We start from the raw sequence: 271,952 nt of genomic DNA, 5'->3' as shown, positions 1-271,952 counted from the left end.
AGTGTTCACTTACACATATAATTCTTGGGGATTCCGATTCTTTTTATATGGAGAAAACTGCAGAACTATGAGAATTTCAAGCCAAGAAAAATGGAGAAAGAAGCACACTTCTTAGAAAAAAGCATAGTACTTTGACCATAATGTCTGTGGAAATATTCTGAAAAGCATCGCCAATGCAATTGAGCTTGCTGGGCATGTTTTCTTAGTCACTTATACTTAATTATCAAGCTTCAGTTTAATCCTACTAAAATGTTTTGATTTTTAAACTGTGTGAGTATCTGCTTAAAGATGTTAGTTTACTGAGATTTCAGAAAAGCCAAAGTTAGACAAACAATTGGGTATTTAAAACTATAAATTCATGCATTCACTGCTGCATTGTTAGACTTAGGGGAAGTCTAATAAGCCAGCCTGTGTTTTTTAGATTTAAATGATGGAATGCCATTATTTATGAACCAGGTAAAATTTGCTATTGAATGGGGTATTTCATCTAATCAACTTTACTACATCACAGTAAAACAATGCGTGGCTGAAATATTTTCTACCCAGTTCAAAGTCAAGAGATTTTAGGAAAATGGTTGAAATCATTACATTACCAGAGTATTCTGGACAAATGAAGCAAAAAGAAGGATGGAAGGCAGGAAGACAGGCAGTCAGGAAGGAAGGAAGGGAGACAGACTGAATATTTGAATACACTCAAACAATTTTTTAAAATGTAATACATACTAGTAATCAGCTTAGGACTGGAAGTATAAAATACTCTACCTTCAAATCCTCAGAAAACCTAAAAAAAAAAAAAGTGATACACGTTTAAATTTATTTATTTATTTATTTATTTATTTATTTATTTATTTAGCTTTTGAGATGGAGTTTCGCTCTTGTTGCCCAGGATGGAGTGCAATGGTGCGATCTCGGCTCACAGCAACCTCCGCCTCCCAGGTTCAAGCGATTCTCCTGTCTCAGCCTCCCAAGTAGCTGGGACTACAAGTGCATGCCAGCACACCGGCTAATTTTTGCATTTTTAGTAGAGACGGGGTTTCATCATATTGGTCAGGCTGGTCTCGAACTCCTGATTTCAGGTGATCCGCCTGCCTCAGCCTCCCAAAGTGCTGGGATTACAGGCATGAGCCACTGCACCTGGTCTACACACTTAAATTTAAATCCCTAGTCCTACAGCCCCAGTTCAGGCCGAATTACACCTAGTCTACATTAGTTTCATAAATTCCTTTAATCTCCAATTTCCTAGAGCTATGTCCCCCTGAGAAGAGATGGGTCAGTGAGTAACAAATTAGCCAAAAAAAAGGGGAAGGCAGGGAACCTGGCTCTCATAAGAGGCCAAAGGAAAAGAGGAGAAGTGGAAGGTGGTCATCGAGAATCAGAGCATGGTAAACATGGTTCCCAAAGATGGTGAAAAAGAAACCTCCAAAGTAACAAAGATAAGATAAATGTGTTCAATTAATAACTCTGGGAAATCCATGTGGACATTGAGAAATGCAGAGAGAATTGTCAAATGGAATGTTTCTGTCACTTAGTAGTGGTAACAATAAGATAATGTGAAATGCCAGGTGAGGTGGCTCACACCTGTAATTCCAGCACTTTGGGAGGCCGAGGTGGGCTGATCACTTGAAGTCAGGAGTTCAAGACCAGTCTGGCCAACATAGTGAAACTCCATCTCTACTAAAAATACAAAAATTAGCTGGGCATGGTGGTGGACACCTGTAGTCCCAGGTACTCAGGAGGCTGAGGCAAGGGAATCACTTGAACCCAGGAGGCAGAGGTTGCAGTGAGCTGAGATCACACCACTGCACTCCAGCCTGGGCCACAGAGTGAGACTCCATCTCAAAATAATAATAATAATAATAATAATAATAATAAGAAGAAGAAGAAGAAGAAGAAGAAGAAGAAATAAGCTAAAACTATTAAAATAAATTCATATTTATTGAACACACATATATCAGGCTTAATAAGTGGTTGAGCCTTATAGGAGGAGAAGAAGAAGAAGAAGAACAAGAAATAAGCTAAAACTATTAAAATAAATTCATATTTATTGAACACACATATATCAGGCTTAATAAGTGGTTGAGCCTTATAGGCATTAACTTACTGACAAGAAGATACACTCTATTGTTACCAGATTTTACCAAATGGAGAAACTCTGTCTGAGGCACTGGGTAGTTAAGGAACCTTACCAAGGTCAAATAGCAAGGAAGTGACAGAATGAGGATTCAATGCGGAAAAATCTGACTGTATAGGCCACACTCAGTTAATTCATTGTCCCTCTAAGATGGAATTGGAAACAGTAAGGTACTTTTGAGTTGTACATATAGAAGTAACTTGCTGTTTGCCTCCTCCTTACATTGCAAAAACACAAAGGTACACAGTTCTTCTTTGGTTATTTTAACATGAAACTAGATTTTTTTTCTGCCCACCCACACTCTGAAAAAAAATCTTGTACATAACCTAATTGCAGCTTGGAAGGCTGAGAAATACAGCTGCTACAGGAATAACACATTTTCCCTGTGACTCTTCATTTTTCTCAACCTTCCAAAAAGCATACTCCCAAGTGTATGGGGAGATTAGACCCTGGTTTCTACAGAGATTATCTATCACTGTTGAACCATCCCTGCTATCTTTATTTTCAGGGTGTTTATCGAAATTCTTTTGTTGCATTTGCAACCCACTTGCTGATGTATCATTCCTCTCTTTAGTTAAGATTTAAAAAAATCTTGATAGCTGTATCCTGCTAAAACCAAGACAGACTTACAAATGTTGAAACTGAAAAAAAAAAAAAAAAGTAGTAACACATGCATTGGGTGAAGTGTTGGCTAAGGTGGAGTCATCAAAGTGGTTTGGAAATGTGCACAGCAGTGAGCACCTATCGTCCCAGCTACTCAGGAGGCTGAGGCAAGAGGATTGCTTGAGCACAGGAGTTCAAGGCCAGCCTGGGTAACATAGTGAGACTCCATCTCAAAAAGAAAAAAAAGTGGTTCCAGTTTGCTTACAAATACTGAGGCTCCTAATCATATAAATGACTTTCTAAATACTATAAAATAAATACAGCTTAGGACTGTAAGTATAAAATACTCCACCTTCAAATCCTCAGCAAACTTAAAAAAAAAAGTGATACACATTTATTTATTTAATTTACTATTTTATTTATTTATTTATTTATTTGAGACAGAGTTTTCCTCTTGTCATTTACAAGTAATGACATTGTTTTAAAATTGGGATGTTTGGTGATGGGCTATAAAATTTTATATATTTTCATGTATTACCAGAAGTTCTTATGACATTAGCCTAAACAAAATAAAACCATTTGGAGAGACCACTAATAAATTATATCACAAACCCAGCATAGACACAACCAGCAAGAGAAGTGCAAACATCATGAAATTTTGATCATACACTTCTGAAATGGAAAGACAATACACCATGGTTTTTCTCTTATATCTATTGTATTTCAGGTTGCTCCTTCAGTGAAAATTGGGATCTTTGCAGAAAATCCAGTCTATCAGACAAGAGTTAGCCTTTTTCCATATTATTTTTTTGATGTAGATTATAGAGCCAAAGATAAAAAATAGTTAGTTAGATGTAATCAAGTAAATTATTCTAAAATGTCTAACATCTTAGTAGAATATATAAACTAAGGACCTAACAGCTCACCTCTAGCTCCAGGTCTGGGGTCCACTGAGTGGCATCAAAGAGGTACAGTGATGGGCAAACTTTTAAGAGAATGTCCATAGCTGGTGTCAGAATCTCAAAAGAGTTTGTTAATCCAAAAAAGGATGAGAAGCACTGTTCTAGACAAAACAAAAACCTGTCTCCAAAATCAGTCACTTTATATACAGAATTCATGAGGAGGAGTTTTAAACTTGAGTATGGATGGAACAATTAATGAAATTCAAAATGCTAACTTATTTTCTCTCTTGTAATATACAATAGTTTTAAAAAGACATAGGAGGTGCAGTGGCTCACATCTATAATCCCAGCATTTTGGGAGGCCCAGGCAGGAGCATCACTTGAACCTGGGAGTTGAGACCAGCCTGGGCAACATAGCGAGACCTCATCTCTACAAAACATAAACAAAATTAGCCAGGCATGGTGGCAGGTGCTTGTAGTCCCAGCTACTTGAGAAACTGAAGTGGGAGGATCACTTGAGCCTGGCAGGTCAAGGCTGCAGTGAGCCACAATCATGCCACTGCACTTCAGCCTGGGTGAAAGAGGAAAGCCCTGTCTTGAAAAAAAAAAAAGACATAGGTTCTTGCCTCCATTTTTTAGTCTCTTTTCAGTGTGTTCTGAATTTCTTATGTATAGTTAAAAGAAAGAGCTGTTACTTTTTAAAAAGTCTATCTAGCACAATCAGTGAACCCTTTTAGAATGCTATACAAAATGCAACATTTAAATTTACTTAAAAATCAAGTAACTCTATTTGAAGGAAAAACCAAACTAACCTCTGCCCCCTTGTAATAGTTTTAGACAAAAATAGATAAGATTTAATTCTGGGTAAATACATGTACACATACAGACCAAAGCTTAAGTTATTTTAACACACTTTGAACATTTTAAAATTATAAAACTATAAAGCCTACATATTAAATTTTTAAACAGTTAATTTTAGAGTCAGGGTTCGATGATGGGGTGATTTTTTTTTCAGATGATGACTTTTTTCTTAGAGAAATAACACAAGAAATATTTTACTTTTGTTTTACAATTATAAGTAAGTTCTCAGATTATGACTATGATTCATGATCATGTGCAAGGCTGATTTTTACCCCAAATACATTACTGAACAATAAGTAGGCATTCAGTATTTGTTGATTTAATTTTTATTTTTAAACAAAAGCAAAAATATTTTTTAAAATATCACTGTAAGATAAACTTGTGTCTACTACAAGCTGGGGCTGTATTAGGGAAATCGTGTTGTTCAAGCTCATAATCCTTTTTCCCTTCTCTCCCCTCAACAACTCAAAGATTCAAGACTTTTTGGTGTTGATATGTAAACATTTCTTCCAAGTGCTAATGAATATGTCATTTTGGTATTACAGAACTTCATATTTGCAGAAGAATAACTCTTTCAATTATATAGCATTATACAAGAAACTTGACTTAGAAATAATTAACTAGATCTGATTTAACCGTTGTATGCTATTTCTCCAATGGCCATAAAATACCAGAATTTTCAATTTTATTTTTATTTTTATTTTGTGAGACAGAGTCTCGCTTATTGCCTAGGCTGGAGTGCAGACATGATCTCAGCTCACTACAACCTCTACCTCCTGGGTTCAAGTGATTCTCCTGCCTCAGCCCCCCCACCCCTTTCTAGTAGCTGGGATTACAGGCAAACACCACCACATCTGGCTAATTTTTGTAGTAGAGACAGGGTTTCCTCATGTTGGCCAGGCTGGTCTTGAACTCGTGACCTCAAGTGATCCTCCTAACTGGGCCTTCCAAAGTGCAGGGATTATAGGCATGAGCCACTGTGCCCAGCCCAGAATTTTTAAGTAGATCTTCTTGTCTAGCTGTGATAGTTTATTCAAATCAAAGCTATTATCTATGGTGGACATAAATGAATGAATTTGATTTAAAGGTCAATTTTGTAGCTTCATGCAGCCAGATACCAAAATATCTACCTAAATCAGTTAATAAAGTAAAATATAAAAATCTTAAGTAATTTTTTTGGCATTCTGTGACTCATTGATTAATTGAATTTTTCTTTCTTTGCTTTTTTAATCAGTTAAAAGCTTTTTTCTCTTTTTTTGTTTGTTTCTACAACTGGTCACAAAGTTACAGCTTTTATAGAGGCTGCCACAGAAAAAGACACTTAGTAGAATTTAAGATTCGGATATGTTCAATTGAATCTATATTTTAGTATCATATGACAATGCAAAATAATGTCCACTCTTCACTGAAACAATAGGTTGTTCCCCCAAAATTCCTTTGTGAAATAATAACATAAAGTTGCATTTTCCCTACTTACTGTAGTCAATCTAGGACTAATAAAGGGAAAATGACTTTCCAGTCCCAGTTTAAAGGAACTATGCATTGCAAAGGCTTGAAGTGAGTTTCTGCTTCCAGAATCAGCACTCTTTTCCCCGAGAACATACTCCTTGGCCAGATCTTCTGCCTCATTTTGTGATCAAGTGGACTGTCTTTCTCAAAGCAGGATAGCCACAGAGAAACAATTCATGAAAGAGGATATTAAAATGGCAAATAACATATGAAAAAAAGTTTAGGGATCTAAAATTTATTAGACAATAATGAGATTCATTTATTTTTTAAAAAAGGAAAAAAGATTAAGAATTCAGGGCTGATTCTCTAAACCACTGTTTGTTGGAATATAAACTGCTACATACTTCTTGGGGAGCAATCTAGATCTAGATCTAATCTCTATCTAGAGCCTTTAAAATGTTCTTATTCCTCAGGAATTCCTTCCTTTTTCGGTATCTTAAGGAGACAATCAGAAATTAAAACAAGAAGTCATGCACAAGGATGTTCGATGCAGCATTGTATATAATATTGATCGTGTGGGGAAAATCTAAATATTCAGTATTACAGGAGTAGGTAAAATTTTAATACATGCATATTTAATATATGCATCCCATACAGTATTTTTAGCCATTTAAGATAAAGCTTGCAGAGAATTTTTATTTATTTATTTATTTTTAAGGCAGATTTTCACTCTGTCACCCAGACTGAAGTGCAGTGGCACAATCTTGGCTCACTGCAACCTCTGCCTCCTGGGTTCAAGAGATTCTCCTGCCTCAGTTTCCCAAGTAGCTGGGACTACAGGTGCCTACCACCAGGCCTGGCTAATTTTTTTTGCATTTTTAGTAGAGACAGGGTTTCACTGTGTTAGCCAGGATGGTCTCAATCCCCTGATCTCATGATCCGCCCGCCTCGTCCTCCTAAAGTGCTGGGATTACAGGCATGAGCCATCGCGCCCGGCATGCCCAGCTAATTTTTGTATCTTTAGTAGAGATGGATTTCACCATGTTGCCCAGGCTGGTCTTGAACTCCTGACCTCAAGTGATCTGCTCGACTTGCCCTCCCAAAGTGCTAGGATTACAGGCGTGAGTCACTACACCTGGCTGATAATTTTTAATAGTAAGGAAAATTTATTTTAATATTATGGTGGGGAGGGGAAAGCAGGTTAGAATCTTGCACATATATGTAAGAAAAAAAATCACACAGAAAAAAGATTGTAGGTAACAACACAATTGTTGTGTGTGAGAAGTAGGATTAAGGTAATTTGTTTTCCCTGCTTCTTCACAATTTCTTGTATTTTTCAGTGAGCATCCAATTGTCTCCAAAAAATCTTACTGAAGTGGAAAATCTATGGATTAGGATGAAGGCGATATGATTAGACAAATTTGTACTTATATGTGAATGCTTCTCTTATAATTCACAGAAGCAATTATATTTTTTAAAGAAATATTTATTAATCCAATGAGTATCTAATTGGTTTGATAAAACAAAGGACAATGGAAAGATAAGTAGGGTAATTTGTGGGAGCCTGTACGCTATTTAACTTCCCAGGGAGTTCTATTATTATTATTATTTTTTTTTTTTTTTTTTTTTTTTTTTTTTTTGAGGCGGAGTCTCGCTCTGTCGCCCAGGCTGGAGTGCAGTGGCGCGATCTCGGCTCACTGCAAGCTCCGCCTCCCGGGTTCCCGCCATTCTCCTGCCTCAGCCTCCCGAGTAGCTGGGACTACAGGCGCCGCCACCACGCCCAGCTAATTTTTTTGTATTTTTAGTGGAGACGGGGTTTCATTGTGTTAGCCAGGATGGTCTCGATCTCCTGACCTCGTGATCCGCCCGTCTCGGCCTCCCAAAGTGCTGGGATTACAGGCTTGAGCCACCGCGCCCGGCCTGGGAGTTCTATTATTAAACCAGCCTTCAAAATAAGATTTCCTAAGTTTTCCACTTTCCAGTTTCTCTTGAACCCTCATAGTAATAGCTATATTACCTGGTAAAAGCAAAATCTAAAGACTAGCCGTCCTTTGAGCCTGGATCCTTGATACATCTTCTGTTTATGAGTAAAAAATTCTCTGTATTGTTCTTAAGGATTTATCTGATTGGTATACATGGGCTGTTAATATTGTTTTCACTTACTCTGTATAAGGTATATGAAGGCAAGATAGAGGAACCTTAGATGCCAGGGTCATTCTCCCTCTCATCCTTACTAGCCTATATTGTGTATAAGCTATACAAACTTTTACTCATTATTTCTGGGCATAATCACAATAATTATCAAAAGAAAGAAAACCACTATAAAAATTAAATTAATAGCATAAGTGAACCAGAAAACGGTTACATAAATATAACAGCTTATTCCTTGAGAAAATGGCATGAATAAATGGGTGTTATTACCTTTATTTCCTAAAGCAATACTTCAACAGGAAAAAAAAAAGAAACCCTCCTGCAACAGAGAACTTCTTAGCTTCTGATTATTTGGCTATAATTTATGGAATACTTAGTAAGTAAATTTGATACATAAGTACTAGAGCTACAACTTATATATGACTTCAAGAAATACAGGATTCCACATTTTGTACAAGTGAAGTGAGAGCAATTCAACAAGGGGGTGGCTGTAAAGTACCTAAGGAATAGAATTTGTAAGACCAAAACTTAATTATAGAGTCTCAATTGCAAAAACATAATAAATAGAAATGAGATTTTTTTAGATATTTCCTTTTATACAGCATTAATATTAGAAAGAAGATGGAGATGTTGACCAGCAATCATCAGCATAATATTTTTTTCTTGGAAGCTAGGTAAATGCAGGTTTTTCATAAGATAGAGTAGGACTAGTGTTCTAAATGTATAAGGATAGTTCAGAATGAAGCCAGATGAGCTAAAAAAAAAAAAAAAAAAAAAAAGAAAAGCAAAAGAATAATAGGAAAATAAAACTTATATTTTCACCCTCCAGGTAACAAGCAAATCCTAATGTCCTGTATTAAAATAAGTAAACCCTCTTTATGTCCCATATGCCCCTTTTAAAATAGTACAGAATACTACTATAAGCTTTCGTGAACAGTCACAGGCTACTTTGTTTTTACATAATCCTTTTTTGTTTAGGTTTGTCCTTACAGATATGTAAAATTTATTTAAAAAAAAAAACAAAAATGAAAAATCAGCATATTTAGTTAAATTTGGATTTCAAAAAACCAACAAGTCATTTTTAGAATAAATATGACTCAAATATTGCATGAAGCATATTTATATTAAATATGATTTATTGTTTATTTGAAATTCAAATTTTACTGAATATCCTGTATTTTATCTGGCAATGCTAGATATAGTGAGAATGTATTTTAAGTAAAGAATATTTTCTTTTTGATGAAATGCCTTACAATCTTACTTAAATAAAACAAAAATATATGCAAATGTATTACGCCATGGAGTATAAAGATGCATTTATCTAAACTTGACAACAAAACTATTGAGTTTTAAAAGAGTCTCACTCTGTCGCTTAGGCTGGAGTGCTGTGGTAAGATCTCAACTCACTGCAACCTCCGCCTCCTGGTTCAAGGGATTCTCCTGCCTCAGTCTCCCAAGTAGCTAGGACTACAGGTGTGCGTCACCATGCCCGGCTAATTGTTTTGTATTTTTAGTAGATAGAGGGTTTCACCATGTTGCCCAGGCTGGTCTTGAACTCCTGACCTCAAACCATCCACCCACCTCAGCCTCCCAGAGTGCTGGGATTACAGGTGTGAGCCACTGCACCTGGCAAGTTTTAAAGGTTTCTATACTCCGACAAACTCATTTTCTTAGCAAAAGTGATCCTAAAGTTTAAGTTTTGAAATATGGGGGGAAATTAATTATTTATATTTTTGTAGTAACTACATTAAATAATAATGATTAAATAAGTCATTTGAAATTATAGGATAAAAATAGGTATAAGTAACCAATAGAATATTACAATTTTGGATAATTTGAAGTGAAAATATTGACCATTTAAAATTTAATCTGATGCTTCCATACATAAAATAAAAATGCAAAATGGAACTAAGTATGTTTTCTTAGATTTTAGTTAACCATGAAAGAAACAAAACTTTGTTATAAGAAATCATATCTTAAAGACATATCCATGAGGAATAGCTTTCTACTTAACTTAATAATTTAGTACACAGTCTGTCTTGGAGGCAAATCCCAGCTGATCATAAGAAGCTGAAAAAAAGGTCGGCAGTTTTCTAAGCTACAACCTACCACTGACTGATAGGCGATGCGTTTTTTGTTTTTTGGGTTTTTTTTTTTTTTTTTGGCCTTTATTTCTTCATTAAAAAAAACTCAACTATATCAATATTGATTTCTTACATTTGACAAGTGTACCATCATAATGTAAGGTGTTAACAATAGGGAAAACCACAGGAACTGTCTATATTATTTTTACAACTTTTCTGTAAATCTAAAATTATTCCAAAATAAAAAGTTTACTTAAAAAGTGAAGGGAAAAAAAGAACATGCCACTGCTTTTGCAGCATAAAATAATAAAAGTAGTTCCAAACAACTTCACGGACATAAATATTACTACCATTTCTTTACAGTAGGGATCTATTATACCTCTATTGTGAAAGTAATATTTTCTCTACAAAACAACGAGCAGAATTTCAATAATGAAAAGTTAACCAAATCTGATTTTCCTGATTTTACTGAAACACTTAAGTGAACACATCACTAAGCAATGTATTTCAAATTTAATAATTACATATGAAATGAATTATTAATATATACTTTCTACAAAGTGTATGTAGCTGGAAACTATACAGTATTCTGTAGCCAAAATATTTACAAGCTTGTTTTAATGCTCTTTGATCATTGCTATGACAACATTTAATTGTGATACTCACTAAAATATGTCAATACTGAGGACACAGGAAGTATAATGTATATGCACCTTAAACTTAACCACTGCAGTTTTAAGTCAAATAGTTATTTACTGGGAGAAAGAGTAAAACTTACTTTGCCTCATAGTAAAAAGCCACTGAATTGTCCTCTATAAGAACTTTCTTTTCTTAAAGTTTGGGGAGAAATATAATTTAATGTTATAAAAAATATTTTGCCCTAAATAAAAACTTCATTTATCTATAGGAAAAGTCTGTGTAAATTCTCTTAAAAAGGATATATAACTCAATAATATTTTTAAAGCTAAATAATGTGAATGTCTTTTAAACACATTTCCACCTGACACTAGCTCCCCTCCCCACCTCCCCGCAATAAGGCCATTGTTTGTTACATTGAAAGGGGAAAGAACCTGCTTAGAAAAAAAAATAATAATCATAAGAGATAGGCATGTAAGAGAAAAAATGAAGCATTGATCAGTGTACAAGAATGAGCACAAAACTTCCTGAAATGATGGGAAACCTGATGATAGGGTGCCTACATAATTAGGGACATTAAATTGGGTGCAAAATTGGGCAGTACAAATCCTTTATTTTCAGTTGAACTAAACAATCACTTGAACTTTAGGGAAAAAAGAAAAATATCTACTTTCTTTCTTCTATTTCAGCGCTTAAAATGGAGTAGCTAAAAAACTTAAAGCTGGAAGGATTTGTTCCCCCAAAGATGTAAAGATAACCCAAGGTGAATGATTAAGGGTTTTTCAACATTCACACAGATTTCAGGGTAAAATGAGCATAATGTAAATCAACTTATTGTTTGAGCCCTTTCAAATTAGTTGCCAAGAGAAGAGTGAAAACTTGATAAGCAGGCTCCAGTTTCTGTGTGTTGATTTAGAAATCTTAAAGCTTGAGGGAGCTCAATTCATTTAAAGGAAGAAATGTAAAGAGACAAAAAGTAAACAACGAAAATGCTATACAATGAAGCACTAAAGTGAATGGGGGTATAGAGGATTTTCTTTTAAAAACAAAACAATAAAGAGTTCCATTGTGCTTTAAATTACAATTTTAGAGAGTTCTTTAAGTTAAGGGTCTGATTTTCTTTTGAGTGTCAAAATGTCATGACCCATTTACAATATCCAAACTGTTGATGCTGTTTATCTAGTTTGGAGGGAAATTAAATATAAATATAAATTGATATCTCCAAGAATTAAGTCCACATTTTGTAATAGGCAGGTGGCTATTTTGAGTGAAGCAGCCAAGGCATTTTTCCTTTTAACATTCCTGCATGGAAAGTCAATTTCTGAACTGCAAACGAGATACCTTCAGAACACTAATGATCAAATCTTATGCCTGCAGCAACTTCGGGTCCAGACTCTTCTCAGGAATCAAGCCAAAAAGCACTATTTCACTAAAAGAAGTGAAGATAGCTGGCCAGACTAAATCCAGGTATTTGGACATAAATCTCAGGTGGCTCATCTGCCTTTTTCCAGGAAAATGCGGCCCCAGCTTTCATCAGTGTGTGCTTTGTCTTGATAGAATTGCATATTTAATCATCAAAGCTAAGTATTTTTTTACCTCAAAAATAAAACCCTTTAGTACTGATTTTTAAAGTATTCATAAATTAGTTATAAACTACGAATGAAAAAATAAATGACGGCACAGATTTGTAGGGGCAAGAAAGGTGAGTTGGCAAGGACTAGATCATCTGCATGGAGATTTGAAAGACACTTGTGGCTTACTTGCAAAGCTTCATTTAGCGTTGAGCGTACGAGGGAAATTCTGTTCCTGATGACAGCGCAGTGGGAATTCCCACTCCAACAACCCATGAAATGTTACTGCATAATTATTCACCTTCTGAGGCCCATTACGACTTATCAGCAGAGAAAGAAATTTAATTTAAACTCACCCCTCTGTGCTAAAGAATGACTGGGACATGAGATCAAAGCGCGAAGCTCTGTCCTCCAGTGGTTTGCAACACCTAGGCACAATAGGGTGAGAGAACGCAGCATTCCAGCGCTTCCCGGCTTTCCGGACCCCGGAGAGAAGGGGTGGGGGTGGGGGCTCACATCGCCGGCTGGCCTGAGGGAGGAGAGTGGTGGCGGCTCCGGAGGTGGACTTGTCAATTGTATCCTTAAGCTCCGGGAGGCCAGATTGCTTCTACCGGCGGCTGCATGGGCTTCACAAGCTAAGACAGGCGACCCCCCTTCATTCCCCACTATGGGGGATTGGGGTCAGTGGAGCCCGTGGATTTAACCACGAGGGGACATGACTAGAGCCCTGTCACGTGCAGGTGTGCGGCTCTGAGAGCTCTTTCAGTATAAGTGCGGGAGAAGATTCATGCTGCAGCCTCATCACACGATGCCTTAAATGCATGTACATAGTGCGTGTCTAACCACCCATAAAAGCCAATTTTAATCCTTGGCGTATCTCGAGAATACAAAGTGGAACCCACAGATCCGAACCTGTGCGATGAGCTTCCAAGGCCAGAAGGCCTAAGACCTAGAGGCGCCTAAAAGAGTCAGGGGGTGGGGGTGGGGAAAGGTTTACCGGGAGCCGGTTCCTTTCAGGCAGCCTGGGGAGAGGCAGGTACATTCTCCAAATAAAGACCTTTAAGGGGGGCATGACACTCTTCTCCGAAGGGTTGATCTATCTTGATCTCCTTTCAGATGTCACCAGAATAGAGGCCTTCAGAACGTTGCTAGCACTCCCCAAAGACCCAGTGACCCAGAGTCAGGAGAGAAGAGCGTTGGGAAGGAAGCCCAAGAAAGGTTGTTGGGTTTTGGGTGCAATGCAGTAAAGTAGAGTTCTGTTCAACAGGTTCAGTGATTCTATTTCTGTATCCATCCACCTATCTATCCATCACATTTTCTGTTAGTCACCAAGGTAGCTAAACTTTTTTGATATCCTGAAACTAAAAACAGCAAAGAGTTTTCACAGCCAGTCACATTTAAGGGTGCCTTCTTTATGAAAACAGTGTGGGGAAGGTGGTGAAATTCCTTCACTCGAATCTGGCATGGTAAAATGACAAGAATAAATCTTGCCACCTATGGAGGACGCTGCACTTTGACGCCACTGGGAAGAGAAGGCTGGTGCGAGTGAACACAAAGCAGTTTGGTCAAGAAAAGAGCACAGGAGGTGAAGAAAGGCAGGCAGCCGTGGGCCAGGACAGAGAGAAATCTGAACAAGTTCAGGAAGAAGAATCTGAGTCTGTCCACGCTGCAGCAGGCTCCGGTGGCACTGGCAGGAAGATCAAAGCACGGCACCCCGGGACAGGGTGGGACAGAGGCCCCGGGCTCCGAGGCGCTAGGATGGCGCAGGGCAGCGGGAGGGTGCGGGAAAACTGCAGAGCAAGCGAGGGAGGGAAGCAAAGGCAGGGGAATCCCTCACTCCGTCCGGCCCGAGCGTCTTTTGAGAGCCCAGAGACCAGAGCCGGGCGGGGGAAGGCTCCCCGCGGCGATTCCCGCAGTGGGTTTGCCCAAGGTCAGAGGCCCGGGACTGGCGGGCGCAAGTCTGGCCGGCCTTACCCGCGCGGGGCGCGCTGCAGAACGGGAGCAGGGCACAGGGTGGCGCTCGCTGTCCGTGCAGTGAGCGGAGGCGGCCGCGGCGCCTTTGTGTGCGGTGGGCGCGGTGTGGGGCTGCTCCGGTCGGCAGCCCGAGGGAGCGGCGGGCCCGGACAGGGGCCAGGGCTCGCGGGGAGACCTCAGAACACCACCCCACTCTTCGCTGCTACCCGCGGGCGGACCGTGCGGCTCGCCAGCTCGGAACCCTCCCCGGGAGGGCGCGGGGGTCTTTCTTAAAGCACCCGGCACATCGAGGAGCTGGGAAGAGGAAAGCAGAGGGTAGCGTTTAGAATGGCTGGGAAATCCTCCCGGGCTCAAAACCTCCCGCAGAATTCATTCGAAAAGAGAATGAAGGGAACTTTGGGCAGGCCGGACCTCGGCTCAGCACCCTGCGAGAGAAGCAGAGGTCGCTGCCAACGTTTCCTCCCGCGCAGCAAGAAGTTGGTGCCTGAGAAGCAAACTTGAGGAATGGGCTTTTTAAAAGAAGCAGCCCCAGGCCGGGCTCAGTGGCTCCTGCCGGTAATCTCAGCACTTTGGGAGGTCGAGGCGGGCGGATCACCTGAGGTCAGGAGTTCGAGATCAGCCTAACCAACATGGTGAAACCCCGTCTCTACTGAAAATACAACAATTAGCCGAGCGTGGTGGCGGGTGCCTGTAATCCCAGCTACAGGGGAGGCTGAGGCAGGAGAATCGCTTGAACCCGGAAGGCAGAGTTGCAGTGAGCCGAAATTGCGCCGTTGCACTCTAGCCTAGACAAGAGCGAAACTCCATCTAAAAAAAAAAAAAAAAAAAGGCAGCAGCTCCCGTAGATGGACTTTCAAAAACGACACTAGAACACCAGGAAAAAGCGGCTGCTTGTAGCGGAGCTTTATTCCGAGTTCGAGGTCACCTCAAGCCCTCCCCACTGTCCCTAGAGCTCTTGAAGCCCCGACTGTTCGTTAGGAACCAAAGCAAAATGTATAAGGCTGCTTTCCTCACCGCCAAGAGACTCCGCAGAAAATTAAATTAAATTAAACATGCGCCGAGGGACCAGGGAAAAATAGATTCCCCCCTCCCTGCCGCCGCTGTAAGCAAATCAACATTTCTGCTCACAGGGAGAGCAGCGAATCTAAAGACATGGCCACTGACACGCATCCCCTTAAACCGCAGCGGCTAGGGTCCAGGATGGCAAGGAATTAGCGGCTTTCCTTTAATCCGGAAGCAGGCAATAAATAGGGAGAAAATTCCGAATCTTATTTTTAAAATAACATCAACTATTGTATATTAAGCAGTCTTCAAAAGACGCCACCCAGAACCAAAGCGCTGACTTTAAAATGGGTACAGCATTACTCTATTTCAATTCCTTACTTTAACACCATTTTCTTGAAATACAGGCACATAATTGATCTTCTGCGCCATTTTTTAAAAAGGAGGGAGGGAAATTGGGAGGGAGGGAAGAAGGGAAGGAAGGAAAGAAGGAGGGAAGGAAGGAAGGAAGGGAGGAAGGAAGGAAGGAGCTGTAGAAACCGTACTTTTAAAAAGAGAGAGAAGGATAAAGACGTTGGTAATCTGGGTTTTTCTTAGGAGTGTAAAGAGAAATAATGCCTGTTTGGACAGAAGCAGCAAAAATCAGTAGTAAAATGAACAACCACAGTTTATTCAAAATACCTGCATCAAATCAATCCCTTTTTGAGGTTGTTCGTACAAAATGCTTTTTTTTAAATTCTTTGATGATAATATTTGTCTTTACCATCTTAGGTAACCAGATAATAATCAAATCCACACTTTTTTCCCTCCTTTTTCTGCCTTAATTTACCAGCCAAAAAGATCATCTGACCTTTGAGCTAATCCTCTACAATAAAATATTTTTTTAGGCCGGGCGCGGTGGCTCAAGCCTGTAATCCCAGCACTTTGGGAGGCCGAGACGGGCGGATCACAAGGTCAGGAGATCGAGACCATCCTGCCTAACACGGTGAAACCCCGTCTCTACTAAAAAATACAAAAACCTAGCTGGGCGAGGTGGCGGGCGTCTGTAGTCCCAGCTACTCGGGAGGCTGAGGCAGGAGAATGGCGTGAACCCGGGAGGCGGAGCTTGCAGTGAGCTGAGATCCGGCCACTGCACTCCAGTCTGGGCGACAAAGCGAGACTCTGTCTCAACAAAAAAAAAATAAAATAAGATAAAATAAAATATTTTTTAAAAAATTCCTCTACAAGCCTTCTGTAGCATTCCATTTAACAATCTCACCAAAAGATCCATGAAAGAGATGAAAATGATAGCAAAATTATTGATCTGCCTACTCAGGAATCCAATCTCATCACCTGCTTGTCTTTAAATTTTAATTTCAGCATTCTCTAACCAAAGGAAGCCCAGTTGAGAAGTTATGCCAAGATTGGGGTAGGAGCAGGGCGGAAGGAAGGCAAACTCATTCAGGAGCTTTTCCCAGCATCAGTTGTTCTGAGAGGAAGTCATCACATTGGTTTAAATTAAGTTTCTCACATAGAATATTTCAGTTGATAATCCAGCCTCAACAAATCATGGTCACATTTCTCAGTGAAAGAGATCATCCACAGAGAGAGAAGGTGAAGGAGCCAAAAAAGGAGAAAGCAGGATAGGGAAGAAACATTCAAGTGTGTAGAAGAGATGAGGTAGGAAATGGAAATGGTGGGATTGGCAGCCCTTTCCAGACTCTGGAGGGTGCGCTGATACATGCTGGCCTGACCTCTGGGTCAACAACTAGTTTAACTCTATCTTGATCTGCCAGACTGGAAGCTTGTCTCTTGGTTCAAAGTGAGACCTGGCCTTTGACTTCACTTGAGTGAGCCTCCAGCTACTGCTAGGAGGTGCTTTATCAGGGACAAAGCAGGAAAAAAAAAAAAATCACCATTTGGTACTTCATCTGTTTTCCCAAAAGAGGATGCTCATCCCTAAAAGGAGAACCCTGCCCACCCTGCAGAAAATTAAGCTAGAAATACTGTTCAATAACCACCAAAACAAACCAAGTAAAACTAGAAGGGTGAGGAGCCAGAAGGAAGAAAGTGAAAGTTTGCACATCTGTACAGCAGAAAAAATGTCCCCCTTCAATCACCCCAAAGAAATCTTCTTCCAGACAATATTTCTCATTGTCATAACCCACTTCTTAAATCAATGTTGATTCTGCATGTAATGCAACTGATATTATAAATGTACCAAGCAGCTTTCCTCTTACCTGCCACTACATTTAACTCCTTCAGAACGGCTCTTTCCGAATCCCTCAGCACTGCAACTTTCAATAAAAAAGAAACAACACTTAAACTGTGTTCTGCTTGTTATTCCTAGGAAGAAAGTGACAGAAAGAAACTATTTTACTTTTAAAATCCATTATTTAGAACTACAGTATACCAAAGAATCAGTTAACTTGTTTGTCTGAAACCATAGAGACTGGAGGCCTCAAATACCTGTATAGGTAGCAGGATTAAAGGTGTCACCTACTTAGACACGAGCTACATTATTCCAAAACATCTTTTATCCCTAATTGCTTTTTCCTCTCAATTCACAATGATCATATCACTTTGTATTTTCACTTGTTTCTATGTATTATAATTACCATATATAGATTTCAATGGAAAATGTTCAGTTCAAGATGTATACCAAGACTATACTTAGGGTAGGGAGATTGCAAACAGAAAGAAAGAAGCTAAACTTGTAGGAATCTGAACACGCTAACTTTTTATTCAATTTGATTCAAAATAATAATATTAATCTAATAGTGAAATAGTGATATAACATCAATCAACATTTAAAGTATTTTATGTTTCAAAGTATGGCTCAAGGAACACCCATTGCTTAAATGCACTTAGACATAACAAGACAATATTTTTTATTGGCATCATTGACACCTATGAACAATAGCCTAGTAAATAGATTAAGGTTTAACCTTCCCTTTCTTTGGTGGCTGTTTAGAGACTTTTAAAGAACAGATAACTCATTTCAACAGGAATCTACTACTGATATTTACCTCTACATAATCTTTAGCTAAGACTTGGAATGCCAAAAACAAGCTTTTGTTAGCTTGACCTCCTCCACCTCCTAACAACAAAAGTTGTCCCCAAACCCATGTTTTTATTTTAGATGTACTGATCTTCCAATGTAAGGCTTGGCCTTTTAAATACTAAATGCAATCAATGGCCAACAACCTGACTCCTTCTGGAGACTGAGAAGGAAAGAGAATGGTGAAATTTCTTTGAATTGTGACTTAGTACAAATTTTAGGAGGTCAGTAAATCCTGATGCTATGAGCTAAATCTACTGGTAAATAATCAATTACATTCCTTAGACACTATAATCTTTATCTTGGTAAACAGAGAAAACACAGCTTTGCCAAATAGATCTTTCCATCTAACATCTTAAAGGTAATTATTTAAATATTACCACAACAGGGTTATATTTTGTTTAAATTAGAAGTTAACTGAAGATAAAATGCACATGTCCATAGTTTAAAAAGGGGAAAAAATACAGATTAACTAGCCTAGTCTTTTATCTGAGTTTATTAATACCATTTAAAATATTACAAATAAATCAATTACATTTCATGCATTTAAAATGCAAATCTAAAATGCTCCAGAGAAAGGCTTTTCATTTCAATGTGAAATATCCAAATTATTTCAACATTACAATGAGCAATTAGTTTGCAGAATCTGCAAACATTTAAATGTAGTGTCAGAAGTATTTATTAACAGTTAACAATATTACCTTCAGGAAATACACAAAGGCCAAAGTTAGTCGAGTTTCACTTAGACAATTTATTTAATACATGGGTTTTGGCAGACCCACTTATTATGAAATATAGGAGAACTCTCACTTTAACTATGCCTGAACTGCCAGCAAATGCAAATAAGTACATGCTCCATTAAATTAAATGTCATCCAACATTTATCAAATATTGTCTTAGTTACAGCTTGATACCTATCTAAATTCATATTTGAGCAAAACTAGGCCCCGAAAGTGCGTTTGTGGCTCTGCACCTCCAGAAGTGAGTTCAAAAAATCTGCAGCTCATCAGAACTGCAACAATAACTCTTAATTTTCTTGTGACCAAAAAAAAAAAAAAAAAAAAAATCAAGTTTACTTCAATATATTTTCAAATATTTACTGGAAGTAATGTACAAGAAAAATACTATACAAAATCATCTCCTGGACAACTGCACCTCACACCCTTACACTGGTGGAGTTATATTTAATTGGTAACTAATCTAGAACGACTCTCCAGTTGTACAAACCATTAGGTTCAGATATATTTTACAAAGGTTCTTTTTTATTTTCCTATTTTCCCTTTTTTGGCATTTAAACTACAGCCTCGTCTGAAATAAATGATAGCTTCTTCAATTGTTTGTAAGTTTAAACCACACAAAAAAAGTGTAACCCTACGATCTTCAATGAATTGCGAGAATTTACAGAAATGGGTACTATACAAATTGACGGCCGGACTAACAAAAAAAGATTGGGAGGTTATGTTTGGGAGTGGTGAAAAAACGAAGTAGAAAAGGACAAACATGGAGATAGTTAATCTGGTCTCACCGGAAAGGAGTATTTTTGCATAAGAAAAAAACACCTACCCTCACCCCCGCCCCCACCCCATAAGTTAAGTTAATGCGGTCAAAATAACTTTGGGATCAATACTAGCAGTTTCGAGAGAAAGACTTGCTCTCCGTTAGAGGAAAAAACTCTCATAGAAGGGAAACCAAGTGGAAGGTTGCTATTTTCCCCTCAGTTTTTTAGTTAAAAATAAAATATATGCTATAAAGATGAAAGAAAGCTGCTGCAGCGATTCGACAAGACTGCCCTTTGCTGAAACTTGCATCGGTTCCACCTCAGGGAACAAAGAAAAAGAGGCAGAGCTGATATTGGGAGATCTAAACTCTGCAAACTCTGGGTCTCGGTGCTGCCAAAAGGACACCCCACCAAGCCCCGACAGCCTGCGCAGGGCATCCGGCGATGCCCAGGGGCCTGGCAGTGTGCTCCAAAGTCGAGGTGCCTAGGTCAGCGGCTCTGGAACCAAGTCGGCGACAGCCCGGGTGGCGCTGTTCTGCCCAGGCCTCCAGCCTCGCCCTCCCCACTGCTCCGGCTCCGGCTTGCTCAGCCGGGCCGCTCCTGCCCGTGCCGAGGCCCGCAGTCTACCAGGCACTGGATTAGTCCAGCTCTACCTCCAGTGGCCGCTTCCCTCTAAAAGTTACGCCCATCACAACCTGGGGGTGGAGAAGGGGAGGACAAGGAGGGAAGAACGAGAAATAAAGGCCCGGCAAGGCGCGGGTTCCAGCTGCACAGGGTTCAGACAGCGTTACCCGCGGAAAGGGAAAGCCAGGGCCTGGATGAGTTTTACTTACATGTCCATATCCCCTTTACAAAGTTAAGTCACAGAAGGAAGAGGAGGGGCAGAAACAGAAAGAGACAGAGAGCGAGTCGGATGCAATAGGGAGAGGCTGGAGTTGAAGCCGGGACAGACAGGGCCCAAGAGGACTCGGTGGGAGGAGGTCGGGGAGAGAGGCGGGCGCAGGGTAGGCGTCACTCTAGGCCGTTGCGGTGCCCGGGCTCGGGGGGCTGCAGCAGCTCTGGGGAGTGGCAGGGCGGGCTGCCCGCTGCGCTGTGCTCGCTGTCGGTGTCGCTGCCCTTCTTGCCGCCGCTGCCTGAGCCCGCCGAGCCGCCGCCGCCGCCGCCGCTGTGCGTCTTCACGTGCTTGCTGAGGTGGTCGCTGCGCATGAAGCGCTTATTGCAAACTGGACAGGCGAAGCGTTTCTCGCCGGTGTGGGTCCGCAGGTGCCGCTGCAGCTCGTCGGAGCGTGTGAAGCGCTTGCCGCAGAAGAGCCAGTTGCACACGAAGGGCCGCTCGCCCGTGTGCCAGCGCAGGTGCGCCTTGAGGTGCGAAGTCTTGCCATACACCTTGCCGCAGCCCGGGATGTGGCAGCTGTGCAGGCCCTTGCGCCGCAAGCTCGCCCCGGCAGGGCCCAGCCGCTCTGCCTCCTGGCAGTTGGGGCAGTCGCAGGTGGCGCGGCCAGAGTAGCGTCGAGCTGAGGAGCGCGGGGAGCCCCCCAGCGGCGCCGAAGGCCCAGCGCTCAACATGGAGCCCCCCGCGCCGGCCAGCGGCGACGGGGCCGAGTCTGGGTAGGAGCCGGGCAGCACTGGCTTGAAGCCGTCCATGAGATGCTGCCCGGCAGGGCTGAGCAGGTGCGAGGAGGCGCCGCTGCTAAAGGCTGAGTGACTCAGGCCCGAGTAATCCGAGTTGTAGCCTCCGAGCGGCGAGTGCAGCGAGGTTTGGAGCCCCCCGGCGGCAGGGTGCAGCGAGCCGGGCAGCGCAGCCGCGCCGTTCGGGTTCTGCACGTCGATCCAGCCGGCCCCCACGTCCCACCAGCTGGAGGCGCCGGCCGAGCCCACCTCTCCTGCAGCACCCAGGCCCGGGTGCGAGGGCTTGAACCACGACTCGTACGGGTGCGCCATGCCCACCCGCGGGTAGATGCCCTGCAGCCCATCCACAGAGGTGTGCACCTTGGAGATGAACACCGGCTGGTGGGAGCCGTCCTGCGAGTGCGCGGAGGAGCCGCCGCCGCCGCCCCCGCCGCCGCCGCCGCTGCTGCCGCCAGAGACTCCGGGGGCCTGGAAAACAGAGTAGTCGTTGGCGAAGGGCGAACTGGAGGCGGCAGCTGCGGCGGCGGCGGCGGCGGCTGCGGCGCTGCTGGAGGTGAGGGAGAAGGCGCTGGAGCCAGGCGAGCCGCCGCAGCTGAAAGAGTCGGACACCAGGGCCGCAGCAGCCGCGGCTGCTGCAGCGGCCGCCGCAGCCGCTGAGGACGAACCGCCGTTCCTGGAGGCCCCGGACACGCCGAAGCTTGAGAGACTGGAACCCACTACGTTGCAGCTGGAGGAAGAAGAGGACGAGGAGCGTTTCCAGGGGTGGAAGCCTTTGCCGAAGGAAGAAGAGCTGTCCGAGAGGGAGGAGGGAGATGGGCTGGGGCTACCGATCTTATTACAGGTAGCAGCAAGCATGGCCAGAGGAGTCGATCCCAACCTCGGTTCTTCCTGCGAGAAGGAGAGAAGGAGTGGGGGAGGGGAGGTGGGCAAAGGACCGGTGGGGGAGGAAAGGAAGAAATGTGCATCAGTCTCCCGGTAGCCTCCAAAGCGCCCCACTGCACCCCATCTCTCGCTGCGGCGCGCCGCCACCAACTCACCTGGCACCCCCAACAGCCCCGGTGCCCGGCCGCTTCCTACTCTACAGGAGGGGACAAGTTTGGCTGCCGGCGTCTGATTCGGGAGCAAAGCACCACGCTAAAGAAGAGTTTGACAAGTATTCTCACCTAAAACAACACTCTCTTGCACACAAGGCCCCAGACACTTCGTAACAAACAAGCAAAAAGTCCAGATTGGAAAGGAAGGAAGTTTTCTTTGCCGAGAAGCCTGGGGGAAAACCATTGGATTGCTTTCAGGAGCGCTTCCCCTGTAATCCTGAGAGCTTTGAAAAACCTGTTCCGGTCCCCAGAAACCCATCCTGGGTTGTTTCTCCCAGGCCAAAAGAGGTCAACCTGTAGCGCTCACTCTTTCTTTCTTTCTTTCTTTTTTTAAAAGCATATCTACAATAGTAAAAACGAGACGAGTTCAACGTACCTGCGAGACAAGGCGGGCTGCAGAATTTTTTTTAAGGGTTAGGGGAAGATCTGCACTTTGCCCAGTAGGAAAACCTTGCTCTCTTTACCCCCGAAATCGGTGCCTGTAAAATGGGCTGGGCGCAGGTCTCCCGGGCAGGGAGCAGTCAGGCGCTGCGCGGTGGCTTGTCTAAATACCCTTCGAACCTTTTCCTGCGCTGAAAAAAAGTGACTCTGCCCCCTTCTCCCCCTTTTTCTTTTCTCCAAACTCACTTGTATTTAAAGGAAAAAAAAAAAAAAAAAAAAGCTCTCAATAGAGAGACTGATAGCCCGTGGCCTGGCCGGGGCGACTTTAACCCCCTCCAATCGGCAATAAAAGGAAACTAATTAAACCAGCAAGAGAAAATCCTGAGACTCACCCCTAGAAGTGAAGTTGCCATCACACAAAAGTGCCCTCCTCCTCTCAGAGGATCTTTTTTATATTGATAAATCAGAGGCAGTGTTTTTTTTAGAGGTGTGCAATACAATGATCAGTTCCGCCCATTCCACCACAATTGTAGCTCCCTCTCCGGCTTTGAAGTGCCGCGGAGGCGCGGCCAGCCAATCTGTGGCCTCGCCGGGCCGCGCGGCGCGCGCGCCGTGAGGTCATCGGCGCCGCCGCCTGCCGCCGTGGTGGATGGGGGAGTGGGAGCGGAGGGGGCGGGGGCGGCTGCGTGTGTTACAAAGCGCAAAGCGCGCGCGCGCGCGCGGGTGTGAGTGTGTGTGTAACAATGTAACTGTGTGCGAGTGTGACCAGGCCGAGGACAGGACAGTGCGGAGACGGGAGGGGGGGGATGTGGGTGTGACACTGTAACTGTGACAGTGTGGTAAATGGGGGAGTGGAGAGAGTGCAGAAAAGGGAGGGTTGTGTGATAGGATAACTGAGTGTGGGACAAAGCGGGGTAGAGAGACAGAGCAATTAAGTGTTGAGGGGAAGGGTGTGAGTGTACGGGAGTGTAACTGTGAGTCTGACAAACCTAGGGAGGAAAGAGGGACTAAAGTGGGTGGGGGGTGAGTGTGTTTGGTGTTGGGGAAGAAGGAGGGCTGTGAATATGTGTGTTTGTGCGACAGAGAAAAGGGAGGGTGTGTGTGGGCGCTTGTGTTGTGTGCGCGCACCGAAGCTGGTAGTGGGGAATGGGAACAATGCAATAAAGTGTGTTTGTAAGAGAGAGACTGTCGAGCTGAAGAGGGAAACCGACTAAGTTGATGGAGGCTGAGTGAATAAATATTCACAAACGCTGCCCCCGTCGCCAACTTCCTTTGGCTCCTTGTACCTAAAATATTGAGTGATTTTTTTTTTCTTCTTATCTGGGTAAACACCGTCACTACATTTTTGAAGAAGATCTTGATACCCACCTTTTCTTTCCCGGCTCTCCAGCGAAACAGTAGAAAGGTTGAGAGTCTAAGGGGTATTTTTAGGGATGCGTTGGGACGTGGATGCGCGCCTGCGCGCCCGTGAGTTGTTTCTTTGATGCCGTGGCTTTTTTTTTTTTTTCCTGAGGTGGAATTCTGCTTTAGAAGTGCACGTCTCACTCTAGGGGAGGAGGTGCGTTTGTCCCGTGGTGTTGAGTAAATTTCAATACAAAAGGATTAGAGAAGGGAGTAAGCGAGGGTTGTTTTTTCTTTGGGTGAGAAGTTGAAGAGCGTTTTACGGAATTCAGAAATTTTCGCAGAAAATCCCACTGCCTCTTTCTGAGAAAAGAATCAGTACTTTGATTGAAATATATGGGTTATATTTATCTAAGAATAGAGAGGAGCTTTTGACAAATCTTGGACCACATTTATCCAGGCGTCAGTGTCTAATGGCGATTGGTCCAGAGATCTATCTATGAGTGTGTGTGCATGTTAATAGATACACTTAGTTCAAATTCGGTGGGGTTTAGTCATTTGCTTGCCATTTGTGTTATTAGTTGCCTTCAGAAATGCCATTACAATTTCACTGCCACCACAAGGGAACTTAAACCACAGAAAGCACAACACCAGTGTAGCAAAAAGTCCAGTCTTTACAGCCCTATTGAATATTCATAAGTTATAAAAACAGTTCATATTTTTAACCAGTTACAAATGCTCTCAGAAGTCTAATTTTAAGATGGAATCAACTAAAATGTGACTAGCTGGGAGAACTGTTTTGTTTTGACTGGGGAAACATTTTTATTTTATTGTTGTGTTTGAACCCCCCTCAAGGGTTTCACAGCTTCTAGGGATGTCAAAATATCCTCCTATGGTTTACAGAATTCCGAAGTCAGGTTGTATCGTGTAAATTTCATTGAGCAGAGTTGAACTGATGTTTGTGGTGTGAGAGTGTACATTTCTGACCCTTTTTTAAACGCTGTGGGGATATTGACTGTACATCATATCTATTGATTAAGGGGGTAAGGTATACTCTCATACTTTGATGTAAGTGTGAAGTAAATTAATGAACTGCTTTCTTTCTCTGAAGGCTGACGCTTACCATAAATGTCGTGTTTCTCCCTGCAAGCCGCTCTGAATGATTTTAGCGTGTTGAGAAGGCGTGACAGGCCAGCCCAGAAGGAGGAAGGGGTGGGGGAAGGAGGGTACTCCGTTTAACAAATAAAAGAGAATTAACTTCATTGCTTTGGTCTCCTTCCGTAATGATATTCATTTTAAGGGCCTAATATACAGTTGTTCAGATTTGGGGTTTAATTCTAATCAACACCATCATCCTCAAAGGTGGAGAAAAACAGCTTTGAGGGGAGGCTCCCATCTATGAATAGTTATTTATTTTATCTTTTTATCCTCCTATCTTCTAGAAGGAAGTGAGGCAGGACTATTAAAAAGTTAAATGCTGATACTGAGAGTAAACAGAGGCGTTAACACTGTTTCCTCAAAAATGTCAGGAATTAGAAAAACACAGCGTCATGTGACTGCAGTTTTGAGCTACCTAATTCTAAGATTTGTAATGTGTTTAAATTCACTTTAGAATCATATGTTATTCTTCCTATAACATAAGTCATAATGTTGGTCTGGATTTAATGAAAATACTGGATTCTTCAATTTGTGTAAGACTGGCTTGCAGCATTTGGGGATTTCCACAAAGGTTTGTATGTGCAACTTTCTTCATTATATATATGTATATATATTTTTATTAGAAATGTGTGTATATTCTATTTACTTTCATTTAAAAAGTGAGTGATTTCTTTCATAGTAGCATTGGTCAAAGGGCATTTTTTTCTTGTACTACCCTTCTTTCACTCCCTCCCCAAAAGAAATGGTTAGTGTTTGTGACATGAGGCAGAAGGCAGCAGTGTTAAAAAGAAAAGACAAAGAGAATTATATAATTGACCAAAAATTTCAGCAGTCATAATTTTGTATCTAAACATGCTTGAAACTAGACTTAATGACAGCTCTTTCTCCACTTTGGAGAAGTGACCCGATCATTCTTAAATCCTGTCCCATAGGAGAGAACATCTGTAATCCATTGTTGATATAGCCTGCCTGGTAAAGCATTTCAGGGTGCATACACTTTGGTTTAACTTTTACGATATTGATTATTACTCTTGAGTATTATATTGTGATAATATAGATGTTTGAAAAAGAGGGGGAAGAAAAATAGGAAGTACAGGCTTTCTAACATTAATTAAAAGTTTCCCCACCCCATATGAAGTTTAATGTGCTGGCAGGAAGAGGGGTAGATGGATATTCTGCTGTTTCTTGCAAACCTGTGGGATCCACTATCAATAAAGCTAAAATCTATTCGCATTCTGTATGCATCTGCAGCATAAATTTCATTTGAATTTCAAATTTAATAAACCAGGAGGTTTTTAATCATCCCTGGTTTTATTTGTTTGATATTAACATGCTTATTGACCGGGTCTGGTGACCAGTTTGATCATTACAGGACAGCAAAAAGTTAATTAAAACGACCACAGCCCCTTAATCATATCATCTGTCTCATCCATGTCGCTCTCTTTATTACCGGTGATGATGGATAGTCTCCCAGATTAATTTCTCTGTTTCTTCGATTTGGACAACAGCTTTTGGGACCTAATTTACATCCTGGGAACAACTTGCTCAAGTATATCTAACACCTTGCAGCTACAATATACATCAACATCTCCTTAGATGGAACAGAAAAAGGAAGCTTTTTTGCAGGCAGGTTTGAAGACTAATCAATGCTCAGATCTGGAGCTCTTAGCTTTCACAACCAAAGAAACAGAAGGTCCTAAAAGCAAATTAGAGGCCTCAATTCCTGCTTTTCCTTTTGCGGGAGTAGGAAGTGAAATATGCCTCTGCTGTTTGATTAATAGATTAAAATGTGTAGCTACAGCGACAAGTAAATAAAGTAATTTGTAACCATTAAGTACAATTAGGGATTTATAGTGGAAAACATCAAAGTTATCCAGGCTTTCAAGTGTCCGGCAGCTCATCTACACCAAATATGGTTTTTGAACTTGTTAAGTGTGGACCACTATAGAAAGAGTGACAAATAATAATAATAATAATAATAATAATAATAATAATAATAAAATAGAGAGAGAGAGAAAATAAAAGGAAAGAAAAAAAAGCCTAATGGAAAAAAAAAATGCACACGAACTCTAGCGCGTACCTCTGCTGGGTACGTTTAAACCCGGCTCTTAGCATCTCCGTTTCCAAAGCGTTGGCAGGGACAGGCAGCTATGGAAGCTGACCGGCGGGTGCCCGCGGGAGACAGAGCAAACGCGGTGCTGGCACTGCGTCCCTGGCCTGCGCCTCTCCCAGAATGGGAAGACGACCCCCAACCCCTTGGCCAGTGTGCGGGGTCCTAGCACGCGGACGTGTTGGCTACTAAATAAAGCGTGAAGAGGGATCGCTAGGGAGCTGAGCGCCGCCGGCGGCCGCCGGGAGCAGAGAGCTGAGCCAGGTTGGGGGTGTTTCCTCGTCGAGAGCTCTCTGGTCAAAGTTTCTTTCCCGCTGGAAAACAAAAACAAAAACAAAAAACAAACCAAAACCAAAACAAACAAAAAAAACCTGGCCAGGCGTGGACCTGTAAATTCCTGAGGGGTGCCCCTCAGCAGTCCATTTCTCTTTCGTGTGGTTTTACTAAGAAGTTACCTAACATTTCCTGGGAAGGGAGGTAATAAAAGCCCCTCGCTGGTGGCAGATTGTTGAGCCGTAGGTGGGAAGAGATCAGTCGGCCAGAGCCCAGAGAGGGCTGTATTTTCCTGATTGGAAAATGGAAACTTCCACGCTAAACAATAGCCTCTATTAGTGAGGTTATTCGGTTTCAAACTGTCCGGCCACATTTATAGCCGAGTCCTTACTTTTCTGGTACTGCTTAATTGGATGCATTTGTTGACCACAGCGAAGCAATAGTGACTCTTGATCTACTGGCACAGTAGCTTCTTGGTGATGAAAAGCGTTGCCTTGATGACTATAAATAAATGAGACCACTTGAGAGAGCATTTCATATTTTTTCTTGACTTGATATTTTTCTTCCATTTATCCTTAATTTTACTTTTTCTTCTCTGCCACTTCAAAATGTTCAAAAGTTAGGAACAGTTTAATTAAAAGAGATTTACTCATCTGACTTAGTATATTACCAGCTTTGATTTATTTTAGCTGGATATTCAAATTGTATAAGCCAGAAGACAAGGAGGACTTTCCCTATGTATCAAACAATCATCTTAGTAGTAGGTAAGTTCATAGATAGGAAAAGTGTAAAGATATTTACCAAAATTGACGTTCGAAATCTCCATCTCTATGTACAGCCTGTATTAAAGGAAGAAAACAAAACACCTTTCCCTATTTATTGTCAACATATATAATGTTCATATCTTCATGCTATGTTAATGTGGCCTCGCGTTACTTCTACATGCAGGCTTGTACTCTACAGTACTTTATATATTCATCTCTGCCAGCCCATAGATAAAATTGATAATTAATTCTACAGCACTTTGTATTTCTCCTTCATCATGTAAATGAAGGGAACACATGTAGGGAAAAGAGTTTGCTCATTTGGGGTGAATGGTGTGTGTTTGTGTGTGATTGTCGTTCAAGGCAAGAGAGCAAAAGAGAAGCTTAGACATTCAGATGAGTGTGTCTCTGATTTTTGTCCTAGAATGGATTTGTTTCTGCTATTTTCTATTTTGGTATTATATATCACTTTCTTACAGCTAACATGCAGAGTTAAAAACTACTAAATTCTTATCCTCAACGCTATTGATTTCTTTTCATTCTGTTCTGTTACTAGAGGAGGTAATGCTCCCAGATTACCCCGGGGTCTCCTCCAGACGGTTGACAATTGCAATCGCAGTTTTGGGAAGATAAATGTTACTCTGGGAATTGTGTTTAATTACAAATAATCTAGGAGCTGCTCCGGGTCTCTGGGTTTAACCACACATTGTGTTCAAATCACTGTATAAGGTTTACAAATGGTTGATATTTGTGAAAGGGGATACAATTCACTTTCTAAAACCAGGGGACAAAGTAGCATGCTCCCACTTGGAGTTTGTCAACTGATTCTTAGAGATGACACGACCCAAAATAACACCAATGACCAAAAAGTGTGGTGTCTTAGAGCACTTCAAAGCCTAAAAAAATTGTTCATTGGAGTTTACTTTCAGGTCAATTTTATTAAAATGAAAATCTGAAAATTAGCCATGCTTTCTTGAGTTCTCAAATTCTCTTGCACAAGTCCATTTGTGTAGAGAATATTTTTGAGTTCACATAGGTTTTTTTGTTTGTTTATTTTATTTTGACAGAAGTTTTGTGGATGTCCCCTGAAATAGCTCAATGGTTATTTTTTACTGTTCCTCTTGTAACTCAGCTGCTACCTTTGTGTGTGTGTGATTCTTTGCTTATATGGCAGCTCAATTAGCATTGTTTGTGTGTGTGTGCTCGGTTTTTTCTAATAGTCTTATTAACAAGAAAAAAGGTGGCGAACAGGTTATTCTCTTAACCTGACCTGGCTCTAAGAGTAAGATGAGCAGCACTGAACAGATGTCCCCATTTAAGCCGTTCTTTTCCCACATGCCTGCTGGATATTGCAGGCGCGCAGGAAGCTCGCTTCAAACCTGGCCCATTTCAGGCCATAATGGCCACGTTATTTCGGCCCAGTGAACACGAACAAAATCGCGTGCTTTAGAATCATTCGACTCTGAGTCCAGGAAAAGCAGGGGGTGTGGTGGCAGTGGGGGTGGCTAGGGAGGGGTGCATATGAGTAGGGGAGCCGATTTCATCTCGGATCGCAGGAAGATAACTTGCTCAAAAGAATTTTTCCCCAGCAAAAATGGTATAATTTACAGCGCAACTTAATAATCCGAGGGGCAATGCAAAAGCCCTTTGCGTTGTAAACCGCTTCTAATTACCTGCCAGAGCAATTAGCTGACTATCACGAAGAAATTAGATCGCTCAATGTAGCATAAATAATGCGAATAATTTTGTAAGAAGAATGGAAAGCGAGACCTGGTGTTTCTTTATAAGGAAATAACACCTCGTACTGTACGAGCCCTCCATGAACACATATTAATGTCTAGGCATGCATGGCAATGAGTCCGAGCAGGAGCCCTCTGGCTGCGGTTCAGCACTTTTTCCGTTTACGTATGCGGGGTGAAAGTCGGCTTCCAGGCGTTCGATCTCCAGCCTTCCAGCTCACAGTAATTAACACATAGCGACTTCAATGGGAAAACCTGTTTTCCAGATGATTTTTACAATGCAGCTTTATGTCTCATTTGGCAGTTTAAATAGCTGGAGTTGTTTTCTGGCTTCATCTCTACTATCATCTGTTGAGCATATTTTGCTTAGAATATTGAATCCCAACCAAAATTTGGGTGCAGGCTTTTGCTGACTTTTATTTTCTTAAGAAGTGGGGATATCAGGAGCCATTTTGAAGGATACTAGAGCAAAGAATTCTTGTGAGGACCTGTTAGTGCCAGCAGATATTTGAGTTCCTGAATGCGTTTGCAAACTACGTTGGGATATTTTTGTGTATGCTACACTTTAACTTTTTTATTTAAAATCTACCTTAATTATATTTTCTAACTAACTTCTTTTGAGTGATTGTGTCCTATTTGGGGGTTCAGATGGTGAGTTCACACATTTCTTAACAAAGAAAAATAAAAGTAAAGCTACAACCTAATTTGGGAGGAAAGATAAAGGTGCATTTAGGTGTCTGAAAGCACCATAAGCTCTTTGAAATTTACTTGGCTTGTAAATTACAAGTGCGAAAATAACTTCCAAAGATGTTTGGAAAAAGAATATATGCACCAACACCTACACACACACACACACACACACACACGCACTTGAAGTTGTCGCCTGCCCACAACTCCACCGCTTTCCTGTGCCGCCCAAGGGAAATGGGTCTCACTTGAGCCCCTTTTTCTGTAGTAAACCAGGTGGGTCATACGTTTATGTCAAATTGAATCAGCCAGGACAGCTTCCGTGGTAATTAAACTGGACGTCTGTGTTGGTCACAGCAAAGGATGCCTTGTGAATCCAGATTTTACTTGGTGCATCACAACTGTCAGGGTGAATCCCGTCGCCCACAGAGGTCTGAGTCATGGGGTGCCACTCTCCCACCACCTCTGCCAGCTCATCCCTACCCATCGAAAGCTTTGGCCCCCGTCATTTCTGAAACATTTTTCACGACTGAGTTCAGTGTTTTGCAGGACTTCATAAAGATCTTGTCCCAGTGGGCCGCACATTCCCAGTTTTCTCCTGCTAAGAAAACATGAACAGTTTTGCTGGTGACTGGAGAGTTCTAGATGAAAACTGAGGGAACCCTAATTATTATTATTATCATTTTTGAGACAGAGTTTTGCTCCCGTTGCCCAGGCTGGAGTGCAATGGTGTGATCTCGGCTCACTGCAACCTCGGCCTCCTGGGTTCAAGAGATTCTCCTGCTCCAGCCTCCTGAGTAGATGGGATTACAGGTGCCCGCCACCTTGCCTGGCTAATTGTTTGTGTTTTTAGTAGAGACGGGGTTTCACCATGTTGGCCAGACAGGTCTTGAACTCCTGACCTCAGGTGATCCACCCACCTCAACCTCCGAAAGTGCTGGGATTACAGGCATGAGCCACCACGCCTGGCCTGGGAACCCAAAATATTATTTCATCAACCTTGGCTACAAATGGGGTTACTCCTGCTTATGGTGTCAAGTCCATGCAGCCCCTCACCCCCTTTAAATAGAGAGGCATTGGCCGCCTTAGGCTCCCCCTGCCCTGAGTTTAGGGCTGTTGAGTGTAGGCCTACAGGGAGGGGGACCCACTAAGCAGAAACCGGCTCCACTTTAGAAGGTGCTGGAAATAAAATATCCATAACAGCTGTCGGAAACTTGACTTGATGCGCTAATCACTCGGTTCAAGGGTGTCTACGTTACTAGGTGTGAAGTCCCCACTTCCAATCCCAGACAGAAATGCCCTTCTAGACGGAACAGAGAGCATGTTTTTATTTAAGGCTTGACAAGTAGCAACTCTTGTTCTGAGCAGAGATTATTTTTTAAGAGGAAATAAGATCTTGATTCCTGCTTATGAATTCTGGAAAAGTTATAAAGGTTGTTCGGATAATTTTCCACAAGATCTTCATCTGAACCTTCCCACTTGCTGATTTTTTTTCCTTGCAGCTTAGTTTCCCCTAAACATTTTGCATCGCTCCCTCCCCTCAACATGGCCCTGAAGATTCTGCATCTTAAATAACAAGGACCCTGCTGGCTACTAAAGGAGGCTGCCCATTTTAATTCAAAACAAGGGCCACGAGTGCTGGTCTTAGAAAGAGCTGAGGAGTGAAGATCAACCTTTTTTTCTCTTGAAGTGCTTGCACTTAACCCTCAATCGCCAATATAGTACCTCTTTCTCTCTCCTTTATTAAAATGTTTCTTTCATTCTTTTTTTTGTGTGGGGGGAAGGGGGCAAGGTTTCTTAAGGTAAAAGAAATAAGCTGAACAGATTCATTATTGTCATGTCTGTAATTGCTCTAAAAACATTTTCCAGTGGGGCCTCATAGGGCAAACATGTTGGTCTTTGATCAACACTGAAGAAAGCAAACATTGGAAAACCAAAACCCACTACTTTGGAGTCTACACTTGGCATTTACAGCCCTGAAATGGAATGCCCATTACCTTCAAAAGGGCAGCCATTAACGACAGAAAGTTCTTGAGGTTTTCAGTAGTTTTCTAGTAGTATTCTAACCTAGGCATAACTTCCTCTCTTCTGGTGAAGCTGGGGAAACCCATTTGCAAAGCGAAACGATTTGACTAGTAATACCCAATGTCAGTTTATTTGAAACTATAGATAAAAAGGGAAAAACTAATAAATCCACTTTGATTACTTTTCTGCTTAGGTTCAAGACGTCTTCTAAGCTTAGATAACAAAAGTGATTTCAAAAATTTTGACATATTTACCAAATGAAACTCTAAGAGGTGTGCAGCAAATTAATACAAGCCATAGTCAAACCAAAAGAAGGATTTTTTTTTTTTTTTTTTTTTTTACTAAAAGAAACCTGCACTGTTGATTTTATTGACTGACTCGATTTCAGTGTTTTAATCAACTTTAACAAAGGTAACTGAAGACAGGTTAATTGATATATAGTATTTAAAACTTCAAAAATAAGCCGCAGATGTTCACAAATATTTTTTATTAGGTGATTTGCTGTTGATTTACCATTTAAGTAAAAACATCTATTCTTTTTTTCTAACTTAAGCTACGGTGATCTGAATTTCCTTCCCTTTAGCTTCCTCAGTCAAGATTTGGGAACAGAAATTCCAAAATGCTTAGAAATGGGTGGGAAGATTGTAGGTTTAGAAGTCTGAGGAAGGAAATTACAAGCCGATGCTGATTGACTTTTAAAAGGCCTGGCACGTCCCAGTTTATATAATTACTCAGTTAGAGGAAGAACCTTGAGGACCGGGTGTCTCCAGATCACTTAATGCATCGGCATCCACCACGCTCGGCTCATGGGCAGGGCCCCCGAGGCTGCCACCAACCCACGGAGCCTTGAGGAGCCGTGCTTTTCCGCGGTGGTCCAAGGAACTTCGGAAGTGCTCCCGCTTCCGGTTTCACGTATACCCGGGTGCGTTGCCATACAGGTTTGTCCCGTTTTAATGCTTTGACCCATCTAAGATACGAGGACAGGAGACTGGAGAAGTAAACGAAAGGCAATGGCCGAGGGGTAGGGCGGGGAACACAGTAGGAAGAGGACAGGCTCCCCCTTCACCTTCACCCCCAGTGTTGGCAACGGCTCAGGGATTCTCGGAGCTGAAGCTTCTTCAGAAAACAGTCAGCTTAATTAACATCCTGCCCTTGGGGAATCTAGAATAAACGGCGAGTAGTGGTTAGCTTTCCCCACCAGTTGCAGGATCTAAAAGCAATGAGTGACGGTTGTCTGTGCAGCAGTCAGAGGGAAGAGTGACAGTTCCAGACGAGGGGCAGTCGGACTTCTCAGCAGTCTACCGCCAGCTTGGAGTGCAGATCTCCACCGACTGCGCCACAGATAGTCTCCGTCCCCAGCAGTCACAATATTTGCACTCCCCTTTCTTCCTGGCTTGCCAACCCCTCCCTTTCCTTCCTCCTCAACCCTCCCACCCCCGCACCCGAGGGACAGCCTGCCATCCCAGGTCCAGCCCGCGCCTCCGAGCATCTTCCGGTCCCCGGCGCAGGCCGCCCGCCGGGGCGCACACGCGTCCCCGCCTGCTCGCCCGCCCGCAAGGCCCGGGCTGCTGCGGCCGCGGGCGCAGGAGGCGGAGGCGCGGGCGCCGGGCTCCGCCGCAGCCCAGCCCAGCCCCGCCCCGCCCCACCCTCTGGCCCTCCCCTCCGCTTAGCCGCGCTCTCCCGCCGAGCTCCGCCGCCGGCTCCGCGCTCTGCCCGGCCCGCAAACCGCTGGCCACCGCGGCTCCCCGGCCGGGAAGGCTGCGCCGGCTCCCGCCAAGGGGGAGGCGCCACCCCGCCCCGGGGCGGTTGTCTTGCTGGGACTCCTGGGCTGGTCACAAAGCCCCTCTCCGTTGACCCGGCGGGCCTGGAGTCGGGTGCGCGGCGGCTCCCCACCCCAGCACTCAGCCGCCCGCCCCGCTCCTCCTCCTTCCCTCCCCGTCCCTCCTCCTCTCCCACCCCCCAAGGGCTCGCACACCCCGCGGGCGGGAAGGTGCCGCCCTCGGGGCGGACAAAGGGGCAGGCCGGGCAGGAGGGGCTGTAGCCGGCACGCGCGGCCGCGGGAGGGGCCCGCCTCGCCCCGGGCCGCCGACCTGACACCTGCTGGGCAGCCTGCGCGGCCTGGGTCGGAGGCCAGCGGGCGGCGGGATGGGAAGTGCCAGCGCTGGGGCGTGTGTTCGGGAGGGGGTCGCGGACAGGTCAGGCGGCTTGGGACCCACCACCAGGGCAATAGTGACCTACTACTTCGCTAGCGTCCCCTTTCAGGTCTTGACTGGACTTTAAAGATCCTTTAGAAAATTTATATTCTAGTTTTTATGTCAACGACTATACATCAGGATCACCCAAAGGGCTATAAAACGCAGATGGCTGGACTCGTCCGCAGTTTCTGCTTCAATAGGCCAGGGGTGGGGCCCAGTCATTTGTATTTCTGAATTCTCAGGTGATGCTGCTGCTGCTGAACCGGGTACCATACTGGGAGAATCACTGCTATGCCATTCATTCCCCACTGCCCGATAACTGTAGAAGTGGGGAGAGGATCTCCCGCAGGGATCCCAAAGACACTGCTAGTGCTCTCGTTGCCAAAGTAGTTTTATCTCTTTTGAAGGTAAGCTCTGCATTGAATACGGACTGGATCTTCTCGATAGAAGTTTGACCAGATGCTAGAATGGAACCCTCATGCTGCTGGTGCTGGAGAAAGCAAGTCTGTTTAGATAGATGCCAGGCAGAGAAAGCCACAGTGCAGTTTCCATTTCCCCTAAAGAGCGGGAACCAGGGCGATGATGGGTCTCACTACCCCAGCACAAATTCAAAAGAGAACCAAACAATTTCATTCCGACATAATGACAACTTCCCACCTTCTCTTTATAAATTTTTTGATATTTCGATCGAAATATTCTATCCTATGTTCTACATATTTCCGTTGTTTTATATTTTACTGAAGGACCTAAACTATTTTAAAGCAGAGCAAAATAGCTAAATGATAGGCAGAGAGGAGATTTAAATAAAACTTTAAAAAGCCACAAATTTACAATTGTTTTAAAAAAGCATATCTGTGTATTTAAAGGGAATATAAGGAATTGAATCACTGAAAATGCACTTGTCCTTTCAAATCTGTTTTTTTCAAAAATTTTTTGAAAATCTAATGTGAAATATATTTTGACATTCCAATCCAGTGAATTAGTTAAGGGAAAACTACCCAAAAAGAGGCACACTAAACTTTTCTTATCCCCAGTGGGCGGTGTTAATCATCTAGTTTGAGCCTTGTAGTTTTCATTGTTGAATACTTGGGTTCTCTCAAAGGGAAGAACGTTGGGGACTTGCATTCACTGTTTTTCAAGAGGAGATTAAACACAAAATCGATTTAATGGAGCATCTGTAATCTTAAATACGAGAAGTCAAGAGCTAAAGCTATAATAGAAAGGTTAGCTTTCCTCCATTGTTCATACAATCTAACTCATATTTTTGGAACTTAATTATCAATGAAAGCTACCACATCAATGCAATACAGTATAGGCAAATTACAAGAACATTTTACTTCTCCCAACTGGGTTTAAATTGCAAATCTTAACACTGAACAGTGTGCTTTTGGCATTGAATATTCAATACAGGGAAATGTATTTTAAGTGAACCACCCAAGGGCCCAGGAACATTTGCTTAATAATGATACTTTGCAATTCTATAGGGCCTTTCAGGCAAGGATCTCAAGTGGAATGCTCTTTAACTATACCCTGCATGGGAAACCTTGGGAATATTTTAAAGTGCTCACTTAAGGCCTATTGGAAGGAATCTTTTAGTATAGATTTCACAGTATGATTTTAAGAAATGAGGTACTGCAGAATTTTCAGTCTCGGGGGTATCGTATTCATGGGGATTTGGTGGTTACTGAACATTTATTAGTTATTTTATGTGAAGGTTAAAATGTACATTTTCTCCAACTTTTTATTTTCAAAAAATTTAAACCTACAGAAAAGTTGAAATAATGGTACAATGAAACATTTAATTTCAAAGAACACCCATATTCCCTTCACTTAGGTTCATCAGCTTTTAACATTTTGTGACAATTGCTTAGATTTTCTCTCTAAGTAGATGGGTAGCTAGACAGACAGACATATACGGATCTACTATGTCTGAATAGATAGGTAGATGTAGGATGTGATTGTTCATACACATGTATAAACTTACCTCTTTTATCTATTTCAAGTAAGTTATAAACATCACTGAACTTTATTCCTAAGTACTAAAGCATGCTTCTCCTGATAAAAGGGTATTCTACATAACCGTAAAGAATACATTCTTGTTGTTGAGTTTTTAAATGCATTCCAATGGTTTTATTTTATTTTTGTATTCAGAATATCCATAAGTTTTATTAATGTTGTCTACAAACTTAGGAAATGAGATTTAAGCCAGTACTGGTATACAAAATTCTAAAATACTGTTGTGTTACCTAGGCATCTTGGGAATTTTAGAACCTGAGATTCTAATTAAGAAATTGCTGTATAACCTGATTTCAAAAACAATTGAAGAAACAAAACCATTTGCACATGCTTACAGAACACAAACAGAATATTTACATTTCAATCCAAGCAAACAAAAAATTCTATTTTTACCTTAATATTTGGTCTAAGTTATCAGAATAACGGTCTTAATTATCCACTTCATTTTGCTAGCTAGTGTAGATTTGACCAAAGTGAAAATAGCATTGGCAGTTATGTACTCTGAAAAGTGTGTGTTGACGATTTATATAATTTCGCCAAAATGGCCCATTAATTGGTATAATTATGAATGTCTAGACTTAGCTTTTATGGGTAGGTTAAAAAAGTAAAACCTCTCGTCTTTCCAATGGTAGCTTTCTACTAGCTTTAATGATCCATATTTTTCCTCGATTGAATATTTTTGCATGCTTAATTTTAAAATATTCTCATATGTTTCAATAATATAGACATATTAATTGAAAGTAATTAGCCAAAGACTATCAAGTACATCTACTTGTCTCTTACAAGTCCTTGAATTATTACATAACTTAATGTGTGATTTGTCCCACTTTTGGAAATGTATATAATTATATATTTACCTCTGTAGTGTTAGTGTCTTATACTTAATATTCACTCATTAACATTATTCTATCTTCTATAGAAAGCCAACTTCTAACCTCATGAAATTCCTGTAGCTTAAAATCATCTTACAAATAAATGTAGATGAATTTTGCAGTTTGTTAGGTGTGAAATTTATACAACTTTATGTAAAAATTAGTGGGAATATTAAATTTTATATATGTAATTACCTCCTTCGGTCAGAGTCACTGTTATTTTGGTTATTTTAAATGTAATTTAGGCTGGGCACGGTGCTTACGCCAGTAATTCCAACACTTTGGGAGGCTGAGGCGGGCGGATCATGAGGTCAAGAGATCGAGACCATCCTGGCCAACATGGTGAAACCCCATCTCTACTAAAAATACAAAAATTAGTTGGGTGTGGTGGCACAAACCTGTAGTCCCAGCTACTCAGGAGGCTGAGATAGGAGAATCACTTGAACCCGGGAGGTGGAGGTTGCAGTGAGCCAAGATCACACCACTGCACTCCAGCCTAGGAGACAGAGCAAGACTCTGTCTCAAAAAAAGAAAATAATAAATAAATAAATAAATAAATGTAATTTAATGTTTTCTTTTATTCTTATGTAGTTCACTTTTTTTTTTTTTTTTTTTTTTTTGAGATAAGGTCTTGTTCTGTCACCCAGGCTGGAGTCCAGTGGTGTGATCATGGCTCACTGAAGGCTTGGCCCTCCTGGCTCAAGCCACCCTCTCACCTCAGCCTCCCAAGTAGCTGAGATTACAGGTGTGTGCCACCACACCTCACTAACTTTTGTGGTTTTTTAGTTAGAGACAGAATTTTGCCATGTTGCCCAGGCTGGTCTTGAACTCTTGGGCTCAAGCAATTCTCCTGCCTTGGCCTCTCAAAGTGCTGGGTGTGAGCCATTGTACTTGGCCTCGTTAATCTTATTAAATAAGAACTGCAATATGAATTGATTTAATCAGAATTTAAGCATCAGAGACATATAATCTAAATTGTAATACATGGTTTTTGACAACTGCTAATGGTTATTGTCTCTGTCCCTGAGAAATTTGTTATTACTGATCAACTGAAAGAAATTAAGAACGACAATATTTCTTTTTTTCTTTTTGCAATGGAGTCTCTGTCATTCAGGCTGGAGTGCAGTGGCGCAGCTCAGCTCATTGTAACCTCTGCCTCCCAAGTTCAAGTGATTCTCCTGCCTCAGCCTCCCGAGTAGCTGGGATTACAGGTGTGTGCCACCTGTAATTAGCCCAGCTAATTTTTGTGTATTTAGTAGAGACAGGGTTTCACCATGTTGGCCAGGCTGGTCTCAAACTCCTGACCTCATGATCCGCCCGCCTCAGCCTCCCAAAGTGCTGGGATTACAGGCATGAGCCACTGTGCCTGGCCGAGAATGAAATTTTTTTTTTTTTTTTATGAGAAGGAGTCTTGCTCTGTCGCCCAGGCTGGAGTGCAGTGGTGTGACCTCGGCTCACTGCAAGGTCCGCCTCCGTGGTTCACGCCATTCTCCTGCCTCAGCCTCCCGAGTAGCTGGGACTGCAGGTGCCCACCACCACACCCAGCTAATTTTTTGTATTTTTAGTAGAGACGAGGTTTCACCATGATAACCAGGACGGTCTCGATCTCCTGACCTCGTGATCTGCCCTCCCTGCCTCCCAAAGTGCTGGGATTACAGGCGTGAGCTGCCGCACCCGGCCTGAAAATATTTCTAAATAAAATTGCTTGGCTGGGCGCGGTGGCTCACGCTTGTAATCCCAGCACTTTGGGAGGCCGAGGCAGGTGGATCACCTGAGGTCGGGAGTTCAAGACCAGCCTGACCAACATGGAGAAACCCCGTCTCTACTAAAAATACAAAATTAGCCGGGGTGGTGGCACATGCCTGTAATCCCAGCTACTCAGGAGGCTGAGGCAGGAGAATCGCTTGAACCCGGGAGGCGGAGGTTGCCGTGAGCCGAGATCGGGCCACTGCACTCCAGCCTGGGCAAAAAGAGCAAAACTCTGTCTCAAAAAAAAAAAAAAAAAAAAATCGCTGTATTTTTTCATACTTTAGGAGAAGCTATATGATATGAAATGACCACCAAATTATAAATTGGGAAAACTAGTTTCTACTTTTGATTCCATTAATTTTCTGTATTGGGTTAGATGATATATCACTTAGTCTGGCTAAGTCTCAGTTTGCTTATTTATAAAATAGGGATATTACCACCCAGCCAACTCCAAAAGAGGACTCTGAGGACCCAATTAGATAATATATGTGACTTGTCCTATTTATGGAGCACCTCCTTTAGAGAAATGTAAGCAACAGATATCTGATTTCTAGACATTTACAGTTCCTGGGTAGGAGAACAACAATGCAGGAAGGTACCACATATGGTAGAGAAGAGAATATGTATTACTAAACATATTTGTTACTTTGGGTCAATAGGGAGTTAAATAAAACTAGGGGTCTTTGGTTTATTATGAAAAGATACATGTAACAGATATTACATATTTTGGAGGCTAAAATTCTAACTTTTCAGATTTTTTGTTGAGTAAATCTAAGACAAACTTACAGCAGCCCTTATTATTTGAGATATGTACTAAAGCTATAGAAAGATCAATAGCATACAGTATATACCTAGTATGGCTAGAATAAAAAGGTAATACTAATAAGTCACGGAAAAACTGTTGGCATGATTATCATGCAAGATGGTGTTCTGAGACCTAATCAGTTACTATAGCCTTGTATCAGTATCTTATGTACAAAAAAAGACAGCTGGCTTAAAAAAAAAATTCTTTTTATTGAAGTAAATGGGACTCTGAGACTGTCACCCTCTTTTGTCTGTTGGGGATCAGGTCCTGCTCACTTTGGGGCACTGGCTCTACATCTGTCACTCCATTCACCAGTGAGTCTCAAAGTCAGGACACTACAGCTGTCCTGTTCTTTTCAACCTTTTCTGGGATGGAAGAGATGGGACGACTTGCCGGCTGGTCAAGGCTTCATCATATATTCGGCAAGTCTGTACAAGCACTATCATGTAATTGTATTGTTCTCTCTTTTGTTTGTAAAGCAGAACTTTTCAGTTTAAAAGGTCACTGGAATGTTTATTTTACTATGTGTCCCTATTTAATTATTCTACTTTGAATCGTATTTGTTAATAAAACAATAGTGACAAATTGTTAGCCATAATTTATGTTGGCTGTGCACATGCGTGCATTTGCATAGCCCAAAGCAGTTAGTAAATGGAAGAGGACTGGAGGATCTAGTCAGGAGGTTCTGGTCAGATTTCCTTCCAAACAAGGAATTACTGTTAGCTTCCCTAATAGGATGTGGACATAGGCAAAGAATCTTTTGTGTTTGAAAGTAGAACATTCTACTAATTCAGCATTAATAGCTTGAATCTTTCACAGAAACTTGAATGTAAAGCAATCAAATGGTTTTTCAGTTGGTTGGTGACTGGGCTGATTCTGGCCAAACTCTTCATCTTTGAGTTGGAATTCGTGGACACCAAAGTTCACCTGGGCTTTATCTTTCCTGGCTATTATGTTGAGAGAGAGAGAGAGTGTGTGTGTGTGTGTGTGTGTGTGTGTGTGTGTGTGTGTGTGTGTGTGTGTGTGTTTGTTTTAAAGACCAAAAAAAAAAAAAATTTGTCTTTAATTATTTCGATAGTCTTGGTGGAAAAGTACTAATTATAATTTCTAGCTCCAGAAATTTAGATCACTCCACAGGTGGATTTGGTGCAGTTTTCAATGAAACACACTTTAGAGCCACCAACCAGCAAACCAGATTTCTAGGAAGACCCCAAAACACGAATTATTGGAGAAACATAATTTCAAAGATATTTTCCATTTGGAAATTCAAATTTATTTTCTAGATTAAGACTATCTTTTCCAAAAGTCTGCTTAATTCAGGGTACTTCATAAAGAATGAAGAATATATGATTTCTACACACACACACACACACACACACACACACAGAGAGAGAGAAGGTTAAGCAATTTAGCTATAACTAATACCAAATAAAACAGTGAGATTGGGCATGGTGGCTCATGCCTGTAATCCCAGCACTTTGGGAGGCTGAGGCAGGTGGATCACAAGGTCAGGAGACTGACACCATCCTGGCTAACATGGTGAAACCCAGTCTCTACTAAAAATACAAAAAAAGTAACCAGGTGTGGTGGCATGTGACTCAGGAATACCCGAGACTGGGTAATTTATAAAGAAAAGAGGTTTAATTGGCTCACAGTTCTGCAGGCTGTATGGAATGTGTCACACTGTCATCTGTCTGCCTTCTGGGGAGGCTTCAGGGAGCTTTTACTCATGGCAGGAGGTAAAGCAGGAACAGGCATGTCACATGGTCAGAGTAGGAGCAAGGGAGAGCTGGGGACGTGCTGCACACTTTAAACAACCAGAGCTCATGAGAACTCACTCACCAAGAGCACCAGGCCGTGAGGAATTCGCCTCCATGACCCAAATGCCTCACAACAGGCCACACTTCCAATATTGGGGATTACATTTCAACATGAGATTTGGGGTGGGGACAAACTGTGTCACTACCCATATGGAGGCCACCACCTGCAAAGAGTTTGTCTTTCTGTGGACTCTAGTTCATCAAGGCTCCCTTGGACTCCTACCTTGCACTAGTGCCATAAAAAATAGGATTTTTATATTTCCATTTTTTATGTTTTTTGTTTCGTTCGCTACTGGAGTAAAGGTTTATTGGTTTTCTATTGTTGAGCAATAATTATCACAAATTTAAAAGATTAAAACAACCCACACTTATTATCTCAGTTTCCTTTTTTTTTTTTTGAGACGGAGTCTTGCTCAGTCGCCCAGGCTGGAGTGCAGTGGCGTGATCTCAGCTCACTGCAAGCTCTGTCTCCTGGTTCACGCCATTCTCCTGCCTCAGCCTCCCGAGTAGCTGGGACTACAGGCGCCCACCACTATGCCTGGCTAATTTTTTTGTATTTTTAGTAGAGATGGAGTTTCACCATGTTAGCCAGGATGGTCTCGATCTCGGCTTCTGAAAGTGCTGGGATTACAGGTGTGAGCCACCACGCCCGGCCTATTATCTCAGTTTCTATTCCAGCATGGCTTAGTTGCTGGAATGAATTCAACACATTGGCTGGGCTGGATGTGATTTCATACTGGATTGCACAGGATGAAATCAGCACATTGGCTGGGCTGCAACCTTATCTGGAGGTTTGACTGGGGAAGAATTCACTTCTAAGATCATCACTCAGGTTGTTAGTAGAACTCATTTCCTTGCAACTGTAAGCTGAAGGCTCTGTATTTTTGCTCTCTAACAGCTGGAGGCTTCCCTCAGTTTCCAGAGGCTGCCAACAGTGCCGTTCCATGTGCTTGCTTACTTCATCAAGCCAATAAGAAAAGTATCTAGAGTGGGTTACCAAGATGGAATCTCATGTAATGCACTATAACCTCAGGAGTGAATCTCATCACTCTTGCCATATTCTCTAAGTTAGAAGCAATTGACAGATTATGCTCACACTTAAGACAAGATTATACAGGGACATACATATTAGGAGGAAGAAGCCATAGGGGCTACCCTAAATTCTGTCCACCACAGAAGGTCTTTTGTGCCCTTACACATTTTAACTGAACGTAGAAGTCCACAATAAAACTTAAAAAGTCCAGTGTCTTTATGTGGTGGATATTACACCTTCCTATTGGATATACATATTAGGAACCTAGGAAAAAGGTAAAGACTATTCAACAACACTAGATGACAGACCCAATTCAGCACTAAGAACTATCAGGGTTGAGCATTGCTTATAATACACCCAAAACAGGGTAGAAGAAGCATGGTCAAAACTTATGATAAGGCTGGCAAGAAGACATTCTAAGTGGTCATTCAGACAGAGAATAGATTGTGCATCTTTTATTAAGTTATGGATTTCAGTAATTTAAAACCCACAATGCTGATCTCACAATTAGATCATTCTAGTCAACAAAATAAAGGCAAAACAACTCCCAAAACTTTGTTGGTGCAGTCATTTCAAACAACGGAAAATGGACAAAAGAGACACCCTGACAAGAAAGACAATAAACACAGTCATAATCTGGTTCACTGGACAACTGTGATTATGGTTATTTGACTCAACAATTGTAATTATGGCTAGCTACAGTGATTACTGAACACACATTACTTGGTGGCAAGTTTGTGGTCTCTTCCCTTTGTATCCAAAGGAAATACTCTACCACTGCAAAATTTTAGCTAAAGAAGAATTAATGATTTATCTCATACTGGATCATGAAGAATGAAAAGAAGAAAAGAAAACCTTATTACATATCATAGAACTGAGAAGGTTTTCCCTCCTCAGACTTCTATGCATTACATTTTTTCAAAATAGATATATTTTTTTACCTTCTCTCCTTTTCATAACTACTAAAATCTGTATCTTTTTCATTGGTTACTTTAAAATTAAATGGTAAGCTAACCTTACTAATTAAAATTACATATCAGCTGTCAAAGGGATACCATGTTATGGGATTGGTTTTTTCATATGTGATGTAATGGATAATATAATTTAAAAAAAATGATTTTAGCCAGGCACAGTGGCTCACGCCTGTAATCCCAGCACTTTGAGAGGCCATGGCAGGTGAATCACCTGAGGTCAGAAGTTTGAGACCAGTTTGGCCAAACATGGTGAAACCCTGTCTCTACTAAAAACACAAAAATTAGCTGGGAGTGGTGGTGGCTGCCTGTAATCCCAGCTACTCGGGAGGCTGAGGCAAAAGAATCACTTCAACCCAGGAGGTGGAGGTTGCAGTGAGTCTAGATCATGCCATTGCACTCCAGCCTGGGCAACAAGAGCAAAACTCTGTCTCAAAAAATAAAAATAACATAAAAAATAAAAACTTGGTTTTAATAAATTGTTATAAAAATTCAGAATGAGGCCAAAGTAAACAGGATTAAAAGCCCTGTAGTGTAAATGTCTTTTCTCATTTAATGACCTCAATATGCTGTCTTAGATTGTCAACTCTTAAAACAATCTACATTATTTCTTTGTATAATTCTATGTACCTATAAGAACTTGGTAGATTTATTTAGCAAGTAGTTATTTCAGCATCCTTCCTTCATACCCTGCTCCATATACAGTAGACTCACTCTAATGTTATTTTTGGTGGTAAAATACTTAAATTGAATTTTTTCCCACTGTTCATCATAGGGAGAATAATTCTCTCCCAAACTTTTACCTCTAGAAACTAAAAGCCTTTTCTTACACTGAAGGTTCTTATATTTTGCTTTATCTTGGTATGTCTAGGTTTTTTTTTCTCTTTATATTCTTATTTCATATCTGAATCCCTACTTAATTTTTTGATCAAAAATTATAACTATTTTGTAAGTATATATGGCACTATATTTTTAATGAGAAAATTGATTCTGCTATGTATCTTTAATGATGAAAACAGTCACTGATTGCAACAAAAACTTGATGTATTGAAGAAAAAAAACTATCAGAAAGAAAAAAATTAGCTGGAGCTTGTTTTTACCCAAACATATTTAGATTCTCTTTATAGACTCTGAAAAATAGCCTGAACTGCTTTGTCTTCACTTCAGCCAACTGGAGGCCACTGGGACAGCATACCACTGTATAGCAAGTAGCCATAATGATCAAATTATATACATAATCTATCCAGTTAGATGTTAACTGCTGGTGGTAATAATTTTAAATTGCAGTTATAGTCGTTATGCCTTTTTTTTTTTTTTAATCAATGAAGACAAGTCTACTCCCATTAAGAAAACCTACCTCAATATAAACAGATTGAAGAAAATGTGAGTTAGGGATTTTTTTGTTTCTCCCTCCACAGAAGGGAGAACTTCAAGAAAAAAGTATAAAGTAATAGATTTGATGTGCATAAATCTTTAGAAAAATTGAGAGGCATTTGCCAAATGCGTTATGCCATTTGGGGAAAAAGTAGCTATCAGTACATAGAAAACTAAACCAATGTAATATCAAGGAAATGAACAATTCCAGGAAAAACAAAAAGATAAGTGAGAGAGAGAAAACATAATCAAAATATACCACTTGGCTCAGTAGTAAACAATTATTATGTAGTCATAATGCAGTAAATACCAATTATTGATTTAAGTGAAAATTTTGATATACCTATATTGGATGAATGGGGAGATAAACATGTATTTTTTTTTGTAAGGTATAAGAAAGCTCAATCATTATCCATAATAGAAAACCAATAGAAAACCAATAGAAAACATAGAGAGAGAGAGAGAAAGAGAGAGACTACCATATATAAATATATAGAGAGAGAAAGAGACTACCATATATAAATATATATGTACATATATAGTGCATGTATATATATACTTAATATATATTTGTATATTGCGTATACATATAACATTTATGTGTTAGTAATTAAGTACATTTTTTACATAAAACATTTATATACTATATATACAATAAATATATATATACACACACATATTTACTTAATTACTAAAAGAAAGAACTAAAAGTGGTTGCTTTGGGCTGTGAGGTTTGGTGAGAGGTTGGGGGTTAAGAGAATTGGGAGTGGGATAGGGAGAACTTTTAATAGTACTTGATTTTTATACCATGTAGATATATTACATAAGTAAAAATTAAAATAATATCTTCCTTAGTAAACAAATATGTGGTTTGAGGAAACACTTTCAAATCATATTCTTTCACCCCCAGAAGCAGTTAACACATACATTTATGATTTCTTTTTTGTTTTGGAATGAAATTTCGCTCTTGATGCCCAGGCTGGAGCTCAATGGCGCGATCTCGGCTCACTGCAACCTCTGCCTCACAGGTTCAAGCGATTCTCCTGCCTCAGCCTCCTGAGGAGCTGGGATTACAGGCGCCCACCATCATGCCCAGCTAATTTTTATATGTTTAGTAGAGACGGGGTTTCATCATGTTGAGCAGGCTGGTCTTGAACTTCTGACCTAAGGTGATCCACCTGCCTTGGCCTCCCAAAGTATTGGGATTACAGGCGTGAGCCACCATGCCTGGCGCATATGTATGATTTCTTAAAGACCATTTCTAATAAAAAATTTTTAAAAATTGTCCTTTTTCTTTTTTTTTAGAGAGAGTCTCGTTCTGTCACCAGGCTGGAGTGCAGTGGGGTGATCTCAGCTCACTGCGACCTCCGCCTTCCAGGTTCAAGTGATTCTCTTGCCTCAGCCTCCCGAGTAGCTGGGCCTACAGGCAGTTTCCACCATGCCCAGCTAATTTTTGTATTTTTAGTAGTGGCAGGGTTTCACTATGTTGGCCAGTATGGTCTCGATCTCTTGACCTCGTGATCCACCTGCCTCGGCCTCCCAAAGTGCTGGGATTACAGGCATGAGCCACTGGGCCTGGACAAAAATTGTTATTTTTGAGAATGTTAAAGTTCAGAAACCCAGTAAAATGGGCTCAGAGTTCCAATCAAACTATTTTTAAAAATCACCAAATAAACCCCAGGTTATAACAATGAAGGAAATAGTTTACATGTTTTGGTTTTTATTCCGTCTCTTTGATTTCTTAGTTGCAAAGTGCAATGCAGTCCACATTCTTGAGTTGAATAAGTCTTATCGATCATGTGATCTTGGACCAGTAGCTTAACTTCTCTAAGCATCAATTTCTTCTCTAAAATTAATGATAAGGTAGTGTAGTTGTGAGAGTTAAATGAAATATATCAGTAAAGTGTTAAGTACATCACAGGCTTTTGCTAAATGCTAACAACCATTACTCCTTCTTTCCTTTTTCCTTACTTTTTTTTCTTTCTAGAAAGCGATTGTTGTCTTGCAACTTTGTTAATATGCATTGTCTTCTACCACTGTGTAACTAGGTGCTCTTTAACAAGCCTATTAGTTATCTCTAGCCACATCTATTTTTATAAACAAATAAATTATGAGCCATTATGCTGTTCAGCATAATGACAGAACTAAATTTATCAGAACAGAACTAAATTCTTAATAAGTATCCTAATTATATATTATGCAAGAATAGGTAACTAGTTTCTGATGTTCTGAGGAGGTAAATTGAATATTAATTAAATTATATAGCACTTTCATTTGTCAAGCTTAAATTGTGTGTGTGTATATGTGTGTATAATTTGATAAAACCTTTGATGAAGATGGTATGTTATTATCATTTCCATTTGGCAGATTAAAAGACTGAGGTTTGAAGAAGGTATATAATTTGTTATAGTCTATATAATTTGTCTTTAAAAAACATTTCATTCTGTTCTAGCATAGTGCATTCTTTGTCTCAATTCATTTTAACTTCATCATTTTGGCACTATCATAAATGCAGCTGAATAATCATAAAACATTGTTTCAAAACTTAAATACAGCCAGGTGTGGTGGCTCATGCCTGTAATCCCAGCACTTTGGAAGGCTGAGGCAGGCAGATCACCTGAGGTCGAGAGTTCAAGACCAGCCTGGCCAACATGGAGAAACCCCGTCTCTACTAAAAATTCAAAATCAGCCGGCCATGGTGGTGCATGCCTGTAATCCCAGCAACTTGGGAGGATGAGGCAGGATAATTGCTTGAATCTGGGAGGTGGAGATTGTGGTGAGCCGAGATCGCGCCACTGCACTCCAGCCTGGGCAACAAGAGTGAAACTCCATCTGAAAAAAAAAAAAAAAAGAAAACTTAAATATGTAGTCATTGATAACTTTCTGCCCAAATGAGTCATATTTTTGAATCCTAAACAGTTGCAGGTTCGATTGCCTTGGTTGCTACAGGGTCACTATGACTTTCGTTCATTGATTTGCTTTGATTGGTTTATTTGTTCATTTGTTCAACAACAGACTGTTCATCATGTGACAGGCACACCGCCTGGTACTGAGTATCCAAACTTGAAAGGATACGGTCCTTGCCCTCAAGCAGTCCAGTGATGAGATCTATCTTTGCGCGTTAGTAACACCATGTGATTAAGGGCATAATATGTTAACAAAGCTCTCAGAAGAAAAGCTCCTGGGTGAGTTCAGGGAGAGTCAGGCCTGGTTTAAGCCATTACATCCTAGACTATCCAAGAGCGAAGGACCTCTCCTCTGGGACTTGCCCTTCTCTCTCTGAGACCTGGCTGGAGGCAGATTGCATTGGCATGACTCTTTCTTTTTTGAGATTATGTTTTGCTCTGTTGCCCAGACTGTAGTGCAGTGGTGCGATCTTGGCTTACTGCAACCTCTGCCTCCTGGGTTCAAGCAATTCTCCTGTCTCACCTTCCTGAGTAGCTGGTATTATAGGTGCTCGCCACCATGCCCGGCTAGTTTTTGTATTTTTTGTAGAGACGAGGTTTCCTCATGTTGGCCAGGCTAGTCACGAACTCCTGACCTCAGGTGATCCACCTGCCTCAGCCTCCCAGAGTGCTAGGATCACAGGCATGAGCCACCGCGTCCAGTTGGCATGACTCTTTTTTAAAAAACTTCTCCCCGAAAAGGGCAATATGTTTCCATGCAGTAGGCCTCTTGGGACCCTTCCTTGTTTTCGGGCTCTACGGACAATATTCCAATCTCAATCTTAATAATTGGAGTTCCTAGTTGCTAGGGCAATTGCCTTGTTGGCTTTGGATGCCAGTTTTCAAGTGAGAAGCAACCCGGGGTTAATTTTCTGGAGTCCATTTCCTGGAGGCACTTGGCTAACATGACTACAAATTCCATGCCACATCTCCGACACCACACTACCTCTGGCCCCAGTTTCTTCACGCTTGTATAAACAGGAGGAATACGGGATCTCCTTACTGATCCCATAATGGCTCTTCATCAGCTTGTGTGTGCTGCCCCAGTCTGTCCACTGTCCTTGTGAATTCCAGATACTAGAATGCCATGAAAAGTTATGGTGTGACCACATGGCTGATGACGTCCCTGACATGAAAAGTTTAAAGTGTAGTGTGCTGGCTGAGAGTTCAGCGGTTTGAGTGTTGGCTCTCGTTTGTAGTCATCTCTGGCAAGTTATTTAACTGTAGTGTTCAGTTTCCTCGTCTGTAAAAGAAAGATAAAATATAGTGGTAATCAATTTCATATAGTTGTTGTGATGATTAAGTAACAGAAACCATTGTAAGTATCCAAAGCAGAATGTTTGGCATCTAAGTTCTCTGTACATGTTGGTCATTAATTTATGCAGAGAAGATAGCAGGCAGTGCATACCACCACTTTTTCCACATCTTCCCTCTAGAGTGGTGTCCCTGAGGATTATGCTATTTTTCTCATGGCACGTCTCGCTTTGGTAGTCCTCTCACTTTCAGAAACTGCATCTGGAGATGGTGACTTACCTACTGTCTTTCCATTCTTGAAGCTACTGTGAGGTTTTCTAGGGAAGTCTAGAGAAGGTATTCACTGGGACATTGGGAACTTGTTAGATTTCACTCATCTGGTTTTGAACTGTCTAAAACTCCTTTATTTATTTATTTTTTTTCAATCTGTACCTAGAAATTTGTTGTAGCACCAAAGGAAAATATACACAGAGAGCCGGGCACAGTGACTCATGCCTGTAATCCCAGCACTTTAGGAGGCCGAGGAGGGCAGATCACACAAGGCCAGGAGCTCTAGACCAGTCTGGCCAACACGGCAAAATCCCATCTCTACTAAAAATATACAAATTAGCTAGAGGTGGTCGTGCACACCTGAAATCCCAGCTACTTGGGAGGTTGAGTCACAAGAATCGCTTGAACCTGGCAGGCAGAGGTTGCAGTGAGCTGGGATTGCACCACTATACTCCAGCCTGGGTGACAGAAGGGGAAAAAAAAAGGAAAAAAAAAAGAAAATGTATACAGAGTCTCAAAAATTGTGAATAAGTTAGTAACATCATTTCCAAAAGTGTTCATTAAATGTTATTTTTAAGTAGTATGAAATACCTAATAATTAAGTGTGATAAATATTATTTTTCCACTAGGCATAGTGGATCATTCCTGTAATCCCAGCACTTTGGGAGGTTGAGGCAGGCAGATCACTTGAGGCCAGCCTGGCCAACATGGTGAAACCCCGTCTCTACCAAAAATACAAAAATTATCTGGGTCCACACTCAGGTGTCTTCCTGTAGTCCCAACTACTCGGTTAGTCTGAGGTGGGAGAATCCTTTGAGTCCAGGAGGCTGAGGTTACAGGGAGCTGAGATCACTACTGCATTCCAGCCTAGGGATAGAACAAGACCATGTCTCAAAAAAAAAAAAAAAAATTATATGTTTATATATATATACACACACACATAGTGATATATATATAAAATGATATATATGTTTTCTCTATTATGTAAACAAAGTTAGGGTTATTGAGACCCTAAAAGTACAAAAAGGAACTTATTAGTAAGAAAATACAATATAGAATATTTTCATTGAATAATGATGCATATCTTAGTTATAGACTCCATTAGAATCCCATTTTAACTCTAAAATTTCAGCTACAAATGATCATTTGATTACTTATATTTTGACACTAGATACTTTACATTGTTCTAAGAATTTTTAAAACAAAACTTGTCATGAGTGGTTAAAATAACTCTTGAAGAAAAAAATTTGATAGAAATTTGAAATATTTGCTTCCCATGAAAGTACATCTGAGGTCTAAAGGATGTGTGTAAGGATGAGTCAAAGATGGTGTTTGGAGAATTACATAGAGGCTACAACTATTCACCTTCTAGAACTCACTTGTTTGTGTCCTCCATTGGTTTGAAAGTTCTTTGAGAGTATGACAGTGTCTTATGCTTTTTTATTTTCTTCCTACCATACATTATCTTGCCTTGGACATGGAAAATACTAATTGAATATTCAAATGAATTGAATGAACATGATGAACTTGAGATCTGTAATGGCCTATAATTTAATTTTTATTTATTTATTTATTTATTATTTATTTATTTTTTTTGAGACGGAGTCTCGCTCTGTCGCCCAGGCTGGAGTGCAGTGGCCGGATCTCAGCTCACTGCAAGCTCCGCCTCCCGGGTTCACGCCATTCTCCTGCCTCAGCCTCCCGAGTAGCTGGGACTACAGGCGCCCGCCACCTCGCCCGGCTAGTTTTTTGTATTTTTTAGTAGAGATGGGGTTTCACCACGTTAGCCAGGATGGTCTCGATCTCCTGACCTCGTGATCCACCCGTCTCGGCCTCCCAAAGTGCTGGGATTACAGGCTTGAGCCACCGCGCCCGGCCATAATTTAATTTTTAAATCAGAGTCTAAAATTCTTATCCATGTCACTTGTAACTTCTATCACTTCTGGTTAGGTTGTTGGATGAGGCTTTGAGTTAATTTGCAAAATTAGACGAGGTTTATCATGTTGTTTTAGAAAAATAACCTAATTAAACACTGGGATTGTCAACAAGATATGCTTGGTGAAATATTTTTATGGAGATATTTCTCTTTAAGTAATAATTGTAAAATAGCGGTTTGGATGAACATATGGAATCATTTATGTAAAGTAGACTGCTTCTAATTCTTTTGTTCCTTTCCAAACACTAACTATGGGACATAAAAAAAAAAAAAGACATTAATATTACAAATACATAGTGTTTTTGGTTCTTTTTAAACCATGAATTTTTTTTTTTTTTTTTTTTAGTGGCTAGTGTAGCACTTGGAAAATCATATACACTTCAATCCCAGGAATAGTGGTATTGCCAAAGCAAAACATCTTCTATTTACATATAAATGTCCTCATTCAGCATGACTGAATACCTTTCTCATTTATAATGAAGTGGCAACAACCACAGCAATCAAATTCTAAGACATAGAGCCTAGATTAAAGTGACGGAGCATATCTCAGGATTGAAAAACAATCTTTCAAAAAATTTAGCCTGATCCCAACGTATAATCCTTCGTAAAGCTATTTTGAATTATTGCCAGATCCCTGGCTATGATTTTGCAATTCCAACCAAATACTTCATAAGACCTTTGGAGGAGAATCTTAGAAGTTCCTGCGTCAGTCAGTGACACAGAGGAAGTGTTGATCTATTTTCACTGCACCATCTATGTTTTGCTGAGAGACCAGTAGTTTTTATTTGTAAAGTGACCTATTGAAGCCAATGAACATCGTGGTTTTGCATTAACCACAGTATTGTCATTTCAAATGGAATGTACAAGTTTATCAAAATCTACTTTAAACTTTTTATGTTCTCAAAGCCACAGGAAGCCAATTTATGTGGCCAATTAAATAGCTGTTGACTTTGATTTTGATATTTTGTGCCATGCTCTTACCATTTAATTTGAAATATATATATTTAATCAAAACATTAAAAAATGAGTAAAATTTATTCTGCAATTGCTCCTTTTAAAATTTAAAATAAGCGTATTAATTTATTATTTAATATTTGAATAAATATCATTTGAACATCAATCTCACTACCAGTTTAGAACAATCTTCTAAGTTATTTTGCTCGTTTTAAATGTATTCTAAGAGATTAGAGCAAACTAGATTTCTGAGAGTTTGTAAAATAAAGGAAAACAAATTAGGCATTTCTTCAGAAATGTGACCTCCTAAAGGACAGCTAAAGAAAAAATGTTTAAAAAGGATTGTTTTGACTTCTGTCCTTTCCTTGGACTTTCCTAATCAATTCTTTTGTGCATGTAATCGCTTTTTTGAACTATAACTCATATACCACAATATTCACCGATTTAAAGTATACAATTCAGGCCAAACACTGGTGGCTCACACCTGTAATCCCAGCACTTTGGGAGGCTGAGGTGGGAGGATTGCTTAAGGCCAGGAGTTCAAGACCAGCCTGGGCAACATGGCGAAACCCTGTTTCTACGAAAAATACAAAAATTAGCCAGGTGTGGTGGTACATGCCTGTGGTCCCAGCTACTTGGGAAGTTGAAGTGGGAGGAAGGATCACCTGAGCCCGGAGGTCAAGGCTGCAGTGAGCCGTGATCACTCCACTGCACTCTAGCCTGGGTAACAGAGTGAGACCCTATCTCAAAATAAACAAACAAATAAATAAATAATATAAAGCATACAATTTGAAGGAAATAATGTATACAGTGGTTCATTTTCAAGACAAAGTGCCTTAAATTGGCTTAGGTCAGCAAACTACAGAAGAAACAAGATATACTAGGCCCCTGCTTAGATAACTAACTGCTGCTTGTCATCCCCCTACCCCACAACCCATTAGTTGCCCTCACCCAAACCAAAGAAGTTTAGTCTAAGATGAAGTTGACTAGCCTGCAAAATAGCTCACTTTGTCTGTTCTTATCAGCCTGCCTAGCTACTTAGGTTATAAGTCAAATACTTAAGAGCCCCTGAGCTGACTAGGATTGCAATGTATTGTGGGCTGCAACAAATGCATCAGGACAACCTTAAAGAAAACACCTAAAACCCCTACGCAACAACCAGTCGGCGACGTCCGGGAAGTTTGTAACCCCATATACTCAGTCTATGAGGAACTAGGGGAGGGACGTGTGCACTAGGGGATACGTTGCTTGTTGAAACCGTGCAGGGTGTGCCTGCCCATCAGACACCTGATCTGGCAAGACTGTCATTAAAAGTATCACTTTCGCTGTTCTCTGGTTCTCTGAGTCTATTCTTTGGGTTTGGACAGATGAGTTTGTTCTCACACAATTCAATGTTTGTAAATGTATCACAGGGTTGTACTACCATTATCACAATCAATTTTAGAACATTTTTAAATCTCCCTCAAAAAACCCATACTCTTTAGCTACCACCATGCAGACTCCTCATCTTCCCATCTCCACCAGCCCAAAGCAATCAATACATAAGTCTTTTTAAAAAAATGTCTTACCGTGTCACAAAATCAAGCCTGTCATTTGTTGCAGAGCCAATAATAAATGAATGGAACTGAATACAACCTCCTAATAAGTGCATGCATGTCAGACATGAGATATAAAATATGCTTTACATCCTATGCCCTAAGCTACTAGATTTGCCTATTCTGGACATTTCAAATAAATGGAATCATATAACATGTGGCATTTGTGACAGGCTCCTTTCACTTAGTATAACATTTCAAAGTTTATCTATGTTGTATAATGTATCAGTACTTTGTCTCCTTTAATGAATGAATAATGTTGTTAATATTACTTCCATTAATAATATTAACATGGATATATGACAGTTTGCTCATCCATGCATCAGTTGATGGGCATTTGGGTTGTTTACACCTTTTTTTTTTTTTTAATTTTATTAAAAACATTTTTAAGGCTAGTTAAGTGATGCAGTGGGAGTGGAGAAGGAACAAAGAAATCTGTGACTGGGGCCAGGCGCAGTGGCTCAGGCCTGTAATTCCAACACTTTGGAAGGCTGAGGCAGGTGGATCACAAGACCAGGAGCTCGAGACCAGCCTGGCCAACGTGGTGAAACATTGTCTCTACTAAAAATACAAAAATTAGCTGGGTGTGGTGGCGCACACCTGTAATCCCAGCTACTCAGGAGGCTGAGGCAGAATAAGCACTTGAACCCAGGAGAAGGAGGTTGCAGTGAGCGGAGATCCTGCACCACTGCACTCCAGCCTGGGTGACAGAGCGAGACTCCGTCTAAGAAAAAAAAAAAAAGAAATCTGTGACTGGTTGTAATCAATTTGTTATAAAACCACTGCACTCGGACCAAAACTTTTGGTTATTTTAACCAAAAAGAATCACATACCAAGAGCATTGAATTGGAACCTAAGTTTTCTAACCCAAGTCCATCTTCTTTCATTTCAACAAGTTATCAGAATTTTATTTGTCTAAAATGTAATGTTTGATAATTATTATTTTTCTTTTTGTTGTTTCTTGTGCATATAGCATAATGCCTGGCACATAGGTGAGAATCAGCTATTTTATTTCAGTGTGTCATTCATAGTGCTGCTATGAACATTCAGGTACAAGGTTTTTTGAGGACAAATGTTTTCATTTCATTTGCGTATATCCTGAGGCCTCTTTTCCAGATGCTGAACAAACAGCTTCTACAAACACAGACTAACACACTTCTGTAAGTTCTGAGAACTATCCCCTTTAGCCCATGCCTCCAAACTTAGGCAAGTTAAGTCAAAATTCTACTCAACCTTCCAGGCCCAATTCATTCATTCATGCATTCACTCAATAAATATTTTATTTATTTATTTATTTATTTATTTATTTATTTATTTATTTGATAGGATCTGGCTCTTTCATCACGTCTGGAGTGCAGTGGTGCCAACAGAGCTCACTGTAGCCTTGACCTTCTGGGCTCAAGCAAACCTCTCTTCTCAGCCTGTTGCATGGCTAGGACTCCAGGTGTGTGCCACCATGCCTGGCTAATTTTTTTTTTTTTTTTTTTTTTTGAGACGGAGTCTCGCTGTGTCTCCCAGGCTGGAGTGCAGTGGCGTGATCTCGGCTCACTGCAAGCTCCGCCTCCCGGGTTCACGCCATTCTCCTGCCTCAGCCTCCCAAGTAGCTGAGACTACAGGTGCCCGCCACCACGCCCGGCTAGTTTTTTGTATTTTTAGTAGAGGTGGGGTTTCACCATGTTAGCCAGGATAGTCTCGATCTCCTGACCTCGTGATCCACCCGCCTCGGCCTCCCAAAGTGCTGGGATTACAGGCTTGAGCCACCGCGCCCGGCCGCCTGGCTAATTTTTAAAAAAATTTTTGTAGAGGCAGGTCTCACCATGTTGCCCAGGCTGGTCTAACACTTCTAGGCTTGCCAGGCACGGTGGCTCATGCCTGTAATCCCAGCACTTTGGGAGGTCAAGGCAGGTTGATCACGATGTCAAGAGATCGAGACCATCCTGGCCGACATGGTGAAACCCCGTCTCTATTAAAAATACAAAAAATTTGCTGGGTGTGGTGGTGGTGGGTGCCTGTCGTCCCAGCTACTCGGGAGGCTGAGGCAGGAAAATCACTTGAACCAGGGAGGCGGAGGTTGCAGTGAGCCAAGACTGTGCCACTGCACCCCAGCATGGTGACAGAACGAGACTCTGTATCAAAAAAAAAAAAAAAAACTCCTGGGCTCAAGCGTCCTCCCACCTTGGCCTCTCAAAGGTGTGAGCCACCATGCCTGGCCTCAACAAATATTTATTGATTCTCACTTATGTGCCAGGCACTATGTTATGTGCACAGGAAACAACAACAAAAAGAAAAATATTAATTACCAGATGGTACATTTTGGGCAAATAAAATTCTGACAACTTGTTGAAATGAAAGAGGATGGAGTTGGATTAGAAAATTTAGGTTCCAATTCTATGCTGTCAGTGTGTCACACTTTTATTATATAACATTGGGCAACTGATGGAATTCTTCAAATGTTTTCTAATCTGTGAAATATATATAATATTTTCTCCCTAATGAAGCTGTGAGAATTCAGCTTAATATGAGATCTGAAAACATTCTGCAGTGTATAACAAGGTATAATTATTATTCCTTTAAATATTTTAATATATTTTAACAATATATTAATATTATTCTTTTAAATATTCTATTCCCTATAATACAGAATAGGGTTGTGGTTAAGAAGATCCGACTGTCTGGACTGGGTCTTGGCTCTTCCACTTACTGACAAAGATGTTATGGGAATAACGTGAATTAATACATGTAAAATATTTCAAATAATGCCTGGCAGTTAATAATCACCCAGTATTTAATATTAATTATATTATTGTTATTATAATTAACATAATTAAATGTTATTATTTATGAGGTAGGTTTATACAGAATAATCTCTTTAAAAATTTTTTTTTAATTTGTTTTTTGTTTTGTTTGTTTGTTTTTTGAGATGGAGTTTCACTCTTGTTGCTCAGGCTGGAGTGAAATGTTGCAATCTTGGCTCACTGCAACCTCCACCTCCCGAGTTCAAGCAATTCTCCTGCCTCAGCCTCCCAGCTAGCTGGGATTATAGGCATGTGCCACCATGCCCAGCTTATTTTGTATTTTTAATAGAGATGAGGTTTCTCCATGTTGTTCAGGCTGGTCTTGAACTCCCGACCTCAGGTGATCCACCTGCCTCAGCCTCTCAAAGTGCTGGGATTACAGACGTGAGCCACCATGCCCTGCCCTAGCTCTCTAAATTAAGTGATAAAGTAGATACTGTGTATGAATTGTGCACTTACAGGATCTTAGAAATATTTCATACTTCCGGGCTTTTTATTATACTTTAAGTTCTAGGGTACATGTGCACAATGTGCAGGTTTGTTATATAGATACACATGTGCCATGTTAGTTTGCTGCACCCATTCACTTGTCATTTACATTGGGTATTTCTCCTAATGCCATCCCTCCCCCAGGCTCCCACCCCATGACAGGCCCCACATTGTTCAGTTCCCACCTATGAGTGAGAACATGCAGTATTTGGCTTTCTGTCCTGTGATAGTTTCCTCAAAATGATGGTTTCCAGCTTCATCCATGTTCCTGCAAAGGACATGAACTCAACCTTTTTTATGGCTGCATAGTATTCCATGGCGTATACGTGCCACATTTTTTTTCTTTTTTTTTTCTTTTTTTGTTGTTTGAGACAGAGTTTTGCTCTTGTTGCCCAGGCTGGAGTGCGATGGTGCAATCTCCGCTCACTGCAACCTCTGCCTCCCAGGTTCAAGCAATTCTCCTGCCTCAGCCTCCTGAGTAGCTGGGATTACAGGCATACACTACCACACCCAACTAATTTTTGTGTTTTCAGTAGAGATGGGGTTTCTCCATGTTGGTCAGGCTGGCCTTGAACTCCCAACCTCAGGTGATCTGCCCGCCTCGGCCTCCCAGAGTGCTGGGATTACAGGCGTGAGCTACTGTACCTGGTCCATGTGCCACATTTTCTTAATCCAGTCTATCATTGATGGACATTTGGGTTGGTTCCAAGTCTTTGCTGTTGTGAGTAGTGCCGCAATAAACATACGTGTGCATGTGTCTTTATAGTAGAATGATTTATAATCCTTTGGGTATATACCCAGTAATGGGATCCCTGGGTCAAATGGTATTTCTAGTTCTAGATCCTTGAGGAATCGCCACACTGTCTTCCACAATGGTTGAACTAATTTACAGTCCCACCAACAGTGTAAAAGTGTTCCTATTTCTCCACCTCCTCTCCAGCACCTGTTGTTTCCTAACTTTTTAATGATTGCCATTCTAACTGGTATGAGCTGGTATCTCATTGTGGTTTTGATTTGCATTTTTCTGATGACCAGTGATGATGAACATTTTTTCACGTGTCCGTTGGCTGCATAAATGTCTTCTTTTGAGAATTGTCTGTTCATATCCTTTGCCCACTTTTTGATGGGGTTGTTTGTTTTTTTCTTGAAAATTTGTTTGAGTTCTTTATAGATTCTGGATATTAGCCCTTTGTCAGATGGGTAGATTTCTAAATTTTTCTCCCATTCTGTAGGTTGCCTGTTCGCTCTGATGGTAGTTTCTTTTGCTGGCCAGAAGCGGCTTTAGTTTAACCAGATCCCATTTGTCTATTTTGGCTTTTGTTGCCATTGCTTTTGGTGTTTTAGTCATGAAGTCCTTGCCTATGCCTATGTCCTGAATGGCATTGCCTAGGTTTTCTTCTAGGGTTTTTATGGTTTTAGGTCTAACATTTAAGTCTTTAATCCATCTTGAATTAATTTTTGTATAACATGTAAGGAAGGGATCCAGTTTCAGCTTTCTACATGTGGCTAGTGAGCTTTCCCAACACCATTTATTAAATAGGGAATCCTTTCCCCATTTCTTGTTTTTGTCAGGTTTGTCAAAGATCAGATGGTTATAGATGTGTGGTGTTATTTCTGAGGCCTCTCTTCTGTTCTATTGGTCTATATATATGTTTTGGTACCAGTACCATGCTGTTTTGGTTACTGTAGCCTTGTAGTATAGTTTGAAGTCAGGTAGTGTGATGTCTCCAGCTTTGTTCTTTTGGTTTAAGATTGTCTTGGCAATGCAGGCTCTTTTTTGGTTCCATATGAACTTCAAAGTATTTTTTTCCAATTCTGTGAAGAAAGTCTTTGGTAGCTTGATGGGGGTGGCATTGAATCTATAAATTACCTTGGACAGTATAAGTATTATTTATGAGGTAGGCTTATACAGAATAAACTCTTTTAAATTTCTATTTTTTTCACAAACCCCTCTCTGCTTAAAAAATTCATAATATGCTTCTTCTCAGTAACTAGAAGCAGATTTCATAAGTAAATAAATTCTACACACATACAAAAATTTCTAGTTGATAAGAGGGCTCAAAGACTTGCCATGTCACAAAATCAAGGCTGTCATTTGTTGTAAAGCCAACAAGTGAGTGGGGCTGAATATAACCTATTAATCAGTGCATGCATGTCAAACATAAGATATAAAATATGCTTTACATCTTCACAGGCTACTTTCTGGAAAAATGTGGAGGTCATTGTAAAAATCCTAAGATTGACTATTCAACTCTGTCAACTTACCAAATGTTAGGAATTTTCAGATGAAATCCAAATCTCTTCAATATGTGAGACATTGATAACATGTTATTCCCTTTGTTTCTTGGTTTCATTTAATAAACTGCATATTTAATTGCTCATTTAATAAGCTGTGTATTTAATTGCTCAAGATGACACAAATTCACTTATTACTATTACTGAAACTTATAAGCATTCATGGATGGCTAACTGAATTGTTTTTTATTAAGCATGGTTTGGATACCACCACGGATGTGTGAACTTTGCTCCATTTGACAAGGATGAGCTGTATCCCTTATCTTTTTATCTATATCTTCACAGATACATGACATTCATTCTCATGATAAAAATCTTTCTGTTTAAGGAATATATATTAAAGATAAGCTGATATAGCAAACAGATGTTAAATATAATTGCTTAAATAAAGCAAAAGTTTCTTTTTCTCACTGTATCTGGAGAATGGTCCAGGGAAGCTTGACTCCCTGATATCAAAGACTCAGGTACCTTCCATCAGCTTGCACAACCATCCCCTAGGGCACTGTTGCCATATGCATGGCAAAGTGAGATTGCCGTCTCATTTCCTTCAAGTGAAAAAGGAAGAAAGAACAGGAAGAAACATACCCTGTGTCCTCAACTCAAGCCAAGTAGTAGAATTGATTACTTCTCATGTTCTATAGCAACAAGTAACCACAAAGGATGCTGGGAAATGTGATCTACCCTGGTAGTCATATGCCCAGGAAAAGAAGGAAAATAGATTTTGGTAGATAGCCAGCAGTTTCCGTCAAATACATTATTTTGTTGATTTGGAGAATTATGTCTCCAAGATAAATAATTTGTGTTTTCAATAAGGGATTTCTTTCACTGATTCATAGCAATTTAAACCTGCTTTCATACTGCGTTTGTATTCCTATTACATTGTGCTATGAGGAAAGCAAAATTCATGCTTGGGAGTAAAGTACTCACTGATTTGCACTGTTTTCTTGCACAAAGCAAGATAGCCCAAGAGTCTTTTGAATGAAGAATACATTTTCCTCAGGGTCCAAAGATGAATACTCATGATTTGGGGATATCAAATAAGCTAAAATAAATGCACTTGAAAAGTGTAAACCTTTCTATAAATGCAAAATTTTACTTTTTATGTATTTATTTATTTTTTTTGAGATGGAGTCTTACTCTGTCGCCCAGGCTGGAGTGCAGTGGCACGATCTCAGCTCACTGCAAGCTCCACCTCCCAGGCTCACGCCATTCTCCTGCCTCAGCCTCCTGAGTAGCTGGGACTACAGGCGCCTGCCACCACGCCTGGCTAATTTTTTGTATTTTTAGTAGAGACGGGGTTTCACCGTGTTAGCCAGGATGGCCTCGATCTCCTGACCTCGTGATCCGCCCACCTCGGCCTCCCAAAGTGCTGGGATTACAGGCGTGAGCCACCGCACCTGGCCTAAATGCGAGATTTTTATTGTTACAGTATTATTATCACTTAAGTGTTAGCAGTCCTTTCTTTATAGGATATTATGTGTATTGGCTCAACAAGGAATTGGCCTTTTACAAAGACTCTTTGTTCTTTACTTTCCGGTTTACATTTCCAGCCTATCCTAGAGTTCGAAGTGTGATCTGCTAAGCTGACTAAAATATGATGATAATTATTACATACTTTGTCACAGAAATGAATAATATAGTAAAACTGTATGCTTTCATTATCATGATCTACACAGTTATACATTTTAAGCTTCTTGTCTGGAACTTACCAAATTTCCTATCTTGCTAACATACTAGTTTCCCACAAGTTATGTTAATTTCTGAGAATTTATTCTTACTCTTTTAGAAAAAGCTACATTAACCCCGGGCATGGTGGCTTACGCCTGTAATCTCAGCACTTTGGGAGGCCGCCATGGGTGGATTGCTTGAGGCCAGGAATTGGAGCTGGCTAACATGGCAAAATGTTGTCTCTACTAAAAATACAAAAATTGGCCAGGTATGGTGGTGCATGCTGTAATCCCAGCTACTCAGGAGGCTGAGGAAGAAGGATGGCTTGAACCCAAGAGGTGGAGGTTGCAGTGAGCTGAGATCACACCACTGCATTCCAGCCTGGGCAACAGAGTAACACTGTCTCAAAAAAAAAAACGAAGAAGAAAAACTACATTAAAATTTACATTTATTTATTGTGGTACTGGCTTTTCCATCCAAGATTCTCAAAAATGTTTGAAATATTCTTTGGAGAAATAACCCTTATTTATTTATTTTTTCAAGGATTCTATAAATAAGTCTCTTGACAAAGTGAGCTTGTTTGTCCCATAGAGGTGTGCCTACTTTGGTTGGTGAGAAGACACCTGCAAACATATTATCTCTTCTCAGGAAAAGAAAAAAAAAAAAAAGAACCAACTTATTTTTTCTCATAATATGCTCTATTATCGTTAAATTGGTGTGATTGTTGTCAAACAATAATTATTTCTTATAGCTGCCTATGATTTTTATTTTTGCACTATTTATGTGGAATTTTCTTTTTTTTTTTTTTTTTTTTTTTTTTGAGACAGAGTCTCCCTCTGTGGCCCAGGCTGGAGTGCAGTGGCCGGATCTCAGCTCACTGCAAGCTCCGTCTCCCGGGTTTATGCCATTCTCCTGCCTCAGCCTCCCGAGTAGCTGGGACTAGAGGCGCCTGCCACCTCGCCCGGCTAGTTTTTTTGTATTTTTCAGTAGAGACGGGGTTTCACCATGTTAGCCAGGATGGTCTCGATCTCCTGACCTCGTGATCTGCCCGTCTCGGCCTCCCAAAGTGCTGGGATTACAGGCTTGAGCCACCGCACCCGGCCTTATGTGGAATTTTCTACCAATCTTCAGGGAAAAAAACGAGTGGAAGAAGAGCTTTATAGTAATAATAATACTGTAAGGATGTCCAAAAAAATAAGATAATATGCCGGGCGCAGCAGCTCACGCCTATAATCCCAGCACTTTGAGAGGCCGAGGCGGGCGGATCACAAGGTCAGGAGACTGAGACCATCCTGGCTAACACGATGACACCCCGTCTCTAAAAAAATACAAAAAATTAGCCTGTAGTCCCAGCTACTCAGGAGGCTGAGGCAGGAGAATGGCGTGAACCCGGGAGGCGGAGCTTACAGTGAGCCGAGATCTCGCCACTGCACTCCAGCCTGGGAGACCAGCGAGATTCCGTCTCAAAAAAAAAAAAAAAAAAAAAAGTGGTGGGCGCCTGTAGTCCCAGCTACTCGGGAGGCTGAGGCAGGAGAATGGCGTGAACCCGGGAGGCGGAGCTTGCAGTGAGCTGAGATCCGGCCACTGCACTCCAGCCTGGGCCACAGAGCGAGACTCCGTCTCAAAAAAAAAAAAAAAAAAAAGATAATATTATGAGAGTGGACTAATTTTTTAAAATTAGATAATCCTTGTGTACCAGAAGCTATAAAGCATAAAGAAGAAGTTCTTGCCTTCAAAGAGCTACAGTCTAATTTTAGAAAAATTAGACCATACTGAAGCGATGCATGGAGTTAGTCTTGTGCAGAACACATGACTTGTAGAAAGTACCTACTCTGACTCACCCAAACATTAGCCTAGATCTTACTTTGGTTAATTTTATACACCACTCCTATTGTTTTAAGAATGTTTGTCCTCTACAAATGTCTCTTCTTTCAAAAACAAACCCATTTGGGGATTATGGCAATCTTTGTTCCTGATTAAAATTTCTCTGTCCTGTTGCTTTGTATTTTACCTTTCACGGTAGCTTAATCCATATTCTATGGTTTTGTGATTAACCCTGAGTATGAAATCTTAGTGTCGGTTTCATATGAGCCTCATTGAACATAAAGCATGTCTCTTTGTTTCATTTACAATTTCTGCAATAGCATTGATTTACCTTGCCTTTAGTTTTGTTCACTGAGCAAAGAATTTTCTTTTGAGTTTTTGCTTTCTTTCTTTCTTTAATTGGTTAGCTCTGGTAGGTGATTTTGTAGATTTTTTGAGGGGGGTATTCAAAGCACTGATCAGTAATTCATAAAGCTGATTTCTTTTTTCTACAGTTGAAATAAGCAGTGACATTTGGCAATCCACAAATGCTAGCCCTACTGTCCGCAGTGTTAAGATAACTGATTAGTTCCGCAGCCCTGCTCAACACCTCCCAGCATGCACCTATAATGGGCCATAAACTTGAAAGCCCCTAGGCCTCTTTCCTTGCTTCTCGGTGAGGTTTGCAGTGTGGAGGAGGGGCGCCAAGCCCAGTAAGAATGAGTGGGAAACACTGACAGAATCACAGGGGGAATGGGAAAAAAAGAACTTAAGAGGATTATAACAAGAAAGGAAGCATTTGGAGTCCTGGGAGGTGATGCCAGTCAGGATCTCTGAACTGCTAAGAAAAGAGAAATTTTCCCCTTCCTTATGTAGGCCTGGGGAAGGGAATTTCTTTTTCCCTCTCCTATCCCTTTCCATCTTTCTTCACAGGTGGTGATGGTCCTGCCCTTAGGGAGGAAAGGGACCAGGCCAACCTTCCCAGAGAAGGAAGCTCCTTTGAAAGGGTGGCCTTAACTTTACATGTTCATGGAGTAGGAACGAGCAATCCAAAGACGCATGTTTTTGCTGGACGAGCTGATGACGTCTGAAAACCTCAGGCCAACCTGACTCTGAGTGGAATGTAGAAAATGGCTATTCAACGGTGACTATTCAATTTAGGGAGTTCTAAGAAGGGTTTTTCCACAAAAAACCTTAGACCTTCAGAAGGAAGTTCAGGCAATATGAACCATTTAAATGAATATTTTAATCTTGAAGTGTGTTTTAATCATATTAGATTGTATAAGTCTTTTATTCATGAACATGTTGCAAATATTCAGTACTAGAGATTACTGTAGTTTTGAATTTTTAAAGAATATTACTAGATCCGTTACTAGCCACATAATTTTTTTTTGCATGAGCCTATTTCTATTTCTGGTGCTTATACTTTAACAGATTTGCAAAGATATTCAAAGTTCTGAATATGCGGAATTGCTGATTGCAGAGGTGAGAACTCTGTTTTTTGTTTTTTTTTTTTGAGATGGAGTCTCGCTCTGTTGCCCAGGCTGGAGTGCAGTGGCATGATCTTGGCTTACTGCGACCTCTGAAGCCCGAGTTCAAGCAATTCTCCTGCCTCAGCCTCCTGAGTAGCTGGAATTACAGGCGCCTGCCACTGCACCCAGCTAATTTTTGTATTTTTAGTAGAGACGGGGTTTCACCATCTTGGCTAGGCTGCTTTTGAACTCCTGACCTTGTGATCCACCTGCCTCAGCCTCCCAAAGTGCTGGGATGACAGGTGTGAGCCAGCGCGTCCAGCCTATTCTTTTTTTTTTTAACAGGATAAATTTGCCTATAATTTGTTTAAGAATAGTGTCAAAATCTACTTTTTCCTTCTTTCCGGGTTCAAGATGTGGAAGTGAGGATGTGGTGGGTCCTCTGGTATGAAATTCCGGATTTCTGTGGGTCTTCCAGTAGGAGTTGTGATCAAATGAGCTGACAACACAGGAGCCAAAAACCTGTATATCATCTCCGTGAAGAGGATCAAGGGACAGCTGAACAGATTTCCCGCTGCTAGTGTGGGTGACGTGGGGATGGCTACAGTCAAGAAAGGCAAACCAGAGCTCAGATAAAAGGTACATCCAGCAGTAGTCATTTGACAATGAAAGCCCTACTGGAGAAAAGACGGCGTGTTTCTTTCTTTTGAAGATAATACAGGGGTCATAGTAAGCAATAAAGGCCAGATGAAAGGTTCTGCCATTACAGGACCAGTAGTAGCAAAGGAGTGTGCAGACTTGTGGTCCCTGGACTATGTCCAATCCTGGCAGCATTGTGTGATTGATTCTCCAGTATATTTGCAAAAACAAAACAAGCAAAAAAAACTTTAAACCCATTAAAAAGTATTTGTTCACAGAAAAAAAAAAAAGAGCAGTGTCAAAACACTTTAACAGAAGCCAATCTGTAAATACTTATGGTATTTTAATGTCCTACAAAATTATTTTTGAGGGACTGAGGCAACAGTGAACAGGTAATTGTTAAAACTTCACTATTCATTCAAAAGCAGGAGATCTCTGGGGCAAGAATGGAGGGGAATCCATGAGAAGCCTATAGCTAAAATAATCCACAGGGAAAAAAAACCTTATCTGGAGTCCTAACACCAATAGACATGTTTGTCTATGTGGCATGACCATTTCTCTGAGTTTTTTAGCCAAAAGAAGAGTATGTATTCAAGAAATTGCTCTAGGTGATGATTAAATGATTGTGAGTCCGGTGACTACTTTAAGCAGTAAAAGTGGCCAAGGAAGATATATTTCTTCCTTCATATTCTGCTTCTTCAGTGCTCAGGAACTCTGGTCAAAGGAACACCACTAGAGAACACTGAAGGAGGTATGTCAGTTGGTTCTGCTTTTCCATGGCTCCCTACGATGAATGCCTAGAGAGGGTATTGACATGGCAACCTGATGCCAGCACATCTGTCCACAACTGGTGAGTCTCACACCCTTCAGTTACAGTGAGAGATGTATGATCTGGGCAAAACCAAGTCTTCAGGTTAAATCTCTCTCTCTCTCTCTCTCTTTTTTTTGAGACGGAGTCATGCTCTGTCGCCCAGGCTGGAGTGCAGTGGCCCGATCTCGGCACACTGCAATCTCCACCTCTCGGGCTCATGCCATTCTCCTTCCTCAGCCTCCTGAGTAGCTGGGACTACAGGTACCCGCCACCATGCCCGGATAATTTTTTGTGTTTTTAGTGGAGACGGGGTTTCACCATGTTAGCCAGGATGGTCTTGATCTCCTGACCTCATGATCCACCTGCCTTGGCTTCCCAAAGTGCTGGGATTACAGGCGTGAGCCACCACACCCGGCCTCTCTCTCTTTTTTTTTTTTTTTTTTTTTTTTTGAGATGGAGTCTCATTCTGTTGTCCAGGCTGGAGTGCAGTGGTGCAATCTTGGCTCACTACAACCTCCGTCCCCTGGGTTCAAGCGATTCTCCTGCCTCAGCCTCCCAAGTAGCTGGGATTTCACGCACCTGCCACCATGCCTGGCTAATTTTTGTATTTTTAGTAGAGAAGGGGTTTCACCATGTTGGCCAGGCTCGTCTCCAACTGCTGACCTCAAGTGATCCACCTGCCTTGGCCTCACAAAGTGCTGAGACTACAGGCATAAGCCACCGTGCCCGACCTGGTTAATTCTCTTAAGAGCAGCATTCAAAGTGCATTCTTATTGTGTCCTGGCTCTGAATCGACATGGTCAGGATGGAGGCAAACCTTGATGCAGAGCCCCCAGAATTATTAAACAGGACAGGCTCCTATGGGTGAACATACAGGAAGCATATCCACAGAAGGGGTAATGAAATCTTATTGAACAGTCACCTAGCAAACTGCTGGCTCATTTTTAATGGTCTTTTCTATCCCTTTATGCTGATTTGCTTGGAGGTAATAAGGCATAATAGTGTTGATTTAGAGAGGCTCTTGACTACAAATTCATCAGTTTGCTGGAGGTAATTGTCAGAGGCAACACTGCATTGTTCAATGAATTACACCTGGTCAGCACCTAAGGCTGACTGTTGCAGCTGAGGTTTGAGATCAAACTAGGAGTTTCAGTTTTTCTAGGCTAAAACCTGGTGCCAGCCTCCTCCCTTTTTCTCATTTTATCTTAAATGATTTCCTCCTGGCTCATTCTGTTCTGGCCTCGCCCACCTTCTTTCTGTTACTTAAATAGGCCAAAATTCTTCTTGTCGCAGGTCCTTTGCTCCAGCTGTTTGCATTTCTCCTAGATTTTCCTGTAAGGGGCTTGCTCCATCCGTCAATAAGCCTCAACTCTAATGTCACCTTCTCAGAGACATCTTAACGAAATTAGAGTACCATTTCTCCCATCTCTCACTTCAGCTATTATCAAATGCCCTCTTTTGTTTTCTTCATAGCATTTATCACTCTTTAGAGATTATTATCTTTCTTTTCTCCTTCTCTTTGATGGCTTTTTTTTTTTTTCTGAGACAGAGTGCTCTGTTGCCTGGACTGGAGAGCAGTGGCAAAATCTCGGCTCACTGCAACCTTTGTGTTAGGTCCAAATGCCAGAGTCTGGGTTCAGCCCATGCTGAAGTCTGATGGGAGTGGGTGGATGGGCAGAAAGAATACTTGGGGGGCCGTAGGCAGGTGAAATGTAGTTTCATTCAGCAGCTTTCTCATCAGTAGCTTACTCACATTAGCTCTCTCACACTGTCCACCTTTATCTCAGCTATTTGCTCCGGCTCTGCGGCTCCTGCCACCCCCATGCCTGCAGCTGCTTGGCGGGCTCTCCCTTGCCTTTGGGATCAGCAGCTTAACTCTTTCTCTCCCTGGGTACCAGTGCAAACTGTGCTGTGGCTCCCCTCTGTCTGCAAGATGGACATCTTTGGCTTTCTCTCTTTCTTTCTCTGGTTGCCAGCATGCCTGCCATGTCAAGCCATGTTGAGCTGAGCTGAGCCCCAGGAGCCAAGCCAAGAGCCCCTGTAGAGCGTCAGCAGGACAGTTATATCTTTTACAGACAATAGTGGCTTAGAGCCAAGTATGAACTTACACAGACAGGTTACATAACAAGTGGAGGTGTGCGCCTGTGCACCAGACTCACTGAGTCATGCAGGCCTGACGTCTGCCTTGGCCTATCCTTGACCAAAGCATATCCATGTACCTTACACTCCACCTCTTGGGTTCAAGCAATTCTCCTGCCTCAGCCTCCCGAGTAGCTGGTATTACAGGTACACACCACCATGCTCTGGCTAATTTTTGTGTTTTTAGTGGAGACAGAGTTTTGCCATGTTGGCCAGGCTTGTCTCAAACTACTGGCCTCACATGATCCATCCACCTCGGCCTCCCAAAGTGTTGAGATTACAGGTGTGAGATATGGTTTATGGTATAAATGTTTAGAAGAAAACATAGGAGAAAATCTTCAGAACCCTGGACTAGGTGAAGAATTCTTAGACATGACACCAATATTATAATTCTATAAAAGAAAACAAATAAATTGGGCTTCTTCAATACTAAAAACTTTTGCTCAATGAAAGATCCTGTTAAGAAGATGAAAATACAAGCTACAGATTGAAGGAAAACATTTGTCAACCACTTCCAAACCATATATGTGATAAAGAACTCTCAAAACTCAGTAGTAGTCTGGGCACGGTGGCTCACGCCTATAATCCCAGAAATTTGGGAGGCCTGATGGCATTTTCTATTTGAATTTTAAGTTCCATTTTAAGGTTAAGAGAACTGGACTTTACTTAACACTGTGTCCCATGGACTCAACACAGGACCTGGCTCTTAGAACAAACTTGATAAATATTTGTTCACTGAATGAATAAAAAACATTCCTGGGCACGGTTGCTCATGCCTGTAATCCCAGCACTTTGGGAGGCCGAGGTGGGTGGATCACCTGAGGTCAGGAGTTTGAGACCAGCCTGGCCAACATGATGAAACCCTGTCTCTACTAAAAATACAAAGTAGATGGGAGTGGTGGCGCATGCCTGTAGTCCCAGCTACTCAGGAGGCTGAGGCAGGAGAATCACTTGAACCCAGGAGGCAGAGGTTGCATTGAGCTCAGATCGTGCACTGCACTCCAGCCTTGCCAACAGAGTGAGACTCCATCCCCAAAACAACAGCAACAACAACAAAAACAACAACATTCCCATCCATAGTAACCTTTTAAAGCTCTGGGCCAGCACCCCATCTTTGCTTTCGTCAGTTGCCACACTGAATCGTGTATGTTCAAGCCACCCATTTTCCTGACCAACCTAAACTTAATCAAATATGTTAACAGCCTCAGATTTCCCTTCAGATGGTGGTCACAAGCTCAGCCCTGGGTTCTGCAGGTTCCTATGCAAATCAGGAGAGAGAGCCTTGCAGCCGGCCCTGAAATCTGGGATCTGGAATCCTTTGCTCCCAAATGACCTTGAGACTCTGCAGAGATCTCAGGTCACCATTTTGCTCCCCGCTATTAGTCCTAGTTTTTAGGACTATGCCACTGCTTGTTTTCTAACACCCTCCTTCTCTCCAGCCTGGGAACTGAAGGCCTGCCCTTGGCAAGGATCCTGTTCCACATGGACAAAAATGCCTAAATGACAACCATCTGCCATCTACTGGCTCTCTTTCCTTCCCAGCTTTCTCTGCCTACCCCCCCCCCAACCAAGTTAATTACTGCTTGACAATCCAGAAAGTCCTGGAAGGCCGGGGAAGGCAATGCCATTACACCTCCCTGATCAGGATCGCTTGCCTTTGGAAGAAAGAAAAAACATAGTGGATAGTTAGTACCTTCAGCAAGGCTTGAAATTCTTGCTTTGCTATTAGAGTAAGCATATTTTGCATTTTACGTGTTTTATTTCAAATGCAGCGTTGGTATGATCAGATAAGTTGACACTGGCATTTCTGATTTTCCATTTTCCTCTTTCTCTTTTTTTTTTTTGTTTTGTTTTTTATTGATGTTTGTACTTTAAGAATCTAAATGTAGGGATTCTGGTACCCTTCTTGAAATCCAACTTTTCTTGATACCATGTCTTGTTTCAAGTATGTAAACAAGCTGTTGTGTTCTTCGGTGCCAACTGGTAAGAAGGAAGAGAGGGAAGTTTAGCTTTGTATTCTTCTGGCTCCTCCCCAGTGGGTTGCTAGGCAGGCCACAGCTCTTGCTGTGAGGACTTCCGCAGCTACAGCTCCCTGGTATCTCCTCTCCCTCTTGCCCAGTCAGGCCTAGGAGTGGTAATAGTGCCCCACTGTTGCTACCCCTAGGGTGCTTCACCTTTCTTGGTTTCTCTTTTCTCTTCCTGCACCTTTGTAAATGGTCCCTTTATTAAGCTTTATCCAATTATCTGTTGGAGGGTGTCATTTGTTTCTAATGAAACCTTAAGTATATGGGATATTAATCAGGGTAAAAGCATTAGTTCACGAGATATGGTATATGGTATAAATGTTTAGAAGAAAACATAGGAGAAAATCTTCAGAACCCCGGACTCGGTAAAGAATTCTTAGACATGACACCAATATTATAATTCTATAAAAGAAAACAAATACATTGGGCTTCTTCAATACTAAAAACTTTTGCTCAATGAAAGATCCTGTTAAGAAGATGAAAATACAAGCTACAGATTGAAGGAAAACATTTGTCAACCACTTCCAAACCATATATGTGATAAAGAACTCTCAAAACTCAGTAGTAGTCCGGGCATGGTGGCTCATGCCTGTAATCCCAACACTTTGGGAGGCTGAGGCGGGTGGATCATGGGGTCAGGAGATTGAGACCTTCCTGGCTAACACGGTGAAACTCCGTCTCTACTAAAAATACAAAAAATTAGCCGGGCGCAGTGGTGGGCACCTGTAGTCCCAGCTACTCGGGAGGCTGAGGCAGGAGAATGGCATGAACCCGGAAGGTGGAGCTTGCAGTGAGCCAAGATAGCACCACTGCACTCCAGCCTGGGTGACAGAGCGAGACTGCATCTCAAAAAAAAAAAAAAATTTTTTTTCAAAAGAAATGATACAATGATAACACCAAATGCTGGCAAGAATGCAGAGAAATTGGATCCCTTATACATTACTGGTGGGAATGCAAAATGGTACAACCACTTGAAAATAGTTTGGCCATTTCTTAAAAATCTAATCACATTTTACCATACAACTCAGCAATGGTACTCCCGAGCATTCAACCCAAAGAAAAGAAAACTTATAGACACCGAAATGTATACACAAATGTTTATAGCAGCTTTATTTGTAATAGCCAAAGATTAGAAACAACCCAGATGCCCTTCCATGGGTGAATGAATGATCAAACTGTGTGGCATCCATACCATGAAATACTACTCAGCAACAGAAAGGAATCAACTATTACTACACATGTCACAAGGTGGATGGATCTCAAGGCAATTATGCTGAGTGAAAAAAAGGTTATAAACAGAAGGTAACATACTGTATTATTCTATTTCTATTACATTCTCCAAATGACACATTTATAGAGATAGAGAACAGAGTAGTGGTTGCCAGAGGATAGAGATGGTCTCTGGGAGGGAGATGGATGGGTATAACTATAAAATGGAACCATTAGGGATCTTCATAGTAATGAAACAGATCTGTACCCTTATCACATCTACATGTAATAAAAGTGTTTGACTCACAGACATATGCACATACACACAAGTGCCTGTCAACATTGGTGAAATCTGAGTAAGACTGTACTTGTACCAACGTCATTTTCTTGGTCTTGATATTGTATTAGTTATGTAAGATGTTATTTCTGAAGGTGAAAACGGGTGAAATATACATGGGGCTTCTTTGTATTATTTTGGCAACTTCTTGTGATTCTGTAATTATTTGAAAATAAAATTGGCCCCACATTGGGACCATTAACTTGGGAAATATGTTGTTTTATTCTTTAGCATGGGAGAAGGGGGAAGATGAGGGTACTGCCACAAGAATTTTTGCTGTTAGCTATATGTCATTGCTAAGCTCTGTCATTAATTGTTAAATTGACAAACGGCCTAAAATCAAGATCCCATTATTCCAACAGGAATATTTTATTTTCAATTGTTCTTTAATGTAAAAACGTAAACTTTCCTTAAAAATGGGTTTTCCATATCCTGTTTTCTTGTGGAAGTATTTCCAGGAAAGAATATCAAATCCATAGAAAGTTTTCTCATTGTACAAATATAAAAATACAAAATGCTAGTAATTTGCTCCTTAAGAATGCTCAAACTTGTGCAGAGACTTTACACATCTTCAGGGAGCCCTGGGTACACTTACAGAGACTTTCTAAAGAGATATCATCATTCAGTGATGACCAAAAACTGCAGTAACTCCAAACACACTCTGCACGAAGAGAACACAAGAAGAAACACTGATGGAGGCAGTGTGGCATTTCAGGAGGCTGTGGCAGCTGTGAACTTTGCCTAACCAGGGTGATGAGCTTTTCTCTTTGGTTACAGACACAGAGAACTTGGCTTTCAAGTCAGAGCACTGACTAGGGTTTGGACAACAAGGGAAAAGGTGGACAACATCAAACATCTCATTAATTCAAATAAACATGGAGACAGCCTGATTTTATTCAATCTCAAAATTATATACTTCCTGAAAGGCTGACATAATATTTCCAAATAGCTCTACATCAAAAAATAGATTTAAAATATGTGATAGTGTTCCAGACATTTGTATATGTTGCTGTCATTATGTTAACAGTTCCTTGACAATTTTTATAAAGACCTCAAAAATTTTTCTAAAAATTGTTCCCAAAGCTTGAAGTGCATGCTTTGCCTGTACCACCACCTTCAGGAAGACTTCTGTAGTGCCTGGCACTAATGTACTTTCAAAACGACACTCAGTATTTCCCTTGCAATCTCTTCTTTTTCTTCTAGAGACACGTAAATTCCTCTTTTTTATATACCCACGTTTTGACCCACTCAAGTTATAAACATTTTTTAAAAAATAAATAAATGAAATTCGAGACTCAATAAAGACTTGCTATATTCTAGTTTTATAGATTAAAGACATTTTATGGCATAATAGTGTTGTGGGACTTTTTCCTTAGTTCAGCTAAAGACAGGGTTCCTTATCACACGGCCACGAAAAATTAGGCTCACAGACGATTTGAAGCATGAGGAGGGCAGGGTTTATTGGGTGAAATGGAAGAAAAGGTGAAACAGAGACTCTTAGCAAAGCGAGAGAGTGTTTCCTGCCAGTGAGCTTCCCGCCTCACAGATTGGATCCCAGGTTCCACCCAGGAAGAGGAGGGGCCAAGCTCCTCCCGCTGCAAACGTGCGCGCGAACTTCTGTGGCTCCATCCCAGTGCGCACTCCTCCCAGTGCACTGGCCGGTTGGAGTTTTGCCAGGGAGCCCTTTCCATCTGCCTGTCTCAATACAAAGAATATGTGGATTTGGATTCAGGGACACCGTTATCACCTATGTGACTTTAGGTAAGTTACAAACACAGCGAGCCTCAGTTTTTGTACTAGTAAAACCTATTATGGCACAGGTTTGCTGGACGGATGAATGAGGTCGTGACCGTTGAAGTGATTTGTAATGTACTTACATTAGGACTGGAGTTAGTGGGCTAACTCAGAGGCCACAGTTAGTGGTACTGACAGAGATTGCATTTAGGTCTTCCCAAAGGTGGTTCCGTTCTTTACCCTTTGATGTTTTCCATATTTAATGTTGTTACTTATCTTTTAGCATGTTCTAAAGTGGGTCTGAGGACAGTGAGTAACATGACACAAAGAGTACCAGGGCGAGATTATGCCTGTCACAGATGAAAATACTCTATTTATGTGTCATAGTAATCTATTCATTGGTTTATGGACCCAAAATTCTCCAGGGGGACTCACAAATCCCCATAATGTTTCTATGTGCCAGATTTTTCATTTCGAACTCTGATTTAGTTGACAGATGTGTAAAAATCACATGTAGCCAAATGACTCTTCAGTCAGCACTAAGCTGATAATGCTGAAGACTGGTTATTCCTGCTAAGATTCACTGGACCCTCTGCCCAGATTATGTTTTTCAAATCTCATATTAGAGCTTAATGTTATTTTATTTTAATGCCAATGCTCTGCTTCCCAATGCCATATCTTTAAAATATTGTGCCCCATTCTAATACAAACACTGACTTACATGGAGCGCTCTCTTTTGAGGAAGTCGAAGTAGATCAGTAACTAAATTCAGTTCCTTAAAAGTGTTATAGTAAAACTCAGAGAGTCACACACAAGTCAGATTGGGAGAAAGTTTCTTTCTTTTTTTTTTTTTGAGACGGAGTCTCGCTCTGTTGCCCAGGCTGGAGTGCAGTGGCCTGAACTCAGCTCACTGCAAACTCTGCCTCCCGGGTTCACGCCATTCTCCTGCCTCAGCCTCCCGAGTAGCTAGGACTACAGGCGCCCGCCATCACGCCGGGCTAATTTTTTGTTTTTTTTAGTAGAGACGGGGTTTCACTGTGTTGGCCAGGATGGTCTTGATCTCCTGACCTTCAGATCCGCCTGCCTCGGTCTCCCAAAGTGCTGGGATTACAGGCATGAGCCACTGTGCCTGGCCTGAAAGTTTCTTAGAATAATAAATTTTAAAATCTTAAAAGATAAGAATTAGTTGGATGTTAAATATTGAGTCTCAACTGTATAATGTCTCTAATAAAGAAGCTGGTATATGGAGGTAAGTTGACTTGCCCCAAATCTGCTGAGAGTAACTGGTAGAGCTAGAATTTGCATCCATGTGTCTTCTGGTTACTCCAGTTTGAGTGCTCTTTTGGCACTTTTACTATCCTTTACGTGAAACTATTAATTGTGTATTGGTAGGACAGTTTCAGTAAGCACAGAAATGATATTAATGGCAGTGCTATATCAAGAAGTGGACAAATTCCTGTGTTTTGTTTTAGATTTTGTGATGATGATAGTAGTCCTTAACTAGGATAGCTATGTGATAGAACAAAACTTTACAAATTTTGCTGCATCTTTTTTTTTTTTTTCTCTTTGTGTTATTTCAGAGTATTTTCCCCACCCTCTTTTTCTCTTCAACTGGGGAAAACAAACCCAAAATATGATTCTACACGAAAAGTTTCATTAGTTTGATTTTTTTCTTAGAAATTCTGTTATACTTCTTAATATATGACAGCTTTTAAAAATGACTTTATTTCTTTAAAAAGAAAAAAAATGGGTTTCAATTTGCAGTGCAGGCAAGGTATATCAAAATATGTGCTAGGATATGTATCAGGAAAGTCTAGCCTGAAATAGAGTAGACCTGTGATATTTATAAATATTTACAAATGAATCTTTTAGTCACTCCCTGAATTTCTAAATAGTGCTTTGGCTGCAAAAAAATAAAAATAAAGATCTAATACTTCCAAACGTCATGTAGAGAATGTAAATGGTGTAATTCTAGAGGAAGACAACAGAGAAGAGTGGGGACTATGGTTCACTGGAAAGTGCATGACCTATCTTCAGGGACCATTCATAATCAACTTTAGTCCTGTGATGTCATAGGGGAATGCAATTTCAGTATTAAGTGTTCCTGATTTTGTTTTTTGAGAAGTTTGAAGTATTGCTTTTTTTTTCTTTAATGGTGACAACTAATTTCAATTTTTAAAAAACATCCAGGCCAAATTAAATACATCTGTCATTGTATCTGGCCTGTGGGTCTTTAGCTTTTGACCTCTGATCTAAAGCATTTAATTCCTTCCTATAAAATTTAGTTGTGACAAATAGAGTGCAGCAAAGCTGAATTAAAAGCAGATGCTGGACGGTCAGCCACGCTCAGCCCTTAACACTGCTCTTTGTAACTACATGATTCAAATTCAGGATTTACAAAAATAATACGTTCCTTCAAGCCATGGTCTCAAGATCTCTGAGGGAAACTGCATGATATCCTTACAGCCAATATTTCCTATATTTGAAAGCTCATTGATTTGGAAAGTTCTCTGTGGTCCTTTTTGTTCTTGTTCTAAAAAACCCAAAAAACCAAAACAAACCAACCCAGGGGATTAATCTCATGATAGGTAGAAGGCTTTAAATGATAGGGTCTTACACTGAGAGCAGCTCCTGCCAACTTCCTCAATACACATGGCTGGTTTGAGCAAGATAAAACCATGATGTTGAAAGAGTTTTGATACTTTCTTTCATTAACACTTTTTAAATCCAAATACTCTATTTACAATTTTATGTTTTGCAAAGATGAAACCAATGTCTTAAGAATGAATGATTAAAAAACGCAAAAGGTAATTACTATAATACAATTTAGCATTAAGAGAAAGAAACCACTCTTCTAGAGTATTCTGCATTGTGTGCGTATATATATATATTTCAGTCTAGGGTTGTTACTCTTATTAGTAACATTTGATGCACAAACTCATTAAGAATACTAAAAATTGCTCTTATGTTAAATTCAACCGTCTTTATTGGATTTATCACTTTAAAATAGCTGTTCTCAAATTTTATCATCTATGTAGTACTAGTCTCCAATGATGGCTACCAACAATTCTTCCTAACCCTGTACATTCATGGTGCCCCTTCCATCAAAAGGTAGAGTCTTGTTTCCCTTTCCTTGAATCTGGTCAGGTCACATGACTTGCTTTGATCAACAGAAAGCAGCAGAAGAGTCCCTGAGTCAGTTCTGGAACTAGCCCTGAAGAGACCTGGCAATTTTCATGAATATGATCTTGGAAATTGGCTTCCATGTGAAGAAGCACAGAGTAGGCTAATGAATGGGGAGGGACCAGAGGAGAGAGAGAGATTCCCCATGGAAGAGGACTTTGGTGCCCCATTGATGGTCAGCACCAAGTGCCAGACCATGAGTGAGACCCTCTTGGATAATTCAGTCCAGTAGAGCTCCCAGCTGAATGCAGCCATTTAAGTGAAGTCAGCTGATATCACAGTGGAGCACAAGTCCAGTCAATCCACAGAATTGCAAGAAAAAAAAAACCTGTCATTATTTTGAGCCATTACATTTTGGAATGGTTGTTTATGCAGTGGTAAATAACTGACATGACCTGCTTGTTACTAATGCTGAAATCCTGGCATCTCTTGCAGAGATTGTGACTCAATAGGTTTGGATGAGGCTTGGAAATCTGCTAGTTTAACAAGGTCCTGGAGTAATTCAATGCCAGGTAGTATTTTCAGAACCACACTCAGGACCATTACTCTGAAGTACTCCCAGGGATTATTCAAGAAATTTATTGTCAAGTATGAAGAAAATATTAGAATTTCTGTTTCTATATTTCTTTGGTCTAAAAAAATGTAAATAAATTATGCTTGACTGTGATTGACATCCTGTATATTAGGTGCTCATGTGATTTTTTGGGCATGTTATCCTTCAAATAGAAGGGACCGTCTAATGTAAAGAGGAGTGGACATTCTCTCCTTTCATTCCTTTCGTAACCACCTAGATTACATGTGTCTATCCTAAGTGAATCTATGGATTATACTATAGAATATATTATATTATAGAATCTTCCCAGTGTTTAGTAATAAGATGGGGGGTTGACCATGAAAATCTCCTATGCCTTACTTACAGTTCAGTGGTTACTTTGAGACAAAACATTTGGAATTGTCAAATTTAAAGACACATAGTTCACATTGCTTTCACAAAATACAAGTTTCCAAGTAGGCTGACCTTTCTGTGATAAGTAACTGTGAGTAGAATGCTACCTAGTAGAAAATTAACATAGGCACGTACACACACATACTTGCTCACTTCCTTTGTACCCACAAAATAGCAGCAGTTTTCACAGTAAGTGAGAATGTTTCTTTTCTTTTCTTTTTTTGTTGAGGAGCGTTTAAAAATAAATGATGGGAAATGTTTCCATTGTTATATGATTTTGCAGAAAATAATGTGTTACATAAGAAATTGCTTATTTTGGCACACTTCAAAAACTTGGAAACAGAACTTAAAAATCTTTTTTCATATCTTCCAAGTTAAGAATTTTTATGTGTTTGAACACATTTATGATTAGTTTGCAACAATGATTGGACATTAGAGAAAATGGAAATTTATTGGCTGAATTTTACCAAAAATCATATTTGGTTGAGAGATTAAAATATGAGCATCATGGTCAGGCAGGTGGCCCCTAATCTCAACACTTTGGGAGGCTGAAGTGGGAGGATCCCATGAGCCTACGAGTTTGAGACCAGCCTGGGCAATATAGGGAGACCCTGTCTCTACGAAAAGTTTTGAAAATTAGCCCTGCATCAGGGCACATACCTGTGGTCTGAGCTACTTGGGAGGCTGAGGTAGCAGGATGGCTTGAGCCTGGAGGTCGAGGCTGTAGTGAGCAGTGATTGCGCCACTGCACTCCAGTCTGGGCGAGACCCTGTCTCAAAAAAAAAAAGTGCATCGTGAAAAAGAACAGCCAAATATGCAGTTCTTCCGTTTGGGATTTATATATATTTATGAGAAGTCTTTTTCACCTATCTTTAAAAAATCATAGCAAAAGAAACAACTTAGAAGCAGACCTTCAAATCCTGTCACATGGTGTTAAACCAAAATTTGTGAAACTATTCAAACATATTATTGTATTAATTTAATTAATATTGTATTTTTAATGAGAGTTTTTTTTATTTTTTATTTTTTGAGACAGTCTTCCTCTGTCACCCAGACTGGAGTGCAGTGGTGGGATCTCGGCTCACTGCAACCTCCGCCTCCTTGGTTCAAGTGATTCTCCTGCCTCAGCCTCCCAAGCAGTGGGGATTACAGGTGCCTGTCACCATGCCTGGCTAATTTTTGTGTTTTTAGTAGAGATGAGGTTTCATCATGTTGGCCAGGCTGGTCTCGAACTTCTAACCTCAGGCAATCTGCCCACCTCAGCCTCCCAAAGTGCTGGGATTATAGGCGTGCGGCAGCGTGCCTGGCTGAGAGTTGTGTTTTTAAAAATACTATCACCTCATAAAATTCTGTATGCTTTATTATTTTATTTGGTAATTTTTCTTTTTTATTTTAGATATACCTAATATGATAGCACATATATATAATTATATTATTTATTTATTTATTTTTGAGACAGAGTTTTACTCTTGTTGCCCAGGCTGGAGTGCAATGGCACTATCTTGGCTCACTGCAACCTCCGCCTCCAGGGTTCAAGCAATTCTCCTGTCTCAGCCTCCCGAGTAGCTAGGATTACAGGCATGCGGCACCATGCCTGGCTAATTTTTGTATTCTTAGTAGAGATGGGATTTCTCCATGTCAGTCAGGCTGGTCTCGAACTCCTGACCTCAGGTGATCCACCTGCCTTGGCCTCCCAAGTTGCTGGGATTACAGGTGTGAGCCACCATGCCCAGCCTATGATTTTAAAATGAATAAATTTACAACTACTTGCAGTTCATACTTGGATATTTTTTACTGATGGAGTGTATTATCTAAAAACTTGGGAGACCAAAATTCTAGAATATCAAGAATTTTTTTTTTTTTTTTTTTTGAGACAGGGTCTCACTCTGTTGCCTAGTCCTGAGTGGAGTGGTGCAGTCACAGCTCATTGCAGCCTCAACGTCCCAAGCTCAAGTGGTCTTCTTGCCTCAGCCACCTGAGTAGCTGGAACTACTTCAGGCATGCACCATGACACCAGGCTGATTTTTAATTTTTTGGTAGAGACAGTTTCACCATGTTGCCCAGGCTGGTTTTGAACTCTGAAGTTCAGGCCTTCCTCCCGCCTTGGTCTCTCAAAGTGCTGAGATTACAGGCGTGAACCACTGTGCCTGGCTCAAGGACCATTTAGAGTATCTTCCATGTTTGTCACTGTGTGGGAAATAATGTATTTCTGATTGCCCATTGGTGACCGGGCTTTAGAGCAGGAACATAGTGTTTCAGGCCTTTCTTGGATGAGAGAATGGGGTCCTGGCTTAGATCCATCTTTTGGCAGATCACTTGCAGTTGATGTTGTTAGAGTCTACTCTAAAATAACATAATTATACATATATGGTGCCTTATGAGAATTCTATTTAGCATATACTACAAAGGATAGCACATTTCTGAATAGATTATCTTTTTCTTATGTATTCTAGAATTGACATTTAGCTCTCTATCTTGAAAATAAACCATCCTGACAAAATTACTTTTTAAAAAAATTCTACTTTTTAATTTTTTTTTTTTTTGGCCTGATGCTGTGAGAAACATTAGCAAGGAGAAACTGAACTTCACCCAGCAGAGGTTCCTGGTCATTTTAGCCCTCAGGAGGGGAACCCACTCCTGAGGTTCTTGCTCTCTGGGAAAGCAGACGGAACATTTTAGTGCAGGCACTTCTCAGCTGTATGGTGTGTGGTGAGTGCATCATTAAACAGGGGCACGTGCTTGTAGGCAAAAGTACATTTCAGTAAGTGGATTGAAACCTCGCTGAATTGTGCTGAAGCAATTTAAGCCTCTTATTCCATTTTACTATTGGAGAATTCACGATAAGCAACTTGTATAAAGAAGAATACTATAGAAAAACATGCTCTGTGGTAAGCACTTGAGGTGGCAATGTAGTCTCAAAACGCAAACCTTCTTTCTTTTAATTTATCAGGTTCCCTTGATATTATAGATGTTATAAGATTGGACACCACAAATGCTAAACCAACATAGATGAAATATGTGTTATCTTCATAGTAGAAGGCGTAATATAAATAAAAGGAAACGCCTTTAGGAAATACTTTCCATTCACACTTTAGTTCTTTGGTGATTTTCTATAATATATTTAAATGAGTGCTGTAGTTCGCCCAATATATATCTGACAATGTAGTTGCTCACATTTTTATCATTTTATCAACTGGATGTGTTAAATTATTATTCATTACTTACAAACACCCTCCCTCCACCTCTGGCCTTTTAAGACTCTCTAAGAATGGCATATAACCCTAGGAACATTTTTATTACATTTGTTTGTGGAGGGGCCTAGTGGGTGAAGGCAAAAATTTGGGACATTTCTTCAAAGAAGAAAGAGACAGAGACACTAAGGGGGGATCAGAGTTTGAGGAGAAAAAAGGAAAAAGATTCATGTGACAGGATAAGGGAAGAGAACCTGAGGGATTTCAGAAAAGGAGAAAGGAGATGAGGGATAGAGGAGAAAGGGTTTTTTAAAAGATTCCCTCCCTCAGGTCCTCGCTTCCAAGACGACAAAGCAAAGAAGGAACAATGGTGGTGCGCAAAAGGGCCATGACCATGTGTAGCCTATTTGCTGCACAAATTGAGCCCAATGCATGACCAGCGACAAGGCTATTAACTAGTTCGTCATTCGAAACGTAGTAGAGGTTACAGCTGTCAGGGACAGTTCTAAAGTGAGCATCTGCCGGGCGCGGTGGCTCACGCCTGTGATCCCAGCACTTTGGGAGGCCGAGGCGGGCAGATCACGAGGACAGGAGATTGAGACCATCCTCGCTAACACGGTGAAACCCCGTCTCTACTAAAAATACAAAAAAATTGGCCGGGCGTGGTGGTGGGCTCCTGTAGTCCCAGCTACTCGGGAGGCTGAGGTAGGAGAATGGCCTGAACCCAGGAGGCGGAGCTTGCAGTGAGCAGAGATCGCGCCACTGCACTCCAGCCTGGGCGACGGAGCGAGACTCCGTCTCAAAAATAAATAAAAAAAAAAAAATAAATAAAATAAAGTGAGCATCTTCGACAGCAAAGTGCTTCCCAAGCTGTGTGGGAAGTTACCTTGCCCTGTGAGTTATGCCATTCACAGCAAGGTAGTCAGGAAGCAATCTTGTGAAGCCTGCAAGGACCGAACACCTTCACCCCAGTTTAGACCTGCGAGTGCTGCCCCATGACCCCCGCCAAAGCCCATGTAAGGAGTTGAGTCCTTAAGGACTGAAGAAAAATTATCCTCTGGAGAAAAAGAAAATGGGAATTGTACCTAAAAGAAAAAAAATATGGTTACGTTGTCCATTATGTAACTCCTCTTTTAGCCTTCCAACAAAGCCTCATGTAGAATTCAGTTGTTCAATGCTTTTGGAGTGTTTATATTTGTTTCTGATTCTGAATGTATGTGTGAGGCTAGCTTTAAAGTGTCAAGGGGTTTGAAAGAGCCGAAATCTTTTAGAGTTTTGGTTAACATACGCAGTGGAGTACTAAGAAGCAGAATGTGGTTGGGTTGGGTGAGTTGCTTTGGTAGAAAGGAATATCTTATCATGGATAACATTTAGAGCTTTTCATGCATGGTGGTAATAAAGAACGGACTGATTTTTACGCACTTCTATTGTTTTAAAATTTGCGACTCATGTGTCTCCTTGTTGCAGGTGCCCAGGCTGAGTGCTTCCACTATCCGCCTTGATCTGTCATTGGAAATCAGCAAACAGCTTTAATTTAAAATAAGCCAGGCACGGTGGCTCATGCCTATAATCCCAGCACTTTGGGAGGCTGAGGTAGGAGAATCACTTGAATCTGCGAGTTTGATAGCAGCCTGGGCAACATAGTGAGACCCAGTCTCTACAAAAAAAAATAAAAAATACATCTGGGTGCAGTGGTGTGCACCTGTAGTCCCAGCTATACAGGAGGCTGAGGCAGGAAGATGCTTGAGCCCAGGATATCGAGGCTGCAGTGAGCCATGATCATGCCATTGTACTCCAGCCTGGGTGGCAGAGTGAGACTCTGTCTCAAAAAATAATCTCAAAATAAAAATAAATAAACAAATAAATAAATAAAAATAAAATAAGGCATATGTGTGGCAACTTCCATCAGAAGCTTGTCACTCTCTTTTTCCAGCTGTTCTCTACCAACTTAGAAGACGTTGCAGGTATGTAAGTGAAAGACGAACTTGAAAATTCCTGGTGACTTTGGTCTTAATTTGTAGCCATCCTTTCTGTACTCAAATCTGAGGTATCCTCTGAAACTGGGAATATAGAGAATGACATTTCTGTCTTCCTTTTTTTTTTTTTTTTTTTTGCAGATGGAGTCTCACTCTGTCACCTGGGCTGGAGTGCAATGGTGCAATCTCAGCTCACTACCACCTCCACCTCCCTGGTTCAAGTGATTCTCCTGCCTCAGCCTCCCGAGTAGTTGGGACTACAGGGACGCGCCACCATGCCTGGCTAATTTTTTGTGTTTTTATTAGAGACAGGGTTTCACCATGTTGGCCAGGCTGGTCTGACCTCAGGGGATCCTCCCGCCTCAGCCTCCCAAAGTGCTGGGATTACAGGTGTGAGCCACCACGTCCTACCGTCTGTCCTCCTTTTGGTAGCTGAAATTCCTCTGTACTATTTCTGATCCTGTGTAAATAGGTTGGAATAGGATTCTGCTTTTTCAGTTTTCATCCTTTCTTTCTCATCGTCCTCCTCTTTTTTCTTTCTTTCATTTTATGTCTACCTGTCCTTTTTGCTGGCTCTTATTTCCATATCCATAACAGTGAATTGTTAGAGAATAGGGTGAATACAATGGGACATACAGCACCTGGTGGTAAATACCCTGCTGCCTTTCTTCTTCATAGCTAGTCAAACTCAAGTTTAATAAGTTTCTATCAGTTATGTTTTCTCAGGGCAATCAAAAGGGAAAGTTAGAGAAAAGGGAGAACACACAGGAAAATGCATAAGCAAAGACACTACTATGAAAATAACGAGGCTGAGCGCGGTGACTCACACCTGTAGTACCAGCATTTTGGGAGGCCAAGGCGGGTGGATCACAAGGTCAAGAGATTGAGAACATCCTGGTAAACATGGTGAAACCCTGTCTCTACTAAAAATACAAAAATTAGCCAGGCATGGTGACGTGTGCCTGTAGTCCCAGCTACAAGGCAGGCTGAGGCAGGAAAATTACTTGAACCCAGGAGGTGGAGGTTGCTGTGAGCCGAGATTGCACCTATTGTACTCCAGCCTGGGCAACAAGAGCAAAACTCAGTCTCAAACAACAACAACAACAACAACAACAAATAAAATGAAGGCCTTAAAAGTTGTCAGTCATTTGTTTCTAGTTGGCTGTCTTCTCTTTGACTGTTCTTATGCTTGTGGAATACTTACAATGGGATTAGAAGCCTTAGTTGTTTGCTTGTTTTGATGGAACTTAGACTTCTGCCCTGCAGTAGGTAACTGTTGAATTGCTAAAGCTGGAGTTCTGCTAATACTTGTGTTGCTACATCTACAATATTTTAAGGAGGGGGAAAGAGCTAGTGACAGCCCAAACACAAATTCCTTACACGGACTCTTAGGTCATTTGTGCCTTGCTTCCTTCTCCATACCTTTTTGGTCACTGCTGGAGAGTCCTTGGTCATTGGTTGTACACCTTTGCTCTTCTGATAAAATTTCAGAGTTAGTATACGGGCAGTTTCGGGGGGTATGGGTGGTGGTCTGAAGCTTGTGCCTGGGCTGTCAAGACATGGCACACCCTCTTTCCTTCTTCCTCCAAACTTTGGCTGTGCTATTTTTGACCACATGTAAACTACTGAACCATTGCTAGAACAGAGATCATCAAACTCTTTCTGTAAAGGACCAGATAGTAAATATATCAGGTTTTGTAGGCAAGATACTCCTTTTGCAACTATCCATCTTTGCTGTTGAAGTGCAAAAGCAGCCATAGATGTAAACCAATGGGTGTGGCTATGTTCAAATGACATTTATTTATGAACACTGAAATCTGAATTTCATATACGTTTTATATATCACAAAATATTATTCTTTTGATTTTTTCCTCAGCTGTTTACAAATACAGAAACTGTTTATAGCTTGTAGGCTGTACAAAAACAAGGGGGTAGACTGGATTTAGTTTGAGAACTATGGTTTGCTGATCAGGAATGAGAACATTGTCCTTTGTTATGTTACTGTGCACCGCAAGTTTAGTGGCTTAACACGACAGCTGTTTACTTATTTAGCTTGCTATTTGTTTGTTGGCAATTTGGTGGGCTCAACTGGGTGGTTTTTGACTAGGTTCAGTCATGTAACTGTGGTCAACTGTTGGTCAGCTAGTTGACTCTGTTTCTGTTGGCTAGGGCAACAAAGGTGACTGGGCCATGTGTCTCTCATCATTCAGCAGGCTAACCTGTGGTCGTTCACATGCTGGTTCTAGGATTAGCCAAAACAGGCAAACTCCCATGTATGAGCACTTTTTGAGGTTCTGCTAGTGTCATTTTGCAATTGTCTCATTGTTTGAAGCAAGTCACCTGGTCTAGTCCAGAGTGTGGGGAAGAACTAAGCTTATGGATACAGGCAGGCATGAATGATTACGGTCTATTACTGCCATGTCTTATCACAGAAGGCCTCTAGTGTTGATGATTTATATCCTTTCTGCATTCATAATGTATTTCCTCCCAAGACCCCCTAAATCTCACCCAATCACAGCATCATATTCAATGTCCAGGATCTCTTGTTCGATAATTATATTTGGGAGTGACTTTTTGGATGCAGATCCTCTTGATCCAGCTGCATTAAAAAGACAAGTTATGCAGTGAGAAGACAAACACATGATAACTGCAGTAGACACTGCTATTGGAAGGAGGGAAAATGGGAAACACATAGCAATCACTGGTTCATAGAAATTCTGAAACCCAGCCAGGCATAGATTTTCAGATCCTTATATTTCAAGGATCTGAAAATTTTCCTTGGAGAAAATTTTGGAGAAAATTCCAAGGAGAAAATTTTCCTTGATTGGGATAAGATTCCACTTCTGGCAACTGTTTCTCCAGTGTCTTATTTTCTGCTGCTCTCTGGAAGTAGTACTGTAGTCCATTGGGCATCACCGTTCTTGACTCTGTCCTCTGAAATGTCGTTCCTTTTTAATAAGAAATGGCCTCTGTATTCAGCTGAATACCTTCCTCAACCTTCATTCCTGCAGAAGGCTGGGAGCCCAGAAACCTCTTTTTGTTTCAAGCTGACGTGAATATTTCAGTCCAAGCTGGTGGTGCTTTTGTTGGCACAATTGACTTCAGTGTTTTCAGAACTTCCTACAAGGCAGATTCAGGTTCACACCATACCCCAGAAGCCACATCTATAATTTTTATTGAGAGAGACTTTTTGAGACTTTTTACTTTGGTGTGTCAGCCTGCTGGGGAAAACAGTCTTTAAAAATCTTAAAAGCCATTTTTGTCTGAGTGTCTACTATGTGTAATCTTAAATTTTTCAGAGTTTTTAACAAAGGGACTTACAGTCACACTATGATTTGATCTTACCCTGAAGCCATTTCTTATTTTGACAATTTTTTACTGACAGGGAAGATTGGAGATAAGGAACAATTTATTTTCTTCCCAGCATGTTCCAGCCCCTCTATATTTCTCCTAAGTTCTGCTTATAAACAGAATTTTTTAAAGCTCATCTCTCCTTTCTAGTACTTTATCATAGGCAGCTAAAAGAAGCCAATTAACAAGTTTAACTTTCTGTGAGGCTGTCGCCATTAATCAAATCCAAAAGTTCATTAGTTACCGTAGGTAACATTTTACCAATTGTTCCACAACTACCAATCTCAAATAACTATTTTTCTAGGCTGCCATAGTAGTTTCTTTGCTACTTTTGCAGCCTCTGCTAACAGTGTGCTTACCAGTTTTCAAGGCTTCATAGTTGCTTTGCTGCTTTTCCAGCTTCTACCAGCCACATCATTCCAAAGCCAAAATGCAACGTTTTTGGTTTCTGTTGCAGAAATGCCCCACTTCTAGGTACCAATGTCTTTCTCAATTATCTATTGTTGCAAACAAGGCATTCTCAAATTTAGTGGCTTAAAACAATCATTTGTGTATGTGGGTTGGAAAATTTGGGCTGGGCTAATTAAGGAGGAACTTTTGCTGGTCTTAACATGGAGACCAGGCCATATATCTTTCATTATCAAGCCAGCTAGTCTGGGCTTGTTCCCACAATGGGAGTGGCAGGGATTCCAAGATCAGTCAGAGAAGAGAAACTCCAAAGAACAAATACTTCTCAAGTCTCTACTCGTGTTACATTTACTATTGTCACATTGGCCAAAGCAAGTTACATGGCTAAGTCTAGACCAGTGTGAGTGTGGGAGGGAATTACCCCCAGGCTTACATTGAAGGAGGTAATGGGTTCAGAGAAGTGTGAACAAAGTTGGCACCATTATTGCGACAATCTACTGGGCTTATGTTAAATAGAGTAGACTATTATCTGACACATAGAAAACCTATCAAACTTGCAGAGGAATTGCATCAGCAAAAGGGCTGCCAGCTTGCAGAAAAAACAAACAAAAAACAAACAAAAAACATGAAGTTTGCTCAAATTGCAAATTTAGAGTGATTGATTATGCAGCTAGCTGATGCAAACATCACAAATTCAAGTAATGACTTAAAATTTGGTAAATAGAATTTACAAAATATCAGTACTACATACGTTTGTGCGTGTGATTTTTGGAGGCTGAGCTATCAAAAATGCAAGAGGATGGAAAGAAAAATACTTCTGAGATTAGGCAAACACAGTGAAAAATAACAATGGATACTATCTAACATTTATGGTGTATTGATCATGTGACAGACGCTATGCTAGTAGCTTTTCATGGATTACGACATTATCTCTTTTAAAAATAGAAAAATTAGTATTAACTAAGATGATTAAAAACAATTTTTTGCTTTTTGCATCTAGGAAATATGACCTGCTTAGTATAATGTAAAAGCTTTTTACATTGTAATGCTGCTAAGGATTAGTGAAAGCATTACTGGTTTAAAGTTGGAGTTTAATAGAAAAATGTAGGCAGCTAGTCATGCCTGTAATCCCAGCACTTTGGGAGGTTGAGGCAGGAGAATCACTTGAGGCCAGGAGTTGAAGACCAGCCTGGGCACCATAATGAGACCCCATGTCTAGAAAAATAATAATAAAAAAATTATCTGGGCATGGTGGCATGCAACTGTAGTCCTAGCTACTCAGGAGACTGAGGCAGGAGAATGGCTTAAGCCCAGGAGTTTAAGGCTACAGTGAGCTATGATCATGCCGCTGCACTCCAGCCTTGGTGAGAGAGTGAAGCTCTAAGTCCGAACAAAAAAGTATAGGGTATTTTGAGGTTTATTAGTCATTTGCCCACTTTCCCAGTTGAATAAACACTACTGTTTAGGGCAGCTTTCATCTTTGTAATGAAGCCAACTCAAACTGAAGCTTCTTCCTTTACTAAGTAAAACATTTTAGTATAATAATTGGCTCTTGTGAAGAGAGAGCATATTATGATTCCTTTTGTATATTTCTCATCCATTCTTTATTGATTCCAAACAAAAGAAAAAAAAGTGAAATTTTTCTAGGACAAAATATTTACTACTCATAATTAAGGCAATTTATAAGGATTCACAGGAAATTAGCAAAGAAATGACAGTAGTTAGACTTGAGGAGAAGAGTAGTTAAAGGTGTTTTTCTTTGGAGTCTTAGGTTAAAGTGAAGAGTAAACATGAAAGAATGAACCAAACCTAGGGGTACGTCAATATTTTCTCCAAATGGATAGAAAGTAATCATGTTAAAGCTTTCTGAAACACACACACACACACACACACACATATACACACACACACACTCACAAACATAGAATTAAGAATGACAAATGGATGGATGGAGGTGAAAAAAGATTCTGTAAAGACATAAAATGTTAACCAAACTTTATTTTTATATTGAAATTCACTATTTTGGAAAAGATACCTTCCTCCATGAAAGAAACAGGATTTGAGAAAACACAATTGAAAAGTGCCTCAGATGTTCAAGTTTGTTACTGTAAAGTGTAACTCATAATTGGCAAAAGTAAATTAGGAGCTTTGGCAATTAAGACAGTACCTTAATTTAGACTGACAGATATACGTGCCAGGCTGAACAAACAGAAAGTTCTTGAACCCTTATAGAAAAAGTAAATATATTAAAAATATTTAGTATTGACAATGTATTTTAATGTAGCGGGAAGATTAATAAATTCACTAAATTATATAATGCTTAATTTTTTAACCTTGATTTTTCTCCTTTTCTTTAAGAATATTTGTTCCTGTTACATGATTTGCAGAAATTTGTCTATTTTTTTACTTTTTATCTTGAAAAATTTCAAATCTACAAAAAAGTAATAGAAGACTTTACAGTGTAGGGTAATGAACACCTGTGTACACTTCACCATGTTCCCCAAGTGTTAATATTTTCTCACATTTGCTTTATCTCTCCGTGAATATGTACACATCTTCTATCTAACTAATCTATTTATTGTGATGAATTATTTGAGAATAAATTGCCCCTAAAGACATATAACATATGTGTCCTTATAGTCTTCCCTGGAGCAACAGTCTCATGATCAAATTCAGTAAATTTAGCATTATTAGTACAACACAAATTACGTAATATATAGTTCATATTTTTTTTCAATTGTCCCAAGAATGCCCTTTAGAGAAAAACAAACAAAACAAAAAAAAACCTTTTCCAATTCCAGAATTGATTCAGTATTCCATATTGTGCTTAGTCTCTTTAGTCTTAAATCTGGACCAGCTCATCACTCCTTTTGTTGTTCACGACATTTTGAAAATAACAAGCCAATTGTTTTGTGTTTGATCGTTTGTGTTTGATTGTTTCTTCATGATTAGAATCAGGGTGTGCATTTTTGTTAGAGTACTATATATGTAGTGGTGTGTTCATTTCCGAGTATCCTATCAAGTGCCATGCGATGCCAGTTTATTCCATTACTGGTGATGCTAACTTCCTTAAGGAGGTGTTTGCTATTGTCTCTACTTTAAAGATATTACTCCCTTTGGTAGTTAATACATAAACCAAGAGGAGGTACTTGGATCCTGTTCCCAACTGACTTTTACCCAGAGATTATGGCATTTATTGATGATGTTAGCCTAAATCAGTGATCACTGTGTTAGCTGCCAAATGTTGATTCTTAAAAATTAGATCAAGCAGAAATTCTTACCAGTGATTATTTTTAAAAGCATATAAGAGGCTATTGTTGTAGGGAATTAATACATCTGTAGACAACCAGAAGGGCAAAATGTTATTACAGGTAATTAATCTGGAAAAGCAAAAGAAAAGAATAACCCCATTGAAGAACAAAGCTATTGCAAAGAGTACTCTGAATTTTTCATCAAGCAGCAAGATGGTAATAAGTTAGGTCTATGAAGTGAAATGTGTGCATCAACCATTTTCCCCTGCATAATCTCCAACTGCTTTGCATTTATACACAATCATGCACCGTAATAATCAGGAAAATGTTTGGACTGTACAAAAAAACCCAGCTTGGTACCAAGTATAATAGAAGAGAAAAATGAAAACAAGGAAACTAGGTAAGACATTTAAGATTAGAAAATGTTTATGTAAAATTTCTAAAGCAATTGATAAAATTATACTACTTATATTAGTTTTCTCTCTCCATTTCTGGCTAATTTTATTAATATACTATAGCTTCAGATTATTCCCAGTTGCATCTAGTGAATTTTAAAAAGAACAACCTGCAATAAAGCATTTATCATGTCTTGCTGAATAAAATGTGTATTTTGTGCAACTTGAGATTGAAAGCTTTCTAAACCTCTCAGAGTTTTAAATCAGACAACCCCCCACTTCTTGTAGGCACAGTTGCTTATTTGTCACTTTGAGTTTGATTTATCTCAAGTAGGAGCTAAAACTGTATTAAAATCTTCTGTTAAGCATGTAAAACTCTACATATATACAGCCAGTCAGTTAAACATCTCTAATGAAAGACAGCTGAATTCTTATTGGAAACAAAACTAGGAGAGAAAGAGATTTGTTTCTATGAAGGATGCTATGAAAAGTATGAGAACCAGGTGTCTTCTCTTTACAAAATGGTGCTGATATATAAGGCAATGAAAATATATTTAATGATTTTTTTTTTTTAAAAGAGCACATAAAGTAACCAGTGAATCTGTGTATTCAGCTATTGATCAGTTTAGTGATGGGCTGAAAAGTCAGTGAATTAACGAGTGTCCTCTGCCTTATTCATTATATCATTATGTCATATTTTTCCTTTTTGTTTGCATTTAAATGAGAACAACTCAGAATATAAAGTTGTATAATATTGATAGTTTTATAAGAATTGTTTCTCATAGAGTATTTTTTCCTCCGATTAATTAGAATCTATTAATAGAATAATTGTTCCTAGGATAGAACAATAGAATAATTGTTTATTCTGTTAATAGAATAAATTATTAATAGAATAATTGTTCCTCATAGATTAATTTTTGAGACTTTGTGGCCTCGTGACATTTTTGGTTTGTTCATCTATCTTTTTAATTAAAAAAATAAATTTTATTGATAACTTTAAAATATTATGACTATGAAGTTTTAGCTCTAAAAATATGTAACCAAAGACAATGACCCATATACACTAAAGTCAATGTAAGATATCTAGCTAGAGATCTTGTAAATTTTTGTTCATATATATACCATAATGTACATGAAAGGAAACAAAGGTAATAATTGATGACTTTGTGTTAAGAAACTTAAGCCTAAATTAAGGCACCGTTTGATTATAGCTTAATCTTCAGAATTCTGTCTGGTTTACCTGATTATGGTGATATACTGAAATTCTTAGATTCATTAATTAATTCATTAATTTATTCAGAACATTTATTTAGTGCCTGACACATAGAAAGTGTTCAATAAATGCTCATTACAATGTTTTATTTATACACGCACATCCACACGTGCATACTGCTGACATGGATTCCTCATAGATTAAGAGATTAGAACTTTGCTTTTAGAATATGTGCTGTGTGATTTCATGTTTGTCTCATTCATTTAATAAAGAATTGAGGGTCTTTCATGAGCCAGGCAGTGTCAGACTCCAGCAATATGTCTGTGGAGAAGATAGGTGGATTCTCTGCCTTCAGGGAGCTTATATTTTTTGTAGAAGAGACAGAAAAAAAGTGAGTGAACAGGTAAAGAAAACAGCAATATATTTTGATAAGTGCCATGAAGGAAAAGTGCCCAGAGTGATTGGCCTTAAAAATTAAGTGTGTGCGTGCATGCCTGTATGTGTCTGTGTATGAATGCATGTTTTCTATATGTGGCAAAGGAGGGCTGAGGGATGGGTATTTGTGTATATGATATTGTAAATTGGGTGGTAAAGGAAGTCCTCTCCTAGAGAGAATAATGTGTACCTGAAGAATGAGAAGAAACTAACCATGGAAAAAGGTATGGAATGTCATGCCAAAACAATGATCAGGATTTAATATGACTCTTATGATACTTTCAGATTTGAAAGCAACCAAATAACTCATCCCCTTCTTCTGAAGCCCCAAAGCTTAAATTACTTGGCAATGTTGCACTAGCCAGGACCAGACCCAGGCATGACTGTCATTCCTTAAAACAGAGTAAATTAAATATGTAGAGCATCAAAGCAGAAACTTATCATGTGGTGGCATTAAAGGAATGGAGTCGGAAGCTTAGAAGTACAGTTCTCTTGCGTCTTCACATTTTCTATTTCATCTAAACTCAGTGAAGAGTTTAAAATTGAATACAGATAAGTTGGATAAAAAACTGTAATTCTGAGTCATCAACAACATATCTGAAAGGAACAACACAGCCAACTCTGGCAGCTCCTATTTTGCAGATTAGAAATTAACTGTTATGTTGTCAGGATGAAATGGTACGTTTTATTATTGAAAAGGCAGCTCTATTAGCTTCTTTGGGCCACAAGGGCCCATTTATTTAATTACTTCTTCCAGGACACTAAGTGGATCCCTAGTGACCAGGCCAAATTATGGCGACTTCAAAAGTGAGTGATGTATGCAATTTGACTGGTAGTAGATTTCCTTTACTTTTCTTTCATTTATTTATTAATAAATTAAAAAAAATGAAATTGGGGGAATATGGTGTCTTCACCTCTGATAAAAATGACAGAAGCTGGTTTGATTCATTTTAATAATGTCATAGATATAGAAGGGAAAAGTAAGATAATGCCCATAAATAAGAAACATGACTTGTTTTAGAATTTTTTTTTTTAGAGCTTAAAACCTAATAAAGATTTTCAGTGAGAAGGTTTAAGATCAGAAAAGGAAAAGTAAGCTAAAATTATTGCTTTTTATAATAAAACATGAAGAATAAATGAATTCTTAAATTAACCATGCAAGAATGTAAATGTAAGTATTGTTTTATGAAAATGTTTTATTTATTTAATATATTAACAAAGTTAAGGTAATGCTAAAATCTCAATAGAATCAATAATAAGAAAGGATAAAATAAAAGTTAAGACATCTCACAATATAAATATAGGTCATTGGTAAATATCAAAGTAGAAAAAAATCTGTATCTTGATGATATTTAATTGGACCATCAGATAGCCTTTCAAGGCAACATTCTTTCAGATTCTTTATGGGTGTGGTTGATATTTAAGTTTGCTAACATACCGTCGAGCAATTCTTACTGATGGGTTATGAATTTCATCCTTTAATTTTCCATTCTTAGTTTAGCATACTATAAAGCAGTGACAATTCTAAACCTTTAAAATGAGTTTTTGTTGCTACTCACTTTTGTTGCTTGGGATAAAAATATACAGTATTATATAATTTCTTTCTTCAGAGAAATGAAAGCCTTTTCAGACATTATTAGTTTTCAGAACTTTCCTGTAAGGTAGTGGAAAGATATTTATCACTACTGTTACTGAATGAATGGAAAAACATTTATATAATCTGAGAACCAGTCTCTTTAAGATGAATTAATAAGTCAGTAGGCATAAGGGAATAAGGGAGATAAGGGAGAACAGAACTTATGTTTTTTTTTTGTTTGTTTTTTTTTTTTTGAGACAGTATCTCGCTCTGTCGCCCAGGTTGGAGTGCAGTGGCCGGATTTCAGCTCACTGCAAGCTCCGCCTCCAGGGTTTACGCCTTTCTCCTGCCTCAGCCTCCCGAGTAGCTGGGACTACAGGCATCCACCACCTCGCCCGGCTAGTTTTTTGTATTTTTTTTAAGTAGAGACGGGGTTTCACCGTGTTAGCCAGGATGGTCTCGATCTCTTGACCTCGTGATCCGCCCGTCTTGGCCTCCCAAAGTGCTGGGATTACAGGCTTGAGCCACCGTGCCCGGCCTGTGTTTTTTAACTTTTAATTTTTGAGACAGGATCTCACTTTGTGGCCCAGGCCGGAGTGCAGTGAGTTGAGTATAATGGCTATTCACAGGTATGATCATGGTTCACTGTGGCCTCAACCTCATGGGCTCAAGTGATCCTTCTGCTTCAGCCTCCTGAGCAGTGGGACTACAGGCACATCTTGCACTTGGCTAGAAATTCCATGTATTGACTCTTGGGATCTGGTGTTTTCCTTTGAAACCTTGCCTTGTTGATTTTAGTTATGTGGCAAATTGGCATGATTTGTCCTTCATTAAATCATAATATATGATAATTTAGGTAGTCATCTGAATTCTGTTGGATTTTCTTTTTTCTAGCCCTCTTTCTCATTAATGGAAGGAAGGTAATAGGCAGTACTGCTTATGATTAAGAGCCCTTGTTTTGGAAACAGGCTCTGGCTGAAAATTTGATTCTACAACTTATTAATAGCATGATTTAGGAAGAATACTTAATCTGCCTAATCTGTAAAAAAAGAAAAGAGATATGCATTCACATCATATCATATCTATATCATCATTTTTATGTAGATAAAACCAAACATTGACTATAATGTACCTACAGTACAGTGCTTAACACATTGAAAATGTCCAGTAAATATCAATTTGTATTATACAGAGAAGGTAGAAAATTGTGTTATTGTTTTATAGATTATAATTTCCTCCAGCAATATAATTTAAATGTTAAATTATTTAAGTATGTGTTTTACTGTTACTTTCAGATTTAAAGAAATTTTTCTGTTTCTCTTTTTACTTAGTGCAGATCTGGAGGGTTTCATCTGTGTGAAAAAAACCTTTGGGCTCCTATTACCATATTCAAAGAATCTAAGCTTTGGTATTGGAAAAAGTATCTTGTTTTTTCATTATCATAACATAATTAATATTTTAACTACTTAGTATTTGTGAAAAGTATCCAAATTTTATTTTTATTTATTTATTTGTGATAAAGTCTTACTCTGTCACCCAGGCTGTAGTGCAGTGGCATGAAAATGGCTCACAGCAGCCTCGACCTCCTGAGCTCCAGCAATCCCCTGCCTCAGCCTCCCAAGTGGCTGAAACTACAGGTTCACACCACTGCTAATTTTTAAATTTTTTTGTAGAGACAGCATCTCGCTCTGCTGCCCATGTTGGTCTTGAACTCCTGAGCTCAAGAGATTCTCCCACCTTGGCATCCCAAAGAGCTAGGATTACAGGCATAAGCCACTGTGCCCAGCCAGTATCCACATTTTAGAATGGTGTGTTCTAACTGCTGCTTGATAGGCCTCAACTAAAAAATAAAATTATGATTCAAATAAAATGTGTTGCAACTTTGATTAAGTATTTTAAATATTGAAGTCAAACAGAAAGCTCTAGTCTAAATGACTAAAATTGATATGTCATCTCGAATACCCATATTTGAGGAGTTTTTTTTGTTTTGTTTTATGTTGTGTGCAAAATACAATCCTGTCCCCAAAATACATTAATATTCTACTTATAATAATAAATGTAACCGAAAAGCAGAACTAATTTTCACCTTCCACTGACTATTGACTACAAACTCCGTATGTACTTGTTGAGTTGATTTAATATCATGCCTTTGTAAATGAATGCCCTTATTTTATGGATACTAGTCTTTAGTGCCCTGTTCAAATCATTATATGGATTCCAGCAAGACACTTCACTGATTTGTTTCTTTAAAATACATCTTATTTATCTTGTAAATAATTTAGATTTGATTGGTGGTTGGATGTGTGGGAGTGTGACTGTCAGGAGGCGACCTCTTTGGGGACATAACATTGAAGCTGAGATCTGAAAATTGAGAAGGAATTAATTAGCCCAAGAAGGAGGAAAAGAGCAATTCAGGCAGAGAGAATAGCATGTGCAATGACTCCAGTGCAGGAAAAGCTTAGCATATTCAAGGATATGGATGAAGGCCAGGAGTGTTGGAGTCCTTGACCAGGCTAACTCGTGAACCTGGCTGGTCAATGACAAGCTATTTGCTTGTGCTTTGAAAAGCCATGATTTGGCTTATGTGCAGTTCTGCTTGGCTTCCAAGTATACAACCCTTCCCCTGCCAATTTGCATAGGCCCTATTTCACAACATTGGCATCAGGAATTTCTGCTCTTAAGAGATTTCTTATTAGAATCTGACTGGCGCATGAGCCACAGCAGAATAACTTTGTCTCCCTAATAAAAACTTCCACTACTGCTACATTTTCTATTTAGCAGTATAAGAATTTGAGCACAGAATAAAAAGTACCCAGAACTATGAAGAAGCCATTGATCCTGGTCTAGGCTTCCTTTCTTTTGCATAGAGAAGGACAAACATAATTTCTCTTCAGGACAGCAGCTGAGCTTTAGAGGCAATCGATGTTAAATTCCGTTTTTTGCTGTCTTCTAAAATATTGACAACCAACCAGCCACAGCCTTAAACAGAGGCACAAATGATCTAGGGTCTGAGCATATGCGTGAAATAAAATGCTGAACGGTGGAAGTCACACATGTCCCCATTGGGAAGTTAGAACTCTATTATAGAACATTCATCTCCTTCATGATAAAGAAATGCAACTCCAGCCGGGCGCAGTGGCTCACGCCTGTAATCCCAGCACTATGGGAGGCTGAGGCGGGCGATCACGAGGTCAGGAATGGAGACCATCCTGGCTAACACAGTGAAACCCCGTCTCTACTAAAAATACAAAAAATTAACCGGGCGCGGTGGCGGGCACCTGTAGTCCCAGCTACTCGGGAGGTTGAGGCAGGAGAATGGTGTGAACCTGGGAGGCGGAGCTTGCAGTGTGCCGAGATCGCGCCACTGCACTCCAGCCTGGGCGACAGAGTGAGACTCCATCAAAAAAAAAAAAAAAAAAAAAAAAAAAAAAAGAGAGAGAGCGAGAGAGAGAGAGAGAGAGAAAATGCAACTCCAAACCAAAACCCAAGGACTTTCACGGGAGTTAGTCATAGATCATAGAATAAGAATTCCAGAAAAAGCTCAAAGAGAATGAAATCAAATCCTCTCATTTTATAGATAGGCAGTCCCAAACAGGTTAAACGACTCTATCTATGGATGGAGATTAAATGACTTGCCTAGTGTCACACAGCTAGTCAGAGGTGAGCTAGGCTCAGAACCAAGTACCCTAACTTCCAATTCAGTGTCTTTTCCATTAAGCCTTACTGGCCCCTAAATAACCAGATTTTTATACCAATAGTAAAAAGAAAAAAAATTATTGAAAACAAAATGATTCATAAGGTTATATCTAATCTGGGATACTTCATAAAAAACTGCTCATTTTGAATACCTGAAATGCAATTTATAGACACAAGTGTCAGTTTTTAAATTGTGAAAATACTGGCACAGGCCAATATAAGTAATTTCTCATAAAATAGAGAAATATGTATATTCTGTGACCACATCTATTTCTTTCTTACTCTCTTTTGCCCTCTGCCCCCACCATGTTCATCCTATGCATCTTTCAACTCATTAATTTTCTCTTTCCTTATAGAGGGAATCAAATTCTGGCATAGTTTATCCTATGGTGGATCTTAATCTCTTTCTCTTTTTTTTTTTTTTTTAGACGGAGTCTCGCTCTGTTGCCCAGGCTGGAGTGCAGTGGCGCGATCTGGGCTCACTGCAAGCTCCACCTCCCGGGTTCTTGCCATTCTCCTGCCTCAGCCTCCTGAGTAACTGGGACTACAGGCGCCCGCCACCACGCCTGGCTAATTTTTTGTATTTTTAGTAGAGACGGGGTTTCACCACGTTAGCAAGATGGTCTCGATCTCCTGACCTTGTGATCTGCCCACCTCAGCCTCCTAAAGTGCTGGGATTACAGGCATGAGCCACTACGCCCAGCCGCCATTAGGTAAGTTTAGCAAACAAACATAAATTTGAGATCAAGGAAGGAAATTGAAACTGGAGATCTTTGTTTTATTTGACAATCCATCTTTAGTCAGATTTATTTGTATGGTGTGGCCATTACATGTGCAGTTTAAAGGAAGGAAAGGCATCATTCACTTCCTAATTGAATTTGATAGGAAGATCTACCCGTTTGTCTCCAGCTACCTGGAAGATATGTCTTGGGCACAGTAGAACAGTTGAGGGAATTTGCTTCAAAGTTAACTTTGAATTTCTTCATTCTGTTGCTTCCGTCCAGGGCAGATTGTTTGAAAGAAGTGAAACAAACACACCAGGAAAATGCTCATGAATATAATATTAATTATATTTTATAATATGGCATGGAAAATTTAGACTTCAGATAAATGCAAATCTTTACACATCTCAGTGTCTTCAGCATATTTTATGCAAATAGTTGTTAAGAATAAAAATTCTAATTTCAAATGAAGAAAATTCATGACATGCATCTTGGGTTGCGGTTTAATCACTGTATACCCAGGAAGGTATCGACAGTTGTCCCGTGGAAGCTATTAAAGTTGCTGTCCAAGGTTAAATGAAATTGCAGTTTATCAGAGCAGCATTGAGAAAATAAGGGAATCTGTTCATGGCTCTTGATTAATGCCAAGCGTGATCAACACAAGGGGGTTCATTAAGCTATACATCATGTGGGTAATTTAACATGTCATTGTGCCTGCTGTCTGCTTTGACTGTGCACAGCCCGGAGTCTCAAAGTTGTATCTCTTATGCCACTAAGTTCTACACAGAAGAATCCCTCTTACTCCTTTTGCTATAGATTTTCCATTATGCAGACGTACTTTTTTTCAGACACATTAGGCATTTCATATAAATTATTTAATGTTTGGGGGCAAAAAATGTATCTTGACTTTTTAGTGGGTTTTCCCCACACTATATAAAAGAAAACTTATCAGGAAACTCTTCCTCTTTTGAATTATTCTTTTCCCCTAATTTTATATATATGTGTGTCTTAATCTAACATGACATGGACAAAAAATATCAAAATTCTTAATCCATGTTAATTTTTAATACTCTTAGTTATTAATACTCTTATTAAACTATAACTTTCACAGTACATATTTACAAGAAATGTTTTCTCATCATTCTCTCTTCAGTGGTTTTCTCATTACTATCTGCTTCTATAGCATCCATTTTTAAAGTTGATAAGGATTGGGCAGATATTAATTGCAAAACTGGGACTTGAAGTAGATTATTCATCATTTTATCATGTATTGGAATGCCATTTAAACATAATTGTTACTGCAAACATTTCCATGTCATTTGGAAAAATATACCAGACATAATAAATGATGAAATGCTTGGTATTTCTGCTTCAGATATTTATTTTTCTATTACCTTGATTTTTCTGGGCATAATCAAGCCTTTTTCTAAAAACATAAGAGCTATGATTTTGACTTCTAGTTTTATTTAATTTTTTAATTAATTTGCTTCACAAAATTAAATTTGCTAATATTATTACTATTGAATAAAATTTGACAACTTATTAAGAAAATAAAATATTTCCATGTATAAGACTAAAGAGCTATAATTTATCATTTCATGTTATTTATTTATTTGTTATCTAATACACGGAATTCAATATAATCATGCTTTATCACTCTCACTTAAAAGTAGGCTCTCCTAGTCACAGAAGATTTATGAGATGCAATGAACTAGAGGCCAAGATCTCAGCCATAAAGTCAGTGGTTGTTGCAAGGGAGGACATGACAAGAAAAATATGACCACATTGCATGCAACTTTAAAATAAAAATTTTGGCTACAGGAATCTAGTGAGTAGGTTCCATGTTGTGCTTCTTTTAGATTCTTGAGAGTACACGTGCCAATCAGTAATCTGGCCAGAGCTCTAAAACTTCCTTAAATGTCCCACTACGACAACTGTATATTGTTGACCATGGCTTGGAATATTGCAATATTGGGATTTATATGTCTAATGTCCTATTACATTGGAAGCATTAAGGATTCTCTTAAAAATGAACTCCCATATGATATTGTAATGTTTTAAAGAAGAAGAACAACAAAAAACCCAGGGTAATATTTTACAGAATCGGAATATACATGTGAAAGAAACGACCATCACTGATGTACAAAATACTGAGCTATGTTTGTTGGGAGTGATAACCTGGTTGGCATCTACCATTCTTGGGAGGAGATTAGAATGCCATTTAAGAGCTGATGGTACCACGTACCAGCTTTTAGAGACACACCTGAATAATGGAATGCTATTTTAATTTCGGTCTTTTTGTTTTGTGGGTTGTGAATGCACTATCTACAAGACTCTCAAAATAAATTGTTTAATGATTTAAACTGGGTGTTTAAAATGTATTTTAATTAGGTCCAAGATCAAATTAGAATTATGTCTAGTGAATAACAAACATTTTCAAAAGTGACACAACATAAAGCGTTTTCTTTGCTGGTATGTAAAGTAGGAAGGATGCATTTTACTTGTCAGCTTTCTGTTATAACTCCCAACCGTTTATTCTAACTATATGATAGGTCTCCCCTGAAAAATACTGCAAAGGTTATTCACTTGGTCAAGGTCCTTTCCTTGAAATTTTTTTTTTTTTAAAAAGGTACTATATTGTTTTCTGTCGCCATTAATTACTAAGGGTTTATTTACAAGACAATAATTAATTATTCCTCTGGGAAACTCAAGAGTCAACATGAATCAAAGCAGGCTTGGTAAGGAACATAGAAGTCTCAGATAATTAAGCAGGGCACTGGAGACCAATTGTTTATAGAATGATTTTGCTGCAGCTAATTGACACTAATTATTTAATCTGATTTTCTTCTTCCTAGTTATTCTTCTACAGTCACTGCTTTCTGCTAACGATGCACAGGAAAGGTGCTCTGTGCTTTCATTCCGTGTGGCCAGCCTTCCCTATAGAAAATCGATATTGATATTGATAATTGACATTTTCCAACATGTTACAGAGTGTTAAGAAAACAAACCACAGAAGACATCCACAAATTATCAATAGTAAAAATACATATCCGGCAATAACTTGTATCTTAAACTTTTTTTTTTTTTTTTTTTTGAGAAGGAATCTTGCAGTCACCCGGGCTGGAATGCAGTGGCATGATCTTAGCTCACTAAAACTTCGAACTCCTGGGCTCAGGCAGTCCAGGCAGTCCTCCCACCTCAGCCTCCCAAGTAGCTAGGATTACAGGCACAAGGCACCATGCCTGTCAGTAAATTGTGTTGATGGTCATCATCTCCAGTTTTCACTCTGAATTAAGCTTAATTCATTTTAAAAGTGTGTATGAATGAATGTGTAAAATGTATCAAAATGCAATGAACTCAGAGTTTCCATAGTATTTTTTATGCATGAGATGAGGTAAGGACTGTAGCATGGTTAACAGGAGAAATGCAAGTTTATGCAGCTGCCTGAGTAAAAAGAAATATTCCGATGAAGCATATGGTAAAACTTAGGGGAAAAAAACCACATGCAATCATGCTACTCTCCATACAGGATCTATGGTGATGGTTAAATGAAAACTTGGGAAATATGCTCGTTAATTAAAAAGCATGCAGTCTGAATTGTATTTTATGGTATCAAGTGTCTCTGTGGTTTCTGCTTGTGAACTGCTCCCTCCTCTGAATATATCTGTTCTGTGACAACATTCACTGTTGAGATAATTGAAGATGGGTATTAATTTATTGGTGTGTTGTTTTGATTTATTAGCTTTTTAACCCTCCATCATATTCAAGCTAGCTATGCAAGATTCGGGCTCTAAGTAAACTTCTAACTAAAACATTAGTAAAAATGGAATCTCTGCACCCTTTGTAGTACTGTGAAGAATAATAGGTTTACCTTTTTGTCCCTGTCATCAACCTCACTCTTTCTGTGAACATACTCCTCTCCTTGGCGATGTCCTAAACTAGCCTGTGTTAGTAGTCTCTTTTCTAAATTGCTGTCTCCTCTTTCTTTTCTTTCTCTGCCATTAAAAGTTATTTTTATAATTGATTCCTCAATCTCTCATTCTCTATTTTCTGTAGGGACAGATAACTAAGGGGTCACTTGACTGATTTTTATGTATTCATTTCCCTACATTATTGCCAATTCTAGATTTTATTAACATTTTGTTCGCCGTAGAGTGCCCCAAAGAACTTAGTGTAGTGAGATGATTTAGACATGAAAAGAAGTATTTCAGAATATTGTAAGAAATACAAATGTCAAATTGCAGAGTTTAGAATGGAAGGACATTCACCCAGCCTGGGAGATGGAGGGGATCAGTTAAAGCATCCTAGAAAGTCAAGGAGTAGTTAGTCTCCTCTGCTTGCATCAGAGTATTTAATGTCCATGATTAAAATCCATCCCCAAGCTAAGTAGCTAAATAAGCTAAAGAGATGTAAGTGGTTCTCTTTTAGAGACACTGCGAGATACAATAATTGCCCTTATTTTATACCAGCCATTGTTCTAAATGCTTTACGTGCTTAAATAATCTTAACAATCACAGGAAGACAAAATGTTGTGTATTTGCATATTGATCCCCATTTTACACATGAGGAAGCTGAGGCACCAAGATGAAATAACCTGTCCAAGATCACGTAACTGTTTAATACGATGAAACTGGGATTCAAGCTCAGGTGGTCTGGCCCGAAAGCTGATTTCTTAAACCTGGCATCTGAAGGAGACTTGGTGACATTTTTATTCCAATATCTTTGATCATTATAGTTCTAAATTCTGGCTTCTCATTAGAATCACTTGGCGGGATTTTAAAAATAAAATGTGATCTCTGGGGAAATGCCTGGGGCCAAGGCATGGGTACTTTCAAAGGCACTCCTGGTGATGTTAAAGTGCAGTCAAGGCTGCTAAGGCTTGCTCTAACCCTTCAAACAGGAGGTCCCCTATACCTGGCTCCTCTCTATACCCTTCACCCATAGTTTCTAAAGGTTGTAAAAGCAGGTCAACAATACTGCCAAAAGCAGTTTCTTAGGTGCTGATTTCCCGCGTCACCCTTAGTGAGCCAAACTCTGCACATTCCAGGTCTTGATATTTGTGAATAGATCAAAACTGGCATGAAGGTTGTCCTGGGACTGACTCAGGTTGGAGTCTTCCTGGATGATTAGTCCAATTTACCAGTGGTGGAATTTTATTTTATTTATTAATTTTTTTTGAGATAGGGTCTCACTCTGTCATCTTTACTGGAGTGCAGTGACGCAATCTCAGCTCATTGCAACCTCTGCCTCTTGTGTTCAAGCAATTATTGTGCCTCAGCCTCCTGAGGTAGCTGGGCTTACAGGCGTATGCCACCACGCCTGGCTAATTTCTGTAGTTTTAGTAGAGATGGGGTTTTGCCATGTTGGCCAGGCTGGTCTCGAACTCCCAGCCTCAAGCGATCCACCTGCTTCGGCCTCCCAAAGTGCTGGGATTACAGGCGTGAGCCATCGCACCCTGCCTCGTGGGTGTAATTTTAACAACCTGATGTCCTGGGATCCCTGGGCCTTTCTCTTTTCATACCCCACCATTCTCCAGTGCATTCCAACCTTTTAATGTGCAAAAGTACTTTGTGAGTCTTTGGAGAAACCTTGAAATAAGAAGACCTTTCTAGGTAGATAAATTTAAGCATAATCTTATAACTTGATTTATTAATTGTAAAGGGCTTTTTAAAAAAACAAAACCACAAACCATTATCACACCTAATACAATTTTTAAAATTATTAATGTGATTATCAAATTGTATAAAAAATATCTTAGAGTTAGCTTATTAGAATCAGGATCCAAATAAGGTTTATGCATTGCATTTGGTTCATGTGGCTCTGATGTCTCTTTTGATACATGTTAGCCCCCTCCCTCTTGTCATGCTATTTATTTGTTGAAGAAACTGTGGGGCTATTTCTCCTATAGAATTACCCGTGTTTTATATTTGGCTGCTTATAATCTCCTGACATTTAGCATATTCTCTATTCTCTGTATTTTCTGTAACTTGCCAATGAGATCTAGGCCCTTGGTTACTATGGATTTTGATTTTTTGCAAGCATTCTTTGTAAGTGTGTGTATTTTCTACTGTATCACAGCAAGAGGTACATAATGCCTGGCTATCTTGCTTTTAGTGAATAAGATTTATCAGTGAGTTCAAGTATTGCCAGTCTGAAACCTCCATTATAAAGTTCCCCATAAACCTTTTACCTGATGGCTTCAGCTGCCATTGGACAGTTGCAAGATCAATTATTTCATCCAGGATTATAAAATGGTTATATTCTAATTCAGTCATTCCTTCTGCACTTATTAGCTAGATTTCTTTTATAAAGGAGAACTTTTACTCCTCAACTATTTAATTGATCTGAATCAGTTTGTTAAGAAAATGTTTAAAATGGTGGATTTTTTGCCTACCAATTTTCAGAGTAATGAATTTGACGTTCTGTTAACTTTTAAAGATAACTCAAATTCTTTTGGTAGCATTTTAACAGCTTTTGGTGCATTGCAGCCATTATTGTTTTCCATACTGACATTGGCCCATTTTCAGATGGGGGATCATTTTCAAGTTGACTGCTATGTGTTTTTGATATAACTCTAGTAGACTTCGATAGTATCCTTGCTTTCAGTCACAACAAGATATCATAGGCACATACTGTGTAATACCAGCCCTGGAATCAGCCCTAGTTCCTTTTTATTGGGAAGTGGTGTTTAAAGATCACAGCCTGGGCCTTAGGGGTGCTCATTGCTACTGGTTGTATGTCATTGCTTCTAATCTTTTTAATAGACAGATATGATATGTTTTTAAGAAAGAGAGAAATAAATTGCAAATGTTTATTATTTTCAATCCAAATATAAAATTGAAGTTTTTAAACCAATTTTTAAAAAAAAGTATGATTGTATTTTTTTCTTGTAACAGAAAATGTTTCCTAATAACATTGACATAACCCAAAATCACTTATTTGCTTTATTCTTTTTTCTCTCTCCTTCAATATGTATATGTGTGTGTGTGTATATATACATACCTACCTATAATATTTCTTACTGTTTTTTTTTTTTTTTGAGACAGAGTTTCGCTCTTTTTGCCCAGGCTGGAGTGCAATGGCGAGATCTCAGCTCACCGCAACCTCCGCCTCCCAGGTTCAAGCGATTCTCTTGCCTCAGCCTCCCTAATAGTTGGGATTACAGGCATGTGTCACTACGCCTGGCTAATTTTGTATTTTTAGTAGAAACGGGGTTTCTCCATGTTGGTCAGGCTGGTCTTGAACTCCTGACCTCAGATGATCTGCCCGCCTCGGCCTCCCAAAGTGCTGGGATTACAGACATGAGCCATTGCTCCCGGCCACCTATAATATTTCTAGCAGCTCTTAGTAAGGAGCTCTTCAACTGAATGCAGTTTAATATTTTATTGTGGTTCCGTTTGTCTTTTTGATATATACTACTAGAAATATATCATCATTTACTTTGTTTTAAAGTCACTTGAAATAATTAACATGACTATGTTATCATAATAATGTATAGCTAGATTCATTTGTTTTAGTATGTTTTTGATTTTAAATGACTCCCTTTTCAAAAAGTTTATTTTAAATTCTGTAAAAGAATTACGTATTTCCCAAGTCAAAACCGTAAAAATAATTTAGGAGCTCTAACTTCTACCTTAGTTCTCTTCTTTTCTTTCTATTCTCATGTAGGTAACCATTTTTATTAGTTTCTTGGGTTATCCTTCCACAGTTGTAGTAAGCACAAACACACATACATATACGTGTACACACACACACAACCACCCAAGTGCGTGAATGTCTTTTCCTCTTCTTACATAAAGGTAGTCAGTAATACATACACTCTTCTGTCCCTTGTTTATTTCACCTCATGATATACCCCGGAGGCTCCCTCCACTACAGAATTTAGAAGCCTTCCTTGTCACTTTTCATAGCCACAAAGCACCCCATGGTACGGGTGGCCACAATAGGCTGCTGTGTTTCCTTCTAGTTCTTTGCAATTCCAACATGATCGTTTAAGTTCAGTTATTTTAGTCTCAGAAGAATCCTACCTACTATTTCCTGTCCAAACTTCCCCCCACCACACACACATAAAGCTTCAGCATTTGGCAGCGCTTGGAGTAGGCATTTAATAAATTTTGAGTAAGTGGAATACATGCAGCAATAAAGTTTCCTTCATTTCACTCACAGAGAGTCTCTGAAGTTAAGACTCACATTTTTTCTTCCTTGAGCAGCCCCTGATATTTCAGTCTTGATGATCTTACATTAATTATATCTTTACCTGCTTTTAATCTGGCTTCATTCGGAATCTAACTTCTCTCTGAGCACCCTTCCCTACCAGGATTACCCATATGATCCCACCCCACCCCACCAGATGCCTGGATGACAACAGATTTCAGGATACAGAGATATTTCTTTTTTTTCCTTTTTTTCTCCCTTAGTCTAGTGATTTTCATTTATGATGATACAATCGTTAGAGATATTTCTAATCTGAACTTTCTTTTTATTTATTTATTTTTTCAATTTAATTTTACAAGTTTATTATAGCTCATATCTGGAGCTGATTAAGGTGTCAACATTTTAAAATTACTCAAGATAATTAACCAGAAAAGATGATTATGGCCTCTAAAACTATTGAACAAACTGATGCTATTTAACATTGTTCACAGCCATTTAATTTGAATTACAAATTTTAGATTCTGGTAAGTAAGCCATAACTTCTTTGAACTTTCTTTTACTTCTTTAGAATTGCCTCTCTCAGGAACTAATTTCTTCTCAGTTATAGCATGGGACTATCTAAAAAACAAAACAAAACAAAACAAAAAACCCCTATATTTTGTTATTTAATTATACTCTACTTTATTCCAGAGAAGATTCTAGACACTTAACTGTGACTACATTATAATTCTTTAGTGGCCAGCCAAAATATTGGAGGAGGGTTTTAAATTATGGGCACACAAACTCATACATATATAACTGGTAAACCTATCAGAAATGTTTTTATATTGAAATAATTGCTGAAGTACTGTATGTGTGCCATTACTTAATTAAAAAATTGTATTCAGTAGTATAAACAATCACTTGTGTGACTTCTGAAATTTTATATGTCTCTAATTTAAGGTATGTAATTCCTAAGGCTAAGGAGAAGCTCCTGCAGGCTGTCTTTGTCTTATCATAATGAGTCATACACTTAAATTTCGGAATTTGATTTATCTCGGAAGACTAAACTTTAAATTCTTCAGTGGACGTTTAAAAGGCACTTTTGAGAGTAATTTAAGCTTATTTATTTATTTATTTTTATTTGTTTTAAAAAAGCTGCTTTGTGGTAGACACATCGACGTTTAAGTTGAAGATACATTTATTTTCCTGTAAGGCAATTAAGAGAACACCAATGGCTGGGCGCAGTGGCTCACACATGTAATCCCGGCACTTTGGGAAGCTGAGGTGGGTGGATTACTTGAGGCCAGTTCAAGACCATCATAGCCAACATAGCAAAACCCATCTCTACTAAAAATACAAAAATTAGCCAGGCGTGGTGGCACACACCTGTAATCCCAGCTACTTGGGAGGCTGAGGCAGGAGAATCACTTGAACCTGGAAGGGAGAGGCTGCAGTCAGTTGAGATGATGCCACTGCATTCCAGCCTGGGCGACAGAGCAAGACTCCATTTCCCAAAAGAAAAAAAAGGAAGGGGAAAAAACACCAATGTGAGAATAATTACTCACATTTTCTCCCTCCTAAGATTTTTATTATAAATATAAATGTAATAAATGTTAAGATTATAAAATATAGATCATACATGAAGTAAAAAGAAAATCTCTAAACAACTGTGATAAACACTATTAATATTTTTATGTATTTCTAGGATTTTTCTAAATATAAATTATAAATTTATATAATTCAAAATATGGTTGAAATTGTATTACATACATTTTTTATATCTTATTTTTCTTTACTTGTCATTATGCGTAAACATTTTTAAACCATATCATCAAAAATTCCTTAGAATGCTAATATAGCATTCTATTACACAGAAGTTGTAAAATTTCTGTAATCATTCAGTTGTCTCACAATTATAATATTTTCCATGTGTAAAGGTATAAATCACTGTTCACATTTTGAAAAATTTTCTCAGACTCTATTCTAAGAAGAGAAATTACTAAGCAGCAATTGACTCAGTGTTTTGTCTGTCACCCTCATGCTTACAAAGATGGTCAAGTAAATCAGGAAATATAGGAGATATAACTTTTGCCTTAATTTCAATCATGACACATAGGCTGCCTGTCAAGAACAGTTGATGTCAGGCTGGGTGCGGTGGCTCACATCTGTAATCTCAGCACTTCGGGAGGCTGAGACCGGCGGATGACTTAAGGTCAGGAATTCCAGACCAGCTTGGCTGACATGATGAAACCCCATCTGTACTAAAAATACAAAAAAACAAAGTTGGATGACAACAGATTTGTCGTGGTGGTACATGCCTGTAATCCCAGCTGCTCATGAGGCTGAGGCACGAGAATTGCTTGAACCTGGGAGGCAGAGGTTGCAGTGAGCTGAGATTGCACCACTGCACCCCAGCCTGGGTAATAGACTGAGACTCTGTCTCAAAAAAAAAAAAAAGAACAGTTGATGTCAGGATGTCAGTTAATAAGAGCATTCCCTCAGCATAAGCAGATTTGCATCCTGGCTGGTCTCAGATGGCTCAGCATGGAGTAGTGCTAGGACAATGGGTAGAAGACAGAATTCTAGTTCTAGTCTTGGCTTGTTCATTATCTATTTGCATGATCTCAGCAACACTAACGTCTCTGCTCCTTGGTTGCCAGGCCTATAAAATGAAGGAAGTGCATTACATTTACTAAAATTCCTGTTTTTTTTTTTTTGTAAAGACAAGGTATCGCCATGTTGCCCAGGCTTGTCTCAAACTCCTAGACTCAAACAATCCACCTGCCTTGGCCTCCCAAAATGTTAGGATTACAGGCATGAGCCACCACACCCAGCCTAAGATTCCTTGTAGTCCCCAAATCCTCTGATTTTATGTTTAGAAGTTTAAGGTGACCCACGCAGTTTCAAAGGCTATTGCCTAAAGACGTGGCTGATTGGATTCTTGCCATCAGCATTCCATGAAAGTCATGCTTTATTTGTAAATGAGGTGAGCACAGTTTTACTTGTTCTAGGTGAGTGCTGAGATTACAGATATGAGCCACCGCACCCAGCCTGACATCAACTGTTCTTGACAGGCAGCCTATGTGTCATGATTGAAATTAAGGCAAAAGTTATATCTCCTATATTTCCTGATTTACTTGACCATATTTGTAAGCATGAGGGTGACATGATAGTCCTAGCTGTTCTAGTTCACAACAGCTTACATTGAGGAAGTACCACATTACCTGGAAGACTTGTCTGGCAGCTGCCTCCCATTCTATGGCAAGCTCTTTCAATTCTATATATTGCAGTCTTCAGGAGAAGTTCTAGAGACAATTATCTGGAAGATTTTGCTCACTAATAACCTAACCCTTCCATCTGCTATACAAGGAGATATGCAAATCATGCAATGTTAGTTCTCCACTAATGCCCACTCATCAACCATTTGTCACCCATCCAATAGACAAAGACAAATCTATATTAAGAAGTTCAAAATGGGCCAGGTGCAGTGGCTCATGCCTGTAATCCCAACACTTTGGGAAGCAGAAGCAGGAGGAGGATTTCTTGAGCTCAGGAGTTCGAGACCAGCCTGGGCAACATAGTGAGACCCTGTCTTTACAAAAAAAAAAAAAAAAAAGAATTAGCTGTGCATAGTGGTGTACACCTGTTGTCCCAGCTACTTGGGAGAGTGAAGTGGGAGGATTGCTTGAGCCTGGGAGATGGAGGCTGTAGTGAGCCATGATCATACCACTGCACTCCAGCCTGGGCAACAGAGGGAGACCCTATCTTGAAAAGAGAAAAAATAAATAATAAAAGAAGGTCAAAATGTCTTTTGGAGCACAAGATACAGGAATGTATTATTAATTTTCCATTGATCTTCAGCCTAAAATAAAGGTAGGTTTACAGAACAGCAGTTGTAGCCAATCAATCATGTGACTATAATATGGGGGAACTGCCAAAATCTCATGTGACATCAAGAGGAGTATTCACAGGGCTATATGCACTCACCCTCAAATAGAAAGAGATGGCCACTCACAGAAAGATCTCATAGAAAAGTTTGTTATATTGCTGTGGTTCTAAAATTTTAGCATGCATCAGAACCAACTGTTAAAACACAGATTGCAAGCCGGGTCACTTGAGCCCAGGAGTTCAAGACCAGGTTGAGCAATATGACAAAACCCCATCTATACCAAAAAAATATAAAAATGAACTAAAACCACGTGCTTGTAGTCCCAGCTGTGGGGTGGGGAGCTGAGGCAGGAGGATCGCTTGAGCTTGGAAGGCAAAGATTGCAGTGAGCCGAGATTGCACCACTGCACTCCAGCCTGCGCAACAGTGAGACTCTGTTTTACACACACATGCACACGCACACACACACACACACACACAGAGAGAGAGAGAGAGAGAGCGCCAGACACAGAGAGAGAGAGAGAGAGAAATTGCGGAGCCCTATCCCCAGAGTTTTTTGTGTCAGTAGATCTAAGCTTGGCCAGAAGAATTTGCATTTCTATCAAGTTCCCAGATGATGCAAGGATGAAAATAGATATTCTAGAGAGATTAACCCAGGGGCAGTCAAAGTAGTGAAACCAAGAGTGTGGATGCTAGAGCATAATAATTGAAGGTAGTCCTCCCAGAATTTGGCTGTCAGAGATGAAGTAGCTAAGCCTAAGAAGCCACCTGGATAAGACGCTAAACTGACAACAGCAACAAGCTCTTTACAGAATAACAATCCACAGGTCAGTGATATGTTAAAACTAGTCAAACATCAGATCTTATTAATTGACACCTCTCTTAGCTAGTAATGTTATCTCTGGTTTTCTCTTACCATATAAATAATAGTGATAGATTACTAATAGTGTAGAATATTGTTGAATATTGGCTCACAGGAACCATCTCTTTTTCTTGCATTTTTTCCAGATAAGGATTTTTTTTCACATTTAAATGATCTGCATCTTGAAGTATCTGCCATTTATAAAGGGAGTTCAATATACCACAGCACCCAGGAATATGAGTGGGAGGAACTCTATTTCATAGTTACTTTCTCCTGGAGGCACTCCCTCTTGTCCAAGTTTCAGCCAGGGAATCAATGGGGAGCAAACCAAGATCAATTTTAATTGATTGTTCAGATTTTTAAATAATTTGCATTCTTCCCTAATACTTGGCAGAATAACCACAGTACCTGAGTCTTGTACCCTGTAATTTTAACTGTAATTCTTAAAGCATTTTACTGTACGGCAACTTTTGCATCTGTAAACAGCACACCGCCCTCATAGTGTGTCAGAGGAAATAGGGGAGCAGAATAAGGGGGAAATGTGACAAAAACATGCTTATATTTGTGTACTTACACACACAGACATACACACACAAACACACACAAACACACACACACTCTAGCTGCCGTGGTTCCCATTGCTGGTATTAGAATGTTGTGTAGGGAATAAAATTTTGCAAATATTAAATTGATGCACTTTAATTTCTTCTTAAATCATGTTTGCAGACTTCTACTTCCAAAATTATGTCATAAGGTTAGTTGACCCAAAGCAGGAGAGAGCAGCATTGGGAATGGTCTTTAAAATCAGGTTTGGATGCTAGAGTACACTGGTAATCGCTTTAGCAAATGGTTAGCAAATGTGGCAGATGCCATTGGTTGTCTACCCAATAGTAATTCTCTGCTTCTAATCTTGCTAACAGAATCCAGACTGTGGGCCATTCATTGTGCCCAGCCTTTTGAGTGTCTAAGTAATTCAAATGACTAAAAAATGCTATAGAGACTGTATAAATTAGTGGTTCTCCATTTTGATGATATATTACATTCAACTGAGGAGCTTAAAAATACTGAAATCAGGGATCTACTCCCATAAATTCTGAGTTAATTAATCTAGAGTGAGACAACACATTGATATTTGTAAAAACTCAAAACTAGCTATGATGCGAATCATTGGTTTTAATTCTTGAAATCATCACATTTTAAAACAAATTGGTCTATTCTCGGTTCTCTCTTCACTTCCAGTTGTGAGAATATTTAAAGACAAAATAATGAATAATATGGCTACAACACTGGAAAACTGCCAACATCCCATCTAATACCAAGAGCAGTAATTACAGGGCCAACTACACTGCATTAATGAAACTAAATTTCCTCTGTACCTCTGAGTCATAATCTGAGAAAACGTGTGGACTGCCTAAATAATATCCATTTTTGAGTCCTGTCATTGGTAAGATATTTTTCATACACACCCATTAAATACTTACAACATTACAAAAATGTGGAATTAGTATCCATCCCCGTTTTATAGATGAGAATATTGAGGCATGACAGGAATATAGTTAGTGGGATCAACTCAGATTTCTTGGGCTCCAGAGTTCATAATCTTTCCACTTTACTGTTACTGCTTTTCAAAAGCTGTCTCTTTTCACCCCTTTCCCAGTATCAGATCCTCTGCTTATATAGGGCAAAGCCAGAGTTGGAATTTGGCGTTTCTGTCTAATGCTTCAGCTCTTAAATTTAAGATTCAGTATAGTCATGAGACAGTTCTATTGGATTACTTTTTGGGACCAAGACTGTGTCTATCAGTCCAAGTTCTCAAGGCCAAACCCTTCAGCTCCTGGGAGTATTCCAGTGCCTCCAATCCTAGGGGAATGACAGCAATTCCCATGAGCTTCTTGGTGTTCATTTTTAGAAACTGTTTTTCTTTTCTGGAAATATTTGCCATGAATCATCAAGAATTAAATTCATCAATACATTGTGTCTCAGTCACTTTGGGATGTAAATGATCAGGATTGGTCATCACGTCCAGCAGGCTGACTGGATAAAAATCAGATTTTTTTTTTTTTTTTTTTTTTTTTTTGAGACAGGATTTCGCTCTTGTTGCCCAGGCTGGAGTGCCATGGCGCGACCTCGGCTCACCGCAACCTCTGCCTCCTGGGTTCAAGCTATTCTCCTGCCTCAGCCTCCTGAGCAGCTGGGATTATGGGCATGTGCCACCACGCCCAGCTAATTTTGTATTTTTAGTAGAAATGGGGTTTCTCCATATTGGTCAGGCTGGTGTCGAACTCCTGACCTCAGGTGATCCACCTCCCAAAATGCTGGGATTATAGGCCTGAGCCACTGCTCCCGGCCCAGATTTCAATTTTTACAAAACATTTCTTGTCATGAATTTTAACTGTTAATGCGCCTTAGAAGAGAGACTGTGATGTTCCAGAACAAAATTTAGTTTCATGTCTGAATTTTCTCTTTTGACCTACTAGTGACTGAAAATGCCCTAGACGATTTGTTATTGTTAGTATTTTGCTTAGCTGTCAACGAAATCTTCTTTACCTGTAATCAGTGGGTATTTCTTGGGGAAAAAAAATCTCAAACCAATATTAACTGACTTGATTTATTCTGTTTCTGATGTTTCTCTTACTTTACTCATTTTTCAGCTCATTGCATCTAAGCTGTTGAATTCTATTAAGAAGGCCTGTTTTCCAAATGACCAAAGCAGTTGTAAAAAAATATTACTGTTAACTTTCTGAATAATATATACCTCAATTCATGTCCATTTGCACTCACTGAACATGCTGGGGTTTTTTTTTTTTTTTTTTTTGGTAAATATGACAGAGGTATATTGAGCTCTTAAGTGCTTAATCAAACTCTATTAATACTGCTAGCCATAAACTACCTATCAGAATGACATGGCTTGGAAATGTTTGCATGTATGAGTCAAACTTAAATAAAATAATTTATCACAAGACTACTTTTCTGGACTTACTGGGAGTGCATACTAGATTTTTTTGTACAGTGTTGTTAACCTACGTGTTGGCTTTGTCTAATTCTATGTAAAGTATGCTGATTTATTAGAATGCTCACTCTACAGTAAACTGATAATTGGATGCTCTTGAAAGAATGAGTTTCATTGATCTAGTCAATGACCACAGATATTACTGAAGTAAACCTCTTAACAGTGTTGGGGCGTATTTTGGCCATGATCAATGTTTCTGAATCTTCCCTTGCATTTTTTTGTTTTGTTTTATTTGGCACTATCTGCATTGATTTAAATCTGCAGCAAATTTAATGTGCTAAATTCATCTTGACACAAAGTTTCATTACTTTTCTGGAGATGCGAACTTTTCTTTGTTTATTATAGATTAAAAATCTTCCCTGACAGTCTTTGAAAATAATCTGTTTGTACTTATGTCAATATGCATCAGTGGTTGACAGTAAATAAAGTGAAAAATTAAAGATACTACCTTTAAAATAATAGAATTACATTTCTTTTCCTTTTGTTTTTAAAGCCATTGCAAGGATCTACCTTGGTGTCCTCTAAAGAAATTCTGAATTTTCTGAGAACAAGAGGTCAGGTCCAATATGTGGAAGTCTTTTCTGCATGTCTGTGAGTAGAAAGTGAGAACTAGTGTGCCAAGGGATGAGTAATGAGCCTCATCTTGACGCAGAGTCCCCAAGAACCAACTTTTACTGAAGAGCGTGCAGGCAGCTTTATACCCCATTTGACAACATTAAACCCAAAAGAAGAAAATGCACTGGTTCTAAACTATGTGCAGATTGCTTATCAATTCTCTGACATATACATAATGAAAAGATGTAAAATATACAGGTTCATGACATTTTGTTAGAATTACAAGATAAAGAGGGAAAAACCTCACAGTATGAATATGCATGCCATACTTTCTGGTTAGAATAGAAGCCATTTGAGAATGTTTGATTTTTTGTTCCCCATTTTAATGTTTAGGAAGATAAAATTTTCTCTAGATATAAAGAAAATAAGGGTCACCATGTTTATTTGATTGATTTTCTTTGAAAAAATAGTATAAAAAGCTATACATGCATATGGTAATAAGTTCAAAAGGTAGCAAAGGGATTTGAGGCAAAAAATAAGCCTCCTCCCTCCTAAAAATATTAGGTAATAGGCTACCTAAGATCTTCCTGAAGACAGCCAGCTACCTGTTTCTTGCATATCCTGCCAGAGACACATTCAATGCATTCACAAATATATATGTATGTAAATATGTGTGTATATGTATATATATATACATATTACACACCTGCATTCAACACATACACATACACAAATGATAGCATATTGCACAGTGCCTTCTACTTTGATGTTTTTCATTTAATAATGCTTTTTGAAGAGTTTTTTTATATTGTTGCACACAGAGTTGTTCCATGCCTTTTTTTTTCTTGAGACGGAGTTTCGCTCTTTTTGCCCAGGCGGGAGTGCAACGGTGCAATCTCAGCTCACCACAACCTCCGTCTCCCGGGTTCAAGCGATTCTCCTGCCTCAGCCTCCTGAGTAGCTGGGATTACAGGCATACACCAGCATTGTATTTTTAGTAGAGATAGGGTTTCTCCATATTGGTCAGGCTGACTCGAACTCCCCGACCTGAGGTGATCCACCCACCTTGGCCTCCCAAGGTTCTGAGATTACAGGCATGAGCCACCATGCCCGGCCTGTTCCATGCTTTTAAAAAACTGCATAATATTTTATCAATGTAGCATAATCTATTTAAGCAGTCCTCCATTGATGGACATTTAGGTCATTTCCAATTCCTTGCTATATTGAATAATGTTTTAATGAATATCATTTTACATAGATTATTTCTTACATATGCAAGTATATCTTTAGGATATACACATATGTGGAATTGTTGAGTTTAAGAATATGTTTAATTAAAATTTTGACAAGCTTTGCCAGTGTGATATTTGGGCATTTAACAATCAGTGTGGCACAGGCTGCAATCCATCAGAATGGATGCTGACTGTAGACAGCTGGTAAAGGCTGCATGTCAGATGAGAATATTGTCAAACTGCCCTTCAAAGATGTAACTGATGGTTCTCCTTTAAATAAGTGATGAGGACAGGTACTATAGTTTTCCATTACTATTCCTATTTATAGAATTAGCTAACTCTCAATGGTTTTTAAATAGTCATTATTACCAATAAAATGTTACCTGAGACCACTGGTGAATTGTAGTCATAAAGGTGCTATATTTAGACTGCATGTTAAATATATTAAATATGTTATTCATTACAAAGAAAAATTAAATATTATCTGTCAACATTAACATCATATAGAGCTCCTTCCTGATGTAGCTGAAAAAGTGACCAGAGCAGGGGGCTTACCTGCCTGTTTTTTTGGAAGGTAAACTTCATAGGGGCAGAAACTTGTTTTGTTCTTTTTCCCCACAATAATATCTTCAACATTGAGAAAAATGTCTGGTAGTGGTTTAACCAAATATTTCCTAACCAAATATTTCCTTGCTGAATACATATACAAATATTGAACTGAAATATAAAGTCTTCTCTACAAGGACAAAGAAAAATTGTAAATATTTATATAGTCACACTTACTTTTCTTGTTACATCTATTTTCTGTTTCCTAACATTTGGAGATTGGCCACTTGTTTATTATTATTATTAGAGATGGAGGTCTTGGTCTGTTAAACAGGTTGGAGTATAGTGACACAATCACGGTTCTCTGCAGCGTCAGTCACCTGGGCTCAAGGAATCCTCCTGCCTCAGCCTCTCAAATAGCTGGGGCTACAGGCATGCACCACCCTGCCTGGCTAATTTTAAATTTTTATTTGCAGAGATGGGATCTCACGATGTTGCCCAGGCTGGTCTTGAACAACGGAGCTCAAGAAATTCTCCCACCTTGGTTTTCCAAAGTGTTGGGATTATAGGTGTGTGTCACTGTGCCCAGCCATGGAGACTGGCCACTTATTAAAGATGTATCCTGAAGTCAAAATTGTTAAAACAAAGCCTAAATTTCATTAGGAAGAAATCCTTGAGGAAGAGTGTCTATGTTTGAATATTCTTAAGCCATGGTTATTGCTGAAATTTGTACGTTTTATAATATGGTAATTGTATTTAGCTAGCTGATGTCTTTTGTTTTGGAGGGCTGGGGTGTAGATACTTGTGAATGTAGAATTTAGCACCTGAAGTAGTAATTATGTGTACTTAGAAATTACAGGGTAGGAACTGGAAATTGGAATGGAAAAGGCAGGTTATGGAAAATAATATGCAATATATAGATTTATATGTTAAGTACTGTGGGGACACATAGCAAAAAATGCTTGTGATACCTTAAAACAAAGTTGCTAACTTTCTTAATTCTCTCCCGCCTCCCTGCCACCTCCAATTCATGAGAAACAATGAGGCAAAGTCATGGAACAAGATGATGATTCAAAAACACCACAATATCAACACTGAATTCAATGCAGTCTCATAAATTGAGACTGTCTGGGAAATGCTTGATGTAGGAATATGGTTTCACATCTAATGCAAAGTCTTCACAACAAACTGCATTATTTGGACTATTTTTAAAACTTTTCTCCCATGGAAATATAATTCTATATTATAAACACAGGAACTTGAGATGACTGAAAAAACAACACAGAATTTCAGATAAACAAGGACTAGCTAAATGTAGTAGGTGAGACTATATAGGAACCTTAAAAGAGTATGAATGCTACATTTTTTTTTTTTTTGAGACGAAGCCTTGCTCTGTCACCCAGGCTGTAGTGCAGTGGCGTGATCTCTGGTCACTGCACGCTCCGCCTCCTGGGTTCACGCCATTCTCCTGCCTCAGCCTCCCGGGTAGCTGTGACTATGGATGCCCGCCACCATGCCTGGCAAATTTTTTTGTATTTTTAGTAGAGACGGGGTTTCACCATGTTGGCCAGGCTGGTCTCGAACTCCTGGCCTCAAGTGATCTTCCCACCTTGGCCTCCCAAAGTGCTGGGATTACGAGGCATGAGCCACCACACCTGGCCTTGCATGCTACATAATTGTTAGGAAAGGCTCTCACTGTAAGCTTCATGAGGAGTGGGTTTCTTTGGTTCACCATCATATTCCTGCACCTAGCACCCTGTGCACAGTAGGTACTAACCAAATATTTGTTGAATGAATTCGTGAATGAAAAGGAAGAATGTTCTTTGTCAGGCTAACATAGGGGAATCTCAGCAAAAGCAACAAGTGGTCAGCATTTGTTAAAATGTTGAACTTCATAAAGGAAAGGGATAAAGTGTGAGTTATTAAATAATGCCCGTGATATCCAGCCCGTATTCCATTAAGCCCCAGGCTAAAGGGTGAACAGTTAATTTCATAGCTGTACTAAATAGTTATATCGCATATCAGTCAAGGTGATATATGCCTCTAAATCCCTTGGAAAGCACCCAAGGGCAAAGGCCAGAAATCATTATAAGCTTGACTAGGAAAACCACTAATAAAGTGGGTCATGGAACTTTTTTTTTAATGCCAAGAAAATAATGTAATAATGGGATTGTGTCTTTCCTCATTTCCTTTGAAAATGCTTTTAGTATTAGGATCTATTCAATCAAAGGATTTAGGAATATTCTAACAATGAAAGGTTCTGCGTTTTACATTCAGTACTTATTAAAGTGGATACCTGCTGAGTTGTATTATCAGATTAAAATCTCTGTGAATCAAAAATAGAGAGAGGGGAGTTTATTGGACTTTGTAAAGATATTTACATTAGGAAGACTGACAATTACTAAAGTTTTATTTGAGGGTAGTAAATGGGAAGATTTTCTGTGTGAAAATTGAATGTAGATAATAATAATGGAAGAATGTTTAATAGATAAGGCTTTAGAATTTTACAAAGAGCTTTCAGTTATAATATGCAATTAAACATATTGGAAAAGCTATTGAAAGTAAAGCATAGTTCCACATTGTTAAAGAAATGAGGCCTGGAAGCAATATTCACAATTAACATCGGGTTAGTTCATCATCCTCTGATTTACAGTGATTTAATAATGTAGCATGGCACACATTTTTCAAAATCCAATTGCTAATCTATTTCAGGTCAAAATGAATTGGAACACGATTAGAACTTCATCTTGGTGTTCTGACCTGAAATGAAAATGCATGTACCAGTGCTGTCAAGTTTGCATTACTTCTGGGTACTACATCATGTTTCTAGGATGGTTTTTCATCATCACAGCAACTGCACCTCGCTGTCTTATCCCTTTTTATTCCTGGAAGAGGTGGAATTCCCTTTGAAATAAAAGGAAGTTCTGCATGTGAGACAAATGTGGAGTCTCATTGTGGAGGTGGGAGAATAAACAGTGGTTGGGATGAACATAGACACTATTTCAATCCTTTGTGTGTTTCTTTTCTTCTATCCCAAAACTTCCTAGTGAAGTACTTTTCTATAACTCTCCCCCACTCACCTACAAAGTGATGTGGTAAAACAAACTTTCACCTTTTAATCAAGAAAGATATCAGTTAAGAGGTGATTTAGCAATTTCCAAGGAATCTCTGATTTTTGCAAAACGTGTTGGGGAAGGGATTGAATTCTTCAATGTTTCCTTTGGGACCACGCAATAAAGATGCAGCCGTGTTAATTGGTGAACAAAGCTGATTGGCTGGGATTGCCTTGGATTACTGCATTCAAGGGAGAATTTGGCTTAATTCTCCCCAACTTAAGGTTACTGGCTTATGCAATGTTGAATTGTGAAAACTAAACGAATACAGAAAGACTTAACAATTCATCCCCAAATGCTTTTCTACATATTTTTAATGATATCCATGTGTACTCCCTTAATAAGCAAGATAGACACTCATAAATATTTCTTCTCAGAGCTTCTGGGCAAATGCAACCTGCTTTAAGAAAACTCTGTTTGTGAAAATCCAAATTTAACTTTTTTTTTTAAAAACAAAATAATCATCCCCTTGAGAGCCTATGAGAAACCGAAGGGAAGTTATATCCATTTGCTTAGTTCTGAAGGAGTTTCTATATTTTAAATGTTTAATGGTCCTCTGAAGGGGGAACAGTTTGTTTTAGCTAAGGGCCTGCAGCCACAAACAGATATGTGAATTTTCTACACTGTGGAATCTAGCACTTCTTGTAGAGCAGCATTGGTAGTTTTGGGGGCATGATGGTTATAAGAATTTGAGAATGAGCTAGAAATAGATTTGCTGGGAAAATATGGGCCAAAAGGGATTCTCCAGACCTTGATACTACATAACAACAGACTCATAGTAGTACTTCTTCGATGAAATGAGACAAATCTTAAGAGCACTGGAGGCTGAAAAGGTGACTCTCTGTGGACCATTTTACTTTTCTCTTCACAGGAGTCAGTGAAGCAAGTTCATGAGACTCAGAGGCAAGGACACCAAACCAGGAGTTTTAGCTCCTATCCATGGTACTGGTAAGTCATTAAAGAGCTGCAGCTTCACAAGAGACAGCAAGGGCAAGGCTAGGGCCGTAAGATTTCATAAGTCTTGAAAGCAGGGAAAAGGCAGCTTGCCCTTGCTTTTACTGGAAACAGCAAGATTCAAAGTCAGGAATTCCAAACTGTCAGAGGAAGGAGTGGGTCATGGTTTTGTGGGGCCTGAAACTTATACAACTTTCAGAATACAAAATAAGGTATAGTGTAAGGCCCTCCAAGAAATCTGTGTTAAAGAAAGGTCCTGAATCTTATGATATGATCTATAACAGATCTTTGTCCCTTGCTGTGTAAAGCAAAATATACATCACTCTTTTTTTCTATTGACACCTTGATCTGTTGAGTAGTAGTAATAATAATAGTTTATTGAACTCTTATTATATGCTGAGCTCTACGTTAGAACCTTCCTGCATTAGTTTGCTAGGACTGTTGTAAACCAATGCCACAAATTGGGTGGCTTAAAATAACCAAAATTTATTTTCTGAGCTCTGGAGCCTTAAAGACCAAAATGAGCGCATCAACAGGGCCAATTTCCCTCCAAAATTTCTAGGGGAGGATGCTTCTTTGCCTCTTTGGTTTTCTGGTAGCCCCTGGCATTCCTTGGCTTGTGGCACCATCATTTCAATCTTTGCCTCCATCTTCACATGATGTTCGTCCCTGTGTGTGTTTTCTTTTATTATAAGGACACCAGTCATTTTGGATTAGGGCCTACTCTAATTCAGAATGATCTCATCTTATTTTGATGATCTCATCTTATTTAATGATCTCATCTTATTTTGATTACATCTGCAAAGATCCTATTTTCCCAAATCAGGTCACATTCACAGAGTCTAGGAGTTAGGACCTCAACATACATTTTGGGAAAAGGGGACCACAATTCAACCTATTGCACTTACAGATGACTCCTTTAGTCTTCACACTAATCCTGAGAGGAAGTTGCTATTATTACTCCTTTTTACAGTTGAAGAAACTGAGAGAAATGCCTGAGGTCACTAAGTTAGATGCATTAGTGCTGAGATTCCATAATTCCAACCTAAGCCTGATGCCTCCTCTGCCCACACATTTAATTCTGATAGAAGTGAATTAATCAATTTCTATCTGTCTGAAAAAAGACCGTATTTATAGCTAGAGTTTTCTTTAATGGGAATCAAGACAAGGAATTCACCCATTTCTTAATTCTTTGAGATGTTCGTGAATGACTTTAAGGACATCATTCCTTAAAACTTGTTTGGCAGTGATATTTAAAGATGCTATTCTAGAGTGTTTGGGGACATACTCAGGTCATTCTAAGAATCTTTTTAATCTCCTATTTAAAGCTACCAAAAATTTTCCTGGCTTAGATTTCTTATATGCAAAGACTTTTAAAAAACTGTATAATTGGAATCAGAACAACACAGCTAGAATTTTAAAAAATGCCTAATGGCCATGAGTTGGTACCATGCATTTTGGGAGTAGAGGAGTAATTGCTTTATTTATTATAGAAATATTTCTCATGATTTATCTATGTTATAAAAAAACAGAGATGGTTTGATGAGTTCAGAATTAAAATGGCTCACAGCCAGAAATTGTTGAGATCTTTGGAGGATTACACACCTTTATATGCTGGGCAATAAAGGAATTCCTTGCAAGAGAAATGTCAAGTATATAATGAAAGGGAAAATTTAGTTCTTGACCAAACCACAAGTTACTTAACACCCTGTAGACTTTAGTTTCTTTCTTTCTTTTTTTTTTTTAAAAAAAATTATACTTTAAGTTCTAGGGTACATGTGCACAATGTGCAGGTTTGTTACAGAGGTATATATATGCTATCTTGGTTTGCTGCACCCATCAACTCATCATTTACATTAGGCATTTCTCCTAATGCTATTCCTCCCCCTGCTCCCCACCCACCCCAACAGGCCCTGGTGTGTGATGTTCCCTGCCCTGTGTCCAAGTGATCTCATTGTTCAATTCTCACCTATGAGTGAGAACATGCAGTGTTTGGTTTTCTGTCCTTGTGATAGTTTGCTGAGAATGATGGTTTCCAGCTTCATCCGTGTCCCTACAAAGGACATGAACTCATCCTTTCTTATGGCTGCATAGTATTCCATGGTGCATATGAGCTACATTTTCTTAATCCATTCTATCATTGATGGACATTTGGGTTGGTTTCAAGTCTTTGCTATTGTGAATAGTGCCACAATAAACATATATGTGCATGTGTCTTTATAGTAGCATGATTTATAATCCTTTGGGTATGTACCCAGTAATGGGATTGCTGGGTCAAATGGTAATTCTAGTTCTAGATCCTTGAGGAATCACCACACTGTCTTCCACAATGGTTGAACTAATTTACACTCCCCCCCGAACCCAAAGTGTAAAAGCGTTCTTGTTTCTCCACATCCTCTCCAGCATCTGTTGTTTCTTAACTTTTTAGTGATTGCCATTCTAACTGGCATGAGATGATACCTCATTGTGGTTTTGATTTGCATTTCCCTGGTGACCAGTGACGGTAAGCATTTTTTCATGTGTCTGTTGGCCGCATAGAAGTCTTCTTTTGAGAAGTGTCTGCTCATATCCTTTGCCCACTTTTTGATTGGGTCATTTTTTTTTTCTTGTAAATTTGTTTGAGTTCTTTGTAGATTCTGGATATTAGCCATTTGTCAGATGGGTAGATTTTTAAATTTTTCTCCCATTCTGTAGGTTGCCTGTTTGCCCTGATGGTAGTTTCTTTTGCTAGCCAGAGCTCTTTAGTTTAATTAGATCCCATTTGTCTATTTTGGCTTTTGTTGCCATTGCTTTTGGTGTTTTAGTCATGAAGTCTTTGCCTATGTCTATGTCGTGAATGGCATTGCCTAGGTTTTCTTCGAGGTTTTTTATGGTTTTAGCTCTAACATTTAAGTCTTTAATCCATCTTGAATTAATTTTTGTATAACATGTAAGGTCAGGATCCAGTTTCAGCTTTCTACGTATGGCTAACCAGTTTTCCCAGCACTATTTATTAAATAGGGAATCCTTTCCCCATTTCTTGTTTTTGTCAGGTTTGTCAAAGATCAGATGGTTGTAGATGTGTGGTATTATTTGAGGCCTCTGTTCTGTCCCATTGGTGTATATCTCTGTTTTGGTACCAGTACCATGCTGTTTTGGTTATTGTAGCCTTGTAGTATAGTTTGAAGTCAGGTAGCATGGTGCCTCCAGCTTTATTCTTTTGGCTTAGGATTGTCTTGGCAATGCAGGCTCTTTTTTGGTTCCATATGAACTTTAAGGCAGTTTTTTTTCCAATTCTGTGAAGAAAGCCATTCATAGCTTGATGGGGTTGGTATTGAATCTATAAATTACTTTGGGCAGTATGGCCATTTTTACGATATTGATTCTTCCTATCCATGAGCATGGAATATTCTTCCATTTGTTTGTGTCCTCTTTTATTTTGTTGAGCAGTGGTTTGTAGTTCTCCTTAAAGAGATCCTTCACACCCCTTGTTAGTTGGATTCCTAGGTATTTTATTCTTTTTGAAGCAATTGTGAATGGGATTTCACTCATGATTTGACTCTCTGTTTGTCTGTTAATGATGTATAGGAATGCTTGTGATTTTTGCACATTTATTTTGTATCCTGAGACTTTGCTGAAGTTGCTTATCAGCTTAAGGAGATTTTGGACTGAGACAATGGGGTTTTCTAAATATATAGTCATGTCATCTGCAAACAGGGACAATTTGACTTCCTCATTTCCTAATTGAATACCCTTTATTACTTTCTCTTGCCTGATTGCCCTGGCCAGAACTTCCAATACTATGTTGAATAGGAGTGGTGAGAGAGGGCATCCTTGTCTTGTGCCTGTTTTCAAAGGAAATGCTTCCAGTTTTTGCCCATTCAGTATGATATTGGCTGTGGGATTGTCATAAGTAGCTCTTATTATTTTGAGATACATTCCATCAATACCTGGTTTATTGAGAGTTTTTAGCATGAAGCGGTGTTGAATTTTGTCAGAAGCCTTTTCTGCATCTATTGAGATAATCATGTGATTTTTGTTGTTGGTTCTGTTTATGTGATGGATTACGTTTATTGATTTTCATACATTGAACCAGCCTTGCATTCCATGGATGAAGCCCACTTGATCTTGGTGGATAAGCTTTTTGATGTGCTACTAGATTCAGTTTGCTAGCATTTTATTGAGGATTTTTGCATTGATGTTTATCAGGGATATTGGTCTAAAATTCTCTTTTTTTGTTGTGTCTCTGTCAGACTTTGGTATCAGGATGATGTTGGCCTAATAAAATGAGTTAGAGAGGATTCCCTCTTTTTCTATTGATTGGAATAGTTTCAGAAGGACGGGTACCAGGTCCTCTTTGTACCTCTGGTAGAATTCAGCTGTGAATCCATCTGGTCCTGGACTTTTTTTGATCGGTAGGCTATTGATTATTGCCTCAATTTCAGAGCCTGTTATTGGTCTATTCAGAGATTCAACTTCCTCCTGGTTTAGTCTTGGGAGGGTGTATGTGTCCAGGAATTTATCCATTTCTTCTAGATTTTCTAGTTTATTTGCCCAGAGGTATATTTAGTAGTCTCTGAGGGTAGTTTGTATTTCTGTGGGATCGGTGGTGATATCCCCTTTATCATTTTTTTATTGCATCTATTTGATTCTTCTCTCTTTTCTTCTTTGTTAGTCTATCAATTTTGCTGATCTTTTCAAAAAACCAGCTCTAGATTCATTGATTTTTTTGAAGTGTTTTTCGTGTCTCTCTCTCTTTCAGTTCTTCTCTGATCTTAGTTATTTCTTGCCTTCTGCTAGCTTTTGAATGTGTTTGCTCTTGCTTCTCTAGTTCTTTTAATTGTGATGTTAGGGTGTCAATTTTAGATTTTTCCTGCTTTCTCTTGTGGACATTTAGTGCTCTAAATTTCCCTCTACACACTGCTTTAAATGTATCCCAGAGATTCTGGTATGTTGTGTCTTTGTTCTCACTGATTTCAAAGAACATCTTTATTTCTGCCTTCATTTCATCATTTACCCAGTAGTTATTCAGGAGCAAGTTGTTCAGTTTCCATGTAGTTGTGTGGTTTTGAGTGAGTTTCTTAATCCTGAGTTCTAATTTGATTGCAATGTGGTCTGAGAGACAGCTTTTTTGTGATTTCTGTTCTTTTACATTTACTGAGGAGTGCTTTACTTCCAATGATGTGGTCAATTTTAGAAGAAGTGTGATGTGGTGCTGAGAAGAATGTATATTCTGTTATTTGGGATGGAGAGTTCTGTAGATGTCTATTAGGTCTGCTTGTTGCAGAGTTGAGTTCAGGTCCTGGATATCCTCGTTAACCTTCTGTCTCGTTGATCTGTCCAATATTGACAGTAGGGTGTTAAAGTCTCCATTATTATCATGTGGCAGTCTAAGTCTCTTTGTAGGTTTCTAAGGACTTGCTTTACGAATCTGAGTGCTTCTGTATTGGGTGCATATATATTTAGGATAGTTAGCTCTTCTTGTTGAATTGATCCCTTTACCATTATGTAATGGCCTTCTTTGTCTCTTTTGGTCTTTGTTGGTTTAAAGTCTGTTTTATCAGAGACTAGGATAGCAACCCCTGCTGTTTTTTGTTTTCCATTTGCTTGGTAGATCTTCCTCCATGCCTTTATTTTGAGCCTATGTGCCTCTTTCACGTGAAATGGGTCTCCTGAATACAGCACATTGATGGGTCTTGACTGTATCCAATTTGCCAGTCTGTGTCTTTTAATTGGGGCATGTAGCCCATTTACATTTAAGGTTAATATTGTTATGTGTGAATTTGATCCCGTCATTATGATGTTAGCTGGTTATTTTGCCTATTAATTGATGCAGTTTCTTCCTAGCATTGATGGTCTTTACAATTTGGCATGTTTCTGCAGTGGCTGGTACCAGTTGTTTCTTTCCATGTTTAGTGCTTCCTTCAGGAGCCCTTGTAAGGCAGACCTGGTGGTGACAAAATCTCTCAGCATTTGCTTGTCTGTAAAGGAATTTATTTCTCCGTCACTTAGGAAGCTTAGTTTGGCTGGATATGAAACTCTGGGTTGAAAATTCTTTTCTTTAAGAATGTTGAATGTTGGCCCCCACTCTCCTCTGGCTTGTAGGGTTTCTGCTGAGATATGTGCTCGCTGTTAGTCTGATGGGCTTCCCTTTGTGGATAACTCAACCTTTCTCTCTGGCTGCCTTTAACACTTTTTCCTTCATTTCTACCTTGGTGAATCTGACAATTATGTGTCTTGAGGTTGCTCTTCTCGAGGAGTATCTTTGTGGCGTTCTCTGTGTTTCCTGAATTTGAATGTTGGCCTGCCTTGCTATGTTGGGGAAGTTCTCCTGGATAATATCCTGAAGAGTGTTTTCCAACTTGGTTCCATTCTTCCCATCACTTTCAGGTACACCAATCAAACGTAGATTTGGTCTTTTCACATAGTCCCATATTTCGTGGAGGTTCTGTTCATTTCTTTTTAATTTCTTTTCTCTAACCTTGTTTTCCTGCTTTATTTCATTAATTTGGTCAGACCTTAGTTTCTCGTTTATAAAATATGGAAATGGGCAGGGTTCTTAAGGTATTTTTCTATGTCAAGTTATTACTCTAAAATTTTCCCACACAATGTTGGGATTTAAAAAATATTGACTACAATTAGCCATAAAAGCAAATAAAAAATTTAGAATAAACACCCACCATCATTCTATTTTGCAAATTATTTTTTTGTGATAGAAATTTTTGCTTAATAATATTATATTTTATGTCAATCCATGATGAATGGACATGTCGGGTTTCTACGGCTTTGTTTCCTTTCTCTTCCAAACATGTAGTATAGATCAGGGGTCCTCAACCCCCGGCACTGGCACCAGTCTGTGGTTAGGAACCGAGACACACAGCAGGAGGTGAGTGGTGGCGAGTGAGCATTACCGCTTGAGCTCCATCTCCTGTCAGATCAGCAGTGGCATTAGATTCTCATAGGTGCACAAACTCTATTGTGAACTGCACATGTGAGGGATCTAGCTTGTGCACTCCTTATGAGAATCTAATTAATGCCTGATGACTTGAGGTGGAACAGTTTCATTCCCAATCATCCCTCCTCCACCTGCATCTGTGGAAAAATTGTCCATGAAACCATTCCCTGGAGCCAGGAAAGTTTGGGGCCACTGGTATAGATTATCTGTTGCAGTATTTCAGATCTAGAAACTCTAATGCAATTGAAGTGGGTTCTCTGATCTACTGGTCCCACCCAGTACCTGGCCTGTGGGCTTTAACCATCACACTATCATGTCCTACCTTCTGAGGGAGGTGCTTGCTGGTGGTATTCTATGTAGTTAGTATAGAACTCAGCACAATGTCAGAGAACGGTTGCAAATCCTTTGGTTCACAATGCATGAAGATGAAGGTGGAAAACTAGGAAAGCAGGTTCTCACCCCACAGTGGTGAGAACTTCTAATGAAGACATGCCCACTGGCAGGCACTGCATGGTACTGAGAGCACTCACCAATGCCACCACAGTGACAGAACTTAGTCCTGTGTAGACCTCCCAGGTAAGCTCTCCCAGGAAGGCCCTCTCAGTAGCCTCTTATCCTCCAAATCATATACTACCTTCTAGCTTCTCCCTATATCAGACTGTGGGAGGACAGAGGATCTGACCATTTAAAAACAGACAAACCAACAAAACAACATCTAAAACATTCCCAAGAGTCCATTATGGTACCTATTCTCATCTCCTTTATGTAAGGAAATGAACCGATGTAAAACTCAATCTCTTAACCTCTGTAAACTGACATTAATAATTCAGCCTTTTATTGACTGTTTTTTTCTGCTGGCCAAGAAGCTGCCTAGGGCCCTAAAAGGCAATGAATTAAAATATAAAAGATATTGTTGCCCATTCATTTAATAAAGTCTATCCATTCATTCATTTTCCCAATCAATGAATATTTATTGAATGACCATTTTATGTGAGTCATAATTCTAAGCCCTGGGTATATGATGCAGAGGAGCAAATCTAAAAGAAATATCCCTTGCCTTCAGGGAGCTTACAGTCTCATTTGTTAAAAACAAGTCTAATTTGACAATGTGTAATGGAAAGTTAAATTATAATTAATATTTTCCAGCATTTATTTTTATTTGTAGTTTTAGCATTCATTAGATTTTAAAGGTATATCACATATTTGTCTTTCTGTCTATTTTATCTTTAATTTTGTATTTGTGACTGATGGGCATTTTTTAGATTGCCGGATCCTTGAGAACAGGAAGTTTTTTCTATCTTTTGTACAGGTCTTATTGCAACAAATGCATCTTAATCAGCACTTGTTAATGATTTTGTCATTAGAATTCACACAATTTTAAGCTTGGAAGAGGCTTTAGAGATCATCTAATTTAATCTTTGAATTATATAGGTGAGACAATGGAGGCTCTTAAGGGGAATAAAGCTTTTTTTTAATAAAACACTAGAAAGACCTATAATTATTAACATTGTCGCCAGGTTCATGTAGTTAGTTTGGTCAAAACAGGCTAGAATCTAATTCTTCTGAATTATTTAATAAAATATTTCACTCAGTAACTATTTATGGAATAAAATGCAGTTTAAAGAGCTTTGATTTCAGACGAATGTCTCAAATTTAATGTTATATCCTTCCCGCACAATCTTTGCCAATTTCTTCATTTCTCTGAGCCTTAGTTTTGTCACAGGTGAACTGGGGATAAAAATAATACATTCCTTTGAGAATTATTTGAGGATTAAATAAGATAAGATATGTAAAATACTTGACATAAAATAAACTTAAAACCAACAGTCTCTCGTCATATGGATGGCCTGTTTGCACTATGGCTGCCAAATATGTATGGAAGTCAGGAAAAGGTGAACAGGGCCTGAGGTAAGCTCAGCATATTCTCCAGCTCTCTTCGAGACACAGCTGGAAATAGTACTTCCATCTTCAAACTCAGAAGACTCATCTGGTTCTTGCATAATTCACAGGGAGGAGGCAGAGTCTAACTTGATACTACAGGAACTGAAGTGGCTAATTTGAACATTAAAAATAAGTATTTAACTTTTTGTTGTTGCTGTTCTCCAATAGGGTGAGTTGAGTCCTGCTGATTACAGTATGATTATTCCTTAATCTTGCATTGGTGATTTATTCAAGTGCCTTCCGCCGTATATGAAAGATCATATTCCTATCCTCCATCTGAGCAAAAAGTAAATGTAAGGAGCATTACTTAAAACTATGATGGCTGGGTGCGGTGACTCATGCCTGTAATCCCAGCACTTTGGAAGGCTGAGGCAGGCGGATCACGAGGTCAGGAGATTGAGGCATCCTGGCCAACACGGTGAAACCTTGTATCTACTAAAAATACAAAAAATTAGCTGGGCGTGGTGCCACATGCCCTGTAGTCTCAGCTACTCGGAAGGCTGAGGCAGGAGAATAGCTTGAACCCAGGAGGTGGAGGTTACAGTGAGCTGAGATCATGCCATTGCACTCCAGCCTGGGCAACAGAGCAAGACTCCTTCTCAAAAAACAAAAACAAAAACAAAACTATGACAAGATAACATTATCAATTTTTTCTTTTCACTGAAAGCTGTAATTATCTTATACCTTTAATCTCTGTAATTGTTTACTGTCTTTGAAATAAACAGTATTTGGGGAAGAGAAACATAGAAGCCTTTATGTTTAACAGCACCTGATTACCTAGGCCTTTTGGTAGTGGCGTTTTGGCTGTGAGGAATAGGAGAGAGAAGTAGCTACTTGCCAAATGAAATAATGATTTTTATTTCATCATCTTTTTCTATACTGGTCACCTAACCACAACAATAGCTATTTGTGAGAGGGATGATATTATAAAAATATAAATAAAATCATATATGCCTAAATAAATAAGGTATATTCATGCAATGGGATACAAAATGATTTGAGACCTACCTACCTATCTGAAATACTAAACAAACTATTAACTTGCATAAATTTCTAAATTAAAATGTTGCGTAAAAAATTTAAGTGAGATTATTATTAATATAAAGGTTTAAGTGCTACTATTCCTTAATGAATACACTTTAGGAAAAATATATATTTTAAAAATATGGGTGGGAAAGGTGTTCAACTTCATGAAAGCAATTCCCATGGGGAATGAAGGAAATTATATTAAACAGAGGGACAAAGGAGGCTTCAATAGACTTTTTTTTGGCATTAAAAAATGCAACAAAAGTACTTTAACATGCAATTGAAAGTAGAACTTCCTGTGATAATGAAAATATTCTGTCTCTGTGTTGTCCATTCAGGTAGCACTAGGCCACAAATAGCTACTGAGCACTTCAAACATGGCTAGTGTGACTGAGAAACTGAATTTTAAATTGTATTTCATTTTAGTTAATTTGCATTTTAAATTAATTTAAATTTTAATGTGGCTAGTGGCTACCATATTGGACAGTCCAGCGTTAGACTACAGAGAACATTTTAAACCTTCCATTTGACTTCAGTTAGGGAAGATCCCATCACATTGTTCTTTCATTATGAATGTGACTATAAATATTTAAAGAAAACTAAACAATCTCTTGATAACATCCTTTAGTATGGCAAAGGGCAACTGAAAGTTATTGGGATATTGGGGGAGGGTGGAAAAAGAATTACATTTGTGAAGTGGAACGAGTAGAAAGGTCACTATCCAGTTCCATTGGGTGTCTATAGAAAAGAAAGAATCAGGTACTCATGGGGGGTACTTTGGATTTGGTAACAGATTTGATAACTGAAGACTTAATTTCCCCAGTGACTCAGCTGATACAGGAGGTTTTATCTTTTTCAGAAAATTAAGAGTAAATTGGCTGGCTCAATAGACTTACTGACTCCAGTTAGATAAGTATTTGCTGTGTTTATTAAGTTGTTTATGTAGTATAATAATACAAGTGATTTAATAAAGATAAGACTTCAGATAAATGTCAACACACTTCCCACTCTGCAGCTGGTCCATTTCAAGCAGTTAAAATAAATTAAAAGATAAAACACCACTCACAAAAAAATTGATCATTGTCCAAGGGAAACATTTAAAATTGAAAGAAATCTTTCACGTTCAGTACACAAAGGCATATGCATATGTGTAGGAAATGAACCTCTCTGTAATCCAGCGATTCTTTACCTAGAAGGAAAGGACAAGGAGTTATGTTTTGTAGGTGTTTGCTGTAATGAGATACAATTTAAAAGTACTTACGGTTTGTAGACAAGTATTAATGACCAGTGTTATTTATAGCACAAGTAATGGAGATCTTTGAATGAGACAAAATAATTACTATTAATTTTGTTATTTATCTGTCTTTATATACATCAAGACATAGCTAGTGAAAGCTTACTAAAAGCTGTAAAATGTAGATGCTGTTGCTGAAATTTAAATAACATAAAGTGGATCTGAATTTTGCCCAACCTTCTCTGTTTACATCATTTTGGGAAAAGAAGTTTTGTTTTTACTTGTAGTTTCTCTAGAACATCATCTAAAATTTAAAAATATAGTAAAAAGTGTGATAATAGAGAAAGAAGATATATCTTCATGGTGGTTAAATCATCGTTTCCGTGGAGTTATCTTCCAGATTAGGGGCGATGAGGCTCCCTTCCTATGTTCTCACAAAGCACTCAGGGAAAATTTTTACCATTTCATTATGCCCCTCATATATTTTTTCCATCTAAGGAAAAAACTTCTATCACAGTTGTTAGCATATGGAACTTGCTTAAAAGAATATTTACAGCGCTGTTCAGTTTAGAAGTGATAACCCATAGGGCCCATGGTGAGCTCTTGGTGAATTTGGAGTAACTGCACTTGCTTACAGGACACAAAGGCTGTTTCACATAATAGGAAATATTGTATGAGCACATAAAGCATGATGCTAGTGATGCCAAGTTCTTGGTTTGATCAGAAAAACATTATTTACCATACATGGTTCTGGATTAGTCTTCTGTCATTTTGAAAATTGTGTGGAATATTGGTAAGTGTTGTACAAGCTGTTTTTCAAATGCTTGACACACACTGACATTGGACATTTGTCATTTCAAGTGCCTGGGATGAGACGTCGACCTGTTCTATGAACTGAAAAGTTGGCCTTTGTAACTAGGTATGGTAGACTATTTAATGGGCACACATTTCTCCAATCATTGTATCCAGGCCCCTGTGCAATATGACTTTGCTGTTCCTTCCATCCAGAAGTGGAGTCTATTTCTTTAGACCTAGACGCTGGGCTAATCATGTGACTTGTTTGACAAAGAGCATGTGCCAGAAGTGATGTGTGAGTTCCGGAGGCTGGGACTTAACAGAATTTTCACTTTCTGCCTTTGCATTTGTAGAATGCTACCCTGAGACCTCCATGTGACGAAACTTGTGCTTACTGGAGGATGAAAAGCCATTAGGTGAACTGAGGCTTCCCAACTGACAACCAACACCAAGTATCAGACAAGTGAGTGAGACTACCTTGGACCCTGCAGCCTGTCTGATCCTCCAGCTGAGTGTAACCACATGAGTGAGCTCTGGCAAAGCCCAGAGAAGACTTTTTGTTTTAATCCACCAAATTTTGTAGTAGTTTGTTATGCAGCAAAGGGTGACTGAGACACTGAGGGTACAGCTTTTGTTCTGATTCTTAAGTGAGAGTTTTGTGATGGCCTATAGAAAAATAAAGAAAAAGGATGCGTTGTTAATTTCTAGATTCTTTTGGGTTTTGGAAGGATCTTAATTCCCTGATTTTGAGAGTGACATGTAACTTAGTAGGGAATGACAGATGTTTTCATTAGTACAGTGTTTAAATGTAAAAGGTAAATTACATGATTAATGTTCATGCATTATTACTAACTTGTCCATTCTGTTCATGCAAATGCATTTTGTACAGCATATTTTTCATGGTAGAAATTAAAATTATTTTCTTCAGGAGTTATGAGAATTAAATCAGTTGATGATTGACAAGAACAGTGGTTGAGATTTCCAGAGATTCTATATACGGGAATGACTCATCCAAATTTACCACATATTGTTCATTGTGTATATTTGTTAACCTCAGGAAAGTAAGTGTTTATGAAATGCTTGAAATAAATATATACCCACACATACTTATTATTTTACTGTAGTTGTTTTGGTTGTGGTGGTTGTTCAGATTGCTCTGGGTCTCTAAGCAAAATTTAAAGGTTTTTCTTTTTTTTTTTTTAAGTAAAAAAATTTAGAAAAGAAAAAGCTGGAGGAAAGAGGAGGAGAAGTAGTAGCAAAAATCACTCCTTAGTGCATGTTGCTACGGGATTGCAACCTAAAGAAAGGTTAAAAGTTGACTGGTGAACCTTAAGCAGTTTTAAAATATGCTCATATTAATCAATGCTTCTCCAAATATCATATCAGTACAAAATTTCAACAGCAAGAGTAAGCACCTTTTTACCAAGTTGTAGGCAACTGAAAATGCTTCTCAATAAAACATTTTCCAATCTCAGCTCAGAGAAATAATAATCTTATAAAAATATAGTGCTTAGAAGGTTGGAAGAAAGAGTAGAAGATTGCGAAACTAGGCACAAGAAGTCCACCAGCTGTTAGAAAGTTCAAAAAGTCAATAAATGAAGCTAAATACTAGTCTTCTAAAGTCATTTTTCAGGTAAGATAAACAGGGTCTTTTTCACCTTAAATTCTCATTTGACAGTATCCCAGCACATGTCTTGGCTATTAATACACTTGGGTAGCCTCAGGGAGACTTTCAAAAAGTGGTTCTTAAGACACTGATATTGTTGTCTCCAGACTCATGAGTCATTTGGACACAAGCATTGAATTTAAGAAGTAGTCACTTCCTCACCGTTGAGGAGCTGGTAGAAAACACATGATTATTGTATTGAAGATTCAATAAACATTCTTTCATTTTCAAAGTAGATTCTCACAACACTATTCTGAAACCTTTCATGACTGGGTCTTTGGTGAGAAACGAATAACATGTCTTAAATTTGTCCCTAGACCCATGGCTCTGACCATCTCTAAATACCCCTCCCCAAATAAAGACAGTGAGTTACAATAGGGAGCAGCCACAGATGCTTGTCATGAATTTCTTCCAGCTAATAGGAAATAGACGTTGTTAACTTTTTTTTTTCCACATAAAGTTTTCTGTGGCATTGGAGCTATTTTAATGGGAATTTGTTGCTAGGAGAATTCTAGGATCACTTTTTTAAAGATGGATGTCTGATGTTTGCATTTTTAAAAATGACTGAAATGTTCTTCAGTCTTGGTTTAGTTACAGAAGGTTAGTTTAGATTGAGGTAGACGGCATGTTTTTAAAACACGGAAACCTAATCTTGTGTGTCTGTGCGTGCGTGTGTGTGTGTGTGTGTGTGTGTGTGTGTGTGTGTATGAATACACAGAGTAAGCTTTAAAGAACTGGCTCCTCCATATTAAACATTAAGTTTGTTACAATGATATGCACTATGTATCAACTATATGTAAGGTACTATGCCAAAGGTAGCCAAGGGAGAATAGTCTTGACTCCTAAGAATCTTTTGATGCAGTGAATTTATGTTATATGTTCTTGTCTTCTACATTAAGTTATTTGGATCCTAACAATAATGCCCCTTATTTGGAGATACATATACCTTTTGAATAGTCACTAACTATAGAAGCGACCTGGAAACATGGAAATGCTTATATCTGTAACCAGTTCATAGGCAGTTGATGCTTAGCTTCTTTTGGCACAAAAAAAGAAGTTAGTGTACAAATCAATATTTAATGAAGGAACAAAGAAAATACAATATCCTGTTAAAATAGTATGTAATTTCTGCATGTTGCTTATAAATGATTTTTCATTTATGGCAGTGTAAGTAAGAGGAGAGCTGTTTTTAAAAATCTTTTGAAACAAATAGGAGGAAACTATGTCAGATCTCTAATACTGCCATTAAGAAAAAAAAAAAAAACATTTTGGCACAGAACTCTGGCATTTTAATCAGTTTTTTATTTCCTATTGTAATGACTCCTGTTCTGTGTCAATGAGTTTTGTGGTAGCTGATTAAGTGACTCAAGAAATAGTTTTGTGGTAATATAACAGTTTTGTTTAAACTATAATATGGCCGGGCGCGGTGGCTCAAGCCTGTAATCCCAGCACTTTGGGAGGCCGAGGCGGGCGGATCACGAGGTCAGGAGATCGAGACCATCCTGGCTGACACGGTGAAACCCCGTCTCTACTAAAAAATACAAAAAACTAGCCGGGCGAGGTGGCGGGCGCCTGTAGTCCCAGCTACTGGGGAGGCTGAGGCAGGAGAATGGCGTGAACCCGGGAGGCGGAGCTTGCAGTGAGCTGAGATCCGGCCACTGCACTCCAGCCTGGGCGGCAGAGCGAGACTCTGTCTCAAAAAAAAAAAAAAAAAAAATAAAATAAAATAAACTATAATATACAAAATGTGCTAGGCAATGTCCAATTAAAGGAAATATACTTTACGGGTGAAAAGACTTGTGTAATATCCTAAGGTGCCTTAGACAGATTTATGACAGTCAATTTATAGGCAGGCACAATATTACCCAATTAGCAACCTTGGCTTTATGAATCAATTGCATTATGTATTTTTAGATTTCAACATCTCTTGTGGTCAATCATCTTTCAACATCAAGTACTCAAATGCAATTTCAAAATGAGGGAGCCAGAATCATTGAATGACATAGATGCTTGGCCAGTTGTTTTATGATGCTGGTTATTGAGAAAGCTAATAGTTCTCTGTTGATAGCAATCATGTATCTCTAACAATACTATCATCAAATTAAATGCTGTAGAAGTTAGCTGGTATGTTTAAAATATTATTAGGGATTATATATTATCAGTGAATATACATAATACATATATAAAACAAATATGTATTATGTATATTAGCTATATAAAAGTAAAATAAAATAAAATTTAGTTTTTTATTAATCATCTCATAGTAGGGTTTTCCAAGTATTTATTGTGTTTCGTGAAGGAAAGAATGGATTTTATTTAATAGAATGGTGGGGCAGGCCCACATGTCATTCAGTCCAAAATAATTGTGCACATTTCTTTTTTAAAAAATAAACTACTAAGAAGAAAGTTAATATAAAGGGAAGATGCAACAAAGACCTCTATAGAGAACAGCCCACTGTCACTTCATCAACAACTGTTAACATTCACTTACTGAATATTCAGCTTATCTGTTGACTAGTTTGTTTAGAACTCAATCCCTTGTTGAATGGCTTTGCAATTGTTTGAGTTCTCTCTCTCCCTCTCTCTCTTCCCTCCCTCTCCCTCTTTATAAATTCTTAGAATTAACCAGTAAAACACTTAGCTTGTTGTTTTAGGCAATACTGCTTAATGTTATGCCCTTTATAATTGATAGAACTGTTTTGTACACTTTTATTTTATATCTACATCTATATCTACATATTTATATCTATATAGTACCTATATCTACGTAGATATACATTTTCAACATTTCAAGCACTTTTTAAAATCTAAAGACTTATTCTTTTATGTTTGGTTTTAAGGGATTTAACTTAAGGTGGGCTAAAGATTTGGAGACACTTTCCTAGTAGAGAGCTTATAAGAATGCTGGCTAAATTTTTTAAAGTAATAATTTAAGTGCATGGCTTGATTCAGTGGAAAGTAAAAGTCCTTGGAAGCCAGGAAGAAAGATAAGTTAAGGATGCTAAAAATGGAGCCAGCATTGAAACCAGTCTGCCCTGACACATCAGTCGATCTCTGCAGGCACGGGAGCTGGGACTACATTTGTAGGAAGACAAGAGGCAACATCTGAGGACAGAACAATGAGAGTTTGGTTGCAGATTGGTGAAGGAACACCAAAAAGGTATTCAGAGAGTAACCTGTAACTGTTTCTCCCAGGGGGAAAACATAGAGACACTTGCCTGTATTGATCCTGGCCTTAGGTAAAGAGTTAAAAAGAAAGTCTCCTTTTAGAATTGATTCTCACAAGCCCATCCTCCTAAGGCTTTAGGGTCAGAGTTTATACTATTACACTACTGTGGGGGGAAAAAAGATAAAAACTCAGGCTTTACTTGTAGTTTGAAGGGATCCAGGCTGAGAGGGTCTGTTTCTCCTGGAAGAGACAAATACGAATACATTGTGGAGCTACACAATTTAAATCCAGACCATAATATTTCCCATAAATAAAGTTCCAGGAAATATGAGCTCATAATCACAAGCATATAACAAAACAAACCACTATGCACGAGAGTCTGCATTAAAAAATAATAAATAGGCCAGGTGTGGTGGCTTACACCTGTAATCCCAGCACTTTGGGAGGCAAAGGCAGGCAGATTACCTGAGGTCAGGAGTTCTAGACCAGCCTGGCCAATATGGTGAAACCTTGTCTCTACTAAAAAAAAAATACAAAAATTATCCAGGCGTGGTGGCGGCCACCTATAGTCCCAGCTACTCAGGAGGCTGAGGCAGGAGAGTCACTTGAACCCAAGTGACAGAGGTTGCAGTGAGCCGAGATCTCACTATGGCACTCTAGCGCGGGCAACAGAGTGAGACTTTGTCTAAAATAATAATAATAATCATAATCATAATAAATAAAAACTACAGAATGAGACCCATAGAAAGTGTAGATTTTGGAATTAGCAGAAACAAAAGATTAGTATGTTAAAAATAATAAAAGACTCTCAAGGTATGATGAAGAAATAAAAGAAAAATAATCAGACATTTTTGAAAAAGAGCACAGTAGAACTTCTAAAAATAAAAATTAAAAATTGAGACTAGAAAAGTACAGTTGTGTTAAACATCAGATTAGACACAGCAGAAGATAAAATTATTGAACTGAAATCTCAGTCTTAATAAATTACCAAGAGTGATGGGCAAACGAGAGGTTAAGAGACATAGAGGGAGTGGAAGGCTTAATCTAGATCTAATCAGAGGTCTATGAAAGAGGAGAGGAAAATGAGGAATAAACAATATTCCAAGAGATAATGGCTATGACAATAAGACACATCAATCTTTAAATTTAGGAAGTCCAAACATATCCCAGAAAGATACATAAAAAGAAATCTAACCCTAGGCACTATAAACCCTAATAAAGAACAAAGAATAATATATAAAATACATAAAGAACACTCACAAATTGATCAGAAAAATACAAATTACAAAAGAAAAGTGGCAAAAGAAATAAGTTTTTTATGGAATAGAAAGAGGATTAGCTAATAAACATATAAAAACATACTTAATATTATCAGAAACCAGGAAAATACAAATAAAAGCAACAATGAGATCATTTAACACTCACCAGATTGGAAACATTCTGAACATCATTTTATTGGTTTGTTTGTTTAAGACAGAGTCTTGCTCTCTCACCCAGGCTGGAGTGCAGTGGCACGATCTGGGCTTACTGCAGCCTCTGCCTCACAGGTTCAAGTGAGTCTCCTGCCTCAGCCTCCCGAGTAGCTGGGACTACAGGCACACACCACCATGCCTGGCTCATGTTTGTATTTTTTAAGTAGAGTCGGGGTTTCACCATGTTGACCAGGCTGGTCTTGAACTCCTGACCTCAAGTGATCTACTTGCCTTGACCTCCCAAAGTGCTGGGATTACAGGTGTGAGCCACTGCGCCTGGTCTTTTTTAAAATTTATTTTTATTTTTTTGAGACAGGATCTTGCTCTGTCTCCCAGGCTGGAGCACAGTGGCATGATCATGCTCACTGCAGCCTCAGCTAATTATTTTTAATTATTTGTGGAGATAGGGTCTCCCGAAGTCGCCCAGGATGACCTCAAACTCCTGGGCTCAAGCAGTCCTCCTTTCTTGGCCTCAAAAAGTGTTGAGATTATAGACATGAGCTACTGTGCCTGCCTCCAAATATTTTTTAATATTAAATGCTGGCAGGTATATATATGTCTTAGACTGCTTGGGTTGCCATAGCAAAATATCTGTACGGCTGCAAGGCTTAAACAGCAGAATTTTTTTTTCCTCACAGTTCTGAAGGCTAGAAATCCAAGATGGAGGTGCCAGCATGGACAGACACTGGTAAGGCCTCTCTTTCCGGCCTGCAGACAACCACCTTCTTGCTGTGTCCTCACATGGTTCTCTTCTCATAAGGGCACTAACCCCACAATAAGGTCCCCATCCTCATAAACTCATTTAAACCTAATTACCCCACAAAGGCTCCATCTCCAAATACCATTGCATTAGGGGCTAGGGCTTCAACATTTGAATTCGGGGTCGGGGGGGCACACAATTCAGTCCATAGCAGTGTGGTAGTGGGAACTATCACACAATGCTGGTGGAAGTATAAATTGGTATAATCACTTTGGAAAGCTATTTGGCTCATGTGCCGGTTATTCTCTATTTACACCTAATCTCTACCTGTCACATTCATTCTCTAACCTGCTTTTTCCTGCTCTAGGCTCTGGGAGGCTAATGCTGAGGACTGCCATCAGCTGGACTGCTTTGCTTCTGGTTGATCTTGGCTAATGGAATGCAATGGCAGGAGACCAGAGGACAGAAGAGAGTTTGAAGTATGTTTTCCTTCATCTGACCATGTCTGTCTTTCTTCACTTACATCTTTTGCTAATGGCCCCTTTCTTCAAAGGTCCAGCTCTCGCTGAGTTTCAGCAACAATCTTTCTTTTCTTTGGAATTACTGCCACTAGACCTGAATTACCACCACTAGACCTGAATTACCACCTTCAGGCCTAGTGGTGATAATGCCTTCCCATATTTTCCCATTAGGTTTATCAACATCTCTCGTAGTAATTTAACCCTGCCTATGCCTCTGTTTCCTACCAAGAACCTGCCTGATTATCCTAGTAAAGGTGAGATATTATGACCCGGCATCCTAGGCATCTACCCTAGAGAGAGTCTTGCAGATATGTTCAGGAGTCCTACAGAAATATGTCCTTGGCAACACAATACATGATCACAAAAAAAGGGAACTGCCTGAATGTACATTCATAATAGGATGTGACAAGTCATTATCATAAAGTAACACAATGGAACATTGGAAAGTGGTAAAAGAATGGGTGAGCTGATAACAGCTACCCAGAGTGACAAGGATATATTTAATAAAATGTCAAGTGAAAAAAAGCATAAGTGAAAAAAATCATACATAGCATGATTCTAAAACTAAACATTATACTGTTAAGGATTATACACAAGGGTAAGAAGCATGTAAGAAAGAGCAAAGGCAGGATAGAGGTTACCTCTGGTTTGAGAGGAAGAAGGCTGAGATCCAGGACATCACAGAGGTATCTTCAAGCATCCTGGTAATGCTCTTTGTTTGGCTGGTGGTAGGAACATGGCTGCTCTATTGTTCTTAACTGAACATATACATAATGTATGTTCTTTTTTGGTGTGTGATTTTTTTTCTTAAAATGTAAATTAAAATTTAGTAGCTGAAGAATACTCAAAAAGGTGTGGCATTTTAAGTAAAATTTTATGTGGTAGGCTAAAGAATAACCCGTCAAAGATATCCAGGCCCTAATTCTCCAAAACTTGTGACTGTGTTGCCTTACATGACAAAAGGGACTTGGCTGAGGACATGGCTTGACTGTGTCCCCATCCAAATCTCATCTTGAATTCCCATGTGTTGTGGGAGGGACCTGGCAGGAGGTAATTAAACCATGGGGACAAGTCTTTCCCATGCTGTTCTCATGGTAGTGAGTAAGTCTCATGAGATATAATGGTATTATAAGGTGGAGTTTCTCTGCCCAAGCTCACTTTTTGCCTGCTGTCATCCATGTAAGATGTGACTTGCTCCTCCTTGCCTTCCACCATGATTGTGGAGCCTCCCTAGCCATACGGAACTGTAAGTTCATTAAACCTCCTTTTCTTCCTAGTCTCGGATCTGTCTTTATCAGCAGCATGAAAACAGACTAATACAGCTGATTTGATTAAGTTAAATATTTTGCAATGGGGAGATTATCCTGGATTATCTGGGTGGGTAATCACAAGGGTCCTTATAAATGGGAAGCAGGGGATAAAAGGCAGAAGGAGATTGGATGATGGGTGCAGAGGCTGAAGTGCTAAGTGTTCAAGAAGGTAGAAGAGGCCATGAACCAAGGAATGTAGGCAGCCTTTAGCTGGAAAAGCTAAGGAAACAAATTCTCCCCTGGAAACTCCATAAAGAATGCAGCACTACTGATACGTTGAATTTAACCCTCATTTCAGATTTTGACTTCTAGAACAGTAAGATAATACATTTGTATTATTGAAACCACTAAGTGTTTGGAAATTTATTACAGCAGCAATAGAAAACTAAGACATGGTGGTTTGATGAGTTGGTTTCAGGAAATTTTGTTTTTTAATGGATCTTAGGGGATAGTAAAAAAGAAATGATTTTAAGTGGAGATCTGTCACTAGTCTGAACCATCAGAAAACAGGGAAAGAAATGTGTACTTGGATTGAAAATTGAAATCTCTGTTTAGAATGTTGCATTTACAAAGTATAACTGATTCCTCTAACTCATTTGCAGACCAAAGTCTTTCTATCTTGTGCATTCAGAATACATAGCTTGAATTTTAGGACTGTGCCAATGTGACATACACTTAGGTTGACAATCCCAGAGTTAGAATCTAGAATTTACTGCTTAATGACAGTGTGTGATGTTTTTTCTGAAAATCAAAAAGTACTAAATTGTTGACCATAACTGCAGGCTTAGGTACTTTGGTGCTTAAAATAGCTGCCCAAAGTAATTGTAGCAAGCGCTAATTGGGAAAGCTAAGCTGACAATTATGGTTTTGCACCTGATTTTTAAAAGTATATTCCTATGAGACAGAATATGACAAAAATGCAAAAATGAATAAAAGGGAAAGAGTTGAAAATACAAGGACTTGTGGTTCAGTCTCTGACCCAGGATACTGTCACCCAGTTTTAGTAAGTGTTCCCTTATTTAATCCCTTATGCATCTTATGTCTTTCTATAAGATATAAGAGGATGGACCACACTAGGACACCTGTCTGGAAAATTCTATACATTGATGTAGAAACATATGTTACACTGTTTTTACCAGCTGCTGCTCAGGGGGAGGTCACAATATGTGAACTCGACTGCTGGCTTCACACATCCTCAATTAAGATTCTCAGTGGTGAAGGTTGGTGAGTAAAAAGAAATATCTTTCCCAATAAATATAATTCCAGAATTTGATATTGTGAGAAAAATACCATGTAGCCTTATTTGCTCATAGTATTTTCTAAACATTTATTGTTCATATAGGTTTTGAACTGGGAATACTTTATATGAAAATCTGAGTGTTAAGAGAATTGGGTTATCTCAAGATACAAATAATTTGTACTCTCAAATGTAGGTTATTATAAGCATGAAAAATGTGGTTGAAAATAAAATGCTGTATCCTGGCTAACACGGTGAAACCCCATCTCTACTAAAAATACAGAAAATTAGCCAGGTGTGGTGGCAGGCGCCTGCAGTCCTAGCTACTCTGGAGGCTGAGGCAGGAGAATGGCGTGAGCCCAGGAAGCGGAGCTTACAGTGAGTGGAGATCACGCTACTGCACTCCAGCCTTGATGACAGAGCGAGACTCCATCTAAAAAAAAAAAAAAGAAAGAAAAAAAAAAGAAAATAAAATGCTAATTTTGATTTTTTTTTTAGAGATGGGGTCTTGCTCTGTCGCCCAGGCTGGAGTGCAATGGCATGATCATGGCTCACTGCAGCCTCATGCTCCTGGGCTCAAGCTATTCTCCTGCCTCATCCTCCAGAGTAGCTGGGACTACAGGTGGGCACAACTTGGCCCAGGTAATTTTTTTAATTAAAAAAATGTTGTTGTTTTTTTAAGAGACGTTGTCTCACTGTGTTGCCCAGGCTAGTCTCAGACACCTGGGCTCAAGTAATCCTCCCACCTCGGTCTTCCAAAGTGCTGTGATGACAGGTGTGAGCCACTACACTTGGCTTAAATGCTAATTTGAAAATCAGTATTTCAAATACCAGAATTCGGATTGTTCAGGTAGAATTATTTTTGCATCTTCACAGGGTGTCAAATACAATGTCTGAACCGTCATCGTAAGCATTCAGTACTTGCTGGGTGCAGGTAGTTACTATGCCCACAGTTACTTGTTTTAATTCTGAGTTCTCTTTAATACTCAGCAGTAGCTGGCATATGGGAGTTGCCAGGATGTTTCTTTAGGAAGCCCCGGGAAAACAAGAGTGGAAATATAAATGGGAGAATAGCTGGATATTTCTTACTGCTCCACTTCTTCACATGTAACTGTTCTATATCAAGCCACGATAGGTTAGAAAGGTAATGTTACTTAGACCATTGAATGAGTATGTGTGAGATTACTGCAAGAACAGACCTTATGTGCCAAAATAACAAGTATGTGCTAAAATATTAATGCAGATAAAATTTGAGTTAATTCCTAGCTCATTTTATCTAAGACTAGGCACAATTCTCAAATACTGAAGAACTTGTAATGTGAAGTAGTATATTGTAGCTAAAACCTGTTAGGGTTCTATCAAGTAGCGATATGCACAATCATTGGTACAATCCTCTGTAGCAAAATAACATTATCTATCACCTTAAAAATATGATCCAGGCTGTGGAGTCTACCATTCCTTGTATGAGTATCTTAATGTTCACATGAATATAATATTAATGTGTAAAAGTAAGGCAATTTCAAGAACAAGAGAAAAATAAAATGGAAGATGAAGGTGCTATTATTTTCTTTTTGATATTTAAAAATGTTCTTAAGATGAGAACACGTGGACACATGTGGGGGAGCAACACACACTGGGGCCTGTCAGAGGGTGGAGGGGGAGGAGGAAGAATAGCTAATGGATGCTGGGCTTAATATGTAGGCGATGGGTTGATCTGTGCAGCCAACCACCATGGCACACATTTACCTATGTCACAAACCTGCACATCCTGCACATGGACCCCTGAACTTAAAATAAAAGTTGAAGAAAAGAAAAACATAATGAGAAACCACTACACACCTACCAGATTGTCTAAAATAAAGAGTACAGTAATGAATGGTAAAATAAATAATAAAAATTTTAAAAAAAGATCTCTGAGGGACTCCTGAAGAGAAAAGCTGTGGGCACATCATAACAGACCACCTTCTTGCTGCCCTATTTAATGTGGTCTTAGCATCTATGAAATTATAAAATTGAGCCATAAAAAAGTAATTTTCCAAAAGGTTAGTCAATTTATGAGCATGATTTTTCTATTATGCAATAACAAAAATGTGCATGCCACAAATTAACATTGATCACACATAATTTCCTTGACCAATGGCAAATTTGCCAGATGATCTAGAACATAGTTAGATCTAGTTCTTATGTAATTATTGTATGGCTGGGTGCCCGAGTCAGGAACAGAAGTGGGGAATTTGGGAATATGTAGGTGTCCACGGGAGAGGGGCATGGGCTGCTTTTATATTAGTGATGTGTGTTTGTTGAGAAATAGCAGTAGAATATATTCCAGCTCTTCCCAGCTTGCCCTTGTTCTACTGGACTCCAGGCACCTCATAATAAAGTTTCATTTAACATGCAGATGTGAGAGTCTCATAGTCTGTGCAGTTTTATAATATGGTTGAACAAGACTATAAGGGATCACCTAACCTTCATGTGAATAATTAACTCATAAAGATTAGCATTAAAACATCTTAAATTCAAAAAATTAAGAGACTACCCAGCAATCTTTTTCTTGGAGGCAATCTCTACTTATCTTTTTCATTGTCCTGTTGTCCAGGTATGAATTTCTTTTTGTCTAGCAGCAATTCCTCTATGGTTCATTTTAGAATAATAATTTCTTTACTTCTTTGAATGACTACCATCAGAATCCCTGGCCAGAATGATCCTCAAAAACTCTAGATATTCAAAACCAGCCTTCAAGTCACCCTGGAGCCACTTTTTAAAAGTGCTTGACCTCACCTTGCCCGACTCCTTTTTCATCGTTTTAGCTAGTCTGCTCTCTTCTTTGAATGCGGTTGGTTTCTGCAGTTTTTTCAGTGTGCTGTCCAAAACAGGATACTTTCTTCCCTTTGACTAATGGGGAGGAGAGAAGAAGAATTATGTTTCAGCCTTGCCTACTTTACTCCTATTGATTTGTGCTGGTATCATATTGACTTTTATCACAATAGCACTGAATTGCTGATTCATATTCGGCTGTGGCCAACCACTAGTTCTCTCTCTGTTGTTTTTGTTCATACTTGCTGTTCCCCATCATGTATTCATGGTGCCTGATAATTTTTTCAGAGTATATTGCTCTGTACTTACCTTATTAAATATTTTGTAGCTGGTCCTAATAATCAAGTGTTAATGTCTTCTTACAGCAAAATATGAACATGTTTTATAAAGCACTATTATGTCTTTGAGTCTTTAGCATACTGATTTGAACACATAGCTGATTTTGCATAGCTCTTCTCCAAAGCCACATATTATCTGATTATATGTATAAGTAAACTATCACTATTCATTTCATAGTATGTTATGTACATGTAGAGATTGCATAGTAGATGCTTAGTAAATATTTATTGATAGTTAATGACCACAGGCTGTTGTACATAGAAACCATTCCAAGTTCTTGCAGGAAACACTGATTTTTTAAAAAGCATGCTTTGGCCTGTCTTTCCTGTTTACATTTAAACAATAAGGATGAAAAACTACAAGCCAGAGGGCTTCTGTTGTTCTCAGTGAATAACTGAGATGGTGCTTTGGTGGCATGCTCACAAGGTTTGTGGAAATTAACTTCACACCAGGAACTCTGTATTGAAATAGATTGTTTAAGAATAATTCTTCTCTTTGAGAAGGGTGAGGGATTAATCTGCAGAAATGTTCATGCTAGAGCTGTGCATGTGTTGAAATTTGTCAGGGAGAAGATAAATGGGCCCTCCTTGAAAAGTAAATCGCACCATGGCTAATCCCTTGGGAAAGCTGGAGAATTGTTATGGTAGCAAAAGCAACCTCGAAAAAGGAGGCACCATCACTGTTTACTTAGAAAAGAGAAAGATGGGGAGAAAACTTGATGGTAAAAGGAAATGAAGGTGTGCATAACTTTGAAAATATGTTTATTCAAATATATATATGAGATGTAAGTATGACTGCACTGGGATTTTTATTTTTGGGAAATCATTTATGTGCTTTAAATTAAGTGCTGCACTTAGTACGGATAGGAAAAATATGTAACAGTAGTGTGTCTGGGCACTGACCAATCAGAAGAGACATCAGGAGAGGTGCCTGAGCTGGGTCTTGAAGATGCCCTGCCCAGTGCCAGGTGTTAACCTTTTAGTGCTGACACAAAAGAAGCAGTTGAAAGGCCGCTTAAGAAACTCAAAGTAGTGTCTATCCCTAAAATGTATGGGAGATATTAATATTTTAACAAATAGTATGGCTGTTCTGGAGTATAACATCTAAATATCAGCTATCATCCTAATATAAAAATATTGACTAATTTCACTGAAAAAATAACATAATTTTTTTCAAAGAGATGATACATACTAAAGAAGTCATAAAATGTCCATGAAATTTTGAATATCTTTAGTGTTGCCAGATTTAGCATAACAAAACAAATAAAACAAAAAAGCTAAAAAGACCAAAAAAGCAAAATGCCCAGTTAAATTTGGATATCAGAGAAACAATGAACAGCTGTGATTTTTAAAAAGTATTAATATGTCCCAAGAAATATTTGGGACATACTTATACTAAAATATTATTCATTATTTATATGATATTCAGGTTTAATTGGGAATTTTGTACTTTTTCTGGCAACCCTAAATAGAATGCATTTAGCAGGAAGTGTATCAATATTCTCCTGAAAGTGCTAAATGAAAGAGAAGAGAAAGATATGTTCAGGGAACCCAGCACATTGAGATCACCTGAGCATACTTGACAGGCAGCCGCTCTGGAATTCCAATGTTGTGGCAAGAAATGTTAACTGCAGAATTATAGAACCCTGGCATAGAAAGGTTGCATATAATGAGATGTTTTTGAAATTATACTAAGAGGATCTAAGGTGCCACTGGCATTTAAAAGAGTTGCATTTTCCAACTAGGAAATGCCAATCCAGTAATTATCGAATAGCATCCATCAAGTGCCTGTCTACATGGGCCACTGTGTAAGGTGTTTTACAAAGTGAGAAAAGAGACATGGCAGATAGCCCTTGTCAGCCTGTAGTCCAGGCATCTGCACTGAAATGGAATCATGAAGGGGATAACCGAAAAAAATGTTGATTAAAGATTCGTAATCTCTTTCATTTCCCTAAACAGAGAAAACTTAGCTTGATTTATAGGATAGGGTTTTGGATATCGTTTTAAAACGCAGTTTTAGTACATCCAAGTGTTGATACAATTATTTAGTAGGCTCAGAAATATATGCCATAGGACAGAATTTCTCAACCCAAGCACTATTGACAATGTTGTACTGGATAATTCTCCCTTGTGCAGAAGGCTATCCTGTGTGTTGCAGTATTGCAGCAGCATTCCTGGTCTCTTCCTGGCGTGTGCCAGTTGCACACTCTCTGCCAGTCATGCTAATCAAAACTGCCTTTGGATATTGCCAAACGTATCCTGGGGGTAGGGGCAAAATTGCCCAGAGTTGAGAACTACTTATTTAAGCAACTGCTGGAGAGAGATTCCTGGCAACACAGGTGGGGGAAAGGTTTCTTCAGACTCACAAATGTGCCCATGATTCAGCTAGTTTCAAATATCTGCTATTTCCAGAAAACCTTCATATTTAATCACCACCTGGTCCCATCCCAGAGATTCTGATTTAATTCATCTGGAATAGGGCATAGGCAACTGGACGTTTTAAAAGGCTCCATGTAATTCACTCTTTAGAGTGGTGGTTCTCAAACCTTAGGAAGCATCAGAATCACCTGGATGGCTTGTAAACACAGACCTCTGGTTCTTAATTCCTGGAGTGGGGCCTGAGAATTTGCATTTCTCGTAAGTGCATAGCTGCTGCTTATGTTGCTGGTCTTTGGATCACACTTTGAGAACCACTAGTTTAGAGACACACTCCTGACCTCTCTCTGCCCCTTCATTTCCATTTTTTCCAAGAAAGGAGATATGGCTGACAGGGACACATGGAACTGATGAACTATAGATGCATTACCTATATGGTTTCCTCCCTGCCAAGCACCCATTTTTGAATATTCCCTTCTACAGGCTGAGCACATTCATCTGTTATCTGCAGTGCAGTAAAGTCGTCTGCCCCTGTGCTAGTACCTGGTAACGGGCCTGGCCAAATTCTAGACTGCAATATAGGAATCCAGCTGTGCTCATACATCTTAGCACTGTTCCTCAGTGATGGATCAGTAATGAAGTTGACAGTTTGAAAAGAGATTCTCCATCTGCCTGTCTCCTTTTTTGTCTCTTAATTTGTTCTGACCTTGGATGGGAAATGGGAATAACTGATTGGAGCCCTCGTCCTACCAATCATATTTTAGTTCAGTGACTTGGGCTGCTATTTTCTCCAGAATTGGAGAGGAAAGGTGAGGACAAGGGGGCACACATATAACCCTTTCTCTGATGTCTACACATAACTCTTGATAAAACGTATAATTGTTGGAAACAAAATTAAAGTGCCTAAAATGTGGGGAAGCAAAAATCTTGGGCTTTCATCTCATGGCAATATTAGAAAGTAAAAACAAAGAAGACCTTTAAGAATTTCCTGGAATAATCCACCAGTATTAAGGCTGACTTTTCTTTATCTTACCCTCTGCTGAACCACATCTGTGAAACTCACTTTCTTAGTTAAGGCAGCTGGAATTCTGGGGCTCACACTTGTGTCCATAACTCACTGTCTTGGTACTGTGCCTCATATTTTTGTTTCTCCACTATACTTTGCCTTGTGATAGTATAATTCCAATTAATCAGGTTAAAAGTTGGCCTAGAAGAGGGTCATGGGAGCCCACTGATATTTGTTCATAGAACACTGCAGCAGTCTTTAAGGGAATTGCCTGCTAAAGTGCTATAGATATTAGACCGACACATAAATATTCATATATTCATTGATGATGGATTGCATGAATAGAATAATGGACAAAGGTGGTTAGGAGAGCTAGTCTATTAGAAAAATTTAAAATACAACCCTCTGTCCTACAAGTAGAACATAAAAATTGCTGTGCTAAGCGTGTTTCTCATTCTCTACCTTGTCATTCTATGCATATTCTAGAAGACCCAAGGTGATACCAACTTTTCCTCTCCACAAGGGCCACCAATTCTGTTTAAATTCTCTTCCTCCAGGAGAGATCCCTTACAGTGACTCCTAAGGTATGAACAGCAGAGTTTGAAAAATGGTAGAGTATATGTAAAGCATTCTGTGATTGAATCGTAGCTCCCAGAAAATGAACTCTCTGAGCTGTGATTTCCTCTAGTCTGAGTGATGTATACATTTATTTATAAATACAGAATAATCATGGCCAGTGATAGCAAATTGTCTAACTCCTGGATTTTTATTTATATGAGTATTTCCTTCTTTTGCCTGTATTTAATCATTCCACTTAAGTCTTTCTAGAAGTTTCCCTGGACTTCCAAATGGCTAAATAAACCTATCTTACTATCAGAAGGAAACTCAAGAAGTGATTCAGCCCAAATTCTACTTCTAGGCAAGATCCTCCCTTCAATTTTCAACAAGAAAAAAATGGTCTGTTCTCCAAGTTCTGCCAGCCAGATCCCGTATCCCCTAACAAGCTAACTTTTATTAGTTGGATGTAGCACTGAATCACCCTTGTTGTCAGGTCTCTTTCTTCTGGCTAGTTTGTGGTGTTTAAACCCATTTCCTCCTTCTCATGGTGCTCAACTGCTTGGCTGCTCCAATACAGACCCCTTCCACTTTTTGTGCCTCACTGGCAAAGCCACCTGTTGCTTGTTTCCTGGAATATGTAATCTGCCATTTTTCACAGTTGACTGTACTAGTCTGGGTTCTCTAGAGAAACAGAAGCAATAGGAGATAAACACGCGCACACGTGCACACACACACACACACACACACACACACACCAGTTGAGAGAGAGAGATTGATTTACTGTAAAGAATTGGCTTGGCAGGGCACAATGACTCAGCACTTTGGGAGGCCGAGGTGGGCGGATCGCTTGAGCTCAGGTGCTCGAGACCAGCCTGGGCAACATGGCAAAACCCCATCTTAACAAAAAATATGAAAATCAGCCAGGCATGATGGAGTGCACCTGTAGTCTTAGCTACTCAGGAGGCTGAAGTGGGAGGATCACTTGAGTGTGGGAGGTCGAAGGTTCAATGAGCCGTGATCACACCTCTGCACTCCAGCCTGGGCAACAGAGTGAGACACTGTCTCCATAACCAAACAAACAAAAAAGAATTGGCTTGTGTGAGGAGGCTGAGAAGTCCCTAGATCTGCAGTCAGCAAGCTGGAGACCCAGGAGAGCCCATAGTATAATTCTAGTCCAAGTCCAAAGGCCTAAGAAGCAGGAGATACAATAATAGAAGTTTCAGTCAAGTCTGAGTCTGAAGGCTGGAAGACAGGTGGAGAGAAAGAATTCTTTAGTACTCAGGCTCTTATTCTATTCAGTCCCCTAAGGGACTGAATGAGGCCCACCCACACTGGGGAGGGCAATCTGCTTTACTTAGTCTACCAATTCACATGTAAATGGCATCCTGAAACACCTTCACAGACTCACCCAGAAATAATGTTTCACCAAATATGTGGGCATCCCATAGTCTAGTCAAGTTGACACATTAAAATTAACTATCACCATGACACATTTTAATCCTTAAATCAGCATGCTCTTCTCTAAACCTTTCTAATATCTCCATGATCCTTGTAAGATGTTAAAACTAACACTGGCCACAGCATGTAATGACAGCTGGACCTGGCTCAGAAGTAGGAAAGATTGCTTTCCAGCCTTGAAAATGTAGCAAGATCCCTATTAACACAACCTGCCGGCAGAGTGTGATGAAGTCGTGAGAATGGAGAGAAAAACAGTCCTTGCTCCCTGTCCCACCCTACCGAAGAAATTGTCCATTAGTCTTCTTTCAAATCTCTACAAACGTGAGTATTTCCCTTTAAATCTAGAGGGCCCCAAGAGACCTCTATGTTTCAGAACTGGACCTAGGATTTGATTTGGGTGCTATTGATGATAACAGCAATGATACCACAGCTGCTCTTTATTAAATGCCTCCTGAATGCTAGGCATTTTACAGAACTATCTCAGGGCCTCTGTCATGTTGCATAGTTGATATTTAATACGCCACTCTCATAGATGAGAAAAGGGACTCAGACAGGTAAGTAACTTACCTTGGGCAAGTGATAGTTCTAGGGTTCACATCCAGTTCACCTTCGAAGTCTGTTCTATTTTTCCTGCTTGCACAGTCCCAGACTTGGCCAAGTAGGGGCAAATTCATTAAGTGATCTAGGTTTAGCTGGTACTGTCAAAACAATCCGGATTACATGGGTTATGATGACAGGTCATATTAGATTTTGGGGAGCTGCTCCAAACTCCAGCCTAGCATCCTAACTGAAGATTTAGTTTCCAGGGCTAAAAATGTCAAATTGATCTTGGCATCATCTGTACCATCTGACAAAGTGTCTTACACATAATAGGCAATCAAAAGATATTACCTGATTGGTTGACAGATTCATTGAGAGGCTGGTGCAAGCCTGAAGTAATGATACTAATTTAACTCCTCTGATTCTACTAAGAATCAGAAACATCTCCTGATGTTTCATCATCTCTGGGAATTGCATGATATTAGGGATACTTAGATTTTGGTTCTGACACTGCTAACCTTAGGCTAGTCATTTAACTCTAAACCTTGATTCCCTCCATTTTAAAGAAACAGCTGAAACTGTATGTGTCTCTTTCACCACAAACACTCTCCTGTTAGATGACATAGTGAGGCTCTAACAATTGATTTAGAGTTTGTAAGTTACATGGTGACCATGGTGAAGAAGACAAAGCCAGCATCTCCGGCCACCCACTCCTGGCAGGAGCTTATGTCATTTTAAAATTGGGTTAAGACAGGCTGGGCACAGTGGCTCACACCTGTAATCCCAGCACTTTGGGAGGCCAAGGCAGGAGGATCAATTGAGATCAGGAGTTTGAGACTAGCATGGCCAACATGAGATCCATCTGTACCAAAAATACAAAAAATTAACTGGTCGTGGTGGCACATGCCTGTGGTCCCAGCTACTCAGGAGGCTAAGGTGGGAGGATCACTTGAGCTCGGGAGGTGGAGGTTGCAGTGAGCCAAGACTGTGCCACTGCACTCCAGCCTGGGTGACAGAGCCAGACCTTGTCTCAAAAAATAATAAAATAAAATAAAATAAATAAAATCTGGTTAAGACTGGTCAACCATCAACATGCTGGCAGCTGAGGATTTAAAGAGGATGTCGTTAGGCCGGAGCTGGAAGTAAAGGTGACAGCAGATCAACTCGGGACTGTGCTCCATCAGGCAGACGAGAAGGGCATTGTTTCTGCTTCAAAGAATCCAGTTGCTATCGCCACAGATTCCTGCCTTGGGGATTCCACGAGGCCTCTGTTAACTGCTATGGCAGCTTCTTCAAGAAGGGTCTTGACACAGCTCTTCAAGTCCCATCTGGGTCCATTTTCATGCAGTAGGCGGCGTGCCCACTGGGCGGGAGCACAGGCAAACAGACCTGTGTTTACCCTCTGCCTCCAGTGCTCTCTAGCACTGAGATCCAGTTCTTTATTGGAATAATGAGAACAATAATAATAATAGTTTCTTCCACCTAGAGTTATTTTGAGGATAAAATGAGATGATAAATTGTATGTAGATGATAAATCATATGCTTGGCTTAACAGCAAGCCTATAATAATGGGTAGCTATTATTATTCAGTGCTGTGGGATATTCACTACTGGTGCTGCTACCAGAAACAGAGGTTGCACTGAGTGAGGACTCATGACATGGACTCTTCCTTGTCCCTCCAGCCCTTCGATGCATTGACCTATTTGAAAACTGATGCTGAATTCATGAAGTGGGAGGCATCCTATGAGATTAGAGTTTAGGATCTCAACATCAGAATTATTTTTTTTCCCATTTTCAATGCAGTCAGTAAAGTTTTATAACATACCTACTTTATGCAAACTACTATATTGGGCGTAAAGAATCAAAGAGGAAGATACAGACTGTGCCATTAAAGAGGTTATGGATTATTTAGTTAGTGAATTACTTCTTAAATGCGCACTTGATTCTAGATGCGGTGGGTTAAATTGTGTCCCTCCCTAAAAAAATACATTCTAGCCTCAGGATGTGACTTTATTTGGCAATAAAATCTTTGCAAATTTAACCAGATTATGATGACATTATTAGGATGGTACCTAATAAGACTGGTGTCCTGATTAAAGGGGGTAAATTTGAACAGGCACTCACATAGGAAGAATGCCATGTAAAGATGAAGGATTGGAGTGATGCATGTAAGAACCACGGAAAACCAAAGCTTGCCAGCAAACCACCCGAAACCAGGAAGAGGCAAGTGGCAGGGTTTAGATGGAGAATGGCCCTGCCAACACCTTGATTTCAGACTTCCAGTCTCTAAACTGGGAGGCAATAACATTCTGTTTTTTAGGCCACCTGGTATGTGGTACTTTGTTACGGCAGCCCTAGGAATTTAATACTCTAGGCTGAGGGATAGATATGACTAGCGAAAATAAAATTATATGTGTGCATTGATTATGATATACACAAAGGGAGATACCCACAATGGAGATACCCACAATGGAGCATTACTGAGATCTGATGAATGAGGAGAGAAAAGGACTTATACGTGATGTGACATATAAGCTTGGTATTCTAGTGGCCTTTGCATTAAACCTAAGATGAATGTTGATTTATCATTTCACCTCTGTTTTAGGGTCCCCAAAATGCTCTGGCCAAGAATAGTGTGGTAATGTGCACAATGAAAATCAGAAGTGACACTTGAGCCACTTAAAAACATTCAAAGCATGAATACATTTTCTATTGTTTTACACACTTCTAAGATTTTCAAGTTGTCTGATATTCTCCATTTACTAAGCTCTGAAGTTGGTCTAAGTTTGGTTGGAATACTTGCATATTTATATTTTCTGGATTTACGTGTCAGGTGACAAAAGGAGACCACACGAAATCCCTGGACTCCCACGCCCACCCAGAGATTAACCTGGAGAGGTCAGGAGCTCTCCGTAGACTTCAGTGGCCTTGATGTCTGAGTTTTCAGAGACAGGATAAGCCCACATATTATTTTTAAACAAATTTCTTACAACTCAGAAGCTTTCATATCTTACTTTCTTGGTAAGAGTCAAGTTTATTATCCACGTCCATACAAACACAGCTGACTACACAAACTGATCTAGGACAAAAAGTAAGAAACATGGGGTCATAGGATTCTGGGTAAATGTGCTTTCTAACAAAAACTATCATATTTACAGAAAAGTATACAACGTGATGAGAGTCTTCTGCCTTTAGAATTAGCTGACTTTAAAAATTAATTTAACTATGACATGTGACAAGAATTTTATACATCATTGCAAAATTAAAAAGGCACTTTGGAGTGGAAATATTGATTACAGCATATTTTTAATAGAGATAATGGACTTGATTTAAAACACGTTCTATCATTTTCTCCTGTGTTTTTCTTTGAGTCCACAGAGGAAAGTTGCTACACAAATTCAGGTTATTTTTATTGACAGTTATGTTATGGTGAAGCTAGATGAATAGAGTTTAAAGTTAAGTATTGTTGGGTATTTCCAGGCCACTTGGCACCTCAAACAGGTAAGCACTTTTTCTCAAAGAAAAGCAGGTTGTATTGATCTTGCTTTGCTCCAGCATTTGACAATTATATGAAATTTTAAGCATCTCTTTAGAATTCTCAGTTTTTTGAGGCCAATTTCTATTCAGGTTTTTATGGCTAATCACTTAGTCATTCCAAGTATTTCAACTCTCATATGTTTCTTTGGTGTGCATTTTTTCATTTGTTTCTTTAAGCTCATTTCTTAGATCAGTGAGGGTGCGTGTTATTTTTTTTATATCACAAGGCTTTGTCCACAGGGTAGACTCAACTCATGTTACTATGATGGAAATAAAAGCTGGAAACTTCATACTGTGGCTCTCTCTGCCAAGGGGAAAGGGTCTTTCCTTCCTTTCTTTGTCTGACACTGCTACAAAAATCCTTGATCTTCATTCTCATGAGATCTATAAATGGCTTACTTTCTATTTTACCCTCTCTTCTCTCCTAAGAAATATGTTTTTCACCATTTTTATTTCTTGCCTTATCATAGAAGTAGAGAAGTGCTTGACTCTTTGTGGAGTCCCATCCAGCCTGCCATGCTAATGAGGTCATTTTCCCTTATTAGCATGTGGGCAGGGAACTAAGGAGGAGAGGATAGAAAGGAGGACTAAAAGAAGAAGTTGTATATGTATTCTGCTCAGTATTTTGAATGTTCAAATAATATTTTCCAAGGAAATAGACAATGAGACTGACAGAAGGGGATCCTAGTCTCGGCTATGCCATTTCCTCACTGGTAACTGTGAGTTAGTTGCTTAACATTTTGGAGCTTTAGCGTCCTCATGTGTAAAATGGGAATAATAGAACACCCTGCTTACCTTGTTGGGTGTGCTAATACAAATGCAAGGTAGAATTAATTTTAGGCCAGTAAAGCTATCACGAACCAGGCTTCAAGAAGGTCAACATATATATATATAAAAATATATATATATATATATTTTTTTTTGTAAGTTCATTTCATTTTGCTTTGTTTATTCCTTCAAACTTCTGCCCGAGGTCAGCATCACCCACCCTTCATTGAGGCTTCCTGAACTATGGAAGGATCTGTTCCTCCCAGGAGAAGAAAGACAATGCAGGATTAAACAGATACCTACTTTAACAGCAAGTCTATACTCATGAAATGATTTGGTAGAATATGCTGAAACTGTTTAAATTAATTGTATTATGAAGTTTCACCAAATGTAGAAAATATTTCCTGGCGGGGAGGGGTGGCACCTCTGTAGTTTCCTGAGGAAGTCTATGCTGTGGAGTGTCCTCTGAGGAGAGGGCACATATGGAGCAACTATTAGGTTGAGCCATACGAAATCATACCATTTGCCACTTTTGACTCCTGAAATGACAATTTTACATGACATCTCCTAATGCTACCACAGTCTTCTGTGGGTTATAGAGTCATGGCATGGCCCCAGAGCTCTGCAGTCATAATGAGAGTAAAATTCTGCTGAAAACTTGTAGCTGTTACCAAAAAATTTTTTCTTTCTCATTTGCAAAGCTGCCATATGTCTTCCTTTAATTTAAAAACAAAGAACATGAAGCGTAGCTGCCACATGCCTGGCAGAAATCTGTTTATGCCTGGAATCTGCAAATATCAAGATGCCTCTTTACACTGACTGGCAAAAGCTGCAAAAGTAAAATATGTAAACAAAAAAGAACTCCATGCCTAGGCGAGTGCATACTCCAAAGAGTATTAATTTGCATAATAAATAGTTCAATATTCAGGAGATTATAAAATAGCAATTACTACGGAGTTGCTATATTAAGGCTTCTAACAAATAAAGACATGCAAAATGCAATAGTTTGCCTTTACAAAGAACTTCTCCTAACATCTGTATTTTGAAGCAAAATCTTATTTATTTTTTAAAGGGGTTTTAAATACTTTGCACATTTCTTTAGAAAAGAAGCAGAAATATCATAGCCAAAAGAATAATAGTGGTAAATAATCTATGGTTAAAAAAAGAAAATGAGCCATTAATGGATTTTTTTTTTCCAGTTAAAAAATGTTATTGCAGGGGAGAGTGTGTTTCACCATCTGACAAGAGATTGGGAGACCAGTGGAGAGGTGTAGAATCAGACTGTGTCAGTAGCGGGTGGTACACTGGCAGGGGTAGGCACAGAAGTCATTGCATGTGAATAAACCATCGTCTACTTATGCTAATGGTAAAGCAGATTTTCAAAAACAGCATCTGTGGCTTTTAAAATGAATCAGGTGTTTCAGGTATTGTATATGCAAGTGCAGTTTCTACTTTCTTGACATACTGTAAGCATTTTGGAAAAGAAATAGAGCTTTTGACGGTAGTGTATTTTTGCAATGAATATCATAATTTAAATGCTCTTACATGGAACTTCTTGATTTCTCAGTAACATTGGACTTAGAAATTTTTATGTATATGTTGCATTAACCACTTAACTAAATGTGCATCGATACTCTAAGCCTTTTAAAAAAATCTTTGTTTCCTGCCGGAAAGAAAATGCTGTGATATGCAGAGAAGGGTCTGTGTATACCTGTTTATCTCAGAAAACCTATTAAAAGTAAGCCCTTGGAAATGGAATAATTGTTAGGCTAGTGGTTTCCCCAACAAGGATGGGAACTGGAAGGATGAGAAACAAGAAGACCGAGAAAACTAACAGTGGAAGACCCAGAAAACCAACATTCAATGAGCACCTTTTGGGCACTGGAAACTGTGCTGGGAAGTGGGACATTTAGTAACACAGTGCTGGGCTTACATTACACCAAAGAGTTGTAGACATCACAATAGCTCCAGGGTTTAAAACGCCCAGGGTACCATCCAAAGGGACAATTTATCTATTGGTGTGTGGAAGAAGCCTGCTCTGATTAAGACTCCATAATTATCAACTACATCTTATAAGGAGAGGCAATTCCAATAAAATTTTATTTTTTATATTTAATAATATCTAACAATATTTTTGAAGTATTTAAATTATTTTGTTAAATTGAATATTGCTAATACTTTCAATAAAAACTATCCAGATGGCTCTAACGCTTAGAGCCTCATAATGGCAAGCCATTTTTTAAGTTAAAAATTTCAGTGTATATTTTCGTTGTTGCACAGACATATAATCAATGAATGAAAGACTTTCAAATATTAAACACTTATTACGGTAAGATAAAATTGTATGCAAAAAGAGGAGTGGAAACACAATTTCAACAGGAAGAAAGAATCATGTAAAATTGGGAACTGTTTAAAATAATTAGTTGAATCTGATTTTCAGTGATCCATTGGTAGATGTGAAATCACTATGGCATTTATGTTCCACTGAATTCATTGAAAAGAGTGATAAAGTTGTATTTTAAAATGCCAATATTACATTCTTTACAACTATTCTCACTTATGATTAATTTAAGATGTCAGCTTGAAATGTATGAGAGGGTACCTAGTTTTTCACCATTTTTATTTCTTGCCTTATCATAGAAGTAGAGAAGTGCTTGACTCTTTGTGGAGTCCCATCCAGCCTGCCATGCTAATGAGGTCATTTTCTCTTATTAGCATATGGGCAGGGAACTAAGGAGGAGAGGATAGAAAGGAGGACTAAAAGAAGTTGTATATGTATTCTGCTCAGTATTTTGAATGTTCAAATAATATTTTCCAAGGAAATAGACAATGAGACTGACAGAAGGGGATCCTAGTCTCGGCTATGCCATTTCCTCACTGGTAACTGTGAGTTAGTTGCTTAACATTTTGGAGCTTTAGCGTCCTCATGTGTAAAATGGGAATAATAGAACACCCTGCTTACCTTGTTGGGTGTGCTAATACAAATGCAAGGTAGAATTAATTTTAGGCCAGTAAAGCTATCACGAACCAGGCTTCAAGAAGGTCAACATATATATATATATAAATATATATATATATTTTTTTTTGTAAGTTCATTTCATTTTGCTTTGTTTATTCCTTCAAACTTCTGCCCGAGGTCAGCATCACTCACCCTTCATTGAGGCTTCCTGAACTATGGAAGGATCTGTTCCTCCCAGCAGAAGAAAGACAATGCAGGATTAAACAGATACCTACTTTAACAGCAAGTCTATACTCATGAAATGATTTGGTAGAATATGCTGAAACTGTTTAAATTAATTGTATTATGAAGTTTCACCAAATGTAGAAAATATTTCCTGGCGGGGAGGGGTGGCACCTCTGTAGTTTCCTGAGGAAGTCTATGCTGTAGAGTGTCCTCTGAGGAGAGGGCACACATTTTATGATGGTGGTGTCACTGTTTCCCTACACCATAATTTCCTGGTGCACTTCACTGCTCCTTCATCACACAAGAAACTGTAAGGGTCAGTGATCTTCGGCGCCACCACTTCCATTTCCTCATTACAAAAATTGTAAATTCACCTAGTTTTTCAAATTCAGTCATTTTTGTCCCTCCTCCTTTTATGAGTAGCCTCAGAAAAGATGCCTCTTGAAGGCTAAGATTTCAAAGAAGTTTAAACTTCAGGTTATCTTCTTTTGACTATTAAAAAAATTTTTTTTTAAATTTTTAGTACATTGGAAGGTGGATAAAGATATACATGATGTCTTCACCCATTTCCATCAGCGACCCCTATGCTTGTTCTGCATTTGCTTATTGTACTTCAAGTCAAAGAGAGTGTCTAGCTCTATAATGGCATTTTCCAAGGATTTGATAATGATTTTTGAAAATTAGGCTGAAATATTCATCTGTTTATAGCCTGAAAAACCTTTTTGTTCCTTATGAAAACTTGCCTGCTTGGAAGCTCAGCTCATGACATTAAATCTTTCTTTTAGATGTTTATGAATGAAATTCCAGGCTTGTGGTACATTGTGTCCTTCTGCTGCCATGTGTCCTGGCTTCCTCTTGGTGACTGGGTGTCTCCTATTTTTTTTTTTAAACTAGACTGGGCTTTTCCTCCATTGTCACATGGGAAAAAAAATTCAGAGATGTCACTGCTGTTGTTATAGTTTCCTTATCCTTCCAGGTGTCTCTTAAGGTCTTAGCCACTGTCAGTAGAATCATCTTGAAGTGATCACGTTTACTCCATATTACAAGATAACCAACACTTGGCCTTTATGTCCCTTACAACTCTTTTTTTTTTTTAATCTTAAAAAAAATAGAGACAGTGTCTCACTATGTTGGGCAGGCTGGTCTCAAACTCCTGAGCTCGAATGATCCTCCTGCTTCAGCTTCCCAAAGAGCTATGAAGGGCATGTTAGGTCGGGCATGAGCCACCACGGCTGACCCCCTCACAAGTCTTGATATTTCCAAATCTTCATGCTATATCCCATTTGCCAACATTTCCCACTTTGTCCCTAAAAATTACCATAGTCACTAGATCGATAAAAATTAAATAAAAATGTAAAGCTGTCAACTCCATAAATGTTGTTAGGTCTGATCTAACCTAGTCAGAATTATAATTCTGCTTTATTGCTAAGAGAAGTATACGAGGCCCTCACAAAAAAGTCTTTTAATCTCCTTGAATCATCATATAATCAGATTCTTACTCTGTGAAATAAACTTCATTAATTATGTTAGCAAGTTTAGCACATCTCCTGCCTTGTTTAGAAACTCCTGGGTTATGAATATGAGGTTGGTGTGATAGCATAATGCCAAAGAACGTGAAACATGAAGAAGGCAATGATATATCAAACACAAGTTTTCAATTAGCCCTGCTAAGAAGCTGTGCTTCCCTTGCTTTCCACCACAAAGTAATGTCTGAGTAGATGTGGTGTAGACAGAACCGGAAGTGAGAATAGTGGCTGATGTTCCACTGGAATGCACTGGTAGCCTGTAAATTAAAATAATGAAATAATTTTGCACCCATTGGTGAGCAACCACTAGCCCAGCACCAAGTGCACTCACCACCACCTCTTTGCCTGAGCTGCCTCAGCGTCTCCTGGAACCCCTAAAACAAGCCTAGATCTGGGAATTAACAAAGTGATCCCAGGCAAGGCTGTAGGTCTCATGGATCCTGCTCTAGCATCTCAACCAGCACGTGTTCTGATCCGTCAGTACCTAGACCATCTAGTTGCCCAATATTTTAAATATATCCCTGGTTAAGAGTATCGTTTTAGACTCTCAAACTTAATTTTTGGCCTTTGCCTTGTCCTTTCTTTGCAGAACTGTTGGACCCAATTTTTCACAGTTTGAGAATAGAAATAAACCCAGGGTTGATAGCATCTATTTGATTTATGCACATTTTAGTGCATTTGTTACTTGTTTCTTGGTTCTGTGTTTTATGATGGTGGTGTCACTGTTTCCCTACACCATAATTTCCTGGTGCACTTCACTGCTCCTTCATCACACAAGAAACTGTAAGGGTCAGTGATCTTCGGCGCCACCACTTCCATTTCCTCATTACAAAAATTGACCTTCTTTCTGTTGTTTGAAAGGGCTCAGGCCACTGTCATTCAGATTTCAGGACTGTTGAACAGTAATAACAGTATAGGAGGAACAGGCAACCAGCGCAGCAGCTGGGCATTGTGCTCTCTTCCTGGAATCCATTTTGGATCTCTTAGTGTAGCCAGCAGGCGCTGCTTGCAGCCTTTCCCCAGCGTTATATTTTGTAGTAATTCCCTACTTGTCATTAAATCATTTAGCTGCATTAAAGCATTGTACTCTACTCTGAATATTCGCCAAGGTTCTTGTGCTTTCTAGGCAATTTTGTATTTATAACTCACGTCACTCAACTCAGTATGTACAACTAGCATCACAGAAAACTAAACTGGTCAGTAATTCCTGTTAAACTACCCACAGCCTTCTCATCATCTATGAATTTGGTGAGTGTATGTGTGTGGAAGGAGGACAAGTATGAAACCAGCTCAAACATGAAAAATAAAAGTACTATGAAAAATAAAAATCAGACCTCTCATCTTTTCCTATAGGGTCATTCCCCTATTCGTTCTTTTATTTCACATCTATGGTAATCCCACGAAATACTGTACTGTTTTCTGAGTGCCTGGTTGTTCTTTGAATAGGAATTTTATACGTTGAAGTAGGATGTTGGAATACAGAATTATCACTATTAACTTAATAACAATAACCTCCACGTGTTAACCAAAAATTTCTTTTTTAAATAAGTTAATTTAATTTTAAGTTCTGGATACATGTGCAGGATGTGCAGGTTTGTTCCATAGGTAAACATGTGCCATGGTGGTTTGCTGCACCTATCAACCCATCACCTAGGGATTAAGCCACACATGCCTTAACTATTTATACTGATGCTCTTCCTCCCCCTGCCCCCCTTTCAGGCCCCAGTGTGTGTTGTTCTCCTCCTGTTCTCATTGTTCAGCTCCCACTTATAAGTGAGAACATGCAGTGTTTAGTTTTCTGTTCCTGTGTTAGTGTGCTGAGGATAATGGTTTTCAGTTCCATCCATGTCCCTGCAAAGGACATGATCTCATTCCTTTTTATGGATGCATAGTATTCCACAGTGTATATTATGATATTTTCTTTATCCAGTGTATCATTGAGAGGCATTTGGGTTGATTCCATGTCTTTGTTGTTGTGAATAGTGCTGCAGCAAACATGTGCATGCACGTATCTTTATAGTAGAATGATTTATATTCCTTTGGGCATATACCCAGTAATGGGATTGCTGGGTCAAATGGTATTTCTGGTTCTAGGTCTTTGAGGAATCACCACATTGTCTTCCTCAATGGTTGAACTAATTTACATTCTCACTAACAGTGTGAAAGTGTTCCTGTTTCTCCACAGCTTTGCCAGCATCTGTTGTTTCTTTACTTTTTAAAAATTTCCGTTGTGACTGGCATGAGATGGTATCTCATTGTGGCTTTGATTTGCATTTCTCTAATGATCAGTGGTATTGAGCTTTTTTTCTTGTTTGTTGGCTGCATGCATAAATGTCTTCTTTTGAGAACTATCTGTTCATATCCCTCGCCCATTTTTTGATGGGGTTGTTTGTTTTCTTGTAAATTTGTTTAAACTTCTTGTAGATTCTGGATATTAGCCCTTTGTGAGATGGATAGATTGCAAAAATTTTCTCCCATTCTCTAGGTTGCCTGTTCACTCTGATGATAGTTTCTTTTGCTGTGCAGAAGCTCTTTAGTTTAATTAGATCCCATTTGTCAATTTTGGCTTTTGTTGCCATTGCTTTTGGTGTTTTAGTCATGAAGTCTTTACTCATACCTATGTCCTGAATGGTATTGTCTGGGTTTTCTTCTAGGGTTTTTATGGTTTTAGGTCTTAGGTTTAAGTCTTTAATCCATCTTGAGTTAATTTTTGTATAAGGTGTAAGGAAGGGGTCCAGTTTCAGTTTTCTGCATATGGCTAGCCAGTTTTCACAACACCATTTATTAAATAAGGAATCCTTTCCCCATTTCTTGTTTTTGTCAGGTTTGTCAAAGATCAGATGGTTGACAATGTATGGTGTTATTTCTGAGGCCTCTGTTCTGTTCCATTAGTCTATATACCTGTTTTGGTACCAGTACCATGCTGTAGCCTGTAGTATAGGTTACTGTAGGTTACTGTAGCCTTGTAGTATAGTTTGAAGTAGGTAGCGTGATACCTCCAGCTTTGTTCTTTTGCTTAGGATTGTCTTGGCTATACGGGCTCTTTTTTTGGTTCCATATGAAATTTAAAGTTGTTTTTTCTAATTCTGTGAAGAAAGTCAATGGTAGCTTGATGAGGACAGTATTAATTCTATAATTACTTTGGGCATTATGGCCATATTCATGATATTGATTCTTTCTATCCATGATCATGGAATGTTTTTCTATTTGTTTGTGTCCTCTCTTATTTTCTTGAGCAGTAGTTTGTAGTTCTCCTTGAAGAGGTCCTTCACATCCCTTTAAGTTGTATTTCTAGGTATTTTATTTTCGTTGTAGCAATTGTGAATGGGAGTTTACTCATGATTTGGCTCTCTGTTTCTCCATTATTGGTGTATAGGAATGCTTGTCATTTTTGCACTTGATTTTGTATCCTGAGATTTTGCTGAAGTTGCTTATCAGCTTAAGGAGATTTTGGGCTGAGACGGTGGGATTTTCTAAATACACAATCATGTCTTCTGCAAACAGAGACAATTTGATTTCCTCTCTTACTATTTGAATACCCTTTCTTTCTTTCTCTTGACTGATTCCCCTGGCCAGAACTTCTAACACTATGTTGAATAGGAGTGGTGAGAGAGGGCATCCTTGTCTTGTGCCGGTTTTCAAAGGGAATGCTTCCAGATTTGCCCATTCAGTATGATAATGACTGTGTGCTTATCATAAATAGCTCTTATTATTTTGAGATACGTTCCATCAATACCTAGTTTATTGAGAGTTTTTAGAATGAAGCGGTGTTTAATTTTATCGAAGGCCTTTTCTGCATCTATTGACATAATCATGTGGTTTTTGTTGTTGGTTCTGTTTATGTGACGCATTACGTTTATTGATTTGCGTATGTTGAACCACCCTTGCATCCCGGGGATGAAGCTGACTTGATCGTAGCAGATAAGCTTTTTGGTGTGCTGCTGGATTTGGTTTGCCAGTATTTTATTAAGGATTTTCACATTGATGTTCATCAGGGATATTGGCCTGAAATTCTCTTTTTTGATGTGTCTCTGCCTGGTTTTGATATCAGGAAGATGCTGGCCTCATAAAATGAGTTAGGGACAAGTCCCCCTTTTTCTATTGTTTGGAATAGTTTTAGAAGGAATGGCACCAGCTCCTCTTTGTACCTTTGCTAGAATTCAGCTGTGAATCTGTCTGGTCCTGGGCTTTTTTTGGTTGGTAGGCTATTAATTACTGCCTCAGTTTCAGAACTTGTTATCAGTTTATTAAGGTACTCAACTTCTTCCGGGTTAGTCTTGGGAGGGTGTATGAGTCCAGGAATTCATCCATTTCTTCTAGATTTTCTAGTTTATTTGCATAGCGGTGTTTATAGTATTCTCTGATGGTAGTGTGTATTTCTGTGGGATCAGCGGTGATAGCCACTTTATCATTTTCTACTGTGTCTATTTGGTTCTTCTCTCTTTTCATCTTTATTAGTCTGGCTACTGGTCTATTTTGTTAATCTTTTCAAAGAAAAAAAAAAACAGCTCCTGGATTCATTGTTTTTTTGAAGGGTTTTTCATGTCTCTATCTCCTTCACTTCTGCCCTGATCTTAGTTATTTCTTGTCTTCTGTTAGCTTTTGAATTTGTTTACTTTTGTTTCTCTAGTTCTTTTAATTGTGATGTTAGGGTATTGATTTTAGATCTTTCCTGCTTTCTCCCATGGGCATTTAGTGCTATAAATTTCCCTCTAAACACTGCTGTAGCTGTGTCCCAGAGATTCTGGTACATTGTCTCTTTGTTCTCATTGGTTTCAAATAACTTCTTAATTTCTGTCTTAATTTCATTATTTACCTGAGTCATTCAGCAGCAAGTTGTTCAGTTTCCACGTAGTCATGTGGTTTTGAGTGAGTTTCTTAATCCTGAGTTCTAATTTGATTGCACTGTGGTCTGAGAGACAGTTTGTTATGATTCCAGTTATTTTGCATATGCTGAGGAGTGTTTTACTTCCAATCATGTGACCAGTTTTAGAGAGAGTGCCATGTGGCACCAAGAATAATGTATATTTTGTTGATTTGGGGTAGAGAGTTCTTGTAGATATCTATCAGGTCCACTTGGTCCAGAGCTGAGTTCAAGTCCTGAATATCCTTGTTAATTTTCTGTCTCTTTGATCTGTCTAATATTGACAGTGTGGTGTTAAAGTCTCCCACTATTATTGTGTGGGCATCTAAGTCTCTTTTTAGGTCTCTAAGAGCTTGCTTTATGAATCTGGGTGCTCCTGTATTGGGTGTATGTATATTTAGGACAGTTAGTTCTTCTTGTTGAATTGATCCCTTTACCATCATGCAATGGCCCTCTTTGTCTTTTTTTTTTTTTTTTTTTTTTTATCTTTGTTGGTTTAAAGTCTGATTTATCAGAAACTAGGATGGCAACCCCTGCTTTTTTTTGACTTTCCATTTGCTTGGTACATATTCCTCCATCCCTTTATTTTGAGCCCATTTGTGTCTTTGCATGTAAGATGGGTCTCCTGAATACAGCACACTGATGGGTCTTGACTTTTTATCCAATTTGCCAGTCTGTGCCTTTTAGTTGGGGCATTTAGCCCACTTACATTTAAGGTTAATATTGTTATATGTAAATTTGATCCTGTTGTTATGATGCTAGCTGGTTATTTTGCCCAGTAGTTGATGCAGTTTCTTCACAGTGTTGATGATCTTTACAATTCAGTATGTTTTTGCAGTGACTGGTACCAGTTTTTCCTTTCCATATTTAGTGCTTTCTTCAGGAACTGCTGTAAGGCAGGTCTGGTGGTGACAAAATCTCTCAGCATTTGCTTGTCTATAAATGATTTTATTTCTCCTTTGCTTATGAAACTTAGTTTGGCTGGATATGAAATTCTGAGTTGAAAATTCTTTTCTTTAAGAATGTTGAATATTGGCCCCCACTCTCTTGTGGCTTGTAAGGTTTCTGCCAAGAGATATACTGTTAGTCTAATGGGCTTCCCTTTGTGGGTAACCCAACGTTTCTCTCTGGTTGCCCTTAACATTTTTTCCTTCATTTCAACCTTGGTGAATCTGATGATTATGTGCTTTGGGCTGCCCTTCTTGAGGAGTATCTTTGTGATGTTCGCTGTATTTGCTGAATTTGAATGTTGGCCTGTCTTGCTAGTTTCTCAAAAGAAGACATTTATGCGGCCAACACACATATGAAAAAAAGCTCATCACCACTGGTCATTAGAGAAATGCAAATCAAAACCACAATGAGATACCATCTCATGCCAATTAGAATGGCAATCATTAAAAAGTTAGGAAACAACAAATGCTGGAGAGGATGTGGAGAAATAGGAACACTTTTGTGCTGTTGATGGGAGTATACATTAGTTCAACCATTGTGGAAGACAGTGTGGTGATACCTCAAGGATCTAGAACCAGAAATACCATTTGACTCAGCAACCTCATTACTGGGTATATACCCAAAGGTTTATAAATCATTATACTATAAAGACACATGCACACGTATATTTATTGCAGCACTGTTCACGATAGCAAAGACTTGAAACCAAACCAAATGCCCACCAATGATAGACTGGATAAAGGAAATGTGGCACATATATACCTTGGAATACTATGCAGTCATAAAAAAGGATGGGTTCATGTCCTTTGCAGGGACATGGATGACACTGGAAACCATCATTCTCAGCAAGCTAACACAGGAACAGCAAACCAAACACTGCATGTTCTCACTCATAAGTGGGAGTTGAACAATAAGAACACATGGACACAGGGAGGGGAATATCACACACTGGGGCCTGTTGTGGGTGGGGGCCTAGGGGAGGGATAGCATTAGGAGAAATACATAATGTAGATGATGGGTTGATGGGTGCAGCAAACCACCATGGCATGTGTATACCTATGTAACAAACCTGCACGTACCGTATATGTATCCCAGAACTTAAAGTATTAAAAAAAAAAAAAAAAAACTGCTTGTGTTAAAGTGCATGAAAGCTCAGCTTAAGCAATTCTGAGCACCATTAGCATCTCTTATTTGAAATGGGACTTTAGAATAACAAAAATGTAATAATTTTGCTGAATAAAAAAGTTAATTATGCAACCTGAGGAGAGAAATAAGGAGCAAGCAGGTATAACGCAGGCCCAGGAGGAGACAGGCACATGTGCGAATTCAACACAAGCCTCTAGGTGATTAAGGAAGAAAAATAGTGGTCACACATTTCATATTTCTAGGAGAGCAATTTCTTTTATTAAGAGAATTCAGTACTTCTTTATACCCAGATTTTGTACTTGGCCTAACTCTAGCCAAGGATTTAGAAATAGCTTATTCTGTGGTCAGAATCATGTAAGTTTTCACCAACTGATGTGTGCAGTTGGTGGAATTTCCTGAGGAAGGCTTTTTAACTGAAGGTAAGTGAGGCAGGTCAATCTCCACATTTTAGTCATAGATGTCATCATTACCAGTGGCAGCAAACAAAGCTGCATTGAGCTCCAGCCATGCCAATCAGAAGCTGATGGAAGCAGAAAAAGGAATTCCCTGTAGATCTTGCTCCTGTAATGCCATTCCTTAAAACAGAAGAGAATTCTCTTAGAGAAGGGAGTCTCACTGATTTTTAGGGGAGGTGTTGTTCTGACTCAATCTGAACATTTTGATTGCTTGGTCTTTTGGATTAGACATATCCACCATAATTTGTTTATAATAAAAACTTGTACATTAATGTGAATTCATTTTAGATAAAATTTTCTGCCATGGTTTTGGCTCTAAAACTTGTTACTGGGTGTTAACCAATTACACAACTTTGTAAAAAAATTACGAAGATCAAAGTTGTTGTAAATTTATATTTTTCATTGTGTCCTAAATGACTTGTAGGAGGAGCAGTGGAATGGAATTGCCTGAACAAAGATGGAAATATTGAGGTTCCAAAAATGAAGAAAAGAACTTCATTAAACTAAAGGTATTTTACAGGCAGAAAAACAGATTTATTTATTTTGTTCCTGCTGGGCATTCCCAAAAATCTGAAGCAATACAAAGAAATACCTCGGGTTATGTTATCAATTATCTTGACATAGCAACTTTCATCTAGAGCTTAAAATGCAATACAAAGAATATACTTTTACTTTCTAATTCCATCAGATGGAAAGAGTACCCCACCCCAAAGCCACAGAAAAGAGAAAACTGTCTTGTTTTTAATGTGCCACTATAAAAAGAATAATCCATCTCCCTACCTTGTTTTGTGACTGCTAACATCTTCCTTGCCCAAGGAGGATGCTGTTCACAGGAGAGAAGTTAGTCAGTTTGCTTTCTTACTTACATAATGACAGAAGTTCAAATACCTCATTCTTCATTTTTGCTAGTTCTGTCCAAAGTGTAATTATTGTTGTAACACAATGATTCCCAAGGATTTGTTAATCTGTATATTAATTTGACAGGACAAAAGGCCTTATGCCACCCCATTCTTAGTTACCAGCATTAAAATAGAATGAGGGGAAAAATAATACCATCTCTGATGACTCTTACTCATAAATGAGATGATTCCTATTTTTTGCCCATCATTACGCCAAAATTAATAGTACAATGACTATTATAAAAGACTGCCTAGAGCCAAATCAGACTGTAAGCACCATTGTTCCAAAATAAATATTTCCCATTTGTAGGTTCAACCTCCAGGTCTCTGGCACTCTGTATAACTTTTGTAAGAAAGCAATGCCACTTTATTATTTTTTTTTAAATTTGAAACGGAGTCTCACTCTGTCGCCATGTTGAAGTGCAGTGACTTGATCTCTGCTCACTGCATCCTCCGCCTCCCGGGTTCAAGCAATTCTCCTGCCTCAGCCTCGAAAGTAGGACTAGGACTACAGGTGCCTGCCACCATGCCCAGCTAGTTTTTGTATTTTTAGTAGAGACAGGATTTCACCATGTTGGCCAGGATGATCTTGATCTCTTGACCTTGTGATCCACCTGCCTTGGCCTCCTAAAGTGCTGGGATTACAGGTGCGAGCCACCGCGCCTGGTGGTAATGCCACTTTAAATAAATGAAAGCATTCCCTCCTCCTTCCCCCCACAGACAAACAAGCAAAAACCAAATGGATTGATCCAAGCATAAATACAATTAGAGGGTCTTTGGGGAAAAAATGAAACAGTGATATTTAAATAGAGAAGGGAAAATGAGCAAATGAAGGGACTATTCATAAGTGATTTTTTGGGTGTGCCAGCCTCGTATTACCTCATTTAATTATCCCACCAAACTTAAGTTTCAAACAAGAAACCAAAGGTTAGCACTATTAAGAACATTGCCTAACAAAGTGGCACTTAAGCCCAGTTTTGTCTAAACATAATTGCTGTCTTCCTTTCACTCTTGTGTAGTATCTCTGGGATAAGGAGGCTGGAAATAGGCAGAAAATACAAGATTATCACAAAAAAGATATTTTTAAAATGATGATGAGAAACGAAAACAAAACAAACAAAAAAACCTTTCTTTTCCCACCTTTCTGGAGAAAAATGGGCAAGGATTCCAAGAGTTTATCCTTATGGAGACGATGAACAATTTATCCAATAATTTTCAAATTTGTTAATTTGCTTCCTTCATCATGCAAAAACAGACAAAACCAAACATTTTTAGCCTGTCTAATGGGGAGCTGGAGAAAATAAGTAAAATCGGTTCTTATCTTAGCCTAATTGAGGCCATCATGCACAGGCAGGAGTCATGATAAGAAGGGTTTCGAGGGATATTGAAATCAGATAGCCACACACTTTGGGAACACCCACACGGCCCAGCCACAGTGGAGGCTCCGTGACCTGGCAGGTACCCTATCTTGACATAGCTTCATCTGGTAACTTGGTCAACATCCGCTGTCTCTATACCTCATTTTTTTTCAACTTTATTCTTCCTCACTGATTTGTTAGTCACAGAAATGTTGCACAAATTTATGAGATGTCTGTAAGTGCTTTGAGCTTCTTAGAAGAAGTAAATTTAAAAAGTGGCATCTTATGACAGAACTCTACTTTGGGAAAATGTGAGCAAGGAGAATGAATGTGTAAAGATGATAACTATGAGGTCTTGGGAAGTCCCTACCTTGCTTTTACATTTGAATAATAATTAGAACAATTTCACTATTCAAGAGAATACAGCAAAACATATCTGGGGTTTGGATTCAAAGTGTCATGAAAAATGCAAATAAGAAATCTGTTACATAAACAGGTCAAAAACAACCAACGGTTTTTCTCTTGTGAAACCACCATTTAGAATATGTCTGTTTTAATGTTTTGTCCTGAAGGAACTGAGTATTTTGGGGACACGTTGGAAGATTCAAAAAGTGGGAAAAGTCTTCTAGGAAATACTTCTATTAGAGGAGAAATGATTTCAAGGTTAATGGCTTCTCAACATATGACTGGGAGCTAAGAACGATCACAGCTGACATTTACTGCAGGCCTACACGTTGTTCCAGGTGTTTTGTTAAACATTTTAAATACAATATGTAATTCAATCTTCATAACGGCTCTACAAGTTAGATTCTGTTATTATCTCCATTTTGGAAAGGAAGAATTGAGGCGTGGGTAGCTCACTAATTTGTCAAAGCCACACAGTAGCTAGTGAAGGTGGTGGTCGTATTTAACCTGAGATCTGCCTACATCTGGACGCTCTTAAACACTGTGCTACAATTTTCATTCTTCGGGTAGCTTAATAGTAAATGGGAAAGGCTGGGCTTTGCATGTCTTTTGCTTCACTTGCCTCCCTTTCTTTCTTCTTTCCCCAGAAATATTTCTCTAGGGTGAAGAGGAATAATAATACTGCCTCTGATGGGTCATTTTCATGAATGAGGTGGTTTTAATATTTTGTCAATCATTAATCTATGGTACATCATTTATCAATAGTACAATGACTGTTACACAAAACTGCCAAGAGCTGAGCCAGACTTAAAGCACCATTGTTCCAAAATAAAATTTTTCCATTAATAGATTCAACTTCCACTCCATCAACTCACTCTCATAGGCCACTGGGAAAATGTCCAGTTGATATCTGGGCAAGTCTGAGCTACTGGGCAATTCAGTGATATTGCTTTCTACTCTAAGATTTGAGAGGAGAAATATGGACATCACGTAGTTTTACTGCTGATAAAACTGGATTGGGGAATTTGGCTTGGACTAAGGCAAAATAGGCTTCCTAATACTCTCCTTTTATCACCACCCAAAACAAACTGACCAGCAAATCAATAAACAAACAAAGGCACTGGGAAATGTAGGGCTTTGGTGCACAAAATTCAAATGTCCATTCTTTCAGAATATACTGTCTTTATTTTTATACGCTGTCCTCCTTTTCATCCTATCCTAAAGGAGAGACTGGTTACTCAATTGGGACAATTGAAAAGAGGCTCAGTTGCATGCAAGTGGTCTACATTCTTTTTGCCTCCTTTATTTAGGGCTTGCCAGCTTGTAGACTGGCCCCATTCTCTTGTCTTTTGCTTGGTAAACCTACTGAGGCAGGTGAGTCCAACTCTTGTTCTCCAATCTCACTTTAATGCTAATATAGCTGATATTTTTACCCCTGTCTGTTTTGTTTGTTTTCCAAATGACTCACAACTTGAAGAAACCAACAGACTGAGTACTTGGCTCTCCCTTCAAAAACTCCAATAACCTCTAGAATACACCAAGTCTGTGTTCCCATTAGTGGGAATGTTTCATGTTTCACAGAGTTGGCCTCATATCAGACTGTATAACCCAAGACCAGTCAAAACTAATATTTACTCCACATGTTGGTTCCCTCTTGAAAATACTCTCTCCTGATATCCCAGGAGAATTATAGATAAGGCCCAGCACCTCAACCCGATGGCTTTCAATCTCCAAAGAAAAACAGATTGATTTTGTTAAGTGCTAATTTCCAAGCACCTCACAAAATCTGTTTTACTATATCTTTTACTTCCCTAACCCTTTATCTTTTCTTTCATCATTACTTGCATGTGTATTTTGAGTGTGGTAACCAGATAGATTTAGAAAAAAAATCTTGGTCTGGAAGCTGTGACAGGCCACACTGTAATACAGCTGGCAGCATGGTGTTCCCAATTCACCACAAAGAACATATGAACTCTTTGTACCTGACACTTTACACAATATGCTCCCTGGCTTTAAGAAAACATTATTTCATGTTCTTACTCTAATCAGTCTTGTCTGCCAGCCTCGAGAACTGAGAGGTTCATTGTTATATGCAGCTGTCATTTGTTCCATCTCCAGGCTCTCTCTGCCTTCAATATCTTTGTGGTATTTAGTGAAAGTAATTTTCAGTTGGAAATCTTCTGCCCTTTCAGTAAGTGCAAGTATAGTACTTCATCAATGGCCAAAGAATCCTGAGCTATCTGGGATGTATCAGGACAGTTGATAAAACCTCACGGAGCAACCTATGATAGTACATCCCATCATAAATTTTTTAAAAAAGGCAGAAAGGGCCTTTGTCAGTGTTTATCTGAAGCGCTTTTATTCTTTGCCCTTGATTTCCTCTTCAGAAAATTGATGCGCCCTTAAATTGAAGCAAGAGGCTTGACAGGTGATGGTTAGTGTGATAACTGCTCAGATTTCATCAGCCAGTGTTTTTCTGGTGGTGCAATTGTCGGAACTTTCAGCTAGATTACCTGTCATCCACTACATCAGATAAAAGAGGCAGGGTTGAAAGATGCAGTTTTGCCACTGCACCTTATAGCAAATGAAAAGTGCAGGTGTGGTAACAGTAGCGAGGAAGAAGTACAATTATTTTCTAATCAGGCTATTTCTTTAAGAAAGTTGGTGCCCAAATTGGGAACCACTGGGCAAAACTATTGCTAAATTTGCATTGTTTAATTTATGAGGAATACATGAAAAGAATAGTCACACAGTAGTGCTATGAGCGCCCCTTCCAAATCCATTTTATTTGTTCCACATATTGAAACAGTAGCAGTTTATTTTTAGACACAAAAAAAGTGTTCCTATTTTGGATACATCTCAATATGCTGATGTTGAGCCTGTATTTTGATCTGCTATTAAACTGTTTGAAACCATGAAGGGAGGCGTTATTCTAGAGAAAGTTTTACAGACAAACTTTCTAGTTAAAAAATTGAAAATAGCACATTTTGGAAGAATTGTACTTTGTAAGAATAATTGTATAACTTTTTTTCTTTTAAAAGCAACATGGGGTGATGAATCAGGTCAGAAAAACTCTAACAATAAAAATGTGGGTTTTTTTTAAAATTTTGGTTTGGTTTAGTTTTTGTAGAGACAGAGTCTTGCTATGTTGCCCAGGTTAGTCTCAAACTCCTGAGCCCAAGTGATCCTCCTGCCTTGGCCTTCCAAAGTTTTGGGGTTATAGGCATAAGCCGCCACACTCAGTCTAAAAATGTGTTTTTATTTGTGAGGTTATACTGTGCACTATTCCCTAAACTTCAGATTTAAAAAATGATCAAATTTCATTATCTTCAATCTGTCACTTCCTCAGAATAGAAAAAGGTATTTGAATGTAGCTGTCACATGACAATTGGAAATTGGTTTCCTCTGAAAAGGAAAGAGTACTTTTCTTCTTGATAGGATAGAAGAGAGTTATACACTTTGTTACCACATTAGATAAAGCCCTTTAGAATTTTCACTAGAAAATACTTATTTTCAGAGTTTTCTACAATTACCCAGGATCATTTATTTTCCGGGGTGAAATATAGCATTCAAATCTGGCTGTCATACAAGGGACAATTGTTCCTTATTGAAGCAAAATAATGATTTTCATAGCACAGTCACACACACGTTTAGATCTCATTTTAATTAAATATACATACTCAGGGTAAATCTCAATAGCAAATTGTCAACTTAATATGAGCAGTTGATGCTTAGTTACTAAGCCATTTCTAAAATTTTCCCCTTTCCTTTGTCTTTTTCATTTGGAGATAGTTTGCTATAGCAGAAAGAAGGCTAAACTAGGGAGGCAGCATAAGCATAATGGTCAAGGATTTGGGTGTTACTGAGAGAAGAGTCTAAGATCATATGCATCAAATTGGACATATTGTTTACCCCAAGGAGAGTGCTTTGGGAAAGGAGAGAGGCAGATTATTAACTTTTTCATTATACACTTCTGTACTGTTAGACTTGAATTACTTTTGTAACTAAACGCAATATAATCAAATTTAAAAGTTTAAAAATATATATAGTCTTAGGAATTGATATCCTAGGGTTTAAATCTTGTCTCCTCTACTCATTCACTGTGCCATTTGGGCCTAGTAATTTTTCTTCTTTGAGCCTCAGTTTTCTCATTTGCAAAATGGGAATAATAATACCCAGGTTATGAAATTGTTATGAGGATTAAGTTACATAATCCATTTTAAATACTCTGAACACAGAAAGTACCCAATAAATACTAGCTTTTTGGAATAAGGAGACCTGCATATCTGTCACAAACTAGATACAAGATGCATTCCTTGGGTAAAAAATTTGAACTTTTGTGAGTCGACTTTCTTTTCCCCATAAAATGGGTAAATTAGAAGTGATGGCATCTGAGGCACATTCTGTTTCAAACATTTTGTATTCCACATAAAATTTAATTGGAGAGGTGCATGTGTGTTGATTTCATAGAAAGAGACTTATGTTGTGATCTTGGTCTACCATGTATCTATTTCTTCACTTAGCAAAGATCCCTACCTTCATGTTTTCGAAGTGTGAAGGCTTTAACTATTTAAGTAACCTAAAGTGCACCCTCCACACTGTGAAATCTTGCCTGACTTCTCCAGCATATAAGAAAACCCTCCTCCTTCAAACTGAAGCATTTCTAATTCTGCCTTTGGCCTTGTGAGGTCATCTGGGTCAACCTATCATTACAGCTCATACAATTATATTGATGGAGAGTGGACTATATTTTGAGCTAGAGCATTCCATGATCTATTAGCAAAACATATTAGAGAGATTTTTCTTACATTGAGTTGAAATCCAGCTTTCTGTAACTTTTACTGACTTGTCCTAGATTGTATAACAGCATTCAAATCTAGCTGTCATACAGATTGGTGTCCCCAAAGCTGTACAGAACCCATCCTTTCTTTCTTCCACGAGATAGCCTGCCAAACATTTTAAATTTGCTTCATGTCCTCTTTAGGCTTATTGTTTCCCAGGTCCAACTGAGACTGAAATAAGTAATATGTGGCTCTTCAACATTCCTCCAAAGTCACAACTGCAGACATTTGGTCTTTCTTCTTTACACACCTTGAGGTAGTCTTAAAATATATCATCCACAATCACAGTTCTGCTCCAGAGAGTCTGTGACAAGTATTGAATACATTGAGACTATTATATCTCACTCCCTGAGTACCATATTTCCATCTAGGAGTATGTGTGTTAAGTTTGTTTGATTTTGTTAGCATTCTCTGGATCTCCCAGCATATAAATCTTATTTTTAAAAAAAGAAGAAAAGAAGATGCTTTGGCCTAACTTGGTTTTAGTAAGCTTTTTCTGGCTCTTGTTAATCATCATTGTGTGTGTCTGTGGTTGGGGGATGGGGGACAACCGTTTCTTTAACAATTCCTTTTAAAATATTTCCATGCTGGAGAATTTGGACATTAATAGGCAAAAATAAATAAACCTTGACCTAATAGATCATGGACTTAAATGTAAGATGTAAAACAATAAAGCTCTAAAAAAAAAAAAAAAAAGGACAAAATCTTTGAGACCTAGGTCTAGGCTAAGAGTACTTAGATTTGACCCCAGAAGTGTAGTCCATAAGAGGAAAAAATGCCAAATTGGACCTTATCAAAATTAAAGACTTTTGCTCTGTGACAGTCCCTATGAGGAGAATGAACAAGCCACAGACTGAGAGAAAACATTTGCCACACATTTGACAAAGGGCTTGTGTCTAAAATATATAAAGAGCTCTCTAAACTCAACAGCAGAAAAAGACACAAGGCAATTAGAAAATGGGCAAAAGACATGAAGAGGCATTTCACTGAAGTGGATATAGAGATGAAAAATAAGCAAATTGAAAGATTTTCAAAATATTTAGTTATTAAGGAAATGCAAAGTAAAATCATCACAATGAAATGTTCCCATACTACTATGAGAATAACTAAAATAAAATACAGTGACAACCCCAAAAGCTGGCAAGGATGTGGGGAACCAGATCACTCATACATTGCTAGTGGAAATGTAAAATGATAGTTACTTTAGAAAAAGAGTATGACAGTTTTGTTAAAAAAAAAAAAAAAAAACTAAAAAACCTAAAAAAAACTAAAGAAGTGCTTATCATATGATCCAGCAATTGCACTTTGGTGCATTTATCCCAGAAAAAGAAAAGCTTATGTTTACATTAAAACCTATACGTGAATATTTATAGCAGTTTTATTTGTTATTTAGCTAAAATCTAGAAGCAACCTAAATATCCTTTAAAGGATGAATAGTTAAACAATGTGTGGTAGGTATATAAATACCATGAAATACTACTTGGTAATTAAAAGGAATGAACTATTGATGCAGCTTCCCTTGAAGTGTGATATAGCTATGTCACTGTGTTTGGACCAATGGGATAAAAACATGTATGTTTTCAAAGGCCTTTTGGTCATCCTGCTGGCTGGAATGTGAATGTTAAGAATGGAGCGCCAGCAGACCTCTTGGACCACATAGTACAGGCTATGTGTAGAGAATGGTGGAGCTACAAATAGGAGAAGCCTGGTACCCTGATGATTGTGGAAATATCATACCAGCCCTGGACTAGTTACCCCTGGATCTATTTTAATTGAAAGTGAAATAAGCAATAAGTGAAAGTCATCTTTATTTGGAGTTTTCTGTCACATGTAAGTGAATCCAAACCTAGAAAATGCAAGATGCACATCCAAGCAGTGGAAGGAAAGGCAGTGTGACTGGGGAATAGTGGCAATGAGAGAGAGAGAGTTGTATAGAATGAAGTCGAAGAGATGGCTGAACCAGGGTAGACAGTAGGGTTGTATTCAACCTGTAAGGGAAAACTGTCTTAGTCTGTTCAGTCTGCTATAACAAAACTCCATAAAGTGGGTAGCTTGTAAACAACAGAAATTTGCTTCTCACGGTTTTGCAGGCTGAGTAGTACGAGATCAAGTACTCACGGATTGAGCAAGAGCCTATTTCTTGGTTCACAGAAGACATCTTCTGGTTGAGTCCTCACATGGCAGAAGGGGCAAATAAGCTCCTGAGATCTATTTTAAAAGGTCAATAATCCCATTCACTTAACCTCCCAGGAGGCCCTACCTCCTAATACCATCACCTTGAAAGCTAGGATTTTAACATATGAATTTTGTGGGAATACAAACATTCAGACTATAACAGAAGCTACTGGGACATTTTGAGTGGGATAGTACACAGTCTGATTTACATTTTAAGCGTTTGCTTTGTTTGCTGCAGTGTGGCAAGAGTGAACCATGGACCCTAGTTCTAAGGCTGTTGAAGTATTCTAGGGAAGATACAGTGAAGTGCATAGAGTTCATAATTTTTACAGGCAGTGTTGACAGGACTGCTTCAGGGTTAGATTAGAGTGATATAGTACAAGAAGAACCAAAATAACTCTTGGATGTGGGATTTGGCAAGTGAATGGATAATGATGGGCAAAAATTCTGTTTTGTCTGGGTTAAGTTTGAATGAGGTCTTTTGGCCTCCTTGTAGAGAGGTTAAGTTGGCAGTCAGATATATAAAGCTGGAGCTCAGGGAGAGGTCAGCCTGAACCTAGAGATTAGGAGCCATGGGACATAACACTGGACGAACCCACTATGGGACCACATGCAAAGAGAAGGAAAAAGGACCCAGAGCACAACCTTGAGGCACAGAAGCAAAATGGTGAGTCCCTTAGAGGTAGGGGTATAAGAGGATCAGGGAAACCTTCCTGCAGAAAGGTCTATCGGAGACGTGAAGAGTGGGTGTGACTGTGTCAGGCAAATGGGGATGGCGTGTTAATAAAATGTTCCAGGCAGAAAGAACAGCACAGACAAGAGCTGAAAAGCATTCAAGGAACTGAAAGAAGTTCATTCATGATGAGGAAGACGGTTAAGAAGTGTGGGAGTTTTGGTCAGGGTGGCGGCTGTTGAAGTCAAAGAAAAAGATGAAGGGATGAGCAGGAGTCAGATTTTGGAGAGGATAGTAAAGAAGTTGAATGTCACCCTGAGGGTAAAGGGGAGCCATTAAATGTTTAGGCAATGGTGTGACTTAATCCTAAGAAGCTAAGGTAATGGACATGGGCTCTGGAGCCAGACTGCATGGGTTGAAATTTGAGATCCATCACTTTCTGTGGTGGAAACTTGAGAAGTTGCAAAGATACTTGGTGCCTTAGTTTCCTTATTTGGGAAATGGGAGTCATAACTGGATCTATTTTATAGGATTGTTGTGGAGTTTAAATGGATGTAAAGTGCTTGGAACAGGCCCAGTAAAGTTATTTACTATTTTCAGATTTGAGTAGCTAGAGGGAAAAGTGAGGCAGCTGTCATATGGAAAATTTAAGATCTCAATACAAGTAAATAAACACATGGGCAATTATAAAGATTAGTATTCTTGTGACAACAGTTTGAACCTCCAATTTTTGCTTTCTTCATTATTTAAGAAATGAATACATTAAAAAAATTATCAATCTAAAGCTAGTATTGTTACAAACTTTGCTTTGTAGCTCTTTGTTTTGTTTTCTACGTAATTTAGGAGACTAATGCATTTAAAAGAATTATTAGTTTGTGTTTTGAGGTATGCAATGTTTAAAGACATAATTTTATGACAATAACCCAAAGGGGTGGTGACAGAGCTGTAAATAAAACAGAGTTTTTATATGTTATTGAAGTTAAGCTGCACAAATTCAAATTGGAGTGTTATAACATTAGGATGTTAAATGTAATCCCCATGGCAACCATAAAGAAAAAATAGTTTATCGTATACACAAAGGGAAATGAGAAAAGGAATCTAAACATTTCACTATAAAAAGCCAACTAAACACAAAAAGCAGTAATGCAGCAAATGAGGGACCAAGAAAAAATAAAGGCCAGATGGTATATAGAAAACAGATATCAAAATGACAGAAGTAAGTCCTTCCTTACCAGTAATTACTTTAAATGTGAACAGATGAAACTCTCCAATCAAAAGACAAAGATTGGCAGAACGTAAAAACACACAATCTAACTATAAGCCCTCTATAAGAAACACACTTTAGGTCCAAAGATACAAATCGATTGAAAGTGAGTGTACGGAAAAAGATATTCCATCAAATAATAGCCAAAAGACCACAGATATGGCTATATTAATATAAGACAAAATAAATTTTAAGTCAAATAAAGGTTGCAAGAGACAAAGAAAAATGTTATATATTAATGAGAGGAGATACAGCAAGAAGATATAACAATTATAAACATTTGCTCCTAATGTCATGCTCCTAATGACAGACTATCAAAATATATGAAGTAAAAACTAACATAATTGAAGTAAAAAATGGGCAATTGTACAATAATAATTGGAGACTTCAATATGTCCTTTCAATAATAGAACAACCAGATAGAAGATAAGTAAGAAAATAGAGGACTTAATGAAATAAACCAACTAGATTTAACAGACACAAACAGAACACTGTCTCCAACAACAGCGTACACATTCACCTCAAATGAACATGGGACATTTTTCAGGATAGACCATATGCTAGGTAACAAATAAAGTCTTAATGGATTTTAAAAGATGGAGATCATGCAAAATATCTTCTCCAACCCCAATGAGATGAAGTTAGAAATCAGTAAGAGAAATAAAAGTAGAAAATTCACAAATTTGTGGAAATTAAACAACGCATTCAAACAACCATTGGGTCAAAGAAGAAAACAGGAGGAAATTAGAAAATACTTAGAGATAAATGAAAATGAAATCATAACATATCAACATTTATGGGACTCAACAAAAGCAATGCTGAGGGGGAAACACTTACATTAAATGCATGCACACACACACACACACACACACACAAAATATTTCAAATCAACAACCTAACTTTATAACTTAAGGAACTAGGAAAAGAACAACAAACTAAACACAAAGCTAGCAGAAAGCAGGATATAATAAAGATTAGAACAGAAATAAATAAAACAGACAATAGAAACACAATAGAGAAAATCGGTGAAACCAGAAGTTGTTTTTTTGAAAAAGTTAACACAATTTACAAACCTTTTGCTAGATGGATGAAAAAAAGTTAGAAGACACAAGCTATTAAAATCAGAAATGAAAATGCAGACTTTGCTAACAATTCTAGAGAAATAAAAAGGATTATAAGAGGGTATTATAAATAATTGCACACCGACAAATTGGATAACCTACATGAGATGGCACATTTCTAGAAACACAAAGTCTACCAACTTTAAATAGGAAGAGTTAGAAAATCTGAATAGACCTATAACTGGTAAGATGATTGAATCAGTAATCAAAAATCTCCCAAAAAAGAAGAGCCTTGTACCCGATGATTTAATGAGGAAATTCTACCAAACATTTGAATAACTAGTATCAATCCTTCTCAAATTTTCCCAAAAAAATGGAAGAAGGGACACTTTCTAACTAATTCTATGAGGTCTGCATTACTCTGATACCGAAGACAGACAAGAACACTATAAGATAAAAGAACTACGGACGAATATCCCTTAGGAACATTGATCTAAAAAGCCTCAACAATATACTGGCAAGCCAAATTTAGCAGCATATTAAAAGGATTATGCACCATGACCAAGTAGAATTTATTCCAGAAATGCGAGGATGGTTCACGAAAACCAAGCAGTGTAATACACCACATTGATTAAATGAAGAAACAAAATCACATGATCTTTTTAAAGGCAAAAATCAACACCCTTTTATGATAAAAATGCTCAACAAACTGGGAATAGAAATAAACTACCTCAACATGATAAAAGCTATGTGCAAAAAGCCCACCGCAAACATTACTCTCAATGGTGAAAGACCAAAAGCTTTTCCTCTAAAATTAGGACCAAGACACCGATGCCCATGTTGATCACTCTATGCCGCATAGTGCTGGAAGTTCTAGCCAGAACCGTCAGGCAAGAAAAAGAATAAAAGACATCAAAAATGGAAAGGAAATGCAAATCATAACTGCAATGAGATACCATCTCACACCCATTAAGATGGCTACTAGAAAAAAAAAAACATAATGTGTTGTTGGAAAGGATGTGGAGAAACTGAAATCTGTGTGCACCATAGGTCAGAATGTAAAATGGTACAACTGTTGAGGAAAACAGGGTGGCAATTTTTCAAAAAATTAAAAATAGAATTACCATACAATAAAGCAATTCTACTTCTGTGTATATATTCAAAAGAAATGAAAGCAATATCTTAAAGATATTTGTGCGGCCATGTTCATAACAGCATTATTAGCATAGCTAAAACATGGAAGCAACCAAAATGTCCATCAATGGATGAATGAATAAGAAAAATGTGATGTATACAAACAACGGAATATTATTTAGCCTTAAAAAGGAAGGAAATTCTACAATATGCTACCACATGGATAAACTTTTAGGACATTATGCTAATGAAATAAGCCAATCACAAGAAGACAAATACTATATGATTTCACTTCTATGAGATAAGGTTATACTCAAGTTCATAGAGACAGAGAGTAGAAAGGTGGTTTCCAGGGGCTTGGGGGAGGAAGGAATGGGGAGTTATTATTTAATGGATATAGAGCTTAAATTTTACAAGACAAAAATGGTTATGGAGATGGATGGTGTTGATGGTTACACAACATTATGAATGTGTTTAGTATCACTGAACTGGACACACATGAAAATGTTAACTTTGTTCAGTTTTCTGTTATGTTAATTTTATCACCATTTTTTTAAATGGGGGTAAAAGTGAGGCAGCTGTTACAAGATCCAAATGAGTGAGAATAATGGTCTAATTGGAGATAGTAACAGTAGGTACTAGCAAAAGTGAATGGTTCAGGGTGCAGTGGCTCATGCCTGTAAACCCAACACTTAGGGAGGCACAGGCAAGAGGATAGCTTGAGCCCAGGAGTTCAAGGCCAGCCTAGGCAACAAAGCAAGACCCTGTTTTCCACAAAAAGGAAAAAAGTGAATGGTTTCCAGAGATGTTTAGAAATGAATATTAGTAGCCGTTTGTGATTGGATAAGCATGGATTAGAAAGAGAAGTTGAAGATCGGGCGCAGTGGCTCATGCCTGTAATCCCACCACTTTGGGAGGCTGAGATGGGTGGATCACATGAAGTCAGGAGTTTGAGACCAGCCTGACCAACATGGAGAAACCCCGTCTCTACTAAAAAAAAAAAACAAAATTAGCCGGGTGTGGTGGCGCATGCCTGTAATCCGAGCTACTCAGGAGACTGAGGCAGGAGAATTGCTTGAACCTGGGAGGTGGAGGTTGCAGTGAGCTGAGATTGTGCCATTGCACTCCAGCCTGGGCAACGAGACCAGAACTCCGTCTCAAAAAAAAAAAAGAAAGAAAGAAAAAGAAAAAGAAAGAGAAGTTGAGGGTGACACCCAGATTTATGGCTGGGGCAACTGGCAAGAGTAACATACCAGTTTCTGAGAAAGGTAACTAGAGGAGGAGGTTTAGAGGATAAGTTCAGATTTGGAGTTGAAGTTCCTTTAAATCATCAGAGTGGAAATATCTGAAGGTAGATATACAGGTCTGGAGTCCAGGAGACAGCCCTGGGGTAGAGTTTTACTTGTGAACCATTTGGATAGGGACTTCGTATTATGGGTGGAAAATGAATTCACAACAGTGGACAAGGCTGTCCAAGAAGAATGAGAGAAGAAAAGTGGCCCAAACCCACTTGATCTCAGGCCAAGTTCTTTCATGCTAGATGTTGGTGTGCTGGCAGAACACAGGGTAAATCTAGTGTTGCTCCTTGTTAGATCAGCTTTACTTGATGGAAGAACTTAAAATATTTTTGGTTCTATCATTCAACAAGTATTTACTGGGTACCTAATTTGTACCAGGCAACTCTTTCCTTCATAAGTTTACATTCTAGTAGGGATAAACAAAATAATTTGGTATATTATACAGTATATTGAAAGGTGAAATGTGCCTTGAGAAAAGATAAAGTAAGGAAAATGGACGAAGGATGCCAGATGAAGGTATGAGGGCAGCCTGTAGTTTTAAATGAGAGCAGGAAAGTGCTCTTTGTAGCTTGAAGGGGTAAGGCACTCACAGAGCTATTGGCAGAAAGGACATTCTAGGCAGAAGGAACAACAGATGCAAATGTTCTACAACAGCAGTCTGTCCAGAGTGTTGGAGGAACAGTCAGAAAGCCAGTACGGGTGGGAAAAACAGTATTTAGGAGGAAGAATAGTAAAAGAGGTCAGAAAAGTGATAAGAAGCCAGTCCATGCAGGGCCGCATTGACTATTACAAGAATACTTACAGTCTGTAAAAATTGGGTGCCATTGTAAGGCAGAGGGTGGTGGAGGAATGGGGATTAACCAGAGAAGAAACATAGGCTGACATCCTTTATAACTAGATTAATCTAGCTGTAAATGTACACCATTGCCTACACCACTCTGGCTAACTGGGTGGTCCTGAGTCAGTCAACATGACCAGTTCATTACTACTACAAACAGCATTTGAGAAATCCAACACACTAAGGCTTTTATAACCAAGGAATCTCACAGAATGTATGTCACTCCCCTGTCATCCCCATCAGAACTGGTGCTGGCACCCACTACTGGGGAGACTTGAGGACAGAACACATCACTAGATCCCTTGCAGACTTTCCCCAGCACGAGCATGGAGTATGGCAGCCCCACTGGGTGGCTAGACTCAGAGGAGCAGCAGCATTTACAGTAATCAGCTCTCAGAGACTCCTAATCCTAGGAGAAGGGGGAGTGCACCATATCAATGGAACACCCCATGGGACAAAAAGATCTGGATGGCAGGCCTTGAGTCCCACATATTTCTGCTGGTGGGAAGTTTCTTTTAGCAGAGGCACAGTTGCAGTGTTGGACTCAGTGGGAAAACTCTGCAGCTTTACCCCAATAGTCAGGCAGCCCTTGTGCTCATGAAAGGTCTTGGAGAAGAGGACTTCTTTTCCCCATTGTTCACCACTGCAGACACAGCGGGGGCTTCTTCCATGGGAGCTCAGCATAGGTGCACATACACACAGCCTTTCTGGAACACTGCAGGATTTCAGATTGCATCCCCACAGGAGGAACACCCTCCAGGTTCAGACTTGCACAAGAGACAGAGTCACGATTCCTCTCTATTTGGAACATCAATATTCCTGCAGATGAAAAGAGGTGCTTGTCTGTTCTGAATAGCCAGAACACTGGGTAGGAGTGTGTCTGGAAGGTGGATCACTTTCTTGCTGGACTGATGGGAGAGCTGAGGTGGCTACCACCCTTCCCCCCTGATAAGACCTCAGTGTGTTTCACTGAGAGCCCCCCAGCCATCTCTGTCAAAGCTGAGACCTCAACTCACCATTGTGTGTTGCATTTACCCACCTGCTTTAGACACAACTGATTTCTATCCAGGGACACCTCTCCTACTGGCCTGAAGCCTGAACTACTCAACCCAGCAAACAAAATACTGGGAAAAAAAAAATCTAAAAAGTACACATCATAGGGGAACAAGGTAAGCTTCTAGAGACTTCTGCTATTCCAATCCCATAGAAGTCAGTGAACTTTCTCACAAACTGAGGACGTTGCTACTACAACCAGCATCTGAGAAAGCCATCATACAATGACTCGCTATAGTCACGGAACTTATACAGAGTCTTCACCCCTGAAAGCACCAAGAATTAAATTAGATCCCAATAAACTATGAGTATTAGTAAAGTCATATTGTTAAGGGGGGAAAAAGGAATTAAATAAACACAGTTAAATAAAAAATAAATTCAAGAATAATTAGAAGAAATAGTCTACCCAAATGAGAAGGAACTAGAAAACATGAATAATTCTAGTAATATGATAAAAAGAGTTGTATAACATTCCTAAAAGATCACACTTGCTCTCCAGCAATGAATCCTGGCACAAGACAAGGATGCCCCTTCTCACCACTTCTATTCAATGTAGTATCGGAAATTCTGTCCAGGGCAATCAGGCAAGGAGGAGAGGAAGTCAAATTGTCTCTGTTTGCAGATGTCTTGATTCTATATTTATAAAACCCCATCATCTCAGCCCCAAACCCCTTAAGCTGATAAGTAACTTCAGCAAAGTCTCTGGATACAAAATCAACATGCAAAAATCACAAGCATTCCTATACACCAACAACAGAGGAGCAGAGAGCTAAATCATGAATGAATTCCCATTCACAACTGCTACAAAGAGAATAAAATACCTAGGAATACAGCTACAAGGGATGTGAAGGACCTCTTCAAGGAGAACCACAAACCACTGCTCAAGGAAATAAGAGAAGACACAAACAAATGGAAAAACACCCCATGCTCATGGATAGGAAGAATCAATATTGTGTAAATAGCCATTCTACCTAAAGTAGTTAGTAGATTCAACGCTATTCCCATCAAACTACCATTGGCATTCTTCACAGAATTAAAAAAATATACTTAAAATTTCATGTGGAGCCAGAAAAGAGGCCGAAGGGCCAAGACGATCCTAAGCAAAAAGAACAAAGCTGGAGACATCAAGCTACCTGACTTCATACTATACTACAAGGCTATGGCAACCAAAACAACATGGCACTGGTACCAAAACAGACATATAGACCAATGGAACAGAACAGAGATCTCAGAAATAAAACCACACATCTACAACCATCTGATCTTTGACAAACCCTACAAAAACAAGCAATGGGGAAAGGATTCCGTATTTAATAAATGGTGCTGGGAAAACTGGCTAGCCATATGCAGAAAACTGAAACTGAACCCCTTCCTTACACCTTATACAAAAATTAACTCAAGATGGATTAAAGACTTAAATGTAAAACCGAAAACCATAAAAACCCTAGAAGGAAACCTAGGCAATACCATTAAGGACATAGGCATGGGTAAAGATTTCATGACAAAAATGCCAAAAGCAATTGCAACAAAAGCCAAAATTGACACATGGGATTCAATTAAGCCAAAGAGTTTCTGCACAGCAAAAGAAACAATCATCAGAGTGAACAGGCAACCTACGGAATGGGAGAAGATTTTTCAATCTACCCATCTGACAAAGGGCTAATATCCAGAATCTACAAGGAACTTAAACAAATTTGCAAGAAAAAAACAACCCCATCAAAAGGTGGGCAAAGGATATGAACAGATACTTCTCAAAAGAAGACACTTATGTGCCCAATAAACATATGAAAAAGAGCTTAACATCACTGATCATTAGAGAAATGCAAATCAAAATCACAATGAGATACCATCTCACACCAGTCAGAGAGACAATTATTAAAAAATCAAGAAACAATAGATGCTGGCATGGCTGTGGAGAAATAGGAATGCTTTTACACTGTTGGTAGGAATGTAAATTATTTCAACCATTGTGGAAGGCAGTGTGGTGATTCCTCAAGGATCTAGAATCAGAAATACCATTTGACCTAGCAATCCCATTACTGGGCATATGCCCAAAGGAATATAAATCATTCTACTATAAAGACACATGTACAAGTATGTTTATTGCAGCACTATTTACAATACCAAAGACATGGAACCAACCCAAATCCATGAATGATAGGCTGGATAAAGAAAATGTACATATACACCATGGAATACTATGTAGCCGTAAAAAGGAATGAGATCATGTCCTTTGCAAGGACGTGGATGAAGCTGAAAGCCATCAAGGCCTCAGCAAACTAACACAGGGACAGAAAACCAAACACCGCATGTTGTCACTCATAAGTGGGAGTTGAACAATGAGAACACATGGGCACAAGGAGGGGAACAACACACACCTGGGCCAGTCGGGGGGTGGGAGGCAAGGGGAGGGAGAGCATTAGGGCAAATACTTAATGTATGCAGGGCTTAAAACCTAGATGATGGGTTGATAGATGCAGGAAACCACCATGGCACACATATACCTATGTAACAAACCTACATGTTCTGCACTTGTATCCTGGAACTTAAAGTAAAATAAATAAGTTAGTAAATAAATAAATAAATCAGTAAATAAATAAAATTTAAAATACATGAAAAATGCTCATCACCACTAATCATGTGATAAATACAAATTAAAACTATGATGAAATACCAAAAAAAAAAAAAAAATTACTACTAGACCTAAGAAATGAGATAGACAGCAACAACATAATAATAGTGGGGGACTTCAACACCCCACTGACAGCACTAGACTGATCATCTAGAAAGAAAGTCAACAACAACAACAAAAATGGGCTTGAACTACATTCTAGAACAAATGGACCTAACAGATATTTACAGAACATTTCACCTGAGAACTGCAGAATATACATTCTTCTCATCAACACATGGAATGTGCTCCAAGACAGACCATATGATAGGCCATAAAACCAGTCTCAATAAATTTTTTAAAAATCAAAATTATATCAAGTATTTTCTCAGACCACAATGAAATAAAACTAAAAATCAACTTCAAAAGGAATCCCTAAAACTATACAAATACATGGAAATTAACTAATCTGCTCCTGAATGATTTTGGGGTTAACAATTAAATCAAGATGGAAATTTAAAAATTCTTTGGAATGAATAATAGTGAAAGAAATTATCAAAATCTCTGTGATAAAGCAAAAGCACTGCTAAGAGGAAACTTTATAGCACTTATGCCTCTATCAAAAAGTCTGAAAGATCATAAACTGACAACCTTATGTCACACCTCAAAGTACGAGGGAAACAAAAAGAAACTACACCTAAAGCTAGCAGAAGAAAATAACAGATCAGAGCAGAACTAGATGAATTTGAAACAAAAATTACAAAAGATTAATAAAACAAAAAGTTGGTTCTTTGAAAAGATAAGCAAAAATTTTAGCCCATTAGCTAGATTAACCAAGAAAAAAAAGAGAGGAGGCTGGGTGCGGTGGCTCACACCTGTAATCCCAGCACTTTGGGAGGCAAGGTGGGCGAATCACAAGGTCAGGAGATCGAGACCATCCTGGCTAACATGGTGAAACCCCGTCTCTACTAAAAATACAAAAAATTAGCCAGGCGTGGTAGTGGGCACCTGTAGTCCCAGTTACTCAGGAGGCTGAGACAGGAGAATGGTATGAACTCAGGAGGCGGAGCTTGCAGTGAGCCAAGATCGTGCTACTGCACTCCAGCCTGGGTGACAGAGCGAGACTCCGTCTCAAAAAAAAAAAAAAAAAAAAAAAAAAAAGAAAAGAAAAGAAAAAAAGAGAGGTGATTTCAGCAAGCTCAATTAGAAATGAAACTCAAGACATTACAACTGACACCACAGAAATACAAAAGATCATTGGAGATTACTACGATTATCTCTATGCACACAGACTAGAGAATCTAGAGGAAATGGATAAATTCCTGGAAAATACAACCTTCCTAGATTAAATCAGGAAGAAATAGAAACCCTGAACAGACCAATAACAAGCAGTAAGATTGAATTTGTAATTTAAAAAATTGCCATCAAGGAAAAAAATCCCAAGGCCAGATGGACTCACAGCTGCATTGTACCAGACATTCAAAGAAGAATTGATACTAATCCTACTGAAACTATTCCAAAAGATTGAGACAGAGGGAATCCTCCCTAACTCACTCTGTGAAGCCAGTATCACCCTAATACCAAAACCAGGAAAGGACATAATAAAAAAAGAACACTACAGATCAATATACCTGATGAACATAGATGTAGAAATCCTCAACAAAATACTAGCTAACAAAATCCAACAGCATATCAAAAAGTTAATACACTATGATCAAGTTGATTTCATTCAGGAATGCAGGGATGATTTAACATATGCAAGACAATAAATGTGATACATGACGTAAACAGAATTAAAAACAAAAACCATATGATCCCCTCAAAAGATGAAAAAATGCATTTAATAAGCATCTAACATCCCTTTATGATAAAAGCCCTCAACAAATTAGGCATTAAAGGGACTTATGTCAAAATAATAAAAGCCATATATGACAAACCCACAGCCAACATAGTACTGAATGGGGAAAGTTAAAAGCTGTCCCCTTGAGAACCAGAATAAGACAAGAATGCCAACTTTCACCACTTCTATTCAACATAGTGTTGGAAGTCCTAGCCAGAGCAATCAGGCAAGAGGAGAAAATAAAGGGCATCTAGATTGAAGACGGGGAAGTCAAACTGTCACTGCTCATTGATGACATGATTGTATACCTAGAAAATCCTAAAGGCTCCCTCAAAAACTCCTAGTTTTGAAAAACAAATTCAGTAAAGTCTTTGGTTACGAAATCAGTGTACACAAATTAGTAGTACTGCTAGACACTAACAACAACCAAACTGAGAAACAAATCAAGCATTCAATCCTTTTTACAACAGCTGCAAAAAAAAACAAAACCAAACAAAACAAAAAACCTGGGAATATACCTAACCAAGGAGGTGAAAGATCTCTACAAGTATAACTACAAAACACTGATGAAAGAAATCATAGACGACACAAGCAAATCAAAAATCAAAATACATCCCATGCTCATGGATTAGAAGAATCAATATCATGAAAATGACCAGAGTGCTCCAAAACAATCTACAGAGTCAGTGCAATTCCTATCAAAATACCAACATAAATTTTCACAGAATTAAAAAAAATCCTGAAATTCTTATGGAACCAAAAAAGAGCCTGAAGAGACAAAGCAATCTTAAGCAAAAAGAACAAATCTGAAGACATCACATTTCCAGACTTCAAATTATATTACAAGGCTATAGTTACTGAAACAGTATGATACTGGTATAAAAGTAGACATGGACCAATGGAACAGAATATAGAAACCAGAAATAAAGCCAAATACTTACAACCAAGGACTTACAATCTTTCTGACAAAGCATACGAAAACATATATTGGGGACACCTATCTAATAAATGGTGCTGGGAAAACTGGATAGCCACATGTAGAAGAATAAAACTGGATCCCTATCTTTCACCTTAAACAAAAATCAACTCAAGATGGATCAAAGACTTAAATCTGAGGCCTGAAATCATAAAAATTCTAGAAGATAACCTAGGAAAAAACCTTCTAGACATTGGCTTGGCCAAAGAATCCATGATTAAAACCCCAAAAGCAAATATAACTAAAACAAACAAATAAATGGAACCTGATTAAGTTAAAAAGTTTCTCTACTGCAAAAGAAATAATCATCAGAGTAAGCAGACAACCCACAGAATGGGAGAAAATATCTGTAAACTATGCATCCAAGAAAGGACTAATATTCAGAATCTACAAGAAACTCACATAAATCAGCAAGAAAAAAATTCAACAATCACATCAAAAAGCGGGCAAGTGACATTAATAGACATTTTTCCAAAGAAAATATACAAATTGGCCAACAAACATAGGAAAAAATGCTCAATATCACTAATCATCCCCATCTTCCACCTTATACAAAATTCAAGGACATGCGAATTAAAACCACCTTACTCCTGCAAGAATGGCCATTACTAAAAAGTCAAAAAACAATAGATGTTGGCATGGGTGGGATGAAAAGGGAAAACTTACACATTGCTGGTGGGAATGTAAGTTGTTAGTACAAACCATATGGAAACAGCATGGAGACTTTTTAAAGAACTAAAAGTAGATTTATCATTTGATTCAGCAATCCCACTACTGGTTATCTATCCAAAGAAAAAGAAGTCATTATATGAAAAGGACACCTGCATGCATTTGTTTATTGCAGAACAGTTCACAATTGCAAAGATATGGAACCAACCTAACTGCTCGTCAACCAATGAGTGGATAAAGACAATGTGGTATGCATACACTATGGAATACTACTCAGTCATAAAAAAGAAGAAAAGAATCTCTTTTGCAGCAACTTGGATGGAGCTGGAGGCTATTGTTCCTTTTCTTTTTCTTTTTTCTTTCTTTTTTTTTTTTGAGATGGGATTTCACTCTCTTTGCCCAGGCTAAGGTACATAACCTCACTGCAACTGAGTCCAGGTGATTCTCCTGCCTCAGCCTCTCAAGTAGCTGGGATTACAGGCGCATGCCACCATACCTGGCTAATTTTGTATTTTTTAGTAGAGACAGGGTTTCATCATGTTGGCCAGGCTGGTCTCGAACTCCTGACTTCGGGTGATCCACTGGCCTTGGTCTCCCAAAGTGCTGGGATAACAGGCATGAGCCATTGCACCCAGCCTGGAGGCTACTGTTCTGTGGTCTATGCAAAGTAACACAGGAATGAAAAACCAAATACTATATGTTCTCATATAAGTGGGAGCTAAGCTATGGGTACACAAAGGCATACAGAACGATATAATGGACTTTGGAGACTCAGAAGGTGGAGGGTGAGAGGGAAGTAAGGGATAAAAACTACATATTGAGTACAATGTACACTACTCAGCTGAGAGGTGCACCAAAATCTCAGACTTCACTACTATATAATTCATCCATATAACCAAAAGCCATGTGTACCCCTAAAGCTATTGAAAATAAATAAATAATAAAAATCCTTCCAAATACTATTACATTGACTTGAGAATAGCTCCATAAAAGTGCATACTTTAGGAAAAAAATACTATGTATTTTAAAAAGTAATACATTCATGTAGTAAAGATTTTGATAATACAAAAGGAACACAGCAAAAGCCTATCTCCTTTCCATTCCCATCTTCCAGTTCCTCTTCCCAGAGATAACACTCTCATCACTTTCGCATTTCCATCTACATATAATATCCTCTCCCCAACCTTTAAATTATAATCAGCACATTATTCTGTACCTCATTTCTTTGGAAGTGTTATAGTTTGCGCAGGTCTTAACAGACAAATCAAGATTTGCTGGATGAGATAGGCAGGCAGGGCAAGGAGCGTGTGCAAAGGTGTGGAGGGAATAGCAATGCTCCCGTATTAAAGACAGGGTAGTTCTGAGTGGCTGGAGCATGGGGTGATTAGAGAAAAGGCAGGAAAGTTCTGTCTAGTTACCTCCAAAGTGAATGTATAGACCAATGAAGCAGAAAGTCTGCAGACCCACACCATGTAAGAAATTGCTCATTTGCTAAAGGTGAGACTTCAAATTCGTGTCAGGGAAAAGATGGATTATTCAGTAAGTAATGTTAGGGCAACATTAAGGCTCTCTGAAAAGAAGTTTAATCCTTTCTCCACATCACACATCAAAAAGTTCAAAGATTTCAAAATGAAGCCATAACAATAGAGAGTACAACATGGGAGAATCCCTTTATAACTTTGGAGTAAAAAGGCTTTTTAAATTATGACTGAAGTCCAAAGATTATAATAGGAAATTAAGGTAAATGTATGGAAAAATAACTTTTAAAACTTCTGAGTTGAAACAAAAGCAACACACAAATTCAGAGAAAAACAAAAAACTAGGAAAATTATTTCATGTCAACCAAATAGCTAATTGCTCTAATGTGTAAAGAAATTCTACAACATAGTTTAAAACTAAAATAAAAAAGAATTTGAATAGAGTTTATAGAAATAAACTCTTAAACATATGAAAAAGTACATAACCTCACTCAATATAAAAGTAAATTAAAACCACATCAAGATACCATCATTTTAAAAAGTTTGTAATCAAAATTCCACATTTTCCCAAACAGAAATTTATTAGCATTTTGTTTCCAAGATGGTGGGAGGCCAGGTGCCCTGGCTCACGCCTGCGATCCCTGCTCTTTGGGAGGCTGAGGTGGAAGGATTACTTGAGCCCAGGAGTTCAAGTCCAGCCTGGGAAACATGGTGAGACTCATCTCTACAAAAAAAGTAGAAATAAATTGGCCAGCCGTGGTGGTGCACACCTGTAGTCCCAGCTACTCTGGAGGTTGAGGTGGGAGGATTGCTTAAGCTCAGGAGGTGGAGGCTTCAGTGAGGTCGTGTTCATGCCGCTTCAGTCCAGCCTGGGCAACAAAGCTGGACCTTGTCTCAAAAAAAAAAAAAAAAAAAAAAAGGCCAGGCACAATGGCTCACGCCTGTAATCCCAGCACTTTGGGAGGCCGAGGTCGGCGAATCACAAGGTCAGAAGATCGAGACCATCCCAGCTAACACAGTGAAACCGCGTCTCTACCAAAAATACAAAAAATTAGCCAGGCGTGGTGGCAGGCGCCTGTAGTCCCAGCTACTCAGGAGGCTGAGGCAGGAGAATGGCGTGAACCCGGGAGGCGGAGCTTGCAGTGAGCCGCAGAGATCGTGCCACTGCACTCCAGCCCGGGCGACAGAGCGAGACTCCGTCTCAAAAAAAAAAAAAAGAAAAAAGAAAAGAAAAGAAAAGAAAAAGAAAAGACTGAGAAACAGGTAATTTAATATATTGCTGATAGTAGTGTAAATTAATGCATCTATGGAAGAAAGTTTAACATTATCTTTCAAAATGACTACTGCCTATGTTCTTTGACCAAGCAATCCCACTTACGGAGATTTTTCCTACAGATAAATTTGCACACATGTAAAGTCACGTATGTTCATAGTTATTGACTGTAGCATTATTTTTTGTAGGAAAAGATTGGCATCAACCCAAATGTCCACCAACAGTGGTATATCTATGTGATGGAATAACATGTAATAGAATTTTAAAAAATGAAATGAACTCTCCGTGTATCAACATGGCTAAAGTTCTAAGGTACATGCCGTGAAAAAAAGCAATGTACTGAACAGTGTGCATAATACGCTGTCTCTTCAAGGGAGAAAATAGAAGTGCATATTCTGTCTTACACAAGGAAACTCTGGAATTATACAAAGAAACTAATAAAAATTGTACTATGAAAGGCTGTGGGAACTGACAAATGGGAACAGTAGTAGAAACAAGTGCTCTCACCATACCTGTTTTAATGTTTGATGTTTGAATTATGAAGATGTATTAACTATCTAATAATTTTTTTAAAGTATCTGCCTCTATCTTTGCACTACTTCAGTGATTAGCCATTCATTAATTGCAAGCAGTGTGGTTTTGCACTGGGTTATTTTTCCTTTTGCCTGTCGCTTTTGTTTGTAAGATTTGATCCATGAGTAAAATCACTAAGCAAGCCTTGCCCATAGTATCACCATGTGTTGAAATACAGGGGAGAACTGACAATCACAGGGGGAATGGTATTTTTGATGTATTCTCTACTCTGTGGTCAAAGAGGTGGCCTGATACCTGCTAGGAGTGGAGGGAAAGTCTAGAACATACAAATAATTCAGTTCTCATTCAAGGTCAGAATGCATTTGCTTTAAAGATGGAGCTAAGTATTCCTGGAACAAACACAGGGAAATAACATGGGAAGAGGATTAAAACGGAAAAAGAAGTGACTTAAAGGAAATGAGATGGGAGAATGAGATGCCAAAATTAGCACCTACGTGCAAAGGGGCAGGTAGACAGGATCCAGTGTTGTACAAGGAAACTACTCCACTGAAGGATAACCAGGAAGGGAAGGGAGGAGACTCATTATCAGGGAAATGTGAATAACAAGAGGCTGTTCAAACTGATTTAACTAAGGGTCATGACTAAGAAATATCCCAAAGATCCTCAAGAGTAGAACTAAAACGTTAGAGTTGCATATTGAGATCTCTTTGATAGTCAAGGAAGCCAAACCTGAAGTTGTGAAGAGAACAATCTAGGGTCACACAGAAACCGTGTCTGACACTTCTAGCCTAGCATTTTTTTTCTTGCTTGTTTATTTTCATGCAGCATCTCTTGTTAATGCTCGATTTGATTTAGTTTCAAGACTCTCATTTTAACATGAATAATCACTGTTGACTCTTGCCAGAAAACAGGAGAGTGGGAAAGAAAGCGAGTGAGAGAGAAAAAGATACATAGAGAGATGTTAAATCTTATAAATGAAAGTACATTGATAACAGCAACTAGCAGACATATATATGAACCAAACAAGCAAAAAATGTCATTCCTGCTATAAGTGGGCCCAGCCAAGCTGTTCTGAGCAGTGAAGGTCAAAAGTTCCATGACCACAGCTCTGCATCTCTCTCAGTACAAGGCTTTTTGTTAAATGGTGGCAAAGCATTTTTAAACATCATCCTTTCTTAACCATCTATAAACCATAAAAAAGGAAATTTTTCCCCTTAGGGCCTTTAGCCATATTATGTTTTCTTGCAGATAGTTCATAAAAAACTCCCCCAGAATAGCCCTCAGTATGTTCTTTTTAAGGCACAGTTCTTCCCCTAAATTGTTATTTAATCAGTAAACATTCTTATTCTTCACATAAGTTTTTCTCTGTGGTGGGCTAGGAAGTGTTTGAATTTTTACTCTAGAAAATTGTTTTCTCAGTTAGTATAAAAATATGTTCTTTATTTCAGTTCCTGGACCCACATCACATAAATGTTCACATAAAAAAATTCACAGCTTTTAAATGTGGCTTAGTAATAAAGTTGAGTCTCTGTTAACACTGACCAATTCCAAAGAGTTGTAACACAGATCATTCTGCTCATTTTTGCCTTAGTCTCAAGGAGGGGGGAAAAAAAAGCAAAAAAGGAGGCTACTCTCCATAGGAAGAAAGGGAATCCTAATTTTCTATTCAATAAAATATTTAACATTCCATATTTTTTAACTTCCAAGTACCTCCAGTAATCAAGGGTGCTTTACAGGTAATAATCAGGGCATTAAGGCAGAATTTTGCTCCTCCTGGCCTGGAAGAAGATGAAGCTCTAAGGTAACATAGAGATTCAAAAGAAAAAACAGAAAACAACTCTCTACTCTTTTGGAAATGTATACAATCAGGTAAATACATTAATAACTAAAGCTCTAATTTTTTACTCATATTCTGATTTGAAATTTAGTCCTTTCCAAGTTTGTGCTGTCTCTCGATTTTGTTTTGTTTTCACAGGCTTACCAAAAAAATTAGTTCTGATCACTGTAGACCGTTTTCTACCGTTTAGACCGTGATCACTCCATAAACCGTTTTTCTATGGGAAACTGTAATAAGGGTTGTGGACTTTCACTGTCTCTGATGACATAAAATTACCTTTTTAAAAATTACCAGAAGAAAACATACAACTAAGACTTTCTCCCTGTTGATCTGTTAGGATTCATCTTTTCTGCTTCCTAAGCTTGATGGTAGCTGCCTAGTTCTCTAAATGAAGTGATAGCGTAGATACCGTGTGTGAATTGTGCACTTACAGAATCTTAGAAATATTTCATACTTCCAAGGATTTTGGTTTTAAAAAAATTGAAAACATGAGAAAGTCTGTGCCAGGAGCTATTGGGTAAATAGCTCTTTCTGTGTTTGGCTTGATCCTCTCTGCCCACGACATTCCTCCACACCCCTCGCACTTTATATCCTCACATTCCCATGGTGTGTGTCTATGACAAGCCTCTGAGAGTCGGGGAATCATGGTGTTTACGGGGAGAGCAAGAAGGCCAGGGAAGGAGTAATAATTTGAAATAGATGAGGATTTCAGAGATCTACTTACCAGAGCCAGGTGTGGTAGGGCACAGCTATGTTATCCCAGTTACGTGGGAGGCCAAAGTAGGAGGGTCCCTTTAGTCCAGGAATTTGAGGCAGCAGTGTGCCGTGTTCATGCCTGTGAATAGCCACTGCACTCCAGCTTGGGCAACATAACAAGACCTCACCTCTTAAAACAGTCTATTTGCTAACATGCCACTAATTCTGCAAGATTTATAATAATAGCTACCATTTATTATGAGCCTACAACAAGCCAAATATTCACAAGACATTTAATCCTCAGAATAACCCTGTAAAGTTGGTACTCCTTTTCTATTTTACACATGTGGGAAATGGGGTTCATATTGCCTAGGAAAACTCTCCAAACAAAAACAAACAAACAAAAAGCAAGCTAGTTGGAATCAGAGTTAGGATTTGTGCCTGTGTTTACCAGAGTCCAAACTCCTGCTCTTTCTGCTGTTAGCCTACTTATGATCTAAAGCCTAACTAAGGTTTCTTGAATTCTAAAGGGATTCTTATGGTCCCGTGGTTCTATTTCAGGTTAACATGGAAATCTCTTCCTTGAGTGCTTTAAAAAAAGGTTAAATTTTATGAGATACACTTTAGTGCTGAATATGCTTTACCTTATCCTATTAAAATAATTAATATTAGGAATAGGAGGTTGAATAGAAACCAGAGTATTACATTAGCTGGAATATCATGCTTCTCAATAACTGTGTATAAATGAAAGTTCACTCTTCCATTCATTATCACTCATCCACCTACCTATCCATCCATCTATGTGTCCATGTATCCCCATCCATCCATCCATCCATCCATCCATCCATCCACCCATCCACGTAACAAATTGAGAACTACTGTGGACCAGTTGCTATTCTAGGCCCATAGAAATGGAGGTAAAAAGAGGCTGGATGTGGTGGCTCATGCCTGTAATCCTAGCACTTTGGGAGGCTGAGGCAGGTAGATCACTTGAGGTCAGGAGTTTGAGACCAGCCTGGTCAACATGGTGAAACCCCGTCTCTATTAAAAATACAAAAATTAGCTGGGTGTGGTGGCACATGCCTGTAATCACAGCTACTCGGGAAGCTGAGGCAGGAGAATTGCTTAAAACTGAGAGGCGGAGGTTGCAGTGAGTCAACACTGTTCCACTGCACTCTAGCCTGGGTGACAAAGTGAGACTCCATCTAAACAAAAAATAAAAAATAATAATAAAAAAGAAATGGAGGTAAAAAGTCAGAGCTTTCTTTTGCTCTCAAAGATTATATTCTGGATCAGCACTGTTCAGCAGAACTTTCTGTGAGACAAAAGTGTTTTATATCTGTGCTATTGAGAAAAACTGGGTAATGGAATTTGTAATTGTAGTTAATTTTTGTTTTAATTAATTTAAACTTAAGTAACAACATGTCATTACTGTACTGGACATCACAGTTCTAGAAGATTTAAGGAGCTGAGAAGATAGAAAATAAACAAATTAAATTTTTAGTTTTAATTTTATGGACATATATTATTTTACATATTTATGGGGTACATGTGAGGATTTTCTTCATGCATAGACTGTAATGATCAAATCAGGCTATTTGCAGTATCTATCACCTCAAGTATCTATCATTTCTATGGACTGATAACATTTTAAGTCCTCTCTTCTGGTTTGAAATATACAATATATTGTTGCTAACTATGGTCACTCTATTCTTCTGTGGAACATTAGAACTTATTTCCTCTCTAACTGTAAGTTTGTATGCTAACTCTTGAGTGAAAATAAGGAGTTAGACATGCCAAGAGCAAAGGAAGAACATTCTAGGCCTAGAGAAGTATGTCAAAAGCTCTAAGAAGAGAAAGACTTCGGTGTGTTCACGTTTCAGAGAGTGAATCAATGTTGGTTAGATTGCAGTGAGCAGGGAGGTAATGATCATACAATGCTGTTGGAAGGTAGGAGAGGCCAGATAATGTGGAGTTCTTTCGGTTGTAGTAAAGGGTCTGGATTTAATTATAATTGAAATCTCAATCTATAGATAACTTTTTAAGAATTGCATTGTCCTATAAAATACTGGTATCCAAAGTTGAATTAGTTAATGATGAAGTGGGTGATAATATGGAGCTTTACTCTTTTTAAAAGCTTTATCTACAATTTAGTTCAGAACATGCCCTATATTAAATAACTACTGGTGGTTATGACATTGTCTTGAAGATTCAAAGATATGTATTTTCGAGATGTTGGCATTGAAGATGGCAAACAACCTACTAACATAGAATATCCAAAGAGAGAGTGAGTGAATCAGGGCATTTCATTTTAAGTCTTCTGTGAAAATAATCTTTACTATCTCTCTGGGCTCATTTGCTTTGGAATACAGATGGGAAAACTCTTTTCTAGATGTGGCATGGTTTGTCATCCTCTGAAAATATGACTCTTTATACAATTGGTCTACAGCCAGTTTTTAGTGGAAAAGTCATGACATCAGAATGCTCATGAGCCATAGCCGAGAGTCCTAGACTTCCTTATTAATTCTGAAATGGTTCTTTAATGAGACTGGGTTTAAAATATATTACTGTTTTTGAATTTACCAGAGGATCTGAGCTACTGGTGCAAATCAATTCAACATAGTACTTCTCAGGGTCACAAATCACTTGGGCCAGCTCATGAAAAGGAAGGTCATGGTAACCTAGTCTCCAGAGGAACTACATTACCTACCATCACTCTTGCCGGAAAAAGCATAATTTATACTTTTAACATCATTGGTTGAAAAATAATGCAAACAAATTATGTAGCATAAAATGGTAGGAAAAAAAATTGATAGTTACCAGAATAAGCAAATTGCTAAATTATGTAGACAATCTAGATTATGAAAGCCCCACAACCTGCTTTATTGTAGAATTTGAAGTCATCAGCTTATAATATTGAACATCTACTTCAAACACAGAGTTTTAAGAGTTACAAATTTCTATTTTTAAATGATGTAAACTTTTCAATATTCATAAGGTAGTAATTATTGTTTTCTGTTACTATTTTAAAAATACAAGCAACAAAAATGCAAGACCAAACTATCAAAAAATACTTAAAGTTTCAAGTTTGTATTTAGCAAAAGTCTTTTCATATAATAGAGGGTCATTTTGTACATGAAGTGCAAGGGAGAATGAAAAGATACAGAAAGAGAGAAAGGCAGAGAGAGAGAGAGAGACAGAGAGAGAGAGAGAGAGAAATCCTTTTTCACCCTTACCAAATTAGCTTGTGTTTATAAAGATGTCAAACCTCCATTTTACCCAATAAAACATTTTTGGTGTGGTAATGATGTTTCCCTGGTGAATTTGCATAAAACTAAAATGATTTTTAAAATCCAGCTTTGTAAACCAATGTGGAACTATGATTGTTTTAAACCTTTAAACCAAAAGCAGGGCATGGTTTTTGTCTTAAATTTAGAATAAATTGAAAGCATACATTGATGTTCTTTGTTTCAAATACATTTTGGAACCCAGCAGACCACATTCAACCTAGTTAAATTATCTGAATGGATTTGGGGAAAAGAGAAAGGAGCCTGTTCATTTTAATATACCTTCAGAAATATTTTACTTCTTGATGATGACAGCAGCTCTTGCTGACAACTATTAATACATTATAAACACCCCATCAGAGTTATATAAAAACATGTCAGTTTTAAAGAGAACATCTTTGACAGCAAATTTTCTGATTGTGAAACAGCTGTGCCTTCAGTACAATGCATTAAGTAGTTTATTCCTTTTAGATAGTTAAATTGTGCATGAAATGTTGCTGGCGCAAGGGCTCCAAATCTGGCCTGATTAGCGAACATCTGTTACATTGGAAAAATTCATGTCTACCCTAATTAGCTGTCAGGCTGATGTACATCAGGCCTGATGGTGAGGGATCCTGTGCTGTTTAAGTCAAACAGGTTCCTCTCCTCTCCTGTCACCTGCCCTTTCAAATCTCTTCCTTTCATGGGTTGCTGTAATTAGAGATGGTTGGACACACAATGGAGCAGGCTACGGTCAGTTATAGTCCCATCTGTGCAATATTTTTATTCCCACCAAACTTGGGAACCGATATATGAAGTAGCTCAACAGCAGCAAGGCTGTTAGACCTGTTAGGACTATGACATTTCTTAATCTTGGCTCAAGATCTTTCTCTGAGTCTTAGGATCCTGGAGTCATCATCTTGTGGTGACTGAAGGGTAATCTATAGCTTCTGAGGAATTGATCTTTATTTCATTTGTTTTAAATAGGGATAGTACTCAGCTGATTTCGAAATGTTGCAGTGTTATCTAGAATGACATGTTACTGTAAGATCAGGTATTCAAAAGAAAAAGAAGTTCAGTGTTCTGCAGTGTCCAGGCAACTGACTATAACAGCTACAGGAGGCAGTTGATACCAAAAGATCTGATTTTATTGGGTTTATTAGTCCTGTGCACACAAAGTTTTCCAATGTAGACAAAAACTTTCATTGACCTGTGGATGGGTACCTATCATAACTTTTTACCTTTTTAGCAAACTGGAATGTGCAGTTTGATGCTTGAGCTGGTTAAATCTTCATTTGTTCAGTAACAGCCTTTCATGAAAGAGCTAGAGGGCCTGGGGCCAAATTCAGACTCAACCTGAAAGATTAAGAATATGTAAGATTACAACATTAGGTTTTATTAGAGTGTGATTTGACCAAGGAAGAATGAAAAATCAGCCTTTTTCTGACTTTGTATCATCCTTTCAAGATAATTCAAGTACAGGATTATTATTCCCAAGCATACATGAGGTATAATTACAATGTACGCAAAATTTAGTAATTGAGGACATGCTTTATGAAATGCTTGATGCATGAAGTTATAAACAAGGAAACTCATTTACCCAGAGCATTCAGGATTTTTAGGTGAACTCAAGCAGGATCGCGTTTAGAATTCTGAATGCTCTTGTTACAGCACTCCAATGAAACTGGACTTGAGCTTTCTAACCTAAGCGAGGTTCTTTCCTCCCTCCTGTTTCTTCCTTCCTTCTTATGCTTTTCCTTTCACCTCGAAGTACTTTCTTTATCTATCCAAAGCTTACCTAATAAAACATTTAAGTATGATCTCAAACATCAAATATTCCATGCCACTATCAACTTGGTTTAAAGGAAAGGGCAAAGTTTATCAAAACCATTGTGTTCTGTACTATGGTTTCACATGAATTATCTACCTCTTCTACCAACCATGGTGTTTTCATTTCTTTTAAGGTACTTACCTTTTATAAACTTTTATTTAAATATTTGTTTGCTATAGGGTACCCCTTATCTTTTATACTAGACTGTAAGCTCTTTGAAGAGAGAGACAATGATTATATATATATACACACACACATATATCTCTATGGATATATCTATATCTATATCTATATATCTCCCACATAAAGCATAGTCCATAATAGGGGGTCAATAAATGTTTGTTGAGTAAATATAATTTGACTCAGAACAGAGCTATTGAAACATAGTGATACGCCTCCAGGGGAATGTGACCATTTTGACTAAGCTCTAGTGAATTACAGGGCCCCATGGCCATCTCCAGCTGCCCAAAGACAGCCACCACAGGCTAGTTGCGGGCCACTAGAGTCTGGTTTAGAGATGTAAGGTAGGTATGAGGTGCTCTTGGGAGTGTTCACTAGCATTCCACTAAAGTAAAGAATGGCCTAACTCCTCTCCACAGAGCCAACAAGTGTTCCTGAAGCATTTGGAATTGTCTGATTTCCCCAGATGAATAATCCCTGAGGGACACCATGGATCCTGCTGGTCTAGGACTGGCTCCAGCTTTTTCTGGATCTGCATTTGCTGTGCAACCCTGCTTGGCGGCTGAGAGATGCTCTGGAGCTGTCTAGGCTGTGAGTCTGACTTCCTCCCCACTTCCCTCTCTGCTTTCCTACGACATTCTCTATAGTCTTCCACACTGGTTTCTAGGTTTATCGAGAATGAAGAATATAGAAAATTCTTCATTCTTAATTTTCTGCTTAATTTTGTGGGTGTAACAGAAACTAAGCAATTTACATTTTTTAAAACACATGCAAAACCTTCAAATTTTGTTCATTCTAGCTTGAAAACTACTTTGTAATAATTGACCAAGAGACAGTGAATTGCAATGTGATTTCATCCCGGCTTGAAAAATACCTTTTGAGGGATTTTTTTCTTTTTGATGATAATATTAAAAGTTTCCTGAATTTTATGGCACATTTTCAAATGTTTTAATACAGATCCCCTCATCTGAATATAGCAGCTGTTTCTCATTTTTATCCATAGAAAACAACATAAACATAGAAACTCTTGGATGCTTACCAGGTTAGATTATCTGATCATCATCATCATCATTCACAATAAAAACAACTGCAATCATAATAACCAATGATTTTTATTTAAACATCTAGTATATACTACTTCTAATGCGATATTTTTACTGCTCACAAACATTTCTGTAAGATTTTATTATCTCCATTTTACAGATGACAAAACTTGGACTCAGATTACGTGATTTGCCTTTGGCTACACAGCTAATAAATATCAGAGCCAAAATTCAACCCATATTTTACCCCAAAGTGGTTGCACAACTGCCATTCGAGAAACTTTTAAAAATATTTTTAAGTGCTTATGATTTTTAAATAAACATCATTATTTCATTGTCTTCTTAAAATACTTTGAGGACTAAAAGACTTCTATTTGGCTAAATGGCGTTGCTCCCGAAGGGGTGCTACAATTTTTATGCATTTTGCCTGCTTGATGGTAGCAAGTGCAATTGAGTAGTTTTACAAGAATTTACATCATCTTTTACTCATGCTATTATATTTGATGGGGCAAGTCTAATTAATGTAAATATGTAGTTCAACCCAAACTAGTAAAGACTCTGAATCCTCCTCTCTGGGAAACTTTATCTTTAAAATCCAAGTCTCCGAGGTGTGAATTCCATTAAATTCTAATTTCTCTATGAGGAATTAGGACTACGATAGTGACTTTGAAATACTTTTGATGATTCTAGCACTATATGCTTTATGGTTAATACAGTTGCTGTGTGTGATTTTGACTAACTTAATAAATACATTTGAAAGGCTTTTTCTGCAGTTAATAAAGAGTGATACAACAAAAATATTTACTATGCACTATGCCAGCAACTAAATTAACCAGTAATAATTGTTTTCGGTGGTACCAATCAAAGGCTGAGAAAAAAAAAATCCCTCAGGTCATTATATTTATCAAAATTAACTATGGTTTCTGCCCATCCTCTTGTGTAGCACTCCTTTAAACATCCTGAGTCACACAAACACACACACACACACACACACACACACACTCTTAAACACAGACACATACACACATGAGGGTATGAGGAGCTAATTCTTCTCAATGTTTGTTTCTCTGGAAGCGATCTTGCAAACTTTTGAGTGTTTTGTACTGGTGAGATAGCAAATCTCTTATTGCTATTCCTAGCCTGTAATTTACTCTCAAGACCGCTGATGCCATCCTTCCGTGGAATCATCCCTGTCATGTTGTGGATGGCAACAGAAGGTCACTCCCTTCTTGTAGTGACTTGTTCTTGAGTCTGTCAGAGAACAGTTAGAAAATGCATGCATTTCTTCAGAACACAGTTGCACACAGGCCACCTAAAACCAGAGAGAGAATTATTATATCCTTCTGCAAGCTTCACATTACAGAAAATGTAAATCCTTCTAAAATGACTCTGCCTCTCCCACAGAGGCTAACCCCTCTACTTTCAGTCAAGTAATGGACTTGTTTCTGAAGAGCCAACATGGCCAACGTTGGGCCATAGTCCCCTGGACAATGCCCTCATTGCTCAGGGATGACCCTCATTGAGTAATTTAGATCACACTCTCTGCGACACCAGCAGTAGGGAACTGCTTGCTGATGTTCCTTAAGATGGTCAAGAGAAGAGGCAGCCGATAAAACTCTTCCCCGGAGTTGCTACTGTTGTTTGGTACAAAGTAGCAGTGAGTAAAGTATGTGAGGGAAGTACCTCTTGACAGAATGAAGCACCGTGTTAGCAATGATTTGAGAGGGCATCTCCAGAAGAATGCTAGAGTCATGTGTCACCACAATACATTAGGTCCCATTGTTACAGACAAATCTGAATGCTACACGTCAACTCTGAATTCCCTTGTAAGAAATTATTTTCTGTAGACTGGAAGGAGTCAAAGATGAGCCCTGTGATACAGTAAAAGCTGTTACAAAATGGAGTTGCTATTTTCACAATAGGCCTTTTCACGAATAAAAATCTTCATAATAAAACTGTTTCCTCTTTACTATGAGTATCTCCCATACATGCATGTCTGATGCTCTTTCTTTGCTGGTATGGAAATCATGGTGTCTGAACTCAAGCAAGACAAGGACATTCACGAGGATAAATATCCAGCCTTGTTCTTAAGCCAAAATGATGTCAGTTCACTCAAAACAGGAAGACCGGCCCTCATAGATATAGGCCTAAAATAACTCTCTCAGTCAGCCAATATAGAGATGAAAATTAAACTTAGATTTTCTGACACTCTATTCTTGTTCTCTCACCACGAGATCCTCCCAGTTCACTGAGAAATCATTAGGTTTACACTATAAGCCAATTCTCCTCAAGGCCTGACAAATTTATAGCTTCTTCAAACATGGGAACCAAAGCAGAAGTTATCAATTATTTTCAGGGTGTCTAACTTTTAGCTGGGAATACATTCATATAGACATGTGATGGCATCTGTAATTCCAACCAGTCCTCAGGAGAATATCCACAGATGCCTTTTTGGAGCCCTCTCTAAGATAATAAAATAGGCTCTGGTCAGACACACTGTACCTCACACTGTATAACAGCTTTCAACATAAATCTGGAGCATGATTTACATTTGAAAGCACCAGATCAATATTTGAGGAGGGATTATTTTTTATCAACTTGGCTCTAATTCTCTGAAATATAAAGTTATTTTTTAAATGTCAAGACCAACTACACCCACACTGGCATGAAATGGCTTTGTCGAAAAAGTTGAAAAAAATTAAACGTAAATTTTGTGTTGACATAATCCAGGTTAAGTCTAAAAAAGAAAAATACTTACTTTTGTAAAATGAGAGGCTATTTTATCACTCAGAGAATGTCACATCAATTGTAAAGCCATCAGCCCCAAGGTTTGGTGGTGATTGCTTCATATTTACTGTTAGTCCAGCAACGGGGATGGTACTTTTACAGTCTTTGGACAGACTAGTGAGTGTGACATTTAAAGTGTTGATTTTTGCAGCACTTATGTTAATTGTTGTAATTTTCCTGATGAACCACCATTCTGGTTTCCTGATGCAGCCAAGATAGTTTTACATTTTCTATGCAGGGCCTCTTTGCCATTTGGTCTGTGTAGTGTCAGCTTCGAGTGCTACTGAAAGCAGACAAAATTGCAAGCAAATTGCATCAGATTGCCAACATTGTGAAAAGGTAAATTGCTTGCAAATCTATTTAAACCACTGCCCTATTTTCATCAGCTTCAGTACTTGGTATTCATGATTGCTTAATTGGCGACCTTTCCTATTGTGTAGTGCTTTATGGTGTAATGGAAAGCGATCTTTACCAAACCAATTACCCTTTTTTTCTCAGCACTACATTATTGCTGTGATTGCAACTGCCAGTCCTTTGTAAATGAACTTTCTGATTTCAATGATGTTTTTAAAATGTAAGATAGAAAAAAGTGGCATTCATATTGTGCGATGTTCTATTTTGAAGCCTCTTTGTAGTCACCATTGTCTGGGAAAATGGACTGAAGGGTTACACAGTACCTACAAATATCCATGTAACTATTATTAATATTATTATAATGTCCTCCTTTGTACTGCAGCTCAATTAGGAAAGGATAGGAGAAATATTTTGTCACCCTGTCAAGTGCACAGGAAGTGCATTTGAGGCTTCTTTTTTGACACATACATTATCTCTAGTAATAAGATTCGTTTTAAGGAGTGGTGATGAAGATACAAAATCAATTTAAATAAAATTCACATTGCTAGTTTTATGGTCAGTCAACATTTAAAAGGGAGCTTTAAATGACTCAAATATTCAGCCTTGGAATAAAAGCTTAATTTTAAAAGAGAGAGTTGTGAGCATACTAAGAAACAGTGAATTTTTAAGATCTTAGGTTCTGAATATAGATGCCAAAACACAGCAAAACATGACTATTCTATAGTTCAAAGCTAAAAATACGTAAATACATATATGTAGCCTGAATTGGAACAGAACTAAGACAGCTTTTAAAAAAAATTCCCCTAATAAGATTCTATAAAATCAGCATCCACATGAATTCTCATAAAAATGGGGCATAGTACGACATTGAATCCTGTTTACCTATTTTTGTGTGATTTAGCAAATTATATCATTACTCATAAGTGTATGTACAGAAAGGGAGCGACAAGTAATTTAGTCATTCTCTAATACTGTAAGTGGAGATGGATGCATCTTTCTACCCCCTACAGTTAGAAACTCTATTGTATGTGGGATATTTTGCAAAGATTTCTTTTACTCTCTTCTCTCATTTAATTAGGAAAAAAATGGAGTTCAGAAAAGGCTTGCCGATGATGATCAGGTGATTGTTGATTTTAGTACCTTTGATGTAATGTAATGATTTATTTACAGCACAGCAACTTATTCTTTGAAAGCAAAGAAATGTGTTTATTATCTGCTGCTTATAAAAGTGTTCACAACAACCAATTTCACGGTGATATTGAGGTCTAATACAGTTATGACTTTGTATTGGCAATGTATATTCTTTTGGAACAATTAGACACATAATTCAATTGTTGAACTTTTAGTATAGTCATGTATTTACAGGTGGAAGGATGACGTTTGTGCAGGTGTTTGCTAAAACATGGGATTTTAAAAACAAGTGTCCTGTCAATTTGGAGCGGGACCCAGAATAGCTCTCACCTTGTAGAGGGACTTTATACTAAATAATTTTTGTAGAAAGACTTTTAAGAGAACTTTACTTTTCTGGAGGGCAGGGGAGATCTATGATGGGAGAAACCTCAAGGGTTGGCAGGAACTGCAGTTATTACTGTCAGCGTTACTGACAGAGGCTGGTCGTGAACTCTCACTCTCATCATTCATCTTTTCATCTTTGTAGATCACTCCTGAGCCCTGTGATGGTGACACAGACGATAATAACTACAGCATACATAGTCAGGGCTCACAACGTGCCAGGCACTATGCTAAGCCCTTTAACTAGTGTGTCTCATGTAAAATCCTTCCAACATTCCTATTAGGACAATAATATTATTCCCATTTTATAGATGAGGCAACTGAGGCTGAGGAGGTTTTGAGGCTGACACAGGGAGGGTCTTGCAGCTAATATGAAACTGGAATATGACCCTGGGCAGCCAGGCTCTAGAGCCCTGTGTTCTGTCACCTAAAGAACTCTGTTTCCCAGTTCCAAATTTCTCATTCTTAGGCTAAGAAAGAAAGCCGATTGGCTAACAAACACATAGAATCTAAATATATGATTTTCAAGACTATTTTAAGTAGTTATTAAGAAAATAGAGAAAGTGTGGCCAGGAGTCATTTGATCTTTTATTTTATTTATTTATTTATTTATTTTTGAGATGGAGTACCCCTCTGTCGTGCTGAAGTGCAGTGGCACGATCTCTGCTCACTGCAAGCTCCCTCTCCCTGGTTCACGCCATTCTCCTGCCTCAGTCTCCCGAGTAGCTGGGACTACAGGCACCCGCCACTAGGCCCAGCTAATTTTTTTGTATTTTTAGTAGAGACGGGGGCTCATGATGTTAGCCAGGATGGTCTCAATCTCCTGATCTTGTGATCTGCCCACCTCGGCCTCCCAAAGTGCTGGGATTACAGGCGTGAGCCACCGCACCCAGCGAGTCATTTGATCTTTTATGCTTTTCATCTCTTTAGACTTGGTATAGTTTTGGCATTGATATTTATGTTTTATATGCAAAACTCTTGGAAACTCAGATGTTCAAATCAGCTTCTGCATGCATGAGGATGAATTCCTGTATATGCCAACTATCACAAAGAGTCCTGTAGCTGGACTCTTTCTCCTTCCTTTGGGAAGAAACTCTTGAATGCTGTCGGCATGGTAAATATCCAGTCCATCTTATCACCTCTGCTAAATAACGTACTCTGGTGTTTGTTATTTGAGTTTGTTGTTGGGTGGAACCATTTCATTTTAGTTCAAAGCTCTTTCAAAGTAGTGGCAATAAGAATAGTTGTCAGATTTCTTCCTGTGAAAGAGTTAAAGAGGGTGGGGACTGGAATGAGAGTGAGAGAGTAGGGGTTTGTTCCATTTCAAGGGATCTATAAGTAAATGACAGCACGAATGAAATATGTTTTTGAGATTGCACATGAGGCATTTGTTGCACTGACTTAAGTGAAAGCCAAGGTGTTTTGCTTGGTATCCCAATGCTCATACTGCCATGAGCAACCAGAGAGCCTTGAGCACACTCCTTCATGTTTTCAATGGGGGTTAGCTCCATGCTCTCATCTCAGCAGGTCATACATAAGGTCCAATAACCAAAATGTTAGGAAAACTTAGAAAAAAGCAAGAAACTGGAGAGCCCCTTTTATTCCCCTTTACTCAGACTCATATACCAATTTCTGGATTTACCCCAAAGATTAATTCAGGGCTGGGGGATGGTAGGGGGGAATTCTAGCCAAAGAATCACTTATGTAAAAATTCATTACATAATTTATGGCCAGGCGCTGTGGCTCATGTCTGTATCCCCAGCACTTTGGGAGGCCGAGATGGGAGGATTGCTTGAGTCCAGGGGTTAGAGACCAGCTTGGGCAACATGGTGAAATCCCGTCTCTACAAAAATAAAAAGAATTAGCCAGTCATGGTGGTGTGCACATGTAGTCCCAGCTTCTCCAGAGGCTGAGGTAAGAGAATTAACTAAGCCTAGGGAGGTCAAGGCTGCAGTGAGCTGTGATCACGACACTGCACTCCAGGCTGAGCGACGGAGTAAGACCCTGTCTCAAGAAAAAAAATTATCACCACATTTTTATGTAGCAAACTCCCGGCACAGATTTAATATACTATTTCATTTATGGACAAAAAAACTGTACTTAAAGTTTTCAGACTTCCCACAATTTCAGGAAATGACCTCTGTGTTGTTTCTTCTTTGTTGTAATACTGCTACTGCAATTCCTTGCTCTCCTGCAGGGTGTGGACCTGTCAGGATCGTTTATTCTCTCAAATAATGTCTTATCCATAATCAGCAGCATCCATTTACCCCAAGCAGATGGAAGTTAAGGAACAACAAACAAGATTGACCATACAGGTATTACTGACCCCTCATGGATATTAAATTATTAAATTAAAAACTTTTATGATCCAACACATTTTTACCATTGATAATAATGATGGATGCTTACAAAGCAGTTCTCTGATCTTTCTTGGCCTTAATTCCTTCTCTACATGAAAGTAAACTGTGAAACCCCTCCACATACACAAAAATAGCTAATCTCTTATTTCCAATTTATGATTTTTTTTTTTTTTACTGTGGTATACCCTTAGAAAGATCATATAATTTAAGAGCAAATGGAAGTGGTACGCTATAGAGGAGACATAATATTTGTGGAATAGGATTTAAAATTTTGAGATAGTTAGTTCATTAGCTCTGTGTATTTTAGGGAGACTGTAACTACCTGATATACTAGCAACAGTAATAAACAATATCTAACATGTGTTTAGGGTTTACTATGAGCCAGGCACAGCAACAACTCTGAAATAGATACTATTAACACTTCTGTTTAATAAATGAGGAATACGGGATCTTGAGATTAAGCAAATTTTTCATGATCAGAAAGTTTGTGTGTGGCAGATCTGGGATTCTGATTCAGATAGCCTGGAAGTCATTACTGACTTCCAGTTTACAAAGAAGGAAGAGGAGAAGGAGGAAAAGAAATGAAAGGAAGCAAAGAAGAAAGAAAGGGAGGGAGGGAGGAAAGGGCAAGAGAAAAAAAAGAGAGAAGACATTTCAGAAATTAAGAAAGCCAACAAAGGGCTGTATTATGTTATTAAGAAGCTCCCAAATCCCTAAATATGCACAATAGAATTTAGAGTTCTCCCTAGGTTTCTGGGTAGTCACTTCTTAATGTACATACCTGGCCTTGGAATTAGTATCATTCCTATCTTTACGAATTTTTTTTCAGTTGGTTTTTCATAGCCAATGCAGAATTGCATTAACCTTATATTGGCGGCAAATATTGTTGTCGATTGTATAACAGTGTAGGAGATGATATCACAATGTAGGGAAACTTCCACCTTCATGATGCCAACAAGAGGCTATTGATAGAGAGCCCTACATAGAAATGCCTTCCTTCTCCCTCTCATGGTAGAATTTTCAAGGGCTCATCTTAGGTTAGCTGAACAGCAGACAAAGAAATGGTAAGACTGAGAAGAGAAAAGTGTTCAAATCCAGAGAGATGAATCCTGCTATGGACTCACTGTGTTTCCCCAAAATGCATATGTTGAAGCTTAATGGCCAGTGTGATAGTACCAAGAAGTGGTACCTTAGGAGGTGATTAAGTCTCTGCCCTCATGAGAGGGATTAGTGACCTTATAAAAGGGCTGGAGGGAAATACCTTCCTCCCTACTGCTGTTCCACCTGCCTCCATGTGAGAACATAGCATTTGTCACCTCCTGAGGACACAGCAACAAGGCACCACCTCTTAGAAGCAGAGAGATTGGTCCTTGCCAGACACTAAATCTGCCAGTTCCTTGGTCTTGGGCCTCCCAACCTTCAGAACCATGAGGAAATTTCTGTTCTATGTAAGTTACCCAGTCTCAGGTGTGTTGTTACACAGCAGCACAAACAATCTAAGACCCCAAGATGAATATAACCCACTACTTCTGCCTAGACCTGCCTGAGTGACCTGGCACCCATTCTATTTAGTGTGTTAGTATGTAAAAGGATCTTAAGGGAGAGAAATTTCTGAGAGCCCCACCACTCAGGTTTAGCTATTTGGGAAGGCATTCCTAAACCAGAATGGATAATTACTTTTCTTGCTCCCAGGAAATGAATGATAGTTTCTCAGCAAGGAGAACCTTCATTCCTGGAGGCCCAGGTGAAGTGATCCATTCCGTTACTGAATAAACATTTGCCCAGCACTTTCTGTGTGTCAAAACACTGTGGCAACGCAGACCTAGCAGTCCCAGCTTCTCCCAGCGAGCCTCAAAGTGTGATGGTACACGTTGAAATAAGCCACAAGAGAGACTTATTTTAGAATGCAGTACCATTTAGAAGAAGAAATTTTCTTTTAATTAAGTAAGTCAATTTGAGAAAAATCAACGTTTAAATGGCAGTGAGGAAAGAAGAAAAAAAAAGGAAAACAAGAATAGAGTTTTACATTAGATGGAGACTTGCTTAACTTAAAATAGTCCATTTAAGAAGTGTGCCAATACATTTATAACATGACATTTCATGTGCTGATATTTATTTCTACTTATTATTTTAATAGATGTAAGGGAGATTTCCTAACAATGGTGTCTTTTAAAGAATAGAGTTGTCATTGGTCCCTAAACTGCATTTTGACATTCAGTGAATATTTAATCTAAAATTTTAACTGGCCTCTGTTTTAAAGAATTTACAGTTTAGATTGTTTTTGTTTTTTTCAAAAGGATTGAGACTTTCTGACTTATGATGTCCTCCTAAGATAAAGAACTGAATGGTTTCATTATTTTAGAATGAAATAATCTTAGTATATTTAAATGTGAGTTAGACTTCCACTGCACTTTTTCTAAGTTATATCGTATGTAGTCTTCGTGAAGTATTGGGTTTTTGAATGCTTACTGAAGTTTTTTTAAATATCTATTTTAGGAACATCTTACCAACTTACAGCATTTTAATGAGCAACTCATTATTTGAACAAAGCATTTCTATAATGAACCCAGTAGCCAGGAGTAATGAACCCTGCAGTCTCTGGAACCCTGAGCACCACATAACTCATGGGTCTGGCTACCATGAGATTGAGCATGAAATTTCACATCAAAGACCTCCATGCTTGAGGAGCAGAGATGCACGGGGGTGGTATGACCAGGGTGAAAGAGCACGCACAAAGCAGGCTGAGTTCTTCCCAGTGTGTTGGGAGACCAGATGGAGTTTCTGCAGGGGAGGAACCTTTGCAGTAACTGCTCGCTCTGGAAATAACAAGCTCCTGCAGTCAGAGCTGCAATAATAGAGGAATGATCACTGAAACACCAGCCTCAAAAGTCCTAGAGCACCTTGTAGTAGTCGGCCTGTACCTTGAAGCTGGGCCAGATTCATAGGCATACAACCTGTACTGTTGCACAGAGTCCTTTGCCTAAAGGGATTCCATGCTTGGTTTAATGTTCTACAGTCATTGTTCTGCAATTTTTCATAAATGTTGAAGAAGAGGCCCCTCATTTTCATTATGTAACGGGTCCTAGCAAGAGATTTATTTTTAATTATGGCCATTTCATTCTAAGAAAGTCACTGACAAGACCCAGGACGCAGAAAGGTCTGGAAATTGTCAAAGAGGAGACTCTTGAGGAAACCAGGAATAGTTATTAAGCAAAAATATAACTTGCAATCAACATATAATGCTTTATGGCTATCTTGATCTGGTAAAACTAGATAGTATAGTCCAGGCCAGGCGCGGTGGCTCAAGCCTGTAATCGCAGCACTTTGGGAGGCCGAGGCGGGCGGATCACGAGGTCAGGAGATCAAGACCATCCTGGCGAGCACTGTGAAACCCCATCTCTACTAAAGATACAAAAAGATTAGCCAGGTGTGGTGGCAGGCGCCTGTGGTCCCAGCTACTCGGGAGGCTGAGGCAGGAGAATGGCATGAGCCTGGGATGTGGAGCTTGCAGTGAGCGGAGATCATGCCACTGCACTCCAGCCTGGGCAATAGAGTGAGAAACCATCTCAAAAAAAATAAAAATAAAAATAAAAGAAAGTATCATCCAGAGAAGGAAGGAGAATTCTATACCTCTGTTATTAGAGTCTTCAACTTGTAATAATGGCAAAGGACTCCTACATATCAATGGCATTTAATCATGACCCATGCAAAGAAATACATTTTATTCATGACCATGTATACACAAATATACACAGACATATGTATTTATACAATATACGTATATGTGTGTGTATATATATGTGTGTACATTCACACAGTTTCATGAGCTTACCTTTACCATATGGTATGCATTCTGAGGCTTTCTGTTCTTTTCTCTTTTATTAAAAAGAAGTGTGTGTGTGTGTGTGTGTGTGTGTGTGTGTGTGTGTGTCCTATTTGCCTCAAACTCTGTTATGTGGTGTGGGATTGCATTAGATAACCCAACTTTTTTTAGCTCTATGATTATAATTTTCAAGGGCTGAAAATTGCAAGTGATGCTACAGGTGGCTTGAGAATGTGCCCGAGCAATTGGATGGGGGGTTCCTATACTCTGCTCATCAGCCTCCACTCCTCATTCAGCTCCCCGCTGAAGAGCTGTGGGCCTGCAGTGAACAGACTTTGAAAGTGATTCAACTCAGCAACTGAATCTTAAACTTTGATCCATGGACTACCGGTGAGCAATAAGAGTTAGGAATGAAACGAAAGAGTCTATGTCTTTCTTAAATTATGCTCACCCTTATCCTCACAGAATGAACTCCACGAGGAGAGGGGCTATGTCTGCTCAATTCCCTGCTTTCTCTATTGTGTGCACAGTACCTAGCACACAAGAGGTGCTCAGGAAATACTGAGTGAATGAATGAATTACTTTTTAAGACATGTCTTAAAGTAAAATGTGGGGAAAGTGGGGAGAGATTTATAAAAAGTCTCAAATTGTTAACAGGTATGAATTTTAAGATTCATCCCTCACCAGGTTGATAGTAGTACCACATATATTTATAGTAAAATTGGACATTGTCATCTCCATTTTATAGATAAGAACACCGGGGCCCTGTGAAATTTAATGCTCTTGGAGTTACCTAACAATTTATAGGCAGAAATGTTGATTGAAAGCTATTGAATTTCTGACTTGCTTATTGGTAAATTCTAGAAGGAAGCTCCATGAGGACATCCCAATGTTCAACGAATGAATGGGGTGCATCTTAGTGAATGACTTTGTCAAGCCCTTTAAAACATTGGTATTTTGTTGAGTGGTGTAATTGTTAAAAAGAAACTTGTGCTGTTGTGCCAATCACTGGCCTCTATGGGCTCACCAATTTCACTCCTGAATATGACAGCCTCACTGTTAGTAGCAATTTGTTTCATAATATTGTGGTGTGATGGAAAGCAAATAAGAAAGAAACGGGCCATAGTAATTTTTTTCCCTTAATGGAATTACTACTCAGAAAAAAATGGTAGTTTGGTTGGGCAAGTCCTTATCATACCAAGTGAGCTCTTCAAAATGTTATGTCCCATTTGTATCACTAACTGTATTTTTAAGATGACAAGAGATGAATGAAATATAAAGCTTATGGTTACACAGCATACTCATCTTCATGCACAACTTCAGCATTAATGTAACCTTTAAAATGTAACCTTTAAAAAGCGCGGTAGTTGTCAGCAGCATGACCCATATCAAAATGGAACTGCCTGTCAAGCCTTGCTCATTTGATGCATGAAAGTTCTGTATTTTCCCTCATAGGTGTACGTTACAGTACCTTTATGTTAGCCCGCACAGCATGCCAATGTGGAATTTCCATAATTGTGAATTCTGCACGGAGGGTATAACCACTAGCATCTATCTATTTAGGTGGCCCAGAATACCCAGATGTTTTGAAATAGTCGTTCCCTTAAAATGAAATAGAACACCCTCGCAACTAGTATGCACATCTTTAAACTAAGTTTGAGCATGTGTATTCTCTTTTAATACGGTTCAGGATTGTTAAAAACATACTCACAACCTACTGTTAAATTTCTCAGGTAGAGTTTACTTGACTTAATGCACATGCTGTACAAAAGCTAGTTAACTCCTTTTGAAATGGCAAGCAATATTTTGTATCATAAACCCCAAAATAAAAATTGATTCAGGGCACTGAAAACACATCATAATAGCAAAACACTCTAAGCACGGAGGGTAAGAGGAAAAGCTGTTTTGCACTACTGGATAAAGTCATTTAACTACATGAAATTGCCCATTCTCAGCCATTTTTGGCCTACAAAAATGGCAATTTTGTAGAGCTCAATCTTTATTTCTCGGCACCTGTTGCTCATTCTGTCTTTATGATCTCCCAAGAAAGTTGGGGCTCCCCTGAGTATAAAGAAAGCAGGAATCAAAAAATTCCAAGTGGTTTTCACTTGGCCTTCACAGGAAGGCAAAATGCTTCAATAGATATTTAGTGGGCCAGTTTCAGTCCTTTAGTTATTCTTGAAAAAGGTGGAAAAGCCCCCTGAAAAAAATTACCAACAATTTATTCCACCAAATATTTTTACCTTCTAGAAAAGTGCCCTAAAATAATAAAGATTACGTGCAAAATTTATCTATGAAAATGTTAGTAGATTATAATATGAAAGATTTAAATATAACATAAAAAACTAATTATAGAAGCTTGACTAAATAGAGTATAGCCCTTCCATAATAAAAAACAAAATAGGGAAAGTATTTATCAAGTAAGAAAGGTGTTCATGAAAGAGTATTTATTTAAAAAAAAAAGGATGCAAAATAGCTTCACATTATTGTATCTCATAAAAAATCAGTATAGATACATGCAAACATAGATACATTTAAATATATATAAACAGAATTCATAACAAGACCTGAATTGTATTCACTGTTGTCAGTGATTATTTCTGAGTGTGAGCTTAAGGTTATGAATGCCTTTGGGCTTTTATTTATCTGTACTTTCTATAATAAACATGTATTATTTGTGAGATAAGAAAAAATAAAATATTACCAAGAATATTCAGTTAGACAGAATTTATCAGTCCACTCTTTTTTTTTTTTTTAAAAAAAGATCTGACTCCTAAATTAAGATGATTTCTGAGTATTTGCATCAGAAAGCATGATTAGCACAGACAAAATCCCATGCAACGTTATGCATGTGATATATCGATAACTTCTCTTGAAGTTCCAAGAGAACCTGAATCAGTGAGAGAACAAAAGGCAAGGGGTGCATAGGGCTGGTAAGCAAACCTCTCAGAGGGGACTTACAGCAAATTAATGAATTTAAATAATTTTCTATATACCCCGTGCCTCTTCAAGTTACCCATTTGGGTTGTTTACCTTATACCAGTGAGTAGCAATTAGGCTGCTAAAGAAGGCAAACAAACTTGATTAGTAAACAGGAAACATTTTACATGAGAGGAAATTAAGTGGGGTTGGTTATTTGACCTTAATTTAGGAAATACTTCAGACAAATTTTTTTTCTATCTCTTGTCACAGAGAGAATGCTTTAAATGGCCAAGGGAAGAGTAAAATATTAGAGCTTCATTCTGAAGAGATGATATAGATAGATAGATAGATAGATAGATAGATAGATAGATAGATAGAGATATATCAAATTGATATATAGATCAAATTGATAAAATAATGATTTCATAGGACAAATGGACATGACAGAACAAGTGAATGGAAATAGGATTTTATGGGAAAGTTATTGAACATACTGAAATATCTCTTTGGATGAAAATAAAAATAGGCTCCAATAAAATTACATATCATGTGTAGTGCAGTGGCTGACACAAATTGAGAACACATGTAGTTCTCAATATACATTTGTGAGTTGGATTTTTTTAAAAGAATGAATGAATTGATATAACTTCACGTCATCAACTTAGACCATGGACCAGATCTCTGCAATTTATATACAGTAGCACTGAGTTAAATTATACTGATATGGTTACATGCTACATAGCAAAACGATTAAATTCTGTGATTGGGGAGCCAGTTATATTCACTGTCATATGCCAATTTAGCTCTTCAATAGTTATTTCTTCTATGGAGCTTTATTTAATTCAGAAGTTTAAAAATGAAACTTATGTATACTCTATAGCGTACATAAATATATAATGTAAAAGCAAAAAGTCATAAAGTCACAGTAAAGGAGAAAGCATTATTCTAGAATGCTAACCACAAAATACGTAGTTTTCTTTAATATAACCTAAATTGGTTCTAATATTTTTCATGAAGCTAGATTGAAAAAAAAAAGGAAGAGTAACTCATTACAATTTGGCTGGGCAAGTAAAAACACCTATGTATTCTTTTTACTAAAGTGAAAAGTTTAGAAGTAAAAGAAGTATTATATTTACTTTTTTTCCTATATATGCACAGATTTTCCCATACCAGTATTTCATGATGAGTATACAACTCATTTGATATCTACACAACCTAAAGCAATGTTGAGGTGGCAATGTCATCTGCAAAAATCAATCCTCATGTATCAAAGGAAACTGAAGCAAGTTCAGTGATTAACATGCCTGAGAGTTATATCAGAACAAAAGTACTGGTTGCCTAGCCATCACTTTGGAATGATAACGTAAAATGCCGATGTTCAATTATTTGAAATTGAGCACTTGCAAAACAAAGACTGATTCTCCAGGCCTCACAAATCTAAAGGTAATAGATACCCATATTGTTGTGCCATCCATTTTATGATGATTAGTTTTTTTCCAAATGATGGTAGATACTGAAATGTTAACTGACATGTTTGACATATGCCCAAGCGAATTATTGGCAAACTTGTGCTAATAAAAAAAGAAAAATAGCTACAAATTCATAATATAATTAATTGCTATTTTATAAATCAGATGCATTCATTTAATAAATGTTTACTGAATTCATGCCATGTGCCAGGCACTGTTTTAAGTGCTAGACAATTATTACAATAGTCCACTTTTATCCACAGTTTTGCTTTCCACAGTTTCAGTTACCCATGGCACACTGTAAGATATTTTGAGAGAGAGAAAGAGACCACATTCACATAAGTTTTATTATAGTACGCTGTTGTAATTGTTCTATTTTAAGTTGCTGTTGTTAATCTCTTTCTGTGCCTAACTTAAGCTTTATCAAAGGTATGTGTGTATAGGAAAAAATAGTATATATGGGGTTCAGTACTATCTGAGGTTTCAGGTGTCTCTTAAACCACACTTCAAAATGTGAAATTTACTAGTTCAGCTGGTTTTCAAAACAAGAATAAATTTGGAAAGCAAGCCTCTTGATTTTATCTTAATTTTCTTCAGAAGTATCAAGTGGCTTACATCAGCTTATAGATCACTGGTATTGTATGATAGTAAGATATATGTGATAGAATTTGATATCCTCAACATATCTTAGTTATTGCCTGGAAACTAAATTTGAGTTCACTCACAGGTAGAATAGTTTGTAATATTCTAGAGAACAAGAGAAGTAAATAACTCTGCAAAGGTTAAAAAAAAAAAAAAGTGAAAAATGAATTTCTCTTCCAGGCTTTGCTTTCAGGGATCCTTGCTGCCACTAGGAGACATCTACTGTCTTTTTTTTTTTTTTTTTTTTTTTTTTATCTGGAGAAGGGAGTGGGGACAGGAATAGATAATGAAATAAAAGTCTACGTGCAGTGTGGGAAACACAGACCTTAGCCTGGGGTGTGAGAGTGGACACTAACAAAGTCTGACACATCTTTCAGAACTCTCCATCAGATGAAAAGTGTAAAATAACAGAGCTGGCTAAGCCAAATTCTAAATCCGTAAAAGGAAAAGATAAAAACCTAAAAGGACATAAAGACCATAGCCCCACTTGTTCGCATTAGTGTGTTTGGGGTTTCTCCTGCATGTTCCTTGATACCTGTAAAGAAGTCAAAGTTCAGTGATCAAATACCACATTCACATTATTTTCTTACTTGCTTTTCAGAAGCAATCCGTGTTGGCTCTGTTTGTCTTTGTCTTGTCTTCCAGAATATTTCCTCTCTGGGGAGTCTTTGCTCCTGCCAGGCAATATCCAGCTGGTTTTTCTCTGGCTTGGCTAGTGGGGAAGGCATACGACTGTGTCGTGCTCATCTTGGAGGTTTCTTGTCATCCTATTTGTTTTCTTTGGGTCTTAACATGACTCAGCAACCTCACCTTTTAGCTCCAGGATATTTTATAACACCTTCATTGTGTATTAAAATGGATCCAAATCAATATGTAGAACAGTATATAGATCAAGATATTTATATCTGCCTGGAAGGACACCAGCTAAGTATCAGAATTTCCATCTTAAGAAAGAAAATTATTTGGAGCAGTCAGAGAGACCTCCCTGAAATCACTGATTAACACATTTGATCATATTATAATATTTACGTCTAGATAATTTTTTCATTGCGCTCGTTTTGAAATCCTTCCAATTTGACACAAGAGATCTGGCAAATTAGACACTATTTTAAACACATAATATGTGAACTAGTTAATTCTTACAAGCCTAAAGGATAGGTGCTGTTATTATCACCATTTTACATTGGACAACACCCTGGCACAGCAAAGCTAAGTAACTTGTCCAAAGTCAAACCACTGCTATGAGGGGGAACTAAGAGTTGAATGGAATCATCATGGCTCCACAGCATGAGTACTCAATCACTTCATTCACTCTTCCAAAAATCAAGGGTCTGTTATCTTTATCTAGAACAAGCACAACAAAATTATTGTAGAGAAAAAATGGAGAGTTACAAAATTTTTGAGCGAGAAAAGTTAATCCGTCCAGATAGAATGAAAACATGTGGGGAACGTATAAATATAGCCAACCTGCAGGAAGATGATGGCACAGTGATTCTTGCCTGGGCTAGCACAGCCATGTCCTCACTGCCTCTCTGCACCCAGTTGCTTAATGGACCCATCTAGCATCCACACTTTTGCCAGAGTTAACATGCCAGAAACAGTCATACTAAGCTCCTGCTAAGCAGGCACATGTGGGCAGGTGCATGTGCACGCGTGTGCACACACACACACACACAGGCTCCCTGTTGCTTATGTCCTGTGAGATACATGGGTTGACTTTAGCTTCAGTTCTAGTTACTCCTCTATCATCCTTTTTTTCACTGGTCTCCCTAATTGTTTAGTATCTCAGGACTTCGGCACATGCTCTCACACCTCCATATCCTTCTTGTTCATGGTCTTCCCAACGACAAGAATGCCTTTCCTCCCCACTCTGCCCGGGGCCCCTTGGAAAATTTCTGATCATCCTTCAAGGTCTAAGGCAGAGGTGTTCTAACTCAGGGGTTTCCAATCTTTTGGCTTCCCTGGGCCACATTGGAAGAGGAAGAATTGTCTTGGGCCACACATAAAATACACGAATACTAATGATAGTTGATGAGCTAAAAAAAAAAAAATCGCAAAACGTTTACAAATTTTTGCTGGGCCACATTCAAAGTTGTCCTGGGCTGCATGCAAGTCTATGGGCTGCAGGTTGGACAAGCTTGGTCTAAGTAAAATGTTATGTTCTCTTTGGTACTTTTCTTGAACAACTCCTTTTTCTCTGTGGCGGTTTTGATCCCTCTCAATTATGTTTCCACAGCATCACACACTTTTATTGAAACATTTATCCCAATGTATAATTCTTGACATGTCTCTTACTCCCACGAGATTCAGCCTTAACTACTTTGTCTGTATCCCCAGGGTCTATCAGAGCCTGGCACCGATGAGTGTTTCAGTAAATAGTTTCAAATTATATTTGTTGCTATTCCATATGATTTAATGGATATTTATTATCTCCTGGCAAAATAAAGCATCAGGGTCCATGTGTGGGTGTTTCATAGGGGAAGAAAAAAGCCTCTTTTAAACATCTTGACCCTTAATGAAATAGTGTTTTCTTTTACAAGAAGTTAGAGAAGGTCTTTGTCACCTCCTTCTTAACAACATGAATATTTCTAAGATTGATATGTTCTAGTTTTTTACAAACAAAGTAACCTCGGAAATCAAACTCTAGGAGTTGCGACTTTCTCCCCAATAGGAGAGAATAACTATATTGTTCTCCACAGATGCCTTTAGGTTAGTTCTAATTCATGTGTAATATGGCCAAATGAGTGGGTCAGTGATTCCACAGAGTTCTTCTCCCCAACTGTTCCAAATCACTTTCTTTATTAAGATAGTATCTGATACCTAGCTAGTTTTACTTCCTTCCAAGTACGCACATAGCACAAAATTATCTTATTATATGCCATTGGTCAACTAAGAGTAAGGAAAATATATTCCTGGGGCCGTTTCATTATTTTTATCCAGTGTCTGTATCTGCTAGAGCTTTAGACATCAAGTGCCACGGATAGAAGCGGGTCTTTTATCAACCCAGGGGGTGCTTTCTCTGTATCTGAGCTGTTGGCAGATACAGTCCCATTCTAGCGGGATCCACACACAACATACATTTCCCCCAAGTAACTGTTTTCATGTTTTTCCTCTGTTCCTGTTGAGCAAATGCCGCACCAAATAACCCTCTCCACTGGCATACGGTGAGCCCAGAGTCTCTTGCCGGCTTGGAAGGGGAAGCTCCATAGACTTTCTCTCCAATGTGTCAAGTCAGGGCACACGCAGCCCCAGTTACAAGATAAATGGTGGTGTGGGAACAAGTCAGCTGAGCCAACAACTGCCCGAGCGCCACAGTCAGTGTCTTTTCTGTAATTATTGCATTTAATACAGCTACTTACTTGCACAAAAGAGCTTCCGGATACAGCAATTTCCACTGGGGGCTGTTTAGGAATGTACAGGCCCATCATTTAGCCCTGATATTGTTGGGTTGTCAGAATTGATCATAGCTCTTGACGGAACACCTCTAGCTTTTTTTTAATGGAGTGCCTCAGAGTGACATTTCACATTGTTTAAGTAGGAGTGATCTGTTAGTTTATATTTTATCTAAAACTGCAGATCAGATGACCTCCCTCAGGGTCTAAATACATGAATCCTTTTCGCATGTTATAATTAATAGTAGAGCCGGGAGAGAAATTCATAACAAGAGGCCGAAGAAACTGGGCAGAGCAACTTGTCAAAAAGAAGGAAATTCCACTACAGATTAGCTTATTTTTAAGCATGTCAAGCTCTACATACAAACATGATCTATTGCTTCCTTGTAATGTCTGTTTGGGCCCACATGCTCCGGGCGGTGTCAGAGACTGCTGTAAATTTTGTCTGAGTCAGGGCAATTCTGATTGATCTCTGAGTGTAAAATCGATAAGAAGACACTGTCATTTTCTTAAAGGATGAGCTAGAAAAGGAAAATAAATTAAGACTCCACTGAATGTCTATCTCCAGCGCTCATTAATTCAGTGTGGTCTGTACTTTGTTAATGTTATGGCCACAGCTTTAATCTTCCAGGTGCTCTTCCTGTGGCTCCTTGCCAGGGGCCCTTTCTTATGTTATGTATATTTCATCTGAAAGTGGGCAAGGGGATAAAAGGGCTGCCCTCCTTTTATTATTTTAGAGAAATACATCACCATAGATACTGATTAACTTTAAAATGGACAGAGTCATCCTCTCTCTCTCTCATTCTCTCTGTCTGTCTCCTTCTCTCCACTGTCCCCCCTTCATCAGGAGATGTATTCATTTGTCTTGAATAGTTTGAACAAATAATAATTCCAAGCATTTTGCCTTGTATAATAAACTCTATGAAGATCAATTCTCTCTCTGCCTTTCTCCCCACTCCCGCCTCTCTCTTTTCTACACCCCCTGCCCCATCTCTCTCCTTTTTCATCAGGAGATATACTCATTTGTCTTCAATAGTTTGGGCAAATAATAACTACCACACCTTTTGCCTTATGCAATACACTCCATGAAGGTTAACTTTCTTCTCTGTCACTCTTCCTTTGTGACTCCCTTATCTCTTCTCCTTCCTTCCCCTCCTTCCCTTCTTCACCTCCCCATTTCCATCTCCCTCTCAATCATCTCCCTCTATCCTTCTGTTTCTCATCTAAGGCTTTTTTACCAGACATTTAAAGAATTGTATTTGTAGATTTCAACAGCTTTAAAACTTCTTGTACATCAAGAGTTTTCCCAGAATGCTTCCATTTTGTGGTTGTGTGTTGTGTTTTCTCCCATAGGCTCCCAAACGTGTCCTCCAGTTTCAGGTTTTGCATTTTGCCCCTCAGGAGAAGAAGACAAGGAAGGTGGAATGTTCCCTGCCTTATCTGTATTCTGTGTTAAATATCAACATTATAACAATCTATGTTTCTGTCTGCTGCAGAAACTAAGCATCTCGTTTTGTCTAAAACTCTGTCTGGCTTCTGTGAGTGGAGGTGGGGAATCAAGTGTTCTTCAGATATTGCTCATTTCGGACACATTCTAAACATCCTGCTCAAAAGTCATAGCTCCAATAATTGTTCATGGAAATCCATCAATCGAAGGTTGGTTCCAGAAGCTTTTTGTGAAAACCTACGGAAATAATGCAAAATTTTGTTATGTTTTTCAAAACTGCAAAGTCTAAAAAGAAGGGAGAGACTGTTAAAAAAATCTGGATCTATGTGCTTCAAAGGCATTAAATTCATATTCATGAAGGGTGTTTGCTTTCTTTAACAAAGCCTAGCACATGCCAATTAATTATTTCTCAGGGAAAGGTCACTTAAGGGACTAAGTCTGTATCTCCATCTTCCCAACTGAGCATACTAAATGAATAGATTTGCAAATTTAATCTAGAAGCGACGTACATTTGGCCTTGAAATTATTTGTCGTATTTATCTTCTTTAGAACATTAGTCTTTACTTGTTATGGAGATCATGAAATAATGAAATAACATTTTGAAATTCATAAATAATGTGCAATTATTTTAAGATGAAATTTGAGAGGAAAATGTGTACTAAGATAATATACTTACTATTTATTCCCCCCATTGCCACCATCCATATAGTGCCACCATAATTCTTTACCAAGGAGACTGCTCTCAAAGAGCTGAGAGGCATCAGCTGAAAGTGATCACTTGTATTTTTTTAAATTTTTGTTTCTTAGACCTAAAAATGTAAGATATTTTTCTTGAAGATTGTTTATGAAGTTGGACCAAAATAAGAAGTTTGATGAGACAGTTAAGTGGTTATTTTGTGTCTATGTGGAAGTCCAGAGTTTGCTGAGGGGCACCCTCACTCAAGTATTCATTCACTTCTGCCTACCGTGTGCCTGGCACTCTGTCTTATGTACTAGAAAACTAAGGGAATGAATGGGAAACCCTTCTAGCCTATTTCTTCATGTAAACATTAGAGATGACACCTACCTCACAGGGTTACTATGAGGATTACATGAAAAAAAGAGGTATATGAAACAACTAACATATAGTAGGGTTTTAATAGTAATAGTTTCTCTTCCCTTCATTTATTGACTGGGTGGCCTTAGGCAAATCATTTATTGAAGAACTTTGGTTTTCTCATCTATAAAAATGAGATAATTTTTACCATGCGGAATTGTGAAAATGAGTAATAATGTGTTTTTGTGGCAGCCCATGATACATTTAATCCACTTAAATATTATTATTATTATTATTAAGATAGAGTCTCACTCTGTCACCCAGGCTAGAATGCACTAATGCAGTCTCAGCTCACTGCAACCTCTGCCTCCTGGGTTCAAGCGATTCTCCTGCCTCAGCATCCTGAGTAGCTAGGACTATAGGTGTGTGCCACCCTGCCTGGCTTATTTTTTGTAGAGATGGGGTTTTGCCATGTTGGCCAGGCTGGTCTTGAACTCTTGACCTCAGGTGATCTGCTGGGATTACAGTGCTGGGATTACAGGTGTGAGCCACTATGCCTATAGGACATCCAGGTGGAGATTTATGTTAGGGTGTTGAAAATACAAAATTGTGGTAACTCAAAAATTTTAGAACTTTAAATACCTAAAACAAATATTTGGAATATATTATATTCACAAACAATTATGAGTAAAGATGAGATGAATTTAGAAACGGCTAAGACATCTTTTGCAAGGCTGTTTTCAATTCATTACTGATATTTCTGTATTCACAGCTTGTGTATTAGCTGGACTTTCATAATTGAATAAGGCTTTGGTAGAAAGTAGGCCCCTTGGAATTTTGGCATAGGCATTGTAGAGAGAAAGTTACTTGCAATGTAAATGGTGGCCAATGTAAATGGTATGTCTTTCATACCACAGACATCAGAGACTTCCTTTTGGCCAGAAAACTCAAAGAGATGAGGAGTGTGACAAGTCTATTAGTTCAAACACAGTACCTGAGCCACACTAAATTTTCTCAATGCCATTGACAGACTTAGGAAAGGATTACTTTTCTAAATATCTATCTAAAATTTAAATATACATTTACTTTGACTCAGCAATAATTCTTTTAGAAATTTAGCCAGAGAAGATAATTCCACAAGTGTACATAGATGCACAAATGGGGTTATTCACTGCAGTCTTGCTTAAGGGAAAAATCTAATTGCTTTTCCGTAAGTGATTAAAAATAAGTTATGATTTGTAAATGCAATTAAATCTTATGCATATGTTTGAAATGTTTATTGTGCTTTATAATTCTTGATATCTGGGACATATTCTTGAGATTATATGGAAGAATGATCACTAAAATGTAAACAACAGTTATCTCCTATGGATGGAGTTTCAGTTGATAACCTCTGTGATTCCTTGCATTGTTTGAATTTTCACAATGATTATTCTTACCTTTTATAATCAGAAAAAATGTTTATTATTTTTGGAGAAAAAGGTGTACCTCTATATTTATTGGTTGGGTAGTTTTAATCCAGGTCAGTGGAAATGTGAAATGATTTTTCTTTGGGATTCTGGGATATATCTCCTAATTGCCTTTTCAGATTCTAGCCCAGCATGTTAGCTTATTTTTCTCTCTTCCTTTTCCACTGACAGACAAATCTGAGAAACGTGAGCTTTCTTCAGTTCCTTTGCCTCTTGATCTGGAGATTTCATTTCATACTCATCCTATTAATTACATGGGTTTAGCATGATTATTTGTTAGCCAGGCTTGAATTGTCACTCTGATTGACCCTACCTGGGCCCTGATCAAGAAAGGGGAAAGAGACTGGGTGTGGTGGCTCACGCCTGTAATTCCAGCCCTTTGGGGGGCCGAGGGAGGTGGATCACAAGGTCAAGAGATCAAGACCATCGTGGCCAACACGGTGAAACCCATCTCTACTAAAATTACAAAAATCAGCTGGGAGTGGTGGCATGCACCTGTAGTCCCAGCTACTCAGGAGGCTGAGGCAGGAGAATCACTTGAACCTGGGAGATGGAGGTTGCAGTGAGCCAAGATTGTGCCACTGCACTCCAGCCTGGCAACAGAGCAAGACTCTACCTCAAAAAAAAAAAAAAAAAAAAAAGGGAGAAGACAGGGAATTCACACATTTTTAGTGAAACAACAATCATACATATCATACATTTGTAGATTTGGAACTTCTTACTTGGTTGCTTATGTGGGGATCCTGTTCTGCCTTAGTCTGCTCAGGCTGCCATAACAATATACCGTAGACTGGGTGGTTTACCCAACAGGAATTTATGTTTCTGGAGACTGAAAGTCCAAGATAGAGGTGCCAGTGGAGCCAATGTCTGCTAAGGCATGTCTCCCTGGGTTAAAGGTGGTTGCCTTCCTCACTATGTCGTCATACAAGCTTTATTTTCTGGGGTGTGAGGAGAGAGAGAGAGAGAAAAAAAAGTAATCAGACTCTCTGTGGTGTCTTATCATAAGGGCACTAATCCCATCCCATCATGTGGGTTCTACCCTGAAGAACTCATTTAAACTTCATTACCTCCCAAGTGCCCCATCTTTAAATACCATCACATCGTGTGTTTGGGCTTCAACATATGAATTTGGTGTGGGTGGAGGGGCATAATTCAATCCATAGCAGCTTGTCAAACCTGAAAAGGTGAGACTGAGCCTGCTAGACTGTCAAAGGACCTGCAGGCTTTGAGGAACACTCAAAATGATTACTTTTGTGAACTGCATAGGGCCACAGGGAGACTGTATGTGGAAATACAGTCCATTCATGTTATTCACAATAATTATGTTCTATACAAGTCACTACAAACACTGAATTAGCAAATACTGAACCATTGCTCCTAGGAGAAATATTAGATTAAGTTCCTTTGAATCTCTGGCCACAGGATTTTCATCAATCTATCAATATATAACTTTGTTTTATGTGTGTTTCTGTTTAAAGGCACCTTATTTAATATATACATATTAATTGACATTGAACTCACAGCCAACAGCACTATAACTCATGCCTGAATGAAGTGTATATAACACACATGTTTTCTCTGTAAGACCCATGACAGCCTTCATGAGCTTAAAACAGTAGAAATGACTTCAGCATTACACTAGAGTGGTCATTTTAAACAATGGAATAACTAACAAAGATGTAAAACATGTGGTGTAACTTTTGAAGTCAGGACTTGTTCTTCTTTTTCACGATTTGTTCTCAAGAATTATTAATTTAGAAAAACTAAACAACTTGTCCTGGGTCCATGTTCTTCAGGCCATTGCTATATTCCCTACCCACTAAAGGGAGAAGCACATCCCATTTGGGCAATGAACTGAAGTGCCTTGACACTTCTTGTGCACAGTTTCATTAAACATTGCAGCCACAGTCCCTAGGGGAGCAGTGTTTTTGCTTCTTTGGACCCAATAATGTGTAAATTATGTCACAGAGAACCATGCACTGAGTCTAAACACTCATATTTTGAAAATCTATTTTATTCCCCAAGTTCCCTATCGTTTCTAAATTTTTTATAGTATTATTATATTCTCGTATTTGTCTTCTATCTTCTAGGTTACTATTTATAATTTACCCCTACCCTGGATTTTAGACAGTAAATAAACATTTGAGGCATGTGCTGAAAGTAAGATTTTACCAGACAAACAAGAAGAAGAGTTTTTATTTTCAATTGCTTTTTGATGTTTGTTTTGATCTGAATCAAAGAAGCAAGAAAGAGCTTGGTGTGTCCAGGGATCATAAGTGGATTGAAGTGACTAGGACAGTGATTCTCAAGTGCTTTCCTTCATAGCACCCCAGAACTGTGGGTAGCACTCTTTAAGGGATAAAAAGATATATGGTGACATTAAACAAATCAGCAATAATCGTAACCCAACTGGTACTCCTGTATAGAATATTTCTCAGCATATATAAAAGTGCCCACAGTTATCTCACCACACAAAGGGTTCCTCTTCAGCAATGTGGTTGTGTTGGAGTAGTGTAGTTTATTTCCCTGATGAGGTGTACTCACGAGGCTTGTAGGCTTGTAAATCTGACTTTAGAGTACACTTGCTTTAGCCTCTTACTGGACACCCCACATCCTCCCAGCTGAACATTCCATCTGACAGGCCATGGCAAAACACAGTGCACATTCTATTGTAACAAAAATTAAGTTTGCACATTTGTCAAAATGGGGTGGCATACCTTGCAGACGCTTGGCAGGATGCTTGTGGGGAATCACTAGGCTCCAGGAGAGGGATTGTATGGGGAAATAGAGTAGATGTGGGGGAAAGGGCAACAGCAGCAATAAAGATGACATCCAGGATGTACTGAAGGCTAATATTGATAAATCTTTATTTACAGTGTTTCTAATCCTCACAACTACAACAAGCAAACTTGTTGTTATTAGTTTCTTTTTCAGAGGAGGAAAACAAGGCTACAAAGGTTAAGTAACTTGTATGCAGCTATTCAACTAATAAGAAACAGAACAGGAATCAAACTCAAATTTATCTAATTCCAGAATCCAGGCTTTTCCCCATGAGGTCTCTAAAATTAGGTGATACCAGATCAAAAGTATCCTCATATGTTATCACACTGGGATGTTTAAATACTACAATCAAAATTTCCTAAAGTGTGTCCTGTGGGATAGTAATTCTTCAGGATGGGAAATGTTGTCACTCTAAATTAAGGGCTCTGGATCCCACGTAGGTTTATAAAATGCTGGATTTAACTAGCCATGCACACGCTCAGGGTGCCCATCTCTTGAGCAATAGTTTGCATTTATGAAACCACTGTTTGGTGTTGGGGTGTATTCTGGTGCCACGAAATAGAGCTTCTGTAAGTGTGATGCTAAACTCACCCATTCAGAGATTGAACTCGTGACCTTATCTCATTAGCAACGCCATTCTAGACCCATGCTATAGCTTCTTAACCAATCACAGTGATACAGCTATACTTCAAGGATACATAACAAATTCCTTCAGAAGTATGTTTTGTTCTGCTTTGCTTTTTAAAAAATCTCTTTTTAAGCCAATTTATTCTAGGATGTTTAAAATTGCTTAAAGAATTTTACCTATGCATTTGAATGTATAATTAAATATATGTGTATGTGTACCTATATATATAGAATAAGTTCCCAATTTTATTTTTAAATATGTGTATTTATACATGTATATAATCATGTAGGGAAAAAAGGTTGGAAGAACTATAACAAATGACGAGCATTGAATATATCTCTAGTGGTAAGATTACTGGTGATTTTAATTTTCTTTTTTATACTTCGCTACATTTTCTAAATTTTCAATAAGACTATATATTATTTTTATAAGGAGAAAAAATGTATATTGCCAATATGTGTTTCCATTACCTGATTTTAATATTTGTTATATAGTTTTTTGTGTTTCAATATACCTTGCATATGTCCCTTTTGGATATTTTATTAATGGACTAAAATCCTTGTCTGACTTTCATAACTAAATCCGCTTCTTAATGCTGAGAAGAAAAACTAAGATTTGCCTTGAGACCAAGTGAGTGAGTAATCATCATTATGAGTAGGAACTCTTTAGAATTGTATTTGTTTGTGCGTTTCGTGTGTGTGTGTGTGTGTGTTTTGACTTCATGATGGAGTTTGAATGAGCAGAAATACAAAACACAGGTTAGCTCAAGCAAGAGATGGAAGGGAAAATATAGAAAGAAGAGGGTGGGGAATGAAGCCAGAAATGGGTAAAACACAGACAAAAGCTAGGAAAGAGGTGAAGAGTAATAGCCAGTGAATGTAAGGGTTATACATTTCAGAGCATGCTATGGAAATCTCAAATTCCTAGAGGCTAACTGCAGCATATTTCTAATAGAAACTGAGACTATCCTTTCTCTTCCATGTTATTTATATTTTTCTTTGTTGTTAGTCTCCATGATCCTTTTTACATAAAGTTTCAGCCTCTGTGGCTGTTAGCACGAACAGCAGGCTACTGCTTTAGATGATTACAGTCCTGTAACATAAGTAAATAAGTTTGAATCATGTTATTTTCAAAAAATTATACTTTCAGGATACATTGGTTGACTTTATCTGATTCCCACAAATATTAAAAGGAAACAAAATAAGTAGTCATATTTCTAGAATTGTGGAAATTTATTAGTTTTGGTTTATGCAGATTTGTGTAACCTACATTTTTTTGGTGGTGGCAGTCCTTTTCTCCTTTTGGGGAGACTTGTACACCTGGGGTGTGGAGTTTATGTGAACCTGAAACTTGGCCCAAAACCCCTAAAATTACCTAGGCTTTCATTGCTTTCACTAAAAATTGTGAAACTGCTTTGCTTCTCATCAACCTGCTCATCATGTGCAGAATTATTTCCCATTATTTTGTTTACATGTGTAAGTGCTTCCCCAATTTTGGGGTATGAAAAGATAAGTCCTTTAGACTGAGAAATGTTGATTTCTGTCTTTGTTAGTTATTAAATACAGAAAAAGTTAAATAGTCATATTTGCAGTGTATTTTCCTCAGGGAATTTTGAAAAAAAAAAACAAAAAAAAAGTACCTCTATCTTTTGAGAAACAAGTTGCACTTTGTCCTGGCCAAGAGACAAGTCTTCCAAACAAAGGGGAAAAACAGCGACAGTGTTTAATGTTGTTTGGATTCTACATGAAGGCAGAAGTATGATCACCTAGACTTGTTTCATGACAAAATTCAGTTCAACAAACACACACTGAGGGCTTGGTAATGTGTATGTCACTATGGTCGTGCTAGAAATTCAAAAACAGAGCCAACATGACCAAGTCCTGCAGGAGCCGAGTGTTGTGGAGAAGACAGATGCATACACATGTAAGTTAAGAAAATTAAGTTATCTGAGCTGATTTGGAATATAACACAGATGAAAGAGCAACCGAGTCTTCCATTAGGGGCTTCTCCAGTTATTACCAACAAACCAGACATGTAAAACTGCGTGGCTTAATTTTCTTCCATCTCTCTGAACTTTTTGTGGTATGTTCATTCTAAAACTTCAAACAAATTAAGGATCTTTTTAAGTGTCTTTGAGGGTTAATTGTTGAAGTATATTCTCCCCACTGGAGACACCCTAGAATATCAGTTTTCAAGTGTTTTAAACTGAATCGCTTTTCCAAAAAAAATTTTACATGAAAAGTCAAAATACAACATACAAAACAGATAAAGGCAGTGCTAATCCAGCTTGTACCTCCCTCCTCTCCTCATGCTTCCATGGCATAGCTCTAGGATCAGGCTCAGCAGGAGGCATTTTGAACCCCATTGCCCTAGAAATCACAAAATATTTATGCACTTCATTTTTCTATTTTATGCCAATTTCATAACCATTCTAATTTTTAACATTTTATATTTTGTATATGTGTTTCTATAGTTATATGCATATTTGCTACTTTAAGCTTATTTTATGTTAGAATATAACATCTTGAGCACAAGAGTCCAGAGGTTGAGCCAGGCGTGGTGGGTCATGCCTGTAATCCCAGCACTTTGGGAGGAGGCTGAGGTGGGCAGATCACCTGAGGTCAGGAGTTCGAGATCAGCCTGACCAACATGGAGAAACACTATCTCTACTAAAAATACAAAATTAGCTGGGCATGGTGGCACATGCCTGTAATCCCAGGTACTCGGGAGGCTGAGGCAGAAGAATCGTTTGAACCTGGGAGGCGGAGGTTGCAGCGAGCCGAGATCATGCCATTGCACTCCAGCCTGGGTGACAAGAGCAAAACTCCGTCTTAAAAAAAAAAAAAAAGGAAAGAAAGAAAGAGTCCAGAGGTGTAGTATCACTTGTTTTGAACAACAGACCACTTAACATAACTAAAGGGGCCTCTCAATGCTTTGATTTGGATAGAAATCTTAAAAAGTAAATCACATTCCCTAATTACATATTTTAAAGAATTAATGAGAAAAAGTACATAGTTGCTATTTTCATCAAAATGGTGATGTTACTATTATTAAGAAATCAGTTATTCTGAGGCTGTTTATTGTTTGCAGATGACTGTGGTCTTTAATAGATGTCCCTTCCATTGGCTGCTATTTGGAAATATTATGCCCAATATCACTTTTAAAGTTAGCACGGGATAACTTCATATTCATTGGAGAAAAGGGTCACTCATATGGGAGAGGCGCCAGCCCTACCCCCTCTAACCTCTCCCCTCAAACCCAACCCTTCTACACTGAGTCTGCTCGGACTTAGATTCCATGATTAGAGTTTCATTCTTTGTGACTCTTGATGTTTTATCCCCTATGAAAATATATGGATATCTAGGAGAGAATGTTCATGAGATGGTAATCCACTTTTTATTGGGACTGATTTTTTTTAGAAACGTTCATAAGATTTTGACCCAATGGTGAATAGAGACATCACAAAGGACACTATACCTACTAAGTAGATTTAATATGTCAGAGAAGAGGAAAACAGCAGAGACGACAATACATGGTCCAGGTTCTACTTATACTTTGCAAGCTGTGTTCACATGAAGCTCTTTGTTTGAACTGTATCATTGAAATACCAGCCTGATGGCTTCAGAGTGTTCTTCTCTACACTGGGATTTCTCAATTTGGGCACCAATGCTGGACTTCAGGTTGAATAATTCTTTGTTGTGGGGTTGTCCTGTGAATTGCAGGATATTTATCAGCATTTCTGGCCTTTACCCAGATGCTCCCAGTTGTGACAACCAAAAATATCTCCAGGCTTTGCCAAATGTCTCCTGGGGGGTAACTATCACCCCTGATTGAGAAGCACTGGTCTAAGTTAATCTGTGTTTTTCTCTTCCTCCCTAGGGGCTGAGGTCTCATCAGCATTTCTCCAAGATCATATTGAGCAGCTGCATATTTACTTTAAACCATTGTCTCCTCATCTTTAACCTACTCTTCAGTTCTCAATCAGTATGATGAATCTTTTAGTCCCCAAATTTTATAGCTACCCATCACACCTAACCATTGTTACTAAGCTTAATCTTTGCAACATAACTGAAGTCAAGAAGAGAGGATTTCTCAGCCAGGTAGGAAATTGAGCACAGACACTATGCTCAGTCCTTTGACCATAGTAATTCATTAGTTTTCAACTGGTCTCCCAGATGATATAGTGGCCATCAAAATCCAGTTTTCCACTTCATCCGACAACTCATAATTTTGTGTTTGTGAGTATTTGTTAACAAAATAACCTAATATGGTAAAAATAATTCATTCTCCTTTGAAGATTAAGTGTTAGTATCTGATTTTAAATAAGTTGTTTCATTTATGATGTTGAGTTCAGGATAACTATGATACAATGACATCACAACAATTATATTTAGCACATCTAGATTCTGCTCAGAGGACAGCACAAACCCACAGGTAGCACTATGCTGATAAAAGTACGAAATCATAGTGCTCTAGGGTCTAAACAGGGCCATACAGGATCTTAATGCAAAGAGACTCAGGCTTCACTTGTCAGGGGAAACCCTAAATTATGGTAGAGAAGGCAACAGAAGGTTAAAGCAGAAGCAATGCTATAGAGAAAGCATGAGAGCCAAGGTGAGGGCACAGGCAGATCTGGGTCATGAAGTCAGAGCCAGGAAGAACAGAAAGAGGCAAAGGAGTATAATAAAAACAGTTTAAGGCAAATTATTCTGCCTTAATATAGAGAACAATACAGGAATCAAGCAATCCCTTTTCCATGTATGCTGGCTTCAGTAAAACCTGAAGGCTTACCAGTGCACAGTGCACAGTAGGACAAGATTATACTTTAAATCCTGGACTATTAACTCGTTTCCTCTAGATAAAATTCCCAGCCTATCCACAAGATTATAATTGTATGCTAATATTTGTTTCTAGGTCCCTTATTATATACTAAATCATGGCTCTACAAAAAGCACAAGATGAACTCAAAGTAGATTTAATTATGTATTTTTGCTACATTTTTGGCACTTTAAGAATACACTTGATAGGATGCCTTTAGCTGTAATTCACTAGGTCATATGAATGTTAGAAAGTTTCCAGAATACCCTATTTTTGAAAAGATATACAAATACTTGCAAATTACACATCCAACAAAGGTCTAATATCTAGAATCTACAAGGAACTTAAACAATTAAATTAGCAAAAAACCAAATAATCAATTAAAAAAATGGCCAAAATCTGATCATGAGTTCGGGAGATCAAGACCATCCTAGCTAACACAGTGAAACCCCATTTCTACTAAAAATACAAAAAAATTAGCTGGGTGTGTTGTGGTCCCAGCTACTCAGGAGGCTGAGGCAGGAAAATCCCTTGAACCGAAGAGGCAGAGGTTGCAGTGAGCTGAGATCACACCACTGCACTTGAGCCTGGGAGACAGAGTGAGACTTGGTCTCAAAAAAAAAAAAAAAAAAAAAAAAAAGGGCAAAAGACATGAACAGACACTTCTCAAAAGAAGACATACAAGCAGCCAACAAACATATGGAAAAATGCTCAAGATCACTAATCATCAAAGAAATGCAAATCAAAACCACAATGAAATACCATTGAACACCAGTCAGAATAGCTATTATTAAAAAGTCAATAAAATAACATATGTTGGCAAAGCTGTGGAAAAGGCAATACTTATGCATTGTTGGTATGCAGAAACAGAAACAGATACGAATGAGGGATCGTTCGTATCCCAAAACTCAGCACACACAATAGACGGATTTAACAATCCTGCACATGTACCCCCTGAATCTAAAACAAAAGTTGAAAAAAAGATATACAAACATTAGTCACAGTTATTGGCAAATACAATATGAGATAATGTGATTCTCATTATCTATTGCATAATAATTTAAAAATAATTTGTCAATTTTGAAATAATGAATTTAAACTTTTTAAAGATTGGTGAATACATTTAATATTTTAAAAATTCAAGGAATATTATTGGTTAATAATATATCATAGTAGTATGTAATGCTATCAGTCAACAATGGCACATCATCATTCACATAGGATAGTATTATACTTTTCGTTTCTGCTAACTATGCACAAGGAAAACAAAAATTGGTTGAATCAGTTAGAAGACATAACTCATGTAAAGATGGTTAGCACGGTACTTGAAATAAGCAGGTACTCAATGGTAACTCTGGGTGAAAAACTGGAGCAGGGAAGTTGTCTCAAGGTATCCAGTATAATTGAGCCAGGGAAAGAATACAGGATTCCTGTCTTTTTTTGATATGTTGGGCCTAGGAAAGGAGGCTTTACCTGACATAATTTTTCTCTTTATAGTATTTATCAACATGATGATTATCTATTAGATGATATTAGTTATGTCTTAATCATAGTGAAGCCTTAACTACTATGAACTCCGATCAATTTACTTCATATCTCTGAGTTTTCTCATCAGTGTAGTGGATTTACTACCACTTGCCTCATAAGACTGTTCTTGGGGTTAAAGGAAAGAATGTATGTATAATGTCTAAGTATTTTACATTAAGAGAATGTAAGTATTTTGAGCAATATTTCAGGCCACTATTAAATAAGTTTCTTTCAGAAAGGTGTCTCTATGATATATTCTAACTTGAGAATTTGGTTCTTATATTTAACTTTTCTTGTCAGGGGAAACCCTAAATTATGGTAGAGAAGGCAACAGAAGGTTAAAGCAGAAGCAATGCAGACATTTTTAATGGCTGCATCCTCAAAACTATATTAAAAGGATTTTTACTCTATTTTCTATAAGCTTTCTCATTGTTTGGCAGAGAGCATTATTTTACACTATCTCTTAAAGGGTCCAAATGAGAATAGATATGGCTTCTGAAAGTCTTGGGTATTTTTAATCTTCTAAGTCTTCAACCAATTGTCATTTCATTAAGGTGCCCTGCCGAGATGTTCTTTCACATACCATCATTAAGATGAATTGTAGCTCTGCTCTATAATACACATATTACAAGCTCAGTTCACATGTGCTGAAATTATAACTACAGACAAGGTTCCATTTCCCGGAGAGGAGTGCAGCATCACAGCTGCTGTTTCAGGCAGCTTTGCTGTCAGTTTCAAGTTAGAAAACAACTTTCTTAGTGATAAGATTGCAGCCCAAAATAGGAATTAAAAAATCGTTTCTGTGACAGAAGACAAGTGCTAAAGTGAATAGTAAAGATTACTTTATAATTTATTTAATGTGGTAAAATATACATAACATAAATATCTAGCACTTTAACCATTTGTAACCATGTGGACAAGTCAGTGGCATCAAATACATTCACCATGTTGTATAACCATCGCCACTATTTTTATTTAAACCCTTTCATTATTCCCAACATAAACTCTGTCCCTATTAACTGGTAAGGTCCCATTTTCACTTACCCCCAGTCCTTGGTAACTTATATTTTACTTTCTTTTGCCTATTCTAGGCACTCCATATAAGTGAAATCATTCAATATTTGTTCTTCTACATCTGTCTTATTTCCTTAAACCTAGTATCTTCAAGGTTCATCCATGTTGTAGCATATATCAAAATTTCATTACTATTTATAACTTAATCTAGTGTATTAGCCTGTTCTCATGCTGCTGATAAAGACATAGCTGAGGCTGGGTAATTTATAAAGGAAAAAGGTTTAATGGACTCTCAGTTCCACATGGCTGTAGAGGCTTCACAATCATGGTAGAAGGAAAAGGAGAAGCAAAGGCATGTCATACATAGTGGCAAGCAAGAGAGCTTGTGCAGGTGAACTCCCATCTATAAAACCATCAGATCTCTTGCGACTTACTATCACAAGAACAGCACTGGAAAGACCCACCCCCGTGATTCAATTACCTAGCACTGGGTCCCTCCCACAACACGTGGGGATTATTACAATTCAAGCCGAGATTTGGCTGGGAGCATAAGGCCAAACCATATCATCTAGTGAAAGTATATCCCACATTTTGCTGATTCATTCATCTGTTGATAAATACTTGGGTTGTTTCTACCTCCTGGATATTGTAAATAATGCTGCTGTAAACATTGGCATATAGATATCTGTTGGTGTCTCTGCTTTCAATCCTTTTGCATATATGCCTAGGAGTGGAATTGTTGGGTCATATGGTAGTTCTCTATCTTTGATGTCTAAGAAACCATGTAATTGTTTTTCACAGTAGCTGCACCCTTTTACATTCTTACTAGCAATGCACAAGGGTTCCAGTTACTGCACATCCTCACCAGTACTTGTTATTTTCTGTTTGTTTTTTTTTTTCTAAAATTATTATTATAGTCATCATAGTAGATATGGAGTGGTATTTCATCATGGTTTTGATTTACATTTTCCTAGTGACTAATGATATTGAGTATATTTTCATGTGCTTATTAGACATTTGTATACCTTCTTTGGAAAATGTCCATTGAAGTTCTTTGCTCACTTTTGAATTGGTTTGCTATTTTTGTTGCTGTTGAGTTGTAGAGGTTCTTTATATATCAGATATTAATGCCAATATGTGATTTGCAAATACATTCTCCCATTCTTTAGGTGATCTTTTTGCTTTTTTGATAGTGTCCTTTGATGTTCAAAAGTTCTTAATTTTAAGTTCAATATATCCATTTTTTCTTTTATTACCTATGCCTTTGGTGTCATATGAAAGCTTACTGTTTAAAATTTCAAATAGAACTTTATCATTTATTTCCAGTAATTATTTTTACAACTTTCCTGTCTTCTGTTATCTGTTGCCATCTGCCGAGACCAGCTCTGTCAGGGAGACCCTAACCCAGTGGTGCTAGAGGAATTAAAGACACACACACAGAAATATAGAGGTGTGAAGTGGGAAATCAGGGGTCTCACAGCCTTCAGAGCTGAGAGCCCTGAACAGAAATTTACCCTTGTATGTATTAACAGCAAACCAGTCATTAGCACTATTTCTATAGATATACGATTAAGTAAAAATATCCCTTATGGGAAATGAAGGGATGGGCCGAATTAAAGGAATAGGTTGGGGTAGTTAATTGCAGCAGGAGCATGTCCCTAAGGCACAGATCGCTCATACTATTGTTTTTGGCTTAAGAATGCCTTTAAGCGGTTTTCTGCCCTGTGTGGGCCAGGTGTTCCTTGCCCTCATTCCTGTAAACCCACAACTTTCCAGCTTGGATGTTAAGGCCACTATGAACATGTTACAGTGCTGCAAAGATTTTGTTTATGGCCAGTTTTGGGGCTAGTTTATGACCAGATTTTGGGGGGCCTGCTCCCAACACCATCAAATATGTTATCTGAGTTTACAGGGTGCCATAAGTGGAGCTTAATCCCTTTTTACAGCCAACATGATTCTCAAAATCACATAAAATTGATTCAGTCTGTTGACTACTCCTTCAGCAGCTGCATATCACCTCATACCTTCTACTCTGTAACACAGGAGGGGACAAGATAAAGTATTCCATGGTATTCACTATCCAGGCACATAAGTAAGACTGACTTTGCTGTTGCATCATACTCACATTCTAAGCACAACTGTGTGGGAGGTACTTGTGTTCAACCTTGCCTTTTCTTTATTTCCAGAGATCAGCTTTATTTAATTAGGGTGCAGCCAACAGAACACAAAATCCTAAAATCAGGCCTAAAAATCACTCTCCCACTGTTGTCTGTAAAGTCATTGTTAAAATAAGGCTGATCTCAAACTATAAAAGTATTCAATATTAGCTGGTCCCCAAATTCTTCTTTTATTTGGTCATATTTTGGGTCTAACTGTGTGAATAGTGAGAAAGAATGTACATGATGGGGAAAAAAGCAATGAAAACTCCAACCTTAGAGGTATATGGGGACCTAAGAGACCAGAGAGGTCAGTGCCAGGCTGAGTCACAGAAAAAATGGCCCAATAGTCTTTTATGACCATGGAAGGCCAGGTCCATCAACCAGCTGGTCCTCTTTTTGGGGATCCTTATCAACCTCTGTCTCTAAACAGCTTCAGAATAGTAAATGCCTTGGAGTTTAGGCAATGACTTAATCCAAAACAGAGATTATAAAAAGCAAGGCACCATGTGAACATTAGAACACTTCCACACCCATTGCTTATTTACTGACTGTAAACACTAGTAAACATCTCCAGGATGTGTCTTGGCTACGCTTTTAATCATTTTTTTCTAGTAAAAGCAGTCAGACACAAGCAAGACATACAGTTAAAAACACAGTAAGTGTGACTATCTCAGCAATTGTGTGGCAGTAAAATGGTTTAAAGACCTCTTAAGACCTTCAAGAGGAAACAAAGAAGTATCACTCAGCACAGCCATATTAGAGATATGCAGAATAAGCTTTCTGGAAAAATTTATAATTAAGATCAAAGAAAAAAATTTTTGGCCAGGCGTGGTGGCTCACGCCTATAATCCCGGCACTTTGGGAGGCCGAGACGGGTGGATCATGAGGTCAGGAGATCGAGACCATCCTGGCTAACACGGCGAAACCCCGTCTCTACTAAAAATACAAAAAAGTACCCAGGCCTGGTGGCGGGCGCCTGTAGTCCCAGCTACTTAGGAGGTTGAGGCAGGAGAATGGCATGAATCCACGAGGCGGAGCTTGCAGTGAGCCGAGATCGTGCCACTGCACTCCAGCCTGGGCGACTGAACGAGACTCCATCTCAAAAAAAAAAAAAAAATTTACTGAAATTGAATGGGCATATAGAGCATAAACAATCATGTATCCTTTTCCACCAGGTTAACAACTGCATTATAAATCAGCTTCACGGACTCTCTCGACTGCTTCTGGGAGGCCTCATGCATGACCCATCTGCTCACCTCCGACAGTACAGGCTTCTGTACGTCAGTCCTATCCTCTAGAGTAGGAGTTAGCAAAATTTTTAAGTCAATAATCACATGGTAAACATTATAAACTTTAGGAACCAAGAGGCAAAATCTAGGATACTATGTAATGACATATAACCTCTCTATGTGTAACCATCTAAAACAATAAAAACCATTCTTAGCCAGATTTGGTCTATGAGCCACACTTTGCTCACCTCGATGTTGGAGGACTGATCAATATATTAGGCTCCACATTGTGAAATAGTAGCAATAGCAGGTGATTAGCAATTAGGGTGAATTTTTCCCCTTGGGGGCTCTCCATTGACACAGAATACAAATCATTGGGCTGGGCGAGGTGGCTCACGCCTGTAATCCCAGCATTTTGGGAGGCCGAGGTGGGCAGATCATGAGGTCAGGAGATCGAGAATATCCTGGCCAACATGGTGAAACCCCATCTCTACTAAAAATACAAAAATTAGCTGGGTGTGGTAGTACATGCCTGTAATCCCAGCTACTCGGGAGACTGAGGCAGGAGAATTGCTTGAACCCGGGAGGTGGAGGTTACAGTGAGCCGAGATTGCACCACTGCAATCCAGCCTGGCGACAGAGAAAGACTCCGTCTCAAAAAAAAAAAAAAAAAAAAAAGGGATTGCAAATCATTGTGTCCTCGGAGGTGCTGGATCATAAGTACATGCCAAAACCATTAAAAGTTTCCTTTCCATCAAGGTGCAGGTGGCGAGTCATGGTTTGTATCTCATTATTGATGTCTAAAGTTGCATAATGTAGACTTCTCAGAAATGACAAATAGTTTCCTCCAGGTTTTGGGAAGTCTGAAGGTTCCCCTTGCCATCCTGGCCTTATAAGAGTATTAAGAAGTAGAATATGACCCTTTTGTTACTGTGATGTTGCTAGTGACCAACAAGCAGCCCAGACAGGTTATGAGAATGAATGAGATAATGTCTGTGAAGTGCTTTGAGCTTTTGAGAAGAAATTTTCTTTTTAATTAGAAAGTAATGCTGTATTATTACAGTTATTATGATTATCACTGTTATTAAAGGTAGATCCAGGAGACAGAGCCTCTACAATAAGAAAATTTGTAAAGAAAGTCAAGTAACTCATAAAAGAAGTGGTCCATGCACGAATTATGAGCTTCCATTTTATAATTACAGTGTACTGGGTGGTTTTGCAGGTACTAGTTCATTATTCATCCAGAAGAAGTATTCTTTGCATGTATAACAGCTCCCAAAAGATGCCCAATATATGCCAAACACAAAAGGAACAGAAGAAAGCTCTGTGTGACCACTGACTTGTAAACTTGAAATTTAATTGCTTATTAAGAATTGTTTTTAAATTTGCACAAAACATAGTAAAATTTTGGCAATGAAGAACTTTTGTTAAGAAAAGAAAAAAATGCAAATGTGAGTTTTATATGCATGAACAAAGGAATAACCAGATAAACCATATATTCATTTACTCTCCCATTATATTGAACATTGATAATGCTTTTACTTAAGTGCTGTTCATTTCAAAATGTAAGAGTTCATTATTATCCACTCTGGCTCCCAAATGCTCATTTTATTTTGCTACATCTCTGGTCCCATAGAGGCTAGAATGGTAAGGAATGAAAACGAAGGATAAAGAAGAATCAAAAAGTCAAGAGAAGGGTTTAAGGAGTTGTTGTTTGGTACCAAATGGCCAATGGGAGCCTAGGAGGGAATGCCCAGCAGCCGGTCTCCTCCCTTCACCATTGGACTCTTCAAACTCTGCTATTAGCCCTTTCTGAATATGGAACTTAAACTGTGGCTTAATCCAGAGAGCTGAAGCTGGAAGACAAAATGCATCATTGAGAACATCAGAATCTACTGTCTGCCTGCTCCCTGGGCCACATAATATGTCTCCAGACCTTCTTTGTGTAGGAAAGGTCAGTTATTTGCCATTTTCACACTCTGTGGACAGCCAGTCCTAATTTCTGTAACTTGCCCTCTAACCCACCCCAACATGCAGCCTTTCAAATTCCCTTTTTAAGCTGTTCTTTCTGAATCTGCACTTGGGTAACCATGTTCACTTGCACAGAGTCACTAACAGAAGAATAGACATTTTTTAAGCCTGTGGTTGGCAAACATTTTTACAAAGACAAATTCAGAGAATAAAAATAAATGGACCCCATTTTTCCCATCCAAAATAAACACAGACTTATTAAGTCCTAGAAGAAAAAAATTTATATACATTCTACAAATTATATTGGTGACCTTATTAAATAAATGAAAGTCAATGAGAAAATTGGCAGAGCCTTTTAGACAATAAAATGTTAAAAAGCCAAGCATGTTTGAAGAGAAATCAGAAATTACATTTTAATCTTTCAACCCTTATATTTGTCAAGTGCCTTAGAGTTCAAAAATGATGTTCACATGTCCCCTTTCATTTGATATTTGCAACACATCATGTGCATATTATTATCCTTTCTGTTTTCCAGCTAAAGGAACTAAGGTTCAGAGAGGCAAACCGATCTTTGTAAGATCATATAGCCAATTTGTGGCAAAGCTTTGGATAAAATTTGTTTGTTCCATTATTAACTTCATACATAGAGTGCTATTTTAGGATAAGAGTTTAGTTGCTATAACAAAGGTCCAAACAAGAGAAAAGTTTATTGCTCTCTAATTCAATTGTCTGTAAAGAGTCTGAGCATAAACAGTCCAAGGCTGTTTTACTGTGTGGAGGATCCAGGTTCTGTCTACCTAATTGATCTGCAGCTCATGGCTTCGACCTCATGGGCTAACCCTATGGCCAGAGTTTCCATTTTCATATTTTAATTCTAGCCAGTGAGAAGGGGAGGAGAAAGGGAAGAAGGGCTCTCTGCTTCACTCTAAGAGTATAATCTAGAAGTGGTACACATCTCTTCTGTTTCCATTAGCCAGAACTTGAAAACACCTACTGGTAAGTAGCCTTGTCCTCAGGTAAAACAGGATTCTATTGACAAAGGACAAGGTATGAAACGCATACTGGGGGACAATAGCAATCTTTGTCATTTCGAGCACCTATTGCATGTCAAGGATTAACCAAGGTGTTGGAATAGAGAAAGAAAGAAAATGTGATTACCTTCCCCTCAATTTAAGCCAGTATGAGCTTTCCTCCCCTGGTTGGAAAAGTCCCTCATTCTCAGGTAGGCAGGATGGTTTGAACCAGGCATCCCAAGTGTGCTAGGCTGAACCGTAACCACCAAATATGTCCACATCCAAATACCAAGGTTCTGTGAAAGTTGCCTTATATGGCAAAAAAGGATTTTGTAGTTTCGATTTAACTAAAGATCTTGAGATAGAAAAATTATACTGAATTATCCAAGTGGGTCCAATATAATCACAATGATCCTTTTAAGAGAGAGGCAGGATATCAAAGTGAGTAGTAGAAGGCAGTGTGACCATGGAAATAGAGATTGTCATGATATGCCACAATCCGAGAAATGCCAGCAGCCTCTAGAAACTGAACTGACCACGGAATCAATTCTCCCCTGGATCTTCTGTAAGGAATCAGGCCTGCCAGCATCTTGATTTTAGCCCTATAAGACTCATTTTTGACATCTGACTTTCAGAAATGTAAGAGAATAAATTTATGTTATTTTAATCCACTAAGTATGTGGTAATGTGTGACAGCAGCAATAAGCAGAAACAAATCCATCAGGTGAATAATGAGACCAAATGCCACAACTTCTCAGAAAAGCCAGATGCCAGGACTCAACTTTATGTATGGTGACATGACCTCTGGCACCACCCAGCTGGAAGACAAATATCTAGTTTCTTTATATATCATGTTGAGCCCCTGGGAGCCTTTTTCCTCTTGAACCCTTTGCTTTGAAATTAGATCCTCAGAGGAAGCTTCAAAATGAGTGACTAGAGGGACCTGGCACTCACCTCCTCCACAAAGAAGAGCCAAACAGCAAGTATGTAACCACACCTAGAATAGAGCTTCTGAGAGAGAAATGATTTCAGCAAGGAAGTGAGAGGAAACCTCTGAGACAAAGGAGGAGAAGGAAGCAGATCAGTCTGCCTGGCTAGGAGGAACTCCCTATTGCAGGGAAAATATGAGAAATGTCCAGTGGTCCACATTCCTACTGCACACTCCTGCAACCTCAGCCATGGGAGAGCCCCTTGACCCTCACAGGCCTTGTGACTACTACAGGGAGCTTGCTAGAGACTATGCAGAGGCATTGTTCCAGAGAGAGAAAGTTTATGCTGGGTTCCACATAACCACTGAGACCCAAGCAGCTGCAGCATGGTGCAATTTTGAGAGCCCAGCCCACAATAGATTATATCCCGCGCTTGGGCCCAATAACTCCACATCCCTGGAGCCCTGCTGACATCCCCCAACATTCACCCAGAAAGCTGCAGTATCACGATGCCAGCTAGACCCAGCAGTGTGACTGAGTCTCCAGCATTCTAGCCCATGCAGTGTCCTACATCCAAGGGAGTAGGTGGTGGAGCACACCAGGGAGAATGCCACCAAGACAAAGGGAGTCAAAGCATGTGCTCACCAGAACCTGAGAGCCACTTGCCTAGGCCACTGACACTGACAGGAGCCTGTGCACTTCAATGGCAGGACTGTTGAAAACATGCATACACCCTTACAGGGTCTGGGGACTGGCCCACCTGGGCACTGTCCCAAGGCCTAAGGAAAGGTCCACTCTGCCTCCTGCAGCCAGTGCCTGCTTACACCACCCAGGAGTCTGAAGACAGCTCTATTCTGCTCACTTCCACCACTGACAGTGCTTGAGTGTGCTGGCCAAAGGCTTCAGGATTGATCCATTCCATCTGACACTGCTGGCACCCACACACATTGTAGGGGATCTGGGGATTGATCTGCCCAGCATGCTGTTATTGACACCCACTTACACCATTCAGGGGCCTGAGGACAGGTCTGTCCTACCCACTGCTGCCACTGCTGGTTTCTCATCCAGGGGCCTGGGGATCAGCCCCTGTCTATCTACCATGACTGTGCCCGTGCACATCTTCTGGGAGTTTGAGTATGGGTCCAACTGCCCACCACCACTGCCCAAACATGCTGAAAGGGGCCTGGGGATAAGCTCACACAGCCTATCACAGTTGCCACTAATACCTATCAGCTTGTCTCACCTAGAGAACTGGGGACTGGCCCACTTAGTCCACTATCACCAAGATGGCACCCAAATGTGCCACTCAGGAAGCCAAAGATTGGCTTGTTATGGCTCTTGCCACTGTCAACACCAAACACGTCTTCTGAGGGTGCAAGAAGCCCCCTGCTTACCTCACCCTCTGCTACGGCCAGCACCCAAACAAGTTACCTAGAGGCCCAAGGACTGGCCCACCAGTACCTGCTTCTTCCGGTGCCTGCATATGTCACTCTGGGGCCTGAGAACTGGCATATCCACCACAGGTGCCTGAGGATCAGCCTGCCTGGTGTTTCCATCCCAAGCAAAGCCTCATCACAGCCTCCAATAACAAGAGCAGCCTACGTCACTAAGGAACACACAGACACCACTGATGCTGATTAACAGCCAAAGAAATCATACAGAGATCATACTATTGTACCCACCCAGAATCAAAGCCAAGCACCCTACCCAACCAACATGATAGTACATCTACTTTAGTAGGAGAAAATCTTTTCCTACTAAAGCCAAATCATTAAATTGGAAGAAGTGACTGTTACATCAGATGTGGAGATATCAATGTAATATCAGCAAAATATAAGAAACATGAAAAAGCAGACACGACACCTCCAAAGAAGCACAATGGTTATCTAGTAACATATCTCAATTTAAATAAAATCTTTGAATTATCTGAAAAAGAATTCAAAGTAATGATATTGAAGAAATTCAGTGAAATACAAGAGAACACAGATAAACAATACAAATAAATCCGGAAAACAATTCAGTATATTAATGAGAAGTTTAACAAAAAGAGAGATAAAGAAGCAAACAAAAAATACAGAACTAAAGACTTCATTGAATGAAACAAAAAATACAATGGAGAGCTACAACAATAGACTAGATCAGATGAAAGCATTTCTGAACTTGAAGACAGGTCTTTTGAAATAATCCAGTGATACAAGAAAGAGAGAAGGAAAGAAGAAAAAGGAAAGAAAGAAAGAGAGAGAGAGAAAGGAAGGAAGGGGAAGAAGGAAGGAAGGAAGGAAGGAAGGAAGGAAGAAAGAAAGAAAGAAAGAAAGAAAGAAAGAAAGAAAGAAAGAAAGAAAGAAAGAAAGAAAGAAAGAGAGAGAAAGGAAGGAGAAAAAGAAAGAAAGAAAGAAAGAGAAAGAAAGAAAGGAGGGAAGGAGAAAAAGGAAGAAAGAAAGAAAAAGAAAGAAAGAAAAAGGAAGGAAGGAAGGAAGGAAGGAAGGAAATGAGGAAGAAGAAAACCTACATGACAAAAGAGAAACCAAAAAAGCAACCAAATATTTGAAATTTGAGAATTCCAGAAGGAGAAAAGATAGGCAAGGGCATAGGAAATCTATTTAATGAAACAATAACTGAAAACTTCCAAAGTCTTGGAAGGAGATAGACATTCAGATATAGGAAGCCAAAAGATCCCCAAATAGATTCAACTCAAAAAGTCTTCTCCAAGGCACATTATAGTCAAACTGTCAAAAGTCAAAGACAAAGAGAGAATTCTAAAAGCAGCAAGGGAAAAACATCAAGTTATATATAAGGGAATTCCCATCAGACTAACAGTGGATTTCTCAGTGGAAATTTTACCAGCCAGGAGAGAATAAGAGAATATATTCAAAGTCCTAAAAAAAGAAAAAATCTGCCTGCCAAGAATACTATACCTAGAAAAGTTGTACTTTAAAAATGAAGGAGAAATGAAGTATTTACCAGACAAGCAAAAACTGAGAGAATTCATCACCATTAGACCAGCCCTACTTGAAATGCTTAAGGGAATCCTACATCTGAAAGTGAAAGAACAATATCTACTATCACAAAAACACAAAGTATAAAACTCCCTGGTATGGTAGTTACACAAAAGAGAAAAAGGCAAAAGTTGCCACTGTAAAAACCCCCTCCAAATTGCAAAGGTAAACAATAAAAGAGAAAGAAAGAAACAAAGGTTATACAAAACAATCAGAGAACAATTAACCAAATGACAGCAGTAAGTCCTTACCTATCAAATACAACCTTGAATGTAAATGGTTTAAATTCCCAAATTGCAAGATACAGACTAGCTGAATGGAGCAAAAGAAAGACTCAACTATTTGCTGCCTACAAGAAACTCACTTCACCTGTAAAGACACATATAGACTAAAAGTGAAGGGCTGAAAAATATATTTTATGCAGATGGAAACCAAAAACAGGCAGCAGTATATAAGTTATACTTATATCAAAAAACATAAATAGGGACAAAGAAGGTCATTATATAATAAGAAAGGGATCAATTCAGCAAGAGGATATAACAATTCTAAGTGTATATGCATACAATACCAGAGCACCCAGATACATAAAGCAAATATTATTACAGCTAAGGAGATAGACTGCAATGCAATAATAGCTGGGCTCTTCAACACTCCACTTTTAGCACTGGAAAATCATCAAGACAGAAAATCAACAAAGAAACAATGATTTAATATGCACTACAGACCAAATGGACCTAACAGACATTTACAGAACATTTCATCTAACAGTTAGTTGCAGACTATACATTCTTCTCATCATCCCATGGAACATTCTCCATAATAGACCATATATTAGGTCATAAAACAAATATCAAAATTTATTTAAAATTTGAAATTTGTTAAGTATCTCCTCAGACCACATTGGAATAAAACTAAAAATCAGTAATGACAAGCTTTAGAAACTGAACAAGTACATGGAAATTAAACAACAGGCTCTTGAATGACCATTGGGTCAATGAAGAAATTAAGAAGGAAATTTAAAAACATCTTAAAACAAATAAAAATGAAAACACAATATACAAAACCCATAAGATACAGTGAAAGTAGGAAGTTTATAACAATAAGCAACTACCTGGAAAAGTTTCAAATAAACAACCTAACAATGCTTCTCAAGGAACTAGAAAAACAAGAAAAAAACAAACCCAGAATTAATAGTAGGAAAATAATAATAAAAATTGGAGCAGAAATTAACAAAATAGAGACTAAGAAAATTACAAAGAGTCAGTGAAACAAAAAGTTGTGTTTTTTTTAAAGATGATATTACTAGACTAACCAAGAAAAAGAGAAGACACAAATTAATAAAATCAGAAATGAAAAAGAGATATTACAACTGATATCACAGAAATACAAATGATCATTAGAGACAATTATGAAGAACTATACACTAAAAAATTGGAAAGTCTAGAGAAAATAGATAAATTATTGAACACATACAACCTACCAAGATTGAAACAGAAAACGTGAACAGAACAATAATGAGTAGTAAGATTGAATCAGTTATAAAAAGTCTCCCAAGAAAGAAATGTCCAAGACTGGATGGCTTTACTGCTGAATTTTACCAAACTTATAAAGAAGAACTGATACTAATTATTCTCAAGCAATTTCCAAAAAAGTGAAAAAAAGGGAGTGTTGGAGTGTTGAAGAACCCAGCTATTAATGTATTGAAATCTATCTCTCTCCTTAGCTGTAATAATATTTGCTTTATGTATCTGGGTGTTCTGGTATTATATGCATATACACTTAGAATTGTTATATCCTCTTGCTGAATTGATTCCTTTCTTATTATATAATGACCTTCTTTGTCCCTATTTATGTTTTTTGCCTTATATAACTTATATACTGCTACCTCCTTTTGGTTTCCATTCTATGAGGCCAGCATTATGCTGATACCAAAATTAGAGGACACACACACACAAAAAGAAAACTAAAAGCCAATATACCTAATGAACATAGATGCAAAAATCCTCAACAAAATACTAATAAACCAAATGCAACAGCATATCAGAAAGATATTACATCATGATCAAGTGGGATTCATTCCAGAGATGCAAGGATGGTTCAACATACACAAATCAATAAATGTGATAAATAACATCAAAGGAATGAATGACAAAAACATATGTTATGGTTTGGATATTTGTCCGCTTCAAATCTCATGTTGAAATGTGATTCCCTCCAACACTGGGAATCACATGGTGGAAGGTAATTGGATCATGAGGGTAGATCCTTCATGAATGGGTTAGTACCACCCTTTAGCACCACCCCTGTGGTAATAAGTGAATTCTCACTCAGTTCACTCAAGGTCTGGTTGTTGAAGAGTCTGAGACCTCTTCCTTCTCTCTCTCTTGCTCACACTCTTGTCATGTGACATGCTACTTCTGCTCCACCTTTTGCCGTGAGTGAAAGCTCCCTCAGGCCACACCAAAAGGTGAGCAGATGCTGGTGCCATGCTTCCTGTATAGCCTGCAGAATCATAAAGCCAATTAAAACTCTTTTCTTTATAAATTACCTTGCCTCAGATATTTCTTTAGAGCAATGCAGAAACAGAATAATACACCACATGATCATCTCCATAGATGCAGAAAAAGCATTTGATAAATTCAACTTCTTTTCATGATAAAAACTCTTAACAAATTAGACATACAAGAAACATAACTCAATATAATAAAGGCCATATATGACAAACCCACCACTAACATTATGCTTAATGAGAAGCTGAAAGCCTTTCCTCCAAGAACTGAAACAAAACAAGGATGACTAGTTTTACCACTCTTATTCAACGTAGTACTAGAAGTCCAACCCAGAATAATCAGACAATAGAAAAAACATTAAAGGCATCCCAATTGGAAAAGAGAAAGTCAAATTGTCCTTCTTTGTAGATAACATAATCTTATATATAGAAAAACCTAAAGACTCCACCCAAAAACTCTAAAGCAAATTCAGTAATGTTGATAAGCAAATTCAGTAATTTTGCAGGATATAAAATCAGCATATAAAAATCAGTAGTGTTTTCACATACTAATAGTAAACCAGCTGAAAAAGAAATCAAGAACATAATCCAATTTACAATTGCTGCCAAACCAAAAAAATATATATACTTAGGAATAAATTTAACCAATGGAGATGTACAGGGTGAAAGCCCTAAACAGGAAAAACATTGATAAAAGACACTGAAGACTGGCCAGGTGTAATGGCTGATGCCTGTAATCCCAGAACTTTTGGAGGCTAAGGTAGGAGGACTGTTGGAGGCCAGGAGTTTGGGACCAACCTGGGCAATATAGCAAGATCCCATCTTTATAAAAAAACAAAAAAAAGGAGCCAGGTGTGGTGGTGCGTGCCTGTAGTCCCAGCTACTCAGAAGGCTGGGCCCACTTTGGGCCCAATAGGTTGAGCCTACAGTAAACTGTGTTTGTGCCACTGCACTCCAGCCTAGGCAGCAGAGCAAGACTCTGTCTCAAAGAAATTGAAGAGGACACAAACAAATGGAAAAGCATCCCATACTCATAGAACAGAAGAATTATTATGATCAAAATGACCATACTACGCAAAGCAATGTACACATTCAATTTCTGTCAAAATTCCAGTGACATTCTTCACATAAATATTTTCTATTTTCTATTCTTATTGAAAAGCCAGGCAAGCCACATGTAGCCTAGAAATCACAGCTTCCTCTCAATCACAGCAAGTCTCAAGACTTGGGTTAAGTCTTCTGTGGATGTTCCTTTTTTTTGCATTTCAATTGCTTCATACTAAAAAGGGAAGCGTTCATTACAAGACTGCACTGTCTAGGTGCACCTTCCTTTCAGAGGTGGGTAGCCCTGTGATTTATTTTTTTGGAAAGATTTAACTCAAATATTTTTTAAAAAAGAAAAAAGAAACCATAGAGGAAGATCAGAAAAGTATTCTATTATCTGTTACTATTTATTACTGTACTATTACTGTTACTATTTATCAGTGAGTAGATCTGAATTGCTGTGGTCCTTGGGCACTGTCACAGGTAACATTCTACTGTAGTCCTCCTCCCTCTCATTTGAACACATTGAAGTATGAGTCAGGAATGGCCACAGGCTCTGTCGGAAGCTAAGGTGAATGAACAGAGGTGTGGCTCAAATATTTCTAACGTGAATTGCTTTAGGCTGAATGGATTCATGCCCTGAACTTGCACATGACGCACTGGATAAACCCAGCGAGAAGCTGAGAGTTCACTTGTCCTTTTGGAGAGAGGCTAGAGTCAGCTGCTTCATCTGGAGATACCAGTCAGCTCTTCTTGGTTGTCAATTCCTAAGGAAAGAGAGATATAAAGGATATATCTGTGGTGTAGCAGATATTTAAGAGGATAGTCAATTCACCTTGCGATTGGATTTGGCTCAGGTTAAATACATTCTGAAGGCAAATATTAGCATTATGTTTTGGAATGAACAACAATTTTTTATAAATATTGATCTCATGTCATCACTGCGATAACTCCGTGATCTTAGTATCATCATTCTGACTTACAGATAAAGTGCCTGAGACCAGAATGATTATGCAGCTTGTCTAAGTTTACTCAGTTTCATCAGGTAGAATCCAGACCTGAACTCAAGTCTTCAAACTTCAAAATTTCACATCTTTTCACTAAAACATGAAGCCTCTGTAGTAACATTCAATGTGAGGCCATTGGTAAAGGAGTATTAATATACTGTTGGAGCTGCAGAGATTCAGTGATTAATTTAGCTCTGCATGTGCCTGTGGAGGTAAAGCTTGGGAGACCTGTGGAGGTCTTTGGATAGGCTGTCTTCAGATACGCCATCAGTGCAAGAGCAATGCTGACCCTGTGTAATTTCTCTAATTTTCTTTCTCCTGCCATTCCAGTGCATCCATTAGCATACATCAAAGACTATAGGACTTCCCCAGGAACCTTTATGACAGTTGTCTATAAACTCAAGGAGTCAAGTAAATTCCCCCAAGTAAATGCTACTGTAACTAACATGTCCAAGGCTTCTTGAAGCTGTGGTGTTCTTTCTTCCCTTATCTTCATACTGCTGCCTGCTTCTCACCATTTAGATTCACAGAGTGGTCTGGCCAGCAGCCCTGACTAAAGGACTCACCCTAACCCAGGCACTCCTCATGTCATTACCATTTAACTTTTCTTCAGAAGTATTAATATTTTCTGTAACCTTTGTATTTGTTTTCAAGTTTATACATTCCCTCTCTCTTCACTAGAATATAATCTCTCTGAAAGTAGGCTCCTTATCTATATTATTCACTGTTATATCCCCAAAGACTAGAATCCTGCCAGGTATGGGAACAGATTCTCAATAAATTGTTGAGTGAATGTATATAGTGACACTTAGATGAATGCTTCCAAGCCCTGCACTGAAAGAGAACCTAGATTTTTCTCATGGTGAATCTTCCCAAACATTTCTGAAACCCTCCAGGGGCCCTTACAAATGCTTGTGAATCCTTATAATCTTTGCTACTGCCAAGAGAATGAAAACCCAGGTGCCCATCTCAAAGCTGGACTTCATGTCTGGCTGTTGCTGTGTTGGTTTTGAGCTGGAAATTCAATACTTCTGGCACCATCTTGATTTTCATGGCTTGTGCTAACTCAGTGGTCCCTTTTAAAGTGAGAACGTGGACACAATTTCTTTCTGTGTTACAATCAGTGAAGGACTCCCCATAGCAAGGTTGCCAGGGATCCTAAGTGTTACTGACCTTTCATTTCATATAAAAGCTGCCAGAGTGACTTGGTCAAGATGAATTCCAAAATCTAGAATTATCCAGAGGTTTTCTTGCTCAAGGTCATCGAGCTCGTATCCCACTTAGGTATGTTGGAAAATAATGATTAGTCCCACACCTAAGTAAAACCTTACATTTAATACCACAGGTGGTCTAAATATTACTGTAGCATAAAGATGTATGCAGTTCCAGTGATGTTGTTACAAAATTATCACAGATGCTTCCTGGTGCTGCACCTCATGGGCTCTTATCTCAGCTGAGATCCCCTGCTGGACATTTGAGTACTAGCCCTTAACACAAGGTATAGACACTGAAATGTAATTTTTACATCCACTCACTGGTTTCATATGTGGTAACTTTATCTCTTGTTGTATGTTTTTAGCTCTTTTGAGTAAAGGAGCCAAGTCTTATGGGTTTTTTGTTTTTGTTTTTTTGAGACAGTCTCACTCTATCGCCAGGCTGGAGTACAGTGGCGCGATCTTGGCTCACTGCAACCTCTGCCTCCTGGGTTCAAGTGATTATCCTGCCTCAGCCTCCTGAGTAACTGGGACTACAGGCACCACCACGCCCAGCTAATTTTTGTATTTTTACTAGAGATGGAGTTTCGCCATATTGGCCAGGATGGTCTTAATCTCTTGACCTCGTGATCTGCCTGTCTCAGCCTCCCAAAGTGCTGGGATCACAGATGTTAGCCACTGTGCCCGGCCCAAATCTTATGTTTTATTCTGTGTTTCTAGTGCCTGCATATATAGGAGCTGGATTATCAAATATTGAATGGCATTTGATGATTCATGCACTTGCATATTATGGTTAAGAAGCTCTAACTAGATAAATCTGCAGTTGTATAACCTGCTTCAGTTATATTCATACTTATCATTGAAGGACATTACATTCATGAAATGTTTAGGAGATGTATTAAGCTAATCAATTTAATCGTGGGCCGGATTAGAAGAGACAAGTAAGTAGCTGAAGATTTATTGCTCATCAGCCTTGGCAAGGCTAAAACCATGCCTGGACATGCTGATTCTCCTTTGCCTTCCTCTCTCTACAAGCTTAAGTCTCTTTTATTTGTATTAAAATGTAACTCTCTTTCTTCCAACCATTTCAACCACTACTAACCCCCACTCCCACCCTTTCACATCATCCCTGACCAAAGTCTTTCTGGATTTTTGGAGTCACTCAGGATTCTAAGGAACTTGTTCAGAAAGAAACTTTTTCTTTCACATACATGGCTTCTGTTTTCCACACAAGCAGGACTGACACTGAGTCAACCTTATGTGTGCTGAGCTGTTCCTCACAACAACGTGTCATGCTCATTCTTATGTGGGATAGTATTTCATTGAACAAATAAACTACAATTCATTTATTTAGTCTACTCTATTCATTCTGTACCACATGAATTTATTCATGTTTTGCTGTGAACAGTCTTATACACGTCTGTTAAACTTACGCTTGTAGTGTTGGTTGTAGAACTAGGAACTGATTAGTGTGTTTTAAGATTGTCAAAAGAAGACTTGCAGACTTGAAGAAGAAAAGTTTATTTGCAAAGTAGCGCAAAGGACTCAGATTCCAGAAGGCTCAAAAAAAAAAAAATTTTTTAAATGAGCAAACTGTTTGAAAAATCAGCAAGTTTACATTAGTTGATTCATCAATTCATGGTGGGAAAAGAGCAACATTTCTATATGATTATTTTGTCTGCGAAGATCATGGTCTATCTTCAGATATCAGCATCACAAAATCAGCAATAAAGCTATTTTTACAGGGCAGGCAAGGGCTCCAGGAAATGTTCAAGGTTTCATTTATTTTGAGGCCCAGAACTACACAGGTGTGCCTATTATTCCTGCTGTATCTCTGGGTGAAAAGTATTTTGTTTTCTCTGTGTCATGTGATACATATTGTTTATTCATTATATTAGCAGGACGAAATGTTAGTTATGCTTTTACAGGAATATACAGGCATACCTTGGAGATACTGAGGGTTTGGTTCCAGACCACCACAATAAAGTGAAGCTCACAATAAAGTGAGTCACACAAATTTTTTAATTTCCCAGTACATGTTGTTTACACTATACTGTTGTCTATTAAGTATGCCATAGCATTGTCTAAAAAAAAAAAATACATACCTTAATTTAAAAATATTTTATTACTAAAAAATGCTAATGATCATCTGAGCCTTCAGCAGGTCATAAGCTTTTTGCTGATGAAGGATCTTGCCTAAATGTTGATGGCTGCTGACAGATTAAGTGGTAGTTGCTGATGGTTGGGGTGGCTGGCGCAATTTTTTAAAATAAGACAACATTAAAGTCTGCCACATCGATTTTTCCTTTTCATGAAATGTTTACCTGTAGCATGTAATGGTGTTTAATAGCATTTGACTTACAGTAGGACTTCTTTCAAAATTGAAGTCAATCCTCTCCAACCCTGCTACTACTTAATCAACCAAGTTTATGTAATAATCTAAATATTTTGTTGTCGTTTCAACAACATTCACAGCATCTTACAGGAGTAGATTCCAGCTCAAGAAACCTCTGTCTTTCCTCATTTATAAGAAGCAACTGCTCATTCTTTCAAGTTTTATTGTGAAATTAAAGCAATTCAGTCACATCTTCAGCCTCCACTTCTCATTCCAGTTCTCTTGCTATTTCCACCACATCTGCAGGGACTTCCTCTGCTGAAGTCTTAAACCCCTCAAATTCATCCATGATGGAATCAACTTCTTCCAAACTCTTGTGAATGTTGATATTCTGACCTCCTTCCTAACTCATGTTCTTAATGGCATCTAGAATGGTGACTCCTTTTCAGGTTTTCAGTTTACTTTGCCCAGATCCATCAGAGGAATCACCACGTTACGGCAGCTTACAAAACGGAGTTTTCACATAATAAGCCCAAGTTACTCCTTGGCTCCTGAAATGCAGAACATACGCTGTATTCACAGGCATGAAAGCAATATGAATCTCCTTGTACATCTTCATCAGAGCTCTTGGGTGAGAAGGAGCATTGTCAATGAGAAGTAGTGTTTTCAAAGGAATCTTTTTTTCTGAGCAGTAGGTCTCAACAGTGGGCTTAAAATATTATGTAAACCATGCTGCAAACTGATGTGCTGTCGTCCAGGCTTTGTTGTTCCATTTATAGAGGACAGACAGAGTAGATTTAGCATAGTTCTTAAGGGCCCCAGGATTTTTGGAATGATAAATGAGCATTGGCTTCAATTTAAAGTCACCAGTTACATTAGCCCCTCACTAAAGAGTCAGCCTGTCCTTTGAAGTTTTGAAGCCACATTCTGACTTCTCTCTAGCTATGAAATCCTCCCAGATGGCATCTTCTTCCAAGAGGGGTATTTTGTCTACATTAAAAATCTGTTGTTTAGTGTAGCTACCTTCTTCAAATATCTTAGCTTTATCTTCTGGATAACTTGCTGCAGCTTCCACATCAGCACTTGCTACTTCACCTTGCACTTTTTTGTTATGGAGATGGTGCCTTTCTTTAAACCTCACGAACCAGCTCATGCTAGTTTCAAACTTATTTTCTGCAACTTTCTCACCTCTCTCAGCCTTTGTAGAATTGGAGAGAGTTAGGATCTCGCTCTGGGTTAGCCTTTAGCTTAAAATAATGCTCTGGCTTGTTTGACTCAAACTTTCTCCATATCAGAATAAGGCTGTATTGCTTTCTATCATTTGTGCTTTCACCGGAGTGGCACTTTTAATTTTCTTCAAGAACTTTTTACACATTACATACATGTATCAAAATATCACACGTGCCTTAAAAATACGTACAACTATGATATATCAATTTTTAAAACAATTTTTTAAAGAAAGGAAAAAATAACCTTTCATCTGCATTCACAATTTGGCTACTTGGCGCCAGAGGCCTAGCCTTCAGTTTGTCTTGACTTTTGACATACCTCCCTTGCTAAGCTTAATTTTTAGCTTTTGATTTAAAGTGAGAGATGTACAATTCTTTCTTTCACTTGGACACTTAGAGACCACTGTAGGGTTATTACTGGCTTAATTTCATTATTGTTGTGTCTCAGGAAATAGGGAGGCCCAAGTAGAGGCAGAAAGATGGGAGAACGACTCGTCAGTGGAGCAGTCAGAACACACATAATATTCATCAATTAAGTTTACAGACTCATAAGAGAATGGTTTGTGGTACCCCAAAATTATTATAATACTAACATTGAAGATCACTGGTCACAGATCACCGTAACAAACATAACAATAACGAAAAAGTTTGAAATGTGAGAATTAACAAGATGTGACCCGGGAGACATCAAGTGAGCACATGTTGTAAAAAAGGCACCATGTATCTACTCAATACAGGATTGTCACAAGGTTTCAATTTGTAGAAAATGCAGTAACTGAGAATTGAAATAAAACAAAGCACAATAAAATAAGATATGCCTGTATACCTTCAGTTTAGTTGATACTGCCAAATAGCTGATCAGCATGGTTGCATTGATTTACAGTGCCATTAGATGTGTGTAAGTTACTTTCAGTTGCTTTGCATTCTTACTGCCCTTTTTGTTGCCTGTATTTCAAGTTTAGCCATTCTAGTAAACATGTAGAGGTGTCTTCTTGCAGTTTGTATTTGCATTTCTCTGTTTTCCTGTGGGTACTTGGTTATCTTTTGTTTCATACCACTCAGTTATATCCATGTTCATGTTGGCTTATTTGCTTTTGATTGTCATTTCACAGCAGTACTTTATATTCTGGGTAAAAATCCTTTGTCTGATATATGTGGTGCAAATAATTTCTCCCACTCTGTTGCTTGCTTTTTTTCTCCCATAATGGTGTCTTTAGATGAACAGAAGTTTTTAATTTTAATGTAATCTAACTTACTCTTTTTTTCTTTTATGGCTGGTGTTTATGAAATCTTTGCCTATTTCAAGGTCATGACATATGATCCTAAGTATTCTCCTAAAAGCTTTATTTTTTTACCTTTCACATTTAGATCTACAATCCAACTAGAATTGAATTTTGTGGATTGTGTGAGATAAAAGTTCAACACTTATTTGTTTTCAAATGGATATCCAATTGACCTAGCACCATTTATTGAAAAAAATAATTGTTATCCTTTCCCCAATGCACTGCAGTGTCAGCTTTGTCAAACATCAGGTGTCATGATGTGTTTGGGTCTGTTTCTGAATTCTAATTTGTTCCCCATTGGTTTATTGTCTCTTCTTGCATTCATACCTGTCTGTTAGTCACTATTAAATATGGTAGTTCAGGTTCTAAAGTTATGTTATTCTTCAAAATTGCTATTCTTAACCCTTTACATGTTGCATACATTTTAGGATCAGCTTTTTCAAAATACAAACACACAAACACATACACATACTGCTGGGAGAGTGATTAGGACTACAGTGAAACTATAGATCCATCAGAGGAGAATTGACATCTCTATACGATTCAGTCTTCATGCCAATTCATCAGCGTTGCATATGCCTCCATTTATGTAGATATTCTTTAATTTATCACAATAATATTTTGCAGTATTTAGTGTGGAATATCCTTAGTATGTTTTGCTACCAAGTACTCTATATATTTTATTCTTTTGTAGATGATATTTTTAGTATTTTATCTTTTATGTTTTTTGGTTGATTTATAGGAATACAATTGATTTTTGTATAGTGTCCTTTTACTAGTGGCCTTGCCAAATTTCTTGTCTGATTCCAATAGGTTGTAGTTTTTTTGGACTATATACAGATGATAATGTCAAATTCAGTTAATAACAGATTTATTTCTTCCTTTCTGTGGGCAGGACAATGAAAGATAACCACCAATTAAAAACTGAATCTAATTCTCTTCTTCCTGCCTTTCTTGCCTTGATCTACTAATGGCCTTTATACTTGATTGACCAGTAGAACATGGCAAAGGTGAAGTCGGGCCAATTTTGGGGCTAGGCATTACTAGAACTGGCAGCTTTTACCTTGCCCTATTGGGTCCCTGAACTGCCACATAAAAAATAAAGTATTCATACCCTTTCTCCTACTAATTCCACTTTTGTATGACTCAAACATAAAAAAATAAAAATAGAAAATGCAGACAAAACATCATGCACAAAATTGTTATTGGCTACGGTGCAAAACTATATGTAGCCTAATTGACTAATAAATGGTTATGTAATTTAAAATAAAATAAAATAAAATGAAACTACTCTGAGACTTTCATTCGGTAAGGAATTATGATATATAGTAAAAAATAATTATGATATATAGTAAAAATGCTGTTGTTTTAAGTCATTAGGTTTGGGCATAATTTTCTATAAAGCAATATATTTAAGTTCATGAAATGTTGACCAGAAGTGGGGGCAGTAGCCATACTTATACTTTTCCTGAACACAGAGGGAAAGAATTGAATATTTTCCCATTAATTATGATGGTACTATTGGCTTTTCTTCCTTTTTCGTAAATAGTAATGCATTCCAGATCAAGAGGTTTTCCTTATAGTCTCAGATATTGCTAAGAATTTTCATGAGTAGGTTTTAAAATTTTTTAATAAGAAAATTATTTTCATTTATTATGTTAATATGAATTACATTGATCTTTGAGTGTTATATAAACCTTGCATTCCTGAAATAAACCCGATTTGTTGTGTTTTTATCCTTTTATAATACTGTAAGAGTCCTTTTGATCATATTAGTTTAGAATTTTTGTATATATATTTATTACTGAGATTGGCCTTCAATTTTTATTTTCCAAAATGCCTTTATGGATTTGATATACAACTAATTTTAGCTTTATAGAGTTCAATCGTGTTATTAATTTTTTAATATTTAGAAAATTTTGTGTAATAACTTTTGTTATTGAGCATTGCTTGTTTAAAAAATTTACTGCAAAAACCATCTAGACCTCAGCTTACAAGAGTGAAACTCCATCTCAAAAAAAAAAGACGAATTTACATTTTTCTCCTATAAAACTCTAAAACTCACCTCTTTCATGAGTCATTCATAGCAAGCATTTATTTAACTCTGATTACAGTAACAAACTCACAAATTTCTTGGGACTTACATGCAATTTTGATTAATTTATATTTAATAAAACTGATTTGTCATTCTTAGTAATAATAACCTGAAGTACTTGTATGTGCCAGGCATCAAAAAAAGGTTAAATCATTTTCCCAATATCATATAATACATAATTGTTGACCAAGAATCAAATGTGGTTTGATTTTAATCCAAAGCCTGTGCTCTTGACCGTGATGCTATGATTCTTCACAGAGCAAATCTGCCTTCTTGTTTAATTCTTGCAAGAAGCAAAGATTAATCTGCCCAAAACCACATGAAAGATGGTCACTTAATTTATAATCTAAAGTTTAATTGTAAACTTCTTGTCAGATTTTTTTTGCTACTTCTCAAATCGCAGATATGGAACAAACCCAATTAATGCTGACTTCCTAAACCACAGGCTAGTATATCTGACCACACCGGCTCTGCAAGACCATGACTGAAGACTGCTTAAATGTTGTCCCTGAGTGAATATCTTAACATTTATTGCATCTTTCATTTTCTTAACAAAAATGAAGGAGTTTGTGACTGCGTTGGTAAGTTATTTAGAGTGAAAATATACTATATACTACTATAAATAAATCTACTTATTAAATAGAAACGCATGTCACAGAACTGCACTGATAGCTGCTGTTTCCTTACATAATTGAGGGTGTGCCTTCCCCTAATCATGACCAAGTCTCCCTTTATAGTCCTTCATATTCACCTTGGCTGATAGGTTGAAATAAAGCTGGGACCCTTGCATCGAGAGTCTGATCAGTTTTTCTTTATGGGTTTCTTCATTTTATGTCCAGGTTATCATCTCCTGTGGGATGTATTGGTCTTCAATAATCTGCTTAGTCAGAAGTCTGAAGTAACTTAATTTATAACAACAAGAAAAATCTTCCACTATCTTTCTCCCTGAATCAACAGGGTTTCCCCATTCTTATGACATAAACCTACCCACCGTCACCAAATGCTATATAACATTTTGAGCTATAGCATTTGCCTCTAAATAGTCTTTTTTTAAACAGATCAGACAGCATTATGCATCTCACGTGGTGCTGAAAAATAACATTCTCTGGCTTTACATAGTGTTGGCTATTGCATTATAAATTCCCACAATATAGAAGGATGGTGACAGAAGTATCAAGTCCCACCCATTCTTTACTATCTAGAGAATACTTTATGTTTCTTGCTTATTTATAATGGAATGTTTAATCATTGTATCACTCAAATGTGGCAAGTATTGATTTGGTATCTAAAATACTTCGTTATTCTGGAATGCTTTTTCTGCTTCAAGAGAATCCACAAAGTTGCTACATTTTCTCTTAAGATGGAATGGAATAGAAATTTAATAGAAGTGTTGATTGACACAGATGTGTTTCTTTTTCTTTACAGTTTTCCATCAAAAATTGGGAATCATGCCCTTTCATACAACATAGTTGTGGTAAGTAGAAGTAAAAGTGTTTGTTCATCATTAAGAATTGATCCCTCACTTTTTAAGAGATAATGAGTAGTTACATTTACATTAAAGAGTCAAGCTTTTTATTTTTGAATAATGGTTCAGTTCAAACTCCTTTGATTTGGATATTTGAGACACAATTTGTTGAAGTGAAAGAACACTGGAACAGAAGCAAAAAATACCTGAGATGGAGACTCACCTCTTACCATCAACCTAGTGTTGACTTTGGATAAACTACTTAATCTCTTTAGCATCTGCATCCTTACTTGTGAAATGAGAGGTTTAAATTACAGTTTCCTTCCAGCTGTAAGAGTCCGTATCATTATTTATTATACAGAAGTAATTTTCATTAAACATCTTAGAATTTAGATTTCTATCTTTTAAACATTTTATTATTTTATAACACCAGAAATTAAGAAATGTTATGCCTAATATCCCACTAACAGTGTCCTTTGCTGGATTGGCAAGTACAACATGGCTATATGTTGTACTAAATACGCTATATGCTGTTGCTAAAGCTATAGCAATTCTGCTATGGTGCCTCTTAAAATTCTGCCCTAGACTAATATGTTATATCTTCTAATTAAACCTTAACAATGAGCATGCAATCAAGAATCATTAAACGTTTACTCAACAAATACAAGTTTAGCTATTTATTGAATAAAGTATACCTGTGAAGTCAATGTGACCTAGATTTTAGTCAAGTATGAATCTACCTATCTATCCTCTCTCTCTCTCTCTCTCTCTCTCTCTCTCTCTCTCTCTCTCTCTCTGTATCCATCATGTCTGGGTATATATTTAGTCAGGTTATTTTTAAATTTTATTTTTAGTTATTATGGATACATAATAGTTGTACATATTTCTGGGGTATGTGCGATGTTTGGATGCAGTCATACAAAGTGTAATGATCAAATCAGGGGGATTGTGGTATCCATCACCTCAAACATGTATCATTTATTTGTGTTAGGAGCATTCCAATTCCACTATTTCATTTCTCTAAGACATATGATAAGTTACTGTTAGCTATAGTCGCCCTATTGTGCTATCAAATACTAGATTTTATTCATTCTATCTAACTGTATTTTTGTAGTCATTAACCATCTCTACCTTATGCCCCATATTTTTGTATCCATTAATTATTCAAGTTTGTTGTATTGTTTTTCAGTGAAAATTATAGAGGACATTGGTATTCGATTTACCTACAACCTGGGACAAAATTGACCCCACTGATTTATTTCTTCCTAGGTCCATCTTTTCTCCGGGGGTAGTGGAAAGATCAGGATCATCAGAGAACCTAGGGTGTGATATCAGCTCTCCAGTACCAAACACAGTTCATTAACCTCTCAGAACCTCAGGTGTCTTGGGGCATAGTTCATGTCTCCTGGCCCATCTCACAGGATTATCAGGAGAATGAATGAGATAAGTGAGTGCATTGTGTAAACTGTGAAGTGCTAAATAAATGCAAGGTAATGCAATACTATATGAAGTCTTCACTCAAGCTATTAGTTCATTAGCATACACTCAGCAAATGGTTTTGAGTACCTGGTACGTGGCACAGGCACTGTTTTAAGCATTGGGAATCAGCAGTCAAAAAGGCAGATAAAACTGTCTTGGGGCAGTAGGAAAAAGGCATTAAAAAGATAAATAAAAGGTTTCAAATACTCATCATTCATAAGAAAATTAAAATAAGATGCTTTGAGAATTGAGGAACAATTATAAATGGTCCTCTCTGTGAGGAGTGATTTTCAAGCTAAGACCTGGACGAAAAGATGGTATGAGTCAAATCCCTCAGGGAAGAGCATTCCCTTGGAAGGGAAGAATAAGTACGAGGACCCTAAGGCAGGAACCAGTTTCATGTTTGAAGAACACAAATAATCTCTGTGACTGTGAGTGAGGGTAAAGGTGAGGTGAGATAATTTAAATGAAGTAGAATTTGCATTCCCCAGAAAACGACAGAATGTTCTAGAATTTTGGTATAGTGTAGACTAACGATGTTTTTCACATGAAATGGTGCAGCTGCTCTGTCTTAAAAAGATTCAGAGTAAATCCTGGGGGCCAACTGCTCTATACAGGTTAATAAAAACTTCATGACACCTACATGCTATTTCCTGAAGACTTGTTTTGGGGAAGTTGGACTTCAAAGGAGAAATCATAACCAACATGTTTTCATCATTAGGTGAAAGCCAGTTTCCTTTGTGAGAGTACCATAGAAGAAGCTTCAAATTTTCTGCCCATCAAGTTTGTCAGACAGTATTTCTGTTCAGGAGCAGGTAAACTACCCAGTGTCTAAAGCTACTCCCATTATGCCTAGATGCCCATAGCAATTTTTTTTCTTCAACGATAGGTGTCACAAAGAGGTAGTTGGGGAACACTAAGACCGACTTGCTTCAAAAGGATCTCAAATCATTCAGTCTATCAACCACAAGGGCACCCTATTCCCTCCTTCCCCACCTCCTGCCCAGCCCTGACTTCAGCCTGTTTTCAAGAAAGGCAATATAGCAGCAGCCATTTTTTTGTTTTGTTTTGCTGTCTTTGCCTCAGACTCCCTGCCCTAGCCTAGGAGAAGCAGTGTCCCAAACCCTGCCATGACCAATACACAGGCGCTTTTCACTTAACTTTAAGTCAAATTCCAATGATTCAGCAATGTGAAAACAAGCATCAAAGGGAGAGGCAGTGTGGGAGAGCAGCAAAAGCACTGGATTGGCAGGCAAGGAGACAGAGTTCAGCTTTAGATGTGCCTACTTCCGGAGCCTCAGTTCCCTTGTGTGTATAATCAGGATGAAAATATTTCCCTGCTGTTCTGGCAAGGTTCTAAAGGGAATTAAGTAGCTGTTATCTGCAGAAAGCACTTTGTGAAGCTAGGCTGCTATATAAAAATGGAGTGGGGAGAAATGGAGTAGTTCCAAATTGGCGAGTTTGTTTTCATTGACTACCAGGTATGGGAAGGGCACTGAAGAAGCAAGACAGGGGCTGAGAATTTGAAAAATATGCCCTTTGCCATGAAGACACTAGAATTTATGCTAGGGAGCAGAGATCATGTATTAAGGGGCTACTGTATGGCACAGCTCTGGGAGGCACTGTTTGCACTGTAGTCTACGCATACATTTGAAAGGGTTAAGTAAGAACATAAGTCCACTCAATTAAAGGATAGGCAGTAAGTGATGGAGGATCTCAGTGGCTAGAGACATTGAAGAAAGGTGAAAAGAAGGGATAAGACTTCAGCTACTACGTAGAAAAGGAAACCTTCTGATGGGAACAAGAATAGACACAAAAGATCTCCAGTAAATTTAAGAACATGAGACTAATTGGGTGTCCTTTCAGGAAGGGTACAAGAAAGTGGTGTGACTTTTTTGTTCTTTTCCAAAGTGGTTTTTTTTTTTAAATATGGAAATAGTTTGGGGACTTTAAAAAATAATATTATGGCACCTGCCTATTCTTTCTCAATTCAAATGAAACTCAGCATCTGTTCTAAAGCACTAGGAAAAGCCAAGAGGAGAATGAAGCACCCGACAGCTAAAACCTTTGTGTTCTTATCTTTTTACAGTATAATTTTTATTGACCCATGATCTGTTAACTTCTGTTCCTCATTCAATATAAAAAGATGATGACACAAATGTCTTTCAAAGCCTTTATATATGTTCAAATGCAGAAAAGGCCCTGTGGTTGCTGTCAAGCTAAGGGATTCAATATCCCTGAGAACATCCATTCCAATAACACTGGCCACTCAGAATGTGTGTGTGTCTGCGAGAGCACACACATGTGCATGCATGTAAATTCTGTGACTAAAATACTACAGTCCATGAAAACTGTCTTACTCTTCAATAAAATTCAGACATTTAGGGCTTCACAAGGTCCAGTATTTCTTAACATTATAAGACAAAAGAAGTTGAATTAAAGAATTTAGTTCATGGTTTAATTAAATTTGTAATTTCAAAATTACATTCGCATCTGAGTGTTAACTGTATTTGAGTAAATAAATGAGCAAAAAAGACTTAAGCATTTCTGTGAAACTGGGTCAATCAAGACAAATTTTTACTGTGATTCACTTTTTGGTCCCTCTTTTACTGTATAGCCTTTGATTTTTTTAAATGGCCCCATGTTTTATTGTTGACATTTTATTTCAATATCTGATTTGAAAACAGCAGACAGAGCCCCTGTGAATTTTAAAGAGATATCTGCTTTCTTTCATCACAGCTGCTCAGCCTTGGTGGATTGGCTGGGATTTTTTTTTTTTTTTTGATTATTATTGTATTACTTGTGAGAGGAAAAGGAGACAATGCGAACCAATATTCTGATGATAAAGATTTGGCAGTCGAGTCATGTCATCATGTCTCTTTTCTCTTCCTCATCGGAGTTTTATGCAAAAGCAGAAACAGTGACTTTTTTCAACACCTGCATCTTTAACAACCAGAGCAGTGTAATTACCTTTCTTAAATATTCTATAGAATTGTCAAACAGCAATTTTCTTTTACAAGGGTGGCTTTTAAATAATGTCGTTTACATACAGAGTTTAACATCTCTTAAAGTGAAAATCTAATTATAAGAAACTAAAATTTACTGCATGTTTATAATTTGATCCTTATAAAATTGCTAATCACGGCACCTTTAACATATATTATGAAGCAGAAAAAGTACATATAGTCAGATTAAACTAAATATTTTGGAGTTTCTTGAATATATGTTAATTTCTATCACTATTACTGTTATTAACACTATTTGGTATTTTATGCATTGCTCTTGAATTCAACAATTTGTGGAGAGAGGTGGCTCACAATGACATGTTTTCTCAAGATCATCTGATGTCATCGTTTCCTCTTTGTTAATGAAAAGTATCAATATTTAAAAAGAACTGTCATTGTAGTTTATGTATAGACAATAAATGGTAAGTCAAGCAAGCTGAGATAATTCTTCCAATGGACACATTAGATAATAATGCCAATACTAAATAATATTAGAATTTAGGTAATGTACTGCCATTTGATAAAGTGGTTCATGTCCAGATTGTATACACACTTATCATCTTTGGCATCTGACTTTATAATTTTTGAAGTGCAGATGGGATTGTCAACCACTGGAAGGAGTGATACTTCAATATTTTACTACAAGGTGAATGTTAAAGTGAAAATTTTAACATATCCCCACATTGTTTCATTCTGGAACAAGCTCTAAATTAATGTTATGTAATGTTATGAAATGTTATGAGCACACCTATAAACGTATCGCTTACAAAAAGATTAAAGAGTATGTTTTATAATCTTCAAATTGTCACTGTAGCAATTCCTCTGTTGCCCCACACTATTCTCAGAATGTCGACTCGGCTACATTTTCCTTCAGTGCTTCTGGTCAGAATTTCTGTTGTCTATGCCAATTTATGCCCAAGGAGTCTGTAAATCTTTTGTATCTTTTTTCTAAGCATGTTCTCCACGGAAAAGATAATCAGCCTGAAGTCTAATGTACAACCTTCTCAGGCGCTTTCTCAAAAGCACACTCTATCATTCTTTAAAAAAATTACAAATTAAAAAAAGAATTTTAATGGAGTCTTATACAGCATTGTTTTGAATTTCCATCAATTGTCTAGATAACCAGTATTTGTTTATATAGCTCCATTCTATAGACATATAACTGTTATGTAAAATAATTTTTAGACTGTTTATATCTTGGTCATATACAATATGATTTTTGTGCCTGAAATCTTAAGTATGCCAGGAGGAAGCCAAGTCCAAAATGCTAGAAATGTATTCTTTATGCTATGATACTCAGTTTAAATCTTGACATTTCCTGTTTGAAAAATAACGTTTGAAAAAGAAAGTGATACTCAAAATATTCCACCTATTCATAAATGATCTCAATAGCGATATTTTATTATGTAAAACATGTTACAATTCTTATTTCCCTCCTGTATTTCTAGGTCCTCCATAAAATATACATGTATGATGGTAGATATGTGTGTATCTGGGTTGCGTGTATTTCACATGCAAATACCAGAAAGCAAAAAAAGTAGCACGTTCATTCAACTTCTATGTGGACATAATGTTACCAAGTGAAAAGGCAATTCTCTCTCTCTCTCTTTTTTTAACTTTGCTTTCTCTAGCAACCACTTTAGATTTTATAGGGTTTCTCTCATACTATCTTAACTGGATTAAAGAGTAAGAACAAGTTTTCTCCATTACAAAATTCTCATTTAATCCTTATCCACACTTAATTTATCAAATTAAATCAGACAAGATTGATGCCAAGGCTTTTCAAGCCGGACATCGTGTGTAAAATCGGCAGACAAGGGTTTGTAAAGGGTGCCCACCGTGACTTGTCATAGCCTCTTGCCTCAGCTGCCCTCGCCTCGATCCAGGCGGGGTCAGGATGCTTCTTGGTGTTCCACTGTGGGCTCGGCGGGGAAACAGAGCAGCTACACAGCCTCCAGCAGAGTTACTTATTACACCCTCGCCTCCTTCACCTGCCCCAGCCATTCAAAATAACACCACACCATAAAATATTCATGAACCGCGCCATGCTGCAGCCAGGGCTCGCTACTGCAGGTGGCTGTTACATCAGTAATTGCTCAATACTTCCCTCCACAGTGTAAAATTGTTTTCATTATGTGTCATGAACACAGAGCCAAGCAAAGCCCTCTTGAGTGGTTTCCCAAGGGCTGGAGGGAGGTGGTACTTAACTTAAACAGGCGCTTTTTGGCTTAGATTTAAAAAAATAAATAAATAAAAAATAAAGGGAGAAGCCAGTGAAAGCTCATCATTAACTCTCCTTCTAAGTGCAACAAAAAGCAGAAGCTCATGCAAAACTCTCATAAAGATTATCCTAAATGTCTCAGTTACTAGGAAGAGCTTTAGGGGTTTTAGCGGGTCTTACGATACTTCAAGCTGCAGAGAAGAGAATAACTTTCCACCTGACTGAAGTTCCCATGGAGTGCAGAGCTCTGGGATAAGCAGGTTTCAGCAATAAACTCCTGCATTGTGAGGCAATAATGCCCAGCCAGGTCCCCGCATTTTGATTCAAGGGTGTCTTTTTCTTTCCCCCCTGTGGAGGACTAATCACAGCTCCACTTTGTTTAATTGCAGCAAAGAGAGAAATGTGTTTAAGAAGTCATTCTGGACCCCTTTAAATGAATGCTGGGGTTCTTCAAGGACAACAAACAGGATGCATAATAAATAAGCTTTAATTTTCAGATCAAAATAGGCAAAGTTAAAGATTTTTAGTGACTGATCTGGGAGAGATGCTGCTGTAAAGAGACCAGAAACTGGGGGGAAAAGGGCGGGGAAAGCAACAAGTGGGATTACAGTCTTGGTTTTTATATAGCACAAGCTGTTTTTGCATGGTGGGAGGATCCTTACAGGAATAAAATCTTTACGGAATTGGGAGCTAGTCGATTTCCCCTAGGATTTTGATTCTGATTCAGAAAGAAGAAAAAAGGAAGGACGGGAAAGAGAAAGAAAAAAAATGTCCTTCTTGTAAACTATGTTAAACCTCAGTAATTGACAGATTCGCCTCCCCTCATTTTCAAGCTCAGGCCGGGTTGGGTGCAATACGTGCGGGAGATGGCCTCAGGGTCATGAACTCCCAGGGTTGGGAGGAAAACCATTTATCCATCACATGCTTGCTTTCTGAGTTTGACAAAACTAAGCCCCAGACCAAATGATTGGGAAGCACCCCTTTTCATCTATTTAAAATCTGTTTATTTCTTACCACTCTGGCCTAAGCATCTTCTTAAAGGAAAGTTAACTATTTCCCTCTTGTAAGATGAGTATTTGCTGATCCTTATCACTTTGTTTAGAAAATATTTAGCATAGATGTTACGGGAAAATTTTCCAGTACTGTAGCTATCTGAAACGGTATTATCAAACTTGAAAATGTGTAATACAAATCGCCTATTTCAAAACCATGATCTACAAATGTCTATAGTTTGTCTTTTTCTTTCCTGATAGGAGTTTTGTTTTTTTTTTTAATCAACCCCTCTAGAGAGAAAGTATTAAAAATTTTTTTTAAAATGTATGGCACAGTTCTGATACTATTTTTTTTAGTAACGTACTATCCATTGATAACAAATTGACCATAGATAACTGTCAGTCCCATAAATTGAAGAAGGCAATGGGCATAAAACCACTCACGAGCATCTGCTGCAGGGGGTTTTCCTCTGGGTTAAATGGAAGATGTGAGGTTATTTAACATCCTGCAAAAACAACGTAGAATGAGTGTGTGTGTTTGTGTGTGTGTGTGTATGTGTGTGTGTCTGCCATATACATATGTATCCTGAATGATGGATTTCCTTTGCATCTGGTAACTATAGACTTTTCTTCCCCTGAATACACCAAATGACTGTTTCAAAATGAAAATCACTATGTGTTTGAATGTTGTATTATGCCTAGTCCCTTTTTGAGTGAAAGGCGGCTTTAAAAAGTAAGGTATATCATTGCCAAAAAGGGGCTAAATAGTATTGTCAGCATTTTGAGAAGGAATAGGTCCTTTTTCGCCTTCCTTCTCAAACTCTTTTCTGGACAGCTGTTAGTGACTTAGCGAACTTTTCATATGGATATGTATGTTAATGGCAGGCAATGAACTGGAGATGGAGAGGCCCAAACACAGGCCCAACTCTTCAGTGCACATCAAAAGCCTTTACAAAAGGAGCAGTAAAAGAGGCAGCGATGGCGGAGCCTTCACTTTTGTACCCTGAATTAGTTCTGCAAGCAATGAAACTGATCTTTTCTCCTTGCCAGAAAAGTCTGCTGATTTTTGTGAGTGCTCATTAGCACAAGAGGCATTTGTGAAGATAATTGACTGACGCTGATACTGCTGGCTGTCACAACAGTGCCAGCCAGCAGTGTATGTGCATTTTAATAGTTGTATTTTTTTTCTTTCTTAGACTTCATGGTTTCTAAAAGATACTAGTTTTCCAAAGGTTTACACTCTTCTTTGAAGCAGAAGGTTTTAAAATCTTTGCTTTGAAAACTGACAACCAACCTTACTTTTTAAAATATAATATTTCTATGTAGTACCTGGTATGGATGTATAATGTAAAAGTTATCTATTCAATGCATGCAACTGGACAGAAATTACGCAGTTGTAGATCCAAATTATTTTGATATCAGATGGACATTCAGGAAATAGTGTGTACCATCCAGTTCCTGGAATACAAGCTATCATCCTGTAGAAATAACAAATAAGGCAATATTCCACTTTGTCATAAGCAACTACAAAAATTTCATACATTTTCAAACTTTTTTTTAGTTTTCTTTTTTGTAGACATGTTCATAAAATTAGAAAATTAGGGGGGCAAGGGAAGTATTTTTGGAAATTCTAACTTAATAATGCTTTGACACGAGGTGGATCTTTTACATGATGGTACCACCCAGAATGGGACTCCAAAGTATCAAAGCATAGATGTCAGAGGACAATTGAGTCTCTGTGCTCACAGTGTCAAGGAATTCTGCAGGGAACATGATGTCAACGTTCTTTTTCACTCGAGTTTTTGCTGCCAATTCACAACATATCATAGAAACCTGTGTTACTTGGTTGACATATGCCTTCTCTCTTTTCTAAAGGAACTTCTAAAACATTTACTTTAATTAATTATACATTTATCAGTTCTTTGTGTGGAAGAGCATATCTGGGAATTTATGTGTCATTGCAGCAAAATACAGACTTCATAAGTGTCTTGTCCCAAATGAATGGTATATAATAGCAATATGTTAAATCTTCTGTAATCTATATGTGTATTAAGCTGTTTAAGGACTCTGTACATTGAATATGCTCAGAAT

General features: G+C 38.6%; 1 protein-coding gene, 1 long non-coding RNA gene and 1 pseudogene across 2 annotated transcripts; 2 read left to right on the top strand and 1 right to left on the bottom strand.

Moving 5' to 3' along the window:
• Window positions 1-19,137: 19,137 nt before the first annotated feature.
• SP8 (Sp8 transcription factor) lies at window positions 19,138-22,419 on the bottom strand. Its single transcript, XM_001102781.5, has one exon. The coding sequence runs from the start codon at window positions 22,384-22,386 to the stop codon at window positions 20,914-20,916; it is 1,473 nt and encodes a 490-aa protein (XP_001102781.2). The 5' UTR covers window positions 22,387-22,419; the 3' UTR covers window positions 19,138-20,913.
• A 43,409-nt stretch (window positions 22,420-65,828) lies between these two features.
• On the top strand, window positions 65,829-73,318 carry LOC100423133 (large ribosomal subunit protein uL14 pseudogene; annotated as a pseudogene).
• A 942-nt stretch (window positions 73,319-74,260) lies between these two features.
• LOC106997486 (uncharacterized) lies at window positions 74,261-262,417 on the top strand. Its single transcript, XR_001443678.2, has 5 exons — window positions 74,261-74,334; window positions 120,864-120,940; window positions 261,145-261,280; window positions 262,125-262,173; window positions 262,323-262,417. It is a non-coding gene; the product is annotated as an uncharacterized LOC106997486 (long non-coding RNA).
• The last annotated feature ends 9,535 nt before the right edge of the window (window positions 262,418-271,952 follow it).

The sequence above is a fragment of the Macaca mulatta genome, chromosome 3 (assembly GCF_049350105.2).
Source record: "Macaca mulatta isolate MMU2019108-1 chromosome 3, T2T-MMU8v2.0, whole genome shotgun sequence".
Taxonomy (NCBI): domain Eukaryota; kingdom Metazoa; phylum Chordata; class Mammalia; order Primates; family Cercopithecidae; genus Macaca; species Macaca mulatta.
Note: the sequence above shows the minus strand (reverse complement) of the source record. Positions and strands in the feature narration are given on the sequence as shown.

Excerpts from the sequence above, each read along its gene's own strand:
- SP8 (XM_001102781.5), bottom strand. The coding sequence starts at position 22,386 with ATGCTTGCTGCTACCTGTAATAAGATCGGTAGCCCCAGCCCATCTCCC.